The 288358-nt window shown below is 44.2% G+C and overlaps 2 protein-coding genes and 1 long non-coding RNA gene across 12 annotated transcripts; 2 read left to right on the top strand and 1 right to left on the bottom strand.

Moving 5' to 3' along the window:
* LOC106504927 lies at positions 39197-63555 on the top strand. The gene is made up of 4 exons (XR_002335744.1): positions 39197-39353; positions 41989-42118; positions 44640-44751; positions 62456-63555. It is a non-coding gene; the product is annotated as an uncharacterized LOC106504927 (long non-coding RNA).
* On the top strand, positions 90612-227530 carry LOC100516455. Of its 10 annotated transcripts, none has more exons than XM_021063141.1 (5): positions 90612-95292; positions 96919-97070; positions 212929-213020; positions 213441-213569; positions 216833-217415. In XM_021063141.1, exons 1-4 carry the CDS (start codon positions 94902-94904, stop codon positions 213442-213444), a joined length of 639 nt encoding a protein of 212 aa, XP_020918800.1. In that variant the 5' UTR covers positions 90612-94901; the 3' UTR covers positions 213445-213569; positions 216833-217415. The 10 variants fall into 10 exon arrangements, 6 of the variants coding, with proteins under 6 accessions (XP_020918800.1, XP_020918798.1, XP_020918801.1 ...); XM_021063139.1 differs by having other exon boundaries at positions 213441-216736; positions 216812-217415; XR_002335742.1 differs by lacking the exons at positions 212929-213020; positions 213441-213569; positions 216833-217415 and adding exons at positions 101144-101231; positions 124992-131250.
* BARX2 (BARX homeobox 2) lies at positions 208285-287883 on the bottom strand. Its single transcript, XM_003130069.6, has 4 exons — positions 287234-287883; positions 221517-221814; positions 216598-216682; positions 208285-209248 (listed from the first exon to the last, which is right to left on the bottom strand). Exons 1-4 carry the CDS (start codon positions 287418-287420, stop codon positions 208982-208984), a joined length of 837 nt encoding a protein of 278 aa, XP_003130117.3. The 5' UTR covers positions 287421-287883; the 3' UTR covers positions 208285-208981.

Raw genomic sequence — 288358 nt, 5'->3', positions numbered from 1 at the left:
AGTCTTTTTGGAAGGACGAAGCTCAGGGGCTGATTCGGCAGTTCCAGTTGTGCTACTTTTGTCAGCCTGGGTCCCTGGGATTGTATCAGCCTGGGTCCCAGGGACATGAAGGAGACCGTGGGCTGGAGACACGTGAGTGGCTATGTGATGCCACTTCTCCATGAGGCTTCGGGAGGTCCTGAGAAACTGAAATAAAGATCGGGCAGAGGAGCTGAGCTGAGAACTCAGCCGAAGGGCCGGCATACCAGCAGCTCTGCCCAGGACTCTGCAGCGGCCAGGAGGATCAAACCCCAAAAGAGAATGCTTCTCATAGCAACCGCCAGACTGGACCCATCTCTCAACAGCTGTCAACCATTTATTAGTGGGTCTCTACCGAAGCCAAAGCGAGGCGGAGGGAGAGCAGACAAATGGAGAAAATAAAGTTGTGTTAATTACCAGTCCATTTCCATGATGCAAAGGTGACCCGGTCTGTCATCTCTCTTCCCTGGGGCTGGGGTTTGTTGGGTCTGATATTTGCGGCCAGCACTCCCAGCCGGGCATCTGTTGCCCCCGTTGCCATGGAGACAGCAGCTGCAGCAGCGTCTCCTTTGAGACTGTGCCGCCCAGAGATTTCAGGAACCATTTTGGAAGCATTTGTCCCAACAGTGCCTGCTAATCTCCCTTTCATTTGTAATTATTTTATCGCCGTGATTCTCTGCTTTGGCATCGTTCCCAAAGCGAACTCTGCTCTCCGACACTGGGGTCCTTGGGGAGGTGTCAGCGCCCCAGCCCCGTCTGGGTGGAGATGAAAGGGCGGTGGAAGACCGAGGCTGTGGGGACCACTGCCGTCTTCAAACGGGCCCTGTCTCCCGTCCGAAGCCCTGGGAGGGCCTGGGCTGATTGAAGTGGCCCGAATTATGAAGCCCAAAGCCTTTGAGGCAAGCCGCCCCGTCGAGGCCAAGAATAATTGAACAAATAGTTTATCTGGCTAACCAACAGCTGTAGAGCCAGGCGATTTGGAGAGGATTAGGGCTGAGCGGAGAAGGGATACTCCCACAGGGCCCTTCAAATCCTCATCCTGAATTCTACCAGCGAGGAACACATGTTGAAACCCTGGAATTGCTTTTTAAGTCCGTTTCTCTCCCTTTCCAAGTGACACTGTTCGATGCTTCCAAGAATTTTAAGTGGCTGAGGCAACCAACTTTGGGGTCCTTGCTCTTGGGTTCCTTCAGTGGCCTCCTTCCATCCCCCCAAAAACTTGTTTCATCCCAGACAGCGTGGATTCATATGGAAACTCTGATCCCTCTGGGAGGTGCCTGAGGGCACTGCCTTGTCCTGAAGTCTGCATTGCTGGCAGCTGCTGTAATGTCTAAAGGTAGTGCCAGGGCCAAGTTCAGGTTAGGATAGAAGGGGAGTCAGGGGGGGCTGGATGGAGAGAAGATGCAAGGAATCCTCTTCCCTGTGTGAAAGGAAGTTAGGGGAAAAAAATAAAGCTCCCAACGGACCAAAAATTAAATGTTAAAATAAAATTTAAAAATTCCTGTGTAAGTACAAATGAGAACTCGGTAGGATTTCTGTGTAAAAACCTTTAGGACCTTGAGGTAATATGTTTCTAACTCTGATTCAAAATCCAGAAATCACAAAACCATAGAAATCATAGAAGATTAATCACTTCAACAACATAAAAAAATCTGCATGGCAAAACGTCACTTGCAAGTATGATGAACTAGGAAAAATATTTGAAACTCACATCAGAGAAAAAGGAACTCACAGCTACCAATCAGCAAAAGACCAAAAAATCCCAAAGCAAATTAGATGAAAGATGTGAACAGATAGTTCATAGGGTGGAAAATAGACATGGCCCCTAAGTATATAAAAATAATGTTCAATCTCACTCATGATAGGAGAAACGCAAATTAAAACTATAGCAAAGTACCATTTTCACCTATCAGGCTGGAAAAAGTCTAAAAGTTTGACCATATGCTGTGCTGGTGTATCTGAGGAGACAGAGCTTTCTTACATTAATGCTGGCAAGCAGAAGGGACAGTAATGTGGCAGTAGCTATCAAAATTACAACTGCATATAACCTTTGACCCCCCAACAAGAACACTCCTGAGAATTTACCTTATAGAATATTGCACATTTGCATGATGACATGCAAAACATTAATTGCTACTGGTTTCTAACAGCAAAATTTGGAGGGGAATCATTAAACATAAATTCAAGAGGGGAGTGTTTAAGTAAATTATGGTACCTCCTTACCATGGAATACTATGTAGCCATAAAAAGACTGAGGAAGCTATATAGAGGCTGATTTCCAAGGATTATTAAGTGAAAAGTTCAAATATGGTAGGGTGTATACAATATGCTACCTTACCTGTAAGTAGGAGTGAAAATAAGAAGACATCTGTATTTTTATTACCTTGAAGAGACCCTGGGAAGGACACCCAGGATACTAGTGAGATGGAATAGCTGTGGAGAGGGGAGAAATAGTAACTGGCCTGGGCGTGAGACTTTATTGTTCGTTCACCTTTTGGTGTGAATTGATTTTGGACCAATGGAATACCTATTCTGAAACAAAATAAAGCCGTTTCATTGAGAAAAAGAATGTATATGAATGTACAACTGGGTCACTAAGACATACAGAAGAAATTGACACAACACTATAAATCAACTATACTGTAATGAAAGTAAAATTAAAAAAAAAAAAGAAGACAAAAACAGGGGCTCCCATTGTGGCTCAGCAGAAAAGAATCTGACTAGTATCCATGAGGACGTAAGTTCAATCTCTGGCCTTGCTCAGTGGGTTAAGGATCCGGTGTTACCGTGAGCTGTGGTGTAGGTCATAGATGAGGCTCAGATCTGGTGTTGCTGTGGCTCTGGCGTAGGCCGGCAGCTACAGCTCTGATTCAACCCCTCGCCTGGGAACCTTCATATACCGCAAGCGTGGCCCTTAAAAAAAGGACAAAAACAGAGCACAATGAAAACAGGACCCCAAACCCAATAATGCCGTCACTGTTCCACTGCCTGAGTTGGGCTGGAGGGGAGTGGAGAACGTTCCCCCCACCCGGCCTCCTCACAGGTGCGGCCCCTCTGCCTGGGCGCTGGGGGGCTAGGGTCCCAGCACAGTGTGGCTCTCTGCAGCCTCCTATCCTAAGACCCTGGGACAGGGGCAGGGCCAGTGACCTCCAGCCTCCTTGTGGACGTGAGCCTCTGTCTGCCTGTGTAGCCTCTTCAGAGCTCCTCAATCTCCTTTTCTCTGCAGGAATCTCCTATGTCCTTAAAAACAAGGTCTCATACTCTGAGGCATTGGAGAGTTTGGGTCCCCAGTTATAAGCTCTTGTTCATTTCCACTGGGCCAGGATCTCTGAAAGAGGAGCAGTTACCCGGCTGAGCGCTTCAGCTTCTACTGGGCACCAGGCTCCCCAGGAGGCCATCCTATGGGTCTTGGAGCCACAGACCTGGAGGGCAGGACCCCAGGTCTGAGCAGCTGGCATGGAGTGGGCTGTGGGGCTCAGATATCTACTTAAAAACCTTCATCTGGCACTTAGCATACAATACACACCTCTGGTAAATATTAACTCAGTTACTCCTCATAATAACCCTGTAAGGAAAGTGTTTTCAGTGCCCTCAATTTAAGATGAGAAAACCGAGGCGCAGAGGGCTTAAGCAGCTTGCCTCAGGTCTCACAGCTGGCAGGTGTCTTGGTCAGGATTCCACCCCAGGACAGTCAGTTCTTAACCAATATATTGGGATGACTTTTATTTTTAAAATTGTGCTAAACATCGCATAATAGAGAATTAGCCGTGTCAAACGTACAGGTCAGTGGCATTAAGTACATTCAGAAGGTTGTACCACCATCACCTCTCACCAGTTCCAAAACATGTCATCTCCCCAAAGGGAAACCTTGAACCCATTAGCAGTCACTCCTCATTCTCCCTTCTCCCCTGCACCCCACCCCCACCCCCAAGCAACCTCTAATTTGCTTTCTGACTCTTGGATTTGCCCCTTCTGGATATTTTATAGAAACAGAATCATGCAACATGTGACCGTGGTGCCTGACTTTTTGGTGGGCGAAAAATTTGGGGGGTTCTTCCTGTTTGCAGCCTCTATGGGTATTTCCTTCATTCTTGTGGCCGAAGAACATTCCACAGTGTGGGTATGCCACGTTCTGTTTATAGTTCATCAGTGATAATATCAGGGTTGTTTGTACCTTTTGGCACGATTGAATAGTGTGGCAGCAAACACGCGTGTTGAGTCTCTCTTGAACACCTGTCTTCAGTTCTTTGGGGTTATGCTGCCTTTTTGGTGGCAGTAAGGAGCGGAGGTGCCCAGCTTACCTTGTTCTTAGGGTGCTCGCCTCCATAGGATTCCTTATCCTTTTTTCTGGAGAAAGGAGATGAGGGACTGAGGCGGGAAAGGCCTGCTCAGTGGAAGGAAAATAGGAAGGGAAAATTGACAGTGGAGACTCCACTCAACACCAAACCAGGGTGCTGTCAGCTGCCATTCAGCTCCTCTTGCCGGGGAACGAGGGGTCCCCTGAATTCCATCTCAGGGACCTCCCCAGGCCTTGCTCAGCATCTCAAGGTGCCTGTTGTTGCAAACAGGTGCCTGGCCCCCCTCTTGCCTTGGAGGCTTCACCAGTAGCAGAAAGCTGCTTCCAAAACACTGGACAGGCGCCTCCTGTACCACCCTGACCCAGTCTTGGGAGTCAGGCCTTGCCGGGCATTCTGCAACGTTCCACAGCTGTTCTTTCCGCGTTTCCTGCTTTGTGAAGTTTGTCATTACGTTACCTCTCAGTGTTTTTCTCTCCTTCAACTTTGGGGCTGACCCAGTCAAGGCTCTGATTGGTCCACATGGGCCTCGTCTTCTTCTTCTTTTTTTTTTTTTTTTTTTTAACTTTTTATGACTGCACCTGTGGCATATGGAAACTCCTGAACCTGAGGTCGAATTGGAACTGCAGCTGTGAACTATCCCACACTTTGCAGCAACAACCCATGGAGTGAGGCCAGGGATCAAACCCACATCCTCACAGAGACACCGTCATGTCCTTAACCCACAGAGCCACCTCACTTCTGTCCTCAAGTTCTTAAGGTCCCTTATCACCAGAAAAGACTTGGCTGGGGTTTGAGTGAATGGGAATTGAGTCAGGGACACACACATCATTTTGGAGCCCAGGGCCTCTCTGCACTCCTGAAATTTAGTTTTGCTAAAAGCATATTTTTTCTTTTTTCTTTGTCCCCTCCCCCCACCAGAGTTTTTGTCCTCTTTCTTTTTTTTAACTCTGAGCTTCGGGAATAAAAGTCATCAACTGGTGATTTGCAGTTTGAATCTGACCTACAGACCTGTTTTTTTTTTTTTTTTTTTTTATTCCTTTTAAGGCATTTTCATTGTTGTCCAAATATCTCAACATGTACATCAAGGTTTATGTTATAAAACAGATCTGTTTTTAAATGTATTTTTAATTTTTATTTTTTTGCCTTTTTAGGGCCACACCCACGGCACATGGAGTTCCCAGGCTAGGGGTCAAATCAGAGCTACAGCTGCTGGTCTACACCACAGCCACAGCAACATGGGATCTGAGCCATATCTGCGACCAACACCACAGCTCACGGCAACACCAGGTCCTTTACCCACTGAGTGAGGCCAAGGCTGGAACCCGCATCCTCATGGATACTAGTCGAGTTCGTTAACCACTGAGCCACGAGGGGAACTCCCTAAAGATATTTTTTTTAGGAGTTCCCGTCGTGGCGCAGTGGTTAATGAATCCGACTAGGAACCATGAGGTCGCGGGTTCGGTCCCTGCCCTTGCTCAGTGGGTTAACAATCCGGCGTTGCCGTGAGCTGTGGTGTAGGTTGCAGATGCGGCTTGGATCCTGCGTTGCTGTGGCTCTGGCGTAGGCCGGTGGCTACAGCTCCGATTGGACCCCTAGCCTGGGAACCTCCATATGCCGCGGAAGCGGCCCAAGAGATAGCAACAACAAAAGACAAAAAAAAAAAAAAAAAAAAAAAGATATTTTTTTTAAAGTGCTCTTAAGGAATATGAGCTGCCATTGAAAAATGGGTGCATTTGCATAAAAATCGGGTTATCTAGCTTCCCCAGAAAATGTGGTAGGTGTGGCCACGCATGGCCTGTATTCCACTGTGGAGCAGTCCACTGCCTGGCATGGCCCCCAGTTCATCAGAGACCCTGTGAGACCAGTTCACCTTTCCTGACCGCTCATCTATACTTCTAGGCAGAACAGAATCACAAGATGTTAAAGGTTTGGGGTAAAGAATTGCAGTTTATTTAGGACAAAGGCCCTGGATTTTTGGTGACTTCCTAAATCTGGCCACGGCTACAATCCCCCTTGCCTCAGAGATTCATCAAGGATGGTGGATGCTAAGGGAACCCTGCCTGGGGTTTCAGTCATTTCTACTTGAGTTTTGTGTCTTTTGTTACCTTTGCAAGTTATTCTGGGCCAAGTTGCTCTGGTGTGTAAAATACTTTATAGATTCAAGCTGGTTATGATTGTTCTTGGAGGGACCACGTCCTTTTTGTGGACACGGGAACACTCACAGATGAGAAGGGAGCCTGAGACTATGAGAGTTCATCCTGCTGTGAACTTGACACCTGGGACATCTAAGGGATTTATAAAATCCTTACTTAAAAAGCATGTTGGAACTCATAAATCTGGAAGGAGCAGAAAGGATGGAAATGACAACATTCCAGGAAAGGAAGAGGGAAGAATGTTAAAGGGAAACATATTTACAAATGTGGGTATACGTTTGTGTGTGTGAGTGTCTATGTGCCTGGATGTGAAGTGGAGCGCATGTGAGCCTGTGTGTGAGAATGAGCGTGTATGCGCCAAAGTCACAGTGAAGCGACGTCTTGAGTTCCTCTTTGAAAATGTTTACAGAGGCTGAGCAATTGATAAGGCACTTCTGTAACCGAGTAGGACCCCAAGGGGTCTTCCAGGACAGGCGCCCCCACCCCCACTTCATCCTCTGCCTGCCTCTTGCACGTAGAGAAACTCTAGTCAAAGAATAAATTTAACCGGAGAAACCTGAGAAAATGCAGAAACAAAGGAAAAGAGTCAGGCAAGACAAATAATAATAGTTTAGTTATTAAGCAAAGTCAAGGACTTTTAGTTCCTCCTTGAGGGCTGGAGAGAGTATTCTGAGCCATATCCTGTGAGCTGGCTTGTAGAGACCACAGCCCCCACCCGGTGGAAGAAGTTAACCATATGATGACCAGACGGCAGCCAGACGTAAGCTGCTCCATTTTACATAATTCTGGGAACTGGCCTCAAAGACATGGAAACAAACTGACCCTGGACTGAAGATTAATTGTACTGAAAACAATCAAGACAGTGCTGGTCGGACCACCACATGGCCAGTTTCTGACGACTGTCAGAGCTGACTGTGCTGTTTCTGCATGTAACCCCCCCCCCACCCCACCTATGCACCACTAAAACTCTTTTAAAACCTCTTGCCCTTGGAGTTCCCGTCGTGGCTCAGAGCTTAACGAACCTGGTTAGCATCCAAGAAGATGAGGGTTCGATCCCTGGCCTCGCTCAGCAGGTTAAGGATCTGGCCTTGCCATGAGCTGTGGTGTAGGTCACAGATGTGGACCTACAGCTCTCATTGGACCCCCTAGCCTCAGAACCTCCATGTGCAGAGGGTGCGGCCCTAAAAAAAAAAAAAGAAGAAAAGAAAAAAAGAAAACTTCTTGCCCACTGGAGTTCCCGTTGTGGCTCAGCAGTTAACAAACCCGACTAGCATCCATGAGGACACAGGTTTGATCCCTGCCCTTGCTCAGTGGGTTAAGGATCAGGTGTTGCTGTGAGCTGTGGTATAGGTCACAGACATGGCTTGGATCCTGAGTTGCTGTGGTGTAGGCCAGCAGCTGTAGCTCCGATTCGACCCCCTAGCCTGGGAATCTCCATATGCCAAGAATGGGGCCCTAAAAAGATGAAAAAAAAGAAAAAAAAGAAAATAAAATCCTTTTGCCCATTGATTGATGGTAGGGAGATGGTTCTTTGGGACCTGGGTCCATCTTCTCCCCAGGATTGCTGGCTTCCTCAATAAAGCTATTTTTCCTTTTACCCAACACTTCTGTCTCAGTATTGGATTCCTGAGCCACGAGCAGCTGAAACTGAGTTGGGTAACACTTCCACCACTGTTATACACTGACTTTTTATTCCTGGCTAATGTGTCTGCCCTCTCACTCAATCCTTCTTCATTCTTCCTCCCTTCCCATAGTCTCTGTAACACAGGAAAGATTTATTAATTCAAAGCATTTATTTCAATCCTATGACTCACCTGAAATTGTTCCACATACTGGAGATATAGGGATTAAAAAAGGCAGATGAGGCCACTGCCCTAATGGAGCTTTTATGCTGGTGCATAAAAGTATTTATGACAGACAATAAGCAGGGACATAAAAACACAAATAGGTGAGATGATTTCAAGGGATACGAGCACCAGGCATAGATACTGCTTTGGATGGGGGTCAGCAGAGGGTCCTGAGGCAGTGGTGGTGGCCTGCACAGTGACAGACTCTGTGCAAAGGCCTGGATAAGTAAGTACGAAAGCCTGAAGTGAGAGCAGCTTGATATGGTCTGAAATAGGGAGCAGGGGGCTGCACTGGAGCTCAGGCGGGGGGCCCTGGATGACAGCAGATGCTGGCCATGGGCCTTGTTTAGTACATCGTTGGCAGCAGAAAAGGGCTTGGATTTTATTCTAATTGCAATGGGAATTAATGGAAGATTTTTTAATCAGGGGAGTGATATAGATTAATTTATTTACAGCTACTATGGAGATAATCATGAGAGAGGGTATTTTTGTTCATATATATGTTAGAAATGCAAACTAAGAAGTTTAAAAAATTATTAATTAAAAATAGCATTGGGAGTTCCCGTCGTGGCGCAGTGGTTAACGAATCCAACTAGGAACCATAAGGTTGTGGGTTCGATCCCTGGCCTTACTCAGTGGGTTAAGGATCTGGCGTTGCCATGAGCTGTGGTGTAGGTCGCAGACGAGGCTTGGATCCCACATTGCTGTGGCTCTGGTGTAGGCTGGTGGCTACAGCTCCGATTAGACAATAAGCAGGGACATAAAGCAGGGAACCTCCATATGCCGTGGGAGCGGCCCTAGAAAAGGCAAAAAAAAAAATAAATAATAAAAAACATCAATGGAGTTCCCTTGTGGAATAGCAGGTTAAGGATCTGATGGCCAGGTCACTGCTGTGGTGTGGGTTTGATCTCTGTCCTGGGAACTTCCGCATGCTGCAGGCATGGCCAAAAAAAAAAAAAAAAAAAAAAATTAGCATCAATAAATGCATCATATGTTAACACAAATAACTCAATTTTTATAAACAAATTTTTTTCTGAAAGCAAAGCAATTTTTTTTTGGCCACACCCGCTGCATGTGGAAGTTCCTGGTCCAGGGATTTGAACCCAAGCCTTAGTAGTGACCACGCTGGATCCTTAACCCATTAGGCCACCAGGGAATTCTCCAAAGAAATTTTAATGAGAAGAGTGGTATCATTTTACATGTTTACAGTGCTTCCTAATTTTTGGTTTAAAAGAAGACAGTTGAATTCTCATGTTCTTTTCTGAATAAAATGTGTTGTTTCTGTTCAAATTATGGTGAAAATCTGGCTTCACACAGATACATAGTAGTAAAGAGGAAAAATATTTAATAGATAATCGGGATTTTTTTTGGACCTGAAAAATTGACAGGTATTTGTGTCTTAGAGGTTAGTTGTGTGTGGAATCTGAAACGGCATTGGTGCATTTCATACCCCGTTAGATTGATTTCCACTGCTCGTCATGCACTTGAGTGGCTCTTCACTCCTATGTGACTTAGTCACATCATGGACTGGTCATTTGGAAAATAGTGACTCACCGAGTTACGCAGATCTTCCAAATGTTGACAAATTTCATTACACAAGATAAAAAATGTCCCATTGGTTAATGACACCACTGACTTCACTGGAAAAGTCCTTAAGTGTTTGGAAGGGGTCTAGTTTACTGTGTCGGATACAAAGTTTCCAAAACTGTATTTTTGCTTGAAAGGTCAAAATTTATCATTGGCAACAAATGTTGTCAACTGCTTCCATTGAAGTGATAGTCTCATTTTATTTATTTCTGAGAACAAGTCTCTAAATATCCATGTCTGAATAAGCATAGTTTGTCAGTCACTCTTTCAAGTAATAGTAGCGTCCCATGAAAAAACCAGTGCAGCTTGCAATTCAGAAAACCCACAGTTGCTTATTTTCTAGAGAGGGGTGTGCTTTAGTGTGCAATAAAAGTGCTCAGTGTGTTACATTTTTCAGAGGTGTGTATGCAAGGACTGAGACAATAACATTTATATTTTTGCTGTTTCCTCAGGGATTTTTTAAAAATTTAAGTATAATTGATTTACAATATTATGATAATTTCAAATGTATAGCAAAGTGACATATATATATTTTCAGATTATTTTCCATTATAGATTATTGCAAGATATTGAATATTGTTCCCTGTGTTATACAGTAAATCTTTGTTGCTTATCTATTTTATATATAGTGATGTCTAGCTATTAATGCCAAACTCCTAATTTATCCCTCCTCTTCCTCTCTACCCGCTTTGGTAACCGTAAGTTTGTTTTTAATGTCTGTGAGTCTGTTTCTGTTTTGCAGATAAGGTCATTTGTATTATTTTTTAGATTCCACATATAAGTGATATTATATAATTTTTTTCTCTGACTTACTTCACTTGGTCTGATAATCTCTAGGTCCGTCTGTGTTGCTGCAAATGGCAATATTTCATTCTTTTCTATGGATGAATAATATTCCATTAGTTGTATAAACCACAGCTTCTTTATCCATTCCTCTGTTGATGAACATTTAAGTTGCTCCTAAGTTTTGGTTATTGTAAATAGCGCTGATGTGAACACTGGGGTGTATGTATCTTTTCAAATTAGTTTTTGACTTTTTCAGATATTTGTCCAGGAATGGGATTGTTGACTCTATTTTTAGTTTTTAAAGGAACCTCCCTACTGTTTTCCGTAGTGGCTACATCAATTTACATTCCTACCAGCAATGTAGGGAGTTCCCTTTTCTCTACACCTTCTATTTATTATTTGTAGACTTTTTGATGGGTTTATATCTGGTCTCTCTATTCTATTCCATTGATCTAAATGGCTTTTTTTTTGGTACCAATGCCATGCTGTTTTGATTACTGTAGCTTTGTAGTATTGTCTGAAGTTTGGGAAGGTTTTGTCTGCAGCTTTGTTCTTTTTATCATCAAGGCCATTCTCAAGTGGAACTGGGTTTTTTTTTTTCCTTTGAGTGTATGGCAAGGAATGCAGTTCTACTGGCAAAGTTTGGTATCACCACCTTGATTTGTACTAAGGCACCAGCAATTTTTTCCACCAGTGAATGGTAAACACTGTGAAATGGTCAAATAACATCTTAGTATTGTTTTGAAAATAGTTTTGACCTCAGACTCTCAGAAATGTTTGGGAGACCTCTTAATGGTCTGTAGATCACACTTTAAGGGTTTCTGAGTGTTCAAAATGTATAAACTTTTAATGTCTTGACTCACAGTTGCATTGTGATAGAAAAACCCATCTGATAACTTTTGGGATGTGCCACATGTGAAAAAGGGAACGTCTTTTTTGAGGAAAATCCTCCTGCCCATGAATACCGTGTCTTCTCTTTGTGCAAGTACTATCTTGCTACACAGTGATATATATATAAAATTCTCAGCCCCACCCACCCACCTTTCCCAAGCCCTAGAATACTGACAGTGAAATAGGTTCATCTCACTTCAGACTCAGCAGACATGGGGTAGAATTGCCTCAGACTTAAGAAAAAAAAATCTGATAGTATCACTCATTTTGTCATATAGGTACCATAAAAAGTCTATGAGTAAATATTTCTCATTTCATATGATTGCTAAATTTGACCAGAGTGTTCCAGGTGTTTTATTACACGAGTGAATGAATTCTGTTAGAAATGAGGTTTTGCAATGCAATCCCATCATGCATAATTCTGGGAAAGAGATTTAGGAATTGAGTTCCTGGATGTTCCCCCCCACCATTTGCCCCCAACTAAAGAACCTCAGCTCTCACTTGGTACTTTTTTTTTTTTTTTGTCTTGTCTTTTTAGGGCAGCACCTGCAGCATATGGAGTTTCCCAGGCTAGGGGTTGAATCAGAGCTGTAGCCACTAGCCTATGCCACAGTAACAGCAATGCCAAATCAGAGCCGCATCTGTGATCTACACCACAGCTCACGGCAATGCCAGATCCTTAACTCACTGAGTGAGGCCAGGAGTTGAACCTGCATCCTCATGGATACTAGTCGGATTTGTTTCCACTGAGCCATGATGGGAACTCCTCACTTGGTACTTTAGACTATGTCCTAGGCTATAAAACAAACAGTCACTAAGGACAATAACAGTTCTTCATCCCTGTTAAAGAGAGAAGAAAAAAAAAGAAAAGAAAGAGGGAAGGAAAACAGACTTGTGTCCACTTCCAGGCATTTTTCTTGGCTGACTCTCTTTGAATTTATTTGTTTATTTTTCTACTTAAAATACTGTTTATTTGTGATTTTATATTAGCATTACATCAAAGAGCAGTATCAGATAACATTATACATTTTCCACAGGACACAGAGATTCATTGGCTCATTCTTTACGCCAAAGCAAGCAAATAGAGGCATTAGCAAAAAGTGCAAATAGTTCACTCTTGCTTTTTTTTTTTTTGTCTTTTTAAGGGCCGCACCTGCGCCATACGGAGGTTCCCAGGCTACGGGTCCAATTAGAGTTGCAGCTGCCGGCTTGCACCACAGCCACAGCAGCGCCAGATCGGACTGCGTCTGCGACCTACACCACAGCTCACTGCAGCACTGAATCCTTAACCCACTGAGCGAGGCCAGGGATCAAACCCACAACCTCATGGTCCCCAGTCAGATTTGTTTCCGCTGCGCCATGACAGGAACTCCCATTCTTGCTTTTAAAAAATATTTATGCACTTGCATTCATTTAAGATATATATATATACATTTTGAAGTTATGGAAAAGTATAGTTCACAGGTTACTGTTTCTACATATGTTGTGAGAATATAAAAGAGTCCTTAGGAGTTCCCTTCATGGCTCAGTGGTTAACGAATCTGACTAGGAACCATGAGGTTGTGGGTTCCATCCCTGGCCTTGCTCAGTGGGTTAAGGATCCGTCGTTGCTATGAGCTGTGATGTAGGTCGCAGACGCGGCTTGGATCCCACGTTGCTGTGGTTCTGGCGTAGGCCAGCAGCTATAGCTCGGATTCAACCCCTAGCGTGGGAACTTCCATATGCCGTGGAGCAGCCCAAGAAATGGTAAAAAGACAAAAAAAAAAAAATAAAATAAAAAGAGTCCTTAAATACAGGAATTCCCATCATGGCGCAGTGGAAACAAATCCAACTAGGAACCATGAAGTTGCAGGTTCAATCCCTGGCCTTGTCAGGGGGTTAAGGATCTGGCATTGCCATGAGCTGAGGTGTAGGTCACAGACAGGGCTCAAATCTGGTGTTGCTGTGGCTGTGGTGTAGGCTGGCAGTTGTATCTCCAATTAGATGCCTAGCCTGGGAACTACCATATGCTGCAGGTGTGGCCCAAAAAAGCAAAAAAAAGCAAAAAAAAAAAAAAAAAAAAAAAAAAAGAATCCTTAAATACAAAATTAAGCAACTTAAAGTTTCCACTAAGAGATTAAAACAATGATTCCAGTAGTTAATGAGATCAAGAATGAACTTTCCAGGCTTTGTTTCAACTTTGCATTATCACACACACAGTCAAACAGAATCAACCTCAGAAGACACTATAATCAATAGTTTTTTTTTCCCTTTCACCCAAGTGATGTCACCAATTAATGTAAAAATCAATGATCCAAAATAGACAGTGGGTAAAAATGATCCAAAGTATTTTTGGAGGGTGAGTTCAAAAAAATTACATTGAATTTATTTTTTATTTTATTTTTCTCTCTTTGAATTTATAGTGGGAGGGGGTTAAAATGCCAAAGGGGACTGGGAGGCATAAAGTGGGACATCAGACCAATATTTTCACCATCTTTCCTCTTTGAGATCTTATGGGTCAAGTGTTTCATTGTAAATGTAGGCAGCTGGGCTAGAGGACGCCTATCAGACCTTTCCAGATTTCCACTTAGTGATTTCTGGGGATTCCGGAAATTGCTGACAGGGATCCACCGAAAGGCCCAGGTGACTTTACAAAAGTACTCACTGTCACCTCTAGGGGGCGTGCCAGTCCTCCCTTAGAGCGAAAGGTTAAGCAGCCAACCCTTCAGCATTTCTCAAAGTTTCTGGGAACTTCTGAGGTCCTTAGTGGGATGGAATTTCCCGACCAGGGGAGGAGTACGAGGCTAAGTTGGGGGAGAGGGGGCAAGAAAAGTGACAAAAAAGTTGTGTCTGAGGGAATTAGAACAGGAAGACTGGTCTTGAGCGATTGAATAAAAGGAGGATCCCAGGTGTGAGATGAACCTAGAACTAGAGGCAATTATGGGCAGGAGTTTGGAGAGGTAGCAGAGAGGTGGAGATTCATAGCTGTTCTGAAATGCGTTTATGTTTTTGTCCAGCACACACTTAATGGATGCAGCAATGTGCTGGGTGTTGCTAAAGCAGCAGGGAGCAAACATGCCAGACCCTGGCTGGCTCTCAGTCCTGTGGGAAGCCTGCCACTGCCGAGCGTTAATGAGGGTAAAGATAGGCTAAGTTCGGACAGATGAGAATACATAGCAGGGGGAGGTAACCAGGTCTGGGGATCAGAAGATTGCCTGCAGGCTGTAGGCTAGAAGGATGAGCAGCATTAATAGGTGAAGAGGAGGTTCACTGGGGAGGGATGGAGGAAGATGAAGGCTGTGAAGGATGTAGCACGATGGACCACTTGGTAGGGATGCAGGCCTCGTGTCTTGGAAAATAGAAAGGAGCTGAGTATGGCTCTTGTTGAGTAAGAGACTGAGAAAGGGGTTGGAAAAGAGACTGGAGTGGTTAGGAGGAGTCAGATCATGTTAGAGAGACTGAACTCAACCCTAAGACCTATGGAAACCATTGGAAGGCTTTAGGGAAGGGATTCAGGGGAGAGTTTTCCAGCTGGAGGGGTGAAGGGGTAGGAAGGCAGTAAGATGTGGGCTGGAGTGGGATGGAGAGAAGTGAGGTGGTCACAATGGCTTTCAGCTGAAGGATGTACGGGGATGTTTTTCAAACTTACGGCTTCATTAACAAGACAGTAAATACTGTTCTGTTGCCCTGAAGCAATTCAGATCATGTGAAGAGATAGGAGCTCCCAGGGGGACCACCTCCCCTCAGAATCCAGTTGCTGTCTCTGTGTGGACAGGTGACCATAGAGACCTGCCACTCTTTCTAAGGGGCTCACTTTGCCTCACGACTAGAATATTCTACACCTTCAGCCTCATTAAAGGAGATGAAACCCCAGTTGGCCAGTTACCAGAGGGCTGGATTAATGTGACACTGTCTGTTACCAGGGATTGGTTGCAAAAGGTTTCTTGAATCCATTTAAGAAATATTTTCTCCTTTTGTTATCTGTCAATATTTTGCAGCCCAGGAGTTCCCATCATGGCTCAGTGGAAATGAATCTGACTGGCATCCATGAGGATGTGGGTTCAATCCCTGGCCATGCTCAGTGGGTTAAGGATCCAGCGTTGCCCTGAGCTGTGGTGTAGGTCGCAGACGTGGCCCAGATCCTGTGTTGCTGTGGCACTCTGGGAACCTGGAGACCAGGAGCTGTGCCATGTCCAAGAGCCAGGGGTTGGGATTCTAACAAAGGGTTTCCAGCAGGCGCCGAAAGCACTGCTGCTCACTGCATTTCTGCAATGCAATTAGTTGGTTGGGACTAGGAATGCCCAGTGGCTGGAGTCAAGTTGAATTTGCTGGAGATGTGGTCCTAGGATCCCCAGGGGCGGTGTGAGTGCATATCCTGTGAGTGTCAGCTCCTCTCAGGCCCTGGCTGATTCACAAGGTCCCTGAGCAGCTGCACAGACTGGGATTGTGTGAAGGCTGCTCTGGTCTCCCCTACCTACTCCTGCTTCCCACAGACCCCACTGCAATAGATGGGCAGGGATGCTGATGGGAAACAGGTACCGCTGTGCTCTTTCAGATCCTACAGAACTTGTAAAATATACCCCCCAAAAGTGCTGACTGTGTTAGTCAACAAAATATTTGTTGAACGTGCCAGAGCAACAGAACAGTATTAACTGTGCTTGTTTGTTAATGAAGCCGTAAGTTTGAAAAACATCCCCGTACATCCTTCAGCTGAAAGCCATTGTGACCACCTCACTTCTCTCCATCCCACTCCAGCCCACATCTAGTTTGGGTGACAACCACCCTGAGCTGGTGTCCCCAAAATCTTACTGCCTTCCTACCCCTTTACCCCTCCAGCTGGAAAGCTCTCCCCTGAATCCCTTCCCTAAAGCCTTCCAATGGTTTCCATCGGCCTTAGGGTTGAGTTCAGTCTCTCTAACATGACCTGACCCCTCCCAATCACTCCAGTCTCTTTCCTTACCCCTTCCTCAGTCTCTTACTCAGCAAGAGCCATTCTAAGTTCATGGACCACATCTGTCCATAAAATGAAGCTGCCCTGTGGCCCTTTCTCTGTAGTGGGAGATGACAGGTAATGAGCAGTAAATGCAGTGCATTCCAGAGGATGACGAGTTCTCTCTTGACCTCACGAGTGGCGAGAGGGCTGGTGCCTGCCAGGCTGTCAGTGCTGGTCACAAATCTGACCTCCTGGTAGACATGCTGTGTGGCCGCTTGTCTCCCAGGAGGGTCACTTCTATTCATGACCTGGGAAGAGAGGGAGCAGAGCCAGTGGGTAGATAAATAATTTATGTAGCAAGTGAGTGAGATGGTTAAAAAAAAAGCCTCAGAGTTCCCGTCATGGCTCAGCAGAAACGAATCTGACTAGCATCCATGAGGATGCAGGTTCGATCCCTGGCCTTGCTCAGTGGATTAAGGATCCAGCATTGCTGTGAGCTGTGGTGTAGGTTGATAGCTACAGCTCCAATTCGACTCCAAGCCTGTCAATCTCCATATGCCGCGGGTGCAGCCCTACAAAGACAAAAAAAAAAAAAAAAAAAAAAAAAAAAGCCAATTAAGCACAGGTTGGATGGGGTCCCTGTTTCCAATCATCTATAAAGTTTTATCCAGAAGCCCTTTGAATATAGCCCAGACGAAGGTGGGTGGATGGCAGAGAAGGGGGGTAGATGCCCCAGAGCTAGAAAGTGCTCCTTGGAAGATGGGGAAGGCAGCACTGGTGGAGGCAAGGCCTGGCTGTTATAGGATCGAGGTCCCTTATTCCTGCTCTCCCATCAAAACGTGGGGAGACGCCTGTGGTTCTTCTACCTGAGGGCTGGAACTGTAACCAGCCAGAGGACAGAGGTGCTTAAGAAAATTCTCAAATGGGTAAAATGCTCAGGCCGAGGGCTGAGCCTAGGTGGCCATGTCACCTGTTTCAGCCACTGTTTTTTTCTGACATCAGATACGCGGGTGTTCAGCATTTAGTTCATCGTCAATGAAGCGGGAGTCAGGGGCACTTACTGAACCTCTTCTGGGTTTGCTAATAATCATCACCCAGCTCATAATGGGCCCCCTTCCTTTAATTAATTTTTCCCGTATTAATTATTGGGGTATTTGATTTTATAAGGGTGATGACTCACCCAGCCGGCAGGTTCAGAGCTGCCCTGCTGGCACTTGACTGACAAGGGCTTGGTCTCCCAGTTCAGCCCCATCCATCTGGGAGGATTGCATCGTTTTTCTCGACATCAGGTGTGGCAAGGGGGCCGGTGCCTGCCAGGGAACTGGGCCTCCTGGGGCAGAGATCTTGTCGGAGCTGATGAGCTGGGAAAGCTCAGTTCTGTTCCTGACCCATGGAGAGAGCCGACCAGGACAGCCAGGGAACAGCATCCCCTGGGCCGGGGTCCCCACAAGGAATGGCTTCAAGGCAATGTGGCAGATGACATTCAAACTGGAGGCCCTTCCTCCAGACTCCTTAAGACTCAGATACTTGAGAAGCATAACGTTTTCTTCTGGAATTCAGCTCTCAGCTCTTCAGGGAATGGGAAGGTCGTTTTTGCCCGGCTTTTCCTAGTTCCCTTCACTTCTTTTCCTAAAGCTGCTCTTTGTTCCTCTGAGTCTGTCCTGCAGTAACTGCAATCCCCCCCCACCCTGAAGTTTCTGCATTTTTATTCCAATCTTATTCTCCACTGCTCCTTGAAATCGATGACATTTAAGATCACTAGATTTGGGAGTTCCCGTCGTGGCTCAGGGGAAATGCATCTAACATCCATGAGGACGCAGGTTTGATCCCTGGCTTTGCTCTGTGGGTCAAGGATCCAGCATTGCCATGAGCTGTGGTGTAGGTTGCAGATGAGGCTCAGATCCCAAGTTGCTGTGGCTGTGGTGTAGGCCCAGAGCTGTAGCTCTGATTTGACTTCTAGCCTGGGAACTTCCATATGCTGCGGGCGTGGCCCTAGAAAAAGACAAAAAAAAAAAAAATCACTAGATTCACGGTTGTGATGAACAATGGAGAGATGTGATGTGTTGTTGATCTCTAGGATGGAATAGATTCCAGCATGCAGCCTTCTTCCACCCAGATTACTGCAGGAGCCTCCTAATTCCTCTGCCCCTCCCACTAGATCCAGCTTTCCTCCTCTCCTGTCCAGCCTTCTCAGGGTGATTTTTCCAAATCTCAATCCAATTGGGTCCCTTCTCTCCTTAAAGTTCTCCAGCGTATTCCTGTTGCAACGTACCAATCCTGTAAGTGTATATCTTTGAGCTCAGGGGGTGCCCCTGCCCCCCGCCCACCACCACCCTGGCTCCCTCCCTGCATCAGCCACTCTCCCATCGATATTCAGTCATGGAGGAGAACCTTTGGAGGACGTGATGATGGTTTAGCCTCCACACTTCTGTGGGTTTTGTTTGCTTCTGGGCCTATAGGGTCCCAGACTCTCCTCTGCTTGGGCTTCCTATGAACTTGCTCAAACGTTCCTGCCTCTGTGAAGGCTTCCTGACCCAAGCTAGGTCCGATGTCCCCTCTCCCCTCATCTCGCAGCACCCTACATCTCAGAACCCACCTGAACAAGAAGGTCAGTAGTTAGTCACTCTCATACCTTCTCCCTCTGTCATATGATGCCCTCCTGGGGGCCAGGGACCAGGCCTTACTTAACTTTATAACTCCAGGCCTAGTGGAATACTTTGTCCACGGTAAGAAATGAGTTTCTTTTCTTGTAGGAATAAATGAATGAAGGAATGAATAAAGCAGGCACCTTTGCTCCAATGAAAATGTTTTTCTAGGAGTTCCTGTCATGGTTGCAGTGGAAATGAATCCGACTAGGACCCATGAAGTTGCAGATTCGATCCCTGGCCTCGCTCAGTGGGTTAAGGATCTGGCGTTGCCGGGAGCTGTGGTGTAGGTCGAAGATGTGGCTCAGATCTGATGGTGCTGTGGCTGTGGCACAGGCCAGTGGCTACAGCTCCGATTGGACCCCTAGCCTGGGAACCTCTTTATGCCGCGGGTGTGGCCCTAAAAAGAAAAAAAAAAAAAGATGTTTCTCCTTTGAGAAACATAACCGTCTTCTCATGTCCATATTTGTAAGGAACAGAGTGGAAGGAAGGAGGGAGAAGTGAGCTCTGAAAGCAAAGTTTTTTGTTTGTTTGTTTGTTTTTGGCTTTTCTAGGGCCACACCCGAGTCATATGGAAGTTTCCAGGCTAGGGGTCTAATCGGAGCTGCAGCCGATGGCCTACGCCAGAGCCAAAAGCAACTCGGGATCCAAGCTGCGTCTGTGACCTACCCCACAGCTCACAGCAATGCCGGATCCTTAACCCACTGAGCGAGGCCAGGGATCGAACCCACAACTTCATGGTTCCTAGTCAGATTCGTTAACCACTGAGCCATGATGGGAACTCCTGAAAGCAAAGTTGATTCCAAAAGCTAAGATCATGTGATCTGAAATCGGAGTGATTGGATGCATGCAGATTGTGGAAGCAGAAGATGGGGCTGGAATGGCAGAGTGTGGAGTCATAAGGAGGTGGCCTGAGACGACAAGCGTCAGCCATGCCCTGACTTCCAGAGGCCTTTTGGAGAGGAGCTGGGGGTGAGTGGGTAATGCCACCTGGCAGGGTACTTTATTGGACCCAGGAAGTTCTGCAACAGGCTGGGTTTGAAGGTGCAATTCATATCCTGTGCCAGAATATTTTCTAGAAAACCCTTTGGCCTGGGTCAGATAATCTGTGTTAATCTTCCCTCCATCCCTCCGTCCCTCCATCCCTCCATCTGTCACCTGCTCCCCACTCCTGCTGGCCTCTGAGGAGCCCCAGTCTCTAGGCTATTCTGTACCCCCTCCATTCTGTACCATTCCCATCTGCCTGACTTTTTCCAGGTTGCTGCCCCTGGAGACTTGATTAGGGCTCCAAACAAATGGAGAGGAGGCAGAACTCCTGGGGCTGGTCCCTAGCTCTGCCTTGCCAACTTCCTGCGTTCTGCCAGGACTCGATTTTCCCCTTCTGTAATGTGGGCAGCAGGCCGTTTCACCTCCTTTGAGCTGCCCGGTTAATCATCACTCTGGGTTCCCAGGGAGCAAGATGCCCTGCAGCGATCCAGGATGCAAATTTGTCATTTTAATTTTTTTGCCAAGCCTCTCACATCAGCTCCAGTTTCATAACCCCGGTCACCCTGCCCCTTCCCCTCCCTTCCTGCACGTACAGAATCCTCTCCTCTCGCCCAGATGCACACCTGCAGGAAAAACTGGCAGGGACTCCTTTCCATCTGTCACTGCTTCAAATAGCTGAAGTGTGCTGATGACAGATAAAGTAATTGCAGAGCATACGAATGACTTAATATTTGATGGGTTAAAATAATTTTTTTAATGCCAGGCATTTGTATAATTTATAGCTGGAATCCACAGTTTTCCTCTCGCTTCCTACTTCTCCCCTGGTCGCTCTCTACCAGAGAGGCAGGCGCCTTGGTCCCCTGGTTCTTGTTTTTGCTCCATGAGTTTCAGGGAGAATGAGGGTGCGCTGCTGCCCTATGATGACTTCTGACTTCTGAATCCCTGGGCCTCGTTTGGATCTTAGCACGTTAGTGTGCTTACATATATTTGATGAATGCATTCTTGAATAGAAGCTGGAGGCTCATTGGACAGCTGTTTCCTGAGTGCTTACGTATGCCAAACATCGTTCTAAGAAGGCAGTAGAGCAGAGAGGTCTCTGCCCTGGAAGGGTGTAGAGTTTGGCGGGAAGTCATAGCAGCAATGCTTGATGAGTCGATACTGGGGGAAATGGGGGGTCCTGGTACCACGGCATCGAGGTCTCATCCAGGCTAGAGGTCAGGGAAGTGAGTCAACTGGAAACCTAGGGAGGAGTTTGGAGCAGTTGGGGGAGGAGGTCAAAGAGAGTCCCCAGTAGAAAGAACAGCCTGTGCAGAGGTGGGAGGCTGAGACAGAGAATGAGTAGCTCAAGCAGCTGGAAGACATTCATTATGACTAGAATTCAGGGCAAAGGAGAGAATTGAGGCTGTGGTGGTGGGCGGGGGACAGACTGTCAGTGACCTTACGGATCATGTTAAAGAGACGGGATGGGATGGAAGCATTTCAAGGGGAGGGAAGTGATTAGACTTCTTCTACAAGGAGGTTCCATACTGAGACCATCCGAGAAGGTCGGGCTGGGAATAAAGCCAGCCACAGGAGGCCTCCATCACTTCAACTCTGAAAGCTCCTTAGGGCTCAGATTTAGGCTGTGGGGTTAGGAAATACAATAAGAGAAGCCGGAGTTCCCGTCGTGGCGCAGTGGTTAACGAATCCAACTAGGAACCATGAAGTTGCGGGTTCGGTCCCTGCCCTTGCTCAGTGGGTTAAGGATCTGGTGTTGCCGTGAGCTGTGGTGTAGGTTGCAGACGCGGCTCGGATCCTGCGTTGCTGTGCCTCTGGCGTAGGCTGGTGGCTACTGCTCCGATTGGACCCCTGGCCTGGGAACCTCCATATGCCGCAGGAGTGGCCCAAAGAAATAGCAAAAAGACAAAAAAAAAAAAAAAAAAAAAAAAAAAGAGAGAGAGAAGCCAAGCATTCTCTTTAAAAAGAACTTTCAAACAATAGAGGACATTCTCGGCTGACACCTTTGTCCCCCTTGCTCCTTACTTGTGTGACTTAGATGCCTCATTGCTTACAGTGGTGTGTGGTCTTGCCCACGTAGTGAATAAGGACAAACAAGAAGCGGATGGGTTATATGCGGCCCTGATTCCTCCTCTCCACCAGGTCCCAACTGCATCCTGGGTCCAAGGTCCTCCACGGCCGTGCTGGAGCCAACCGCACCAGCTTGAGAGAGCTGGGAGAGGACTGCGTGACTCTTCCCAACTCTAGCACCTGTGACATCATATTCGAGTTTGAAATTGGCCTTGGGAGGCGGTATTTACCTCATGGAAATCCAGCAGATGCTGCTACCACTCAGGGCTTTTGGTCTTTCTAGAGATCTGGTTGTCAAACATTCGCCAGCATGCCACTGCCTGCCAGTTAAGTTCACGAATGCCCAGATGGTGGGGAGTTTCTGTGGTTGTCGCATATAGCACTGAGGGGCTGAGGTGGCTGGCTGGCTTGCTTTCTTTCTTTCTTTCTTTCTTTCTTTCTTTCTTTCTTTCTTTCCTTCTTTCTTTCTTTCCTTCCTTCTTTTTCTTTCTTCTTTCTCTTTCTTTCTATATCTCTCTCTTTCTTCCCATCTCTCTCTATCCTTCCCTCCCTCCTGCCACACACAGCAGGTTTTGAAGTGTGGGACCAGACCAGGGACTGAACCAGACCCGCCTCCTAACCACTAGGCAGCCAGGGAACTCCTGGCTACTTCCCTTCTTACCAAGGCCAGTGATTTCTCCCCATCTCAGTATGGCTGGTTTTGAACTTGTCTCTGAGCTGGAAGTGGCTGCCCTTTTCCTATCCACCTCAGCTTGCTGACTCTAACAACAACACTGACCAGGATGGTGGAATGTGGGAAGGAGGTGTCTGTTCAGACAGCCTTCTTCTGTCCACCAGCCATCTGTGAGCTGGCCTCCTGCAATTCCACTGGTGGCCATTCTCCCACCTCTTGACTGATCTCCCCGTATTTCCTGATTCCTTCTTCACTGCCCACTGGAGATGCTCACTGATCAGATCGGAGAAACAGAGAAAGAAAAACAGAGGAGTTTTGCTCCGCACCACTTGGGAGATGGTGAATGGATTATGTAATCAATTTGGGTGATGGAGAGAGTTTGGGATGTAGAATCTGAAGACCTGGGCTTCAATTCATGCGTCCCACTTACCAGCCATGTGACTTCTCCAAGTACCGTAATGTCTTTGAAGTTCATTTTGCATAAGGCAACAGGCCTTATCAACAGGCATGGTGACAATAACTTAACCCAAGGGTTGTTTTTTAAAATACATACAAAGTTTATTAAAAATAGGTTGCAATACAGTAGAAATGGAAAAGTACAGCAGTTTTGATGTTTTCTGTGTAGTAATGCGCAGTTATGAAACGCACCCTTACGCATATTCACATTTGACCCGAACGCCCGAGGCCCTAGGAGGATGGCATGTGGACACTCATGTTATGTGTGTGAATTCCTCTGCTAATTTAAGTATTTTCCAAATCTAGAGTGACTTTCTAATATGTGACGTTCCCATGTTTGTTCTGAAGAGATAACAGAGTGTTAGCCATGGGGACACAATCCCAAATTTGCCCAGACTGGCCTGGGAACAACGCCCAGGTCACTATCCAAGCACCTGCCTCGGCCACAGTCCAAGGAGAGCTGGTCACTCCATGCGAGAGCCAGTCTCACGACCTGGAAAGATTCTGAGGAGAGGTGACCACGCAGGCCTGGATGGAAGTTTTTAGAATTCATGAGAGATAAGGTTGGATGGGCCCCTGCAAATTTTCTTGTTGCTCCATTTTAAGATTTTCTGTTATAATAGCATCGCTTGAGCAGCAGGGTCCTTCTGTCCCGTGAGAGGGTATCCTTTAGTGGCTTCTGGAGGGGAGCAGGGAGGAGGGAGTGGAACAGGCCTCTGGGCCACTGCAGCTTCGGGGTTAGGTCACGTCTGTAATCACCTCTGCTGTTGGGGGGGGGGGCTGATGCTTGCTTAGGTTGGGCATTGCCCCCTTGTACCAAAGACCACCATACTGCCTTCCCAAGGTCAAGTGTATCAATTCCTAAAGGGCTCCAAGAGCAAAAGCAACGCATCATCAGAGAATGAGGGATGTCATTTAGCTGCATCACCTTTCAGCCCTCAGTAGTGGTGGGGGAAGAGGAGGCAGGATAAGACCTCATCACTCAGGGCTTTGCCAAGGGGCCTATGACAAAATGCCGTCATTCCCAGTGTCTCTCCAGACCCTACCACGTTCTTCCACACCTCCCTCCTGACAGCCTCATCTTTCACTTGGGACACCCATCCTTGATTGACAAGATCCTTTGGCCTTGCAGATCCTGCTGCCTCCACCATGGGCTGGGTGAGAGCGGGGTCCTCCTTGACGAGGCTCTGTAGGGCTCTGAAGGGAGCCTGGATGGGCAGGAGGATGTGGGTCCTTCCCCCTCTGTTTGGGAAAATTTATGTAAGAAGTGTGCTTTTACTGCGGCTGTGTTAGAGCCAAACCAGCATGAGAATGTAGATTCTGCTCTGTACTGATGCAGAGGAAGGTCAGAGCTGGCGGTGGCCAAGATAAAGGGACTGTGAGTGGAAGGCTGGAGAGTTGAGTCTGACTATGACCTCAGAGCAGAAGGCAGGAAATTCACAGAAGAAATGCAAAGTGCCCTCCAACAGGTGAAAATATGCCAACCTCACTCATCATCAAAGAATGCAAAGAAGGAGTTCCTGTCATGGCGCAGTGGTTAACGAATCCGACTAGGAATCATGAGGTTGCGGGTTCGGTCCCTGCCCTTGCTCAGTGGGTTGATGATCCGGTGTTGCCGTGAGCTGTGGTGTAGGTTGCAGACGCGGCTCGGATCCTGCATTGCTGTGGCTCTGGTGTGGGCCGGTGGCTGCAGCTCTGATTCAACCCCTAGCCTGGGAACCTCCATATGCTGCAGGAGCGGTCCAAGAAATGGCAAAGACAAAAAAAAAAAAAAAAGAATGCAAAGTAAAATGGAATCACAAGTGCTCCTGGAAATGAACCCACTGAAAAACAGAAGTTCGAGGAGATGTTTGCGCAAAGATGTTTACTGCAGCTCTGTTTGTAGATGTGAATAACTGGAAACAACCTAACTGTACATCAATAGGGGAACAAATGGGGTTCCCATTGTGTCTCAGTGGTTAATGAACCCAACTAGTATCCATGAGGAAGAGAGTTTGATCCCTGGCCTCACTCAGTGGGTTAAGGATCTGGTGTTGCTGTGAGCTGTGGTGTAGGTCACAGATGTGGCTTGGATCCCACGTTGCCATGGCCATGGCCTAGGCTGGCATCTACAGCTCCGATTAGACCCCTAGCCTGGGAACCTGCATATGCCTCGGGTATGGCCCTAAAAAGACAAAAACAAATAGGGGAAAAATTAAACATATCATGGGCCATCTCTGCAGCAAATGCCACAGCAGCTACTGAAGCCAGAGTTAGCTTTACATGCCCTGCATGGGAAAATATCCATGCAGCAGTCAAAAAAGCAAAGTGCAGAATCGCATGAAATGTTCTTGTTTGTGTGAAAGAATTCTGTGTGTGTGTGTGTGTGTGTGTGTGTGTGTGTGTAAAAGAGTGGAAGGATACCTGCCAAAATGTTATTAAGAGTGGATACTTCTGGGATTGAGATTAAGGAGGAGGAGTGCAGGGGGAGCTATTAATTTTTTATTGAGGTATAATTGACATATATAATATTATATTGGTTTCAGGTGCACAATATAATGATTCAATACTTGTGTATACTGTGCAGTTATTACCACAGTAAGTCTAGTTAAGATCCGTCACCACACACAGGTACAAAAAATTTTTTTCTTATGAGACCTTTTAAGATCTACACCCTTAGCAACTTTCAAATATGCAATACTGTATTATGATGATGATGATGATGATGATGATTGGCCACATCCATAGCAATGCGGATGGGGAAGCAGGCTGGGGCCTGGTGTGGAAGCTGCCTACCGCTTCCTCCTTTGAGGCCTGGCAGGGCCCCTTCTGAACTGGGTGTGCCTGGAGCCTGCTCCCTGCCTGTTTGCAGACTGGCTGCTATTCGGGGCTGCCTGGCTGAGCCCTGCCAGCCTCCTGGAGGCCCTGGGCTGGGAGAAGGTGCGGCCTCAGGGGGCTGCCCAGGCTGCATCTTTGCTGCCTTCTGTTCATTGTCTCCTACCCCGCAGGCTGGAGGAGGCGGCTGGGTGGAAAGTCAATAAAACGAGCTGGCAGTTCTCCCCTGGCACCCTGACAGCCTCCTCACCGTGGGAACCCTGGTTCAGGAGGCTCCTTTAGGACCCAGCCTCCCAGCAGGCGCTCAGGGCCAGCCCACCCATGTGTCCTGCTCAGCAGGTTCTGGGCTTGCTGGGCGGGGAAGGAGGTGTCAGAGCTGCGGTGACAGCAGCTTCTCTGGGGTGAGTCCCCTCCAGGCTTCACCACTTCTTACTTACTACGGCTGGTCTCCCCTCTCGTCCTGTGGAGCTGCAGACAAGGCAGGGAGAGGGGTCAGGGGTGAGAGTCAGAATATCAAGTCCTGACTTGGCCTGGGCTGGCTGTGTGGCCCTGGGCAGGTCTTTAGCCTCTCTGAGCTCCGTGGCTGGTCTGTAAAATGTGAGTTTTAAGCCTGCCCACCATGCAGGGTTGCTGTGAGGTGGGGGTGATAATGGCTGGTGTTTGCCACGTGCTTTGGAAGTGCCAGGCGCCGTGGTCCCACCTACCTGCTCAGTTTTGTTCATTCAGTACAGTCCACTCAATGGCCAATTTTTCTGTCCCTCCCACTAAAGAGAGCATTTCCTGAAGAGAAAGCGTTTGGCATAATTTGTTCCCTGTGAAACAGAGCTTGGCATAGAGGAGCCGCTCAAAACGGTTTGTTGAATGAATGAATGAGTGAATGAATGGCCATCTCACTTAGTCCCCATAATGGCCCTGTGAGGAGCATACTGTTAGCACCTCTGTTGTACAAATGGGAAGCCCGAGATGCAAAAAGAAAACCGTCCTCATATAGTCCTAGACAAGTGCATGGTGGGGCAGTTTAACTCCAGAGCCCAGAGGATTCAGTTCTCTAACTGAAAGGATGTACACGAAAGTGTTAGGCAAACTATAAAGTGCTGTAGAAATGTGAGGAATTATTACAACTTCACCTTCCATTTACTTGGTGACCTAAAAATAAATGTCGCTTTTTTTTTTTTTCTTTTGGGCCGCACCTGCAGCCTATGGAAGTTCCCGAGCTATGGGTTGAATCAGAGCTGCCAGCAAGCTGCTGGCCACATCCACAGCCACATGGGATCCCAGCCACGTCTGCAACCTAAACCACAGCTTCCAGCAACACCGGATCCTTAACCCCTTGATCGAGGCCAGCAATGGAACCTGCATCCTCATGGATACTAGTCAGGTTCTTAACCCGCTGAACTATGACGGGAGCTCCTAAATGGCACTTTTGTATTGGATCTCGCCGCCTCCTTGCTCAGCCCTGGCATCCCCTTGTTGCAGCTCTGACTCTCTGCTGGACTTTATCTTGTAGATTATCCGTGGCCAATCCTTAACCCCAGACCTCCTGGCACATCCTCTGCTTCCTCTTGCCCTATGGGCAGTGGGAGTGCACCAGGAGGTTACCAGCTTCCTAGTACCAGCCGGAGCCAGACTTGGTTGGCTGGTGCAGGCCTGTGAGAGACAAGCTGCATTTCAGAGCCCAGCGGATCTTTGAGGCGTATTTTGCTAAGATACGTTCCCACGTCTCCTCATCCTCATTACCTGATGGGGGCTTGTCAGTCTTTGGGACGGTTTTAGGCTCACCGTGCCCTTGTGGGTCCTCTGCTTCCACCCCTATTACTTCCATTGTGACTGGCCCTCCACTGTGTCACAGCCTCGCTCAGACTCCTTCCTCCGCTGCTCCCTCCTGCCTGCCTCTCACTTTGTCTCCGAATCACCCACCAGCCTGGACTTTTCTCTCTGTGGTCAGGACGTGGGTGTCCTGGCTGGGCGCCCGGAGGCTGATAGGGCTGTGGAAGGACAAACATAGGGAGGAAAGCCAGAGCGCGGGCCTCCTCCTGCCCCGTTCAGCGTGTTTCCTGTGGCTCCTGGGAAAGGTCTTTGGGAGATTGTGGCTGCTCCTTGGTGGTCAGAGGACCAGGCTTTCCTGGGGAGGGGGTGGTGTGGAAGCGGGGTCTCCACCTTCCTGGAGGGGCAGGGGCGGCTTGCCAACACCTCCTGGAGCAGGTGTTTGTCTGCGCTGGTCCTGGGGTCAGTCTTCAGCCTCAGAAACAAAGGGGTGGGTGGTGGAGGGAAAACATAGGCCTTGGAGTCAGCCTGGCTTAGGATTTGGGCACTGGCCCCTCCTGGGTGTGCAGGGTGCTCACTTATTTATTTATTTTTTTTGTCTTTTTGCCTTTTCTAGGGCCGCTCCTGTGGCATATGGAGATTCCCAGGCTAGGGGTCTAATTGGAGCTGTAGCCGCCAGCCTATGCCAGAGTCATAGCAACGCGGGATCCGAGCCGCGTCTGTGACCTACACCACAGCTCACAGCAATGCCAGATCCTTAACCCACTGAGTAAGGCCAGGAATTGAACCTGCAACCTCATGGTTCCTAGTCGGATTCATTAACCACTGCGCCACGGCAGGAACTCCCAGGGTGCTCACTTTTATTTTATTTTATTTGTTTTTAGGGCTGCACCCGTGGCATATGGTGGTTCCCAGGCCAGGGGTTGAATTGGAGCTGTAGCCACCAGCCTACGCCAGAGCCACAGCAACGTGGGATCCGAGCCGTGTCTTCGACCTATACCACGGCTCATGGCAACGCCGGATCCTTAGCGAGGCCAGGGATCGAACCTGCAACCTCATGGTTCCTAGTCAGATTCATTTGCCCTGCACCACAGCGGGAACTCCAGGGTGCTCACTTCACATCTCCAAGCCTCCATTTCCTGTCTGTAAAGTCACACATTCCGGAGCTGTTGTGAGGACAGGATGAGGTGGCCTGTACACGCCCAGGAACAAAGTGCGTTGGTATAAGTTGTTGCAACTGCAGTGAGATGGAGAGGTTACTCACCAGCATCTCCCTTAGAAGAAGAGAGCTGGATCGTTGGGAAAATACTTTGATCTGTGCTTTGGAACAGAAGCTGGAATTTAGGCAGACCTGGGCCTGGAGGAATAGAGAGGGTTGTACATCCTATTAGGGAGATTTTGGGGGCGTGTGAAGGCTGTGAGGTGCCTGGAGTGACCCCACTTCATGGCCACCTCCCCCATGTCCACTCTTTCTCTGTTCACCAGGTGCTTGTGAACTTCTAAGTGCATTTGTCGAGGCAGTCGAACTGGGCTGACATCTGGGTTGATGTGGCCAGAATGGAGGTAACACGCACACGGGAGGCCCCTGGAGGCAGGAGAATCATGCAAAGGTGAGCCCAGGAATTCACAGCAACCACTGGGAGGACTTCGGACATCTATAGGGCCACGGCCTTGGGATTTGGACCAGGGTTAGCAGGATTTCTGTGGACGAGGGGGTTATAGTGGACATCCTGTAACTTCCTAGCCCATCACCATCATTGTCATCCTTATTTAGGGAGAGAAACAGCTTCAAATTAAGCGCTTTCCCAGTCAAGGTCACATAGCACCACAGGTGACAAAACCAGTTTTAAATTCCCTGTCTCCTGCTTCTAGCCCATGGCTGTACCCTCTGAGCTTGATCACCTGCCCTTCATCAAAGGCTGTGGTCTCAGGTAACAGATGAGGACATTAACCTCAAGGGGTTGCATAATCTGCTCAAGGTCAGACGTGGGCTTCATGCAGAGTGATTACCAGGGACAGGAGAAGCCAGCAGGGATCAGGCTGCTGGCCGGGCCTTCAGAGCTGTGGGAGCTGTTTTCTTTTTAGACAAATTACTTCACTTATCTGGGATGATCACCCCTACTAATCCTGTCTGCTAATTGTACAAAAGTCTCCCCTCTGTGCAGGTGGATTAGGACTACTGCAATGGCACGGGACCCAGCAGCCCGGCTCCCACACCCTGGCTTGGACTTCTTGGCTGCACCTGTTTCATTCTTGTGGAGCCTGGTTTCACTGGTCACACTTCAAAGCCTAATCTCCCATATAAAGGCTAAATTTAGCTTTAATCAAATAATTGCCCCACAGTAAATCATCAAATGATCATTACCAACTCCAATTATTGGTGACTAAGAAAAGATGCTCTAGGAAGAGAGGGATCAGTTGTATAACTGGACGCTCATTGAGGTTAAAAAAACATACTCCTGTGCACATGTGATTCCTTTCTTATTTCAGAAAGCTTAGCATTTATAGCAGATGTCCTCTGAGAAGGCGTGGAAACCCCATTGGCTGTGGAGAGAAAGGGGGTGACCCCAGAAAAGCATTGGGTGCTGAGTGGGGTGGGGTCAAAGAGAAGAGGGAGAAGGTAAAGTGTGGAAAGGATTTGGTCCTGCAGGAATAAACCATTTTAGATGACTTGGGGAACAAGTTTCTAGAGATTGGAAAATATGCTGTAGAACCAAGCATTGAAGAGAATGGGTTAGTGATTGCCAAACACCCACTTGCCACCCTTAGCCTCTTTGTCAGTAAGGTAGAAATTAGCCCAGTTAAGCCTGGGTTCTGTAGAGGCAGCCGCTTTCTTAATTTCCCCACTTCAAACATCAGGATATCAACTGTTAGTCATCATGCAGTGGCTGCCAGTCTAAGAAGATGACAGCAGGATTTGTCCAGCATGGCTAAGTGCCCCCTCTGTGTAATGAGCATCTGTACAGGCAATGGAACTGGAGTCAGCCCACACCCCAGCACATCTCCCATCTCTGTGTTCAGTGATACCACTTTGGTTGCTTAAATTGGCCATGATGGGAGTATTTACACCGTGAAAGTTGACAAACCATTTGAGGCTTTTCCTTATCCTGCAGAGCTGGTTTAAAAATCTACCAGTGAAACACCTCTAAGAATGGCTAAAATAAAAAATACCGACAACACCAAATGCTGTTGAGGATGTAGAGTGACAGACACTCTCATTTTTTGCTGGTGGGAATGCAAAATGGTGCAGCCACTTTGGAAGACAGTGTGGTGGGTTCTTACAAAGTTAGACACAGTCTTACCATGGGATCCAGAAATCGAGCTCATGGTTATTTATCCAGAGGAGTTGAAGACTTTTTGTCCACACGAAAACCTGCCTACAATGTTAATAGCAACTTTATTCCTAACAGCCAAAACTTGGTAGCAGCTGGTATCTTTTAGTAAGTGAATGGATAAACAAACTGTGGAATACCATAAGCTTCTGTTAAAAAAATTATAGTTGATTTACAATTTTGTGCCAATTTCTTCTGTACAGAAAAGTGACTAAGAAAGGATGCTCCATATATATACATTATTTTTCTCATATTATAATCATGGTCTATCCCAAAAGATTGGACAGAGTTCCCTGTGCTATATAGTGGGATCTTATTGATTATCCATTCTAAATATAATAGTTTGCGTCTACTAACCCCAAACACCCAGTCCATCCCACTCCCTCCCCCAACCCTCATTGGCAACCACAAGTCTGTTCTGTATGTCCATGAGTCTGTTTCTGTTTGTAGTTAGGTTCATTTATATTTTAGATTCCACATATAAGTGATATAATATGGTATTTGTCTTTCTATATACTAACAATGAAAGATCAGAAAGAGAAATTAGGGAAACAATCCCATTTACCATTACATTAAAAAAGAACAAAATACCTAGGAATAAACCTACCTAAAGAGACAAAAGACCTGTACTTTGCAAACTGTAAGACACTGATGAAAGAGATCAAGGATGACACAAACATATGTAAAGATATATCATGGTCTTGGATTGGAAGAATCAATATTGTCAAAATGACTATACCACCCAAGGCAATCACAGATCCAGTGCAATCCCTATCAAATTACCAGTGGTATTCATCACAGAACTAGAAAAAAATATTTTAAAATTTGTATGGAAACACAAAAGATCCAAAATAGCCAAAGCAATATGAAAAAGAAACATGGAACTTGAGGAATTGGACTTCCTGACTTCAGACTGTACCAGAAAGCTATGGTTATCAAAACAGTATGGTACTGGCGCAAAAACAGATATATAGATTAGTGGAATAGAATAGAAAGCCCAGAAATAACCCAAGCACCATAAAATTCCTTGTAATAACATGGTTACTGAAAACATTTTCATTGCAGCTAATTGGCCTTAAGCAATTTTCCCATAAAAGGTAAAATAACTGGCTGACAGTTTTTGTTTGACAGTTTGGTTTTAATTGGTTGAAATGCATCATCAGCCTTCCTGGTGACTTTATCAAGCTGACAAATGATGATGATTTGCCCTAAGAATTGGTTTCTTATTTTGAAACATACCACCAGAGGAGAAAGAGTGTTAGAGGACAGAATTGAATCCACCTTTTCCATAGAACTTCGGAACATCTATCAACAGACATGTGACACTACCCTGTAGAAGCTTTCCCAAAACAACACAAAGCTCAGATACAAATATGCATCCTTTTATCTGTAAACTGATACCTCTCTTACCAAGGAAGAAACTTCAGCAAAAAACCAATCAGTGTGATGCCAAAGGAGAAGACGAATTAACAAGCAAAAAATGTATATATATAATTCTTCAAACAAAAGACTTGGAAGACAAGTGCTTAGTGTTTAGACAATACAACCTACAAAATAAAAGCAGTTATTTTCCAAGTATTGGCATGAATTGACACACATTTTAAATGTATTCGAATGTTTTATATTTCACAATAAAGTCTTTTTAACTTTGTTATTCATTTCTCATGTTTCATTATGTCCTTTTAAATGTTCTTCACTTTTTTTTTGCTATATTATCTTTTGTGGAAAAATTAGGTATCTATGCAGTGAAAATGTTTGTGGCAAAAATGCTTGTTGCAAACATGTTTACGGTAAAGATGTTCATGGCAAAAGAACTGTGGAATACAAAATTTGGAAGATATGGATAAAAAATTGGAAGACATACAATGGAATATTACTCAGCAATAAAAAGCAATAAGTATCAAGCCATGAAAGGGCATGCAGGAGCTTTAAATGTATTACTGAGTGAGAGAAGCCAATATGAAAATGCTATGTACTGGATGACTCCAACTATTTGGCATTCTGGAAAAGGCAAAACTATGGGACAGTATAAACATCAGTGGGGGCTACGGGCTGGGGGGCAGTGGGAAGGATGAATAGGTGAGTGGAGGGGAGCTTTAGGGCAGTGAAACTATTCTGTGTGATATAGTAATGATGTAAACACATCACTATACACTTGTCAAAACTGGTAGAAGTATACAAAGAATGGACCCTAGTGTAAGTTCTGGATTTTGGTGAGTGAGAGTGTATCAGCATTGGTTTATCAGTCTCACGCTGCTGCAAACTCAACACACGGATGGAAGACATTAGTAATGGGGCAACGGCAGGTGATTGGGTGGGGAGAAGGCGTATGTGGAAACTCTCTGTACTTTCTGCTCAATTTTCCTGTAAACCTAAAACTGCTCTAAAGCAAGTCTATGAATCAAGGACTTTCACCAGCATATCACTGGGTCTCTGGTGACTTAGGAAACAAGCTGTGTGCCGGGTGCAAGCAGAAAGCAACTTTCTTCTGTCACACAACTGCCTTTGAATCTTTTTCTTCTGGCCTATCACTTTCCTGGTCCCTCCAAGCGTTAGGGAATCTTGTTTGGAGGTGAAGTCGAGTCCACTGACTTAATGCAGCTTTGGTCACTGGCCAGCTCCGAGCTTGTCCCCTCCCCAGGGTGGGCCTGCTTCTGGCTGGGAGGCCTGTAGGGAGGGAGGAGGGGGGAGTTGTTTTCCTCACTCTTTGCCGCCTCCCCTTCCCCTCTTTCTCTTCCACTCTTGAGTTTGGAGTCTGCTTTTAGCTCCTGCCACCCAGCCCTTCCTCCAAAGTACAAATAAAAGCCTACATCCTGCAACCAATTCTTTCTACCCTCCCCTCACTGAGACACCCGTGGTTCCCTCCTGGAGCACCGCCTCCCTCCCTGCACAAGCGAGGACCCCAGTGGTGTGTCCGGTGGCCTTTGGGTGGAGAACTTTGACAGAAAGATAGCAAGTTACATTTTAACCACCTATTACATGTAATTTGCCCTTGGCACCCTTCCAGGAGTTTTTTGTTCTACCTGGATTATAAATGTTTTCTCCCTCCCTCCCTCCCTTCCTTCCTTCCTTTCTTCCCCTCCCTCCCCTCTTCTGGGGCAACATCCCTTCTGCAGTGAAATATAAATTTGTCTCCACCAAATGGGATAAATATAGACTCTGTAAAGACTAATAATTATAGACTATAGAAAGGCTCGTGGCAGTTTAGGTTAGGTTTTCATTGCTAAACAAGTTCGCGCTAACTTTACGAAAGACTTTCATTTCGCAAGTTTTTTTTTTTTTTAATTTCTAAACCATAGGTAAGATGTGATGAGCTTATACGGATACACATGTACATACATAAAACTGGATAAAAGTTGGAAAATATAGAAAATCACCAAAAAAATTCACAGTCCTGCCATTCTGAAGCAACCACATTTTGCTAAATTTACGTATATAAAAAGTTACACATATGTTTATGTTTGTTTATTCTCCCGCCAGAGAAATGGGATTATATTGTTTTTTCACTTGAAATACATAATGAACATGTCTCCATGACATTAAATATCCTACAATAGTCCAATATCTATTACAAGTTTTCTTGTATTGTTACACTATAATTTATCAAATGTTTAGATTGATGACAAGCCTTTTTTTTTTTTTTTTTTTTTTTTTTTTTGCTTTTTAGGGCTGCACCTGTGGCATATGGAGGTTCCCAGGCTAGAGGTCCAATTGGAGCTACAGCTGCCGGCCTACACCACAGCAACATCAGAAGTGAGCTGAGTCTGTGACCTACACCATAGCTCTTGGCAACACCAGATCCTTAACCCACTGAGCGAGGTCAGGGATCGAACCCGCAACCTCATGGTTCCTGGTCAGATTCGTTAACCACTGCGCCACGACGGGAACTCCAAGATTTTTTTTAAAGAGTATATTTGGAGTTCCTGTCATGGCGCAGTGGTTAACGAATCTGACCAGGAACCATGAGGTTGTGGGTTCGATCCCTGACCTCGCTCAGTGGGTTAAGGATCCGGCGTTGCGGTGAGCTGTGGTGTGGGTCGCAGACTCGGCTCGGATCCTGTGTTGCCGTGGCTCTGGGGCAGGCCGGCAGCAACAGCTCCGATTAGACCCCTAGCCTGGGAACCTCCATATGCCATGGGAGCGGCTTAAGAAAAGGCAAAAAGACAAAAAAAAAAAAAAAAAAAGTATATTTGAAGTATAATTTTTTTGGTCACAAAGTTTACAAAAAAAATTACTAAATGTTTCTCATGCATACAAAAGATTTTGCGTAGAATTATTGATATTACCAGTTATCATTGTTTTAGAAAATTCACTTATATTTCGAATAAAAATTTGGATTCAAAATACATTCCCATTTATTAAACATTATAAAAATTCCAAGAAAACAGCAAAACTCACGTTCTATATTTTAATTTACCAAAGCTATTTAGAAAGTTTTAAAAAAATCATTCAAATTTCACATGTATTGAACCTAAGATAGATTTTTTTGATTTAAAAATTCTGCCCGTGGAGTTCCCATTGTGGTGCAGTGGAAATGAATCCCACTAGTATCACAAGGCCTCGATCCCTGGCCTCGATTAGTGGGTCGGGGATCTGGTGTTGTGCTGAACTGTGGTGTAGGTTGCAGACATGGCTCCAATCCCTGATTGCTGTGGCTGTGGTGTAGGATGGCAGCTGTAGCTCCCATTCAACCCCTAGCCTGGGAACTTCCATATGCTGTGGGTGAAGCCCTAGAACAAATAAATAATAAAAGTAAAAATTCTACTCATTATTTTTCTTTAAACAACACCTCAGAAACAGGGTATTATACATCCTGGTGAATTTAGGGATATTAAAAATTTTGACGGTTTATTGAAGTATAAGTTATGTATGATTAACTGTTTATTTATTAATTTTTTTTCTGTTTTTTAGGTCTGCACCCGTGGCATGTGGAAGTTCCCATCAAAGCTGCTTCTTTGATCTACACCACAGCTCACCGCAATGCTGGATCCCCGACCCACTGAGTGAGGCCAGGGATCAAACCTGAATTCTTTTGGATACTAGTCGGATTTGTTTCCTCTGTGCCACAACAGGAACTCCCTAACTGTACATATTTAAAATGTACATTTTGGGAAGTTCCCATCGTGGCTCAGTGGTTAACGAATACGACTAGGAACCATGAGGTTGTGGTTCGATCCCTGGCCTCACTCAGTGGGTGAAGGATCTGGCATTGCCATGAACTGTGGTGTAGGTCACAGATGCGGCTTGGATCTGGCATTGCTGTGGCTCTGGCGTAGGCTGGCGGCAACAGCTCTGATTGAACTCGTAGCCTGGGAACCTCCATATGCCGCGGGTGAGGCCCTATAAAGACAAAAGACAGGAGTTCCCGTCGTGGCGCAGTGGTTAACGAATCCGACTAGGAACCATGAGGTTGCGGGTTCAGTCCCTGCCCTTGCTCAGTGGGTTAACGATCCGGCGTGGCCGTGAGCTGTGGTGTAGGTTGCAGACGCGGCTCGGATCCCGCGTTGCTGTGGCTCTGTCGTAGGCCGGGGGCTACAGCTCCAATTCGACCCCTAGCCTGGGAACCTCCATATGCTGCGGGAGCGGCCCAAGAAATAGCAAAAAGACAAAAAAAAAAAAAAAAAAAAAAAAAAAAGAGAGAAAAGACAAAAATAAACAAATAAAAAAATACAGGGTACACTTTGATAAGTTTTGACATATGAATATATCCATCATCCCCAAAGTTTCCTTGTACCCCTTTATAATTCCTCTTGCCTACCCTGCTCACCACCATACACAACCACTGATCTGTTTTCTGTCACAGTGGATTTTGTGTGTGTGTGTGTGTGTGTGTGTATGCATCTTCTCCACTGAGATGTCCTGGGAACAGTGATTCTCCAATAGCAGTACGGAGGCTTAGTGCTCAGATCTTAATTTCTAAATACCATTGTCCACTAAAGGGACCCAGAGCTCTTTGGAGAAATGGCTGATTCCATGAGGGGTTGCAGGAAAAGAACATAAAGACCCTGGAAGATTTCGTTGTGCTAGTTAGTAAGGAGGTGCCTGGAGAATGATGGACCAGGTCTTAAGACAGAAGCCAGGCTGAAGGATCTCTCATGACCAAATCTGGCGTAATTTGAACATGCAAATGACGTTAGTAACCAATTATATCCCACTGAATGAAATAGAATCCTCAAGTCTAAACTGATGTAAATATATAAGTGATTAAATAAACGAGAGAAGAGACTGCTTTACCTTGCAGTGGAATGCCAACTAGTATACTTAGAAGGAATGATGGAATTAAAAAAATCACCGTTTGGCAACCAACATAATAGTGAATTCAGCCAAGAGACATCAATGAATGTAAGAACTAGTGGGTGAAAGTTTGATGAGGACTGGTGTATATTTTTGTAGTCTGAAAGAGTCCCATACCTACAGCGAGAAAAAGAGCAACTTTCCAGAGGAGAAACCCAGCAGACACCACCTTGATCGAGTGGTCAAATTTCGTATCAGCTGTAATAAAGGCCAACTGCAATCGTACACTGTCTAACAGGGAACGAGGGGGACACAGCCTCACTTCTGGCATATTCCTGCCCCGAATGCATCACCCAAATCCAATCATGAGGAATCTTTAAACAAACCCAAAAGGAAGGAACTTTCTGCAAAATAATTGTCATGCAGTCTTCAAAGGTGGCCCATCTTTAAAAGCCAAAGGCAGACAGAGGAAATATTTCAGATTAGAGAGGCCTAAATAGACACGATAGGGAGTTCCTGTGGTGGCACAGCAGAAACAAATCCGACTGGTATCCATGAAGATTCAGGTTTGATCCCTGGCCTTGCTCAGTGGGTTAAGGATCCAGTATTGCTGTGAGCTGTGCTGTAGGTCACAGAGGTGGCTCAGATCCTGCATTGCTGTGGTTGTGTTGTAGGCTGGTGGCTACAACTCTGATTCGACCCCTAGCCTGGGAACTTCCATATGCCACAAGTGCGACCCTAAAAAGCTACCCCCCAAAAAAAGACCACAAAAGACATGACAACTGAAGTGGTGTGTGATCCTGGATGCCACTGGGACTGTTAGCCACCCTGGAGTGGGTGTGGGATCCCATGACAGGAACGTATTTGACTTAATTACCTGATCCTTAAATTGCATTGTTATTATGTAGGAAAAGGTCCTTGTTTGTAGAAAATACACACTAAAATGTCAGTGCTATTCTTGGGACTGAATTGTCCATTGTTTGCCTCCCTTGCCTCCTGGTCCTAGGGTTGCAGGATCTCCGGCGCCCTTGAGGAGACCTCATCCTTCCCTTCTCGGGAAGGTTCTCAGAGGTTCCCTGGGAGCAAGCCTGAGCTCTCAAAGCGTAGATACCAGGGACTCTTTAAAGGATAGTATGAAAGTGGGAAGTCATTCAGCTGAACTTTGTTCTCTGCCTGGGACTTTCCCTACTCTTGCTGGAGTGTTGAAACCAGGAAATCATTCGTGATATCTATATCAATGTAGCATTAGTATTTATATCTTGTGCGGAGGCTGGATTGAGTTAATTCTGGGAATTCCCCCTTGCCACAGACACTGTACCAGGAAGGATTTAGCCATGGACTAGAAGGTTATTAAAGCCATAGCCTGCACAGGTTAATATTCAGCCATCAGAGCCTTGCTTCTCAAAGCTGTACAAAAATCTAGCTATATCTGTTTTATATTTATACATTTCTTTTAAAAAATAATTTTATTTTATTTTTTATGGCTGAACCTACGGCATATGGAAGTTCCTGGACTAAGGGTTGAATCGGAGCTATAGCTGCTGGCCTACACCACAGCCACAGCAACATCTGATCCTTAACCTACTGAGTGAGGCCAGGGATCGAACCCAAAACCTCAAAGACACGATATGGAGTTCTTAACCCACTGAGCCACAATGAGAACTCCCATTTCATTTCATCTTATTTTTTGGCTGCACCCGCAGCTTGTGGAATTTCCCGGGCCAGGGATCAAACCTGAGCCACATCAGTGACAATGCCAGGTCCTTAACCTGATGAGCCACCAGGGAATGCCTATATTTATACATTTTCTTCATCATATTTTATAAAAATTAACCCAACATCAAACACAAGAAGCTGGAATTTGTCGAAACCCGGCAATCTTCACAAGGGTAAGTCAGGAGCCGACGGCTCTTCCCACCTTGAGCTTACTCAGTGCCATCCCAGAGCTCTGATTACCCTCTGCACACACAGCTCTCTACCAGTGATCCTCCCTGTCACAGGTGAGTGGGCAGTGACCTCATTCTTGACATTCCACCCCGTCCCTGGATTTTCTCACTGTTGTGTGTCTCTGTGTGTGTGTGTGTGTGTGGTTTTTTTGTTTGGTTGGTTGGTTTTTTTGCTTTTTAGGACCGTACCCAAGAAATATGGAAGTTCCCACCCTAGTTGAATCAGAGCTGTAGCTGCCAGCCTATACCACAGCCACAGCAACTTGGGATCCAAGCTGTGTCTGCAGTCTACACCACAGCCACAAGCAATGCCAGATTCTTAACCCACTGAGCCAGGCCAGGGATCAAACCATCTTCCTCATGGATACTAGTTGGGTTCTTAACCCATTGAGCCACAACGGGAACTCCCTGGATTTTCTTACTGGCTAACTGCAGACCATTTGAAGTGGTCCCTCAAGTGGGTGGGTAACTCCTGGGCCTTATCTCCAAATCCTTTGCAGAGAAGGACTATCTCCCATCATCTGTGCCAGCACCTCCTCCCCACTATCCTTCAGTCACAGTCCTTAGCTCTCCTCTAGACATAGTCATGAAATGCTGGCTCCAAAAATGTATTGGGTTCTGCCATGCTTCTTGGTACTCTGTGAAGCCCAGTGGCAAGACCCTGTCCTTCCAGAGACTCACTGGATTTTTTCACTGGGTGGAACCTGGGGAGGCGTCCTGGTGCTACATCCAGACCCTGTAAGTGAGCTGCTATTTCATGGCACAGTTGGAACCCGAGCCCCAGACTCGTGTTCATTCCTCGACATCACATCATCCTTACCTGCTCCCTTACCCCTTCCGGGGGTGCCCAGCCTGTGGCCTCTCCTATAGAGACAGAAGGTGGTTTTCACTCCCAGCATTAGAGGGCTTGCTCTAGTCAAGGCTTTGTGCAGTATGACAAAAGCAAAGGCCAGCTTAGTGGACCTCATGTTCAGAGTCCCTCGAGTTGGGTAGAAAGGGGGTGATGGCAGAGGGACAGATAAGGGGAGGGTACAGTGTCTGAGGGCTGGGAAGTAACCCTGAGTTAATGGGAGAGACTCCAGAGCCAAAAGGGATGAATGGGGGGATTGTGCATCTCCCCAGCTATAAAACACTCCTAAACCCGCCTCCTCAGCCCCATCTCCCCATAAAAAGTGATTTGGGATAAGTGCTGGAAAACAGCCTGTGTGTACTTGGGGAAAGAAACTGTTCATGACATAATGATTTTGGATACAATCCTGTTAAGCTGTGCCCTGTGGCTGTTTTTTCCATTAAAGCATTTCACAATCCATGATCTCCTCTTTGGGAGACTCGGTCACGGGGGCCCAAGTGGAGCGATGGGCAAGAATTGACCTGGTTCTCTTTCAGCGCAGAGGTATCTCGAGGTTCTCCCTTAATGTGGGCTTTCCTTGAGCAAATATAAGGAGGTCCTTGGCTTAGTTCCGTGGGGTTAGCCGTCCTGTGCTCTGAACAGGTCAGATCTGGATGGAATACAAGCAAAGTATCTTCTGGAAAATAGAACCTTTATACGCTGGATAAACAATAGCCCAACGGTAGCTTTGGCACTAAGCACGAACAAAAGAATGAATGGCAGAAACCAAATTCATCAGGAAAGACTTCATTGCTGGTGTAGTTTGGCTGGCTCTGGGGTTTGGGGTGAGAAGAAAATACTTAGGATGTGATGGAGGTGTTTCCTGGGTAATGTGTGCTGACCTAAGAGGTGTGCTATTCAAGCGTTCTGGGCTGGGGGCCCCAGTGAGTCTCAGAGGCCTCTTCAAGGTCATTTAGTTAGATGGGGGAGTGAGCAGTGGAGAGACCATGGGACTCGGAGGGTCCCATGGAAAGAAGGAGAGGTTGTCAGCCTGCGGGGGCAAGAGGCAGGGCTGTGTCTAACTGTGGCGCATTATATGTGTCGAGGGCTTGGGAGGTGACAAGGCTCTGTGTGCACTGCCTCATCCACAGAAACCTGTGTGCTCAGCAGGGCAGAGACTGTCGCCAATTCACAGACAGGGAACACAAGGTTCACAGAAGTTAGGGCTGTCCAAAAGCACACAGCCAACCAGTGGCAATGCCAGGGCTGGAACCCAGATGTCTTGACCTGAATGCAGGTAGAACATGTTGGCACTTGGGGTGGGGGACATTAACGGGCTTCCCTTATAATCTTTGTGTCCATTCCCCTGCTTGAGAGCACAGTATTCCCACCACAGACTCATTCGTTTAGGTGGAGGCATTGTCTCCAGCAGGGTCTGAATTAGAGGCAAAAGGCAGGTGTCAGAGAGCAAACTTTTCACAAGTCTTTGGCCCTGCTTATACCTAAAGGATGTCTCCATGACTTGTCTGCTGAGCCTTGGTGCAGGATCTCCCCAAGGCACAGCCTGCATGGGGCCCTCAGCTCCCTGATGCCTCCTTGAGTTCCCTGAGCTGCACAGAATGGTCTTCTGTGCTGCCTTGTTCTTTGGCCACCTTGGACCCCTTATTTGTTGATTCACGGGTACACCTTCCCCTTTCCCTTCTCAGCTTTGTGCCTTTGTTCAAACACATCTGTTTGCCTTCCTTGCAGAGTCCTCTTTATTTTGAGTAGGATGAGAGTGCTCTGGAAGCCATAAAAAGCCATCCCCAAAAAGTCACCCCATCTTTGACTATTCTGAAGCTCTAAGTGCAGTTCCCAACCAGCAGTGGATGCCCTACAGGTAACTGTGGATGGAAGTTTGGGGCATTCATGGGAGACCTGGTCCATCCTCTTTGGTGAAACCAATTAGACTTCCGTAGCCATAGGTTGTTGGTGACTTAGGAATGGGCAAATGTTTTAGGTGACAGAGTTGAAATCTGCTAAGGGTGTGGAATGATTGGACCAGGCCTGCAAAGGCCATGCAAGATTTTTGAATTGTTTGCCCCACTTTCCCCACACCTGAAAGAAAGGATTCTCTCTGCTGGCCTGGGGTCATCTTGCCAGTTGGGGAAATGTCCAGTGCATAATGAGATCCAGTGGTTGAGGCAAAAGGAACTTAGACTGAGAGAATACCTATAAGATGATAGCATATGGAGGCAGCAGAGTGAATTAGGAGCACAGGCTCTGGACTCGCTTAGAGTCTGGCTTTGCTGCTTTTAGTTGGTGGCTTCAGTTATCTTGTCTATACAGTGAGTATAAACATTGTACCGACCCACAGAGTTGTATGAGGATTGAATTAGATAATTCACATAAAGAGCCTAACAGAGAGCCTGGCACAAGGTGAGCACTCAGAAAAGGTGCTCTTCTTCTTTTTTAGGGCCACACCTGCGTCATATGGAAGTTCCCAGGCTAGGGGCTGAATTAGAGCTACAGCTGCCGGCCTAACCACCGCCATAGCAACACGGGATCTGAGCCACATCTGCAACCTAGACCACAGCTCACAGCAATGCCAGGTCCTTAACCCACTGAACGAGGTCAGGTATCAAACCTGCATCCTCATGGATCCTAGTTGGGTTCGATAACCGCTGAGCCGTGAAGGGAACTCCCCAAAGATGTTCTACTTAAGGAATCCCCTGCCCAGCAACGTGGATTCGGGGCTGTGGCATCTGGACAGGGCTGCACTCAGCAGCGTGCACCTCACCTCAGTAGCATCAGCCCTTTGGACTTTGGTTTTCCTGTCTTTTATTAGAAGCCTGTTGACCTGAAAGGATCATTCTAACTCTGCAATTATAGCATTTTATCAACAAACTACCTAAGAAACCAGGAGCGCAGGATGGTAAACCAGCACTCTGGGTTTCAGGCTGCTCCCAGGATGGTGTCTCTGAAGACGGCTCTGGGTCAGGGTATTGAGAGAGAGGACCACACTCACTCAGTGAGGACAATGACTCCTCATACTCAGTTAATGCTCCACGGTTAGCAAACGTTGCCCGTGTTTGCCATCTCATGTCATCCCTAAGACAGCCTTGGGAGGGAGGCGTTTTTTCAGCTGAGGTTCTGGGGCTGAGGTTCTGCTGCTTATGAGTGAGAGGTGAGGTGATCTCACTCATAAGCAGCAGAGGGAGCAGGGCTCGAACTTGAACTTGAGCCAGCCCCTGACAGTGCTTGTCCCTTGGAACCACATGGTAGCTGCGTAGCTTTTCCAAGAGAGGCAATTCCAAGTGCTGACTTGTGGTCCGCTTTCCTTGAACTTCTCCTCGGCCACTCCAGCTGACGCCCCCAGCTCTGCTATGCAACTCTTTGCAGCCACACAAGTGCTAGGTATATTAGATGCAGAGCAAACAGAACAACTGCCCTGCCAGGGCTTAAATGCTAATATGAGAAAACAAAGAAGGCAAACTTGTCATCAACAAACCTTGTCATTAGGATAATCACCAAAGGGCACTGAGGGGAAAGGGTGAGTCAGGCATTGGGTGGGGGTAGTCCGACCGGTTTAATCTAGGAGAACTTCCTAGAGGAGGCAGCACAATTGATTTATGATTTTAAAAAGGAAAAAATGTAGTGGTTGAAGCTGGGGAAACCAAGTCATTTAGGGAGACTTCTCTCCCTTCCCAACCCTCCCCTTCTTGCCCCCTGTAGATCGGACAGTCCTGCTCAGGCAAATTGAGGCACAACTCAGTGGCAAAAGTCAGAAAGAGATCCTAGCCAGGCCTCCCAGTCTGAGGCCTGGAGAGATCGTTAATCTTGCTCAACCTCTTTTGCAAAACAGGAGTCTCAGCAACTAGGGAGGAGATGTGAGAAAGAGTGCTTGCAAACTCCCCGGGCTTTCTGAAAGAAAGAACCAGTGTTTGCCGAGGCTCTCCTGGAGGCGCTGCCTGCGCTCAACTCAGCGCTCCCATTCATGCCCTGAACCTGGGGGCTGGGCATGCCAACGCCGATGTCACTGCCACACACCAGTGAGTGTCAGGAGAAGCAAGTTTCAGCAGGTGGCGGCCAGGGGCCAAATACCTCTAGGTTACAATGCAATAGATGATGGAAGACCAATTAATTTTTTTACGACAGGAGAAATAACTTAAAGATTAACAAGCATTAATTATTTATTGAACTGCTGCCTATGCAAAAAAAAAAAAAAAAAAAGGAGGGGGGGAAATTGCCCTGTATGGAGAAATTAATCTCTCCAATAATCTCAGCTCTTTGCTTAGAAGCCATGTCATCATCTCCAGGCCATGTAGTGAGATCATTTAGAAGGCATGGAGTCACTCTGAACAGTCTCTTTCAGGGTCGTCCAAAAACTGCTTAGGGGTTTTAACTTTTCTGTCTTTCAGTCTTTCCAGCCCCTGTGCAGAAAGAGAAAGCTCTAGAATCTGATCTCCATCTCAGGTCTGCGGTTCTGACCCCCAGAAGAGGCAAGTTGAGACAAACGCCTGCACGTCACAGGTGAGCCCCGACAGCCAGCAAGCCCAGGGCACATGGGCTTGAAACAGGGGCTGGAAGGAACTCATGACAAACCTGTTAGTCAGAAGCTGTCTTAGGATAACTTTGTGGAGAATTTGTTCATTCATTCGTTTGTTGGTTCATTCATTCATTTATTCAAGTATATCTTAGCCTCTGATGCGCTCTCTGCAATACTGTTACCCATCAGATGCTCTATAGCTTGCGCTAGTTTCTGCAATATCCCTCTTTGTCAGAGGAAATGACACAGGGCATTATGTTGTCTTGCAATAGCGAGGCCCCAGCATAGTCCAGCCAGATCAGGCCTCCCAAGGGAGCAACATTATATGGACTTGGTGTTCTTCAGGCCACTGGGTTCAATTCCCCTGTGAGGAGGAACTTCGTTCAGTTCTTGAACCCACCCATCCTGCAAATAACCCTTTCACCACCAGGGGGCATAGTTGAGTCTGGCTCGGCACAGAGAACTTTGCAAAGTATCTGTCCTGTGGTGCCTGCAGGTGCCTTCTGTCTCCAGAGGTCAAAGCCACCTTGAGGGTATCTTCACACAGGGAGACCAGGGGTGGGGGCTCTTCTGGCTGGGCCAGTCCTGATATCCTAGAGCTCTTGGTGGGGTGACCTCATCTGCCCTGGGCCTTCGCATGTATCCTCATGGTCTCCCCCAGGGTTGCTGATGTTTCCTAGCATTTGGACTGGGTCTCAATTTGCAAAGTGAGATGGAGGATCCATATCCAGAATAACTGACACTATTTGGGGTTCTGTTTCCAGCTTGCAGCCCTGTGTTAGGGTCTACCTTCCTCTCAGGCAGGTGTGGGGGCCGCCTTCTTGAACCTGAGGGAGGAAGGCATCTGAATCTACCTTGGGTCGGGAAGGGCCACTTGTCCAAGGCCGGCCATCCCCAGAGCTCAAGGCGGATGGGAAACAGAGCAGGCTCCCCCCAAACCCATATTTATACCTTGGCAAGATAGGAGAGCGTGTGATCTGAGCTTCAACAAAACTGAAGTCTCTTCCTCACCAAGATTCAATCACGTCCCAAATTCCATAGTCGGAAATTAATTGATTGAGTCTGGGCAGTGCCCTCACTTCAAGGCATCCTTTAAAAATCATGAATAGCTCTTTTCTTTGCTGTTTGACAGTATATAAAGGGTCCCAGCCACCCATTGGTCTGGGCTCCAGCTCTCTCTTTGGCTATAAAGAATACCAAGACTATTTCCTGCCTCTTCTCCTTCTTCTTTCTCCTTTTTCTCCTTCTTCTCCACCACCTCCTCCCCTCTCCCTCCCTCTCCTCATCTTTTTTCTTCTCCTCCTGCTCCTCACCCTCCTTTTCCTTCCCCTCATTCTCCCTCTTCTTCTCCTTCTTTAAATTGAGGTATAATCGGCATATGTCATTATATCAGTACCAGTTGTACAACATAATGAGTCTATATTTATATGTATGGTGAAGTGACCACCACAATAAGTCTAGTTGATGTTTGTCACCACATGTAATTACAACTTTTTTTTCCTTGGGATGAGGACTTTTAAGAGCTACTATCAGCAACTTTCAACCACACAGTACAGCGTTGATAACTATAGCTGCCATACTGTACATTACCTCCTGATGACTACATTATTTTACAACTGGAACTTTGTAACTTTTGATTCCCTTCATGCATCCTCCTTGCCTCACCCCCCACCTCTGGCAACCCCCAATCTATTCTCTGCATCTATGCGCTTGTTTTGTTTCTGTTTGTTTAGATTCAACATATAAGAAAGATCATATGCTATTTGTCTTTCTCTCTCCGACTTCAATTAGCATAATTCCCTCAAGGTCCATCCATGGTATTGCAAATGGAAAGACTTTATTAATTTTTATGGCTGAGTAATATTCCATTATATATATACCACATCTTCTTTACCATTCATCCGTCAGTGGACACTTAGATTTTATTATGAGTAGTGCTGCAATGAACATTGGGGTGTTTTCATTTTCTTCAGATAAATACTCAGAAGTGGAACTGCTAGATCATAAGTAGTTCTAGTTTAAATTTTTTGAGGAAGTTCCATACTAGTTCCATAGTGGCTGCATCAGTTTACTTTCCCACCAAATGTAAGTTGGGAATGTAAATGTCCATTGATGGATGAATGGATAAAAAAGATGTGGTACATATTTACAACAGAATACTACTAACCCATGAAAAAGATCGAAATAATGCCATTTCCAATAATATGGACAAACCTAGAGATTATTATACTAAGTGGAGTAAATCAGAAAGGGAAAAATACCATATGACATCACTTATATATGCAATCTAAAATGTGACACAAATGAATTTATCTACAAAACAGAAACAGACTTGTGGTTGCCAGGGGGGACAGGGGTGATGAAGGGATCAATTGGGAGTATGAATCTGGCAGAGGCAAACTTATGTATAGAATGGATAAACAACAAGATCCTACTGTGTAGCACAGGGAACTGTATTCAATATCCCATGATAAACCATAATGAAAAAGTATATAAAAAGGAATGTAAATACTGAAATTCCTGATGTAGCACAAGGCAATCAGTAGCCTCTCTGGAGTGCCAGGACGCAGGTTTGAGCCCTGGCTTGGCACAGGGTTGAGCATCCAACACTGCCACAACTGTGAAGTAGGTTGCAACTGCAGCTCCGATCTTTCCTGGCCCAGGAACTCCATATGCTGCAGAGTGCCAAAAAAAAAAAAAAGAGAATGTAAACATATGTATAACTGAATCACTTTGCTGTAGGTCAGAAGTTAACATTGTAAATCAACTATACTTTAGTAAAAAATTACATTGCCTACCTCCTCACCAATACTTGTTATTTCTTATCTTTTTGACAGGTATGAGGTGATGTGTTATGGTGGTTTTGATTTGCATTTCCCTGATGATTAGTGATGCTGAGCATCTTTTCATGTACATTTTGGCCATTCATGTGTCTTCCTTGGAAAAGTATCTGTTCAGATCCTCTGCACATTTTAAAAATCAGATTGTTTTGCTATTAAGTTATACGGGTTCTTAGTATTTATTGGGTATTAACCTCTCATCAGATATTTACAAATATATTTTTTTCTATTTAATATCTTGCATTTTCATTCTGCTTATGGTTTCTTTTGCTGTGTAAAAACTTTTTTGTTGGATGTAGTCCCACTTGTTTATTTTTGCTTTTGTTGCCTTTGCTTTTGGAGACAGATCCAGAAACTCATTGCCAACACCAATGTCAAGGAGCTTACCAACTACATATAGTTCTAGGAGTCTTATGGTTTTAGGTCTTACATTCAAGCCTTTAATCCAGTTTAAGCTGATTTCTGTGTATGGTGTAAGATAGTAGGCTAGTTTTGTTCTTTTGCATGTGGCTGTTCAGTTTTCCTACCATGATTTATTGAAAAGACCACCCTTTCCCCATTGTGTATTCTTGGTTCCTTTGTCTTAAGTTGATTGATTATATAAGTGGGGATTTATTTCTGGGCTTTCTATTTTGTTTCTTTGATCTATGTGTCTGTTTTTATGCCTCTGACAAACTGTTTTGATTACTATAGCTCTGTAATGTTGTTTGAAACCAGGAGGGGTAAGGCTCCCAGCTTTGTTCTTCTCAAGATTGCTTTTATGTATTCATACGCACGTTAGGATTGCTTCTTCTATTTCTGCGAAAAATGTTTTGGGAATGTTGATAGGGATTACATTGAATCTGTAAATTATTTTGGCCGGTGTGGACATTTTAACAATATTAATTCTTCCAATTCATAAACATGGAATATCTTTCCATTTATTTGTGAATTCTTTGATTTCTTTCATCAGAGTGTTACAGTTTTCAGTGTACAGGTCTCCCACCACCAGGACCTACTTTCTTTTCTCTTGGCACCTGTCTGAGCTGTGGTGCCAGCTCCTGGCAGGGACTGGTTCCCACCTGGGCTATAGGGTGTTTCCACTACCTCCTAAGCAGAAAGTTGGGAAGAGATGCTGCCTTCAGCTCCCTCCTGGAGGCTGGAGGGTGTAGGCTCAGGGATCAGGACACAAGCCACCTGGCAGGGGCCATTTGGCACCGATGCTCCAGGGTATGGGCAGCTGAGCCAGGTGCTCTAAAATCTTGTACGTAGTGCCAAGCCCTACCCTCAAGGAGTTTATATGTCAAATGTCTTAGTTATGTTACTGTTCCTCCCTGGGCTCCTCTCCCTCTGAGTGTGGCTGCTACTTGTTGTTACTAAGAGATGAGATCCTCTTTGTTTAGGGAAGGTCTTAGCACTGGACTTGGGGGATCACAAGGATTGAATGGAACCCCAGGTCTGCCACTAAATAAGCGTGTGGTCTTGAGCTAGTTATTTGGTCTCTCTGAGACCCGGTTTTCTCATCTGTGAAATGAGAAGGATAATACCACCCCACGAGATGGTTCTGAGGCTGTAACGTGAAGATGCGCAGAAAGCATTTGAGAGCCACAGAGCAGTGGGTATGTGAGATGAGATGCTGCCATTCTTAGGGTAGAGACAAGGAGCAGAAGAGCCAATCAGATAGATTGGCTACAACCCCTTGTCTCCTCTGTCTTTCCACACCTGCTCCTGGTCAGCATCTCCAGCTGGTGCCGTGGACATGAGCCCTTCCAGGTCCCGAACAGGCCTGTTCTCCTGTCTGAGCTGTGGCACCAGCTCCTGGCAGGGACTGGTTCTTCTTGATGCTCTGGCCTTTTCAGGCCCCTCCTTTCTCCTCAAACTTACCTATTCTCTGCTTCAGTCCTTTACATTCCTGTGCCTCCAATTATTTCTTCTTGTAACAGAAAAGTGTTTATTGAGTGTCCTGAAGAAGGAAGCCTGGTGTATTAGAAAGCACATGACTTTGCACCTTTTGCCTTCCCCCCACCAGCCACGACTCTAGGCAAGTCCCTGGCATTCCCTGAGCTTCCACTTCCTAAAATAGAAAATGGAGATGACACCTATGTCACAGGGTTGTTAGGAGGATGCTGGGTGATAATGTGTGTGAAAACCAAAGCCAGGTGCTCAATAAGCGTAGCTTCCTCCACAGCCTGTTTACTGTCAATCAGATAAACTTACCAAGTACCAAAGCAGTGGGATAATGAAGACTTACTAGGCTGCTCCTTTATTTTTATGTCTTTTTTTTTTTTTTTTCCTGAGAGTCAGACTCTCAACATATGGAAGTTCCCAGGCTAGGGGTCTAATTGGAGCTGTAGCCATGGGCCTACATCACAGCCACAACAACGCAGGATCCAAGCTGTGTCTTGGATCTACACCACAACTCAGGGTGACGCCAGATCCTTAACCCACTGAATGGGGCCAGGGATTCGAACCCACATCTTCAAGGATATTAGTAGGGTTCATTACCATAAGCCACAGCGGGAACCCCTAGGCTGCTCTTTTAAAAATAAAAGCAAAACAAAAACCCAGGCATTTTAATGGGATCCTGGGATCCACTGCAGATCCTGGCCTACAAAAGCTGCTTGAATATTTGACCGAGCCACCAAGGCCACTCCTGGTGGCCAGTGAGGTGTTTAGTCTGTGCCCACAACACCATGGCTGTCAGTGCCAGCCCTTTGTGACTCAAAAACACAGCACCTCCAGGAGTTCCTGTTGTGGCACAGTGGAAATGAGCTGGACTGGTATCCAGGAGGTTGCGGGTTTGATCCCTGGCCTCTCTCATTGGGTTAAGGATCCAGTGTTGCTGTGAGCTGTGGTGTAGGTCACGGCTCAGATCCTGAGTTGCTGTGGCTGTGGAATAGGTCTGCAGTTGTAGCTTTGATTGGACCCCTAGCCTGGGAACCTCCACATACCACAGGTGCAGCCCCCAAAAGCAAACAAAAACAAAAACACACAACACTTCTTCATCCAACTGGGGTTCCGATGGGAACAGTCAGGCCAACAGTTTCAGTTTTAAACTTTTCTTTTTGTGGGGGTAGTTTTAGCAATTTTATCATATGATAAGTTTGGTATTAAGCCTCTAGGGAGGTAGATGTAGAAAGAAAAGTAAGTATATAGCATGTGGGCACTTTAAACATCTCATTTAATCATTAATTCAGTGAATACTGGTTGTGTTAGGTACCAAGGGCACCCTGGCTTGTGGAGCTGGCATTCTGCTGGCAGAGGCAGACAGGAACAGGAACTATCGTAAATAAGGACACAGGAGAGTATGTTAAGAGTGGGAAGTATTGACTTTTTTTTGTCTTTTTAGGGCTGTACACGCGGCATATGGAGGTCCCCAGGTTAGGGGTCCAATCGGAGCTACAGCTGCCAGCCTACACCACAGCCACAGCAATGCAGGATCTGAGCCATGTCTGTGACCTACACCACAGCTCATGGCAACGCCGGATCCTTAACCCACTGAGCGAGGCCAGGGATCGAACCCGCAACCTCATGGTTCCTAGTCGGATTCACTAACCACTGTGCCACGATGGGAACTCCCAGAGTGGGAAGTATTGAGAAAGAAGAAATAGTAGAACTGGGTAGGTTGGATCAGAGCGCCCGATGGGGCAAGGGGAAGAGGCTGAACTGTTAAACAGGGTGTTCTGAGAAGCCTCCTTGAAAAGGTGAGATTTAGCCAAGACTCAAAGACAGGGGACACGATGTGGAGCTCACCTGCCCAGCTTGGGTGTGGGGTGGAGGAGCCAGGGGAAGGAGGCAGATAGGGTGGCTGTGGAGATCACCACAAGGACTTCAGCTTTTACTCTGGGAGATGAGGGCAGCCACCAGTGGTTTTGAGGAGACATCCATCAGGAGAAGTAATTCTCATCTGCCATGACACTTTGGGTAAATCAGATCATCCTTCTGGCTGCACTTGCCTCAGGAGTAGGATGACATGCGTGAGATGGTTGGCTTGGACATTGCCAACCATTCTCAACCCAGAGGTGTTAGATGCAGACCAAATCGAGCAAACTTCATCAGTTCCTCTGTTCCCCATAGGAAGTGCCATGCTCCCTGGCGCATGCTCAGTTTCCTGTCCTTTCCCCGTTGGCCCCAGAGGCATTCCGGGTCCCCAGGTGCATCTGGAAGTGAGAGCCCGTTGTGCCAGGAGAATCGGCTGAGTTTCCTGCCACACCCATGGGAGCTGAGTACAACTCCTCCAAGGCAATCACCTTTCCTGGCAGGGACCAGCAGTAGAGCCGTTTCCCATGGCGAGGCAAGCCTGTGGCCTGCCCCCAGAAACCCCTGCCATGCTGGCGGGATTAGGAGAGGAGAGGAAACGAGTGACAGGCCTGGACGGGCCCCTCTGGGAGGGAAACAGGTAGTGTCCCTTCCTGGGCAGTGTGGTGGGATTGGGGTACAGCATCGGCAATGGGCATCTGTTTCACGCTGAGGGTACCAGACACAAGCACCTCAGCCAGGAGAGAGCGGGCTTCCTCGCCTGATTGCAGCGAGCAGCTGCCAGAGACTCTTTCAATACAGGATTGTCAGGAGGAATTTCCCTTTTTGGCAGAAGGAGTATGAAAGCAAGAGCGGGGCTCAGGGTCCCTTCTCCTTCTCTGTCTCCTTGCCCAGCGCTGTCTGTGATTCCGTGTGCTTCAGGCCTTCAACCAACCGTTACCTTCCCTCATCCTCCATCCCCAGCCAGCAGGTCCCATTCGCCAAATTTCCAGAGCTGGAAATAAACCCAACCTAGAGACTTGTTGGAAATAAAAAAATGTCATCCAGCCAAGCGCTTTCAATTGCACAGCCTTCAGTGGGCATGGCTGCTGGGCTGCACGAGAATAGAATCAAGTTGTAGGAACAGGTTACCTGCTGAGATGGGTGCACTTGTGGCTTTCCACCAGCACAGGCCAACATCTTTGCCAGGGGTATTTCGAAAATCCGGTTGGTTATTGGAGTTCCCGTCGTGGCTCAGCAGTAACGAACCCGACTGGTATCCATGAGGATGTGGATTCAATCCCTGGCCTTGCTCAGTGGGTTAAGGATCCCACATTGCCATGGCTATAGAGTAGGCCAGCAGCTGTAGCTCCGATTGGACCCCTAGCCTGGGAACCTTCATGTGCTAAGGGTGCAACCCTAAAAAGCACCCCCCACCCCCAAAAAATAAAATCAGGTTTTTGGAGTTCTCCTGTGGAGCAGTGGGTTAAAGATCCAGCATTGTCCCTGTAGTGGCTTGGGTTGCTCCTGTGGCATGGGTTCCATCCTTGGCCTGGGGACTTCCACATGCCACAGCTATGGCCAAAAAAAAAAAAAAAAAATCAGGTTACTTAGGTATAATTTACATAGAGCAGAATGAATTTTTTAGGCATAGAGTTCAATGAGTTTTGACAAATGTAAATAGTCAATCCCCACCGCAAACAAAATATAGAACATTTTCATCACCCCCTCAAAGTTCCCTCATGCCTCTTTGCATTCAGTCCCTCCCCATCCAAAGCTTCTGCCAGGAGTATTTTTCCTGAATCATATTAAATCATATTCTCTCTTTTCTCTAGACATCTTCCTGTCTCCTTTCAGTTAACATTATGTTTTTTGAGGTTCATCCAAGTCATTTGGGTATCAGTAATTCTTTCTTTTTTATTGCTAGGAAGGATGATCACATAGTTTTTGTTTTAAAATTTTTATTGTGGTAACATAACAAAATTTGCCTTTTAAACAATTTTAAGGGAACAATTTGGTGGCATTAATTACATGCACATGTGCAATCATCAGCACTATTTCTTTTAAAAAAATTTTTAATTCATTTTATTGAAGTATAGTTGATTTACAATATTGTGTTTTTTTCTGGTGTACAGCACAGTGATTTATATATATATTCTTTTCCATTATGGTGTATTACAGGATATTAAATATAGTTCTCTGTACTGACCACTATATATTTCTAAATATTTCTAAAACTGTTTATCATCCCAACCAGAAACTCTGTACCCATTATGAAATAACTCCCCATCCTGGCTCCTCATAGTCCCTGGTCACCTCCTATCTACTTTTTGTCTCTGTGAATTTGCCTATACTACATATTTCATGTAAGAGAAATCATGTAATATTTGTTCTTTTGTGTCATTTATTTTAGTTAGCATAATGTCTTTGGGGTTAATCCAAGCTGCAGCATGTATCAGATTTCACTCCTTTTTATGGCTGAGTAATACTCTATTGTATGTATGTACCACATTTTGCTTATCAGTTCATTAGCTTATAGACATTTAAGTCATTTCTACCTTTTGGCTATTGTGAATAATCCTGCTAGGAACATTGGCATACAAGTATATGAGTCCCTATTTTTGGTGTTTTTTTTTTTTTTTTTTTTTTTGCTGCACCCACAGCATGCAGAAGTTCCTGGCCCAGGGATTGAACTTGAGCCACAGAAATGACAATACCAAGTCCTTAACCCCTAGGCCACCAGGGAACTCCTCTTTCTCTCTCTCTCCCTTCCTTCCTCCTGCCCTATCTCCTTCCTTCCTTCCTTTCTTACTTCCTTTTTCTCTTGCTTTCTTTTTCTTTCTCTTCATAATATACCTAACATTGGAACTGCCTGGTCATATGGTAACTCTTCTTTTTTTTTTTTTTAGGGCCACACCTGCGGCATATGGAGGTTTCCAGGCTAGGGGTCAAATTGGAGCTGCAGCTGCCTGCCTGTCTATGCCACAGCCACAGCAATATAGGATCGGAGCCATGTCTGAGACCTACACCACAGCTCACAGCAATGCCAGATCCTTAATCCACTGAGTGATGCCAGGGATCGAACTCACATCCTCATGGATACTAGTCAGGTTTGTAACCCACTGAGCCACAATGGGAACTCCTCACATAGTAATTCTGTGTTTACTTTTTGAATAACCACCAAATTTTTTCCACAGTGGCTGCAACCATTTCACATTCCTACAAGCAATGCATGATAGTTCTAATTTACATTTAGCCAGCCCTTGTTATTTTCTGTTTTTAAAAAAATTATGGGAAGTTCCCTTGAGGGGCAGTGGGTTAAGGATTCAGTGTTGCTGCAGCTATTGTGGAGGTCGCCTAGGCTGAGAACTTCCACATGCTGTGTGTGTGGCCAAAAAGCAACCAAACAAAAAACAATAAAAAAAATTATGGCCATTATAGTAGATGCAAAATGGTATCTCATTGTGATTTTGATTGCATCCTAATGACTACAATGTTGACTATCTTTTCATGTGTTTATTTGAAATTTGTATATCTTTGGAGAAATGTTTTGAATTGTCCTTTTGTTATTCAGTTGTAGGAATTATTTAAATATTCTAGATATGAAATGCTTATCAGATATGTGATGTACAAATATTCTCTCTCTTTCTGAGGGTTGTCTTTTCATGCTTATGATAGAATCCTTTGATGCACAATTTAAAATTTTTTTTTTTTTTTTTTTTTTTTGTCTTTTGTCTTTTTGTCTTTTGTTGTTGTTGTTGTTGCTATTTCTTGGGCCGCTCCCGCGGCATATGGAGGTTCCCAGGCTAGGGGTTGAATCGGAGCTGTAGCCACCGGCCTACGCCAGAGGCACAGCAACGTGGGATCCGAGCCGCGTCTGCGACCTACACCACAGCTCACGGCAACGCCGGATCGTTAACCCTCTGAGCAAGGGCAGGGACCGAACCCGCAACCTCATGGTTCCTAGTCGGATTCGTTAACCACTGCACCACGACGGGAACTCCTAAAATTTTTTTTAGTTAAGTCCAAATTATCTATGTTGTTTACGGTGATTTATCTTTTTATATGTTGCTGAATTTGTTTTGATAGTATTTTGTGAAAAAATTTTGCATTTATATTGATAAGGAATATTGGACTGCAGCTTCCTTTTCTTCTGTTACCTCTTTCTTTTTTAAAAGATCAATCTAACTTAAAGTTTATCAATTTTATCAGGTCCACTAAGAACCAATTCCTTTGCCTTTGTTTATCTGGTAATGTCTTAAATTTTCCTTCATTCCTGAAGGATAGTTTTGCCAGATATGAAATTTCTGGTTGACAATATTTTTTTTTCAGTCCTTCGATTATGTATATATAATTTCAGTGCCTTCTGGCCACCAAGGTTTTTGTTGAGAAATCAGATGTTTATCTTAACTGAGGCTCACTTCTATGTAATGAGTTGCTTCTATCACTGATTTCAAGATTTTCTCTTCATCCTTTCTTTTGGCAATGTGACTATGTTTCTTGCTGTAGTTCATTGAACTTTTTGGATGTAGAGATTTTTGTGTCTTTCATCAAATTTTGGAAATTTTCAGCTATTATTTTTCCAAATATTTTTCTTCCCTTGTCCCTTTCTCCTTTCCTTCTGGCCCTCAGTTATACAGATGTTGCCATGTTTAATGGTGTTCAATAGCTTTTGCTCATTTTTATTTATTTGTTTTTTCTTTTAGCTCCTTGGACTGGATAATTTCAATGGTCTTATCTTTAAGTTTGCCAGTTCTTTATTCTGCCTACTCAAATCTGCTATTGAATCCATGTAATACATTTTTATTTCAGTTGTTATATTTTATATTATATACAGCTCCACATTTCTATTGGGTTCCTTTTTATAATTTCCATCTCCTATTTGTTCATACATTGCTGTTCTGATTTCCTTAATTTTTTTTGTCTGTGGTTTCCTTTAGCTCACTGAGCATATTTGAGATGATTGATTTAGTCTTTGACTAGTAATTTTAATATTTGTGTTTCTGCCAGTATACTTTCTGTCAAATTCCTTTTCTCCTGTAAATGAGCCTTATTTACCTGTTTCTTTACATGCTTTGTAGCTTTTTGTTTGAAAGCTGGACCTTTTGGTAATGTGGTAATTCTGGAAATCAAATTCTCCTCATCATCAGGGATTGCTTTTGAGGCTCCAGCCATTCATTTGTATGGTGACTTTTCCAAACTATTTTTGCAAAGTCAGTATTTTTGGATGTGGTCACTGAAATTTCTGTTTCATTATCATTGTGGTCAGTCTAAGAAATGACAGAGATTTCCTTACATGTCAAAGTCCCATACTTCTCCCCTCAAAAAGCTTTCCTCTGATTGAATGGGCATTGCTCTGATTTTCTCCACAGGTTACATTCTTAGGGGAGAAATTAATAAATCAAGAATGTAATCGTAAGTCAAGGGTACTTGTGGTTTCCAAATACCCTCTAAATATTTTTACAATTTAGAATTCACCAGTAGCTTATAAAGACCCACTTCCTCATCTGCTTATCAACACCAAGCATTATTTTATTTTATTTTTAATTACAGTATAGAGTTGATTTACAATGTCATGCTGATTCACCAAGCATTATTTTAATTTTTCAATCTTTGTCAATTTGAGAAGTAGAAATGATGTTTCATTATTGTTTTAATTTTAAGTAACTTGCTTACTAGTGAGTTTGAACATATTCTTTGGTCATTGGTGTTTTGGTTGTTAATTGCTAATTCATGTATCAGCCCAATTTTAGGGTATTTCTCTCTTGTTACTCTTTATTCATTTATGAGTAGGTGCTGTTTCCTAAAAGACCAAATCCTTTTGGAAAAAAATAGTTTAAACTTTAGAATTGGTTATTTGGTTAATAGTATTGGGAAAATTGGCTCTTTATATGGCTAAAAACTAGTTTGAATTCCTTCTCTATATCATATAGGCAAATAAAATTTTTAATGGAATAAATATCTAAATATAAAAGATCAAACTCTAAAACTAACCAGAGAAAAATTAAAAGGGTATATTTTTGAAGTTGAGCTGAAGAAGACTCCTAGAACATAACACATAAAAGGGAAAAATGATTTATTTGGACATGTGAACATGAAACATTTCTGTTCAACAGAGAATGCCAGGAGATAGCAGAAAGCTGATAAAGTAGAAGGCATTTGGTATGACTAAAAGTAAGGAAGGATTCATATATGGCATATTAGCCAGAAAATATGGACACCCAAAAGAAAACTAGGAAAAGCTTAGAGTAGACAATACACAGAAAAGGAAAGATGACTAGTTAACATGTTAATAGTTATTAACTAGATATATGGGAAGATGCTTATTCTTTCAAATAATCAGAGAAATGCAAATCTAAAAGACAGGATAAGGTGAGGCTTTATACTCATTTGACTGGCAAAAATTATGAAGCCACATACTAGTGAGTACTGGCAAGGATGTGGAAGAATAGGAACCTCCCTGTGTTGCTGGATGAACTGTAAGTTGGTGTAGCCTTTTTTTGCAGAGCAAGATTTAATGAAATTATGTGCTCACATACCCTGTGAGCAAGCACTTCATTAGTAGAAAAGACTTGCATGTGAACACAGCAGTTATTGAGATTGTGTTCATCACAGCACTGATTGTGGTAGAAAAAGCTGAAAGTTCTTACAAGTCCATCTAGGGGAACCCAGAAGTAATAAAATATACTGTAGGTACACGGTGGACTACTGTCTAGTATTTGGAAAGAATGAACTCAGGATATATGTAACAATGTGAATAGATCTCAGAAATATAATAGTGAACAAAAAAAGAACAGATTAGGACAAAATGGGGTCTTGTGTGGAGCAATAATGACAGCATTTCATGAAAGGAAGAGTTGGCCTGCTCTGTGCACTTGAGATGAAAATATACATACATAAAGGAGAGTTTAAAAAATTGTGTGTGTGAGCATGTGTGTATGGGTGTGTGTTTGTAATAGGCTGTTAACATTAAGGAAAGAGGGGGGTTTTACACGATAGTAATTTAAATAATTTCAAATGGAACATTTGATACCCTCTTATTAAAATTATCATGTTGCTGACTAGCCACCGGGAAATTCATCCGAATACATTCCCATCTCAAAAGCATGCCACTAATTCCTTTATCTTCTTGTTCACTGTAGTGGAATGAATGATGACCCCACCCCACCCCCGCCAAAGATATATGCATGTTCCAACCTCTATGGAACCTGTGAATTTAAACTTATTTGGAAAAAAGATCATGTTTAAGATGTAATTATGGGAGTTCCCATTGCGGCTCAGCAGTAAGGAACAAGTATCCACGAGGATGCAGATTCGATCCCTGGCCTTGCTCAGTGGGTTAAGGATCTGGCGTTGCCATGAGCTGTGGTGAGCTCTGGTGCTGTGAGCTCTGTCGCAGACGTGGCTTGGATCTGGTGTTGCTGTGGCTGTGGCATATGCTGCAGACTACGGCTCCAATTTGACTCCTAGCCTGGGAACCTCTATATGCTGCAGGTGGGCCCTGAAAAAAAGACAGAAGACCAAAAAAAAAAAAAAAATTACGTTGCAGAGGTAATTAAGTTAAGGATCTTGAGATGAGGTCATCCTGAACTTATGATGGGCCCTGACGCAGTGACTAGTGTCCCTCTAAGAGACACGCAGAAGAGAGACACTGAGGAAGAAGGAAGAGAAGGTCACGTGAAGTCAGAGGCACAGGTCGGAGTCGTGTGGTCACAAGACAAGGAATGCCTGGAGCTGCCAGAAGTGGGAAGAAGTGAGGAAGGAAGCTTCCTGAAAGCCTTTGGAAGGGGCATGGCCCTACCAACCCCTTGATTTTGGATTTCTGGCTTCCAGAACTGCAAGAAAACAAGTTTCTGTTGTTTGAAGCCCAGAAGTCTGTGGTATCTTGTTACAGCTATCCTAGGGGACTAATACATCCTTTCTTCTTTTCCTTTATGTCTTTCTCATCTCTTTCCTAGGAGGAGCAAAGACAGTTTCCTCTGATCGTCCCAAGCAGGATGGTTTTCCATTTGCTGTGTTCACAGGATCTCATCCTCCTGTACCTGTGTTTCCCTAAGTGAGAGACCGAGGTGCTATAAGGACATCCATTAAATTACATGGAATCACGCAATGATTATTATTACCCTCTGTTTATTAATAAGGCTCCATCGTCAAAGAGAAAGTCTTTGTATGGGGGGACTAGGCATGTAACATTTAACACCCATCTCCCTTTTTATCAAAGAGAAAGCAGCCTTCAGGCTCAGCTCTTTGAAAGCTGGCAAGACTATCTGGCTAGATATTAATAACATTGTTTTGGTTTCATTGAATTTATTTTTATACTTGGCTATCTTCTATTTGCTGTAAATGGTGCCAATTTTTCTTTTAGGCATTTATAATAGCAGGTTTCTTTTTTAAACAAGTAAATCTAAATTAAAAACTGAGTTATTTTAAAGAAACATATTAAGTGAAAGACAGTGGAGATGTTATACAGACACGGAAAAGTCTGTAAGGGGCAGAAATACTATACTGCCCCCATAATCTTATCAATGTATTTTTTTTTCTAAGCAAAGTTTCCTCTGTAAGAATTCTGATGCCAGAAAGAGTCCGTTTCTGAACTCCTTTGATTCATCTCTTGGTTGAGTGTGTTTCATTTTTATTTACAAGAAGGGTTTATGGATATTATGTTTCCTGAGTGTTTATATGTTTGACATTGTCTATTGCCTCTGTATTAACAACTTCTTTGGTGGAAAATTCTTTTGACCCACTTTCTTTTCTTCAGAGCTTTATGGACATTGTTCTGCCACCTTAATTACTGCCTTAAATGCTGCTTGATTCTCTGTGTTCCTTGCCATCCGCCCCTCCACCCACATTGTAAGTGAGTTACTTTCCGTCCCTGGGTAGAGAAGACCTTTTCTTCTTATTTTTAAGTGTGGTAAATTCATCAAGAGATGTCTTAGGGTTGAGCACTTAGCGTCACTTTTACCCAGGACCCCAGGTGCCCTTTTAGTTTCCTGACACAGTCCTTTCTTCCTTATTTTTCGTATTAGTAACTTTTTTTTTTCATGTATTGTGATATATCCTTTGGGGACACAAGGGCGCATTTGTTGGATCATTTTCTATTCTCCGTATTTTTATGTTCTTCTTAACCACTTCAACTTCGTCTTTTTCCTATGCATTGAATTACTTCATGTTTTCCTGAATGTGATGAATTTAGTATTTAAGTATGTTAATTTTATTTTTTGCCGTTTCAAAATTATTTGCCTCTGTAACTGTTATTTTGCTCCTCAGTTTTTGTCTTAGCTCTATAGTGACCATTTTCCATTTCATTTTATTGTCTCATCTGATTACTTACATTTGTTTTATTTATTTATTTATTTTTGGTAGTGCCTGTGGCACGCAGTAGTTCCCAGGCCAGGGATTGAACTAGTGCTACAGCAGGGACAATACTAGATCCTTCATCCACTAAGCCACCAGAGAAGTGTCTGTTTCATTGAATTCATCGCTGTCTTTTTTTCCCCCTAAATCCGAAACACTTGGATTTCCCCCCTGCCCCCGGCCCTTGTTTCTTGGGGTTATGTTATCTTCCAGAATGGATCCTTCACTTGTCCACTTATGCAATGTTTCTTTCTATTTTTGCTTTAACATCTTTGCCTAGTGGCCCTTGAATTTGATTCTTGAAAAAATTTAATGTAAGTATCTTTTTCAGCATATCCCATTGCCTCTATAATAATGTGAGTCGGTCTTATTTGGTTTTCCTCTCAGCATGTCTGAATCCGGCTGTCTTCCCTTCCACATTTAGACATTTAGTACTATATATTTCCTTCTAAGTATTGCTTTAGTTGCATTCCACTCTTTCAATATGTTTTTCTAAAATTTCATTCCTTTTTGCTTTATTTTACAACATAGGTTATATAGAAGTCCGTTACTTAGTTTCCAAATGTTGAGAGATTTTCCAGAGAACTTTCTGCTGTTGAGTTCTAATTTAATTCCATTGTGGTCAGAAAACATACTTTTCACTATATGAACAATTTTAAATGTATTGATGCCTCAGAATATGGTATACCATGGTCTGTGCTGTTGAGAAGAGTGTATGTTCTGCTGTTGTTGTTCTGTGAATGCTACTTACGTCAAGTTAATTGAGAGTGTTGTTCAAATCTTCTATATTCTTACTGATTTTCTGTCCTATGTTCTCTTAATTATTGAGGGGGGTATTGAAATCTCTGTGTATAATTGTAGAATTATTTATTTCTCTTGCAATTCAATCAGTTTTTTCTTCATGTTTGAAGATTTGTTATAAGGGGAATAAGTTTAGGATTTTTTGTCATTTTTATAACTTAAGCCCTTAATCATTATAAAATGACCCTCCTTATCTCTGGTAATATTCTTTCCTCTGAAACCTTTTTTTTTTTTTTTTTTTTTTTTTTTTTTTTTTGTCTTTTTGCTATTTCTTGGGCCACTTCTGAGGCATATGGAGGTTCCCAGGCTAGGGGTCGAATCGGAGCCGTAGCCACCAGCCTATGCCAGAGCCACAGCAACGGCTGGATCCGAGCGGCATCTGCAACCTACACCACAGCTCAGGGCCACGCCGGATCATTAACCCACTGAGCAAGGGCAGGGATCAAACCTGCAACCTCATGGTTCCTAGTCGGATTCGTTAACCACTGTGCCACGATGGGAACTCCTGAAACCTATTTTGTGTGATATTTATATAACCTCTTCAACTTTATTTTGATTAGTATTAGTATCTTTGGTTATTCATTTGCTTTTGACTTATTTGTGTTTTTAATGTTTAAACTAGGGGGATTTTTTTGGTGGCAGCATATGATTCCTTTTTCATCTGATGTGACATAATTGACAACCTTCCAATTGGGTTTTCACTACTTACACTTCATGTATTTATTGATTACATTTGGTTTAAATCTATCACATTGTTATTTATTTTTCACTTACCCATCTATTTCTTATTTCCTTTTCCTTTTATTTTCCATCATCTTAGGGATCATTTTTTTTAATGATTCACTGATATTTTCTTTGTTAGTTTACCAGCTATAACTTTTTATTGCATAATTTAATTTTCAAATTCTCAGTAACTATACATTGAAAATTCTTCCTCTTTTCTGTTCTATTTACACTCTCCTTTCGGGGGGTCCAGCAATCAACTGTTGTTTGACAAAGAGCCTGTGCCTGCCTTGTCCTGGAAGTTTGTGATGGAGGAGGATGGAGGAGGGAACAGCATCTTCTGGGGGCAGAGAGGCGGAGAAGGAGCCAGCTAACCAGGTGCTCTTCTGTTCCCTGCTACTGGCAATCGGATGGCTCCCCACAGGGTTTATGTCCACCCAAGGCAGTGTTCCCGGACAAAATGTAAGACAGCTAAGATTTCTCATTCTGAGAATTCTTTTTGGACACAGAAGTCATTCTAGCCCCAAAAATTTCTTTACCAGAGAATTAGAAATGGTCCTTCCCAACTCTCATAACCCAGAGCCCTCCCCTTCACCTCCTAATTTTCCACACATTCAAGATTCAAAACACTTCAAGATGAAAATCTAGATTACAAATTCCTTTCCTGTTATTTCTGAAGCAGCTGCTGTGAGAGAAACAAGTGTCTGGTTCACAGATTTGCACGACACAGAAAGTGAAAGAAAAGCAATACCAATGATGATGATAATGAAAAAACAGCCAGGATGAAGACTGCCTGACACTGATATATAACACCACTAATTAAATGTGTGTGTGTGTGTGTGTGTGTGTGTGTGTTTAATTTCAGCAAAGTGCAGGTGGGGAAGCTATCGAAGTAGACAGGTGTTTTGGCAATTCATTTTCTAGATAGACAACTGGCTCCTGGCCGAATTCCCTGTCCTGGATCACAAACAGATCCAGACTTACCCAAAGGCTCACTCTTCACTAACATGCCCAGTGTCCTGCTGTCCCTAGCCTCCCCAAAGATCTCCAGGGATTTGCTAAAAAAAGAGAGAGAAAAACATGAAAAGATTTGTTCATTTGGTCTTGATACATGCATTTTAAAAAAATTCTATGAGAGAGAGAAGGGTGAAAGAAACCCTCAGTATAGTGGCTGAAGTTACATAATGGGTAGTGAGTATCCAATTACAGATGTTCCCCTTTATAAATAGATTTATTATTATCACCAAAAGGTATTAAATGTGATACTCTAGAGGGCAATACTCTCCAACAGAAATATAAAGTGAGCCATATTAATAATTAAAAATTTTCTAGTAGCCTCATTTAAAAAGTATAAAGAACAGGAGAAATTAATTAAAAAATTTTAATTGAAGTATAGTTGATTTACAGTCTGATAGTTTCAAATGTACAATCAAATGATTCGGTTTTATATGTATATATATTCTTTTTATATTCTTTATATATTCTTCTATATTCTTATAGAATTATTCTTTTTCAGATTCTTTTTCCATTACAAGTTATTATAAGATATTGAATATAGTTCCCTGTGCTATACAGTAGGTCTTGGTTGTTTTGGTAGTGTGTATCTGTTGAACCCAAACTCCTAATTTTTCCGTCCTCTCTTCTTCCCCTTTGGTAGCCATAAGATTGTTTTCTATGTCTGTGAGGCTGTTTCTGCCTTAAAAGTAAGTTCATTTGTATTATTTTTTAAGATTCCATAAATAGGTGATAGCATATGATATTTGTCTGTCCCTGTCTGACTTCACTTAGTGTGATAATCTCTAGGACCATACATGTTGCTGCAAATAGCATTATGTCATTCTTTTTTATGTCTGAGTAATATTCCATTATATATGCCCAGGAGTGAGATTGCTGGATCATATAGTAACTCTGTTTTTAGTTTTTAAAGGAATCTCCATACTGTTTTCCATAGGGGCTGTACCAATTTACATTTCAACCAACAGTGAGGGGAAATTAATTTTTTTGAGGAGAATTTAATCATAATGTTAAATTTCAACCCAATATATAAAAGTATTATCAGTTCAAGATGCTATTAATATAAAACTTATTAACAAGGTATTTCATATTTTTTTCATACTGAGTCACATATCTGGTGTGTATTCCATGCTTACATTTCAATTAAGACTAGCCAGGGAGTTTCCATGGTAGCTTAGTAGAAACGAATCTGACTAGGATCCATGATGACACAGATTCAATCCCTGGCCTCACTCAGTGGGTTAAGGACCCAGTGTTACCATGAGCTGTGGTGTAGGTCAAAGACATGGCTCAGATCTGGCATTGCTGTGGCTTCGGCATAGGCCAGAGGCTACAGCTCCAATTCCACCCCTAGCCTGGATGCTTCCATTTGCCACCAGTGTGGCCCTAAATAGACCAAAAAAAAAAAAAAAGACTAGGCAGAATTCAGAGATTCAGTAGACACATGACTAGTGGCTACCTGCTAGTGCAGCTCAAAAGCTTCTTGGGTAATTTGACTTTTCCAAGGGCTCTTAACTTGAGGTCTAAGGAACCGGGACTTGCTTTCCTAGGGCTTTTATCAACAAGTGCATGCACAGTTCCAGTGAGGAAAGAGCAGCGATAGAGTGAGAAGAAAAAAGGAGGAAGCCCAGCCCATCCAATTTCCAGCCTTGGTAAGGGCCTGTTGTCACAGATGTTGTTGAGCCAAAATCATTAGGAAAAGGAAATCTGTATTGGGGTAGATGAGACCAAATTTATTACCACTCTGGTGGACTCATAGCGCTTTTTTAGCTGGTTCTCAGAACCTGTCTAGCTCACTTTCCCATTATTAACCTAGGATGATGCTTCAGAAGAATCAATAGCCTAGAAGATTAGATCTGGGAGAGGCTGCAGAGGTCCTAGATCATCAAAAACTTGCAGAGGGGCCCACATTTGGTTAGAAGCAGAACTTCTTTTAGTTTGGGGAAACCCAGGTTGATGTCTTTTCCTCTGCCCCTGAGAGACTCAAAGATGTGCCCAGATGGAGCAAGGCATGACTGATGTCCTCTAGGGTTTCCAGAGCCCAGTGTATCTAGCAAAAAACTCATATTGTCATGAGTCCAGGTTGGATTAATTCCCCTGGACATCATACATGTTAAGAAACTCTCAGGTTAAAAAGCAAGTGCTAGAAACATTGATATATAGACCGGGGAAGAGGAGCAAGTGCTAGGATGACGAGGTACTCACACCCTCCTCTCCCAGTGCGCACACCCCAACCCCCAGCCCCACTGACCAAAAGTCTGAACAGTTCAAATAAAAGACAAGGAGTTCCCATCGTGGTGCAGTGGTTAACGAATCCCACTGGGAACCACGAGGTTGCGGGCTTGATCCCTGGCCTCACTCAGTGGGTTAAGGATCTGACGTTGCCGTGAGCTGTGGTGTAGACTGCAGACTTGGCTTGGATCTGGCATTGCTGTGGCTCTGGTGTGGGCCCACGGCTGCAGCTCCGATTAGACCCCTGGCCTGGGAGCCTCCATATGCTGTGGGTGAAGCCCTGGGAAAAAAATAAATAAAAATAAATAAATAAAAGACAAGTTGTGCAAATATACAGAGAAGAGTTTACCAAAATCAAGTTCTGGAAGCAATGTCTACACTTCCATACCCATTTATATTTATTTACTGTAGCCAAGATATGGAAGCAACCTCATGTCCATCAGTGAAGGAATGGATAAGGAAAATGAGGTATATACATACAATGGACTATTGTTCAGCCTAGACTGGTAAATAAAACAGAAGACCCAAATTGTCAATATTGGGAAAGATAGAAAATCACTACAGAACTTAGAGACAAAAGGATAATAAGGATAATAAAAACTACTATGTATAATTTTATCAAAATAAATTTGATAACCTAAATAAAATGGGTGAATTCCTTGAAAGACATAAATTATCACAATTGACACACAAAAGAAATAGAAAATCTGTATGGCCCTCTTATATGGTGCCTATTATCCTATGGTAATTATTATTTTATTTTATTTTATTTTAATCTTGTTTTGTCTTTTTAGGGCCACACCCGGGACATATGGAGGTTCCCAGGCTAGGGGTCCAATTGGAGCTGTAGCCTCCAGCCTACGCCAGAGCCACAGCAACGCCAGATCTGAGCCAAGTTTGAAGCCTACACCACAGCTCACAGCAATGCCGGATCCATAACCCACTGAGTGAGACCAGGGATCGAACCTGCAACCTCATGGTTTCTAGTCGGATTTGCTAACCACTGAGCCACGACAAGAACTCCTATGGTAATTATCATATAAGTTGAATTTGTAATTAAAAATCTTCTCCAAAAGAAAACTCCAGGTTCAAAAATTTTACATGTGAATTCTAACAAACAAGGAAAAAATAATATAAATTCAACACAAATTTTTCAGAAATTTGAGGAGAAACAATTTCCAACTCATTTTATAAGACCAGAATCATCCTATACCAAAACTAAATGAAGACATTATGGGAAAAGAAGAGCAGAACAATATTCCTTGTGAATATAGACTCAGAAATCCTTAACAAAATATTAGCAAATGAAATTCAGAAACATGTAGAAGGGATTTTGTTTTTGTTTTTGTTTTTCATTTTTAACCTGTAAATTAAAAATGTTGAAGTAGGAGTTCCCATCATGGTGCAGTGGAAACAAATCTGACTAGGAACTATGAGGTTGTGGGTTCAATCCCTGGCTTTGCTCAGTGGGTTAAGGATCTGGTGTTGCTGTGGCTGTGGCTGTGGCTGGCAGCTACAGCTCTGATTGGACCCCTAGCCTGGGAACCTCCATATGCCACTGGTGTGGCCATAATAAGACAAAAGACAAAAAAATAAAATAAAATGTTGAACTAGATCATGTCTTAAGTTGTATTCAGGTCTTAAGCTTGATGGTTTGTTTAGCTTGACCTCTAGTCCAGACTCATCTCTTTTAAGTGGGTTTAGAGTTGCTGAAATTCTGACTTCTATTCGACTTGAAAGAAAGGGCAAGTTTAAATGGTATATAACAAGATTTTAATTTCAAAAAGCACAAGGCATTTCCTCTTTCCCTGCCCATAGGGGGTTTAGGCCAAAAGAAGGAAGAGATATTGGGCTGAAGATAACTGTTGGGGTGAATCCTCTCATCATACCTGCCCCATTTGGGACTCCCTGGTGATGCTGCAGGGCAAGTAGCAGTCAGAATGGCCAGTGACTTCCCCAGGTCTCTCAACCCTCTGAGTACTCTCAGGGAGTACTGAACCTCCGTGGGGCTCAACCTGAAAGTCAAGTTTATCCTGATGAAAACAAAGAACCCCATAGAACCTCTTCTACCATCATTTAGAAAATCGGGGTCGGGGAGTTCCCATCATGGCTCAGCAGTTAACAAACCCAACTACTATCCATGAGGACACAGGTTCGATCCTTGGCCTTGCTCAGTGGATCAAGGATCTGGTGTTGCTGTGAGTGGTGGTGTAGGTTGAAGACACGGCTCAGATCCTGCATTGCTGTGGTTGAGGCTGTGGCCGGCAGCTGTAGCTCCAATTAGACCCCTAGCCTGGGAACCTCCACGTGCCACAGGTACGGCCCTAAAAAGCCAAAAAAACAAAACAAAACAAAAAAAAAACTGACTACAGTGGCTCAGATCACTGCAGAAGTGCTGGTGTGGGTTTGATTCCCCGCCCAGTGCAGTGGGTTAAAGGATTTGGCTCAGATTCAATCCCTTGCCTGGGAACTTCCATGTGCTATAGGTGCAGGCCTAAAAGTTACAGGTAGAAAAATGATGGTTGTTTGCAATTAGTCAACAACTTAATTTCTGAAAGGGCCAAGTCCTATGTAGACTAAAGTGGAATATCATCCTAGGACATAGAATAGGATTAGCAGGTAAGGCAGAGCCAGGAGGAAGAAAGGATCTTGACAAAGCTGAGAAAAACCAGGCAGAGTTTCACTAATTCTCTAATTGAGGAGTGATTGGACTTAATCATAAACCCACCTTGTATGTTGCTTCAAGTTTACTGTAGAGATAATCTTAACCATTTAGTGTAGCATATTATATATAATTCATTCAGTTGTATGGATTGTCCTTTTTTTTGGCCTCCCCTGCAGCATATGAAAGTTCCTAGGCCAGGGACAAATACCAAGCTCAAGCTGCAACCTATGCCACAGCTGCAGCAACGCCAGATCCTTAACCCATTGCTCCAGGCCAGGGATCATTCTGGGGCCTCTACAGACACAAGCAAGATCATTAACCTGCTGTGCCACAGCAGGAACTCTGGACTTTTATCATTCTTATCTAACCCTTTCTGTCATATTTCAATAGCCTCAAGTAAAAGAAGCCCTTCATGGGATTAAAATATACACACTACTACATATAAAATAGATCCCCCCCCCCGAGCTATACATCTGAAACTAACATGGTATTATAAATCAATTATACTTCAATTAAAAATACATACAAACAAAGAACCCCTTTAGATATACTTGGTCAAGTGGACCCCAAATCATTTTCTGCAGTCAAGATTTTTGTGCTCTGAAAGGGTGCTGCAGTAAGAATACTTATAGATGGCACTGAGCAGGGCTTACTCCTAACTAGGTCTGCCATATGCCACACTGGTGTACTTGATGGAAAGCAAAGGAATACTAATAACTTGAAATCAAGGGTATGAGCCTTTTTTATGTTATAATATTTGAATTGCTCTTAGCCTCTACTTTGAAGCGTCTGAACAAATCACATACCCCTGTATGCTTCTGTTCATACTATTATTATCTAAATTATAATTTAATCTAAAATATAAATTATGCACAAAATTCTTCCTCCCTCCTGCCACCCCCCAAATCCTAGATGTCTTTTCATGCTCAGCTCAAAACATATGCCCTCTGTTATGCTTTTTCTCATGGCAGCTCTCTCCCTCAGTCATGGGGGTAATTAATCATTTATTTCTTTGAAACTCTTAAAACTGTTATGTTACCAGAGCTCCTGTCAAGGTGCAGTTGAAGCAAATCTAACTAGGAACCATGAGGTTGCGGGTTTGATCCCTGACCTCACTCAGTGGGTTAAGGATCTGGCGTTGCCGTGAGCTGTGGTGTAGGTTGCAAGCGTGGCTTGGATCCTGAGTGGCTGTGGCTCTGGCATAGGGAGGCGCCTATAGCTCTGATTAAACCCCTAGCCTGGGAACCTCCATATGCCTGGGTGCGGCCCTAGATAAAAAAAAAAAGACAAAAACAAAAAACAACTTCATCACTTTATAAATATGATTCTATGCTGAAATTACCTTCTAGGACTTGTTTTTTCATTCCCCATTATGTCAAGGTTCTTGCATCTTGCGGCATGTAGCTGTAATTCATTGTTTTGACTGCACTATATCGTTCCATTGTGTCTTCATGTGACTGTATCACCATTTATCCACTCTTCTGTCAACAAGCATCTGGGTTGTTTCCAGGTCTTTGCTCCTATGAACAGACCTACTATCAACATCATTATTTATGTCTCTTGAGCTTCTCTTGGTTATGTTCCAGGGAACAGAATTGCTGAGACACAGAGCATGTGAATGCAAAACTTTCAGAACAATGGTGCCCTCTTCCTAAGTGATTGTATAAAAAAGTCTGCTATTTAACCTGTCTGTGGAGTTTTGAATCTTCAGTGCCCATATTTTCTTTCACATGTAAAAGTATTACCTAGTTCTTCATTGAATTTGCTTTCACATTTCTAACCTGTCTTCTGTGGTTGTTGTAGCTTCAATTATCTGTCTGATCAGCTTAAACATCCATATAGTATAATCTACCCACAATTCAAGTTGTATAATTATCTCCAGTTATTGAGGTGCTGAGTCTGTTGCATCAGCTTAACAGCCACATACACTCCCTCACACCCTGGTTGGTTGTTTCTTCATGTGGTTTATAAATTCTGGTTTTGAGCTTATCTTGAGTACAGTGTTTTCCATCGGGGGAGAGCCTGTCTATTCTGATTTCAGTGTCTCTACAAAGTGACTTTTCAATTGCTTCTACTGAAGCCATGTGGATTTCAGTGGTTTAGAATGTGCCTTTATGTTCTGCTGATGTCTTGGTTTCCCGAGTTCCTACCTGTATGTACAGCATACATCTAGACCCCACACCCTCACAGGGCACAGGCCTGGAGTTTTGCCTACTCATAAATGACTTTCAAAAAAGCCCATCGAAGTCTCAAATGGATGGCAAGATTCCTTGCCACTTCCATGGGCTGATGGATGAAGTTTTCCTGGTTCCCATTCCAGAGACTGGGAAACCCTTCAAGTCACTGAGTTTTATGAAGGGGATTCAGTTACAGTTTCCAAAGAGATGTGTGCCCAAGACCAGGTGCACTATGCCAGCATAAATATGAAAATCAGTCCATGGCCCCTGGGACCTATGTGCAGTCCTCATAAACCTCTTGGGCCATTATGATATAAGCTCCCACTTTCCATTCTCTCTGGGTTTGAGTTCTTTCCCTTGCTCTTGTGTTTAGCTAGTGTTTCTTGGTGCAGATGAAATAAGGGGGAAAGGCCAAGTCAGCGCAGGCAGGCTTGCTGTGAGAAATTGTATATTTTCATTAAAGCATGTATGTCACCCCTTCTAGAGTTTTTTTTGCTAATTAACTCAAGTCTCTCACGTTGAGGGCAGGTTCCTTGAGAGCAAGTGCGTTTTATTTATCTTTGCCGCCTCCACAAATGTGACTTTTGCACCAATCTATTAACACACAATATAATCCAAGTATAATTGTGAAATGCATGGAAGCTCGGTCAAGGGGCAGGGCAGAGAATTTGGGAGTCCTGTGCCCCTGATAGCTAACAACCTGCCCTCTCCGCTTTCCAGGGAGTGCAAGAGGTCGCCACAGCTGCCACGCGGAGGCGTGTGCTGTGCATTTGACTGGATGTGTACACTCGCCTTTCTGTTTCAGACCGAGTGAGCCAGGGCTTGCGACCTTCGGGAGTGAGAGCACCTGTAAGAAATCGGCAGCACGCGAGCGGCTTTTGCGCAGACTCTCCAAGTCTGTGTTGCCAGAGCTTCTCTTGCTCCATTAGATGTGCAGCTGCCAGTCCTGCCTGAATGGGGTTGGAAGATGACCCAGTCCTGCTCGCAGTGGGCGTGTGTGCGCATGCGCGGGCGATGTGCGTGTCATTGCGGTTCCAGCCCTCCACACAGGAGTCTGCCTCAGCACTTCCCAAGCACGCTGCAGCTGTTTAGGTTTCTGCGGTTTCTACTCCACTGGGTTTCTTGAAGATGGCTACTACGTCGTCGTCAACTTTGCATCTTCCATGCCATCAAATTATGAAAGATGAAGACTGGGAGTTCCTATTGTGGTTCAGGCGGTAAAGAACTCGACTAGTGTTCTTGAGGATGCAGGTTCCATCCCTGGCCTCGCTCGTTAAAGGATCGGCGTTGCCGTGAGCTGTGGTGTAGGTCCCAGACGTGGCTCGGATCCCACAGTGTGGCTGTGGCGAAGCTAGGCAGCTGCAGCTCCAATTCAACCCCTAGCCTGGGAACTTCTATATGCCACCTGTGCAGTCCTAAAAAGAAAAAAAGAAAAAAAAAAAAAAAGATGAAGCCTGGGTCAGGATGCTCCCAGGCAGCCCAGCTGCTTTTCTGGGCCAAGGTCTATGTCTCCATGTCCCAGGTCAGCCCAAGTCTCTTAGATGCCTCGTCCTCCTCACTCCTCTCTCCAACAGCAACTCAAATGTCAGACCAACCACCTCCCTCCTTGGGTAGCTTAATGCTATTAGCTTTGTATGTGGATCTTAAGTGGGCTTATTCCCACCTGCTTATTTGAGAGCTAGAACCAGTTGGAGGCTTCTTCATGAGGTGTGTGGCAATGGTGTCCCCAAATAGTTCGGGGTGATGAAAGAAATCAGCTTGGGAGAGACACCTCCCTGTTTGTCTTCTCAGCTTGGGAGCGGGCCCCAGTGCAGCTCTGCCTCAACCCCCGCCTCTCTCTGCCCAGGGCTACACAGGACTCAGAGGTGTTGCATTCCGAGTGTGTGAAAAGAGCAAAAGGAATATGAGTCAGAGAAATAATTCCTGGGCCAACCTCACCCTAGACTTGTTTCATTAAAGTGGGGAGCTAGAGAGGGGGAACCGTCTTTTGCCAAAGTCTCCACACTGTTCCAACTTGCCTTTGACGTGAAGACTCAGCAGACCCAGGGCTGACAAGCTGAGAAGGGCTTGATTTATGGAGCCCTCTTCTGTCCTGGGAGGACATTGAGCCCTGAAAACTGAGGCTCTAAAGTGCTTATAAATGATGCGAGCTGACCCTTTGCCTCCCCTGCCTAGCACCCCAGAGTAAATTTCCAAAAAGGACAGAGAAGCTTCTTCTGTACGGATGCCATTAGGTGCGTTGGATGAAGAGCTGGGCCAGTCGCTGGGTTCCTCAAGGCAGGAAGCTCGAGTTTGTCGAGGCAGTTTCCCCCTAGCTCCTGCTACCTGTCACCCTTCTTCGGGGATCTTGCATCAGTACCAGGGCGATCTTTAATGATAGGAGTGCAGAGATGCCCCAGTTGTCATAGCCTGACTCGAATGGCACAAACACCTGAGTTTCTACAGACTTTTAAAAGATGGTCTGCCCAGTGAATACAGCCCTGGCTCACTTCCCTGGAATGATGAAATATATTGCATGTTTCCTTTACAGCAGTACCTCCAGAATTTCTATAGAAGAGAGTCTCAGTCAGCTAGAAAAGTTCTAGGAAGTCAACAGGTTGACATGGCAACTTGGGAGAAGAGGTGGTGCTGGGAAAAGGTTGAGGCAGAGCGGACAAGCTCATGTAATGAGGACCAGCGTTTTCCAGAGCCTGAAAGTATGTGGCTGCTTGAATTGAGAGGCTGCCACGTTGATTCGCTTTCTCTCATTCGTTATACAGTTGTTTCTGAAAATCCCACTTCCTCCACAGGACCTTTCCAGGATGGGTCCCATCAGATTCCGTATCTTCACCGTTTGCCGATGATATTACAATTCAGACGTATACACTTTCTCTCTCTGCCTAAATTCTCACTGGCCTCTGGCCCATATTTACATTTATGGCTTAGTAAATTGTACCTACTGTGTCCTCTCAGGATACAGACCACACGCATCCTAGCCAAAGAACTGTGACAGTAGAAAGAAGGCTTAGTTATTCCAGTCCACTCGTTTCACAGATGTGAACATGCAAGTTACCAGAGACTTTGTAAAACTTGCCTAGTCAGTGACTTTGGGCACATGAACGTCATTTTGCCAGGGCAGGGCTGGTATTGCGCGGTGTTGGATGTGCCATCCTGATGAGCTCCACCTCAGCCTCCCTCCCCTGTCCTGGGCAGTATCCGTGGGATCCACGGGTGGCGCGGTGTCCTCCTTCTGCCTCCACCATCCTCATTCCCTGGTACTCACCCCCAGCACATACAGACCCTCCTGTTTGGCTCCAGTGTGGAAGAAAAAACTGGCTGGCAGCCGATAAAGTGGAGTGAACAAGAGAGGAAGAGGAAGAACAGAAAGGCTGCAGACAAAGGAAAATTTTCCTGTCAACAGAGAGCGAATGAAACTGATCATGGTGATTTTTCCAGTTCACAAAGAGGAACTCCAGAGCTGTTTGGACCATGGCAGCCACTTCTGAAGAATACTGTGGATCTGGATCTCTGTGTTCCAGTGTGTTCATGGCGAGAAGAAGCAGCTCTTTAACATATAAGTATTCTAACTTGTCATTCTCCTTTTTTTAAATGCAAAATACATTTCTTTCTTTTCTTTTTTCTTTTTTGTCTTTTTAGGGTTGTACCCACAGCCTATGGAGATTCCCAGGCAAGGAGTCTAATTGGAGCTGTAGCTGCCAGCCTATGCCACAGCCACAGCAACAAGGGATCTGAGCCATGTCTTCAACCTACACCACAGCTCACAGCAACGCCGGATCCTTAACCCACGGAGCGAGGCCAGGGATCAAACCTGCAACCTCGTCGATACTAGTCGGGTTCCTTAACCACTGAGCCATGACAGGAACTCCAGAAAGTACATATCTTCATGAGGGGATTCAGTTCAACCATAGCTGCAAAAGAATCACTTCTGGACTCAGGACCAACGTAATGATGCACATTAGTCAGTATGGCTGTAATTCCAGGCTAGAAAGGGAGATTCTTGACACTCAGAAACAGTGTAATAAGAGATAAAATGATGGAAATTTCAGTGCAAACAAAGGTTAGGTTGTACTTTTTTTGTTTGTTTGTTTTGGCACATGTACTTCTTTGTTTTTGTTCATTTGTTGTTAATAATTATTTAATAAAGTAAAAAACAGTCTAAGCTTGGGGACCATAAAAAGGCAGACTGTGGGCCTCCTGGTAGTTTGGCAACCACTGACTCAACCTATTGTGATTGATTGCAACACTCAAATAGCATTTTTATATGGGAGACCAAAGGTAAGGGAGTATCAGGCTTTATGTAGGTGACAGTAGTGTTTAGACGGTAATTGTTGTCCTTGGAGAGGGTAAGATTTCCCAGAGTGGCTGTAAGAAGCGGTACACCTCTCCCAACAAATGTTACTGCTGTTGTGTATTTAGTTTGCTCTTTTGCTTCTAGTTCCTTAGGGGTAAAGTTAGAGTATTAAAGTGTTGATTTGAAATCTTTTTTTTTTTTTTTTTTTTTTTTTTGGTTTTCAGGACCTGTGGCACATGCAAGTTCCCAAGCTAGGGGTCCAATCAGAGCTGCAGCTGCAGGCCACAGTCACAGCCACAGCAACTCGGGATCCAAGCTGCATCTGTGACCTACACCACAGGTCACAGCAACACCTGATCTTTAACCCACTGATTGAGGCCAGGGATTGAACCTGCATCCTCATGGATACTAGTTGGGTTTGTAACCCACTGAGCCACAACGGAACACCCTCTTTCTTCTTTTTTTAACCACAGGTATTTACAACCATAAATTTCCCTCTGAGCACTGCTGTCACTGTACCCAATGAATTCTGGTACATTATGTTTTGTTTGGATTTGTCTCGAAGTATTGTTAGGTGGTGCACCTTAAAAGCAAAAATTTTTTTAAAGTATGCCCAAAAAAGATAGACTACAAAGTAATGGCTAGTGCTTGTGGAGCAGCAGTTCAGAAAGTAAAACATAGAATTCAAGTGCTAAATGACCAATTCTTTGTTGCATTGTACATTTGCTGGCAGGCCGATTTGCACTAAGACTTGGCAGCAGAGGCAGACATGTCTGGATTTATTTCTCAAAAAAGTTTCCTCAGTGTTCTACCTAAAATTCTTATCAGCATGGACCCAAAGAAAAATATGATTTTACTTTCTACTCACTATGGTAAATATAACAAAAATCATGAAAAGATATCAATGGTTTAATTCATCATTTTATTACAATGCTTGGCTTCTATATCACCCTGTTTGGCAGCTATACATTTCGTGAAGCTTTATACTGACTTGTGTACAAATACATACTTTGCATTTAGTTAGTTGTGGCATTTGTGTCATTTTCTATAAAAAGTTTGTCCCTCGGCTGTTGGTAACGTATGTAGCTTAGTTTCTTTCTTTCTTTCTTTCTTTTTTTTGGGGGTCTTTTTGTCTTTTTAGGGCTGCATCCAAGGCATATGGAGGTTCCCAGGCTAGAGGTTGAATTGGAGTTGCAGCCACTGGCCTATACGACAGCCACCGCAAAACTCAGGATCCGAGCCACATCTGCAACCTATACCACAGCTCACAGTAACACCAGATCCTTAACCCACTGAGCGAGGCCAGGGATGGAACCCTTGTCCTCATTGGATGCTAGTTGGGTTTCCTAACCACTGAGCCATGACAGGAGCTCCTGCATATGGCTTGGTTTCTACTGGAAAATCTGAGTCACCTGACAACATTGTGACTTTTGGCCTCCTTGCCAGGAATGGAATCTACTGCTCTGTTTTTCCCCAGGTCTGTAGAGGCCTGTTGGTTTTAATGGGTTGTGTGTAGGACCCAAGGATGTGACTCACCCATCCACTTCGCAGTCATAAAAAGTACACAAACAACTCACCTCCAGTCATAAGGCCTATGGCATGGGCCATACTGGATGTGCGTTGCCAGTTAGTTGTTGTGATTTTACAGGAAAATGGGGGTTGGTGCCCAGGGAACAGGCAAAATGTCTACTAGGTTCAATATCATCAATGTTATTAACATAATTGTTTATAGTGCTCAGAGGGCAGATGTGCTGAACTGTGGGCGGTCAGCTGGAGATCACTGACATCCCCTTCCTGCCTGTAGCTGTGTTTCCTGGAACCTCTTCTCTGCACGATGCCAGGGGAGATCATCCAGGAAAAGGGGGAAGAGAAGGAAGGTCATTATTCTTCAGAGGCAGATGGAGGCAGGTACATGGAGAAATGCAAGGTTCAAACAGCTTTCAGATACTTTCTGTGAGTCACCTAAGTTGTGCGCCAGGCTGAGATAGTTGGTAGAAGCATCTTAGAGATTCCTAAGTTTTGTAGTTTCCCAGGTGAGCTCTTGGGGACCACAGGCTTCAGTGCTGCAGGCTGAGAGCACTAAAGATGGCTTTGTTTTTTGTTTTTTTTTCTTTTTTCTTGTCTTTTTAGGGCTGCATCCGAGACATATGGAGGTTCCCAGGCTAGGGGTTGAATCGGATCTGTAGCCACTGGCGTACACCACAGCAACACCAGATCCGAGCCACGTCTGCAACCTACACCACAGCTCACGGTAATGCCAGATCCTTGAACCACTTGGCGAGGCCAGGGATCAAACCTGCTTCCTCATGGATGCTGGTCAGATTTGTTTCCACTAAGCCACAATGGGAACCCCAAAGATGGCTTTCTTGATCTTCGTTTCCCTCATGGTTACATAAACCTTACTTTCCCATCTTAAAATTCTTAATACTTCAAATATACAGGATGGCTTCTATTTTTCTGACAAACCCCTAAGCTAATACAATAAATAATTATTAAAGAAACTTAATGCAGGAGTTCTCACTGTGGCTTAGTGGGTTAAGAACCCAACATAGCGTTCATGAGGATGTGGGTTCTGTCCCTAGCCTCAATCAGTGCATTAAGGATCTGTGTTGCTGTGGCTGTGGCACAGGCCAGAAGCTGTAGCTCCAATTTGACCTCTAGCCTGGGAATTTCCATATGCTGCAGGTGTGGCTTAAAAAAAAAGGAAAGAAAGAAAAAGAAGAAAAATTAATGCAAAAATTAGGAGTTCCCATTGTGGCTCAGTGGAAACAAATTCAACTAGTATTCATGAGGATTCAAGTTCAATCCTGGCCTTGCTCAGTGGGTTAAGGATCCATCATTGCTGGGAGCTGTGGTACAGGTCACAGACATGGCTCAGATCCCTTGTAGCTGTAGTGTAGGCCTGCAGCTGCAGCTCCAATTTGATCCCTGGCCTGGGAACTTCCATATGCTGCAGGTGTGACCCTAAAAAGCAAAAAAAAAAAAAAAAAAAAAAAAAAAAAAAAGAACAGAATGCAGAAATATATTGAGAGAAATATATTGTATTATAGGAACACCTATAAAAAGAATCTGTTGCGGTTTGTGGGGATGAGCAAGAAAGACTTTCTGAAAAAGTGGCCTCCAAGCTGAGACTTGAAGGATAAAAGTAGGGCAGGTCTTCAGAGTGTTCAAAGTGCTTGGAGTGGAGGAGACAGAGGTTGTCTTCAATTTGTGCAAAGACCCAGAGGCCAGAGAGTGTTTTGATAGGTGCTCCATTGGTGGGGGTGGAGGAAGGTGATAAGCACTAAGAGCAGTGGAGAGATATTATAGAGTTTTTTTTTTTTTTTTGGCCACACCCACATCATGTAGAAGACCCCAGGCCAGGGATCGAACTCTTGCCACACCAGTGACCTGAGCCACTACAGTGGCAACATTGGATCCTTAACCCACCGAGCCACTAGGGAACTTCATAGAATGTGGGTAATCAGAAAGACAACTAGCTTCCCTGACTGGGAATTGAACCTGGACCTTGGTGGTAAAATGCCAAATCCTTGTCACCAGACCAACCAGGGAATCATCAGAGTTTTTAATTGCAGAGTTTGTGACTTCAAATGATCATTTTGACTGTGGGATGGAGAATGGATTTCAAGAGAGCAAGATTAAATGTGGGGGACCAACTAGGCAGCTATCATAAGGGTCTGTCCGCAAGGTGTCCATAGCCTGGACTTGGTACTGGCAATGGGAATAGAGTGATGGTGGCAGATATGAGAAATGTTTAGTAGACTAAGGACGGAGGGGTTAGAGAATAGGAGAAGTCAGGCTGACTCATTTCGTACCTACGGAAACCGAAGCTTAAAGGGATTACTCAGCTCACCTCAGGTCACAGGGCTCAGAAGCAGTGGAGTCACAATTCAAACCTCAGTTTGTCTAATATCTGGAGGCTTTGCTGAACTCTAAGCTCTATTCCCTACAAATAAGAACACAGTCAGAGATATTCAATTTTTGTTGTTGTTGTTGTTGTCTTTTTAGGGCTGCACTCGCGGCATATGGAGGTTCCCAGGCTAGTGGTCGAGTTGGAGCTACTGCTGCTGGCCTACACCACAGCCACAGCAACATCAGATCTGAGCTGCATCTGCAACCTACACCACAGCTCATGGCAACACCAGATCCTTAACCCACTGAGTGGGGCCAAGGATTGAACTCGCAACCTCATGATTCCTAGTCAGATTCATTTCTGCTGCGCCACGACGGGAACTCCTGGAAGCCTGTCATTTTCAAGTGGTGTACGTGGCAGACATGGCTTGGATCCCACGTTGCTGTGGCTGTGGCATAGGCCAGCAGCTGTAGTTCCAATTCAACCTCTAGCCTGGGAACCTCCATATGCTGTGGGTGCAGCCTTAAAAGCAAAAAATAAAATGTTATCTTGAAAAGAAAGGAAGTGGGGGGGGGATGTGCCCTCTCGCTAAAATTTTGGTTTCAACTAAAGTAAAACCTAAAGGCATTTGTTGCCTTTTTTGAAATACATAACTCTGTAACATTGGAAATTCTAGAGGCTAAACACCATAACCAGCTGTCCTATTGTGTTTGCCAAAATGACTAAGATAATGTGTAAGGTTGGGAAGGTAGTGAAGTAATTATCCCATATTGCTCCCAAACACCCACCTCTTCTCCTGTATTTCAGATGTATTAAACAAGTCTGAAACAGCTGGGAGCAAATATTGACCTGCCCGTGATTCTGACACCCATTGTGCTGGGATTGAGTCTCCTGCCTCCATCTTTAGAACAAAACTCTTTGCTGAGCCCCAGACACCAGAGGACAGCAGCCGTGTGTGTGACTCAGGCTCCTGAGACTTGCTGTGTTCCAATAGTCTAACTACCCCACACCGCTTTTCTTCCTGAAATCCTCATCAGCCACGCCCACGGCTGCAAAATTAGACACTTAAAAATCATTCTTGAGTTCTTTCTCCCCTATGTCTCATGTTGAATCAGCCACTAAATCTGATGATTTACCTCCGAAATACTTCTTTTTCTTTCCTCTTTACTTTCACTATGGCTGCCTTAAAACAGTCCAGTGTTTCCAATTTCCTGACAGATAATAATTGTCGTGATGCAGACAATTGGAATTCCCAGCAATTCCCCAAATCATAATTTAGTTGGTATTTTTCCATAAACACTTTACTGATGTGTTTGTTTGTTTTAATGGCTGCACCCAAGACATATGGAAGTTCCCAGGCCAGAAACTGAATCCAAACTGCAGCTGCCACCTATGCCATGGCTGCAAAAACCTGGGATCCTCTAACCCACTGTAGTGGCCAGGGATCCTGTGCCTCCTCATCGACCTGAGCCGCTGCAGTTGGATCTTTAACCCACTGAGCCACATTGGAAACTCCCATGTGTTTTTAAATAATAGAGATTGGCCACAATAATAAACAATGAATAGTTTTCCTGATAGAGTTGTACTAAAAATTTGAAAGTTTTTCTGTAAATAAGGAAAAAAAATAAGTGCTTGACTATTACTATTTTGAACCAAGATATTATGACAAAATTATATATTCCAATAATATGCAAAAATGACCTCTGCCTAATATAGACATTTGATAATAATTAGAAGATAAGATTAAAAGAAGGGAACACGAACAGAAAATAAATGCCAAGTAAAAATCATTTTAAAAATTGAAAGATAATATCACAGATATTTAATGTTTAAAAATTATTCTTAAAATAAAATTAGAAATCACGCAAGAATGAATTTCTCTGTTTGATAGTGTCAATTCTTGTTTGGGGACAAGCTTTCCAAATGTAGAAGAATGTCTTTCATCTTGTATTGATTCCAATAAATTCCAATAATAATAATAAATTGCAATTTTTAGTGGAATTGGTTGGTTGAAAATGTATTCAAAAGCATCTTAATTGGGCGATTAATGAATATGTTGCTTGAAATTAGATCATTTTCTTTTTAAACAACAAAAATATTTTGTCTGTTTCCCCTGGGGTTTTTTTTACCATTGTAATAAACATTGCTTTTTTACAAATTCAAATCTTAGATCAGTTTCTGGTCTCTAATTAGATCATTATATAATGACATTAATCCAATTTTCCTCCTTATATATCTTTTGTCAAAATATTTGCAAAGAACTAAAGCTTAGGGTGAATATTTAAGCACTAGAAACACCCATGAACATTTAGTAATGATCGAATAACATAACATTCATAGCCTCTAACCAGTAATCACAGAACGACTTGCCAAATGCCCAAGTAGGGAATTAATTTGGCTTCCAAAACTTATTTCTTAACATACCACTCGTAGAAGTGAACAATGTGTGAAAACATATTAATATTTATTTTATTTGCAATAATGACATCATTATCAGCAGACAGGGCCATGAAAACATACTTATACCAGTGCCAATAGCCACAAGCAAGACTGACTGCATCTCTCCTGCACGTCCCTGTCCTGGTTCCCAGCGACACCAGCTTTGACATTCAGCTCTGCAGCTCGCTGTTCCCAGCTCTGACTTTTGCCTTGATGTGGAATGGATTCTTCTGAGGCAATAGTGGCCCTATGTTAATAATTAAGCTCTAATTCTCATGGGAGAATTATAGTACTTTCTCTCATTTTTCTGATTTCTCCACTGATTATTATTATTGGTTTTTTAGGTTCAGGATTTAGCCCCAAACTGGAAACAACCCAAATGCTCATCTATAGGGGAGTGGATAAACCAACTGCGGTCTATTCATGCAATGGAATGTTAGCCATAAAAAGAGCATGGATGAATGAAAGAAGCTAGGCAAAAAAGTGTTTCAGGTATGATTCCATATATGTGTAATTTTAGAAAAAGGTAAGCAAATTTATAGTGACAGCAGATCAGTGGTTGTCTGCCTGGGATCGGAAAATGAGGAAACTTTTGGAGGTGATAGAAATGTTCCCACCTTTATCGTGGTGACGGTTTCATGGGGTTATTCAGAGGTTAAAAGTCATCAAGTCATATATTTTGAATGTGTGTAATTATACCTCAACAAAGTTGAAAGGAGAGAAGAAAGAATGAGAGGTTGAAAGAGAGAAAGATGGGGCTGGGGGAGGAATGTTAGTTGTTTTTAATGGAAGGGTGCCCGCTGAAATATACTATTATACTATTTTGTCACTCCTCGAGGTAACCATGCAAGAGAAGATCATCAGTGAACACACACAACTGAGTGAAAGATGTTCACTTAGTCTAAGGCATCCCTCCACAGATCACTTTTTGGTTAGAAAGGAGAAAATGTGCCTTTTTGGACTGAAGAAGTCCAACAGTTTCTAACTTAACTGAGGAGTCGAGCTTGGGGTTGCCTGCAATATACACCCGTCTCCTACCTGGTGCTCTTTCCAGGAAAGTTTAAGATGAATTTAATGATGGGGAAACAGTCAGACAAATCCAGAATATGGAACTGATTGCAGGACCACAGGCCTGGACTCTACAAAGGATTCAATGGCATAGAGAACAGAAGGCAGTGGGGGGGTGGGAAGATGTCTACATTGATGGAAATTAAAGAACCAGTGGCCAGACGCAATACAGATATTTTTTAAAATTTAATTTTATTGGAGTACAGTTGACTTACAGTGCTGTATTAGTTTCAGGTGTACAGCGAAGTGAATAAGTCATACATATACATATATCCATTCTTTTTTTTCTGTATGGGTTGTTACAAACACAGTACAGATATTTTGAATAGTTCCTAAATCAAAAGGGAAAAACAGCTAGAAAGCAAATACTTGGCACAATTGGGAAAATTGGAACATTATATTATTGAATTAACGTTGATTTTCCTAGGTGTCATAATGGTAATGCAGTGTGTAAAAAATGTTATTTTGGGAATGTGTTGAAATATTTAGGAGTGAGATGTTCTGATGTGTGTAGCCAATTTTCAGATGATTTTTTTTTTTTTTGTCTTTTTAGGGCCTCACCCGTGGCATATGGAAGTTCCCAGGCTAGGGGTCAAGTGTGAGCTGCAGCTGCCAGCCTATGCCACAGCCACATGGCAAAGCCAGATCTGAGCCATATCTGTGACCTACGCCACAGCTTGCAGCAATGCTAGATTCTTAACCCACTGAGCCAGACCTGGGATCAGATCGTCGTCCTAACAGAGACAATGTTGGGTCCTTAACCTGCTGAGCCACAGCGGGAATTCCTAAGCATATTTCTAAATAACCCACAGTTCAAACAAGAAGTCATGATGGGTGTTAGAAAGTATTTTATAACAGCAGCAATGAGAAGAATAGCATTCAAACATGTCAGACATAGATAAGGCAATGGCTAAAGGAGAATGTATAATAAAAAGGAAGATTTAAAAATCAAAGAGTTAATGGTCTAGTTCAAGAAGTTAGAAAAGTAAAATAGAAGAAACCCGTCCTCCTTTTAAGTCAGGAATTTTGATGGAATTTCTAAGGTGATCTTATTTATATGGAAGGAAAAGGGGCCAAGGATGGCTTTGACAATTTTAAAGAAGAAACAAGGGGAAATAGACTTTACCAAACAGAGATAAAAGATAAAGCTATGCAAAATTGCATGGTGCCGTATTGGTGCAAAGGTAGATAAATAGAGTAGGGGTTGTTAACACACTGGGGCCTGTGTCCAAATCTAGCCCACCACCTGTTTTGTAAAGTTTTACTGGAGCACAGCCACATTGTTCATAGCTTTTGCACATCAACAGCAGAGTTGAGCAACTGTCACAGACCCTATGGCCCACAAACTATAAAATATTTGCTATCTGTCCTTTTACAGAAAATTTTGCTGACTCTTGAAAAAGACCAATGGAAGAAAATAAAAGGCCAATAGCAAATTGTATTTCAGATCAATTGGGAAAGAATGACATGTTCGATTAGTGGGTTTGGACAAATTGATTATTTATATGGGAGAAGATAAAAGTAGGTCTCCTCCTTATAGCTTTCTAAAAAAAATTCTAGAAGGATTAAAGACCTAAATGTGAAAGGTTTTAGACAAAAATACATGCAATATCATATGAACTTGGGATGGGGAAGAATCTGTTAATGCATAAAAAGTTTAAACTATAAAGTAAAAGATTGATACATTTGATTATATGAAGAACGGAAAATTTTGTACACCTGAAGACTTCATAGATGGATTGAAAAGACTGGTCACTCATTTATGAATGAGACCATCTGGATTATGTGAAGTTCTGAATTATGTGATACAGTAACTATTAATTGGGTCACATTAAAGGCACAGCACAGCAATTTTCGATTACAGTCACAAAGTGGAATGATAGATATTGCAACTGGTATACTTTATCAGCTCATGTACTTTTTACAAAATCATAAAATATCATTTTAATTAGTCTAAATGGTAACATTAAAAAGAGCTAACTTTTACTCACATGGTTAGTAATTCTGTTATATTAGGTCTAAAAACTTGGGGAAAAGCAGTTGAACTTTGATAATTTATATTAAATGGAGTAAATGACTTCTCCATTTATTAACACACACACAAAAATAAAAGACTGGTCACTCTCCAACATAAACTACAGCAACATCTTCTCAGATCCACTACCTAGAGTCATGACAATAAAAACAAAAATAAACAAATGGGACATAATTAAACTTAAAAGTTTCTGCACAGCAAAGGAAACCCTAAACAAAATGAAAAGACAGCCCACACAGTGAGAGAAAAGATTTGCAAATGAAGCAACTAACAAGGGATTAATTTCCAAAATTTATAAGCACCTCCTATAGTTCAATACCAAAAAAACAAACAATCCCATCAAAAAAATGGGCAGAAGATCTAAACAGACAATTCTCCAAAGAAGACATATGGATGGGCAAAAAACACATGAAAAGATGTTCAACATCACTAATTATTAGAGAAATGCAAGTCAAAACCGCTATGAGGTACCACCTTACACCAGCCAGAATAGCCATCATCAAAAAGTCTACAAACAATAAATGCTGAAGAGGGTATGGAGAAAAGGGAACACTGTTATACTGTTGGTGGAATGTAAATTGGTGCAACCACTTTGGAAAATGGTATGGAGATTCCTCAGAAAGCTTAAAAGTAGAATTACCATTTGATCCAGCAATCCCACTCCTGCACATCTAGCCAGAGAAAACCATGACTGAAATAGATACATGTACTCCAGTGTTCATTGCAGCACTATATACAATAGCCAAGACATGGTAACAACCTAAGTGCCCATCAACAGAGGAGTGGGTAAAGAAGATGTGGTACATATATGCAATGGAATATTACTCAGCCATTAAAATGAAAGAAATAATGGCATTTGCAGCAACATGGATGGACCCAGAAATTATCCTAAGTGAAATTAGTCAGACAGTGGGACACCAACGTCATATGCTATCACTTACATGTGGAATCTAAATAAAGGACACAATGAACTTCTTTGTGTTTCTTCAGAACAGATACTGACTTACAGACTTTGAAAAACTTACGGTTTCCAAATGAGACAGGTTGGGGGTGGGAGGATGGGCTGGGGGTTTGGGATGGAAAGGCTATAAAACTGGGTTATGATTATCATTGTGCAACTGTAAATGTAATAAAATTCACTGAGATAAAAAAATAAAAGACAGGTCATTCATAGGGAGGAGGGATTTTGCAATGCATGTAGCAGAAGAAAATAGGGAGTCCCCGCTTTGATGAATGGAAATGAATCCGACTAGTATCCATGAGGATGCAGGATCGATCCCTGTCCTTGTTCAGTGGGTTAGGATCCGGCATTGCTGTGAGCTGTGGTATAGGTCGCAGACGTGGCTCAGATCCTGTGTGGCTGTGGCTGTGGCTAGGCTGGCAGCTCCAGCTCCAATTAGACAGACCCCTTACCTGGGAACTTACATATGCCGAAATGCCTCAGGTATGGCCCTAAAATGCAAAAAAAAAAAAAAAAAAAAAAAAAAGGATGAGTATCCAGAATATATAAAGAATTACAAATCAGTAGAAGAAAGACAAACAACCCAAAAGAAAAACAGACCAAGGAGATTTCTGAACAGGCAATAGACAGAAGAGGAAACCTGAGTGGGTTATAGAAAGATTTTTACTTCATGAGTAATTAGGAAAATGAAAATGAAAGTAACAATGAAATATTATTTCACAGCCATCAATTTAAAAAATTTAGTCTGATCACATTAAGTGTTATCTTAACACTTAAGTCTGATTAAGATAAGAATATGGGGGCATCAGAAGGTTTTATTTGTTGCGGACATACATTGGTTGAACCAGCTCGGAGAACAATTTAGTAATTCTTGGTAAAGGTAAAGATGCCCACACCCTGGGACACAGTCACCCCCCTTCCAAGGATCTCGTCTTGAGCGGTGTGTTTGAGTGCCCAAGGAGACACGTGCAGCTGTAACAAGGCGGCTTTGCTAGGAAGAGAAAAAAAATAGCAACAACCCATTTGCCTAACATTAGGGAACGGTCCATGATCTCACCCAGGGTAAGGCCTGGAGTTTAAGTTGGAGAAGGAGTGTGATGGGTGCCCCAGTTGAAGTCCCTACATCCACAAAGGGAGGAGTGATCAAGTCTTCCTGTTGGAGTTGGGGGCGGGGGTCTCATGAAAGGAGATGACAGTAGTGTGTGAAGTATGAATAGGTGTTTGAAAGTTAGAAGAGGAGTTCCCATCCTGGCACAGCAGAAACGAATCTGACTAGGAACCATGAGGTTGCTGGTTCGATCCCTGGCCTCACTCAGTGGGTTAAGGATCTGGTGTTGCCCATGAGCTGTGGTGTAGGTTTGGATCTGGCATTGCTGTGGCTCTGGTGTAGGCCGGCAGCAACAGCTCCAATTAGACCCCTAGCCTGGGAACTTCTGTATGCCGCGGGTGTGGCCCTAAAAAGACAAAAAAAAAAAAAAAAAAAAAAAAAAAAAAAAAAAAAAGAAGAAGAAGAAGAAAGAGAAAACAAGAAAAGGGCAATCCAAGCAGAGGGAGACGGGCTGGCCCATGGGGATGGTGCAAGTGTCACTGTGGCTGGAGGGGGAGGGGTGGCAATGGGATGGTGGTGGCTGCACAGTCCTGAGAACGGAGGCTGGCTGGAGAGGCTGGTGGAGGCCACATAGTGAGCAACCTCATATGCTGTGCAAAGAAGTTGGGCCCTTCCTTTGCCATAAATGAAAATTACCTAAAAATGTATCAAAGACCTAAAGGTAAGAGATAAAACTATACAACTCTTGGAAGAAGACATAGAGGGAAAGTTTTATGACATTGATTTAGCAATGATTTCATCAACATGACACTAAAGCACAGGAAACAAAAGAAAACAATTGGTTAATTGTACCACATTAGAATCTAAACTTTTTTTTTAATAAATAAAGCAAATCATTTGCTTTAAGGAAGACCATTTCTCAGTGTTGGAGATTTAACTTTTTTTGTTGTAATGGTTTCCCAAGCTACTATTACTTAGCAGCCATCAGTATTTTAACCTCAAACGTGAAGAGTCAAATTAGCCTGTAGAATTAAAACAAACCTTGAAAATAAAATACCTAGAAAAAAATTGGGACCTTAATCCTATAGTTAGCCATTCTCAGATTTTTGGCTTTAAGACTCCTTTACACTTTATTTATTTATTTACACTTTATTTATTTTTCCTTTACATTTTTAAAAATGATCAAGGATTCAAAGGATTTTGTGTTTATGTGAGTGATACATATTAATATTTATTATATTCAAAATTGAAATTAAGAATATTTAATATTTTGTTAATCATTAAAAAAATAACATAACAAAAATAACACATTTGTACTGTCCAAGACAAAAAATTGTAAGAAATGACTGCTTTAATAACAGATAGCTAGATTCTCACATCTACATCCAATTTTTTACAATATATTATTTTAGTCAAAGTATATGAAGAAAATCTTGCTTCACACAGATATGTAGCTAGAAAAGAAAGAAGCATTTTAATAGCCTTCCTCTATAATCATTATTTTTTGACTTTATTTTTAAAATTATAGTGGATTTACCATGTTGTGCCAATTTCTCCTATACAGCAGAGTGACTCAGTCATACATATTATGTATGTTTTTAAAAATATTATTTTCCATCATGGTCTGTCCCAAGAGACTGGGTATAGTTCCCTGTGCTATACAGTAGGATGTTCTGTTATGAATATTTTTGATATGACACTAAACTTTGATAAGCGGCAGTTGATAAGGAGAGTTGCTATGTGGCATCTGAATCCATATTAATGAATGTTTCAAACAGCTACATTAAAACCCATTGAGGGAGTTCCCGTGGTGGCGCAGTGGTTAACGAATCCAACTAGGAACCATGAGGTTGCGCGTTCGGTCCCTGCCCTTGCTCAGTGGCGTTGCCGTGAGCTGTGGTGTAGGTTGCAGACGCGGCTCGGATCCCGCGTTGCTGTGGCTCTGGTGTAGGCCAGTGGCTACAGCTCCGATTAGACCCCTAGCCTGGGAACCTCCATATGCCGCAGGAGCGGCCCAAGAAATAGCAAAAAGACAAAAAAAAAATAAAATAAAATAAAAAAAAAAAAAATAAAACCCATTGATCCATCTTGCCCTTGAATACTTAAATAGATCTTTTTTTTTTTTTTTTTTTTTTTTTTTTTTTTTTTTTTTACTTATGCATGATTTTGTGACATCAACCTTTGGCCATTTGGAAAATATTGACTGAGTCGTGTAATCCTTCTGAATGTTGACACATCTCATTACACAAGATCCAAGACAAACCCAACATATTTGTTAACACCACCATCAGTCTCACCGTAAAAGTCATTAAGTATTGGGAAGCTGTCATGCTCATAGTGGCAGATGCATGCTTTCCAAAATTCTGATTTTTGCTTGAAAGATTCAAGTTTCTCCATTGGCAACCAACACTGTCAGCTCTTTTCCTTATAGTGACATGGTCGCTTCATTCATTTTTAAGAACATGCCCGCCAAAGACCCAAGTCTGAATAATCACACTCCATTCATCAGTCATGCTTTCACATAAAAATGGTATGGGGCGGGGGGGAAGGCCTCCTTCAGCTTGCAACTCACACCAATTCTCTCTGAGACAGCCATCATACTTTGGTACATAGAATTGCTTTATGTGTACTTTACATATTGACACAAAATACTAAAAAGATGCTCATTCAATGGGCGAGATGGATAAAATTAATATTTTTTTTTAACTGCTTTGTCAGGGATATGAAGTGAAACTGGCTTTTAAAACACAATTTTTAAATTATTTTATTATTATTATTTTTTAGGGTTGTACTCTCAGCATATGGAAGTTCCCAGGCTAGGGGTTGAATTGGAGCTGTAGCCGCTGGCCTATACCACAGCCACAGCAACGCAGGATCCTAGCCACGTCTGTGATTTACAGAACAGCTCATGGCAACACCAGATCCTTAACCCACGGAGTGAGGCCAGGGATTGCACCCACGTCCTCATGGATACTAGTTGGGTTTGTTACTGCTGAGCCACACAGGAAGTCCTGAAAGTGTCTTTTCTTTTCTTTTCTTTCGAGAGTGGGTAGTGTTAAGAACTACTAGTACCAAGTACCATTTAGTTCCATGGCCGTCACCCATGCTAAGGCACCTGCTGTTTTACCCACCATCCCTTTTGCCTCATCAGGGTAGATGTCAACACAGTGAAAAGGGTAAATGATGCTTCACTATCATGATGCAAATAGTTCTGAGCTTGTGGGCCTCCTAAAAGTGTCTTGGGGTCTCATCTTGAGAACTGCTGCCAGAGAAGATGGAGAATACTGGGGAGGAACATGGTCAAATTTGCAGTTTGGGAAGGTCACTGATAGCAGCATGGAAAATGAGCCAGATGGGGTCAGTCTGGAGGCAAGGAGACCATGGCAGTGTTCCAGGAGAGACGGTGAGGGCCCTAAGCCAGGACAGAAGCCTGGGAGGGAGCACTCAGTAAGAAAAACATGAGTCTGGGAGGGAGTGGGATGGACTGGGAGTTTGGGGTTAGTAGCTGCAATTTATTGCATTGAGATCCTGCTGTATAGCACAGGGAACTCTAATCACTTGTGATGGAACATGATGGAGGCTAATGCGAAAAAAAAGAATGTATGTAAATGTATAACTAGGTCACTTTGCTGTACTGCAGAAATTGACAGAACATTGTAAATCAACTATAATAAAAAAATTGAAAAAAAAAAAGGAGTTCCCTTCATGGCTCAGCTGTTAGCAAACCCAACTAGGATCCATGAGGATACGGGTTGGATCCCTGGCCTTGCTCAGGGGGTTAAGGATCTGGTGTTGCTGTGAGCTGTGGTGTAAGTCACAGACATGGCTCAGATCCTGCTTTGCTGTGGCTGTGGTGTAGGCCAGTGGCCACAGTTCCAACTGGCCCCCTAGCCTGCCTCTGGTGTGGCCCTTAAAATAGCAAACAAATAAAAATGAAATAAAGTAAAAAAAAAAAAAAGAATAACTTGAGTTTGGAATGACTCTCATCTTCCATGGTTGCACATGGTTGCACAGCAGGATTCACTCCCAAATTAGATCTCTCAAGAGCAACTCGGGAGAGCATGAGGACACAGCACCCAGAGTCCAGCTTTGGTTAGGTGGACACTGTCTGTATGGTGCTGCTTATATGGATATTGAGATACATATATGAGAACTAAAAAATCAGAGGAAAAGAAAAAATCTTGGAGGATAAAAGTCTAGAGCTTAGAATACAACCTACCTAAAGTCAGGCTTTAATGAATAGGTAGAGAAAGGAGAAATGAGAAGGAATGAGAAGAAAGATAGGAGACTCATAGGAGATAGGTGTCATGGAGAGCAAGAGAGTGTTTCCAGAAGGCGAAGCTCAAATGCCACGGAGACTTAAGAACTAAAAGGATTCCACTAAAATGTAAACTCTAAGAAAGCCTTTGCACCACGTTATCTGTGGGCCTGGAACAGTGCCTGGTTCAGAGCCGACACAAAACAAAACCTTGTTGACTGAATGAGGGAGTCCAGTGGATATGGCCACTGAGGACCACCCATCACCTTTATCATAGCGGTATCTGTGGGTATAGAGACATAAGCCTGGAGGCTGTGGGTGGAAGGAGCATGAAAGGACAGGGTAAGGGTGCTTTTTTTTTTTTTTTTTTTTTTTTGAGGAACTTGGTTATCAAAGGAAGGGAAGAGATGTATAAAGAGCTTGCAAATATCACAAAGTAAGGGAAGCCTTGTATTAGGTCAAATTTTTTTTTTTAAGGATGAAAGACTTTTAAGTATGTTTTATAAGCTGAAGAAGGAGCCTTTAGGAAGGGAATGAGTGATGAGTTCTGATCCTTTATTCACAACTCCCTGTTTTCTGCACTCTCCTTAGGTCTCGAAGTCACAGATGGCATGAAAAAATAAGGGTCTTCTTGATTCAAAACCAATTTGAGGCAAACTTTTGGCTGTGCCGGCCCCTGACAAGAAGACACTGCTGAGAAAGTATGCCCACCACCCCGTCTCCTTCTGTCCTAGCACCAGACTGTAACTCATCTCCATCCTTCCCAGCCTGGGGCTCTCTTGCATCCTACCTGGATTTCAAGGCATCTCACCCAAGATGCAGACCGACGTCTAGCCTGAGTCCAGCCATGGGAACTATCCTCAGCTCTTTGGGAGTGCCCTCTCCTCTCTTATCCCCAGGCATGCCCTCCCTCCCAGCTGGCTCAGGCTGCTCACCCTTGGAGCTCTCTGGGTAGGTATCGCTCCTTCCCTGTGCCCCCTCTAACACCCATCACAGTAGATCGTGAATCCTATTCACAACCCTTGCTTCCTCCAGTAGGCTGTGACTTGCTTCTTGGGTGTCTCTAGCACCTAACATGTAGCAAGGCTCACTAAATGTGTGCTTTATGAATGAATGAACAAATGGATGTGTTCCTTATCCTTTTTCATCCCGAGTCTCTTCATGGAGGAAGAAGACCCAGATAAAGCAGCAGACTGAGAAATGGAACGCAAAGAGTCGCTTTTGGTTATGTGCAGTTTCCCTCTAGAGTCTAATCTCTTGCTGCGGATTTAGGCCGTGAGCAGCCTACAGACTTGGAGGCAGTAAAGACTACATCATAATAACCATCTATTAAACTTCAAAGGGAGAAAAACTTAAAACATGAATGGAGCTAATTGCTGGCTGCCACAAATTGGTTCTTGGGCATTATAAATGGTTTACTAGTTGGTCTAGATACCATTGCGATAGATGCCATATATAAATACAAACATAAAGGGATGCAGAGATAACTCACAGAGGCTGTGACCTCATCAAGTCACAGCGCTATAGCCTACAGGGAAGGATTTTACCTGTTCTGTGTGTTTGGCATAATTATCTGTCACAAAGTAGCCAAAAAAATGACTCTCTTATTTAACAATTACCTAAAGACTGGAGTCTAGGTGAAACCAATGAAACAGTTGCTATCCTAGGCTGGGTGTGAGGATGCCTCGGGGTCAGACCACCCTCTGAAGCAACCAGCTATGTTCCACAGGCCAGATGCCTGTCTATTACTCAACACACTAGTTATAATACTTGGGCTCATGCATTCACTTACTCATTCATTCAGTGTATATTTATTAAGCACCTACTGTATCCCTGGTACAGTGCTAGGTACCAGGAGGACCAAGAGGAATAAGTCCCCAGCCTTCTCACAGGCCATCCTCAGGGTAATGCAGAGAAACTGAAGAACACAGTGTGACAATGCTGTTAACATGTGTCCAGGTGCTGCAGGGGATAGGGAAGGGGGTAAGTGGAACTGCCAGAGGAGACAGGTGAAATCTTGAGAGGGGGAGGTCTTTGCATTGGGTTTGCCATGATTAGCCAGAGTTGGTCAGGCAGAGAAGAAGTGCCATTCAAAATAACAGGAACGTGGTATCAAAAATACATGAAAAAGAAATCCTTAGGGAACAGTGAATGTCGGGTGAGTATAGTCGGCCTCTAAGGGACCCATGGGGGTGGGTTAGCCTTGGGGAGGGGCTGGGTATTCTCTTGTAGGCTATAAGGCAGTGGTTCTCAAACTTGAGCATATGCACCAGCATCCCTTGGAGGGGTGGCTAACACAGATTGCTTGGCCCCTCCCCCAGTGTTTCTGAATGGGCAATTCTGGGGCCGGGCTGGAGGACTGGCTGTCTCTAACAAGCTCTCGGGTATGGTGGATGACCTGGGGGTGGGGGGAGATGGGTTCAAATCCATGCTGTGCCGTATCCTGAGAGCACGAGACTACCCACGTCACTTCCCCTCCTTCAGCCTTAGTCTCAGTTTCCTCCTTAGTGAAATTGGGGCTAATGGTCCCTGCCAGGCAGCCTTTCTTCTGGCGACTTTATTGAGAGAACGTGTGTGAGCTCTCAGGATATATCAAGTGCTAAAAAGAAGTGCTAGAAGATGTGTATGTTACACACACAAACACACAAGTATCTTTTAGTACTTTTTTTTTGGCCTATTGAACATTCCACAAGACTCTTAACGAATTCAAGAGGTTTCACAAGCCTCTTGGATGGCTGCCCTGTGTGTGTGTGTGTGTATACATGTGTGCGAGAGACAGAAAAGGGGAGTAAGCCAGAACAATGTCAGGGTGGAAAAAGGAGGCTGACGTTAATTCCATTTTTACCTTTGAGTTCCGGTCTCATTTCCTATAACATCTTAGAAGATTTCTAAATTAAAACAGACCAGGACTTAGAAACCTTCCGCTAGGGATTTTTCCTTTCTATCACATAAAAATCTTCCCTGAGTCCCTCAGGGACTTCCTGGGTTCTCTGTAAAAATTTCACAGTTTTCCATAAATGCAGAAACAGGCAATATTGATCAGGCTCAGGATGAATGCAACCAAACCCTTTAAACAAGGGTCTAGCCAGTTCTAGGAAACCTTTTCTTCACCTTAGTGTAATTCTCCACCTCCGGGGTATTGACAGGCTGGGTTTAAAGAGCTCCTTTAACTAAATGCGACTGGAGTTCTCCTTTCATCAGGAAGGGCCGCAAGGAGGCTGTAACATGTTATTCTGGAGTGTGTTAGCAGGCACGCCCTGGAACAGCAGGCTATCAGCTTACCCACAAGTGAACAATTACCCGGGTGGTGTGGTTAATCGCAGCAGCTTCACTATGGAGAAAGAAAAATAATACCCTTCCCATCTTGTCCCAAGGAAAAGAAAGAAGACATCTACCAATGTGTAAGAGGATAATTTCCTAATTACCCCATGAAGGTTGTTATTTCTGGTGGGTCCTTAAATCAGGTTGAGAGGGGAAATCTGATCCTTCCTTTAGTGATGAAAAATGTTATTGTAGGATTGGGTTTTCACATAGTGTCTCCCTCTGGAGTTGAAGGAAGAAGTTGCCAATCGCCCCCAGGGGAGCTGTGGAGACCGCAGGTGTGGGCAGAGGAAGGTCCCCAAGTGCTGAGGCCAGAGCTGGGGCACTTCAGGTTGGTGGCAATGTGATTAATTCCTCAGAAAACCTTCCTCCTGAGTGTGAGGGGGCCCCAGCAGAATACATGACTTCCTAGCCTATTAACTTCTGAACGTTTTAGAAATGAAGCTTGCTGCAGTCTTCAGCTACCATTAAATTCTCCTCAAGGCATCTTGTGACAAAAGGAGGGGTGTTCTGGTAGTGATTATCAAACCATAACTAATCCCCCAGGGGGCACTCCCAGAATGTTGCCTACTCCTCTGGAAAAAAGAAACTAACATTTCTGGAGGACCTGCCGCCGAGTTCTAGAACTTTCTCTTCTACTCTCTCCTTGACTCTTCACAACAACCCTGTAAGACAGTGTAACAGCTGTCAATGTCTAAACACCCCAATAGAGGACCCCATCATACCATGTGCTCCCAGAAGGGGGAGGCCCCCTTGGCAGAGCTCTCCTCCCCTGCTTTCCGGTCCTACCTTCTCTGACAGCTGTGAGTGGACTGGCAGGACACAGGAAACAGAGAAGTTAGGGGGAGAAGGTGTAGGAGTGGGAACAGGGAAGAAAATCTGGACATGGAGAAGGGGTGGCCTTAAGGGTGAGCCAGAGCCGGTACCAAGAAGACTAGCCAAGCAAGTGAAATGTGGCTTTATCTTCCACTCTCTTCAGTTCCAGAATGCCCCCCATCTGTGTCCCTCGGGGACACAGTCATTAATTCAACAACTATGTACTAAGCGCCCCTTAAGTACCAGGTACCTTAATGTGCACTGGGGAAAAGGCAGTGAATAACCAAATGCAAGTCCCCCTTCCGGGAGCCTGCCTTCAAAGGGGTTTCCAGCCAGTGGCTTCACGCCTTCCTAGGCTGCTGAGAACTCCCTAGGAGGGTGCCCCCTTTCGGTTCCTGTTGACACGCGCGCGCACACGCACGGACACGCGCGCACTGGCCCTGCCCCCTGCCTCGCAACCTCCTTTCGTGCTCCGCAGCACGCACGCCTACGCACACGCACGGATACCCGCCAGCTCACACATGCGCGCTCACGGACACACGCACACACACGCGTGCGCACACACACGCCCTGCCGCGCGACCCTGTCCCACGCCCAGGGCGCGGCGTGGAGGGGCGGGCAGCAGACGCGGGCGTGCGCCGAGGAGCCGCTCAGCACGCGACCGCCGGCGAAGGGCCTCTGTTCTGTGCCGGCGCGGCGGGCCCGGCGCCGAGGCCCCGCAGACGGAGCCCCCGAGGTTCCTCTCCGCCCGCACCGCCGGGCTCTGCGCTGCAGGCAGGCGGGATGGCGCCCCCGGACCTGGCGGCCCACGGCCCACCCACGACCCACGGCCTCAGCCCTCTAGGGCCTCGTCTGGCCGCCGGCTCCTTTCTCAGCAACTCCGTCTGGGCGGCGGGATGGGAGGAGAGGCAGGTGCGCTGAGCCGCGGGCGCTTTGGAAACAGCCTCAGCCCTGGGTCTGTGGCAGAAACTTGGACTCGGGAGCCCTGAAATCAGGCCTAGGACGCTTTGGGGGTACGGGCCTGGCGCTCAGGGCTGGTCCACGAGCTGCTGCTTCCTTCCAGAGAGTTTCAGTCGGTGGTTTGTTTCTCACCCAAGCAGCCGCCACCGCTTCTGCTCCCAAACAAGATGTTTCCTCCTTAGGCGTTGTCTCTGATGGGGTTGGGGTCGTTAGGGCGACTCTGTACCCCGCCACCATTATTTCCATTCCTGGGGCACTTCTGAGAGGTTCTCCTTAGGCCAGTCCCACTTCTGTCCTCTGGAGAAGGAGGGTCCCTTGGTCCCTGCAGGATCCCTGGCTTGGTTCAGAAGGTCCCGTTCAAGTTGGAAGGTATCTGTTCCGTTCCCCCCACCCCCACCTCGGTCAGGGGCAGTCCTGCTTTCGGGGGGTGGGGGGGCCGAGGCAGGCTCCTCTTGCACCCACCAGCCCCTCTCCTCCTGGATGAAGGTCAACACAGAGCCTGGTTCTCCCTCCTTGTCTCTGCAACCTGAGCCGGGAACCGGGAGTTGAGGGGAGAAAGGCCCTCCTTACCTGTGTTAGCACTCGGCCCCGGGACTCTCACTGTGACTGTTAAGCGTGTATTGTCACCCCCTTTTGCAGGGGAGGAGAGCAGTACTGTTCGTGACTTGCTCAAGTTCGTGTATAGCTAATGTGGGAGGCAAAAAAGGACAATCGGGTCACCCTCAACTGGTTTTATTACCCGGAGGAATTTAGTTTCCTGGTTCTTGCAGAACAATGAGGAGTTGGGGAATTAGGGTGCACTCCTGCTGCAGACATGCCAGTTTTCCCAACTCGGAATGCTCCTCTCCCTCCCACCAGTGCAGCTCCTACACCCACTCCCCCCTTAGGGTCCTGCTAACAAACCTCTTCTTGCCATTCCAGCTTCCACCCATCTCTCTACTGTGCTCCAGCATTTGCATTCTGTACAATAATATTTAACCCTTCATTATATCACTGCCCTTTATGGGCTGCTCAGCTCAGGGGGCTGCTTCTCTAACAATGCCATGATGTGTGGTAATCGGGGATTCTAAATGAAATGCAAACAGCTAGATACATAACAGGAAAGATCTGGTCTAAAATTGAAGGAGAGGAGTTCCCTGATGGCTCAGAGGGCTAAGGATCCGATGTTGTCACTGCTGTGGCTCAGATTGGATCCTAGCCTGTGAACAATTCAAAAAATAAAAGAAAAAAATTTGAAAGAGAATAAAGAGACAAACAGAAGAGGAATGATTGCTGTTTGGAGTAGTTCTGTGTTTCATGTTGAGGGTTTTGAGACTGATCATAGAACGTGTCTAAGGCCAGGTCTTTTTCTCCTTTATCCTCTCAGTGTATATGTTTGCTTGTCCCTAATCCTCGCAGCTTATAATGTGGTTTCACATCCTTCATCTCATTTTTTACTCACAAAACTTCGAGAGGGAATGATAGTAACCATGACAATGTTTATAGAATAATCTATACTTACTTAATAACTGCTATGTACTAAGCACCATTCTAAGGATTTTATACGTATTAAGTCGTTTGTTCCTTCCCATTTTACAGATGCAGAAATGGAGGCTCTGAGTTCCAGCAGCATGTGGTGGTGGGAACATCCGCAACGCAGAGGTGAATCAAGACTGTATCATGATGAGAGCTCCACTCAAAGAAGGAAGATGCTCTGTCAGGAAACAAACACTGAACACCTGCTCTTCCAGGTAAGCCTGCTAGAAGCTTGTGGGCACTTTCTCACGTAATCTTCAAAATAACTTATAAGGTTATTGTCTTTGTGTTGTGACCTTCCTCCACAATTGGAGAAACCTGGCCTCGTGACGTCATCTGGTTTGCCACAGGCACCGGGCTAGTGTGTGGCTGAGCCAGGATCCAGCGCCAGGTCTGGCCTCACACACCCATGATCTCCACATACAGAGCTGAGTGCCGGGGATGGCTTGGCCTTCTCTGGCTTTTTGTTTCTCTTTGAGAGCCAGCCGGGTGGGGGAGGCAATGTTTATTTCACTGGCTGGGCTGGTGAGATCTTTATCACCCTTAAAAAGCATGTATTAAATCTCTAACTGTACGTGGCACTGAGCAAAGCACTGAACTATTTTGTATACAAAAATAATTAAAGGTGCATGGACAGTGTCTCCGCCCTCTGGGAACAAAGGATCCCCAGTGCATGAAGGTGGTAGGATGGCCCAAGAGCAGCGGTCCCGAAGTGTCCCTTTTTGGCGAAGGCTGATGAGGGGGAGGTGTGTCTGATCGGTTAAGACTTTGGGGGCAGATAGAGGTGGGGTTGAGGCCTTCTTAGGAGCTGTGTAAGTGTGGACAAGTTCTGTACCCTCTCCAAGCATCTATGGAATTGGGCTGAACAGGGACCATTCTGTTAAATGAGATGATACACTTAAGGTACTTAGTGCAATGTCCGATACAGAGTCGAGTCAAATCGGAGCTGTAGCTGCTGGTCTACGCCACAGCCACAGCAACGCAGGATCCAGGCTGCGTCTGTGACCTATACCACAGCTCATGGCAAAGGTGGATCCTTAACCCACTGAGTGAGGCCAGGGATCAAACCTGCAACCTCATGGATACTAGTCAGATTCGTTTCCTCTGCGCCGCAGTGGGAACTCCCAACAGAATGAGTTCTTAATCACTGCTGGCTACTGTTAACAGTTGTTTGGTAGGTGGCTTGTTCCCAGAGTGGATTTTAAGGATGGAGGAAACATTTGTGGTTAGGAAAGGGGGACTTTTGACTCACAGCAGAGGCGCCTCTTCAGTACCCCTGTGCTCGGTGGCTGGCACAGGCAGTGAGGCCTGGGTTTCCTACTCATTTCCTCTCCTGAGATGGCCAGGGGGCTAGGCCTTTCTGGAGCAGCCCTTCACATGTGCATCTCATAGTCAGTGGTTGGTCTTTAGTTTTTTCTTCTGGAGAGACGTGAGGCTTTCTAGAGGCAAAGACAGGAGGCCGAAGTGAGATGCAGCATGCCCAAGCACCTGGTGGACAGCACACAGTAGGAATTTAATAAATGCTGCCTGACTGGGATATCTGGGAGTCCAGTCTCCCCAGACCCACAGAGGGAGCGGCACAGAGTTAACTTCTGCTGAGAAGTTAAAGGACAGAGCCGCAAACCACATCTGGGTGCTGAGGGGCTGCCGTGGCAGGTGGAATGCTCCAAGATGTTCTTTTCAGCCTGTGAGAGTCCCTAGAATGTACACGCTCTGCTCACGCGGAGCTGGATAGGGAGTGACAAGGGCACAGGCTTCAGAAAATTCCTTTTGTGTCTTCTTGGCAGAGCCCCTGTACAGCCCTGGCTTCCTGCTTAATGACCTGTTTGGGGTCGCGGGGGGTGGCGATGGTGCGGATGCAAGGAAAATGTGCAGAACTAAGGGAGCCAGAGATTAAACTCCGAAATAAAACCAAAGCCAAACATCACCGCCCTGCCCCTCCTCCTCCACAACCCTTACCCTGTGCTGAGAGCTGTCTCCCAGCCAGTTCCCCTCACAGGCAAATAATATTTATTTCGTGAAGCCCTGACACACCGGGCCAGAACAAGACAATGCTTGATTGTTTCTTCCTCCCCCCTGCGGCACATGATGGGCTAGATCGAGGGCCGTGGAAAGGGGAAGGCGCAGCACTGCTGCTCTCCCGTGGGACCGGCTGGGGTGCTGTCAAAACAGGCCGAGATGAGGGCGGGGGAGGGGCGGTGGGCCCGAGATTAGTGCCGCTGCTCCCGACCTGCTTGGAAAGTTTCGCTCTTTTACCCAAGTTCCTGGCAGCTGTGGCCACTTAAACAGCTTTTGCTTCTATTAAACAGGAGAGTCATTAAGTCACGGAGCTTAATGAGGCTCTAAAGGGCCCAGTAGTCATCCCTCAGTGAAAAGTGCCAATTCATGGCTCGGTAGATAAAAAAACCTGGAGATTCTGCCTAAGGCAGAGGTGAGCCGCTCCAGTGCTGGGGATTGACAGCTCACCCCGGCCTGACCCTGTGCAAAAAAACAGGCTCCTGTGAGTCGAAGATTCCAGCCCTTCTGATGCAGTCAGAAGGTGGAGGTGGGTGACCTTCAGAGAAATGGGATTGCTGCTTTTCCCAGGTTCTCAGCTGGCGGTTGGGCCCGAAAGACCCAGAGCGTTCTCTCACCAGTAATGGTTATTTGTCGGTTGGTGTTGGCTGAAGGCTGAGACCATGGGTGTTGCCCCCAAGCAGTCCCTGTCATGGGCTGGACCAGGGAGTGAGCTCTGCCACCATCCTTGACCCCTTGACAGGGATTTCTTCCATTGCACCTTTGAACAGGGCCTGGCACTGTGCTTGTAGAGTATTTTTAGGAAGGAGCGAGGGCGAGTGAGCAGCCCAGGGTCTACCTTGTTCACCCTCCCTCGGCTGGAGCCCAGCTTGTCCATCAGAAGGGCTGGAAGTGGCTAAACCAGGCCAGGTGTGAAAGGCCAGGACTGCCCACGGGAGCATGGTGCAGATGGATCTGGAGTGGAGGATGTCAAAGCTTTCCTTTATTCTACCTCATTTCATTCTCATAACTAGGTGGGGAGGGGAGATATGACTATCCCCATTGTGCAGATGAAGAAACTGAGGCTCAGGAAAGTAAATGACATCTAAGCAGGTGACCCCAGGATATCTGATTCCCAGTCTAGTGCTCCACACGCGCTCTCTCTTACAGGTGGCACAGGTGACAGTTGGGCTCAAGGACTTAGCTTCTAACCTGGTCTCTGGCCTGCCGCCAGTGCCCCTTTTTCACTTGTCAGGACCCAGCCTTCTCGCTCAGAGGCCAGGCAGTGGACAGGGATCAGAAAACAGAGGAGAAAGACCAAAGAGTCTGGCCTGTTTCACTGAGGTTAGAAAGCAGTCAGAAGGATGGAGAGTTTGGGGCTAAGGCCGTTCTCAGCAAGGGGGAGTTTTCCTTCCTTTGGTCCTCTCATCAGCAGCTCCACGCTCCTCTCTCTGGGCCGAGTGGGAGGATGGGCTGTACAGGACATGAGCATGAAGACTGCAGGTACTGGAACAGGACACTTGCCAAGGCGGCGGGGGAGGGGGGGGTGGTGTTTAAAGGGCCAGTAGCAGCTCCCAGGACTCTTGGCCCCCTTTAGCTCTGTGGCAGGGAACGTGCAGCCTCACAGTTGCTCTGTGGATGGCCAGTCTTCTTAAAACACTGCTCCTTACAGGAATTGGGCCTGGCTCTGTGATCTGGGCCTAAGGAGGTTAGACCCTGGCTGGGAAACCTGGATAACTGACAGCCTGGCTTATCCCGTGTGGGATTAGTCAGCCTAAAAAAGTCGTCTTTATTTGGTAAGGGAGGGGCAGATCTATAACCCATCTGTTGACACCTGGATGGCAGAGGAGAGAGGGCTGCACCCCTTTGCCCATCCCAGCACCCCGCATGGCACTCCCTGCCAAGCTGCTGTGGTTGCTGGGAAGAACACCTGGTGGGTGAGTGATGGGAGAGCCTCCCTCTGGCACCTGCCACCTCTGCCCAGAGCCATGATCATTGCTTGGTGGAATGGGAGGCCCAGGCACGCAGCCCGAGGGCACTGTTCCAGACACGTTTCCCTTAGAGACCTGCCCCAAAGTGGGCCCGACCACGTCGGTGAGACCAGCTTCACCAGCTCCCCGAGGCTGGCTCGCCGAGAACCTGTCCGAGTTTTCCCAGCCGTTCTTTCCATGGTCGTGTTAATTTTGGCTCCAAAACCAAAGGAGTGGAAGATTCAGGGGGTTCTGAGTCTTAGATTACAGGTCTGAGCAACACACACCACCCCTTCATTCCTGGTTTCTTCATGCCATTTTAGTGCAGATGGCAGGAAAGCAGAGGAGAGAAGCTGACTGACGTTTGAGATGGTGGTTTGAGATTTCTTTCAAGGTGCCGTCAAAGAACAGGTAATTATTGTAAGAATGCCTGGCATTTGGAAAGAGCATGGGGTCAATGCTTAAGATACACAGGCTCCAATCCTCCTTCTGGCCTGGGCCAACTCTGTGACCTTGAGCAGCGAGTTAGTCTTTCCGAATCTCCATTTCCTCACCAGGAAACAAAAATAATTGGATTGACATCTCCCAAGGCCTCTTCTAATGCCATTTTACGGTTATACAACTACTCACCTCAGTACTGATGCCCTTCATCTACAAAGAAAATGTCACTGACAGCCCCCCCCCCCAGGAGACCCAGTCCCTTTGCCTGGCTCATTTCCCACGCAGGCAGGCTCACCCTCTGGCCTCTGTTCTCCTCTAGCATCTGGGAGGATGCCATCCAATAGCCATGCTAGGCTGGGAGGTCTGGGTCTCAGTTCCGACCTCAGGAACTGACTTGCCAGGTGATTGCAGGCAAGACTTGGGCTTCTCTGAGCCTCATCCACGTAGTGGGACAGAGAACCCTTCCTGGGAAAGCACTTTGGGACGCTTCAGTGGAAGAAGCAAGAGAAGCATGAAGCAGCCTCATTGTGGAGGCTGAGTACTTAAATCCCTGAGCCTTTGGGAGCCAGTGGACCTCTACTAATGCGCCGCACACTCAGTGGGACTGAGCTTCCCAGTTTGCATGGAACTAAGGTCTCCTGGCAGGTGCTGGGTGACTTGCCCACATGCATTGTGAACTGGGATCAAGACGCCCTCTTGTTGGCTTAGTTCTGGGCCTGGTTTTGAAGCATCTTGCTGGGACAGGGAATGGCATTGCAGTGCGTTTCCATGAGCTCTTTATAAGCTCACTCGTCAGGCCCTGGGGAACTGGGCTTCTTTAGGTTGATTCAGGGTGGCTGCCATGCTGGAGGCTGCTGGGTCACTTGGGCAAGGCCCGTTACCTGCCAAACATGGCTTTTCTGGACCCACCTTTCCCAGGTAATGAACTCACAGGATTAATCTGAGAGCTCCTCCCTCCTCTTCTACCTTCTCTTCCTCTCTGCCTGCGGCCCTCAGCTTCTCGTTCTCAGGTGGGACTTTTGAACTGAGGAGCAATTAGCCAACTCAGACTTCAAGACTCTGGAACAAGTCATCAGCAGTGGCCTGATGACCCTGGAATGACAGGGTCCCGCTGTGCAAGAGACCCTTGGAAGGACACAAGTATTAATGGGGAGGACCTTTGCCTGTGCGCCTCTGGTAACAGGCTACAGATGGTGAGGTGCCACTTGCAAGGGCTGTGTGTGAGGGGCCGCCTTTTATGCAGGCTGTGGGTGGCCAGGCACCTCTTGTGTGGACTAAGGGCAGTGGCGGGGGGGGGGTGTTCTTGCCTGGTCTACAGGCAGTGGGGGCGAACCACACTAGTCATCTCAGACAGCAGAGGTGAGCGTGGCCCGCCACCACTAGGGGTCTGTGAACAGGCACCACCTGCAGCCCCAGTCACCTCAGAGGTCGGCAAAGAAGGCACTGCAACTGAGCACCACCCATTGTCACTCTAACTCCCCTGGTAACACACCCAGCCTGCTGCTGCTGCTGCCAGATGCTCTGGGCACCGCCTACACTTGACTGATCACTGTCACTTCCCAGGGCCCTGCAACTAGGAGCAGCCTGCGCCACCTTCCTGTGGGTTCCTTGCCAGTGTCAAGGGCCCAGCAACCAGGGATTAGCTACTAGTCCTGCCCATTGCCTCCATCTCCCTGGAAGCACTTGGAGCACTTTAAAAGTAAAAAGTAAGGAGTTCCCATCGCGACACAGTGGAAATGAATCTGATTAGTATCCAAGAGGATGCAGGTTTGATCTTGCCTCACTCAGTGGGTTAAGGATCCGGTGTTGCCGTGAGCTGTGGTGTAGGTCACAGATGTGGCTCAGATCCTGTGTTGCTGCTACAGCTCCGATTAGACCCCTAGCCTGGGAACTTCCATATGCTGTGGGTGTGGCCCTAAAAAAGCAAATAAATTAATTAAATAAGAAGCAAGCTCTCACAAAATACCTAGGCGTACTTGCACATATAAATAGCCCTCCAAGACTACAGTAGTTGTTTTCCCTAAACTCACAGAATAAGAAAAATATAAGTAAAGTTAAGAAGCTCAGGAACTATTCCCAGGTAAAAGGACAAGAAAATTCACCTGAAGCAGCAAAAAATTAAACAGACCTCTGTATTCTAACAGACACCAGTGCAAAAAGGAGATAGTGAAAATACTGAAGCAATTAAGAGTGAATGAAGGAATTAAGAGCAGATATGAACAGTAATGCAGATTACCTTAGAAAGGAACTAGAAAATATAAGGAGGAGCCAAGAAAAGTTAGAAAATTCATTTGCAGAGATGCAAGCTGAGTTAAAGGCATTGAAGAGCAAAATGGATAATGTAGAGGAATAAATTAGTGACTTGGAAGACAGAATAATGTAACTCACCCGATCGGGCCAGCAGACAGAAAACATAAAAGCAATATAAGAGATCTACGGGATAATATAAAGCCGGCAATCTACACATGATAGGGATTCCAGAAGGAGAAGAAAAAGAAAAGGGGATTGAAAGTACATTTGAAGAAATTATGGTTGAAAACTTGCCGAATCTAAAGGAAACAGATATCAAGAAACAGGAAGCACAAGAAGGCCCCAAACAAGTTGAACCCAACAGGTTCACACCAAGACATAATATAATAAAAATGGCAAAAGTTAGAGGATTCTAAAGTCAGCAAGAAAAAAATAAAGAGTTAATTATAAGGGAGCCACCATAAGGCTATCAGCTGATTTCTTTACAGAAACACTAGAGGCCAGAAGAGAGTGGCAAGACATATTCAAAGTTTTTAAAGGGAAAAATTTGCAGCCTAGGATACTCTACACAGCAAGAGTATCATTTAAAATAGAAGGAAAAATAAAGAATTTCCGTAACAAATGAAAACTAAAAAAGTACAACAATATTAAACCCATTCAAAAAAAAAATATTGAAAGGGCCCCTCTAAGTAAAAAGGAAGTAAGAAGAAATGGGATTTCCTATCACAACTGGAAATCAATGGCTTAAATAAGCCACTACACAGATCTATAAGGAAAAAAAAAAAAAAACCCTGTTGTAAAAGTGACAATAAACACAAGGGACAGCAAAAAGATAAACATGAAGATGTTAAAAAAGGACTTCAAAATCATAAAATGTGGGGAAGGAAAGTAAGAAAATCTAGACTCTTTTTTAGAATGTGTTTGAACCTTATAAGACTATCAGACTATAGCAAGCAGATGTAGGAAGGGGTTAACATACTTGAAAAACAGAGCAACCACAAATCAAAACCAAACATTACATCCACAAAGACTAAAAAGAAGAGGACACAAGCATAAAATAAATGGAAATCATCCAACCAAAAAAAAAAAAGAAAAAGAAAGGAGCAAAAGAGAAATATAGAATTAACTGCAAAAAAAAGGTTTAAAATGGCAATAAATACATATTTACCAATAATCACCTTAAATATCAGTGGAGTGAATGCTCCAATCAAAAGACCTAGAGCGGCAGATTGAATTAAAAACAAACAAACAAAAAACCCAAAAAAACCCAGGAGCCTACAATATGTTGTCTATAAGAGACTCACCTTAGCGCAGAGAAATATAAATTAAAAGTGAAGGGATGGAAAAAGATATTTCACATGAATGGAAAAGACAGGAAAGCAGGGGTTACAAAACAGACTTTAAAACAAAGACCATAAACAAAGACAAAGAAGGACACTATTTGATGATAAAAGGATCAATTCAAGAACATCAATATATATGCCCCTAATATAGGAGCACCCAGATACAACAAATAACAGACATAAAAGGAGACATTGGTGGGAATACAATAATAGTAGGAGAATTTAACACCCCACTCATATCAATGGACAGATCCTCTAGAGAGAAAATCAGTAAGGCAACAGAGACCCTAAATAACCCAATGGAAAACTTAGACTTAATTGACATTTTCAGGATATTACATCCAGAAAAATCAGATTATGCATTCTTTTCAAGTGCACGTGGAACATTCTCAAGGATTGACCACATACTGGGGCACAAAACGTCAACAAATTTAAGAATATAGGAATTATTTTAAGATTCAGTCCCTCTAGGAAGTGAACCATTCATTCAATAATATTAAGTACCTCCTAGGCACCAGGGGCTGTTCTAGAAATTGGGATACAAGAGCCCAAATTCCTGCATTTGTAGAGATTGCAGAGAAACAAGGGCAGACAGACCACACAGATCCATAAAGTATCAGCTGGTGATACAGGCAATGAAGAAAAATACAGCCAGTTAAGAGGACAGGGGTAGAGGAGTGGGGTTTTGGTCAAGCAGGCTCCCAGAGGCAGCAGCATTTAAGCAAGTACCTTCATAAAGTTAGGGAGGAAGCTGTGTGGATATCAGAGCACTTCAGGTAGAAAAAACAGCAAGTGCAGAGACCCTGAGGCTGAAGTGGGTTTGAAATTTCAAGGAGACTATTGAAACTGGGAGGGAGTGCAGGGGACAGTAGCAGGCAAAGGGTTGGGCGAGATGATGAGGGACAGGTCACATAAGGCCTCATCGACCCCTGTAAGGACCCTGACTTTCACTGAGGAGCCACTGGATGGTTTTAAACAGAAGGTGATGTAATCAGACTCAGGCTTTCATAGGATCTTTCTGGCTGCCTTAGAGAGAATAGGTTGTAGGAAACCAGGGTAGAGGCAGGGAGACCAGCTAGGAGGCAGTGTCAGTAATCCAGGCTAGAGGTAGTTGTGGCTTCAACCAGGGCAGAAGCTATGGAGATGAAGAGGGGTGGTTAGAATCTGGAAACACTTATGGTAGAGCCAAGAGGGTTTCCTAAGAGATGCAGGAGAAATAGAAGAGTCAAGGATGCCACTAAGATATTTGGTTAGAATAATCCAGAGAATGGAGTTGCATCAGCTGAGATGAAGATGATAATGGGTGAAGCAGGTTTGACAAGTGGGGAAGATCAGAAGATCAGTTTTGGACAATTAAGATTTGAAATTCCTATTAGATATACAAGTGGAGATGTGAAGTAGGCAGAAGGTAAGCCCGTCTGGCATTCAGGGAGTGGGCAGGCTCAGAGTTGTGAATGTGGGGTTGTTGATGCAGGGTTTGTATTTATATAGGAAGGACTGGATAAGATCACCTAGAGAACAAAAGCATCCCAAAGACTGAAACTTGGAGGTCTCCACCTTCTAGAGATGAAAGGAATTAGGATGATGCTCAGGAAACTAAAGTGAGGTAGGGAGACTAATGTTGTGGAAGTGAAGTGGAGAAAGCATTTCTTGGAGGAAGGGTGATTCCTTCCTAAGAGGAAGGACCGGGGCTGACCATTCAACCTGGCAGCTCAGAGGTCACTGGTGATCATGTTCAGAGCAGTTCTAGTGGTTTAACAGAGAGCTAGCTGTTCATACAAGCAGCTCTTGAGGAATTTTTTTCTGGAAAGCTGATCAGAGAGATAGGTCACTAGGTGGAGGAAAATGGGTGTCAGGGTGACTTTTAAAAAATTGGATTAACTTATTAATTAGTTATGCAACTATGGAGCCATTGACATGAATTTTAAGACCTTAGCATAGAGCCGGGAGAGGGGATGGGAGGAAAGGTTATTTTCATCTTTTCCCCCTGAGCCCCGTCATCTCAGCTCTGCCTTGTGTCTTTCACTAAATGGTGAGGGGTATGTTCATTTTTTTGTATCAGCATTTTGTGCAGATTTCTAGTCTCTTTGGTATTTAGCAGGCCAAGGAGACCACCTGACGTTTTATATTGGCTGCCTATCTGCTGTGCCATGCCCTCTCTGTTCCAGCAGGCTGACATTTGGTTATATGTCTTTGGAGGCATCGATAATGCTTGTGCCATGTATTAGAATATAATCTGGTAATTATATGGTGCGGTGGTTTATTACTTCCAGGGGCGGCATAACATGGTTCATAATCTTTTACAATAACTAATTAATAAGTATGTTGCATCAGGAAACTATTTAAGTCTTTAAGTGTCAGATGCTTGGCCTTTCTACACAGTCACTAACAATCTTCTAAGTACCATCGAGCATGCTCTTTGCACTTAACACTGTAAATTAGTGAGACCAAAAACAAGTGTCTGATCATGCGTTACACACTTGAGATGAATTTTAGGAGAATATGTCACAAATAACAACACTAGCATGGAAATGGTTGACTCATGTTGGAGGTAACTAGGGATGATTTTTTTTCTCCTAACAATTCACATAATTTTCCTTTAGAGCCTATCAATAACAACACAAATAGGTATTGTTTTCCCCTTTGCTTCTTGGTAGTGTATTTTTACAAAAAGATTTAAAAAAAAATCCAAGGTAGTCAGATCTACTTAAAATCCTTGGTTTGCTGTTGGTTAATGGTGACGCTGTGAACAAGTTACCTCTGTGAGCTTTAGTTTCCATATCTGTGAAATAGGAATGGTAATACCTACCTGACAGGGCTATTGTGAAGTTCAACTTGAATATGAGTGTCAGTATAAATTGCCTGGTAGGATATCTGACGTAGCATAGACAATAATAGCGCACAGTGGCAGTTGGGGTGACAGCAGTGCGGGTAGCGATAGGTGTGGTAGCCTCTCCGGGGTGCAGGCTTCTCTCTGTGCTCTAAGTCCTATCAGCAGGTGGAAATAGGTTTGTCTGTCACCGATGACATTAGTCCATATTGGCGTTCACACATTCATGTAAAAATGTTTTATTAAGAGCCTCATAAGTTCCAAACAGCAAAATCCCTGCCCTCTTGAGGTTTATGTACTAGTCAGCTTTGGAAAAAGACTCTGGTTCAGCCCAGATTTAATGGAGTTCTTTCATATTCTCCATCTGTATTGCTTTAACTTACCATCCAGGCTCCAGCCAAACCCTGCTCCAGGTAAGAATAAACTGAAGTAACTTGAGCTCTTCGTAGACATACATCAGCCACTACTGACTTCCTTTGCCAAGAACTAGCCGACTCAGAGATTGATTTCTTGGAGTTCCCGTCGTGGCGCAGTGGTTAACGAATCCGACTAAGAACCATGAGGTTGCAGGTTCGGTGGGTTAAGGATCCGGTGTTGCCGTGAGCTGTGGTGTAGGTCACAGACGTGGCTCGGATCCTGCGTTGCTGTGGCTCTGGTGTAGGCTGGTGGCTACAGCTCCGATTCAACCCCTAGCATGGGAACGTCCACATGCCGCGAGAGCGGCCCAAAGAAATAGCAAAAAGACAAAAAAAAAAAAAAAAAAAAAAAAGAGATTGATTTCTTCCAAGGCTGTTTTGTGTTTTCTCTAAGTTGGAAGGATGTTCCCCTGATTAAGTAAGATATGAATTCAGATCTCTTTTCCCTATAATTGGGATTTGGGGCAGACCGAGAGTCACTGTGCCACTTTGGGTGGAAGTTCTATCATGTCACTCAATGCCTTATTGTCTACTTTTACTGGGGTGGGGGTCAGGGAGGGATCCTTCAAAGAGGAAAAAGCTGGAAGTCTCTGCAGTAAACAGTGGGAAGGAGGCCAGACCAGCAGACAGGGACAGAAAGGTGGACCCTTAGAACTCGGGCTGTGTTTGACATCCTTGTGCTCCTGGAAATGGATCATGAAACTATTTTAATAAAGAATTCACTGTAGAGTTGTAGGTAATCGCAGCCAGGTGTTTCTTTCTTCAGGCTCAGACCCAAGTGCGTGTCCCCTGGCTGTCAGTGTGCACAAGTGACAAGATGGCAGGAACTGGTTTGACACCAACATGAACCTTCACCTAAAACTCAACTCAACTCAACTCCAGGGATTTCTGAGCTGTCTAACAAAGTTTGATGACTTTCCTTGCTTCATCAGGCCCCGTTAAGCTCCCTCGAGGCTAAGTGGGAAAGAAGGGGCCATGAATTTTGTGTCTTTTCTGTAGGAAGATAAATTTCCAAAAGCAACAGCTCTTCCCCTAAATAAATGTATAATCCAAATAAATACAGTGTTCTCTGCTTTGTAAAACGAGTGTCAGAATGCCCTCCTGAGTGCCTTCTTCCAGCTCAAACACTGACTTCCCTTTATAGAAATTCTGGAATCTCCATGGCCTTGCACAGCGAAAGTATTCACAGTAGTGTGAATATATGTGTTAAATCAAATTAGGTTTCACTAGCTCCGCCTCCTCATTTCTTTGTTATCTGTCATTTGCTTCCAGTATGCCCTGGTGGCTGCTATACACTCAGGGAACATCTGTCCTGGTGCCCTAAAACCCCAGGTCCTGTTTCTCTGACTTAGTTCCCACAGGGACATCAGAATAGGGAAGTAGATCCTTAGCTAAACATCAGTAATTAAGGACTTAGCGTGGCCTCTGTTTTACCAGCCCTTAAGTCAACAGTCTCCTACTCATTCATTGGCACATGTGCTCTTGAGTGATAATTGCTGCTCTTTCCACAGGTAAATTTTTCTAGGAAAAAAACGATGCAATATTGGATCATTTTCATCAAAGAATACCTCAAGCCCTTAACCCTACTCCATTCCGGTGGAAACTGCAAATTACCTTCCACCAGAACAACAACAAAAGTCATTGTATTAAAATTAAGCTGATTACAGCCCTTTCCCTCCAAAGGAATAGATTTCATCACCTATAGAGGCATTATCAGGTAGGGATTAAGATCCTGAGCTCCAGAGTCAGACCTGGGAATGAACCCCTGCTTTCATCTGATAGCTAACCACAGGACCTTGACCACGTATGCCTACTTCACAGGGTCTTGTTAGACTTGTGTGAATAAGACCACATATTACAGTGTTTTGATGACAGAGCGTGCTCAGTTGTTTAAAAGAAAACTATACTGGTGGTCATGATGACAGCTGACATTAATATGAGAAGCCAACCGCTATACCCTAGAATTTCTGCTTTAGGGCGAGATTTAAAAAATTGGTTCCCATTACAAAAGACCACATATTACATGATTACATTTATATGTATATGAAATGTCCAGAACAGACCAATCCATAGAGATGTAAAATAGATTAGTGGTTGCCTGGGGCTGGTGGGTGATGGTGACTGCTGATAGGTGTGGGGTTTCTTTTTGGAGTGATGAAAAGGTTCTTAAATTGGTTGTGGTAATGGTTACACAACTCTATAAATACACCAAAACCCACTGAATTGTAGATTGGGTTGACTTCAAATGGTTAACTCGTATGGGATATGAGTTCTGTCTCAATACAGCTGTTATAAAAATATATATTAGCTCCCATTTATTGCTAAGTTAGCCTTCATAATAACTCATGGTTTTATACCACAGTCAAGAAGACTGAGATTAAAATGTGTTAAGCAGCTTAACCTGGCTCATAAAAGTAGCATGTAATGGACCCAGGATTTCCCATTGATCGGTTGGTTGGGTCTTAGTTTCACATAATTGGATTAATCATAATCATTGGTTCCTGGCACATTATCCCCTTTGGTCCACTGATGGCCATCTTTTATTTTCCTTTATGTCTGTACACATGCTGAATAATATAATAAATAGGCCTGGCCCCCCTGCCCAAACCAAAGCTAGAATATTACCAGTAACTTACAGTTCCCATTGTGTTTTCTTCTTCCCATCCCCATTTTTCTCCCCAGAGATAAACTCTACCCTGAATTTGTGGTTAGCATTCTCCTTCCTCTTTTAAAACTTTTTTTTTAACAGCCATCTGTGTGTGCTTGAATGGCATATTATTCAGCTGGGCTTAGGTTTAGTTTTCATTTTGCATACCTTTTGAACTTTATAAAGTCTGTCAGGTTATATGTGGCCTTCAGGGACTTGCATTTTTTCGTTGAGCATGGGTGAATCCATGTGGAAGAGTGCCCTTGGCTCTTTTGTTTTTATTCCATTTTATGAATATACTATGATGTATTTATGTGTTCTTCTTTCGGTAGGTATTGAGATTGTTTCCAGTGTTTTGCTATTTTGATAAGTTTAACCATATTTTTTATACATGTGTCTCCTTTTACATGTGCTAAATTTTCTCTTGGGTCTGTCCGTACAGAAGTCAGGTGTATACCTCATAGGTTTGCTGGGTTTGCAAGTATTCAACCTTACAAGATGACATTAAATGCTTTTTCAGTTTCCACCAGCAATGTGTATGAGAGCCTGTAGGTAGCCAACATTTGGTGTTGTCAGACTTCTTTGCTTTGTCAGTCAAATGAGTGTAAACTGGAATCTTATAAGGATGCAATGTCATTCACCTTTTCCTGGTTGTTGGTGAGGTGGGCATCTCTTCATAGGTTTATTCTTCATATGTGTTTGTTAATTTAATTATTTCCGGTAAAAAACCACCTTTTCCCAGTGAAGGGGGCACTGATACCTAGATTTATCCACCGTGAAAGCCCTGCTCTTAATCACACTGCTATTCCTAGGAAGTAACGGTGTGGCATTAGACTGCTTCATAAACAAGGGCTATGCACTGGGGAGAAAAGAGGGGTAAGACACAGTTTCTGCCCTTTGTCTGTTGCCCAGTATCTTGAGCTGAATGTTAAATTTGGTCCTTCTCTTTTCAAATGATTTCTTCCCCGAGAAGTTTCACAGTAACATATTCCAGGTCATCTTTTGGCATTGGCAGTTCCCCACAGAGGAGTTCCTGTGGGACACTCTGGGCTCCACTTCTTTTTATTTCATTCTGTTTTTCTTTTCTTTTTCTTTTTTGCCAAACTCATGGCATATGGACATTCCGGGGTCAGGGATTGAATCCAAGCCATAGGTGCAACCCGCTGCATCAGGCCAAGGATCCTTAACCCTCTGCACCACAGCAGGAACTCCAATTCTATTTTTCAGTGGAAGTATGGTTGTTGTACCATTACATACATTACAGATATGCATCCTAGTGACTCACATTTTTTAAAGGCCATACTCCGTTTATAGTTATTATGAAACACTGACTGTATTCCCTATGTTGTATCCTTGTAGCTTATTTTACACCTAATAGTTTGTACCTCTTAATCCCCTACCCCCAAGATTTCTCTCCTTTCCTCTCCTCACTGGTAACCATTAGTCTGTATTCTGTGAGTCAGCTTCTTTTTTGTTATACTCACTAGTTTGTTGTATTTTTTAGATTCCACATGTAAGTGGTATCATATAATATTTGTCTTTGACTTATTTCACTTAGCCTATTGCTCTCCAGGTTCATCCATGTTACTGCAGATGGCAATATTTCATTATTTTTATGACTGTGTATATACACACACATAGACTCAGTGCAATCCCTATTAAAATACTGATGGTGTTTTTCAGAAAAGTAGAATAAATAATTTTAAAATTCGTATAGAATCACAAAAGGCCCCAAATAGCCAAAAACAACTTTGAGAAAAAAGCACAGAGCTGAAGGAATGAGGCTTCCTGACTTAAGACTATACTACAAAGCTACAGCAATCAAAACAATATGGTGATGACACAAAACAGACACAGAGATCAATAGGACAGAATAGAGAGCCCAGAAGTAAACCCACACACTATGGTCAATTAATCCACAGTAAAAGAGCCAAGAATATACAATGGACAAAAGACTGTCTTTTCAGTAAGTAGGGCTGTAAAAACTGGACAGATACATGTAAAAGAGTGAAATTAGAAAATCCTTTAACACCATACACAAAGATAAGCTCAAAATGGATTAAAAACCTAAATGTAAAACCAGATACCATAAAACTCCTGGAAGAAAACATAAGCAGAATGTTCTTTGATATAAATCATAGCAATATTTTGGGGAACCATCTCCTAAAGCAAAGGAAAGAACAGCAAAAATAAACAAATGGTACCGAATTAGACTTAAAATCTTTTGCACAGCAAAGGAAACCATCAACAAAATGAAAAGACAGTCAACCGAATGAGAGAAAATATTTGCAAATGATATGACAAGTAAGGGATTAATATCCAAAGTATATAGAGTTCACATACATCAACATCAAAAACAAACAAAGAGACAAAAAACCAAACAACTTAGAGTTCCTGATGTGGCATAATGGGATTGGCGGCATCTTGGGAGAGCTGGGATGCAGATTCTATTGCTGGCAGCTGTGGCTTAAGTCAAGACTGCAGATGGGATCTGATCCCTGGCCAGGGAATTATATGCCTTGGGGTACCCCAAAATGAAACAAACAACAAAAAGCTCCAAGTTGATTAAAAATAGGCAAAGACCTGAATAGACATTTTTCCAAAGAGGAAATTCAGATGGCCAACAGGTACTTGAGAATATACTCAACATCGCTAAGCATCAGAGAAATGCAAATCAGTACTAGAATGAGATACCACCTCTACCTGTCCGAATCGTTGTCATTGAAAAGTACACAAATCACAAATGTTGGCAAGAATGTGGAGAAAGAGGAAACCACGGTTGGTGGGAATGTAAATAAATTGGTAAGCCACGGTGGAGAATAGTATGGAGATTTCTCAAAAAACTAAAAATGTAGCTGCTGTATGACGCAGAAGTTCCACTCCTGGGTATATATCCAAAAAAATCCCCCACTAATTTGACAAAGTGAATGCACTCCAGCATTTATATTTATATTTATATTATTTATAATTGCCAAGATATGGGAGCAACCTAAGTGTCCATCCACAGACGAATGGATAGGGAAGGTGGGTTCCCCTTCTTTATTCCATTTCTTGGAGGTTAAAGTGACATTGCGGGGGAGAGCCCAGGCTCCAAGCCAGACAGACCTGGTTTCAAGGCTCAGTTCTACCTCAGTTCAGGCAGTAACCTTGCGGAAATCAAACACTTTGAACCTCAGTTTCTTCCCTTTGTGTCCCCCCTCAAAATGCAGATCCTCTGTAGAAGGGCTCAGCTCCCTCATTCAGTCTCCTGCTAGGAGTGGGGGCACATCAGATGGTGATGGCCACCTCTACCCACCCCACCCGCTGCCTTGCGGAAGGGTGACCCCTTCACAGAGCCAACAGAAATGACGGATGTCCACTCCAGCCTCCCAGGATACTACGCTGTCTTATCTTTCCCCCTCTTCTTGGGTTGAGGATCTTGTCATGTCAGCTGGCCTGCGAGCTCCTGGTGGGCAGCCCTCAGACCCAGGCTTCTTCCAGGAATCTCCCAGGACTTAAGGGCAAGCCTTTTGGTTCCATTTGAATTTGCTTTCCCAATAAAAACAAAAACAAAACCCCAAAGCTAGCCATCAAAACAAAGAGGAGAGAAAGGCCTTTCTCCCCATGCCTTCCCAGGTGTTGAGAGCTGGCTTTGAGAAGCTTAGGTGTGACAGACACCCCCCTCCCCATCCCTCATCAATCCCCACCCCCAGACTGGAGTGTTTACGCTGTGCTTCTTCCCTTGGCTGGGACGGTTTCTGGTTCAGCACATGCAGCAAGAGAGGGAGGGAACAACCCCACCACCCACATAGCCCCACCTGTAACTCCACAGCCCATGTCGCTCTGTGTGTAACCTGGTAATTAATCAACAAGCAATGAGGTAGAGGAACATCTACTTTGCACTTGGTGTTGTCACTGCATGCATTTTTCACCCAAGCTAAACAGAGTGCTGGGTGGGGTGCTGTTTCTTGCACTATTTACAGGCCTCTGGGATTTTTCCTTATCCTTCAGGACTGTGAAGGAATCAGGCTGACTTCGGAAATATCTGCAGTGAGGTCATAAAGCCGAGGAGGGTTACCTGAGTCCCAGAGACTTTACCCAAGGCTCCGACAGGGACTGGGTTAGAGAGAAAGAGAGGCCAGAAGGGGGCACCTGATTCATCTCAGTCTAAGACTCATTTGAAGTGTTGGGGATAAGGTTCCAATTACGCTTCTCAACAGAGCACACATTTACGATGTTCCAAATGTAAACGTGGGAAACAGGTGACAGCTAAAGCCAAAAATAAACCAAAATTGATCTTAATTATTGAACCATCTCCAGCTAAGTGGAGTTGGCATGATCAGCCTTCCTCTCATTCACACAGAAACCTCTAGAACTTGACATAAGAGGAACTGGGCTTGCGCCCCGGTTGTGAGTAACTGTCCTGAGCTGGTAGCTTAGCTTGTCAGCGCCTGACTTGGGGCATCTGTGACATGGGGACAGTCCAGCCTGGCTCCCTCAGGGTGTGTTTAGAGCTTGTGTGAACAGAGCTTCCTGGACGTGCGTGCTTGTCAGTGGGTCCAGGTGGCGCCTGCGCACACGCTGTCCATATCGTTTCTCTCCAAGTCCTTTATCTTTGCTTTGTCCTCCAAAGCCCTGCGGGTCACCTCACTCCAGGTACTTCTTTTTGAGATTCCTCTTCTCCCATTCAGGCCTCAGTGTGGAGTTCCCAGAGGTACCTCATGGATCGCCAGTCCCCACATGGCCCACAAAGAAAGGGGGTTCTGAGGACACCGAGGACATGTCAATTTGGAAACAACAAGCACTTGAACGCCCACCTGTCAGGAGGCCCAGTTCTCACCTTGACCTCGAGGAGTCTGAGGAGGGAATGGGCATCTGCCTTTGATCCTCCTCCATTGCTTAGCACCTCCCTCATCAATCCGACCCCAGAACACGGTTTTCAAGTATTGCCTATTAACACCCACTCCCCTGCCCCCTCCCTGCATCCATCCTGGGACTCTTGATGCTGGTGTCCTGACGGTGCCCACTGATTGATGCTTCTGGTGCATTGGGCATGGTGGACGTTCTTTATCAACATTTAGCTCCCAAGTAGCCCAGTGAGGTGGGTGCGTTCCACATAGCTAGAAGTGGGGCTGTGCCTAAAACACAAGTCTGATCATTATAAATGAAAAAAAAAAAAAAACCAAAAACCAAAAAAAAAATCCCCCACACGTCTCACTGTTTTACGAATAAGGAAAGAGAGACTCAAGGAAGGGCAGTGTTTTGCCCAAAGTCACAGAGCAAGTCATTAGTGGCCATGACCCAGGCCTCACCTCCAGCTCTGCCCAGCTTGTAAAGGCCCCACACACGAGGGCCCAGGGCCAGTGTTCCTGACTTCAGTGAGGCCTCCAGACTGGAGAGGTTGCTGAGGCTTGGCCCCCGAGTCCCTGTGCTAGAAGATGGCATTAGATGGGTGGGCAGCCAACCCCGTGTGTGCGGCCAGCAGCCCAAGGACCGACGAAATGGAACCGCCACGCCCTTTCACTGTGCAGATGGGAAACCCAGGCTCAGGAGATAGACTGGTGTGGCCAGGTGTCAGCTCTGCCGGAGCCTGAGTGTTCCAGAATCTATCCTCGCCGTGGATCCACCCTCTCTCTCTGTGCTCTGGAGCTGTCCTGCCGTATCTACAGTGTTCAGAGGCGCTCCAGTTGCCCTGCTTCTTTCTCATTGAAACCTCCCGGTGCTGTTGTGCCCGTTGCTATCAACACTTTGCCAATTTGCATAAGTATGTGACATGAGGAACGTTCCTGAAGGAGCTTATCCACGTTGCTGGCACCCGGCCCAAGGAAAGTCAGGTAGAAAGACAATGTGTGTGTTATTTAAGAAAAAAGTGGCGGGGGGGGGGCAGAAAGAGAGAAGTTTCTTGTTTTTGTTCCCTGTGCAGGTGAACAGGGTAAGAAGTGGAAAACACACCCACTGCCGAGGCCGCACCCGTAGCTCTCTTTGTTTTGTTTTGAAACTGCTCAGGAGAGATTTTCCTTGTACCTCCTAAGCTGCCTGCCTGTCACATTTGAAAAGCCAGAATGGGTCTGTTAAGATTCTATAAATGAATTTGTTCTGGAACATGGGGTTCTTTGCTGAGCCGGGAGGAACTGCAGTGATCACCGAGTCCAGTGTATCATTTGTAGGTACACAAACTGAGGCCCATGACCCGGCAGCCAGGCGAGGGGTCCCGGGGGGGTCCCCACCCCACCCCCAGGGCGCTGTCACACTCTCTGAAACACACCAGAGGCCGCTCCCACTCATTTTCAGCAGAGGGAACTCGCTTCAATGTGTCAAGACACAATCAAATCCATCCCAAGCTTCAGAGCAGAGCCCTCACGCGTCCTCCCCAGACTCCTCAGCCTCTCCGCTCACAGCCCCAACTAGTTCCGAGCGGGAGCCCTGGGCTAGCCCTGCTCCCCATCCTTCATCCTGCAGTTCCTCCAGCAGATGGGTGCTGCTGTCTCTGCTTTTCAGCGTGGAAATCAAGGCAGCTGGGAAGTGAGATGTGATGACAATCCAGGACTGCAGGCTGGGTGCTTCCATGTCATTGGCTTCCTAGGTTATGGGAGAGAGTGAGAAAACAGCATACACAGAGCATTGGCACAGAGCCACACAGTGGGGGGTTTCCAGAATGCTCGGTCCCATCCCCTAATGTCTTCTCCGAGTCTCCTTCGCCATCATTTAAGCCCAGTAGAAACAGAGTCTACAACTCACAGAGTCATTAACTCTTGGTTCACCTAAATGACCTTTTCTTCAGAGGGACTTGATAACCCAGTGAATTCACTTCCAAAGCCCCCCCAACACAAATTTCCAGATGTGCTTGAACTTGTGGATGCTCGAGTGGGTAGAAGATGGTGGTTTGCAACCAGGAGGTCAAGAAGCTGTCAAATGATCTAAACATTTAACCTTTACAGGGAGGAATGTTGAACTTGTGGATACCTGAGGGGTAGAAGACGGTGGTTTGCAACCAAGAGGTCAAGAAGCTGTCAAATGATCTAAACATTTAAAATTTGCAAGGAGGAATGTTTCATCCTATCCCGTCTCTTAGCAAGGAATGACAGTATGCATCTTCTGTCTCCATTGCAGGCAATCTAGTTTGAGCAAAGTTCTTGATAGAATTGCTTGAGTCCTACCAACCAATCTCCCTAGACATATTTTTGGAGGCCTCCTATTGAACCGCTAAGCCGCACAAGTCAGCATGTAAGACAGTTTGGGCAAAGAGAGTGAGAGGGAATAAGAACTCAAGGAACCCAGGAAGCCAAGAGCTTGAGCCATGGAGAGGTTAGGCCACGCAGGGTTGGGGAAGTTCAGCTTGTGTCCTTCTGATGGTCCATTGTGGGCCCTCTGCACCTCAGCCCAAGCAGGGGAGCAAATTTGTCCTGCCAGCTATGCTGCTAACATCACCAGAGCCAAATGCAAATGGGGCCCATCTACCAGGAAAGACCGACTCCTGCCCCACTGTTCCCAGGCCCACCCTGCAGTTACTCCCAGGGCGGGACCCTGAAGTGTGGAAGAACAGTGTCCAGGGGTGGAGGGAGGAGTCATGGGGGTGAGGGGAAGAGTTGCAGCTTTAGGACCATAGAGGAGGTGTCAAGGCTCCTGGAAGGAGGAGATGGGGAGGGAACCAGTGTTCACTGAGTACATACTGTGTGCCAAGAACTTGACACATATAATTTTATTTAATCCCCACAGAAATCCTGTGAGATAGGAATTATTATCCTTTTTTATACCAACAAGGATACAGAGGATCAGGAAGGCTAGGTAACTTGCCTGCGGTCACATGACTACCGAGGTGGAGCCAGAATTTGAATGCATGTCCTTTGGCTCTAAATCCAACGTTCTTTCCATTAGCACCAGCGCCCCGTGAGATCAGTTGCAGAGTGCTGACTCTGTCATTTGTCCCTGTGACCTTGTGAACCTGAGCAAGCTGCTCAACTGCTCAGCTTTCTGCTCAGCACAGTGGAGATCAGTGGCGTGCCTACCCGGAGGTATCGTAAGGATTAAGTTCAATGTGCTCGGGAAGCGCTGGGGGCAATGCTCAGTGTGGGAGAGTGCCGTACAAGGCAGCCACTGAATCTGCTGTTCCTAGCGATGCCGCCATTCCTACCACCTTGGGAAAACTCTCCATGCCTCGCTTTCCTTATCCGTGAATGAGTGGGTCGGACTGGAGGATGCCAGAGCTTTCCAACAAAAATCAAATAGAATGTGATCGCTGTGCTCGGCATTTAGGTTCCCGTATTGGCTTGTCTGAGTTTCTCCACCCAACCTGCCGCCTCTTAGAACTTAGGACTTCCCTCAGCTCTCACCACCAGCCCTAACCCTGGCTCTCAGCTGCTGTTGGCCACTGCCTGATCCCTTCGAGCCTTCTCTCCTACTCTTTACCCTTCCCTGATTCTCCTTGCGTCTCTGCCAATTTGAATTCTATACTTCTTTCAGGGCCCAGATTAAAGCTCAACTCTTCCATGAAACCATCTCTGGCCAACCCCGCCCTGAGATGACTTCCCCTTCATTTTAAATTCCCTCAGCTATTATGCCCACAGTCTGAGTCACAGCAATTCCAAATGGTTTGTATTGTCTCATTTAAGTCTGTTTGGTTTACCCAATTCCCTAAAAGTAAACTCCCCAAGGGCAAGGCCCTTGTTTCCTACTTTGGCATAGCCTTAGTAATGCTGACACCGACCTGGGTACCTGTTTGCTGAATTCTCAACCCCTATGTTGGTCATTCCCTCCTCTACCAGTGGCAGAGCACCCTTGCTGCTGGAGGTGGCGGGGGTGGGGGGGAGGTGCTTTCTATAGGATGCTTAGTACTATGAGGATGACAGAGGGATTATCTCTGCCCTCAAGAAGTTGGAGGAAGAGAGGCAGAGGTCTCCAGTTATACTGCAGTATGATTAATTGTGTTGCAAAGGAGGGGCAGCCCTCTGTCTCTAGAGAAGGGGGAGGCCTCTGAAGAAGAGGGGCTCAAGGATCAGCAAGAGCCTCCAGAGAGGAAGGGGAGGCATTTCCAAAGGTATAGCAGGTGGAAGACATGGTATCTTCTAGTTTGTTGAGATGGATTAAAGGCTATATTTTAGGAGAGAGAAGCAGATCAGGGCCAGTGGTAGCACCTGAATTGGGAGATGTAGTTTTCAGTTATCCAAAGGCATATCCAAAGACCTCGCCTTGGAGGGGGAGGGGGGGCTTTATCTCTTTGGCCAAATAAAGACCAAGTCAAAATGAGGAAATTAGAACTATGTGAAGAGCTTTATTTATCTATTTGGCATTAAAGTGCCCCTTTTTGACTACCTTTTTTTTTGTCTTTTCTAGGGCCACTCCAGGGGCATATGGAGGTTCCCAGGCTAGGGGTCTAATCGGAGCTGTAGCCACTGGCCTATGCCAGAGCCACATCAATGTGGGATCCAAGCCACCTCCGTGACCACAGCTCACAGCAACATGGGATCCTTAACCCTGAGCAAGGCCAGGGATTGAACCCGCAACCTCATAGTTCCTAGTCGGATTCGTTAACCACTGTGCCACGATTGGAACTCCAAAATCAAAGACTCCTTTTTTTTTTTTGGTCTTTTAAAGTGCCCCTTTTTGAAGAAGAAATCATGTGATGATAGTTTTGTTTTGTTTTGTTTTCCATTTTGTTGTGTTCTAGCATGTTGACTTGACAAAATAAAGAATTGGCAATTTGCCATTCCAGCTGTGGCGCAACAGGATAGGTGGCGCCTCTGGAGCTCAGGGATGCAGAAGCCAGCACAGTGGGTTAAGGCTCTGGTGTTGCCACAGCTGCGTTGTAGGTTGCAACTGGGGCTCAGATCTCATCCCTGGTTGGGGAACTCCACGTATGGTGGGGGTGGGGGAGAAATACAAAAAAATGAAAAATGAAAAAAAAAAAAAAAACCCAAAACTGGCAACTCTTTACCAGAAGGGAAGTCTCCAGCTCTAAATTCTTGGAGCTGCTGCTGGGGAATCACTGAGATACATGGGAAAAAGGAGCAAGTACAGTCTTGGAGTAAGTGCTCGGAGGACAGGCGCAGATTTGGAACTTGTACGTAACTTCTGCTGATGAAGACAGCAGATGTGGTGGTGCTCACCGTGGAGGCGGTAGGGGAGCCAAGGGAGAGGCAGTTTGATTTGTTTTGATGCCTTTAATCCCCACTCTCCCTCTCGAGAGGTGTGAGCTGTTGGGGATGCCTGCCTGTCCTCCTGTGCTTTGTGCTCCTGCCCCCTCCCTGGGAGGGTGTAGAACCCTCCATGCTCTGCGTGCAGCTCAGACTTTATCGCCCATCTTCCGGCCTTTCAAAGCGAGGGCTGACAACTGTGATTTCTCATCTCCAGGTGCAAAGGAAATTGCCCCTTGTAAGTGTCTGCACGTCTCAGGCCCTCACCCCCCAGGGTTGTTTCAGTGCCTGTCAGTTGCATTCGCACTAATGAGATTAAAGTAGGTGTGTTGGAACGTTCAAAAAAATTTTTGCCCAGATCAGTCCAAAATTCCTAAGGTGAAGAACTTGCCTGAATCAATACAGTGGTAATTTCAAATCTTGAGCTGTCCCTTTTAGGGCATTTCAGTCATTTCATGGAAACAAGAGAGCAGCAGAGGTGTGTGTGTGGCGGGGGGACGGCCTGGAGACAAAGCTGTGTGAAGAGGGGCATGGGGTGGGGGCTGGGCAGGCTGCTCAGGTGGGAAGGGGATGTCAAGTCCTACATGGCGACACTCAGTTTGTACAATAATTTCTTATTCTGTTTGGGCTCTTACTGTACCGAGGGATTGAGTCAATGGGAAGGCCTGGAGGCTGGCAAGGAGGGGGCACATGAGCATCTGCTGTTGCTGCAGCGACCACTGCTAGGAAGAAGCAGCCGAAGCTTGAGGAGACAGCCGAGACTGAATTCTTGCCTTAGGTCCACAGTAGGACTCTGAGCAGGTTGTGCCACTGTCCTAGGCCTCAGTTTCCTCAGAAGGAAAGGAGGATGGGGCACCGATGAGGTTCCTTCCAGCTGTGTTCCCTTTTGACGGCATTCTGCAAGCCAGTGCTCAAGGACAAACGGTGCCCAGAGGTGAAATTTGGGCAGCCAAGCTAGCTGTGGAGTTTTCCCCACCTCTGGGTCTTTGGTCCTAGTCTCCTATTTGTGGGCTCCTCCCATTTGTCTTGCAGTGTTTTCCAATGTTACTCACAGACAAAGGCCCTGACCCCTCATCCAGGGTCCCTTTTCTTGTTGATGGCTGTTGTGGACAAAGCAGAGACAAGCTGTACGCCCCCCTCTGTCCTCTCCCCACTAAACAGAGTGACCTTGTCTAGATAAACAGTTTTTCATTGTCTCCCAGAGTGGCAAGATGTTGGGTTAAAAAACCCAGAAGGAAATCCTGATACGTGTTATAACATGATGAACCTTGAAGACATTATGCTGAGCGAAATAAACCCATCGTACAAGGACAAATGTTGATTCTACTTACATGAGGTCCCTAGAGTAGCCAAGTTCATAAAGACAGGGAAGTATGATAGAGGGTACCAGGGGCTGGGGGGATGGGAAGTGAGTGTTTAATGGGGACAGAGTCTCTGTCTGGGAAGATGAAAAAGTTCTGGACACGGTCAGTGGTGATGGCTGTACGACAGTGGGAAGGTGTTTAGTGCCGCAGAACTGTACACTTTAAAATGATAAAAATGGAAGTTGCTATTGTGGTTCAGTGGGTTAAGAAGCCAACTAGTATCCATGAAGTTGCAGGTTTGATCCCTGGCCTCGCTCAGTGGGTTAAGGATCCAGCATTGCCATGAGCTGTGTTGCAGGTTGAAGACGTGGCTCAGATCCTGCATTGCTGTGGCTGTGGTGTAGGCTGGCAGCTGTAGCTCTGATTTGACCCCTAGCCTGGGAACCTCCATATGCCGTGGGCATGGCCCCCCAAAAGACCAAAAAAAAAAATAGTAAAGACAGTAGGTTTTGTTATGTATATTTCACCACACAAAGTGGAGGGTTAAGTCCCCAGCCAAAGGAACCAATTTTGTCCTCCGCTGGGCTTCTGCAGTTCTGGAAGTCCACTGAGCTTTTGTTTATCGTACTTACCACCATGTCTTCCCTTTGCTTAGTTGATAGGAGATGCAGACACAACCTGGGTTTGAATTTTTTTTCTTTTGCTTTTTAGAGCCGCACCTGTGGCATACGGAGGTTCCCAGGGTAGGGGTCCAATTGGAGTGACGACTGCCGGCCTACGCCACAGCCACAGCATGCCAGATCCGAGCCATGTCTGCGACCTACACCATCACTCATGGCAATGCCAGATCCTTAACCCACTGAGCGAGGCCAGGGATTGAACTCAAAACCTCAGTTCTGTGTGGGATTTGTTTCCACTGCACCACAACGGGAACTCCCAGGGTTTGAATTTTTGATGCCCATTTGGCACGGTGGCCACCCCTGGGCCCCTGATGTCCATCAGCACACACAGCAGTGCCTTGTTCACCAGCTTGTGAAGGAGGTGGTGTGTCAGGGAGACGGGAAACTCAGGGTAAGTGGAGGGGGACGTAAGAGGACAGAAATGGTTGAGGCTGACAGGAGTGTTCAGCTGTGCCCTAGTGGCAAAGGAGGGGAAAGGGGACTTCAGGGAAGGAGACAGCAGACGGGCGTGAAGAGTGCCCTTGTGAGTGGTGAGCACATCTCCTTGGAGGCAGCCGGCACTCACTTCTAAATGTGAGTGACTCAGTGTTTGCCGTCCACAGTGCCGAATTCCATCAGCACCACAGTTCATTGAGACTAGAGAAGATGCAGCTATCCGATCTCTTTTACTCTTCTGATTGCTATCCATCTCTGTCACTTCCCGTCATCCCTTTACACTGACCCCAGAAGCTTGTTGGGGGCATCCTGCTAATTAATTGCCTGTGGCTTGGGAACACAGGTGTGCTCTTGTCAGGATGTCTAGGTCTGGGGAAAAACCAGTTTTGGCTCACATGGCATCCCCGCCTCTTCCTGGTTCCAGAAGCCTTTCTGCCTGGGACTTTTCAGGAGCATCGGGTAACTGTGCCGCTATTCCATTTATTTATTGGACACCTATTTCAGAGCAAGAGGTAGCCTTGGAAGTCACCTAATCCAGCACCCCTGAACCGTCTTGGTGGCTGTGAACCACCAGAGATCCTTGTTAAAATGCAGCTTCTGACTCAGTAGGTCCTGGGCAAGGTGGGACCTGAGATTCTGTAGCCCTGACCCTCATCTGAGGTTGCGGATCCCTGAACCACACTCTAAGCAGTGATTCTTAGCTCTGACTATATACCAGAGTTACCTGCTGGGCTTTTGGAAAACAAGGCAGCCTGGGCTTCACTCCCAGATATGAATTGGTCTGATACCGCCAGTCTTTAATTGTCTAAATTGCTCCCCAGTTGACTCTAGTGTGTAGCAAGTATAGAAAACCATGGTTCTGATCAAATACGTTGATTCTACATCTTGCTTATTGAAACCATCAGAAAAAATCCCCACCTTCTCTGCCCTACCTGTCCCTCTAGTTGACCCGGGGCTTAATTTCCCATTGTGAGAAAATTAGCTGTTGTAATATCATATGATGATAAAACATGACATTTATTTTTTCATGGAAATAATGACTTTATTGAAGAGAAAGTATACCACTAATTCTCTGAGAAATTATGATGGGATCATATTCTTCAAAGTCCCTATATTATAATATTAGAATAATGGCAAAGGCAGGTCTTTTCTCATGCAATGTAAGATAAAGTGATATAATATAATAGTGGTATTTTGGAATCAGAAATCCCAAATTTTAATCCTAGTTCATATCTTTATGCGTTGACATAGAAACCAAATGCTGCTGCCTTTCTGAGCCTCAACATGACTTCTGAATCCTGGGCATGTTGGCAGTTGCTCATGGGAATTTGACGTTTGCTTTGTCCAGGCTCATGCTAAACATTCAGGGAAGTGTTACCTGCAGGTTGTCCTCAGAAAGCATAAAGCTAACATGTCCAGAACTGTGAACGGAGCGCTCAAGGGTATTAAAAGCTCTTAGGAATAAACATAACATTTATTGAGAATTTACTTATCATTCTAAGTACTTTACATTTAAACCTCGTAATACTCAATGAAGTAGATAGTTTTGTAATCGCCCACATCTTTTTTACAAATGTGAAAACTGAGGCTCAGAGCAATAATTTGCCGCAGGTTACAGAGCCAGCCAGCACATGAACAAACCAGGGCTCAGAAGTCAAGAGGTCTGGTTCCTGATCAAACTCTCTTAACTATTACATCATTTAGTTTCCTCCGCAGTGCCAAAGATAGCAGCAGTGCCGGACAAGGATGAAGGAAATGTTTTCTTTTCAATTAAAACCTGTTTTTAAAAATCGACATGCTGTTTTTTTCAGTCTGAGTTTTTTGTTGTTTTTACGGATCAAGTTCATTTCAGTTTGAAGAATCAGCAGTGATAAAAAGCTGTTAAGCGTGGGCATCTACTCATGTGTGTACCTTTTCTCTTTTCCGTTCTATCTATCCATTTACCAGCCCTTTGCACCAGAGGGCTGGTCAGCAGGAATACTTGCTCTTCACAAACGGAGCCTGGCCCAGGCCCAGGACAGTGTTCTGAGGAGGATTTCAGGCTGCATCTCCCTCTTCCATAGGGTTTGAATAATCCCACAGGTTCCCATCTGGCAAGATTTATTTTTAGAATAGCCTCTCACATAATCTGGCTTATTTGCCTGAATGCTCCCTTAGCATATATCTTTCCTAAACAGAGACATTCCCCTTAGCTTGTAACTCATTCCTGCACAAATCCATTGCAGACTCTGAGCTACATGGTTTGGTTGCCAGAAATGCCAGAAGGTCTTACCATTAACAAGTAGTCTGTTTCTTGTAGTATCTTACACAGCACACTTTCCAATGGTGTGAGAAAAATCTTCAAACAACCTGGCTAAGTAAAGCATCACAAGATGCCCCCAAACCAAACTGTAAGATAAAACCTCATCAGTTTGGCAAATTGCTCTTGGTTTGGATGTTACACGTATGTAGGTTCTCCTTTGTGTAGATGATGAAGAATTGCCTGGAGTATTCTCGAGAAGTCTTACTGGCCAGAGAGAGAGAAATAGCGGTAATTTCATATGGTTCAACCAAAATAGGTTCAGAGAATTTCAGAGTCAGAAGTTTTTTGAGACTATCAGGGTGTCTTTCAAATATCTGAATGCCGTTTATGTGAACCCAATGATTGCTCAACCTCTGCTTGAACTCCTCTAGGGTCAGGGAACCCATTACCTTACAGGGCAGTCAGTTCTGGTTTCAGATCGTTCATATTGTTAAAGTTCTTAGTTAAAATGAGTTCAAATCATATCAGTGTAATTTCTACCACTGGGTCCTAGCTCTGCTCCCTAGAGTCACATGCAGAAAAGCTAGTTCCTCTTCCATTTAACAGCTTTGCTTTAAGCAATTTTAAGGAGTTACTGCATTTTCTTATGTCCTCTCTTTCTCTAAATGAAGTATCATTTTAAGACCCCCATGACATAACAAGGTGGTCACCACTGCTCACCTCTAGCATCTCTACTTCAAGTGCCTACCATGTTACCGAGGACCAGTTAGAAGCCCAGTTCCCTCCCATGTGGAGTTGGGTGGGCTGCCACCTCACTTTCCTTGGACACCCACTTTCTAGTAGTGCTGCATATGTGGGAACAGACCGACTGAGACCATAGAGCTCGTGGTTGACCTTGACAACCCAAGCCCACGGCTTTGCCCTGGGCCTCAGGACATTCTAATGCAGAGGAAGGAACAGCTAGAGTTTGAGTCTATGCCTCCTCCCACAGCTGGTTTTGACTAGGATGCTCAGCTAACCAGTGATCCCAAGGGGCTTCAAGACTGGCACTTTCTCTGAGTTGCCACGTCATGGGGCTCTGAGCAAGGAGCTGGACCTCTTTATTTGCAGAGCTGCCACAAGGCCCAGCCAATACCCAGGTATCAGATGCCTCCCTGCTGTGCTGCCCTGATGCCCGGGAGGCACTGTCAGTTCTCTGTGTCTCCTCTTTTTTCACATCAGACAGACTGATTGCTCCTGCCAGGATTCCCCAGGATGCCACCTCTTTGTCACTTGCTTGTCTTCATCAGGATTCAGGGGTCTGGGTGGTTGTATATGTTATCTGTCTTAAATGGAAAGAAATAAGCAGATTCCTTTGGAAGCAGTTCAGCAAATAGCTGGGCTCAGAATGAGCTACCTTCTATATCAAAACCTTTCTATGCACTACACCTGGACAACTTGCTGCCCTGTGGCTGCAGGAGCTGTTCCAGGCATGCCATACCATACTGTGCCCCCCATAACTGATGGGTGAGGTGGTGGGCACTGCTCATTGTGTCTGGATGCCCATCACTCAAGCCTGGTGTGACCAGTCAACCACCCTGAGTACCTGCAGCTCTTCATTGCTTAAAGCCCTTGAAGCAAGAGAAGCGGATAGCCCATAAACACATAAAAAGAAGTTCAACATCATTAGCCAACAGAGAAATGCAAATCAAAACCACTTCACGCCCACCAGGATGGCTAAACTAGATAACAAATGTTAGAATGTGGAGAAATTGGAATTTATATATCGTTGAGAATGGAAATGGTGAATGTTAAATAGTGCAGTCACTTCAGAAAACAGTCTCGCAGTTCCTCAGCATGTTAGATATAGAGTTACCATATGACCTGAGCATTTTCATCCTGCGTATTTACCCAAAATAAATGAAAACATAATCCACACAAGAACATGTACAGGAACATCCATAGCAATGTGATTCATAATAGCTAAAAAGTAGAAAACAGCCCAAATGTCCAGATGGATAAATAAAATGTGCTATATCCATGCAATGGAATATTATTCAGCAAAGAAAAGGAATGAATTATGGGAAGACATCCATTATGGAAAGACTTACTGCTGCAAAGATGGCAGTAATCCCCTATGTAACCTCTAAATCCAACATAATCGCTATCAAAATCCCAGCTGGAATTTTTACAGAAACTGACTATCTCGTTGTAAAATCCACATAGAAATGCAAGGAACCTAGGATGTTGAAAACAACATTAAATAAGAACAATGTTGGTGGACTCATACTTTCTGACTTCAAACTTACAACAAAACTGTAGTTATTAAGACAGTGTGGTCAAGTAGTAAGGCTAGACATATAGATCAAAGGAATAGAATGGAGAGTCTAGAATAAACCTTTACATTTAAGGTCACTTGGTTTTCAACAAGGGTGTCAAGACAATTAAATGGGGGAAATTTTTTTCAACAAATGGTGTTTGTTTGATTGGAGTTCCCCCGTGGCACAGTGGGTTAAGGATCCAGCATTGTCACTGTGGTGGCTTGGGTTGCTACTGTGGTGCAGTTTTGATCCCTGGTCCAGGAACTTCCACATGCTATGGAGTGCAGCCAACAAACAAACAAACAGAAACAAAAAATGGTGTTAGATATTCATATGCAGAAAAATTAAGTTGGACCTTTACCTCTTTGTGAGCTTGGGTTAGTCAATGGTTTCTTAGATATGACACCAGAAAGCACAAGAAACAAAGGAAAAAAAATAGATACACTGGACTTCACCAAAATTTAAAACTTTTGTGCTTCAAATAACACCATTAGAAGAATCAAAAGACAACCCACAGAATGGGAGAAAATATAATTATATATTTGATAAAGGACTTATATATAGAATATATAAGGAATTCACACAAGTCAATAATAAGACACATAACCAAATTTAAACGATAAGCAAAGGCTCTGAATAGACATTTCCCCAAGACAAATATACAAATAAGCACATGAAAATATGTTCAACATCATTAGTCACTAAGGAAGTGCAAATCAAGGCCGCAGTGAGATACTCCTTCACACCCACTAGGATGACTAAAATTAAAAAGACAAACAATAGCTAGTATTGGAGAAGATGTGTAGAAATTGAACCCTAATCCGCTGCTGATGGGAATGTAAGGCATTTGTTTCAGAAATCAGTCTTGCAGTTCCTCAAAATATTATACATGGAATTAGCACATGACTGAGCAGTTCCACTCCTAGATGTGTGCCCAAGGAAATGGAAACACCTGTCCACACCAAAATGTGCACATGAATGCTTCAGCAGCATTATTCATAGTAGCCAAAAAGTGGAAACAATCCAAGGTTCCATCAACTGATGAATGGATGAACCAAATGTAGCATAAACTATACAGTGGATTATTATCTGGGCATAAAAGGGAATGGAGTACTGATTCATTTCTCAGCTGGATGAACCTTGAAAACATTATGCGAAGTGAAAGGAATCTAGTCACAAGACAACAGATTGAATGATCGCATTAATAGGAAGTTTCCGGAGTTGGAAAATTTGTCGACAGAAAGTAGATTTATATGTAGTGCTATATATAGTAAAACTATATAGACAGAAGCAGTTGCTTACAGGCTAGAGGGTGTGGGAAACAATAGCTAAAGGATACAGTGTTTCTTTTTGATGTGATGGATGCAGAAATCTGTGAATATGCTAAAAACCATTGAAATGCATCCTTTAAATAGGTGAATTGTATGCTATGTGACATAAACATCAATAAAGCTGCTAAAAAATGTGTAGCAAATCATTCTGGCTTAAAATGAATAAATCGTCATTAATATGACAGTTTGTTGGCTCTGCTTACTGCTGGCTGTGTAACATTGGACCAAGTAAATTCTGCTCCCTGCCTTGGTGTCCTTCTCTACGAAATGGATGAAGCCATATCTAATTCATGGTATCCTTTGCCTCTTCCCTGCCCTCATCTCTCTGCCTCCAGTCTCTCCTCCCAGTTCTAACTTGCTAACATCTTCATTGAAGTTTTCCTGCGGCACAGGTCTGATCACATCTTCCCAGGCTTCAGACTGAAGTGGCTCCCTGCTACTGAAAAGGACAAACACCTGCCCATCCCTTTGTCCTCCAGGCCATCCCTCTGTTGGGCTTCACCATCTTCCTACCTCCTCAGGTACTTTGCACAGAGGCCAAGGCAGGCTATTCTCCTTTCTCCAAACTGAAGTACTGCTTTCTGCCTCCACAAGTTGACTCACATTGATGCCTGTGGCTGACAAAATATTCACAACCTGCACCGATCTGCTCAGTGCCAGGTCAGGTCTGACTCCTATCTTGCTGGGGTCTCATGCCCAGCACTGGCCCTCTCTGCTCTTGCTTTTCTCTCCTTTAAAATGATGGAATTGGACTACCTGGATATTCTGAGGAATAAGAATTCCTGGTTCATAAAAAGGTCCTTCAGCATCACTAATCATCAGGGAAATGCAAATCAAACCACCATGAGATCTTACCTCACACCTGTCAGAATAGCTGTCATCAAAAAGATAAGAAGTAACATCTTGGTGAGGATGTGGAGGAAAAGGAACCCTTGTGCACTGTTGGTGGGAATGTAAATGGGTCTAGCCACCATGGAAAACAGTAATGGAAACTCCTCAAATAATTAAAAGTAGGACTATCCTATGATACAGCAACTCCATTTCTGCATATTTGTCCAAAGAAAACAAAAGCACTAGCTCAAAAACATATATGTACCCCCATGTTCATTGAAGCGTGATTCACAATAGCCAAGTTATGGACACAACCTACGTGACATCATTGATGGATGAATGGATGAAGAAAATGTGGTATTATACACATAATGGAATATTACTCAGCCATAAAAAGAAGGAAATCTTGCCATTTGTGACAACATGGATGGACTTTAAGGGCATTATTCCAAGAGAAATAAGATAGAGAAAGACAAATTCTGTATGATCTCATTTATGCGGAACCTAAAAAACAAATAAAACCCCCAGTGAGCTCACAGGTACAAAGAACTGATTGGTGGTTGCCAGAGGCTGGGGTTGGGGGTGAGTTAAATGAGTGGAAGGGGTCCAAATATAATCTTCCAGTTATAAATAAGTCAGTCCTGTGTACATAATGTACAGCATAATGACTATAGTTAATAATACTGTATTGTACTTTTGAAAGTTGCGAAGAGAATAGATCTTAAAAGTAGGTCACGAGAAAAAAAAACTTTACCTCTGTATGCTGGCAGACGTTCACTAGACTTACTGCAGTGATCATCTCACTATATATGAATATCAGATCATTATGTTGTACACCTGAAACTAATATAATGTCACATAACAATTATATCTCAATTTTAAAAAGTAGGAATATAAAAGAATTCCCTGGGATGTTCATAGAATTTTTCAAAAGAGGGTGGTATGGTCAGCTCTAACCACAGAACTTCTCAGAGCCTTTAATTTGCTATTGGGCATTGTGAGCCGCCAGGAGGGGGATATAATTTGCAAACTTTGATGTAAATTGCAGAAATACCTTTTTGGATCCATCTCCTAGAGTAATGAAAATAAAAGCAAAAATAAACAAATAGGACCCAATTAAACATAAGAGCTTTTGCACAGCAAAGGAAACTATAAACAGAACAAAAAGACATCTATAAGATGTGGGAGAAACTCTTTGTAAATGAGGCAACCGACAAGGGATTAATCTCCAAGATATACAAATATCTCGTAATTCAAAAAAAAAAAAAAAACCAACCCAATCAAAAAATGGTCAGAAGATTTAAATAGACATTTCTCCAAATAAAACCTACAGATGACCAAAAAGTCCATGAAAAGATGCCCAGCATTGCCAATTATTAGAGAAACGCAAGTCAAAACTACCTCGCACTGTTCAGAAGGGCCATTATTGAAAAGTCTACAAACAATAAATGCTGGAGAGGGTGTGGAGAAAAGGAAACCCTCTTACACCAACGTAAATTGGCGCAGGTACTTTGGAGAACTGTATGGAAGTTCGTAAAAAACTAAAAATAGAACTAGCATATGATCCTGTAATCCTACTCCTGGGCATGTATCTGAAGAAAACTATAATTCAAAAAGATATATGCACTCCAGTGTTCATAACAGTGCTATTTACAATAGCCAAGATATGAAGGTAACCTAGGTATCCATCAGTGACACTGGATGAAAGGATCAAGAAGATGTAGTACATACATACAGTGAAATAGTACTCAGCCATAAAACAAATGAAATAATGCTATTCACAGCAACATGGATGGACCTAGAGATTATACTAAATGAAGTAAATCAGACAAAGACAGACAAATATCATAGATATTGTTGTATGTGGAATCTCAAAAAAAAATTATACAAATGAACTTATATATGAAACAGAAATAGACCCATAAAATAGAAAACAAACTTAAGGTTACCAAAGGGGAAAGGAGGGGGAAGGATATATTAGGAGTTTGTGATTAACATATACGCACTGCTGTATATAAAATCAATAACCAACAAGGATCTACTGTATAGCACAGGGAACTAAGTATTTTACTAATAACCAAAAAGAGTGTTCTGGCTATGTTTTCCTCTAGGAGTTTTATAGTATCCAGCCTTACATTTAGGTTTTAAATCCATTTTTGTGTATGGTGTTAGAGAATGTTTTGATTTCATTCTTTTACATGCAGCTGTCCAGTTTTCCCAGCATCACTTATTGAAGAGACTGTCTTTTCTCCATTGTATATTCTTGCCTCCTTTGTCATAGATTAAATGACCACAGGTGTGTGGGTTTATTTCTGGGTTATCCTGTTCCATTGAGCTATATGTCTATTTTTGTGCTGGTGCTATACTGTTTTTCGTTTGTTTGTATATTTTGCTTTTAAAGGCAGCACCTGTGGCATATGGAAGTTCCTGGGCTAGGGGTCAAATCCGAGCTGCAGTTGCCAGCCTATGCCACAGCCACAGCAATGCCAGATCTGAGCTGTGTCTGTGACCTATACCACAGCTTGGGGCAATGAAGGATCCTTAACCCAATGAACAAGGCCAGGGATTGAACCCATATCCTCATGGATACTAGCCAGGTTTGTAACCTGCTGAGCCACAATGGGAACTCCATACTGTTTTAATTACTGTAACTTTGTAGTATAGTCTGAAGTCAGAAAGCCAGTTCCATTTTTACTTTTCAATATTGCTTTAGCTATTCAGGGTCTTTTTTATTTCTATACAAATTTTAAAATTACTTGTTCTAGTTCTATGAAAAATGCCGTTGGTAATTTGATAGGGATTACATTGAATCTGTAGCTGCCTTGGGTAGTATAATCGTTTTGAAAATATTGCTTTTTCTAATCCAAGAACATGGTATATCTTTCCATCTATTGTTGTCTTCAGTTTCTTTCATCATTGTCTTATAGGTTTCTGAGTATAGGTCTTTTGCCTCCTTAGATAGGTTTATTCCTAGGTATTTTATTCCTTTTGATGTGATGGTAAATAGAATTGTTTCCTTAATTTCGCTTTCTGATCTTTTGTTGTCTGTGTTTAGAAATGCAATAGATTTCTGTGTATTAATTTTGTAACCTGCAACTTTACCAAAATCATTGATGAGCTCTAGTAGTTTTCTGGTAGTGTCTTTAGGATTTTCATGCATAATATCATGTCATTTGCAAACAGTGACAGTGTTACTTCTTTTCCAATTTGGAAAAGAAATTAGGATTCCTTTTATTTCTTTTTCTTCTCTAATTGCTGTGGCTAGGACTTCCAAAACTATGTTAAATAAAAATGGCAACTGTGGGCATCCTTGTCTTGGTCATGATTTTAGAGAAATGCTTTTAGCTTTTCACCAGTGAATATGATGTTTGCTGTAGATTTGTCACATATGGCATTTATTATGTTGAGGTAGTTTCCCTCTATGCCCACTTTCTAGAGAGTTTTTTTTTAATCATAAATGGATGTTGAATTTTATCAAAAGCCTTTTTTGTATCTATTGAGATGATCAAATGGCTTTGATTCTTCAGTTTGTTGATGTGGTGATCACACTGATTGATTTGTGGATATTGAACAATCCTTGCATCCCTGGGATAAATGCCACCTGATCATGGTGTGTGATCCTTTTAATGTGTTGTAGATTTGGTTTGCTAGTATTTTGTTGAAGATTTTTGCTTTTATATTCATCAGTGTTATTGGCCTGTAATTTTATTTTTTCTGTGGTATCTTTGGTTATAATATCAGGGTGATGGTCGCCTCATAGAATGTGTTTAGAGGTAGTCCTTTATCTGTAATGTTTTGGAAGAGTTTCAGAAGGATAGGTATTAATTCTGCTCTAAATGTTTGATGGAATTCACTTGTGAGGCCTGGACTTTTGTTTGTTGGGAGTTTTAAAATCACAGATTCAATATCAGTACTCGTAATTGGTCTGTTCATGTTTTCTATTTCTTCCTGGTTCAGTCTTGGGAGATTGTATCTTTGTAAGAATTTGTCCGTTATCCATTTTATTGGCATGTAGTTGCTTGTAGTAGTCTCTTATGATCCTTTGTATTTCCGTGGTGTCAACTGTAACTCTTTTTCATTTTTAATTTTATTGATTTGGGCCCCCTCCCTTTTTTAGGATTTAAAACCACACACACACAAACATACACACACACTTTAAAGGAATATATTGCCCTATAGAACACACACAGGAAATGCTGGACTAGTTAATAATAAGAATCCTTCTGACTCTAAAAGACAAACACAAAACAAAAATTAATATTTAAAAATTGCTGCTTTCCTGAGCCCTTTCCCACCATCTGATCCTTCTGTATCCTTATGACAACTTATGTCTTTTGTAGAGCACTTATATCATTCTGCTTTATCAAATGAAAAAAAGTCCATTTTGATTTGTGTCCAGCAGGCATTAGTGAAAAAAAAATACAGACCTAGGAGGTAAACAAAGAAGCTGGGTTCATCCTGCCTCTGTAACTAGCTTGCTGTGGCTTTGGGCAGGTTAAAAATCTCAAAGCTTGTTTCCTCACCCTAAAAATGGGAACACTAAAGCCTTACCTGAAGGATGGGGTGAGGGGGAAGCCAGCAGACACGAGGCCCTGGGCGCCTGGCACTGGGTGATGTCCACTCACCAGAAACTGTCATGGACTCCCTCCCTGACTCACCTGTATGCTCCTTGAGGGGCTCACCACATCCCAGCCACCTGTGTCCCATCCCAGTGCCTACACACCTCTGAGCACAAAGTTTAGTTGCATAAACATTGAATGAAATGAATTTTATTAAAGTGAATTACTTGTGGGCATTTCAGGGAGAAAGTCAGTATTTCTGCCTTCTGCTCAGGCTCTTGAGTTCAGGGTCCTGGTGCTTTTCTACTGAGTGATCTTAATGTAGGTTTGTGCAAGATCCATGTTTGCCTTTTCCTGGGGGTTAGGAATTCTTCTAGGCCAAAGCCAGGGTGGCTCAAAGAGAGGAAACTAAGGCAGGAAGCAAGGCAAGGGAATTGGGGCTGCAACATTTATGCAATTCATGTATATTTCCTTCCTCGTGAAGCCCACAGATCTCCTCAAGTGTCCTTGGGTGCTGTCAGTGGAACATGGGACTGCACGTGGCCAGTGGGGCGGGTGTGCCAGCCTTGTAGGTGCCGCTTACAGTAGCCGTCTTTCTGGTTTTCTGATGGTTTCACACAAACTAATGATCATGGAGAACTTTAGGGCTACATCATGTATGGCTCTCAGTCTTGAAGCATCCGCAGTTTATAGTGGAGACTGGACTGCCATGCACCAAATGACTGAAGAGCTAGAGAATTCAGAATCCGGCAGGCTTTCCTTGGATCCTGTGATTCAGATAAGTTCCTTTGTTCTCTGCACCTGAGCAGCCCTTCCCTCCCTTGTCCCTATGCTTATACTTGTATTTCCTTGTTTAATTTGTCTTTCATGCTAGAGTATAAGCCCTGTGGGGGGGGGGCTGAGTCTTGCTTCCTGCCCCATCACTGACACCTGCCACAGCTCTGCTCAAGTACTCACTCAGTCCTGCACGCATTGAATCTAGTGTGTGAAGTTCCACGTCTGTTAGTCTCTGTGCCCGAGGTAAACTGTTAGAGAATTCAGAGATGGAAGAGCTCCACAGGGGGCTGTGACCCCAGAGGGTCCTGTACGATTTGGGATGGTGTTAAGGAAGGGAGAAGGCCTGTGTGCAGAGGCAGGTGTGGGTACTGTCTGGGCTGGCACAGTAGCTGCCCAGCACAGGGTCCTGGGCTTAACAAATGCTTTCTGAGCTCAGCTCCTGACGTTTTAGGGAGCAAGGGGAAGGAGCAGAGAAGCAGCAAGTGGGGGGAGGGTGCTCCCTGCTGTCTCCTCTCTTTCTGTCACACCCCGCTCGCTCACCTCGAGGCCACTCTGAAGTCCCTCCGTGGCCCCACACTGGGAGTCCGGTTCTGCGCATATGGCTCTTGCTAATGGGACTTTAGCCTGCAACTGGCCGGAGCAGAGGGGAGGCAGCAGGAGATCGTCTGGCGAGCTTGGCATCTTCAGCTGCTGGCAAAGGGAGGGTTGACAAAGTAATTTGTCTCATTGCAGGAGAATCCCATGGCAAGAAAATGGGAAAGCCATCAGCTTAGCCAGTGGGGAATGAGGTCCCACAGAGAAAGCTCCCATTCTGTCGACTTCCTCCATCTGTGACCTGGCACCCTTCCCTGCAACTAGGAAGTCTGCGCTTTGTCCAGGGTAGCCATCGCTGCCTTGCTCTGCGTAAAGCAGCCAGCTGAACGCACCATCACCCTGGCAAAGGCACCCCTTCTCCTTGGCTCTCCTGCTGGCCAGGTGTGCGACTTTGGGTATATCACAGCCTTTAGTCCTGGAGGGGGAAGAAAGTAAGCACTCAGTAAATGTGGCTATTATAATTAGTAATAATATCATCGTTGTTATTGCAGACAGACAGCTCTGGAAAAGCAGACAACAGAGGTTTTGGGCAGCTAACTTTTGTTATGTTTTTGTTCCTGTGTTTATGTATTCATCCTGACACAAGCTCTCTGGGTCAGAGAAGGGAACTTTTATTCACTCACAGAGCCTCTGAGAGACAAAATTACAGCCAGCTAGGGGGCTTTTCCTTCTAGAGGAGAGATGGTGATAATAGCATAGAAGAAGAGTGTAGGTTGTTTGAGCTGAAGGCACCCAAGGATCTGTCTCTTGAGCATCTTACTCTGCCAGGTCTGGGGTGCAGACACTTCTGTCCAGAGGTTCAGTCTCAGAAGGAAGACAAACATTAAAACAAGGGGCACCAGTGAAGGTGGGCAGGAAAACTTATTTCTGCTGGGTCTCCCTGACTTCTGGGAAAACTCCTATTGCTAAGTCAAAGCAGACTTTCCAGTTCCTGTCTGTTATCTTCCAAAAGCCAGAGAAACTTCTTGGATGACTTGGCTGGAAAGGATGAGGAGAAAGACAAAAGCTGTGAGATGCGGTGAGGGTCCCCAGGGCTGGGAAGCAGATGAAATTCTAAGACCTGCAAGCAGAGGAGACCTGTGGGGTAGGGGGACCTCAGAGGCAAAGGGCTTCAGATGCACCAGGGAGGCTCAGAGCTCCCGCTTCCATGAAGATTCTCAGGCCCAGTCGTGGTGGGGAGGCTGCAGGAACACCTGACTTCAAGACACCATGTAGGCATATATGATGAAGAGCTCGTGGTGAGTGTCAGGTAGGCAGAGCGATGCCCACATCCTAATCCGTGCCACCTGTACCTCTATTACTTTACACGGCAAAAGGGACTTTGCAGATCAAGTTAAGGACCCTTGAGATAGGAAGATATTCCTGGATTATCCAGCTAGACCCAAGATAATCACAGGGTCCTTGAAAGTGAAAGACCCAGGCTGGAGATTTACAGTCACAGAGAGAGTTGAAGACACTATGCCACTGGCTTTGAAGATGGAGGGCCACGCACCAAGGAATGCAGGCAGCTTCCAGCGGCTAGAGAAGCGAGGGAAGTGATTTCACCCGGGGGGCCTCCAGAAAGAATGCAGCCCTGCTGACACATTGATTTTAGCCCAGGGAGACCCGTTTTCAGGTGGCTGATTTCAGAACCTCAAGGTCATCGTTTGTGTTTTTTTAAGTGCTGGGGCAGTTTGTTACAGCAGCCATGGAAACCTGTATGATGCTGGGATGAGAAACAGGCCCTTCCTTTCTTTGGTGTCATGTGATGCTCCTAAACTTCTCGTGCAGCCCTGGGCAGGGGTTGGGGAGTGTGAGAGCTTCCCTACTGACCTCTGCCCCTGCTTATAAGGATTGACAATTACTGAGAAATTTCCATGTGCCCATATTATATAGCTCTTAAAAAATGGTATCCTGGGGCAGTTCCCGTCATGGTTCAGTGGTTAATGAATCCGACTAGGAACCATGAGGTTGTGGGTTTGATCCCTGGCCTTTCTCAGTGGGTTAAGGATCCGGTGTTGCTGTGGCTGTGGTGTTAATTCGACCCCTAGCCTGGGAACCGCCACATGCTGTGGGTGCGGCCCTGAAAAGACAAAAGACCAAAAAAAAAATGTTATCCTGACTTGGCTCTGAAGCCCTGAGAGGTCAGGGCTTCAGAGGTCAGTTCCCCTTTTTGAGCAGCCAGTTAAGGCTCTTACACTTAGGCCACTGTTACACCCCCACTGATCACCCAGGGCCAGGTACTAGCCAACCAGGGACAGCCCTGTGCCTCAGAGCTCATGGGAACTATTCAGACCACCCAATCCTGGGACTGCTTGCCTGTCCCTTCCCTCAAAAGCTCTTGCCCATAGGTCCCCCACCCTCCAGCCTCATGCCCTGGTGATTCCCTCAGTGGCCCTGCATGGTATGCTGTGTGCTTGGGTACAGGGAGCTGTAAAGACAACAAAACTGTAAATTCTTTGCAGTTTTTGTCTCTTTATCTGCATCTAGCCTTGACCTACCTTTCCCTAGTTAATGTGGTTAGGTCACCAGGCAGTGTTCTAAGGTCCTCTCCTTGCATGTGCTCATTTAATCCTCACAAGAAGCCGATGAAGGAGTTCCTGTTGTGGCTCAGCAGTAACAAACCTGACTAGTATCCATGAAGATGCGGGTTCAATCCCTGGCCTTGATCAGTGGGTTAAGGATCCCGCATTGTTGTGAGCTGAGGTGTAGGTCGCATATGTGGCTCAAATCCTGTGTGGCAGTGGCTGTGGTGTAGGCAGCTAGAGCTCTCTTTCGATCCTTAGCCTGAGAACTTCCAAACGTAGCAGGTGCAGCCCTAAAAGGAAAAAAAAAAAAAAAAGCCAGTGAAGCATTTATTCTTATTACATATTTACTATTATCATCCCCACTTTACAAGACAAATCATAGTAAAGAGAGGCTAAGGGATTTGCCCAAGGTCATAGTGCTTCTAAGTGGCAGAGCTGGAATTCAGAGCAAACAGGCAGCCTTCGGGCAAGCCCAGAATCGGGGCTCTTCGCTGCCACGCTGTGCTGCCCACAGTGACCGAGAGGCACCTGCCACCATCCTAATGGGCCTGGTGCTCAAAGCCAGGTGCATTTGGACTCAAAGAATATACAGTCTTATAACAGGGCCAGCACATCACACTTCTGAGATCCAGTGTCTGCCCTTCACAAACGTCATTAGTTGGGGCCTCGAATGAGCAACTGCTGGGGAGACCAAGCTGATCAGGACCCTCCCTGAGACAGGTGATTTAAAACATCAGGTGTACATGTAATTAAGTTAAACATTCCCAGTACAGACCCATGTCTCCAGATGGCTGGCTGGTTTAAAACAACCTCCAGTATGTGGCCTCCTGTAGCCGTTTTGGCCAGTAAGAGCTCCAGGGGTGGGGCTGGAGGTGCCAGTCTGGCAGGAGGCCCTCTGGAGAACGGTCTGCTTACCAACAACATTTTGCCTTCAGAGGAGAGGGCAGGGACTGTTCCAAAGACCCTCCTGTTCCCAAAGTGCTGCAGCAAGGGTTCTAGGTGGTCCGCAGGCCCCCTCCCATACCCACACTGCCCAGAAACAGAGCTCAGCCCATCTCAGCCTGGGGTGCTCCCCAAGTAGGGCCTGAGGCCAAAGCTGGCATGGAGGGTTGGGAATATGAGTCAGCAAGCTGGAGCGATTGTCTGACAATGGGCAGAGGGGCTTTGGGGGTTGCGGGGCCTGGAGCACAACATGCTGAGTCCTGAGAAGCCCGAGTGGATGTCTCCAAACAGCCCACCCAGGAGACAAAAGAGATGTGTTCTCCACCTGCTCCCATGTGCATTGGTCCAATAGGCTTAACCCCATACACCCACTCCAGGTCACCAATGTGTGTGGGGAGCAGGTAGCAGGAGGTCCTGGGCCCAGCCCAAGGTGAGATCCTGTCAGATTATCCCTGTGCAAAATCCATCCATTCAGCCTGGAACTCTGAACACAGCCGTGGCTGGATTAAGGGGTGAGGCCCAGAGGGTTTTGAGGTGGTGCCAAAGAGCTATTCAGTCCCCGCCTGGACCCTGAAGACCTACCTCAGTGAGTAAAGAACACTGTTGCACCTGCCTGTCCGGGGGTTGGCATCAGACCCATAGCGCTGTTTCACCCGCACCATCCCACTGCTTACTAGTAAACCAAAAATCCAGGTTGTGAAGGAAAAGGCACCTTCCACTCGGCCCCCTCCTCCCCTCACACCTTGAGTTTCTGGTCCCAAATCCATTTGGAATGAAACCCTGGCTGGGGGAAAGCTTTTCCTGTAAAGCAGCAACTATGATAAGCCAATACGGGGTTCCATCAGGAATTAAGCCCATCATCGAGCGACGCAGACGTGGTTCCTAGCCAGACCCCAAAGTCTGCACGACCCAGGACATAAGGCCACCACCAAAAAGCACTGGTGTAAAATATGTCTACATATTTAAATGGTCATGCACATCCTGTGGAGAAGGAATTAACACCTTTTTTTGGTAGACAAGCACACTGAGGCTCAGAGCAGTTCACTAATTTATTCAAGATTCCAAAGCTGTCAAATGGTGAAGCTAGAAATGCAACCTAGTTTATCCAAATATGAAGCCTTTCATAGCATGGAAGGGCCTGGTCCACCAGAAATATTAATCTACTGGCTTCTTGAGAGAAGCTGGTGTATTTAGCTCCAGGGTAGGTGCTTAACCAGGATTAGGTGAACGCATGTGAAGAGAAGACATTCCTGCTCAGATGCCGTGATCTCCTCCAGCAGAGATTCTCTCCTTGCATTCCTGGGACCCAGCTTGGAGCAGATGCCCAAGGAATGTGCTCTGAAGACACACGGAGATACATGATGCATCCCAGTGCTGCTCTCTTGAAACAGTTCCTCAAATTGCTCCAAGTACCACCTAACGAGATTTTTGCCCTAAATCATCTGAGAACACAGACCTGAGGCCCATTGCCCCCTGGTTCTTTAGAATTTTCTGTAATCGAGGGTATCCCCCATATAACTACAACTCCACAACCAGAATCAAGAAATTAACATTGCTGCATTGCAACAGAGGCCATCTGATCCCTGCGCATCATTTCCAGTTTCAACAACTGTCCCAATAATGCCCTTTATAGAGAAATGATCCAATCTAGGATCCCACATTGCATTTAGTTGTCAGACCTTTTCATCCCTCTTTAATCTGGAACATTTCCTCAGTTTTCCTTAGACTTTTGTGACCTTGACATTTTGGAAGATTATAGGCCAGTCTTTTTCTAGAAAACCCCTCAGTTTGGGTTTGTCAAATGTCTCCTCTTGCTTTTTTGTTTGTTTGTTTTTTTGTTTTTTGTTTTGCTTTTGCTTTTTAGGGCTACACCCAAGGCACATGGAAGTTCCCAGGCTAGGGGTCGAATCAGAGCTGCAGCTGCGGGCCTACACCACAGCTCACAGCAACGCTGGATCTTTAACCTACTGAGCAAGGCCAAGGATTGAACCTGCATCCTCATGGATACTAGTTGGGGTCATAACCCACTGAGCCGCAATGGGAACTCCTGATGTCTCCTCTTGATTGGGTTCATGTTATGTATATCTGACAGGAATATCAGAGTAAGATGCTGTGGGTTCTTGTTATATCCTAGGTGGTGATGCACAGTTTAAATACGACCCCTCACTGATGGTTGCCTTTTGAGCATTTGAGTAGGGTGGTATCTGCCAGTCTTCTCCACTGTAAATGCACTCTTTTGCACATTGTACAAAATAAATAATTTGAGAGGAGGGGAAGATTTTGAGACTGTAAATATCCCATTCCTCATTAAACTTTAAATTTACTTATTTATCTATATCAGTTTGGATACAGGCTTTTCCCTTTTCCCCACTAGGTTAAACATGTTACTGTTATTTATTTTATGCTCAAGTTATCCCAGATTTGTGGACCATTTCAGGCAGGCTTCTGTGTCCTTTTGACATGTCCCCATTAATCACTGGACACTTTCTGGCATAACAAGGTGTTCCAAGCTCATCTTGTGCTTTCCCAGCCCTATCCCAGGAGTCATGTGTTTCTTCAAGGAGCCCTAGTTTCTTTTACTGATGTGTGGTGTTTAGAAACCAAGTTCTGGGTGCTAAGTGTGCTCATTGCTTTCACATGTCATTTTTCCCAGACCCTTTTACCCTCTCTGTGGACAGAGTGGACACACACACACACACACACACACCTGTATTTATTTCTACATCAATCTATACATTGACAACCATGAATTCATGCCGATACTCCTATTTCACATACACACACACACACACACACACACACACACACACACACCTGTATTTATCAATCTATACATCAATCTATACATTGACAACCATGAATTCATACCAATACCCCCATTTCAATCTGACATCGCAGGGTTTATTCTCTTTTCCTCCCTTCCCTTTTATTTTTACTTGCCTTTTCCAACCATGAAAAACCCATCTCCTATTATACTTAATATATTTACTTATTTGGCCAATCCCTCTGTGTGTAACCCACCTCCAGTTGCTGTCCCTTCTCCCCCTCCCAGGCAGATATTCTTCCCACCTGCCTCAGATGCTGACATTCTGTGCCGGGTCACCCCTTCCCCACATGGGCACCTCCTTATCTTGCTCGGGCTCCAGCTCGGCCCTGGGCCACTATGGCCCCCTCACCCCTGCCCAAGTCACTGCACAGATGCCTACCCTGTTCAGCTTTTCCTGATGGCTTTAGTACTGAATTGTTCAGGTGCGGGAAAACACACACACACACACACACACACACACACACACACACACCCTGTCCCAGGTTTTTCCAACACACACACACCCTGTCCCAGGTTTTTCCAGGACCCAGTACAGAAAGCAAGCTGGTGAGGAGGATGAAAAATAGCTGCTTACCAGTAGGCAAAGCTGGTTAATGGTAAATGGTCAAGATACTTTTCCAGAGGGAGGGAGACTCTGAAGACCCAAAGTAGGATACTGGAGTGCTGATGAAGTCCTGTCACGTCCTTGTCACTGGCAAGTAAGGTATTGCTAAGACAGGATTGCAATGTCCTCTCTTTGAGAGAATGATGTTACAAATAGCGAGGAGTGATATGTGAGCATAGATTGTAGCCGGAGGGACCAAGGCTTTTCCACTTAGCATGCACATGAAGTCTGTGATAAAATCACGGGTCAGACCTGGGCCTATGTGATCATTATACTCATGAGGAAACAGCGGCCAGAGCAAAGTTATGATTATTCACCATCATGCAGAGGAGAGCTCAGCTTTTCTGATTGCTGAGCAGGATTCCTTCCACTACAATTTCAAAATCAGTAGATTTTAAACCTTCTCTTAACTTTCTTTCCATCATTTTCTTGTCCCAAGTCTACCATTCCCAGTCCCATTTTGTTTGTATGTGAACTTTTTATTATGCATTATGTACATAGAGAAAAGTAAGCAAGTCATAAGTTTCAGCTCAATGCGTAAGATGAACACATCAGTGTAACCAGTCAGGAAATAGATCAAGAAATAGAACATGACCAGAACCCCGAAGCCCCCCAACCCCTCCTCTTACTACCCACCTCTTTCCCGAAGGGAAGAGTTTCAAACATTTGCAGATTTTCTAATTTTTTCTTTTTTTGCAGCTTTTTTTTTGGTAGCTTTTTAGCTTAATCCTGCTCTGGGCAGAATATTCACCAAATGTTTCAATCCTTTGAAATTTACCAGTAGTTCTTTATGGCTCAGAATAGGGTCTGTTTACCAAATTTTCTATTTCCTTTGAAAAGAAGGTATGTCCTAAGGTTTGGGGGTTTAGAGTTTTGTGTATGTCAGTTATATCGAGTTTATTAATCATATTGTTCAAATATTCTCTAACTGTATTGATTATTGTGTCTGCTTGTTCTATTGAGGTATGTTAAAGTCTCCTACTTTAAACTTTCTGTGTCCTTGTCTCTTATAAACAGCATATGACTATTTTGTTTGGAATACAGCCTATCAATCTCTCTGTCTATTTGACTGTTTGACGGTTATGTTTAATATATACAATTATATGAACTGTCTTACTATTTATTTTCCATTTGTCCTCTCTGTTCTGTGTTCCTTTTTTTCTCCTTCTTTGGCCTTATTTTAGATTATTCAATTTTTTTGCTGTACTTTAACCCTCTAATAACTTGTTAGTTCTATATCCTTTTACCATTTTTTAGTGGTTAGTGTTGAGATTACAAGATGCATTTTGGAGTCATTGGAGCCTACATTAATTATTATTTTGGCTTTTTCCCAAACAATGCTATAATCTTAAAATACTTTAATTCATTTTACCCTCCTCTTACTTTTTAAAAGTTATAGTCATGCATTTAAATTCTTTATCTATTTCACACTTAATGAGAAATGATTGTTATTGCTTTATCTATATTAATTTAAATGTGTTCACATACTTATGGTTTACATTGTTCTTTATTCCTTCCTTCATTTTTTTGTTTTCATCTGGGACCATTTTTCTTCACCTACAGACTTCTTTTAGAATTTCTTTTAGTAAAACTCTTCCAGCTACAAATTTTCTCAGTTTTTCTTTGTAAATGCTATTTTGCCTTCAGTTTTGAAGACTATTTTAACTGTGTAAATAATTCCTAGTTGACAGGGGGTTTTTTTTGTTGTTTTCTCTTGGTACTTTAAAGATGTCTTCTGGATTTTTTCTTTCAGTAACCCTTTTTTCCTTTAGGTACTTCAAAGATGTTTTCCACAGTTTCATTTTCTTTTGGCTGCTCTTGTATGAGCTAAGTCAGCTGTCAGCCTTAGTTTTGCTCTTTTCTTGAAGGGGTCTTTATTTTCCTCTGGATATTTTTAATATTTTCTTTTTAATTGTTGGTTTTCAGTAATTTTACTTTTAACTAAATGTGCTTAAGTGTGGTTTTTCTTTGTATTTATCCCTTTTTTATTTAGTATCTTTTGATGTTTTTAAAGTTTTTTTTTTTTAATTCTTGGTCATTATCTCAAAATATTCTTCTGTATGGGAGTTCCCTGGTGGCCTAGTGATTAAGGACTTGGCATTGTCACTGCAGTGGCTCGGTTTCAGCCCCTAGCCTCAGGAATTTCTGCATGCCATGAACATGGCCAAAAATTCTTTTTCTGTGCCTTCTGTCTTTTCTCCCCCTCAGAGACTCCAGTTATACATATACTTAAACATCGTAATATTTCATGTGTCTGTTATTTTCTGTATTTCCCATATTTTTAAACATCTGAGCACAAGTCTATTCTGTCTCTAGTTCCTTCTGTCTTCAAGCACCCCAATCCTCTCTTCAGCTGTATCCAATCTGCTCTTTAAACCGTTTATTGATTTCATGATTTCTATTATTGTATTTTTCAGTTTTAGAATTCTATTCGACAGTTTTAAAGACTCTGTTTTTATGGTAAGTTTTCCTCTCTTCCCATGTGTTTTCATGAATGTAGTCATAATTATTTTAAAGTCTATCAGGTAATTCCTATCTGGAGGACCTATGCATATATTTCCATTTTCTGCCTTTTCCCTTGGTTCCATTTCTATATGTCTGGCAATTATTTATTGGATTCAGATAGTGTATATGAAGTACTGTAGAGGTTCTGAATGACAGCCTCTCACTCTAGAGCAGCTTTCCTCTCTCCTCTGGCAGGCACCTGAGGACCAGGTCTCCTCAATCCAACACGACTTAGGTTAACTTGAGGGCCGTCTTTGTAAGGCTCTGTCTTCAGCTGGTGTGCTCTCCCTCTTAGGCTGTAGGTCTTCAGAGTTTCCACATCTCCCTATTTCTTGCCAGGTCCAGGGTCATGCTCATAATACTGCCAAGTGATAGTTCTCTCCCCAAGGGAATAATCACGGTCCTCTGGCTACCCGGGGTTCTCCCTTTAACATCGGCTCTTACCTCAACTCCAGACACAGACGTTGCTGCCTTATCTCCTCTCTCCTTAGACATTTGAAAACAAGAAGACAGCTCCCATTGCTTTACTAGCTCTCTGAGCTTTAAGGCTCTTTCCGGGGATTCTCGAGTTACTGAAATCCCGCTCCTGTTCTCCCTCCTCCCAGGTAACCCACCTATTTCTATTCCTTCATTCTATTTTCCACTTTATTCTCACCTTCTCCCTTGCAACATGCCATCCTGGAAAAGTGTGTTTTGTTTTTTTGCTTTTTAGGGCCACACCCGCATCACATGGATGTTGCCAGGCTAGGGGTCCAGTCGGAACTACAGCTGCCGGCCTACACCACAGCCACAGCAGCATGGGATCCGAGCGTGTCTGTGACCTACACCACAGCACACAGCAATGCTGGTTCCTTAACCCACTGAGCGAGGACAGGGATCAAACCTGCACCCTCAGATTTGTTAACCACTGAGCCATGACAGGAACTCCAAGTCACACAGACTAGACTTTGAACCCTAGCTTTACCCCTTACTTGGGAAACTCACCCAGTGTTTCTGAGTTCATCATCCTAAATGATGAAATGAAGAAAGCAGACTTTGCCTCACATAGGTGTTACAGGGAATAAATGATAGAAACTAGTACCTTGCCAGCAGCTGGCCAGAGCCAAATGATTTCCTCCCCCTTACACAGGCTAAAACCCTTTCCCCACTTCCTCCTGCCCTTCTCCCTTCCTTCCTTTCTGCTGCCCCATTCAGATTTATTGGGAAGACCTCGTTTCACTGCACACCTGGCAGCAGGAACTTGAGCAAATCCTTTGCTGTCTCTGAGCTTCAATCTCTTCATCTATTAAAGAAGGTGCTGCCGTGGATGACCGCTAAGCTCCTGATCCTCTGAAACACATTGTGATGGAACGTCGTTCTCAAACCCCATCTCCTTCCCAGAGACTTTTCAACTGTTGAAAATAGTGGCGATTCTTTCTCCTTTACCCACATTCCTCCGCCTTGTTGGAACATGTCCCTTCTGTTTTATTTTTGCTCTTTACACTGAAAATGTTTATCCATAGGGATTTATGTCAGAATGGCTAGAGGCAGGGTGGTGAAATTATTTCTGCATGTTGATGGGGAGAGTCTTAGCTTGGTGAGAACAAAAATGTTGCCCCCAAGGAGAAAAACTGTCCTTCATGGAGCTGGTGTCCTTTCTCCTCCCACCCTCACAGGAGCCTGAAGACAATGCTTAGCTGAGCTCAGGACACAGCAAGCTACAATCAGTCTATCTCCCTCCCTCCCTCCCTTCCTCCCTCAGTGTAGGCTCACAAAAAATGCACAGAAGTACTTGACCAAAACTCATTTCTATCTCTACATTCAATTCAGTCTGTTTATATGTTCACGCATTTGTTCTTTCATTTAAGGAATACTTTCGAACACATGTTATATATGAAACACTGTGCTAGGCTTTAAGGTTGCAAACATGAATAAGACCTACGTTGCCTTCCAGCAGCTCACTGTCTACTTAATTTATTCACTTGACAAGTACTCTGCAGTGTGTCGTGCTGGGTTCCCTGAAAGCAGTCAGTGAGACAGAGTTCAGAGTGTAAGGTGCTTATTAGGGATCGAAATTTGTCAAAGGAGGAAGCGAGCAGACTGGTCAGAAGAAAGCGTGCACATGACTCAGGCCTGATGGAACCTCAGGCCCCCAGCAGTGACCTTGGGCAGGGACTAATCATGAGTCATGCTACAGTGGCCTGGATGTGGCCCTTCAGAGCCCTGTGTAAATGGATGCCATTGATGACAGCAGCCATACCCCGCTCACAGTTCTGGAGGCCAGACGACTGACAGCAGGCCCATGCTCCCTCCAAAGGCTCTCGAGGAGCATCTTCCTGCCTCTGTCAGCTTCTGGCATCTCCAGGTGCTCCTTGACTTGTGGCAGCATCATTCCTCTGCCCCTGCCTTCTCACGACTCCTCCTCTGTGTCTCTCAGTCTCAAATCTCCCTCTGCCTCATTCTTCTGAGGACATCTATCACTGGATTTGGGGCCCACTCTACATCTAAAATGGTTTCCTTTTGAGATCCTTAACTTAAAAGACCTCATTCACAGGTTCTGGGGGTTGGGGCATGGAGGTATCTTTTGGGGTCCACCACTCAATCTACTACCTGCTACTTCACTCAGTCACCAAATGCGGGCTGCCCCGCAAAGGCATGGCCTTCGGAGATGCCACTCTCTGCGCCGGTCTGCTGGCTGGGGTCCCCACAGATGGGCAGCAGGTTCTTCCTTGAAGGGGGTCTGGGTGCCACAGCTTAATCCACCACATGTAGTCAAACTGCATAGCAGGAATCAAAGGCAAAGCGGTGATCAGAGCAGAGAGCCTTTCTGCTCTGACCACACGTGTTGCCCAGCAAGGGAGGCATCCAGGTAAAGTCATCTCAGTGGTGAGTGCTGCCAGGAAGGAGAGCATGTTACCACGAGAACACGTACATAGGAGGCCTGATGGTACTTGATTCAAGCAGGGAGGATGGTTACTAGTGGGCATTTGCTCATGATTTCATTTCTTTTTCCTTTATGTGGATTCTCACTTCTGGAAAAATAAAAAACCTCTGGTGGTGTAATCTTACTGTGAGCAACAATTTCTCTGCCCCCCCCCCTTTTTTAGGGTCGCACCAGGAGCATATGGAAGTGTCCAGGCTAGGGGTCAAACTGGAGCTCCAGCTGCTGGCCTACACCACAGCCACAGCAACGCCAGATCCAAGCCATGTCTGCAACCCTCACCACAGCTCATGGCCACTCTGGATCCTTAACCCACTGAGCGAGGCCAGGGATGGAACCTGCATCCTCATGGATCCTGGTCAGGATTGTTAGCTCCTGAGCCACTGAGGGAACTCCCTCTCTGTCATTCTTACAAGCTGGTTTGATGTGGAGCAGCCCTGGATATGGAGATTTAAAGGCTATTCCTCACACTTGGGCCCTCTTACAATTTTTAAAAGGTATTGCAGGAAGGATGTAGATGGAAAACAGAGATGGGCCTTTGATCGTAGTGAACGAACACCTTTTCTTCTGGTCTTTCCCTTCTCCAGTGTGCTGAATTCTCCAGCACCCCTGTGGACTCTTACTGAACCAGCACAGAACTAAGTGTAAAAAGACCCATATTCTAGTTCAAGTTCTATCACTGACAAGCTATGTGACCTTAGGCAGTTTACTTAACATTTCTTGACTTCAGTTCCTAATAAGAAAAACGAGAAATCTGGGTTCCACTGAAGAATCTTCCCTAATAGAAATAGCTTAGGACTCTCTATAAAATTTCTTGTCGGTCAGACCATTTCCACCCTCCCACCCCTAGCCAGGCAGCCTGCTTTCTTGCTCCAGTTTGTTTTTTACCTTCTGTCCCTCCTTGGGCCAGCTCCCTCCCTCCTTCCCATCCCTCCTCTACCATTGGCTTATCCCCAGTTACAACAGGTAATCTTCTCGAGGGTGGGGTAATATCTGCATAGAATCTGCAGATTAATAAATGATTACCATTATTGTAGTAATAATACACCTTTGTTTTCACCCTGATCCTGTGAGCTCAGATTAATCCTGCCCCACCCTCCTAAATTGACAAGTAAATAATTGCCTGGACTCTCCTAATAGAGGGATTTGTATTTTCCAAGTGCCTCACATTCCCTGTGTCACATCGTCAACACCCTCCCTAGTTTACCAAGGAGGTGACCAGCTCAGAGGGAAGAGGCTTTTTCAGAGCCTTGTAGTGATTCAATATTTCCACCCACCTCCCTTCCTCTCTGATTGTGATAGGAAGCCATGAATGGCCTGGAAGGAGTGTTCTGGTGGTTCTAGGATCAGTTTTGTTGGCATATCTTGGTGTCCTTGGGCAAATCACTTCATTTCTCAAAGCCTCATTGTCTCCATCTGTTATAAGAAGGGCTTAGACCAGATGATTGGTAAGCATGGACCTGAGAGTCACATAGATGACAACTCAAATCTCGGCTCTGTCATTTTAACAGCTCTGTCACTTTGGAGTCATTAACCTCTTTTGGCACATTTGCTCCGTTCCTTAACTGTCCAGCTTAGGTTGGACCTCAAGCTAAATGCTTCTTTCTTAATTCGCTCTACTTCATCTCTGTCCCAAGTCACTTCATTCTCTCCCATCCTCACTATTCTTCCTTTCACCTTCCCCTCTCCCTCACATTTGCTGCTCTCCTTCCCCCATTCTCACACCCTTGGAATCCCAGGGACTCAGGCTTAAAGCTCACAGGACAGCCAGCTTTCCTCATAGGTCCACCATTAGCACCAAGGGAGCACATGCCCAGTTAAATAGTACCCCCACCAGCTTTGGAAATTATTCTGGAAGCAATAGGAAGCAATTAAAGCAGGGAAGGTATATGATCGAGTTCTGTTGTAGAAAGAATATTCTGGTTGTGATTTGCAAGTTTTATTGGAGATCAGCGATACATTAGAGCAGATCATCCCAATAATGCCGGCAAGAGGTCATGTGGCCTGGATCCCTCACTGTGGACCAGAGGGGCTGAGGGAAGGGATCTGTGATGCCCAGGTTGTCTGGCTTGAATTGAGTGAATGGTGGTCCCTTTACTTAGGCAAAGGATGCGGGTGGCTTTCCAATTTCCAGTTGGTCTTAAATGACTGTTCCTGTTTCCTTTCCGGTCATCCCTATTCTTCTTCCTTCTGCCCATCTCCAAATGATGGAGGCCAGGATAGCAAAGGCTTTCCTATCTTCATTGTGAAGGAGCCCAGATAAACAAACAAACCCCAAAAAACCCTCAAAAAGAACTTTCTAATGTCAAGGCCTCTGACTTCTCAGTCCTTAATGTAGTGACTGATGAAGGCAGAGAGAAGGTAGAGCCCTAATGGGATATAGAGAAGATTCTATTGATGGACTGAAGAGTTATTTGGACAGCCCTTGAGAAACAATTACTGTCCCTCTTCTTCCCCATGTAACTCAAGTCCTGGAAGGCCAGGTTCCCTGCTGTTACCAGTCTTTCCACACCAGCGCTTTCCTGGTGACAGCCATGCTTGGCCATGATTGTCCCATCTTAGTCAGAGCCTAGAAAGCCTATTTCACTTTACAGGAGGGTGCCACACAAAGAGCCATTGAGAAAAGTAAATTTCATGGCAAGACCTTGAACGTGATGGACTCCTTCCCTTGTTGGTTACAGACCAAGGGCACACATGAATCCCAGTTCTTAGGATTAAGAGATTACCTTTAGAAAGAGGAAGAAAACTTGTGTTAATTAATTTCTATTTAAGGCCTCACCCTTTTCCTGCTTTCTATTCCTCTTTTGTCTCATCCCAGGGAAAACCAGGGAGAGAGGCGCAGCCTGACCAGGCAGCTGCTGTGGGCCACTCTGCCCCAGCCTCTCCTCTTTTCCCGCCCCCCAGCTCTTACACAACAGCCAGGCAGGCAGAGAGAGTCTGGCTCACGCTTTGCCTTCTGGGCTCCCAGGCTTCTCAAAGAATCCCTTTGTTGGCTAATGTCAACCTCTCCCCAAAGGCCTGAGGTAGGAGCCAAGGAGGCCGAGCTCAGATGATGTGGTGCTTCCGTGAGGGGTGCCGGATGGATGGGGACTTGCCAGTGACCTCTGGGGTATCCTTGGCATCTGTGTGCTTTCCAGGGTGATCAGGGTCTAGCACTTTCAAAGTCCTTGGTCAGACTTACCTGCTGAAGGAAGTCCTCCTGGATTACACCCATTCTTGCTCCTGTTGTGTCTGCACTGGGCTTTTTCTAAGGCCGGTGTGCATTTTATGCATGTCTTCCTGAGGCCGTTGAAACCACTGAAAGGAAAACTTGAGACCATTGAAGCGGTGGGAGGGGAGGGGAGGAGGGGGGAAGGGCACATGGTTGGGACAGAGACAAATTCAAAGCCAGCTCTTTCTGCTTACACCAAGCTCTCAGGTCCATACAATACCCTGGAGTCAAATACCTGATTGCAGATGCCCGGAGGAGAGGTTAAGTCCACGTGCAGGCCTTCACAGTGCTCAGGGCTCCCTCATGGCCTGAGGTCACTCAGATACCGTGGATTCTGTCTTTCTGGAAGTCTGGGGTATTTTGGAGTATGAGAATGAAGGCCCTCACTGCTCAAGACCACATCCCTCCCCTTCTCCAGCGCAGGCACTCTCAAGGACCTCTGACATGGTGAGATTCAGGTTAGGGTTCAAAACAAGCAGCCCCAGGAAAGGCAGTGAGAGAGGAGGCTGACACCACTTGTCTTGGCTTCTCCATCACTAGCAGCAGCAGCATTATCACTCAGAGGCAGGAGGAGCAGAGCAGGGCAACTGGGGTGCACAAAGGGCTGTGTCAGAGCATGGGCTCTGAAGTCAGGTGGCCCAGGTGGGTTCAGATCCTGGCATTGTCCTTTATTCATTGGGTGGTCCTAGAAAAGCATACCTACCTCTCTCTAAACTATAGTTCTCCATCCGTACAATGGGATTTATACATCAGGAAGCTATTGGAGGGAATCAAATGAAGTAATGTAATTATAAAGCACTTAGCATATGGTACTTCTGCTTTGGTAAGTGGTGGCTGATATAATGAGAGAGTTTGATACCCACCCTACCAGGGTGCAGTCGGAATTTCATCTTATCTTGAGGAAGTCACATCGCCTCTTTGGGACCCAGTCTCCTTTTCTTTAGTGGGGGGTTGGACTCATGATCTCCAGGTTCCTGCCACCTCTGACGTCCTTCAATTCTGTGTGTCTACCTGCCTCATCTCCATGGCTGAGTCCCAACATACTTGTAAGCCTCTCAGTGGCAGGGATCATTTTACCTATAACCTGAGAGCCAAGGACAAAACCAGGGCTTTAGTAGATACTTATTTTTTCCAGTAGGAAAAACTGTAGTGTTGGGAGTTGAAATTATCTTTCTCAGTGCCTTGGGGACCCATAGAGGAAGCCTGATCCCCTGAGAGAGCTTCGTCAGCCACCCCGACTTTAGATGGCACAGTAACGTCCTGGCAAGGCAAAGTCATCAAACATGCAGGACAGAGTTCCAGTTGTGGCTCAGTAGGTTGAGGACCCAACCTTGTCTCTGTGAGGGTGGGGATTCGAGCTCTAGCCTTGCTCAATGGGCTAAGGATCTGGCATTGCTGTAAGCTGCTGCAGAGGTCACAGATGCGGCTCAGACCTCGTGTGGCTGTGGCTGTGGCTGTGGTATAGGCTGGTAGTTGCAGCTCCACTTAGACCCGGGAACTTCCATATGCTACAGGTGTGGCCCTAATAAAACAAAACAAAAAGAAAAAAACATGCAGGACAAGGGCTGAAAGAGGGCTAGTGACTTGATTTCTGGCAAGCCCAATCTCCTCTAACTGGGTTTGAATCTGACCAGAAAGAATGAACGTGGGCCCATGTTTTGCTGGGGAATATGAAGCTCAGCCCCTTCCTCCTTTACTTTTCAGATGAGACTAAGCACGACAGGTCGTTGAACAAGGTGACTTTACCATCTGGGTGACACAAGATAGCTAAATGCTCTCCCCATGCCTTCTCCTCAAATCTTTTTCAAAACAAACAAAAGCCAGAAACACTTCTAAACTCACATCTATCAGACTTATAATTCCTCCTTCTTTTGCATTTTCCTAGGCCTTGGTGTTTTAGTTAGACTCTATCTGTTGGCCTGAGCAGAAAAGATTGATCTTCAGTTTGATTGCTGAGAATGCTTCCTTTTGGAAGATGCATTCGAAGGGGCAGAATCCAGTGACTTACAACAGGAGCCATCAGGGGCCTTGAGTCTGGAGACGAGGCCGACTCAAGACTCAAAAGGGACCAGACAACTGAAAAAGCCTAAACAACCAGGGTACAGGCATCCAGGACCCCTGGTCCCAGGACACACTTCATGTGTGTGCTGTTGGCAGAAGTTTGAGATCTTCAGCTCTGACTGGACAACATGAACATCCATCTGGTCACCCAGCTTTGTGGGCTCCACCGTTTAAACACTTCCTGCTTCCATTCCCCACTTTTGGATCCCGACTGCCCCTGACCTGGTGACCTGTCCCAAAGTTTCACAGGTCTGTGAATACCAGTGAAGCACACTTCCATGAGTTCTCTGCTCTTCCCAGATCTGAACACGCACCTGCCGTGAGGAAATCCAGCCCTTCCCCAGAGTCTCCCCAGGTGTTTGGGGTTCTTCAGGTTTGTCTTGGGGGCTCTTTTCCCTTTGAGCTTTCTTCCCAGAGTCTCCACGCCAGTCCCACAGACAGCTGTCAGGTCCTTCCGCCATTCTCTTCAGTAGTTCCTCTTCTTTCCCCAAACCTCCTGCCACTTCCTCTGGGTGATTTTCCTGAGGGGAAAGAGTCTTGTGCATGTGGGGACATAGAGTTAAGAACTTGGGGCGGGGGGTAAGCAGGTGAGGCCTAACCTCATTTCTTAGAAGCCCCCAAGTCCACTCAGGCCAAGCAGAGGTGTCCCAGGAGAGCAGTTGGAACCATTCTCATCTTCTGCTTCAGTTACTGGTTATAGGAGCCCCCACATTCTCCCTTTTACTGGCCTCTCTTTCTTCTGGAACACCCTCCCCTCTGCTTCCAGAGTGAGCTGCTGCATGGCCACCAACCATTGCCCAATTCTTACAGGCAAGGATCTTGTTTTTCAAACACCTGCCAAATCTAATCCCAGCACACGTTACTGGCTTTATTCCCTAGTACTCCCTTCTCTGCAGCCTAGGATCTAGCTCTTCAGTTCTTCTTCCAGTTCCCTAAATGTCCCAAGTGTTGTTATGGCTTGATCTCTTGTTGACATGCTTTTTTTGTTTGTTTGATTTTTGGTTTGGGGGTTTGTTTTTTTTCTTTTTCTTTTTCTTTTCTTTTTTTCTTTTTTTTTTTTTTTTTTGTGCTATGTATTCCCTAAACTGACTGCCCCCTCACCCTCTGGTTGACTAAATCTTACTGAAATTTTGAAGCCCAGTTTATATAACATTTCTATGTAAAGAACCCCCTGCTTGCTGTTTCTCATCCTGCTTTAGCACAATTCTTGGAAAGTATTGAGCCTCAGCATGAGAGAATCTCAGGTTGCCATCCTGGTCCTTTCATTTACAAGCAACGTGAAAGATTTAGCAAGTTACTTTACCTCTATAATTTCACCTTCTCATCTGTGAAATAGGGATAATAACCCTTTCCTTGTGGGATTATATTAATGATTAAATGCAATAATATATGGGAAGTGCCTGGCACATATTCTTATGACCGTTATTTAGTGATTTACCTTCTCTGAGCTTCAATTCATTTTGTCATCAATAGAAGTGCAGCTAAAATACCTCATATCAACATATTTTTAAATGATTTATAGTGTTAAATATATATGCACAAATTTCAGTATCTTTGGCATATTTAACGTATAGAAAGTGCCAGGTACATCATGGCACTCGTAAGCTGTACATCCCCCCCCCACCTCCCACACTTTCTTTTTTGCCTCCTCAGTTTTTCCAAAGCTTTCTCACGCACGTCTCTGTTATAGCAGATATTTTATTGCATTAAAGGCATTTACTTATATATTTATCTTCCCATTTAGAGTATAGACTCTGAAAGAAATTGTATTCTAGCTTTTTAATCTTTTTTTTTTTTTTGGCCACGCCCATGATATGTGGAAGTTCCCAGACCAGGGATCAAACCCATGCCAGAGCAGTGACCTGAGCCACTGCAGTGACAATGCCTGATCCTAAACCACTGAGCCAGAAGAGAATTCCTATTTTTATCATTTTATGATAGAAAATTTCAAAGATTTACACAAGTATAATGAACTCCCATGCAGTCATCACTGGACTTCAGCAATTACCAACTCATGACCAATCTTGTTTCATATATAACCCTCCTGCTTCCTTACCACCTCTCTCAGGATTATTTTGAAGCAAAGCCCAGGTGCATAATTTCATCCGTATTACCACACCAAAAAATTCAATATAATTCCTTAATATCATTACATGTCCTATCAGTTTCCACATAGTGTTAATAACTTTTTGTTGTTTTGATGGTTGCTGGTTTATTTTTTCAGTTGATTTACTTGAATTAAGATCCAGCTATGGTTCATATATCTTTAAAAATCTCATTTAACCAATAGGTGCCTGTCTATTTTTTTGTAACTTTGCAATTTCTGTTGCTGCTGTTGTTTAAAAGAAACAAATCACATGGCATTATTTGCTATTTCTCTTTCTCTTGTAAATTGTATTCCTGGTAAATTGGTAGTTAGATCTTAGAGGCTTGATCAAACTTACATTTGATTTTTTTTTCTTTTTTTTTTTTTTTGGTCTTTTTGCCATTAGGGCTGCTCCCGCGGCATATGGAGGTTCCCAGGCTAGGGGTTGAATTGGAACTGTAGCCGCCGGCCTACACCAGAGCCACGGCAACTCGGGATCCGAGCCGCGTCTGCAACCTACACCACAGCTCACGGCAACGTCGGATCTTTAACCCACTGAGCAAGGCCAGGGATCAAACCTGCAACCTCATGGTTCCTAGTCGGATTCGTTAACCACTGAGCCACGATGGGAACTGATTTTTTTTTTTTTTACCAGACTGTTTCATTGAAGGCATAGCCTTCCTTCATGAGATGTACAATGTCTGTTTGTCTCTTTGCGATGTTAGGAGCCATTGGTAATTATTGTCATACCAGACGATATGCAATAAGGTTCTTTCTAATTTTATCATTCCTTCCTTATTGGCCTTTATAATTCTGTGAAAAGAACCTCCCCCAGTTGACTCTCGGATCAATTTGAGGCACAGTTATTATAGGAAAGGAAAGATAAATGCTTGTTACTTTATTTGCCAGTTTTCCAAATAGTAATTTTGTTCACAAACATCCTCCAAATGCATCAAAATTTTTAATTTGTTTATGTCATTATGAATTCATAGATTTTAACATATATGATATGTTTCAGTTCATTGGCCAGATTGTGCCATTTATGATTAGTGGGAGCTTTTTCAGGGTGGTTCCAGAGTCCTTTTGACGTAATAAACATTTGCCAGCATTCTGGTTTTCTGGTATGACAAAATATCCCAGGCTCATCTTGTATATATAATGCCATATGCCTGGGCAAACCACATCTCCAAGAAGCACTGGTTCCTTTTAGCAGGAAATAATACTTAGAAGTTACAATCTAAGCACTAGGGTCCCTGTTAAAACTAAGTTGGTCACTGTTTCTTGGCCCTTTTAGTGGGCAGTGCTAGGAAATGACACTCTTTTTGTCTTTCTTTCTTTTGCAGGGCTGCACCGTTGCATGTGGGGGTTCCCAGGCTAGGGGTCTAATTGGAGCTGTAGCCACTGGCCTACGCCAGAGCCACAGCGATGCCAGATCTGAGCCGTGTCTGCGACCTACACCACAGCTCATGGCAACACGAGATCCTTAACCCACTGAGCAAGGCCAGGGATCGAACCCCCAACCTCATGGTTCCCAGTCGGATTCGTTAACCACTGGGCCATGACGGGAACTCTGGAAATGACTCTTAAGAAAAAATGAGCCAGAAAGACAAAGACAAATACCATATGATATCACTTATAACTGGAATCTAATATCCAGCACAAATGAACATCTCCTCAGAAAAGAAAATCATGGACTTGGAGAAGAGACTTGTGGCTGCCTGATGGGAGGGGGAGGGAGTGGGAGGGATCGGGAGCTTGGGCTTATCAGACACAACTTAGAATAGATTTACAAGGAGATCCTGCTGAATAGCATTGAGAACTTTGTCTAGATATGTTGCAACAGAAGAAAGGGTGGGGGAAAAAATGTAATTGTAATGTATACATGTAAGGATAACCTGAGCCCCTTGCTGTACAGTGGGAAAATGAAAAAAATTATTAAAAAAAAAAAAGAAAAAATGTGTCACAATTCATCTGCTAACTTTGCAACCCAAATTCAGACTATTCTGTTTTGTCCAGCTGTAAGGACGTATGGTCAAATCCGAGCAACTATTTCACCAAAAGCAACTATGAAAATTAAATTTTAAAAGAACAAAGCTATTTTATGGCCCCAGAAAAAACAAAGTCGACTGTAACTCAAGGAGCCACATTTCCAAGAGAAGGCAACACATTGGTATGAATCAGACATTCACCAACAGTTTCCCCCCTCAGGGCATCTGCTAAAAGGAGAACAGGAACCTGGAGATTTTGTTGTCTCATAGAATACATGTCTTGTGCTTCTCTAGTCTTTTTTTTCCCAAAGTTCATTTGTAGGTTCCTCAGGAAGGTCACAGAAAAATTCCCTGAGTTCTTGCATGTTGATGACAGTTTATCTGAAGGCTTTATGTTTAAAAGTATAATTGACTGGACATGAAATCCTTGACTCACATTTTCTTTCCTTGAATATCGTAAATATGTTACTCCTTTGTCTTCAGATGTAAAGAGCCACTGTCAAAAATTCTAATGACAGAGTTCTTTTGTGGTACGGTAGGTTAAGGCTCTGGTGCTGTCACTGTAGCAGCTTGGGTCTCTGCTTGTGGCATGGGTTTGATCCCTGGCCCAGGAACTTCTGCTTGCCATGGGTGTGGCCAAAAAAATATTCTCATGACAAACTGTTTCTCTTACCCTTATATGTAACTTAATTTTTTATTAAAAAATTTTTTTTTTTTGCCTGCGCCCATGGCCTACAAAAATTCCCAGGCCAGGAATGGAACCCAAGCCACAGCAGTGACCCAAGCCACAGCCATGACAATGCCGATCCTTAACCTGCTGAGCCATCAGGGAACTTCTATAACTTGATTTTTTTAATTTTTAATTTTAAAATTTAAAATCCAATAGTATCAATGTTGCTTATTCTAAGTTTTCTTAGGTAGATAGCATGCTTTCAATGCGTAGTTTTAAATCTTTTCATTTCAGGAACACTTTCTTAAATTAGAGATTTTAGCATTTGTTCTGTTGCATTGTTTTAGTTTTCTTATTCAGAGATTTCTATTACTTGCATTTTGGCTTTTGACCTGTCTTTTATGTTTCTCAGTTCTTTTTGAAACCTTTCAATCTCATTTTATGAATTACCTGTTCAGTTTATTTGTTCTTATTCTTTACAGTTTAGTCTTCATTTCTGAAATGATTTTTCATTTCAGAAAATTGCTAATTCTGCTAATTCTGTTCTTTCAACTTCTTTTCGTATCTCTCTTTCTCTAAGCCACTTTGTTTCTAACTTTTTTTAGTTAGGTTTCAGTTGTTCTTTAACAAAGTCTGTCCTTTTCTTAATTTCTTATCTCCCTTTGGAATATTAGGTTGGATTTTGTATCTGCCTAGTGGGGTGTCTTTCTTGCATCTCTCAGCGACTGCAGGGATATCTCTGCATTCCTGACTTTCTTTTTTCTTCAAATACTTCTGTGTGGGGTTTGTCCATGTTCCTATTCGCTTCTGTATTTTTAAGTGAAATAATTTTTCCTCTAATATTAGAGTGGATGAGAAGATCAAGATGCCTTTTCTGGTTTCATCACTCTATAATTTCCATATATGTATTTGCTTTTTATGGCCACACTTTCGGCATATGGAAGTTTCCAGGCTAGGGATCGAATCTGAGCTGCAGCTACCAGCCTACACCACAGCCACAGCCACAGCCACCCCAGATCCGAGCCGCACCTGTGACTTACACCTCACAGCAATGCCAAATCTTTAACCCACCGAGCGAGGCCAGGGATCAAACCCACATCCTCATGGATACTAGTTGGGTTTGTAACCTGCTGAGATACAACGAGAGCTCCTCCTCTTCTGTATTTTTAGATTCTGTATTTTACTATTCTGTATTAAAATGGTTTTAATTGCCTTGTCCTCTCCGCGCTCTGTTTAATTTTCTACACTTCCCATTTTTTTTGAGGTCTTCTTTTTTCCTTTGTTCCTATTATCTCTGCTCTGCTCAATTTTGATCCTTCTCTATCATGTTCTCCTCAGTAAGGAACTTCATCCTGGAAGGGAGAATCGGTTTGTTGGTTTCGAGAGTTCATAGAGTCTGGGTTACTCCAGCACCTTCGGAGCTTTCCACAAACACTAATTTAGTTTTCGGTTGCCACCCTAACAAATGATCACATCACAATTTAATGACTTAAATTATATCAATGTATTTATCTTGAGGTTCTCTAGGTCAGAAGTCCCACACAGGTCTGACTGAGTTAAAACCAAGGTGACAGCAGAACTGCACTCTTTCTGGACACTCTAGAGGAGGATCAGTGTCATTGCCTTTTCAGCTCCTACAGGTCGCCTGCATTCCTTGGCTCACAGCCCTCTTCCTCCATCCTCAGCACTAGCAGAGTGGTTCCGTCCTTCTCCTGTCACATCTCTAATCCATCACTGTATCTCTCATCCAGCCAGGAAAGTCCTCCACTTTCAAGAACTCGTGCTGTTACTTTGGGCCCATCTGGATAATCCAGGATAGTCTCTCTATCTCAGAATCTATGCTCTTTGTCTGCAAAGCCCCTTTTGTAAAGTCATAAAATGTAAGGTAACAAATGCATACATTCTGAGCATTAGAACACAGGCACCTTTGGAGGATATTCTTCTCCGTACCATAGGCCTTTTGAATTCACTTAAGAATTGAAGTGTGCAGCACAATCGTCTCCTAGCTTGGGCTGCTACTCGCAGATAAATCTGATGGAATTTCCAGTGTGTACCTGTTGGTGATTGGAGTTCTCCTCTTTTCAGGATCACCAGATGCCCCTGTGCTGATTCTCTGTTCACTCCCATACAAATGATGATACCACCTGTGTCTTATAGCTACAAATGGCTTATCTCCATCTACTTATATTAGTGTGGTTTGTTGAATGATGTATGCTTAGTTTTAAAGTAAGTGTTGTCCATGTTTTTCGTTTTTTAAATTTTAAAATTGTGGTTGATTTACAATGTTGTGCCAATTTCTGCTGTGCAGCAAAGTGACCCATATATTACTTGTTATATTGTCTTCCATCTGTCCGTGGGTTTTTAGCTTGTGTTCTATAGGTTGTTTACTTTGGGGGGGCAGATTAGAAGATACTCAAATTACCACCGCTGCCATCTTCCCCATATCCCCTGCTTCTATTTTTTTTTCTTCAGTTTTGAGTTATAATCGACTATTAAAATTGTAAGATATTTAGGAGTTCCCTTCATGGCTCAGCGGTTAATGAACCTGACTAGGATTCATGAGGATGAAGGTTCAATCCCTGGCCTTACTCAGTGGGTTAAGGATCCAGCATTGCTGTGAGCTGGCGAGCAGTGGTGTAGGTCACAAACATGGCTTGGATCCCGCATTGCTGTGGCTGTGGTGTAGGCTGGCAGCTATAGCTCTCATTCGACCTGGGAACCTCCAAATGCCTTGTGTGTGGTCCAAAAAAAAAAAAATTGTAAGGTGTTTAAAATGTACATGATGGTTTTTTGATACACATATACATTGTGAAAGGATTCATATCATCTGGATAACACTTCCATTACCTCATATATTTCGTGTGTGTGTGTATGTGAGAGAGAGAGAGAGACAGAGAAAGAGAGAGAACACTTAAGTTCTACTCTTTCAGTGAGTTCAATTACATAATACAGTGTTATCAATTCTAGTCAACATGTTTTACATTAGGTATTCAGACCCTATTCATCTTAGAGCTACAAGTTTGTACCCTTTCACTAACCTCTTTCTATTTTCCCCACCCCTCAGCTCCTGACAACCACTTTTCTACTCTTTGTTTCTATGAGTTTGGGGTTTTTTTTAAGTCCACATTTAAGGAATACCATATAGTATTTGTCTTTCTCTGTCTGGCTTGTTTCACATATTGCCCTCAGGGTCCATCCATGTTGTTGCAAATGGCAAGATTTCCTTCTTTCATATGGCTGAGTAATAGTCCAGGGTGTGCGTATATACCATAACTTCTTTATCTATTGACAGGGACTTAGTTTATTTCCATATCTTGGCTAATGAAATAATGCTGCAGTGAACATGGGAGGACAGATATATCTTTGATATCCTGTTTTAATTTCTTTTGAGATATATCTCAAAAAATAGGATTCCTATATCATAAAGTAGTCCTACTTTTTACTGTTTCAGAAACTTCCATACTGTTTTCCGTAATGAATGAAACAATTTACATTCCCACCAAGCACACACAAGGGTTGCCTTTTCTCCACATCCTCCCCAACACGTATCTCTTGTCTTTCTGATGACAGCCGCTTGAACAGGTGTGAGGTGATACCTCTTTATGGTTTTTATTTGCTCTTCCCTGATGACTAGTGATGCTGAGCACCGTTTCATGTACCTGTATGTATTCTTTGGGAAAATGTCTGTTTAGATTCTCTGCCCACTTTTTAACAGATTGTTTGCATTTTTGCTACTGAGTTGTTTGAATTCTGTATATTTTGGCTACTAACCCCTTATCAGATATATGTTTGCAAGTGTTTTCATTCCATAGGTTGTGTTTTTCATTTTGTTCATGGTTTCCTTAGCTGAGCAGAAGGTTTTTAGTTTGATATACTCTTTTTTTTTAATTTCTGCTTTTTATTGTTGTTGTTTTTGCTTTTGGTATCAAATAAAAAAATCTTTGTCAAGACTAATGTGTGGAAACTTATCCCCTATGTTTTCTTCTAGGAGTCTTATGGTTTCAGGTCTTACATTTAAGTCTTGAATTTCTTTTAAGTTTATTTTTGTGTATAGTGTAAGACAGGGATCCAGTTTTATTCTTTTGCGTGTGGTTGTCTAGTTTTCCTAATACCATTTATTGAAGAGGCTATCATTTCCCTATTGTATATTAGAGGCTACTTTCTCAAAAATTAATTGACCATATATCCATGTATGCATGAGTTTGAGTTCTCTATTCTGTGCCATTGATCTATGTGTCTGTTTTTATTTCTGGTTCAATACTTTTTTGATTACTACAGGCTTGGAGTATAGTTTGAAATCAGGAATTGTGATTCCTCCAGCCTTGTTCTTCTTTCTCAAGATTTCTTTGGCTATTCAGGGGTTCTTTTGTGATTCCATATGAATTTTAGGGTTGTTTGTTCTATTTCTGTGGAAAAAAAAAGCCATTGTTTTGATAGGGATTGCATTGAATCTGTAGATTGCTTTGGGTACTATGGACATTTTAACAATATTAGTTCTTCCTATCCATAAACATGGGATATCGTTCCACTGATTTGTGTCTTCACTTTCTTTCATCAGTGTGTTAGTTTTCATTGTGCAGATCTTTCATTTCATTGGTTAAAGTTCTTCTTAGTTATTTTAAAAAAAGATTAAAAAGATTAATCTTTTTGATGCAATTATGAGATTTCTTTCATACTTTCTGATAGTTCATGTTAGCATATAGAAATGCAACTGTTTTTTGTATATTGATATTTATTCTGCACCTTTATTGAATTTATTAGTTCTGGCAGTTTTTTGGTGGAGTCCATAGGGTTTTCTGTGTATAATACCATGTTTTCTGCAAACAGAGACAATTCTGCTTCTCTTGAATTCAATATGTGTTTGTATCCTCAATGCCTGACATATAAGTACTTAATAAATGTTTCCTAAATTGTATTTACCATCATTGGTATCATCTTTATAAATGCAAGGCAAAATATATCATTTTTTTTCTCTTTTTGGCTGCTCCACAGCATATGGAGTTCCCAGGCCAAGGATCAGATTTGAGTCACAGTTGTGACCTACACTGCACCTGTGGCAATGCCAGATCCTCCATTCCACTGTGCTGGGTGGGATATCAAAACTATGCCCTGGCACTGCAGAGACACCACCAATTCTGCTGCACCATAACAGGAACTCCAAAGTATATCATTTTTATCAAATGAATATATGTTGAATATAATATATATTAAGTCTTTGTAAATCTTAGTTTCTAAGGAGTCAGATCAAACAACATATAGTAACCAGTTACAGAAATGCATAAATGACTTTGCAACATGATTGTATGGGTTTCTGCTGAATATTAAACCTAAGCAAAGGTTTCAGAAGTTCTTGTTGATTATTGTTTCTGAAATATATAAAATTACCTTTTTTGAGAATAAGATGTAACTTGGGATTGGAGGGTGTTGGGAGAGAGACACAGAAAAAAAGGGTCAGGAGTGTCAGAGAAAGCAGTAAGAGCAGAAAAACATCATTCTCACTTATTTAAACATGGTCTGTATTCTAGGATAAATCAAATGCCTACTCAGGTGTTTTTAGGAAAGAATTTTTTTAAGTTAATTTGAGGGAGGAAAAAGCAATTAAGCACACAAAAAAATTTGAGATTAAAATTTATGCTTTTAGAACCTTTACCTTTTTCATCTGTTATGCCTATGTATGTGAATCTGGCATTTCCTTATACCATGGGGCCACAACAAAGTATAAAAGCAAGTAAAGTTTTCTTCTCTGAGAAGACGGAGTAGATATATTTTCCCCTATTACTCCTGCTAAGTACAACTAAAACCCCTGGACATTACATATAAGACAATCACAAGAAGGGAGTTCCCGTAGCATAGCAGATTAAGGATCCAGCATTGTGGCTTGTGTTGCTGCTGGAGGCATGGGTTCAGTCCCCCCGGCCCAGTGCAATGGGTTAAGGATCTGGCATTGCCACAGCTGTGGCTCATATTCAGTCCCTGGCCCAGGAACTTCCATATGCTGCGAGAGATTCTTAAAGGTGGAGAAAAGAAATCAAACCATAGAAACCTTGGGACCAGAGGAATGAGCTCCTAATTGTTTTGTTTTGCCTTGTGTGTTCTGGACTTGAAACTAAAGAAGCCAGCAACCTGGAAATGCCAGTTAATGCTTATTTTAAAAAGCTTACTCTCTCAGGCCAGAGGACCAGGAAAGGGGTAGCCTTGCAAGACAGAATACTTTAAGTTAAGGACCATTATATCCAGTCAAACCCCCCCCCCACACACAAAAAATCTATCAGCACCACCTTACACTCATGTCAGCAAACAACACTTAGAAAATGAAAATGGGTTTATACTGAGACCTGCTCAAGAATGTTTGTAACAGCTCTATTTATAATTACCAACAAAATGGAAACAACCCAGATGTTCTTCAATGAGTGAATGGATAAACAAACTGCAGGACAACCATAAGATACAGTATTACCCAACAAAGAAAAGGAATGATATTGATACATACAACAACTTTGTTGAATCTCAAAGGTATTTTACTGAGGGAAAGAAGCCAGTCTCAAAATTTTGCATACTGTATGATTGCCCTTATATGACCTTTTTGAAAAGACAAAGCTATAATGACAAAGGCAGTGGTTGCCAGGGTTTAGGAGGAGGGGATGGGTACAGCTGATCTGTATTATGAGTGTGGTGATGATTACATAAATGTATATAGGTATTAAAATTACTAGAATGTACAATATAAAAGAGGTGCTTTTACTACATGTTAACCTAAAAAATAAAAATTCAAAAAGAGGAACAAAGTTGAAAGACAAACTATCTGACTTAGGCTTATTTTAGACCTATAATAATCAAGACTGTGTGCTACAGGCATAAGACTAAACAAATAGATCAATGAAACAATAGGGAGAGCCCTGATATAGACTCATGTTTATACAATTATTTGATTTTCAAAAAGATGCTGAAACCAACCCAGTGGGAAAGGAAAGTCTTTTCAACAAATAATGGAACCATTGTATATCTATATGGAAAATAATTGATCCCTACCGCATATGATTAATATGTACATACCACATATGATTTATTCAAAATGATTAATATGTATATACCACATACTACATATGATAAATTCAAAATGGATCATAGACTTAAATATAAAAACTAAAACTGTAACATTTGTAGAAGAAATCTTAAGAGAATATCTTTGTGACCAAAAGACAGGTCAAGATTTCTTCAACAAGACCCAGAAAGAAATAACCATAAAATAAATATTTGATAAGCTAGATTTCATCAAAATTAGAACATCTGCTCCACAGAAGATACATTTAGAAAATGAATAAGCAAACCATAGGCTTGGAAAAAGTGTTTGCAAGACACATATATTTGACAAAAGAATTATATCCGGGAGTTCCCGTCGTGGCGCAGTGGTTAACGAATCCGACTAGGAACCATGGGGTTGCGGGTTCGGTCCCTGCCCTTGCTCAGTGGGTTAACGATCCGGCGTTGCTGTGGGCTGTGGTGTAGGTTGCAGACGCGGCTCGGATCCTGCGTTGCTGTGGCTCTGGCGTGGGCCGGTGGCTGCAGCTCCGACTAGACCCCTAGCCTGGGAACCTCCATATGCCGCGGGAGCGGCCCAAGAAATAGCAAAAAGACAAAAAAAAAAAAAAAAAAAAAAAAAAAGAATTATATCCAGAATCCCTTTGTCCTGGTGGAGGACCTTGCAGAGTCTCAGTGAATGTCTGTTCTCACAGCAAACCCTGTTTATGTAGATGGCCTGAAAATCTGTGCTAAGTGTCTGCTGAACCCAGAACATACTTTCTCTATTGCCTAACCCCTACCCATCTTTCTTCCTTCTTCCCTCCCTCCCTCCTTCTTTCTTTCTTTTCTCTTTCTTTCTTTTCTTTCTTGCTTTCTCTTTCTTTCTTCCTTTCTTTCCTTCCATCCTTCTTTCTTTCTTCTTTCCTTCCTTCTTTTCCTTTCCTTTCCTTTATTTCTTCCTTTCTTTCTCCTTCCCTCCCTCCCTCCTTCCCTGTCTTCCATTCCCCCACATGTAGCCACTTCCTCAAGTGACTCACTTCTGAATTCAGGTCCTAGCAGACTGGGTCTGGTTGGTAGGATCTAGATCACATTCCTTCAGGCACCTTAGTTGGCTTCTTAGAATAGTGGTTCTTAAAGGATATTAGGAAAAGAGTAGGAGGATATTTTAAAATGCTGGCTGCTCAAACAGTCTCTCCTCTACACACAGATGAGTGAAATGGAGACATAATAGGAATCATTATACCTGCATAGTTAGTCTTGAAAGTTACACACATTTCTGTGATATCCAGGGAACTGTGGAATTGCTGCGTTTCAAACTGTGAGAACTGGTTGTTTGGTAAGGTCCCATGATACTCTGTTGTAATTGCCTAAGACTCACCTCTTTTCATCAGACCTAAGATTTTTTTTTTTTTTCTCTTCAAGCGATCAAATAGAACACTAATGGACTGACCATCTCTTTCAGCCCTTGAGAACTTGGGATCCCTTAGTCACTGCTAATGATCATTCTAGTTGCTGCTTTAGCCCTGCTAAATCATGCTGGTTGTTACGGTGGCTATTCATTTTATCCTCCTTGTACAATAGGGGCTGAAAATCTGAAAGTAACATTTCTCAGACAGCTTTGCAGGTGTGGAGAGTGTTCTGGGCTCTTTCAAGGACATTAACTAGGGGCTTTTTGAGTGAGTCACATATGATAAATCCACTCCAATGTTTCTTTTCTTCCTGAAGTTTGGAATTTCTGCATTTTCCTTAACAATGTCTAGCATCTCAATTTCCATTTGGCATAGATCCCTGCTGAGACTAAATTTTCGCCAACCAAATGAGAAACCATTAAAATCACTCCCAACTATCTCAGCTAGCAAACAGCAGAAGCTATACTGGCTCTTTAAGCTAAAAAATATGGTTTAAGAATTTTAGGAACCTCATCTAATCTTCTGGAGACAGAAAGAGCCAAACCCAGAAGGTAAGCAGCCAGAACAATGTCAGCCACTTGTTTTTATAACACTTTACAGCCAGGAACCAGCACTGCTGCTGCAAAAGATCTGGAGTCTTCTGCTGCCTCACCTGCTTGAAGCATGGTTGCTCGTGAGTGACCCTCTCCTCGTATTTCTTACTTCTGAATACATGTATCATGAGGATGTGTCTGATTGCCAGAGCATAGATTCCATGACTGCACTGTAACTGGTGAGGTGTGCAGTTGTGAACCTTCTGGCTTCTACCTTAGGAAGAGAGGAGTCATAATATGGAAAGATACCAAAATGTAAGGAGGGATTAAAAGTTGTAAGATGACCACAAATAATTAATGTCTACTACACTACGTCATAGTTAATATTCTGCATCCATCTGTAACCACTGCTACCCATAGAGCAGTTAATATATATGGACACACAATTTCAGTTGCCCAAAGAGCTCTGAGCTTTGGGGTGCGGTCAAGTCCTTAGTTTAGATTTTGTACTACTTTCCTCCAGTAAAATGGAAATGCAGATGATATAAAGAAGCCAAATTAGCCCACAATGCAGTCCTGCTTAAGATAGGAAGGCCAGATGTGGTGCCAAGAATGTCCCTCCCTCCTGTAAAGTCCATCACTCTGTCACCGTGCAACATGCCTCAGTGTCCCTGGCTGCAGTCTTGCACACTGGTTCCTCTATTTATAAAGCAGGATTTCTGGGTAGAAGAGCCTTGGCGAATATCAGGATGCCTTGGTGCCAGAATAGGATTAGGCACCTATTGGACCTATCTTGATCACACCAATTGCTCCCAGAAGAGATGGAGGCAGGCTGTGGCTTAAATTACAGTGCCCAGCCCCCCCGACCCTCCCAAGAGCCAGCCCTTATGCCCATTTCTGGAAGAGCTAATGTTCCCTGCCCCTTCTGGGGATCAGGTGACTGCAGAACAGCCAGGGCTCGTCTGTATGGTGATGTGGACTCCAGGGTTCGCAGCGGGAGCAAGATCACCTGGGATTAAAGGCTTGCCACTTCTTTAAATCTGATCTTTCTGAGTTATTAGTAGGCTGTTATTTGGCCCATTTTTTTTTTTCCTATTATCATTCACTCAGGATTACAATCTGATCCAGAGAAAGAGATCCCTTATTTCAGAGGGCTCTTTTTAAGCCAGAGGTTTATGTGGGAAGATCATCATCAGCAAGACAAATCAGATACCTCATTACCAGGTCTGTTGGGTTTCTGCACAGAGGGAAGCAGAGGGCACATCACCTGCCTCCAGGGCATACAGCTCAGTGCAGACATGGGGGCCTGGACAAGTATGTAAAAAAGAAAATCAGAGAGTATCTGACCTATAACCAGACTACAAAATACGGTGTTGACATCAACCCCATGGCTGTTCACCTCTCTGCAGGTCCTTATTACCTCATCCTGAGCTATTTGAGTAGCCTCCTCGCCAGTGTCTCCACCTACAACAGTTCCCTTCCTCAGTTTGCACTGAGCACCCATTATTCCTCTGCTCAAAACCCTCAGGATTGCCTTTTTACATTGTTCATTGTTTCTGCTGTGCAGAAGCTTTTTAATTTTAATGTCCCATTTGTTGTTTTATGCTTTTCTTGTCTGTGCTTTTGGTGTCATATCCAAAAAATCGTTGTCAAGACCAGTGTCAAGGAGCCTCTTCCCTATGTTTTCTTTTAGGAATTTTAAGGTATCAGGTCTTATGTTTAGATTTTTGATCTATTTAGAATTACTTTTTGTGAGTGGCGTAAGATAGGTGTCCAGTTTCAGTGTTCTGCAAGTGGTTACCCAGTTTCTCCAACACTATTTGTTGAAGAGAGTATCATTTCCCTGCTGGATATTCTTGGTTCCCTTGTTGAATATTAGCTGACCATATATGTGGAAGTTTAATTCTGGGCTCTCTATTCTGTCTCATTAGTCTCTGTGTCTAGTTTTATGTTAATACCCTACTGTTTTTACTATTATAGCTTTGCAGAGTAGTTTGAAATCAAGAAGTACAATACTTCCAGTTTTGTTCTTTTTCCCTAGGATTGCTTTTGTTATTCAAAGATATGTCTGCATCCCCATGTTCATAGCTGTGTTATTTACAATAGTTGAGATAACAACCTAAATGCCAATCAGTGTATGTTGGGTAGAGAAGATAAGGGAGATTTTATAAATATACATCTATAACATATATCTATAACATAATACTATCATCTTGAGAAAAAAGAACATCCTGCCATTTGCAACAACCTGAATGGGCCTTGAGCACATTATGCCAAATGAGATAAGTTAGACTGAGAAAGACAACACTCTATGATATCACATGTGGAATCTAAAAAAAATCAATTTGTAAAACAGTAAAATGGTTGTTACCAGGAGATGGGGGTGAGGAGATATGACAGATGTTGTTGAAAGGTACAAATTTGCAGCAAGTGGTAAATAAGTCCTAGAGATTTGTATTATAATCATCAAATTTGCTAAGAGACTAGAACTTAATTATTCCAGCCACCAAAAGAAAGGATAATTTTGTAGCATGATAGAGGTGCAAATTTTTGCTTATGATGGCAGTAATATTACAATGTAAAAACATATCAAATTAACATGTTGTACACATGTTTGTATGTAAGATATATTTCAATAGAAAATTAATAAAATGATAGCACCAAAACAAATCTCCAGGGGATCACCCTGCATCCACAAGCCTTTCTCAATCTTTTAGTTAAAAGGATTCATGAGAACTATAAAACATTAATCAAGGAAATTAAAGAGGATTCAAAGAAATGGAAAGATATTCCATGCTCCTGGATTGGAAGAATTAATATTGTTAAAATGACCATACTACCCAAAGCAATCTACAGATTCACTGCAATCCCTATCAAATTACCCATGACATTTTTTCACAGAACTATAACAACCAACCCCAACATTTACATGGAACCATAAAAGACCCAGAATTGCTAAAGCAATCCTGAGAAACAAACACCAATCAGGAGGCATAACTCTCCCAGACTTCAGGCAATATTACAAAGCCACAGTAATCAAGACAGTGTGGTACTGGTACCAAAACAGACATACAGACCAATGGAACAGAATAGAGAGCCCAGAAATAAACTCAGACACCTATGGTCAATTAATCTTTGGCAAAGCAGGCAAGAATATAAAATGAAAAAAGATATTCTCTTTAGCCAGTGGTGCTGGGAAAACTGGACATCTGCATGTAAATTAATGAAACTAGAACACGCCCTCACACCATGCACAAAAATAAACTCAAAATGGCTTAAAGACTTAAACATAAGACAAGACACTATAAGACTCCTAGAAGAGAACGTGGGCAGAACATTCTCTGACACCAACTGTACAAATGTTTTCTTAGGTCAGCCTCCCAAAGCAATAGAAATAAAAACAAAAACAAACCAATGGGACCTAATCAAACCAACAAGCTTTTGCAGAGCAATGGAAACCATAAAAAAAAAAAAAAAGACAGCCTATGGAATGAGAGAAGATAGTTTCAAATGATGCAGCCAACAAGGACTTAATCTCCAAAATATACAAACTACTCATACAACTCAACAGCAAAAAAACCAACCCAATTGAAAAATTGGCAGAGGCATGATAATGTGAGAAAACAGAATGTATACATGTATGTGTAACTGGGTCACCATGCTATACAGTAGAAAAAATAATTGTATTGGGGAAATAACAATTTTTTTTGTGTGTGTGTGTGTCTTTTTGCCTTTTGTAGGGCCGCTTCCCACGGCATATGGAGGTTCCCAGGCTAGGGGTCTAATCAGAGCTATAGCTGCTGGCCTATGCCAGAGCCACAGCAACATGAATCCAAGCCGAGTCTGCCACCTGTACCTCAGCTCATGGCAATGCCAGATCCTTAACCCACTGAGCGAGGCCAGGGATGGAACCCACAGCCTCATGGTTCCTAGTCAGATTCATTAACCACTGAGCCATGACAGGAAATCCAGGAAATAACAATTTAAAAAAATAAAAATAAATCACTAAAGAATGGTACTAGAAACCAAAAAAAAAAAAAAAAAAAAAAAAAAAAAAAAAAAGGCAGAGGACCTGAATAGACATTTCTCTAAAGGAGACATACAAATGGCCAAGAGGCACATGAAAAAATGCTCAACATCACTGATCATTAGAGACATGCAAATCAGAGCTATGATGAAGTGCCACATCACACTGGTCAGAATGGCTGTCATTAATAAGTCTACAAATAACAAGTGCTGGAGAGGGTGTGGAGAAAAGGGAACCTTCCTATGCTGTTGATGGGAATGTAAAATGGTACAGCCATTATGGAAAACAGTATGGAGGTAACTCAGAAAACTAAAGATAGAACTACCATGTGATCCAGCAATCCCACTGCTGGGCATATATCCAGACAAAACTTTCTTTGAAAAAGATACATGCACCATTATGTTCATTGCAGCAGTATTCACAATAGCCAAGACATGGAAAAAAATTTAAATGTCCATCGATAGTTGAGTGGATTAAGAAGATATGGTACATATACACAATGGAATACTACTTGGCCATTAAAAAGAATAAAATAATGCCATTTGCAGCAACATGGATGGAACTAGAGAGTCTCATACTAAGTGAAATCCAAAAGAGACAAATACCATATATCACGTACACGTGGAATCTAATGTATGACACAAATGAACCTATCTACAGAAAAGAAACAAATTCATGGACATAGAGAACAGACTTGTGGTTGCAAAGGGGGAAGGGGAGGGAGTCGGATGGCCTGGGTTAGTAGATGCAAACTGTGGCATCATTTGGAATAGATAAGCCATGAGATCTTGCTATATGGCACAGGGAACTATATCTAATAACTTGTGATGGAACATGATGGAGGGTTATGTGAGAAAAAGAATGTATATATAACTGGATCACTTTGCTGTGTAGCATAAATTGACAGAACATTGTAAATCAATTATAATTTAAAATTTTTTAAAGAATTCATAGCCTCCCACATCATAGAAATGCTTATAATTCAGGAAATCTTCTATATATATTAAGTTATAATTTGTTAATCCAAACACGATCCACATCCATTCAAAATAATACACGGGACATTATTTGTTCTGCCCAAAGATAATGATTGTTGCATGTAAGGATTTCAGTAAGTTTCCTTTTCTTGTCCCATCCCCCCTCGAAGTTCTACTCTTCTCAGTAAAATATTCAATTTGTCACGATTTAACCACCACCTTACCTTTCGACCAGTGCCTCTTCTGTCCCCAAATGGACCATCTAATCCCTGTGAGACACCTGCCACTCCAAAAGCTTGCTTCTCCACCCCTCCCCTCTGATCACATATTTGCTCTGAAGGCCTCTTTCTGCCAACACTTCCCTCCTACGTCATCCTCCAAACTCTCCTAATTGTTTGAGCCATAATTTAAATGCCATCTATTATCAGAATAATCTGCATGCTGGAGTTCCCATCATGGCCCAGGAGAAACTAATCCGACTCGGAACCATGAGGTTGCCGGTTTGATCCCTGGCTTTGCTCAGTGGGTTAAGGATCCGGTGTTGCTGTGAGCTGTGGTGTAGGTCACAGACGTGGCTCGGATCTGGCCTTGCTATGGCTCTGCTGTAGGCCAGCAGCAACAGCTCCAATTAGACCCCTAGCCTGGGAACCTCCATTTGCCGCGGGTGCAGCCCTAAAAAGCAAAGGGAAAAAAAAAAGGAAAAAAACAACAACAAAAAAAACACAGAATAATCTGCATGTCTTTTTTTAAAGAAAACAGATTCCCTGGACCCTCATTTTCTAGTTCCTTAGTCCTGGAATGAGACCCAGGGATCTTTTTTTTTTTTCTTTTTTTGCTTTTAGGGCTACACCTGCAGCATATGGTAGTTCCCAGGCTAGGGGTTGAATCAGAGCTGCAGCTGTGGGCCTTCACTACAGCCACAGCAACTTGGGATCTGAGCTGTGTCTGTGACCTATACCACAGCTCATGGCAATGCTAGATCCTTAACCCACTGAGCAAGGCCAAGGATCAAACCCACATCCTCATGGATACTAGTCAGGTTCATAACGCACTGAGTCACAGTTCCCCCAGGAATCTGTTTCTTATTGCCCCAAATGATTCTTAAATCCCAGACTTAGGACCCTCCCCCTAGAGCTGCAGATCCAAGTTCTAGATTTCATAGGCCAACAAGGTTTACATATGTGTGTGTAATTGCACGTGCACACACACACAAACACATACTATGGAGAGACTCAATGTAGGTGCCATCTATTTTCTCAATAAAGATATTATAAAACATCAGGAGAAAAAGATATTGCCATTTATGTCTCCTGGATAAACCCCCATAAGCATTACTTGGTGGGGTCCTGAGTGTGGGCTCAGCCCTGGCTGAGGTAGGGATAGGGGACACTCTAAGATGATCCTTGCCTGAATGGCCCACAGTCTGGGGAAGGTGGGGGGCCCGGAGCAAGAGGCATCCACTAAGGAATAATTAATTAATGTCTGTTTCAGTGACAGAGATCAGAGCTGGAGGTCGCTCTGCAAGGCCAGGACACAGGGCAGGACTTTACAGAGAAGGTGAACCTGCCTGAGTTCCGTGAACAGGAACCCAGGACCCAGAAGTGGGGAGAGGGGGTGGCCTGGATGAGCACAGCCAGCCCAAAGGGACTTGTCTCCTCATCGGAGAACTGAGCTGGCCTTGCCCCCAACCAGAACTTAGCTAACCTATTGAGGAGGGAACTAAAGGCAGATATCAGCTGGGCTCTGAAACTCTGCTGTGTATCTATAATTTAGCAACCAGTGTGCAGTTTGTGTAAGTACAGCAGCACCAAAGCCCAGGGGGCCTGGATACCACACCCAGCTCTGCTTGGTCAGGTCATGTGACTTCACTGAGTCTTGGTTTCCTTATCTGAATGACAGAAATGATATCTGCCTCTGGGGATATTGATTGTCAGGATTAGATAAGATAAATGGCTCAGCTCAACCGTGACCCTTTTGATGGAACTCGTCTGTTCCCAGCCTCCTGAGCCCCTGGTTGGAAATAATCACTTCACCCTTTGTGCTCTATTGTATTTTGTAGAGCTTTGTAACACATTTTTAATTTTTAAATTTTTTTTTCTTTTTAGGCTGGACCTGCAACATACGGAAGTTCCCAGGCTAGGGATCAGATCCGAGCCACAGATGTGACCTACGCCATAGCTGTGGTCGCACAAGGTCCTTAACCCACTGTACCACTGTGGGGACTCCTCTAACACATTTTAAAAACGTGCTTGTATCCCTCTACCAGACGAAGAGCTCCTTAAGGGAAGAATTGTATCTTACTCATTTTAAGTCCCAGTGCCGAATGCATTGCCTGCTACAACTAAGATCTAAATAAATACTGGTTGAAGGACAGAAAGAACGAACATGCTTTATAATTGTATATTTATAATGTATCCATAAATGTAAAATATGTAATTTGTGTATTATTGTATAATATATATAGGATAAAACATTATAGATGGTAGAAACTACTTCCATTCTGCCTATGAACTTCCTCCTTTTGCAATATTGCTTGTGCTCCTAATGGCTGAGTGGTATAATGACCAGGTTTTCACATGACATAGAAAGTTTGCTAAAAGAAAATTCAAAGTAAGGACTAAAATGTTCAAGGTTCCCCATAAAGAAGAGCAGCCCCTGAATCTTTAGGGCGGTGAGAGAGAATCTTTTTTGTGAGACCTCCCCCGGCATTTTGTAATTCAGGGTTAGTACAAAGATTGCTACCAGTCAGAGGGTGAGATTAATGCCATGGCTAAGGGTACAACAAAGGCTGGTGATTAGCAAGCATTGTCACTGTGCTTTAGTTTTTATTTTTATCGCCAGAGGCAGTTATTCACATAAGTAAATATTTTTGCCTAATTATAGAGAGTAATGCACAAAAGTATACTCATATTTTCTCAAATATGTCTGAAATTCACTAATCTAGCCGCACTCACCAAACATTTGTTATCACCTCTAATCACAGTGAAAGCCTTACAGACACAGCTAATTGGCCTAAAGAATAGAAAGGCAAGTGGAACCATGATTTGTAAACATGTTAACTCTCTTTTCTTGCTGTGGCTATTACGTGGCCTTTAGCTTTCTCTGAAGCTGGGAGATGCCTCAAAGATAATCTAGTCCAACTTTCAAGCCAATATGTAACCAATTCTGTTCCATCAGAAGAACGGTTATCTGGCCCCTGAGAACTGCCAGGGACAGTGTGCTCTCCTTTTTCAGATAGCTGTGATCATAATAAAGATAATCCTTGATTTGGCAGCAAACCCATTTCCTCTTCTTCCTGCTAACACAGGGCGACTCCATTTCTTGGATTTCCTTCAGTTAGGTACAGCTTGTGACTAAGTTCTAGCCACCCCAGGCAAAGGAATGCATCCCACTTGTGGGCCTGGAACATCCGCTGTGTCTGCTGCCCCTCATTTGCTAGATGGACACAGAGGACACAGAGAGGCATTAAGAGATGCTAGAGCCCCTTGAATGAGATCCCTAAGGCTCAGCTTGGAGACCACATCAGTAGATGTAATCGAATTAGGCTAGGTGGTAAACTCACAAATATTTATTATGTTTGATAATTTACATAAATGTTACATTTTTTACACATACCTTGGTTAATAATAGTACTTAGTTAAGAATACACTATCGTCATTTCCTACAATTAATTTCTTAAAAGATAAAAACAGGTCAGGTGCCTGGATGGTAAGAGGAGATGTTAGAAGCAAGATAACCACTAGGAAGGTGATTGAAACAGTCCAGGTGAGAGAGAATAAGGGCCAGAACCAGAGCAGAGGCCCTGGGAATGAGAAAATTGGTGGGTCTGAGAGATTTTAATGAGTCAGGACCCAGAAAACATGTAGAAAATGTTCACACTTGGTAGTCAGACTTATTGAGGCCTGTGTTGTAGTTGCTGAATGACTAAAGAAATTTAACCAGAGCTGAATCTATACTTCTACCATCCTAGAAAACTGTTCTGAACAGTAATCCAACCTACTGACTTAGTTGCTGTTAACAACAGACCAAAATAACACATCTACTTCCTAACTACTCTCTAAAACACTTCTATAATACATGGAACAATTTCTACCTCCAATGCAACAATGTAAAGCTTACTTTTAAAATATCATAACAGATAAATACCTAAAATATAATTATAGAAACTTTCATACTTACATATTTATGCTCAAAATTTAAAACTGACTTGGGGCACAATCACAGACCACATCTTTAGAATTCCAAGTCCATAAAAATAACCAGCTTTGTTCTGTGGTATAACAAATTCAACATTTTCTCACATTACTCCAGTTGTGTTTTGTTGAATAATCTCAACCTGGAGTTTTGGCATCAAATAAAAATAAAGCACATTCTTGGGAAACTTCTTAAATTAGTTTGAGGACCTACGGAAGATTGATATTAATGAAAAACCACTGAATAATGTTTTTTAAAATTATACATATGCATATATATTCTTTTTTCTTTCTTTCCTTCTTTTTTTTTTTTTTTTTTTGGCTGTGACCATGGAAGATGGCAGTTCCCAGGCCAGGGATCAAACCTGAGCCACAGCAGTGACAACACCAAATCCTTAACTGCTGGGCACCAAGGAACTCCTGAATATATATTCTTTATAAGAACACACCTAGAATCATGAGGACACAAAAAAGTGAAATTAACATTTGACTGGAAAATCTATATTAGACAATTACTTTCTTATTAATTACATATACAATATTTCTAAAATGTGACTGCTCCTATACTGCAGAGCACATCTTAGCAAATATCAAAAGAATTGATATCACAAAACCATGTTCTCTGACCACAGTAAAAGTATTTTTTAATACATAAAACATACTTTTGAGTACTTCACATGTCAAAGAAAAAACAAAGATTGAAGTTATAATTAAAGCTAAATCATAACAACAGGATAGGAACAATAGGATAGGAAGATTCTGATAAAGCAGATAAAGCAGTAGTTACAGGAAAATTCATAGCCTAATGTGTGTATATTATAGTGAAAGATATTCTAAACATTAATAAGATAATAGGCAAATAAAAATTTAGAAATAATGCAAAGGACTAAACACACATACAGAGGCATACAGAGGGAAAAAAGAAGAAAGTATAATAAAGGAAAGAGCAAAACTTGATGAAAAAAAGTGTAGGAGTTCCCTCTGTGGCACAGTGGGTTAAAAACCTGACTGCAGCAGCTGGGGTTGCTGTAGAGGTGTGGATTCGATCCCCAACCTGGTGCAGTCAATTAAAGGCTCTGCTGTTGTCACAGCTGCAGCATAGACCACAGCTGTGGCTCAGATTCAAACCCTGGCCTGGGAACTTCAATCTGCCACAGGCGTGGCCATAAAAAAAAAAGTTTAAATACAGTAAGTAGTATCAGGAATTTTAAAAGTGAAAATAATACAGGTAAAGTTATTTTTAAATTTAGGAGAATGCTGTGAAAACAATAGGCCAACCAATTTAAAGAAAAAAAAAGCTTAGCCATTGACATCAGTCTTAGTGATGGCTTTTTGGATCTGATACCAAAAATAAAGGCAACCAAAAAAGCATAAGCAAAGGAAACTACATTAAACTAAAAGCTTCTGCACAGCAAAGGAAGTCACCAACAAAATGAGAAGGTAACCTACTGAATGGGAGAAAATATTTGCAAATCATATATCTGATACATTTGATATATTTTGGAGTTAATATCCAAAATATATAAAGAACTCATACAACTCAATAGCGTGAAAACAATCTGAATAAAAAATAGGCAGAGTATCTGAATAGATATTTTTCCAGAAAAGACATACAGATGGCCTGGAGGTACATGAAAAGATGCTCAACATCACTAATAATCAGGGAAATGCAAATCAAAACCACAATATCACCTCACACCTGTTAGGATGGTATTATCAAAAAGAAAGAAATAGCAAGTGTTGGTGAGGATGTGGAGAAAAGAGGGCCATTGTGCAGTGTTGGTGGGAACGTAAACTGGTTTTGTTTATGGAGAACAGTATGGAAGGACCTTTAAAAATTAAAAATAGAACTATCACATGAACCAGCAATTCCACATTATTTATCTGAAGAAAATGAAAACACTGACTCCAAAAGATGCATGATTTTAAATAAAAGATAAAATGGTATATTACTATGGTAAGAAAAAAAGATATATGCACCCCTATGTTCATTGCAACATTTTTCGCAATAGCCAAGATATGGAAACAACTTAAGTTCCCATTGATGGATAAATAAGACGTGATATGTATGTATGTGTATATATATATATGTGTGTGTGTGTGTGTATGAATGAAATATTATTCAGCCATAAAACAGAATGAAATCTTTTCATATGCCTTGAGGGCATTATGCTAAAGTGAAATAAGTCAGACAGGCAATACCTTATGATCTCACTTATATGTGTAAACTAAAACAAAACAAAACAAACAAAAACAAGCTCATAAATGCATATAGATACAGGGGACAGTTTGATAATTGCCAGAGGTGAGAGGTGGGGGTGGGCAAAATGGGTGAAGGTGGTCAAAAGCACAAACTTGCAGTAATAAAGTAAATGAGTCCTTGGAATGTAATGTACAGCATGGTGACTATAGTTAGTAACACCATACTGCATTTTTGAAAGCTGCTAGGAGAATAGATCTTGAAAGTTCTCATCACAAGAAAAAAAATCTGTAACTATGCCTGGTGATGAATGTTAACAGGACATATGTGGTGATCATTTGGAAGTGTATACAAATATCAAATCATTATGTTGTACACCTGAAACTAATATAATTTATGTCAATTATACCTAAGTAAATAAACGGAATAATTTTAAAAGCTTGGCTAAGTAAATAAACAGAATAATTTTAAAAGCTTGGCTTTTTCCCAGGAAAATAGGATTTTAAAAACTGATCCAAGAAAAAAAAGAACATGAACCAACTTATAATCATTAAAACTGATTCAGTAGGAAGAGAGAAGGGAGATTGGAAAGAATAAAACAAAAATGCCAGTGAGAGGATATAATTATTTTTTAGAATACTTGAGCATGTCTACAGTCCCAATATTAGTATAATGAAAGAATTTTAGCAAAATTGTATATAAAATCGATATATTAATATCATCATTGTTCTTAGAGACCAACAATTACCAAATGGAAAGGATAATTTTGAAAAGAGATACCATTTTCAACATCAGCAAAAACTATAGCATACCTAGGAATAATTCTAACAATGATTCATAAGACTTGTGTAAAAAATTATTTTTAAAATTATTTAAAGGAACTTAATGAACTTAAAAACAATTTTTTCCCCCACTGTACAGCAAGGGGATCAAGTTATCCTTATATGTATAGATTACAATTACATTTTTTTCCCCACCCTTTGTTCTGTTGCAACATGAGTATCTAGACATAGTTCTCAATGCTACTCAGCAGGATCTCCTTGTAAATCTATTCTAAGTTGTGTCTGATAAGCCCAACCTCCCAATCCCTCCCACTCCCTCCCCCTCCCATTAGGCAGCCACAAGTCTTTTCTCCAAGTCTATGATTTTCTTTTCTGAGATGTTCATTTGTGCTGGATATTAGATTCCAGTTATAAGTGATATCATATAGTATTTTTCTTTGTCTTTCTGGCTCATTTCATTCAGTATGAGATTCTCTAGTTCCATCCATGTTGCTGCAAATGGCATTATGTCATTCTTTTTTATGGCTGAGTGGTATTCCACTGTTTATATATACCACATCTTCTGAATCCAATCATCTGTTGATGGACATTTAGGTTGTTTCCATGTCCTGGCTATTGTGAATAGTGCTGCAGTGAACATGTGGGTGCATGTGTCTCTTTTAAGTAGAGTCTTATAGGTAGTCTCTGGATATATGCCCAAGAGTGGGATTGCAGGGTCATATGGAAGTTCTATGTATAGATTTCTAAGGTATCTCCAAACTGTTCTCCATAGTGGATGTACCAGTTTACATTCCCACCAGCAGTGCAGGAGGGTTCCCTTTTCTCCACAGCCCCTCCAGCACTTGTTATTTGTGGATTTATTGATGATGGCCATTCTGACTGGTGTGAGGTGATATCTCATGGTAGTTTTGATTTGCATTTCTCTTATAATCAATGATGTTGAGCATTTTTTCATGTGTTTGTTGGCCATCTGTATATCTTCTTTGGAGAAATGTCTATTCAGGTCTTTTGCCCATTTTTCCATTGATTGATTGGCTTTTTTGCTGTTGGGTTGTATAAGTTGTTTATATATTCTAGAGATTAAGCTCTTGTCGGTTGCATCATTTGAAACTATTTTCTCCCATTCTGAAAGTTGTCTTTTTGTTTTCTTTTGTGTTTCCTTTGCTGTGCAAAAGCTTTTCAGTTTGATGAGGTCCCATGGGTTTATTTTTGCTCTAATTTCTATTGCTTTGGGAGACTGACCTGAGAAAATATTCATAATGTTGATGTCAGAGAGTGTTAAATAGATCATATATTTCCAAATTAATGTAAAAAATTCAATGCAAAAAATAAAATGACCAGTTAGGTTTTTTTTTCACATGATTGGGTTATTTAATTCTAAATTTAATAGTTAAAATATCCAAAACAATTGTGTAGATGAGGAAACTATGGAGAAGAGTTAATCTTATAGGTAGTCTCACTAGAAAGTAAAGTAATAAAGTGAGCATGTTACTATAACATGAATAGACAAAAGACAAAGGGAGAGAACAGACAGCCCAGACACAGGTCTAAGTATATATAAACATAAGCTTGGTGTCATTACAAGTTATCCATATGAGAAGAAAACTGTCTCCCTACCCAACATCATACACAGAAAAGTATACAATCCAGAGATTATTAATCTTTGAAAAGAAACATTCAGCACTTACAGAAAAAATATAGAAAATATTAAAAACAGAAAATGAAAAAAACTAGAAAATGGGAAAAGATCGTTGCAACACATTATTATTTAAAAAGGATTAATATCAGAGACAGAATTAAGATGGCAGAGTAGGACTGGAGCTTATCTTCTCTCATGAAAACAACAAAATTACAACCAACTGCTGAACAACATCAACAAAATAGACTGGAAACAATAAAAAGATATCCTACACCCAAAGACAAAAAGGAGGTCACATCAAGACAGTAGGAGGGGCAATCACACTATATAAGCAACCCCATGCCCACCAGGTGGGCGGCCCACAGACTGGAAAGTAACTATATCACAGAGGCTCACCCATAGAAGTGAAAGTTCCAACCCCCACATTAGGTTCCCACCCCTTGGGTTCTGGCAGGGAAGGAGGAGCCCCTGGAGCATTTGGCATTGGGGGCCAGCAGGGCTTATGCACAGTAACTCCATAAGACTAGGGAAAATGGAGACTCCACTCTTGAAATGAAAAACTCCACAGGCTTTCATGTGTATAGGTTCTCGGGGCAAAGCAGAGACTCCATAGGAATCTGGGTCAGACCTGCCTGTGGTTCTTGGAGGATCTCCTGGCAAAACAGGGTGACTGTTGCTCATTGTGAGGAGGACATTGGAGGCAAAGTTCTTGGGAAAAATCATCAGTGTGAATTCTCCTGTACGTGGCCATTTTGGAAAAATCTGGCCCCATTCATCAGGGCTCAAAAGCCCCAGGCAAAACAACAAACCTGGTGGGACACAGCCCCGCCTGTGAGCAAATAGGATACCTAAGGACCTCACAGACACACAGTTGCCTCTAATCACATCCAGGGGCAAAGCCCCACCCACCAGAGGGATAAGTATCAGCTGTACCTACCAATGAGCAGACAGGAGACCCTTCTATCAAGAAGCTTGTGGCAAGCCCCCATGGACTGATGATAGTGAAGGTGATTGATGATCTTGGAAATAAACCACAGGCAAAGATTGATAAATTTCAAGAAATACTGAACAGATAAACTGAAGATCTGAAACAAATGTCCATCAACAGATGATTGGATTAGGAAAATGTGGTATACATACACAACGGAATACTACTCAGCCATAAAAAAGAATGAAATAATGCCATTTGCAGCAACATGGATGGAACTAGAGACTCTCATACTGAGTGAAGTAAGTCAGAAAGAGAAAGACAAATACCATGTGATATCACATATCTAATATAAGACACAAATGAACCTTTCCACTGAAAAGAAAATCATGGACTTGGAGAATAGACTTGTGGTTGCCAAGGGGGAGGGGGAGAGATTGGGGTGGTTGGGGAGCTTGGGGTTAATAGATACAAACTATTGCCTTTGGAATGGATAAGCAATGAGATCCTGCTGTGTAGCACTGGGAATTATGTCTAGTCACTTATGATGGAGCATGACAATGTGTGAAAATAGAATGGGTACATGTATGTGTAACTGGGTCTCCATGCTGTACAGTAGAAAAGACAATTGTATTGGGAAAATAACTATTAAAAATAATTTAAAAAAGAAATTGAAGATTTAAAGATTAAGCAAGCAGAGATGCAAAATACAATAACCAAAATAAAAAATTCACTAGTAGGAAATAAAAGTAGAATACAGGAGGTAGAAGAAAGAATAAGCAAGGTGGAGGACAGACTGATGAAATCACTGATGAGGAACAGAAAAGAGAAAAAAAAGATTGAAAAAAAAATGAAGATAGTTTAAGAGAACTCTGGGACAACTTTAAACACACCAACATCTGTATTATAGGGATGCCAGAAGGAGAAGAGAGAGAGAAAGGGTCAGAGAAAATATTTGAAGAGGTAATAGCCGAAAACTTCTCTAATGTGGCAAAGGAATCATTCACTCAGATCCAGGAAGTGCAATGAATACCATATAAAATAAACACAAGGAGGAACAGCCTGCAACACATATTAATCAAACCCTTGGATTGGAAGAATCAATATTGTCAAAATGACTATACTACCAAAGCTAATCTACAGATTCAATGCAATCCCTATCAAATTACCAATGGCATTTTTCACAAAACTAGAACAAAATATTTTAAAGTTTGTTTAGAAGCACAAACAACCCATAATAGCCAAAGCCATCCTGAGGGAAAGAAAAAATGGAGCTGGAGGAATCAGGCTCCCTGACTTCAGACTCTACTACAAAGCTACAGTCATCAAGAGTATGGTACTAGCACAAAAACAGAAATATAGATCAGTGGAACAGGATAGAAGGTCCAGAATTAAACCCATGCACCTGCAGTCAACTAACCTGTGACAAAGGAGGCAAGAATATACTGTGGAGAAAAGACAGTCCCTTCAATTAATGGTGCTGGGAAAACTGAACAGTGGCATGTAAAAAAAAAAATGAAATTAGAACACTTCCTAATACCATACACAAAAATAAACTCAAATTGGATTAAAGACCTAACTATAAGACCAGATACTATAAAACTCTTAGAGGAAAACATAAGCTAAACCCTCTCTGACATAAACCACAGCAGTATCTTCTCAGATCCACCTCCTAGATAACGACAATAGAAACAAAAATAAACAAATGGGACCTCATTAAACGTAAAAGTTTTTGCACAGCAAGGGAAACCTTAAATGAAATGAAAAGACAACCCAGAGAATGGGAGAAAATATTTGCAAATGAAGAGACTGACAAGGGATTAATCTCCAAAATATATCAACACCTCCTGCAGATTAATACCAAAAAAAAAAAAATCAAAAAATGGGCAGAAGATCTAAACAAATAATTCTCCAAAGACTTACAGATGGCTAAAAAAACACATTGAAGATGTTCAACATCGCTCATTATTAGAGGAATGCAAATCAAAACCACCATGAGGTACCACCTTACACTGCCAGAATGTCCATCATCAAAAAGTCTACAAACAATAAATGCTGGAGAGGGTGTGAGAAAAAGGAAACCCTCTTACACTGTTGGTGGGATTGTAAATTGGTACAACCATTGTGGAAAACAGTATGGAAAGTTTTCAAAAAACAATCTAAAAAATAGAATTACCATTTGATTCAGCAATTGCACTCCTGGGCATCCATCCAGAGAAAACCATGACTCGAAAAGATACATGTACCCTACTGTAAATTGTAGCACTGTATACAGTAGCCAAGACACGGAGCAGCCTAAATGTCCATCAACAGAGGAGTGGATAAAGAAGATATGGTACATGAACAAAATGGAATATTAGCCTTAAAAAGGAATGAAATAATGGCATTTGCAGGAACATGAATGGACCTATAAATTTTCAGGCTAAGTGAAGTTAGTCAGACAGTAAGACACAAATGTCATATGCTATCACTTCTATGTAGAATCTAAAAAAGGATACAATGAATTTATTTGCAGAACAGAAACAGACTCGCAGACTCTGAAAAATTTAAGGTTACCAAAGGAGACAGGTTGAGAGGGGGAGGGATGGACTGGGTGTTTGGATGGAAATATTCTAAAATTAGGTTGTGATGATGGTTGTACAACTGTAAATATAATAAAATTCATTGAATTTTTTAAAAAGGATTAATATCTATAATAAACAACTTCTCAAATTAGTAAGTAAAATGAACAAAGGATATTTACAAACAAGTCACAGAGAAATAAATCTGAGTAATAAGTATGTGAAAATATGCCCCACCTCACTAATAAATAGAAAAGTGCAAATTAAAATGATAATTAAATACCATTGCACACCAATTAGATTGCAAAACACTAAGCCAAATAACACTCCCATTCACTGCTGTCAGTCGGTAGCCTAGGAGAGTGATTTGGCAATATCTCTCAAGTTGGTAATGTGCAGACTAGCAGACACTGGTAGTTCCAGGTGTCTGTTCTAGAGATACTTGGAGACATGCTCCAGGAAACATGCACAAGCGTCTTTTCCAAGTCTGTGTGTTCCCGACTTTCATGCCAGTAGCCTCGATGGAGGTTTTCTTTTTTCATTCATGTGCTAAGCATATGGTAGACTTTCTTCATCTACAAATGAATGTACTTAAATTCTTAGAAATATATCATTTATTTCTTTGATAAATTCCTTTCCTCCAAACAAATTACAAACATAGGTTCCCTCCAAAGAGGCCAGGTCCATGCCTGAAATCTCTTGCAGTAAATGAAGCTCATCAGTCAATACCCTGCCTGTGGTTTCCATTGGCTACCTCGTGCATCATTTATATAGTTAGAAAGGGATTATGGGTGAGGAGAGTCTCCAACATGAAAGACAGAGACAAGTCAAACAAAGAAAAGGAGGCAGAAGAAAAGAGACATGATGCAGGGCAGGGAAACAAGCTCTTTCCCTGCCGTTTATGAATTAGAAGCTGCACATGGGACTCGGGGAGGGTGTTACTCAGTTCTCCAGAGAAGCAGAGCCCACAGGAGATATAGAGCATCTATAGATAGAGATAATAGAGCTAAAGATGGAGATATGAACTGGCCCATGCATTATGAGGCTGGCAAGTCCCAAATCTGTGAGGCCGAGTGGTGGGCTGGAAGTTCCAGCAGGACTTGATTGCTGTCTTGAGTCTGAAGGAAGCCTGGAAGCAGAATTTCTTCCTTTTGGCCGGGGTGGGGTGGGGGTGGGGGTGGAGGGGCCCTCAGTGTTTTTCCTTATAGCCTCCAACTGATTGGATAGAGCCCACCCACATTATGGAAGATAATCTGCTTTACTCAAAGTCTGCTGCTGATTGTAGATTTTTTTTTTTACTTTGCCTATTTTAAAATTTTGTTATTGAGATAGAATTGACATATAACATCATTTTGGCTTTAGGTGTACAGCATAATGATTTGATATTTGTGTATGTGTCGTGAAATGATCACTAACTACAAGTTAAGGCTTGTTAATATCCAATCATTACACAGTAATATCCGTCACATTACACAGTCACAAATTTTTTTTTCTCGTGATGAGAACTTTTTTATTTATTTATTTATTTTTATTTTTTGTCTTTTTAGGGCCACACCCACAGCATATGGAGGTTCCCAGGTTAGAGGTTGAATCAGAGCTGTAACCGCCGGCCTATGCCACAGCCAGATCTGAGCCATGTCTGGGACCTACACCACAGCTCATGGCAACGTCAGATCTTTAACCTACTAACTGAGGCCAGGAATCGAACCTGTGTCCTTATGGATGCTAGTCAGATTCATTTTCACTGAGCCATGACGGGAATTCTGAGAACTTTTTAACAACTTTCAAATAGGCAACACAGTATCGCAAACTGTGGTCACCATGCTGTACCTGACATCCCCAGGTATTATTTAATTTATAACTCAAAGTTTGCAGCTTTTTCCACTTTGACCCGTTTTGCCCACTCTCCCACCTCTGACAACCACCAATCTGTTGTTCTTTGTAGCCATGAGCTCAGTTTGGAGGCGGGGTTGGGGGTGTGTATATGTGGTATTTTTTGTTTTTGTTTTGTTTTTTAGATTTCACATAGAAGTGAGATCATATATGTGTTTTTCTATCTTATTTCACTCAGCAGTGCCTTCAAGATCCCTCTATGTTGTCATAAATGGCAAGATTTCTTTCTTTTTATGGCTGAGTAATATTTCATTTTATATATACACACACACACACACACTACATTTTCTTTATTCATCCCTCCATTAATAGACACTTAGATTGCTTCTATACCTTAGTGTAAATAATGCTGCACTGAATAAGGGGGAGCAGATATATTTTTTAAGTTAATGTTTTTGTTTTCTTCAGATTCCACCAGGAGTGGAATTGCTGGATCTCTATGTTTGTTTGTTTGGTTTTTTTTTTTGAGGAAACATTATACAGTTTTCCAATGAATATAAATGTTAATCACATCTAAATATCGTCACAGCAACATCTCAACTGGTGTTTGACCAAACACCTGAGCACCACAGCTTAGCTAAGTTGACACATAAAATTAATCATTACAGGGTCTCACTTTTGTTTATGTCCCAAATATCAAACATTTATATGGCACTTATTCTGCATGGGGCACTTTTCTAAGCACTTTACAAATCCTTGTAACAATCACTGAAGTATTTACTGTCATATCCCATTTTTCAGATGAAGAAACAGATGTACAAAAGGTTAAGGCTATACAGCCACTTGTGCCAAAGATCCCCCCTTCTGTTCCTCCTCTTTCTGATTCTTCTCAACCCCTTAAATTAAAAAAAAAAAAATTTAAGCCATTCTTAGCTTGCGGTCTGTACAAAAAACATGTCCAGGTCTCCCCCTCCAAGGATTTTAGTCTACAGCTGTCACATGTGCTTTTTTTTTTTTTTTTTTCCTAGGGCCACACTGGCAGCATATGGGAGCTCCCAGGCTAGAGGTTGAACTGGAGCTGCAGCTGCCAGCCTATGCCACAGCAATGTTGGATCCAAGCCGCATCTTCAAACCACACCACAGCTCACGGCAATGCCGGATCCTTAACCCACTGAGTGAGGCCAGGGATTGAACCTGTATCCTCATGGATACTATTTGGATTCATTTTTGCTAAGCCACAAAGGGAACTCCCATCACACGTGCTTTTAACTTGCTCCTTGGTGACTCTGGAGCATGCCAGAAGTTGCATGACAGCAGGCAGTCATTTCTTTCTTTCTTCCTTCAGTCATTCAACGTGAATTTATTGAGCTTCTGTTTGGGACGCTCAGAAGTGAGCAAGGCAGACCTGACCTCTGACTGGCAGAGCCTACAGCCTAGCTGGACAGACAGATAAACCAGTGCTTTAAGTTCATAGAAACTTAGAAGGCCTTGCTAGTGAAGAGACCTAGAGCTTCAGGAGAATAGTCAGGGGAGAAAAGGCTTAGTCCAACAAACAGGTTGCATTTCTTTTTTTTTTTTTTTTTTTTTTTTTTTTTTCCTTTCCTGGAGTTCCCGTCGTGGCGCAGTGGTTAACGATCCGACTAGGAATGATGAGGTTGCAAGTTCGATCCCTGGCCTTGCTCAGTGGGTTAAGGATCTGGTGTTGCCGTGAACTGTGGTGTAGGTTGCAGACACGGCTCGGATCCCGCGTTGCTATGGCTCTGGCGTAGGCTGGCAGCTATAGCTCTAATTAGACTTCTAGCCTGGGAACCTTCATATGCCGAGGGAGCAGCCCTAGAAAAGGCAAAAAAAAAAAAAAAAAGACAAAAAGGAAAAAAAAGAAACTTAGAAGGCCTTGGTAGTAAAGAGACCTAGAGCTTCAGGAGAATAGTCAGGGGAGAGAAGGCTTAGCCCACGCAGGCTGCATTTCTAAGGTGCAAAGATCATCTACAGACTAAAGGGATTTCCTGTCTTCCTGTTCTCTGCACATGGCTTTCTGCTGGTCTCCCATTGGCTTCATAGTGATGTGAATCCATTTTTAAAAAATTTTGACCACGCCCACAATGTATTGAAGCTGCCTGGCCAGGGATCAAATCCATGCCACAGCAGTGACTCAAGCCACTATAGTGACGATGCCAGGTCCCTAACCCACTGTGCCACAGTGGGAACTCCTGACTCTTGTTTTTAATACATTTTTTCCTTTTGGTTTTGCTGTTCAACTTACTCTTAATTTCAAATCTGCTTTAAGGCTGGAAGTATCATGTTAAAATTCGAAAAGAATTCACTAGGAAGGAAAAATAGTAAACGACTGTCCCAGTAAAGTCACAGGAAATACAGAGTTTAGAATTGGAAATGCCTCATTTCTCCTCCTGCAGCTTGTTCAGTTCTGTGCCTCTTTGAAAGTCCTTATATTCTCATTCCTTTTCCTTTGGTTCTGGACAAACTAGGTAGAAAGACACACCCCACAGCTTTGGGTGAACCTTGTAAACTGGTATCTAGCCGAACAAAGCGGGTCTGCCTTCCAAGTATCTGGTTGTGAGTTTCTAAAGCCCTTGCTTCACCTCTGTCTCCTCTGATGCTTGGGACTCTAGAGACAAGGCTTTGAAGTTGACCTGCTCTTCTTTTATAATGTGTATGTTAATTACACTCTGTCTTAGTCTCACAAAAGATTGTTTTGTTTTAGTCTTCATGTTAACAAAGGTGGGAAGTGAGGCCCAGAGGGAGGAGGAGTGTCTTTATGTTACTGGGTATGTGTTCTCAAGGGCTATGTGCAAATCAACTTTTTCTCAAATAAGCGTTATTTTTCCCTTAAGCATGTTGGGATTAAGTTATTCTTTTTTTTGCCTTTTTTTTAGGGCCACACCTGTGGCATATGGAGGTTCCCAGGCTAGGGGTCTAATCGGAGCTACAGCTGCTGGCCACAGCCACAGCCACAGCAACGCCAGGTCCAAACTGCATCTGTGACCTACACCACAGCTCATGGCTATGCCAGATCCCTAACCCACTGAGTGAGGCCAGGGATCGAACCTGCAACCTCATGGTTCCTAGTCAGATTCGGTTCCACTGCACCACAACGGGAACTCCAGATTAAGTTACTCTTTTATGTTGGTGTAAAATCCATACTTGGTAATGACATGGTGGCGCAGCTCTATTCAGTTATCTTTATAATGTGACCCATAAAGCATAAAGCTTTCATCTGCAGTGTCCTCCGGCCACTAGTCAGAAAGGACAACCCCAAGGAGGGTAGCAGCAGCGAAGGCATGACACATTTCATCTATGGCTTCTTTTTCACTTGACTCATGCTGCAGTCTGTCTAGGGATGAGGGCATGAGCCTGTGTTTCAATCTCTTTAGCTTCACTGTTTCCACAACAAACCCAGTAGGTAGTTCTGTCCGCCTATGTTCTCTGTCACCGATTAGACTTCCAAGAACTGTTGGCTCTTCTTCCGTATATTTTCCTCATTTTAACCTTTTCTCCATCTTTTACCGTGACTAGTATCCCCACCTTTTCTCAAATTCCTTTATAGGTTTACTCTTAAAGTTGTCTTCTCTTGGTTCAAACCATGTCTTTCTCTTGCCTTAGCATCCCCTTACCTTCTGCCAGAAAAATCAAACTTTTATTAATGCACATGTGTCTCCTCTTCTTCCTCTCTCTCCCAATCACTTTAGTTTTCTAAACTATTTATATCTGAGCCTCATTTGTCCCTTCCATGTTTTTGAGCTCTAGTTACTGAAAACCAAACTATTAGAGCTGGAAAGAAGTTAAACAAATTCCTCTTATTTTACAAATGAGGATTCTGAGGCCCCAAAATAGTTCATGACAAGTGTAAATTTAGGCAGGTAATTGGTGGAAGCAGGACCAAAATTTGGTGTGGTCTGATTGCTCCTCCACCCCATGAGTGACTGAATTTGGAAAGGTAGAATACACCGGGTAAGTGGGCTCTTCTTCTCATACCTCTGCCCCAAATAATTGACCATCTCTCATTTTATATCAACACTGCTTTTCTCTTTACTAAACGGTGCCCCTGTCACCCTGTCCCATTCAGTCAGTCAACAAACACTTCCAAAGGCATTCCTGTTGTGGCTCATTGGGTTAGATACCCAACATAGTGTCCTTGAGGATGCAGGTTCGATCCCTAGCCTCGCTCAGTGGGTTAAGGATTCAGCGTTGCCACAAGGTACAGTGTTGGTCGTGGATGCAGATCAGGTCTGGTGTTGCTGTGGCTCTGGCGTAGGCCTGCAGTGGCAGCTCTCATTCAACCTGTAGCCTGGAAATTTCCATATGCTGCAGGTGCAGCCCTAAAAAGAAACAAACAAACAAAAAAACCCCACCACTTCTAGGTGCCAGGATAGGCTCTTGGGACACAAAGGTGGATGTGAAAAATGGCTCCTACTCTTCAACAGTTTATAGTCTTGGTGGGGGTTGTGGGGTAGACATAGACATGTAAACAGGTAACTAGAAAACACAGTGGAGCCCAGCAGGTATGCAAGGCCAGCCAAGTATCTTAAGAATCAAAACTTGAGACGCAACGTGGGTCTGATACTATAGGAAGTGTTCCAGGAACGGCAAGTAGCTTGGTGTGGCTGAAGAATGGGGTTCTTGAGGACTGGGTGGGGCAGGAAAAGTGTGTAAACCTGGGAACAGGAAGGAGGTAGATTGAGAAGGCCTGTGGCCCATGTGTGGGAATCTAGACATTATCTTACACCGGGAGCCCTCAAGGTATTTAAGCTCTGCGTTACATGTCCAGATACGTATTTTAGAAAGATTATTTTCAGGGCAGAGTAAAGAATGAATAGGAAGGAAGGCAAGAGGACAGGAGATAGATTATTAGGCTGTTGCAACACTGAAAGATCATGAGGGCCTGGATTGTGTGGATGTGACAACCAGCAACTGAAGATGCACTTAAAAACAACTGACAGAACATTTTAGATGGAAGCAGAAAGGGGAAAGAGGAGTTGAGGAAAGCTCCCAGGATTTTGAGGTGAGTGGTTGTGGTCCTAGTTTACCAGGAAGCACGGGAAAAGAGAATAAGTTCAAGATTAGGAGTGGGGAAGGCAAAAGGATGCATCTCAGCTTGAGATACCTGTGGGACATTTAGCTGATGAGGTCCTACTGGCAGGTGGAGCATAGTCCTTCGGGAGAGTGACCCAGGCTGAAGATGGGGTTAGAGAAACCTGTAATATGGATCATAATTGAAGCTATGGAGGAGAATACGATTTGCAGTAGAGAGAACACTGGGGCTACATTTTAGAGAAGGTCCGTATTTAATGTGCTGATAGAGGGAAAGTGTTAAAGGAGGAGGCAAAGAAGTTCTTGGAGAGTGAGGAGGAGAACTAGGAGAGGGCGGGTCACAAAGAGAGAGTTCCAGGAAGGAGTGGGTGGCCAATGATGTGGGGCACTGCAGGGAGGCCATGAGAAAGTCACTCGTAAGTGCAGCAAGAACTGAGGTGTGGGAGCAGAAGACCAAATGCAATAGATTTTGGAGTGGATGGTGAGAGACAACATGAGTCTAGACAACTCAAGAAGCTCAACCATGAGAGGAAGAAATGAGAACAATTGCTGGAGGAGTGTCCAGGCTGGATCAGCAGGAGCTTCTTGAGGCACAGCCCAGGCTCAGTGGCTCGGAGATATTGCCCTGAGGTCTGCACTCTCCATATCATCTACTTAACGAATGACAAAGAGAACCAGGGTCTCCCATCACCAAGTATGATGCAACATCACAGGTCTCTAAAAGGCCACTAGTATCCTCTAAGGCCTGAAGTTTCCATTTAAAATTGTATCTTTATCTTCTTTTAAAAAATGATTATTCCCATGTGGTTTATAGATTCAGTGAAATCCCAATCGAAGTCCCAGGGAGTTATTTTGTAGGTATCAGCAAACTGTTTCTAAAGTGTATATGGAGAGGCAAAACACCCAGAATAGCCAACCGAATATTGAAAGAGAGGAACAAAGAGACTACCTGATTTCAAGAGCTATTATAAAGCTTGATTTTAAAGGCAGTAATTAAGACAGTGTGATATTGACAAAAGAATAGACAAGTAGGGAGTTACCATTGTGGCTCATTGGGTTAAGAACATGGGTAGATCCAGGAGGATACAAGTTTGATCCCTGGCCTCATTCAGTGGGTCAGGGATCTGGTATTGCTACAAGCTGTGGTACAGGCCAGCAGCTGCAGCTCTGACTTGACCCCTAGACTGGGAACTTCCATATGCTGCAGGTGTGACCCTAAAAAAAGAAAAAAAAAAGAATATGCAAATAGACAAATGGAACAAAATAAGGAGAAATAGTCCCATTCAAATGTAATCAACTGATTTCTGATGAAGGTGCCAAGGCAATACAATAAAAAAAAAAAGATAGTCCTTTCATCAAATGATGCTGGAATAGCTGGTTATCCACATGTTAAAAAGAAAAAAAAAGAACCTAGACACAGAGCCTATACTATTTACAAAAAATCAACTCAAAACAGAACAGAGACCTAAATGTGAAATGCAAGTCTCCTAGAAAATGAAATAGGAGAAAATCTAGATAATCTTGGATTTGATGATGACTTTTTAGATACTCCACTAATAGCATGATCTATGAAAGAAATAACTGATAAGCTAGACTTGATTAAGACTTAACAACTTGGGGAGTTCCCTTCGTGGCACAGTGTCTGATGAATCCGACTAGGAACCATGAGGTTGCATGTTCGATCCCTGGCCTCGCTCAGTTGGCTAAGGATCCAGCATTGCCGTGAGCTGTGGTGTAGGTCGAAGATGCGGCTTGGATCTCGCGTTGCTGTGACTCTGGCGTAGGCTGGCAGCAATAGCTCCAATTAGACCCCTAGCCTGGGAACCTCCATATGCCGCAGGAGCGGCCCTAGAAAAGGCCAAAAGACCAAAAAAAAAAAAAAAAAAAAAAAAAAGCCTTAATAACTTGTTACAAAAGACATGACCAAGGAGTTCCCGTCATGCTGCAGTGGAAACGAATCCGACTAGGAACCATGAGGTTGTGGGTTCAATCCCTGGCCTTGCTCAGTGGGTTAAGGTTCCTGCGTTGCCATGAGCTGTGGTGTAGGTTGCAGATGTGGCTTGGATCCCAAGTTGCTGTGGCTATGGCGTAGGCCGGCGGCTACAGCTCTGATTCGACCCCTAGCCTGGGAACCTCCGTATGCCTCAGGAGTGGCCCAAGAAATGGCAAAAAGCCAAAAAAAAAAAAAAAAAAAAAAAAAAGACATGACCAAGAGAATGAGAATACAAGCCACGGACTGTAAGAAAAATATTAGCAAAGCACATCTGACAAGGGGTTGCTATCCAAGAAACACAACAAACTCTTAAAACTTAACAGTAAGAAAACAACCAACCAGATTAAAAATGAGCCGGAGATCTTAAACCATTCACCAGAGAAAATACACAGATGGCAAACATATGAAAAGATGCTTCACGTCATATGTCATCAGAGAAATGCAAATAAAAAGAACAAGGTACTACTACATGCCTATCAGTATGGTCAAAATCCAAAATACTATCAACAGCATATGCTGGCAAGGATGTGGAGAACAGGAGTTTCTTTCCTTACTGGTGGGAGTGCAGAATGGTACAGCCACCCAGGAAGACAGTTAGGCAGTTTCCCATAAAACTAAACATACTCTCACCCTACAATCAGCAATCATGCTCGTTAGTATTTACCTAAAGTTGAAAACTTATGTTCACACGAAACACTGTGCATGGGTAATTACAACAGCTCTATTCATAATTGCCAAAACTCGGAAGTAATCACGATGTCTTTCGTCAGGTGAACAGATAAACTGTGGTATATCCAGACACTGCAATATTATTCAGCAGCAAAAAGAAATGAGTTATCAAGAAGGAAGGAAAGCCAAGTTTGAGCAAAAATTGTGAGTTTAATTTTTTGGGGGGTGGGTGGGGGGAGCGCACCTGCAGCATATGGAAGCTCCCAGCCTAGGGGTCGAATTGGAGTTGCAGCTGCAGGCCTGTGCTGCAGCCAGAACAATGCCAGGTCCACTTCACATCCACAACCTATGCTGTGGCTTGTGGCAACGCCAGAGCCTTAACCCACTGAGAAAGGCCAGGGAGCGAACCCACATCCTCACAGACACTGTGTTGTGTTCTTAACCCACTGAGCCACAGTGGGAACTCCTTCGAGTTTAATGTTGATATGTTGGGTTTCTGATGCATTTCTCAGCAGCTAAGTATGGATGTTAGGTAGAGAGTTGGGTGCTATTTGAGGTTGTGGATTTTTATCAGATGGCCTAGGGAGTCTAGTTTATAGAGAAAATAGAGAGTATGCGTAGAACCTAGAGAGATGCAAGAATGTAACAGCCTTGATAGATGAGGATGCACCTGCAAAGGAACTCAAGAGAAAGATGCTGAAGAGGAAGAAGGGAAGAGTATGGTGTTGTGAGGTCCAAAAGAGAAAGGACTCAAGAATGGCCAACTATGCGGAAAGTTCAAGCAAGATGAGGACTGAGAGTTGTCCACTGGCTTCAGAGACATGAAAGTCACTGCTGTCCTCAATAAAAAACTGCTTCAGTGAAGTGACGGAGTAGAAGTCGACTGAACAGCAAGTGGGAAGTAAGAAAATGGAAATTGTGGATACAGGTAACTCTGTCAGGAAACGTGGCTGGGGAAGGGGAAGGGTCAGTAGCTGGAGACAGAGGTGTATTCAAAAAGGTCGTTTGTTTCTTAAGATGGAAGGGTTGATTTTTTTTTTTTTTGTCCTTTTTTTTGGGTCTTTTTTCTAGGCCCGCACCCGCAGCACATGGAGGTTCCCAGGCTAGGGGTCTAATCGGAGCTATAGCTGCCGGCCTACACCACAGCTCACAGTAACACCAGATCCTTAACCCACTGAGCAAGGCCAGGGATCGAACCTGCAACCTCATGGTTCCTAGTCGGATTCGTTAACCACTGCGCCACAACGGGAACTCAGGAGGAGTTGCTATTTGAATAGATTGAAGGAGCTTCTGCTCGAGATGGAATAGCAGTGACCAGATTTTCCCTCCTTCCTGAAACGGTAACAACAAAGAATATGACAAAAACATAGGAAACAAAATATGAGAAACAAGGACAGAGAGCCCTGAGAAATGGAAAGGAAATGAGGTGACCATGTAATGGCTCCAGTTTACTAATGAGAGAGAACTTCCAGGCTGTGGTTCAGGGACAGGGAATTCAGGCAACGCCAGGTGGGCTTCCTAAGTTGAAAAGACAAAGCAAATATTCTGGAGAAACCAGAGGCAGTCAGAGTTGTCAGGACAGAGTACCAATAAGTAGAATGCTGTTCAGAGGGAGAACGTCAGAAAGCTGCAGATGGCCCCCTTAAGTATTTGGCAGAATACTGATTATTTACAATAGTATCAGCATTATGAACTATTTGGGGATAAATATGATCAACAATATGAAAGACTTGGACACTGAAAATTATAAAATTGCTAAAAGAAATTGAAGAAGACAAATAAATAGACCTTATGCATGGGCGGGGAGAGTTAGTATGGTTAAGATGTCAGTTTTACCCAAATTGATCAGCAGATTAAATGTATTTCCAGTCAAAATCTCAACAATCTTTTCTTTAGAAATTAACAAGATGAGGAGTTCCCATAGTGGCACAGCGGAAACAAATCCAACTAGGAACCACGAGGTTTCCAGTTTGATCCCTGGCCTCACTCAGTGGGTTAACAATCCAGCATTGCCGTGAGCTGTGTGGGTTGAAGACACAGCTTGGATCCAGTGTTGCTGTGGCTGTGGTGCAAGACGGCAGCTGTAGCTCCGATTCGACCCCTAGACTGGGAACCTCCATGTGCTGCTGGTACGACCCTAAAAAAAAAAAAAAAAATTAACAAGCTGATTCTGAAATTCATATGGCAATTCAAAGGCCCAAAATAGCAAAACAAATTTTGCAGAGGAAGAAAAGAGTTGGAGGAAAAATGCTGTCCGATTTCACGACTTACTATAAAGCTACAGTAGTTAAAACAGTCTGGTATTGCCATGAACAGAGAAAATAGTTCAGTGAAACAGAGTCCAGACATATAAGTGAGTCTGGACAACTGATTTTTGACCCAAAAAAAATAGGGCACTTCAGTGGAATAAGGAAAATCTTTTCAATAAATGGATATGGAAAAATTGGGTATCCATGTGCAAAAGAGAGACAGAAGCAAAGAATAAAGAAAAGACAGAATTTTGGTCCATTCCTCATCCTTTATACAAAAAGGTACTCAAAAACCTGTTATAGACCTAAGTGTAAAATCTAAAAATACAAATTTCCAGAAGAAATATGGGAGAAAATCTGTGTGACCTTGGGTTAGGCAAAATTTTCTGAGATACGACACGAAAAGCACAATCCATAAAAGAACAAATTGATAAATTTGACAGCATCAAAATTTAAAGCTTCTGCTTCTCAAAAGGCACTGTTAGAGAATGAAAGGATAAGGCACAGTGTGTGGGGGAGAATGTTTGCAAAGAATATATCTGATAATGGGCTTGTACGCAGAATATAAAAAAAAAACTCAAAACAAAACAAAACTTGAGAAAACAAATAGCCCAGTTCAAAATGAGCAAAAATTTTGAACAGACATTCCACAGAAAAGATATAGAGATGGCAAATGAGCACATGAAAAGATGTTCAGCATCATTCGTCACCAGGGAAATGCTTATTAAAACCCCACTTAGAAGCCACAACAGCCTTATTCGAAAGACCAACAGTAAGAAGAGTGACCATTCTAAGTTAATGAAGCTGTGGAGGAATCAGATCTCTCACACGCTGCTAGTAGGGATGTCAAATGGTACAACACTTGGGAAAAGTATTTGTCATTTTCTTAAAAAAACTAAACATAAGCCTATCCTTACCTAGCCTTTCCTGGAGAAAGAAAGCAGACAGCCACACAAAGACTCGTACACTAATATTCTTACTGTTAGCTTTATTCGTAATAGAAACTCAGAACAACCCAAACGTCGATCATTGGGGTGAATGGATAAACAAATCTTGGTTTTTACACGTAATTGGAAAACTGCTCAGCAATACAAAAGAATAAAATATCTATGCTCAACATGGATGGATTTCAAAATAATAACCTGAGCGGAAGACAGGCAAAAGCAGAGTACATCTTGTATGATACCGTTTGCATAAATCTTTAGAAAACATAGACTAATCTACAGTGACTGACAGCAGATTGCGGTTGCCTGGGAAAGACGGAGAGGAAGAGGCTGGAGGAAAGGATTAGGAAGTGGACGACGAGCCCTTCTGGGGGGTGGACATGTTCACTGTCTTGATTGTGGTGATGGTTTTACATGTATAAACATACATCAAAACTTGCCAAGTTACACAATTTAGACAGGACTTTATTGCATGTCAGTTGTGCCTCAATGAAACTAATACTTCTGTGAGAGATCCAGAGATTATAGAGGAGGGAATGAGAAGGTCTGATCTATACGGAAAGTTTTTCCAAAGGTTGGAGGTCAGGCGTCCAAAACACAGGTCAAAGTCATTTTGCACACAGGCAAGGACACCCCTTTGATCACAGGAGGGAAAAAAGAGGGGCAGGGAACAGAAATATTTTGTAGGTTTGGCAGCAGAGAGTTAGGGGCAGGGTCCCATCTTGCGGCTTCTTTTTTGAATGAAAGGTGGGAGGCAAAATCACCTGCTGAGAGTGAAGTGGAGAAGGTTTGAAATAGTCACTGCAGATGTAATACAATGTGTTTAAAAGAAGGCAGAATGTTTTCCGGGGAGCACCAGAGGAGACTGTGTGGCATAAATAGACAGCGGTAACACTCAGCCTTCCATGGGATCTCCTCCAGCAGCAATCTGCTGCCCTTGTGTAGACAGACATGGAGGAAGTGGTTCAGTTGACGTGGGGTTGGCGATCTTGCTAGACAGCGATGACAGAAAGATAAACAGAAATGAAGTTCAGGATATTAATGGGGCGTGAAATCTTAGGTGAAAAAGGAGTGAAATTAAGAAAGGCGAAAGCTAATATTTTATGAGAAAATAAACCTATGAAATGGGGGTCCTGGTGGCATCTGAAAATAATTGTCAGGGAAATAGCTGAATTAAGAATGGGAAGAATTGGCGTTCCCATCGTGGCTCAGTGGTTAACGAATCTGACTAGGAACCATGAGGTTGCGGGTTCGATCCCTGGCCTTGCTCAGTGGGTTAAGAATCCGGCGTTGCCGTGAGCTGTGGTGCAGGTCGCAGATGTGGCTTGGATCTGGTGTGGCTGTGGCTGTGGCTGGCAGCTACAGCTCGGATTAGACCCCTAGCCTGGGAACCTCCATATGCCGTGGGTGTGGCCTAAAAAGACAAAAAAAAAAAAAAAAAGGGAAGAATTGAATGCTGTGATCAGAGAGCAGAAAAGTAAATGCCTGAATTAGTCATGTTCAAGGTAGGTAGGTTTGGGATGGTAACACAGTTCACAGTGTGACTGTTAAATTGGACGCCAAGGGGACTTGGAAAGGGAACTTGAGAAAGTCTCTCTAGATGTGCCAATGGGAAGATTGTCTGGACTTTGCTGATTGCATCACTGGAGCATCATTTCACATGTTCTCTGTTCCTTTGTGTCCTGTAAATTGATATTTTGATGTAGAAGCTTAATCCGGTTCAGGATTGTTTGTATGTTTTTTCTTTTGCAAAACTCTTTCCTTTTATCAAGACAAATGCAATGTCTGGTCGTGTCTTATTCTGTGGTGCTAACGTACACGGGTGATCGTCACTGAGATTTGCTAATTCCGTGAGGTTTGGAGTGGTGACCTTCTAAATCAGTCATCCTTTGTTCCCTTATGATTTTCTATAAAGAGAAACTCCCCTCATCAGTTATTTAGTTACCTGGTGGCACAGTTCACAGAGGGTAAATGCTTGACGTTTTCTCTTTTATTTACCAGTTTTCAAAATCACAAGTTGGTTTCCTAGCATCCCTCCAAAGGTGATGAACTCATTTTACTTTTAAAAGGCTGAACACGTAGACTGATACATTTGATGCCTTTCAACCCATTGCAGTTGTTATTCTCACCAACACTTGGTTGTCCCATTTGTAATCAGCGGAGGCCTCTTCAAGTTAGCACCTGTGTCCCTTACATCCTTTTGACACAACCTCACGGTGTTTAATAGTTCCACTGCCTTCTGGTGCAAGACAGACTTATGTAATCCCTGCTGCAAACCTGGAACGAGCCATTTCCAAGGAGTCCTGGTTCCTTTTAGTGGGAAATAAAATATAGAGACCATCATCTAGGTGCCTGGAGTTTCCATTGCCACTGGGTTGTTTTTTGGTTCTTTTCCAAAGGCAGAGCTTAGAAACTCTTTTCTTTTTTTAAGATAAAAATACATCAAGAGTTCATCCTGATATAAATCACTTTAACATTCATGGAAACAAAACATCCAATTTACAAATACATTGCAAGTTTGAAAAAAGAGATGGAGGGGAAACCTATAGATATAAAACAACCAGCTCTTTAGCTTGGACTTAAGACCTCGGCTCTGGCCAAAACCCAGCTTCACTTCCCTACCTCATCTTCCAGAATTGAGACAGCTGCATCTTGAAGTCCAGATGGCAACAAAAGCAAGAATCAAAATATCCTGGAGTTCCCTGGTGGTCTAGTAGTTAAAAGATCCAGCGTTGTCACTGCTGTGGCTTGGGTCACTGCTGTGGCTCAGGTTCCATCCCTGGAATGGGAACTTCTGCATATGCCATGGGCGCAGGGGGAAAAAAAAGAATCACAATATCCTTACCAAAACTATTAAATTTCACTCCTTAATTTTATTGACACAAATATGATTCAGAAAATACCAAGATTCCCAAATGTGACTGGGTTTGAAGAACATCTGAGGGATTTAACTGGATGATGGATGCCAGTGTTAAATCTGGGAAATGCAGTTTCTTGCACAAGCCTGAAGAGATATATATATATATATTAAGTATGGCTTAGGAAATATGGACACCCCAAACTCCACTTTGGACATAAAAAGATTTTACCTTGGTCTAGAGTAAAAGAATAGAGCGTGGGATGGAGACTGGGTTTTGACTTTTGTTAAAGCCATGCTGCTATTAAATAATTAGGTAGTATGAAAGGCTTGCATGCTCCTATTTATGTGCACAGTGGAAGGAGCCCCCAGGTTCTATTATGAACCCTCTTCGTATTGTTTAGGCAGCACTGATTTAGTGCTGACTTACTCTGGACGAAGATTTCTATTGATAAGCCTTCACTACCCCCTTGGGAGCTAAATTATCTCCAAGATTTTGCACTGGATTTGCTGAAAGTAATCAACTTGTGCCAGTGTAGTGATGGATAGGAAACTACACCAAATCCAAGATAATCACTAAATCTTGCTTATTAGGTAAAAAGGTTAAAAGCTGGACATTTCTCTTCACATATTCCCATTCACCAAAAGAGAGTCAGGTTCTTTTAGCCACAAGAATATGACCTCAAATAACTTTAAATTAATGCTTTTGGCTTCAGCACATGTAAACTAATATGTAAAAATTTTAAAGATCCACTGAGCATTTTTTGGTAAATCTTGCAAGTTAAAAAAAAAATGAGGTAACTTGAACATTGGAAACTCGCCTGAATTGAGCTCAGAAAAATTCTCTCATGCTATTTTTGTAAATACTTTCTTTTTCACCTTTGTGAATAAAGCTAGCTTTGAGGCACACTCTGTGTCAGCCAGTATTTTAAATAGTTAGAACCTGACACAGTCTAAAACCAGCTTGATTCTGCAAAGTAGGTCTTGTACAGCTCCCTCTGTGCAGAAGCTTTTTTTTTTTTTTTTTTTAGACATGCACATTCATTGACTTCTTTGATTGCCGTGACCATACACTGCTGTTTCAGGGTCCAGACAGGCACAGTAGCCTTGATAACAAATGCAAATATTTGCCATCCTTAGAAAGCAGTACAAAACAACCAGCTCCAGCACAGCTCCAGCGTTTGTGTGTGTGAATGAACACTCCTTGCTTATTTGCATGTTGAATTGGATTGTCTGGATTGTCATTGTGTCTGTGTAACTGTGCTTTGAGTCATGGTGTACTTCTCATATTATGGAATTTATTTGCATGGAACACATACTGCCAGTAAAAAGAAATAAACGGCTGAAGGAGAAATCAAGAGGAGGAGGCTGGGGAGGAAAAGGAAGACTAGCCCCGGGCCTGTGAGGGGTCGCAGCATGGTGACCTAGGGCCAGAACCAGGGCTCCAAAACTGGCCTGGACCTCAGAGGTCACCCAGGACTGCTGAGAAAGAGCAGCATCCTTGTCTGGAGCTAGAACAGAGGCCTCACTACTCCAGGCAGCCCCTACCAGGGGTCTCCCAGCTTCTTCTCTGCCCCTCCAGCTTTGCGGTGGAAGCCCGCCAGCCATGCTCACCACTCCATAGGGAGGACGCTGTGCTGTGGCTGGGCCCCAGACATGACCCCTCCCACTGAGCTCCTTCCAGATACTAGCACCCTTCCAACGTCCCTGGGATAACCCAGGTACCCCAGCTATTTTCCCAGCTATTCCCAAGCCTCTGGAAACACAACAGAAGGTGGGGCGGGGGGAGTAGCGAGTGTCATTGCAGGTATAGGAGCATAGATGGAGGGCTTGATCTTTCACACTTGAGGGGCAGACTGAGGTCTGTTTCCTGAACCCCACCGTGAGGGCCTGCTTTGAAAAGTACCCCAGTTAGAGCTGTGTGGGAGCAGAGGTGCTGAGGGACACGGGGGTCTGCTGACCTCAGACCAGGCTCAGTCGTCTCAGCCTCCTTAGACGTAAGCACAGGCCAAGGTTGGGGGTGAGAAGGACACCCAGCTGTGTTAGGGGAGTGGTGCCAGGGACCTTACCACGTTAGCTCCGCTTCCCCATCTCTGAGTGGAGATGCTAATAGTGCCGCCTCCACGGGGCTGCCTGTAGAGGTGTTGGATGTGATGATGTAAACAGACCTCCTTGTGGGGCGTGGCGTGTGGGTCAGAGTGCAGAGAAAGACACGGGACCAGGGTCTGCCCTCTGGACCGGGCTGCATGTGTGTTTAAAGAGCCAGGTATTAGGGAAGAAGGTACACATGGAGGAGGGGAGCCTGGGCAGGACCAGCACGCCGACCAAGGATCCCCCAGGGGAAAGACTCAACCGACAGGCCTTGGGCTTCTTGGCCACCACTCAAGGCAGGTGCTCGCAGCTGAGACAGAGTGAACTCCAGACCCCCGTCCCGCAGGCTTGATGACACACATCTTGATGGACGGGGTGAGCTCCAGGCAGCTCCAGGCCCTGGCTACATTCTTGAGCTGCAGGAGAGGCTGCCCTCTGGTTTCGGTTGTTCCTGGCCTCCTCACTGACCTGGGGCACTGTTTCCTCGTCCTCTCCTCTCCCTCATCCCTCCCCACCTTCTGTTTAAAGCATGTTTAAAGGGTTTTGTCAGTAAACGACCTTATCCATAAAGCAGGGGTAATGACAGTTTGCAGAGTTAAATGGGCACTTCATTGGGTGTCTAATAAATCTGCAGCCAGAATAAACAGAAGGGAAGAGGGTTTGGGAAGGAAAGGAGGTCAGGTATGAAAGGAGCCTGTCACGGCGATTTACCAGCCCCGCTGGCCGCACCCTCCTGGCCACCGATGACCCAGTGCCCACAGCTGAATGGGTGCACAGCTGGCTGGGCACACACGGAGGCAGGAGAGGAGGCAGGGTGGACCACGCACCCACCGCCCACTGGAGAGGCAAGTGCAGGAGGCAGGGAGGCCGAAACAGGCTGGTGCTGAGTCCCATCCCTTTCAGGATCCACACCCAGATTACAGGCGATGTTACCAGGACCTTTCGGCCGCCCCAAACCACCCTCCACCCAGGATTTGGGCGACTATCTGGGATTAGAGGTATATTCAGGTGACTTATCGAACACCTGTTGTTCCAGTGTTAATCAGCCTTCCAGGTGCACAAGGGGCCAAGCTGAGGGATTAACCCTCTCTTGGCAGCCCAGCCTGATGAGGACATCGTGGGGGTGTATCTTCATGAGTCACCTTCCTTGCCCTAAAAGAACACCATCTCAGAGCAGAGCAGTGTAAATACCACAAAAATCTAGCTGCAACCCCTGCCCTCACTCCGAAACTCACTGAAGTGTAAGTGTCTCCAGCAGGATGTTAGCTTATTTGAGGGCAGAAGGCACAGTGTTCCTTGGCCCCCTTCCGCCTCCCCTGCCCTTAGCACCAACACAGGGCATAGGGGACACCGGGAAAGTGCCTGCTGACTTAATTGGAGCTGATGCTGCTGGTGGCCCTGGAAGGCTGGGTGTCTTGCTTTCTGGGGCCCAGGACTGTGCCAGCTTCCAATGTGGCTGCAAGAGGGGCTGCCATCTCCCCCAGCCTCCCCTCTGTAGGCAGAAAGGGTATGTCTGGCTACTGCCCTTCCCGAGGCTTTAGACTTGGCTCCAGTGCTCAGAGCTGAGCCCTGGTGCAGCTGCCCCCTCCCTCACCATCATCCAGGACTAACTAAGCCCCCCTGTGGCCACCTCTGAACTTTGCCTCATGAGGCCGGTCACACTGCCTCACCAGGCTGCCATCAGCTACAAATATGGTTCAGGTCTAGACAGGATTTTTTTTTTTTTTTTTTTTTTTTTTTTTGGCTGTCCCATGGCATATGGAGTTCCTGGGCCAGGGATAGGACCTGAGCCGCAGGTGCTGCCTAAGCTGTAGCTATGGCAATATTGGATCCTTAACCCACAGTGTGGGGCCAGGAATTGAACCTGCATCCTAGCACACCCAAGTCGCTGCCGATCCCATTGCACCACAGCAGGAACTCCTAGACAGGATTTTAATTCTGTTTTAGATAAGCACTTCAGTAGAAGTCTTCCTCCCCAGCTGCTGGCTGCAGTCCCCACCCCTGTGATCTCCTTGAAGGAAATCTGAAGGCAGCTTCTGCAGCGCCTGTCACCCCTTTCCCCCTAAGAGTTATCAAGTTAGAGGGTGAACTGACCCTGGGCCTTGAGGGCCTCCACGTGTAGGCTCCCATCACCCTCCACACTCTCCCTGGGAAGTGGCTGGGCACTGCTTCCATTGGGTGATGGGACAGAGCTTTTTGCTCTGCTTTCTCCCTTGTCTCTGAAATGTGCAGGCGACCTCAGGCCCCACAGTCGGTGAACGTGGCGCCAACAGTGGTCAGTGACCTGGAGAGCTTTTTGTGGCCATGAGCTGGACCCGCCCTACTGCTGAGAACTCAAAATCTCTGGGCCAGGAACAGTGTCGGCAGGAGATCAGGAGCGTCTGTGGGCCGCAGGAGCCTCTGCGCAGAGAAAGAAACTGGGAACACAGAAACTGAACAACAGCCTCAAGGAATTTACACTCTAGCAGGGAACCACAACAAAACTGTGTGCTCTTGGAGGTAATGGCAGGACCGCAGTGATGATGGCAAACCGATGCCCTAAGAGGAAGCATCCGGAGGGAAGAACAGGTTAGACTGGAGCGGAGGTGAGGTTAGCTAAGGAACAGCAGGAGGTGGCTTCAAACTCATGCTGAGCAGGGTAAGCGGGAGGGAGCTGGGGCAGGGAGGAAAAGGGCATTGTCTCCTGGGCACAGAGCAGGAGCGGAAGAGTCAACAGAGGAGGGAGAAGCCTCTGGAGAAACCTGGAAGAGGCACCATGGCAAGGGCAGCAGGGAGGGGCAGGTCTGTATCGACACAGAGCAGTGGCAGCTCCTTGCAGGGGTGGCAAACAGGCAATTCAGTGCAGAGACATCCTGAGAGATAGGTGTGCTGTGTATGTGTGTGCATATGTGTGCAAAGCACATTTCAACTTTTTAGCCCCAATACTTCCTGCTCTGCAAATGTGATGGGGGTGAGATTTAGGCGGCACCTGCAGAAAACTGCCAGAGGATCAATCAGGCAGTCACCTGGTGGCTGATCCAGGCAGGATCACTGTTGGGGACACCCCTGGGCACAGTCTTTAACATGGTCCCGCTCATTTTCTGCTGAGTGGATGTCTCGTGACTAGGCTGACAGAGCACAGCTTGTTGAGGAAAGAGCTTCATGGCCGTCAGTCCAGCTCCGGCCCAGGCCCGGCCCAGGGTGCAGGGCCAGACCGGGTAGAATGAAGTTGAAAGGTCATGGAAGGGCAGGGGAACTCTAACAACTTGAAGGGCAGGTCACTGAGGACCCCAGATCCCCCCCACCCCAAGATAGTTCTAGAACTGCCCAGTCTCAAACATGAAACCACCCCCATTTAAGGCTGATTTCTGATAGATCTGTTGAGACTACTTTGAGGGCTAGAAGCATGAGACCTATTTGGGGATTGTCTGAGTCAGGCTGGGTGAGTGTTGGCTCAGCAAAACTTTGTAGACAGTGGAGAAGAGAATCAGGGGGCACCGTGCCCCCAACACAAACACAAGTGCAGGCATTCTGAGGGTCTGGGACCTGCCCCAGGAATCCAGGTGGAGGTAGCTGTGTCACCAGGGAGGCCCGTCCGTATCCCGCCTTAGGACAAAGCTGAGTGCAGGAGGCAGACTGCTGCTGGAAGCTTACCCTCCAGCCCCCGCAAAGAGGCGCAGACCAGTTTCCAAGGAGGGGAGAGAAGGCAGGCTCACAGGAAGGCTGTCTGCAAGGACTCAGACCCCTGGGCCTCATTCTCAGTGTGGCTCCTGACCAGCTACACAGCCCAGGGTTAGACCCTTAACCTCACTCTGATTAATGGGCATCCCGTAAAACTGGAGGAAACAGCCCATTTCTCAGCCCTCGGGGCAGCATCAGCTCAGAGTTCTCGGAAGAGGGCTCTCCAGTCATCACAGAGGAAGCTGGAGTCCCTTGTGGTCCCTTTGCCTTGGCCCTGTCCCCTCCTCTGGAAAACAAAAAGCAGCAGGTGACCAGACCTTAAAATAAACCTCTGAACCCTCAGGGTCATCATTCTGGATGCCAGAGAAAAGAGAATGCTTTTGTTTAGCAAGGTCCTTAAAATTAGGTGACTGTTGAGCACCAGCATCCAGAGGCCTCCAAGAAATCAGGAAATGGTGCCCCTAGGAAATATGCAGAGTTGGTTTCTGGTGCTGGTCGCAAGTCTCGGGAACAGGAGGGAAAAGGGAAGGATGGAGGTGGAGGAGGAGCAGGGCTTGGCCACCTGCATTGGAAAGGCCCATCTTTGAGGCACAGGATGGAATTCTACAGAGCTGAGGCCAGAGGACAAGCCCAGAGCCTGTACGTGTAGGTAACCTTGGGCTTGGGGCTTCCAAAGCAGGAGGAAAGGTCATCCAAGCCCTTAAAACTCCCCACCGATCCCTTCAACCCTTAGGGCCAAGAAACAATACCAAAGCTGGCAGGCCAGGAACTCAGCCTGGGTCAGAAAGAGTGCCCAGAACCAGGGCTCAAGAAACCTGAGCGTGTGTGCATGGATCTCTGCCTGTGCAATGACGGTCCCTATCAGACCGAGAGAAGGACAGTGTGAGAGCCCAGGGCCAGAGACCGAAAACCATCATAGGGAAACAGCTTCCAAACAAGGCCTTTGTTGGGGGGCCGGGGGCGGGGGGAAGTGGTGCGTAGGACAGCCTAGTTCCTCAGGAGGAGACGTAGCTGGCAGAGACCCACCTGCTCACCTGGCAGTTGTGACACAACTGTAGGCAGATCATAAAACTGTGTGTGGGGTGGGCTGCAGGTGAGGGAGATGGCGTTCCACAGGCACAGCGCAAGAAATCCTGCAGACAGCTGGGTGTGGTCTGCACAGACTGGTTCTCAGAGACCAAATCCTTACCTCCTTTGTCTATTCACAAGAGTGAAAAAAGAGACTGCTTTCTCTTTGTTGATTTCAACGGCCAAGGGAAGGAAGGCACTGCCTTAGCAAAGTCAAAATTGCAGTCACTATCCGTGGTAATGGAGCCAGATTACTAAAAGCAAGCAGATCATTCCAGTTTAACTTTAACAAAAATTATATGATTTGTTCTATAGAATTAGTGACAGGCTTGTCCTCCTAGTTGAGGCTGTTATTAAAGTCAGTTTATATTTCCAAAGCCCACAATTGGGAATTCCTGAGTAATGCGTGATTGGCAAGCCACAAGATGAGCACTCTGCCCCATAGGACATCACAAGTGACCATGTCAGGTAAATGGTGACAAAGACACCTGATCTGTGGGCTCAGGCCTCTGGGCTGGTCTGCAGGACAGTCAGACCAGACAAGAAACGGGAGTCAGAGTTCTCACTTTTGGAAGTCTGGAACCTACTTCTTTCCTGGCCTTATTAAAAGTGGGACATCTTTTTATAAGTTTACAATCACAGAACACATCGAGTCAAGTAGTCCTCAAATTTTCTTTTGTTAAAATTTGCATTGGAGTTCCCATCGTGGCTCAGTGGTTAATGAATCCAACTAGGAACCATGAGGTTGCAGGTTTGATCCCTGGCCTCATTTAGTGGGTTAAGGATCCAGAGTTGCCTCATTTAGTGGGTTAAGGATCCAGAGTTGCCGTGTAGGTTGCAGACTTGGCTCTTTTCTGGCATTGCTGAGGCTGTGGCATAGGCCAGCGGCTATAGCTCTGATTAGACCCCTGGCCTGGGAAGCTCCATATGCTGCAGGTACGGCCCTGAAAAGAAAAAAAAAAAAAAAAAAAATTGCATCCAAGTAGCTACTTAATACAGAAAAATACACACGAACCAATAAAACTGGTTCCTTTTATTGGTTGGAGAATGGAGGGGAGGGAAGCAAGACTTTTTACATAGCTTTGGCTTTTGAAACCTATGAATTTATTATCTCTTCGAGAAAGCAAAACACTTTTTAAAGCTGGAAGCTCACCATGTAAAGTGGCCACAACAGAGCCACCTGAGCAGGAGGTGGCTGGGGGTGGGGGGTGGGGGGGAACACAGAGCCCGGTTCCATTTGCTCTGCATTTGGACACCGGTGGCCTGGCCCAATCTTCAGTGTTCTATCTGGGGAAATTAAAGCCCAGGGAGCCAGGCCACCTCTGGGTTTCTCTTTCCATAGGCCATATTCAAGAAGAAACAATACACCCAGCCCTTTTGAAAGATTTATTTTTAATTAAAAAATAAAAGTCATTTTAACACATCTGCATCAGCCATCTTTAGGGATGGCAACGTAATGAAGCAGGGAAAACAGGGTTCATCAGTCGTGGGATCGCCTGGCCCTCTTATAATGGGTACAAAGGCACTCGTGTCTTCAAACAAACAAACTTTATTCTATTAACTCAGAACTCCCTTCCCCCAACTCTTATTGGCCCGCCCTCACCAACCCCTCCCCCCAAAAAAAACAACCACAAACATTAAATTCTCTCTTAAAACTACAGAAGTAAGTGCTGAGTCAGCAAGGCGCCTGGGCTGCCGCCCTCTCCTCCATCTCTCTCTGCTTTGATGACTGGCTGCTCAGAAGCTGGCGGGGGAGCGGGACATTCTCCCAGCGCCAGGTGCTGGGACCTGGGACAGCCCCGTGGCACCACCCAGCTGGGGCTGGCAGTTCCAAGGCACTGTGTCCCTTAGTCAAGGGTATCTGTGGCTAAAGCAGCCTTTCAGGAAGAGCAGGCAGAGGTGAGCAAGACTTCCTCAGATGCTCAGTGAGACCTGTGGATGGGAGCGGGGAGCTGGCAGTGGTCTTCTCCCCGGGTCGCCGGCTCCGGAAGCTTTCCTCTCCCGGTTCTCCCTGCCATCTCTCCTTCCCTTCTTCCCAGTCTCCCCCTTCCCCCCCAGAGAGTTTTCTTTTAGCTTGATGGCGGGGGTTCTGAAGAGGCTACTGGCAATGCCTGGGGCTGGCCTGGGGACCGGTCCCCCTCTACGGCGACACCGCGTGCTTTTGGCTCCTGTGTGTCACAGAGCCCCTCCTGGGCCTGGGAGGGCTCCTGGCCCTCCTGGCTCTGGGCCTGGCTGTTCAGCTTCTCTTCAGCCTCAATCTCTTCTGACGTGGGGATGGAGTTCTTCTTGGGACGACCTTTGGGTTTTGTGGGGGCTTCCTGTCCACCTTTAAGAACCTGCATGAGAGAAGAACAGTCATCACATCTAAGACATAACTCCTTCCCTCCACTTTCCTACCCCCGCGGCCTCCCTAAACCATTGCTTGCCAGCCATGTGTAACTTGGATATCTCAGCTAAGACAGTGTGTCTCCTGGGAGCCTTCCCTGACCTCCCAAGTCTAAGTTCATGTGCCCTGTGAGCAACCCAGCAGAGCACTTTTCATAAACCACTGTCACTGCCTGCTTAGCTACCTGTCCCTCCCACCCAGCCCTTCACATGGCAGGCATTCAGCAACTGTCATTGAATGAACTAACCATCCCCAGCATATCTTTCCACAGGATTGAAAGGAGATATACAGTAAGCAAAATAATAGCAACCCAATGGCTTTCACTGATTTCAAACGACTCGCACATTTATTATCCCAATTTGTGACTTACATAAGAATCCCATGAGGTAGGCAGGGATAAATTTTAAAGTACTTATATGTTTACTTTGGGGTAAAACAGACATGTCTTCCTCCATTGGCTCTGAACCCTGGCTGGTGCAGCTGCTGATTTTCTGGGCAGCTCACGAGAAGGGCTTCAGGAAGACCTGGATTAGCACAGGTAATTAGGAGTGGGATATATTTTTGCCACTTACTTACACACCTACGGTAATTTGATAATCTTAGCTTCTGCCTTTGAATGAAAGCTCCTCAAATGTAAATCCTACATCTGTTTCTTGCTTTGTGCCGCAAGCATCTAACTTCCAGCTTACTTGTTTTCTTTCTTTCTTTTTTTTTTTTTTTTTTTTTTTTTTTTTTGCTTTTTAGGGCCACACCTGAGGCATGTGGGAGTTCCCAGGCTAGGGGTTAAATTGGAGCTGCAGCTGCTGGCCTACACCACAGCTCACAGCAATGCCCAATCCTTAACCCACTGAGCAAAGCCAGGGATCAAACCCACATCCTCATGGATACTAGTTGGATTCATTTCCACTGAGCCACAAACTTTCTATGCAGTCACTAAATATTTACTGATTACGGCTCTTCTTCTAAGAGCAGCAAAGGACCTCCAGGTACTGAACTGTAAGGATGAACGTAGTAACTCAACAACCGTAAATTCTTTTTCTGAACAGCTTTATTGAGATGTTATTTGCACACCACACATTTCATTCATTTACAGGGCACAATTTAGTGATTTTCCAGTGCAGTCCCAGAACTGTGCAGCTCTCATCAGAATCCAATTTTAGAACATTTTCATCACCCCCCAAAAGAAACCCCATACCTATTAGCAGGCACCCCCCATTTCTCCCCTGCTCCCCCTCAACCCTAGGCACCCATGAATCTGCTTTCTGTTTTTACAGATTTGTCTGTCCTGGATATTTCATATGACTGGGTCATACCATATGTCATCCTTTTTGACTATCTTCTTTTCACTTAGGTTTCCAAGGTTCATCCATGTTGTAGCATATGTCCGTATTTCATTCCTTTTAATGGCCAAATAGTATCCATTGTATGGCTATACCACAATCCGCTTACCCATTCATCAGTTGATGGCCATGTGGGTTGCCTCTACCTTTTGGCTACGGTGAATACTGTTCCTGTGAACATGGGTGTACAGCTATCTGTTTGAATCCCTGCTTTCATTCCTTTTGGGTATAGGACCAGAAGTGGAATTTAAAATTCTGTTTAAAATTCTGAGGCATTTCCAGACTGTTTTCCAAAGCAGCTGCACCATGTTGCATTCCAATCCGCAGTATGTGAGGGTCCCAGTTCCCCGGTTCCTCGCTAGCACTTGCAATGATGTCTCTTTGATCTAGCCACCTCAGTGGCTGTGAAGTGGTATCTCATCATGGTTTTGATTTTTACATCCCCGACAACGAATGACGTTGAACATTTTTTCATGTGCTTAGGCCAGTTCCCTCATCTTCCTTGGGTATATGTCTATTCAAATCCTGGGCCCATTGGAAAATGTGGTTGTCTTTTTTATGATTGAGTTATAAGTTATCTGTGTACTTTGAATAAAAGGCCTTTATCCCATGTAAGATTTACAAATATGTTCTCTCATTCTGTGTGTTGCCTTTGCACTTTCTTGATGATGTCCTTCCCAGCACAAATTTTTTTATTTGCCTCTCAGGGCCGCACATGCAGTGTATGGAAGTTCCTAGACTAGGGGTCGAATCTGATATATAGCTGCCAGCTTGACACCACAGCCACGGCAACGTGGGATCTGAGCCATGTGTCTGTGACCTACACCATAGTTCATGACAATGAGCGGGGCCAGGAGTTGAACCTGCATCCTCATGGATACCAGTCAGGTTCATTTCTGCTGTGCCACAATGGGAACTCCTCAAAATCTTGAAATTTTGATGAAGTCCAATTTTTTGTTCTTGTTGTTGCTTGTGCTTTTGTGTCATATCTAATTTTGCCTAACTCAAGGTCATAAACATTTACTCCAAGAATAAGTATCTTCTTCTAAGTGTTCTCTCTAGTTTTGATATTTATAGTTAGACTTAGGATTCCTTTTGCATTAACGTTTGTGTATGGTGTGAGGAAAACCATAAGCCTCCTCCAAGCTGGGGATCTGTCCACCCACTGTGCTTTAAACCCAAACAGCTGACACACAGATGTGAAGGGGACCTCTAACAAGGCAGAGATGCTGACAGAATCCACCTCTGGGGAGAAGATGTCCCTGTACTCCTCTTCATATAAGTCAGTATCTGATTTTGATTTCGGTTTGAGCACGGGCTTTGAAAGCACCCAAATGTGCCAAGGTGGAACTGACATGTTGAAAGCAGCTCCACTCGGTATGAAAGAGGTTATACAAAATTGAGTTGCCCCATGTAGTAATCAGGTTCTAAAAGGGCAGGTCTAAGGAAGCCACCTAATTGGCAAAAGAAAGTCCAGCCCAGCAATTAGAGAACACCACCCACACAGCTTGGATAGACCCCACCTGGCTGTTTTCCTACAGCATGGGGAAAAAAAAAAAAATCAAAACAATCAGACCATTTTCTAAATGGAATAAAACATTCCAGCGCAAGCAATAATGAGGAGATAACGACCTACTTGGCTGCTTTCCGCACTCGACCTCTGGCCCCCTGCCTCCCAGCGCACCTGAGACGTGCCATCATCTCACAACCACCCCCCACACCAGGAGCGACACATTCCCATGGACCCCATGGCCCTTCTCCCAGGACCCCTCCTCCCCAGGAACCCCCAGGGCCAATTTAGTCCCCTTGGTCCAAAGAGGCCAGACATCCGACTTCCCATGAGGCCACATACCTCTCGGAAAAACACCGAGCACAGCATCTGCTTTTATGAGCCCGGCCCACTGGCAGCCCTCCTTTGACTCTAAAACTAGAAACTCCAGGGCCCTCCTGCTGACGGTGTCAGGATAGGCTGAGGCATCAAACGGCGGACATCAGCTCAGAGAAGAACCTCTCCCTTCCTCATTGTCCAGGCAGGAAGCTGAGCTGGCCAACGTGGTTTGTCATCTCGGGAGAGAGCATGCTGAGATCCGAACACACAACCCCAACCATGTGAATCTAACACTCTCACCAGTATTTTATCTGTGTACTAAGTGGGAGGGATACGTAACATGGGCCTGTTATTTCTGACTCCAGTATTTATCTGCATCTACTCAATCACCCCGCAGATCCCAGGCCCTGGGCTCATTAACTCAGTGCTATTTTGCCTCCTTTTTTCCCTCTTCATCGGCAGCTCTATGGAACAGTGAGAGCCATGGAACTGGGATTTTTCCACAAAGCTGAGAAGTCTGCACTGTCTAGCATGAATTTCTCCCCAGCACACCGGTGAGTAGATTTTTCCACCTGAAGATGGGAGGCTCCACTCCACTCGAGCCCAGATGCTAAGGCACTTGACTGGGGAAGACTGGCGGGGGGGACAAGAAGGACACACAAAGGCCCAGGACTGTCTTAACCAGCGTCCCGGGAACCCAGAGAATTCATTTGCGGGATAACCTCCATATCTCCTGGCCTCCAAAAGTTAAGATTTTCTAGAGTCATGAATTCTGTGGACAGGTAAATAATTTTAACATAATAATAAGAAGATGACCAGCAGCTAACATTTCTTGGTGGTACCCTATGGGGCAGGCGCTGTCCTGAGTCCTCCTGGGAGCTCAGCACATCCACATCCCTATGACCGGTACACCAGGCATTACTGACCAGGAAATGGGCCCACCAAGTTTAAGTCACCTGCCCACAATCACACAGGTAACAACTGAACTGCTTCAGGAACTGCTGACTAGCTGGAGACTCTTGGGGAGGAAGGGGCTGCCCATCTGGACCCCTCGTGGAACAGAACCATACACTTTGGAGCTGGAAAGGACCACAAATGATGAGGTACATCTGGCGAGCTGTGAAGCCCTGTCTGCGGACCCTTAAACCTAAGCCAAGCAGAAGTGCAGTGGAGGGTGGGTGTGCCATCAAGTGAGCAAGGTCACATTTACTAGCCCGCTCTAGGTTTCAAATGCAGACGGGTAAAAACTAGTCAAGAGATGCTATCTTGGTTTTGCTAGGGCTGTCTTTGGCAGCCTCGAGAATGACTCTGAGAAGCAAGTGCTAATCTTTTTCCAGTTCTACTGAGGTTACTAGCCTTGAGACATCTTTATTACCCAATTATCTTTTTCTTCTCCTCCCTAGTCCCTGAAGAGATAGCCTTGGAAGAGTTTACCAGGGAAAACTATGAAGCAATGGGGATCCCAACAATGCCTGGCTGTTCTGGGGGAGTTGCACGTGACCCGCTCCAGTCTTCCGAGGGCCTTTCTGGGCCCCATGTGCTTCTGTCCTTTCCCTCTGCCTGCGACACCCCTCCCACCTTCACCTGGTATCTGTTCATCCACACCTCTTCCAGGAAGCCCTCCCTTCTCTACACTGACTCTGAGTCTTGTAAACCCTTTCACCGTCACCCTGATTGTTCTGTATAGTTACTGGTTTACAGGTCTGCCTCCCCCCACTTGACTGAGTACCTTCTTTTGAGTTTTATTTTTTAATGGAAGGAGTGACGTCTGGAGAAGGTCAGTTCACTGGATGAAATGAAGAGGATGCTGGCTTCCCAAAGGGGCCTGAATCCGGCAGGCCTGTGGCATGCTCTCGAGGTCAAATCTGTGACGTTACTTCCACTTGGTTTTTGTACGCCATCGATAGCCACCAATACCCAGCCACGGCTGTGCCAGGAGCACAGGGTGGGTGGAAAACAGGTGACGTCAGAGGCAGAGGCACACGCGGTGCCCCACAGGCACCGGGCGGTGCTGGCGCAGCTGGCAGCTGTCAGTTCTTCATCATCTGACTCATGAGAGATCGCTGATAAGCAAGTGAAACAATGCCTCTGCCACTCGGGAGACATGGTTTTTGACGCCGATGATGGACGAGGACAAGGGTGGGTGGTGCAGCTTGCACAGAAAGCAGTGAAGAGACTTGCCCAAAACCACCAGGGAGGGGCACGCCTGGGAACACGGCGCAGTGTTTCTAGCTCCCAAATCTTGGTTCCCTTAGAGATCAGTCCCCCGGAAGGGTTTTACGGGTGTCTTAGCATTCTGGAAGTTTGAGGGTGACGACGTACTTAATTGAATCTTATGTATCCTTCAACTTCCCCCAGTACCTCTCCTCTCAACTCTTATAGGCTCTAAATCTATAAAGAGACAACAGTGCTTCATTATAATGTGCTCCCCAGCTGCTTCCTGGACTATGATGCTTCAGCTCGATCATGAATTCCATGAAGACAGGGTTATATTTTGCTCCCTGACTTCCTAGAGTGCCTAGGACGAGGCATGGTTCATCAGAGACACTGAATGGTACCTGCTAATGCATGCACCGTCCGTGTGTCTGTACCTGTACCTGGCATCTCGGCCTCACTGGGGGAGCACTCATAGGCCAGGCCATCTCCACCTAAAAATCCTTCCATCTTGGAGAGAAAAATTGGCAATTTGCTCAGGAATTTTTTTTTCCCCGTGGGGATATAATGAATGACGCCCCCGTGGCTTTCTTCTCATTTCTCCATTAATATTCATTTGCAATTTACTTATTTATTCTTTGCATTGTTAGCAGGTAAGAGCAAGAACTCAAGTTTTCAGAAAAATATTGAACACAAACACAGAATGGAGAAAATGTCTCAAAACCTAGTACTTACTACCTATTAACTTTTTTTTTCCTGAAAGGTAAAAAACATTTTTATTCTAATAAGTTCATTTAAAAACCAAATATGGGGGAGTTCCCATCGTGGCTCAGTGGTTAACGAATCTGACTAGGAACCATGAGGTTGCGGGTTCAATCCCTGGCCTCACTCAGTGGGTTAAGGATCCAGCGTTGCCGTGAGCTGTGGTGTAGGTTGCAGACATGGCTCGGTGTTGCTGTGGCTTTGGCATAGGCCAGCGGCTACGGCTCCGAATGGACCCCTAGCCTGGGAACCTCCATATGCCACAGGAGCAGCCCAAGAAATGGCAAAAAGACCAAAAACAAAACAAACAAACAAACAAAAAAACAAATATGGGAGTTTCCATCGTGGCTCAGTGGAAATGAATCCAACTAGGAACCATGAGGTCGTGGGTTTGATCCCTGGCCTTGCTCAGTGGGTTAAGGATCTGGTGTTGCTGTGAGCTGTGGTGTAAGTCACAGACTCAGTCTGGATTCTGCATGGCTGCAGCTGTGGTGTAGGCCAGCAGCTGCAGCTCTGATTCAGTCCCTAGCCTGGGAACCTCCGTGTGCTGCAGGTTCGGCCCTAAAAAGCAAAACATTAAAAAATAAAATAAAATAAAAACCAAATATGGAATGACTCATCAGCCAGGCACTAGAAGAGCATCAGGGAAAGCAGAGTCACAATACCACCTGCATCAGAGGAACCTGGGTGCTACTCAACACGCCCCGCCTCATGACAGAGAGTCAGAATCCTGGGAAGGGCTTCGAGTTCTGCATTCTTACCTGCCACCCAGGCTCCTCTGATGCCCCTAAAGTTCGAGAATCCCTGCACTAGAGGACCCACAACTACAAGAACAGATGTGCCGTATATGTCCTATAAACAGAGAACTGACTTCTATTCTTAGCTGTTCGTGGGAGAGGGAAGGAAGTTCTTTGCAAAGGCTAGCAAGTGGGGTTAAATCAGCAACTGAGAAGCTTGGGAGCTTTTTCTTTTATTTCTAATGAAACTCTGAAAAAGAATATCTTTCTGGTCAGGACATCCTCCTGATCAGGCCAGGAGGAATGGCTTCGCCTTTGGTTCCAACAGCCGCCCCTGTTGCCAGCATCTTACAAGGCCTTCCAATCTCTGGGGTTCAAAACATCAAATGGTCCTTCCTGCCTTCCTACCACCCTAGCCCCGTACTATGAGTATTTCCTGTGATGACAGGCCCGTGCTAAGTCTTACTCTCTTTCTTACCATTTTCTTCCATTTCATCCTGCGGTTCTGATACCAAGTCTTCACCTGCAGTTGAGTGAGTCCCAGAGACTGGGCCAAGTCCAACCTGGAAGGCACGAGAGCAGAAGAAGGATGAGGAGGAAGGGAAAGAGCAGTAGAGGTGGGGTCCTGTTAATTAGTCCAGGCCCTGCTCCCAACACGGGGACCTCCCCATTCAACCAATTCCTCCCCAAAGAGCTTTGCTTTCCTTTCACAGATCCTATGGAGGAAACTCTGGGAAGCTAAGGAAGAGATGCCCAGGCCCAAGGACTGTCCACTTTGGACACAAAAAGGATTTCTGAGCCTTCACTGCAAAGTCCTCTTTCCTGACCGACGAACTCCACTCTGATCCTGTACAACAGGAAGACTCTGACCCCAAATCCAGACTGAGAAGGAAAGGTCAAGCCATTATTCCCCTTACCAGACTCCCACTCATCACTCAGGTCCAGCTCAAGCTCCTCCCTCCCTGTGGGTGAGCCTCCCACCCAACTCCATCCCCCGGGCTGCCTCCTCTACACGGGTCCACCATGGCCCAGGTGGCTGCAAGTTCCCAGCAGTCTCTGACTGCCTCACATGAGTTATTTCTGCCTCCCTAATTCAACTGCAAGAGCGGAGGATGTCCTCTGCTTCTTCTATAATCACGAAAGTGCCTATCGCATTCCAAATCCAGAACAAGGGCTCAAAAATACCTTTCACAAAAATACCTTTCGACGGACTGACTCATCCACTGTTGCTGCCCTCAATTGTTATAATGCCAGATCCCAAAAGAAACACGTAGCCCCTCCTGCTTCCCAGTCCCCTGTTAAGCATGGTTCTGCATTTCCCTGGAGCCTCCTGAAAAGTCCTGAATGTCAAAGCCATTCCCGGGAAGAGTGAAGTATTTAGAAATAATTCTGACTACACCATAGCTGTTTCCTGATGTCCCAGGCTGGGCCCTAACCCCCCAGACACATGCCATCTCGTTTATTCCTTTTGCATCTATTCCTTTGTGGGGTAAAGTAGATGAGCACGCTGAGGCTCAGAGAGATTAGAATCTCCCAGCAACCACTGCCAAGTCCGGCCACACCCTATTTTTATAAATAAAGTTTTATTGGAACACAGACACGCTCATTCATTTACATACTGTCTGTGGCTGCTTTCATGCTACAGCCTCAGAGCTGAGTAGCTGTGACAGAGACCACATAGCCCACAGAGCCTAAGATATCTACACCTTGGCCCTGCACAGAAAAACTGTGCTGAGCCCTGGCAGGGGGTCCAAGAGTAAGAGATGGAAGCAGGGTTCAGGTCTACTCAAGTCCTCCTGTTCAGGGGCTCGCTCCACTCACTGTATTTTGGTACAAGCTGGATCTGTCGAAGGGTAGCACTTGCCCAGGCTTTCGTGGAGGGAACTCAGGGATGCAACCCAAGTGGAGCAAATGAATTGGGAAAGAGAAAAGGAACCAGGCTGCCCACCTCAGTCCCCGAGACTGTTGTATAAGCCTTGAGCTGTGTTGACAGAACCCCAAGTCCACCCAAGCACCATCAGGAAGGACCACCTCTCACTCCCACCCCTGGCTCCTGGAGCAGCCAGAGACTTGCCATGCAGCAGCTTGGGATAAGCACCCTGGACACAGCTTGAGCAGTCACCATCACTCTGGGCAGCCCCGTGATTTCCGAGGATCACAATTGGGAACATAAGGTCCATCAGCATCTCATAGAAGCCTGCAGAGCCCCCAGCCTAGGCCATGGCGACTCTCAGCTGCAATGTTCCGCAACTGGGGAGTAGTGAACGATATCCCACCATCAGGAAGACCAGTGGGTACAAGAGTGAAGGTTCCTGGTGCTTAACTCTTGGCTCCGGGTGCAGCTGCCCAGCCCCCTTGCTTTGACCAGTGGGCCGAATTTTAACCTCCAATAATAAAACCCACTTTCCTTCAAGGACCTTGAGAACCTGGCTTAAATCTGCATTCGCACGTATCTGGCTGTCTCAGGAAAAGGGCTCCTGGAAGCTGGCGGTTTTATTGAAAGTGATTAACAGACTGAAGCTAATAAATTCCCAGTGCCAACAGCACTTACTCTCCCCACTAACGAAGCCCTGCTCCCCAGGCTGCTAGTCATTAAGAACCAAGAGCCCAGGGGCCCATCCCACAGACTTCTGGTCTCCCAGGCCTCCCTGGAGACAGGTATCCCCCGGCTCCCCCTGTGCCCTCCCCGCTGGTTCACCTGAGGCCATCAGGTGCATCAGTCAATGGAAGGTTCAGTTCACAACTCTGCCACCGCATGTTAGCAAACGGGGTGAGCTCACTTGGGAAAAACGCGCCCCTGACTCACTCTGGCTACAGAAACACGCTTCCCTGTCATCAGCTTTCTCTCATTACCTGCCACCGTTACAAATTCTCACCTCCCTGCACACGCGCTTAAGTGGGGTCACCTAGGAGACAGGGGAAACAAACAAAGAGGAAGAGGGCGGAGGCTGTGGGAGGAGAGAGGCTCATGGCCCCGGTCACGTACAGAGGTGTGGAACAGCTGGGAGGGTGGCGAAGGCGGCAGCTTCCATGCCAGCCGGATGGTCCTCCTCCCCAGGCAAGTGAATCAAGCCCGCGTAGGTCACCTGAGAGGTGCCTGGGCAGGTATCCGGAAGCTAACATTGGAACTACCATTTTTGTAAGAACATTCTCTGGCTCCTAAAATAAGCCCAAAATGTTACATGAGCATGCGGCTTCATAAATCGGGGTGTCTACCCCACCCGGGTGCTAACGACACAGGGCTCTCTGTTAACCTGCTGGGGGGCGTCAGAATAGCCATCTGATACCTAGAGATCCCATCGATTAATACCCACTTCCCAGACCTATCTTCACTATCTGCCTGAAGGTGACCCAAACTGCCCATGTCCAAAACAGAAGGCACTTTCTCTGCCAAACCCACTCTGTCCTCAGCCTTCCAGCCTCGGTTAATGGCTGTCCCTCTCTTACCTGGTGGCCCATCCAGGAACCACAGAATTCTCAACTCCCCTCTCTCTTCCTCACACCGACGTCAATTCTGTCTGCTCCATCCTCAAAGGTGTTCTCCAGTCTATTCTTTCCTCTCTGTCCCACTGTCACCACGTTCACTGAGGGCTTCAGGGACCCTCCCTGGACCCTCTCCTACCTACTTTCCCTACTCCATCTCTTCCCTCTCTCACTAGTCATTCATGGTACCCGAGGTAAGGATTCTAAAATGTAAATCGCGAGTTCCCATTGTGGCTCAGCAGGAGTGAATCACTAACATCCGTGAGGATGCAGGTTCAATCCCTGGCCTCACTCTGTGGGTTAAGGATCCGGCATTGGCATGAGCTGTGGTGCAGCTCGTAGATGCAGCTTGGATCCTACGTTGCTGTGGCTGTGCCATAGGCTGACAGCTGCAGCTCCTACTGATTTGACCCCTAGCCTGGCAACCTCTGTATGCTTTGGGTGCGGCCCTAAAAGGCAAAAAAAAAAAAAAAGGAAACCTGGCCACATCGCTTCCAGCCCTTCATGTCTACTGATGGGCAACCTAAATGACAAAGTCCATGTTCTGTGGCCAGATGCACAGGGTCCTTCCCACCTCTGCAACATCATCTCCCTCCACCCGCCTCCCCATACCTGAAGCCAGAGATACCTGACCACCTACAGGGCCCAGTGAGCATGTCTGTGTCTTTTTTGTGTCAATCCCTCCATGGAGTGCCCTCTCCCTCCTGAGTTTTGAACGCGGCTTTCTTTAAATATTGCCTCCTCCAAGAAGGTTTCCTTAGCTCAGTCCAACACACTCAGCAATACCTCAGTGCTGCTACCGCCTGAAGGACCATGCCAGCACCCAGGCCCCCCTACACTGTGATGTAGTTACCGCAGTCGCATCCTTGCCCGTGACCTCCTCTACTCTTGTCTGCTACTTTGTGGACCTGTAATCCCTGCCACACGGCTAATGGGTACTCAACTAACTGAACTGGTAAATAAATTCCCTTTTCGTCAATGGTTTGCATATTCCTCTCACTTAAATTTTTGTCAACCAGCTAATCCAAAGTTTAAGGGATGCGTTTGAGCTTTCTTCCCTTCTCTTGAATAAGAGTAGGGTCAAACCCTCATATGGACAAGGCAGAGAGCAAGAGAAGAGAAGAGCTACCTGGAAAAGCCTCCCAATAAATAGGATGACACATTAGCTCAGCCATTCCAGGGTGAGTTTGAAGGAACAAGGTAAGACACACATGCTTGCATATTTTGCAGTTAAGATGCTAGATTAAAGACAGGGAGGAGGTGCTGAGGTCTCTGAGTAAAAGCAGGGGTCACAGTGGCCCTCACTGGGATCTCAAAAGGTTTTAAAGAAGGGCCCTCCTCCTGGTCCTCCTTGGTGTCAGCCAAATGGTCCTGACTTGATTCCGTTCAAATCCACAAGGATATCTGACAGCTCTGCAGCCCCGTCAATCCAGCCCTTCCAAGTAGGAGCCGGGCAAGCCCACCAAGCAGGTTGGGGGTTGGAGGCGGGGGAGAAGCCTGGGAGGATCATGGGTCCCAATTCCAGGTCTAGCCCCCCTGCATGGGATTCTAAGTGTAAGTGGCTTTAAACACTAAACCTGTTTCCCAGCTGAGAGCCTGGGCAACCACTGGCTGAACTTGACCTTGCCTGTTGTACTGGAGTCCTTAAGTTCAAATACGGAGTGATGGTAAGGAGTAAAGACTCAGCAGCAGGCAGGCTCCTGGAGCTGAGTGTCACGAAGGTGTGTGGGCTGGCTTCTGTTAAACCAAGGCTGAGATCACATGAGCTTCGTGAAGGCGCGCTTCCTGCCAGAGTGTACTGCATCTCTAAACTCCTAGAACAGTCCTCACAGCGTCCCACACCGACAGCAAAAGGAGTCTCATCTCCCTTCTCAAGGGCTCTACCTGCAGACAGTCCCCTCCCCAGGTCCTCACCTGTCGGGGGTAGACAAGTACTTCTGCTTCTGGAACTTCTTCTCCAGACCCATGAGCTGCAGCTCAGTGAAGATGGTGCGGCTCCGGCGGGGCTTCTTCTGCCGGGGCGCGGGCTGTTCTGTCTCCGACTCGCTGCTGCCGTGGTTCTCACCCAGGGCTTCGGTGCAGGCGGCCTCGGTGGCCGGGTGGCGGGACAGAGCCTGGGCGACTCCCGGGGCGGCAGGGACCAGGTGGGAGATGACTGCGGGCTGTCGAGTGATCACCGAGAGGAGAGGGTAGGCCCGAAGGGAAGCAGGGCCTGGAAGACAAAGAAGGAGTGGGGTGGACGGAGGCCGGAGGACTTCAGTGGACCCCGTGCTGAGACCCGTGGACGGGCAGGGCCTCCTGGGCTCCAGGAGGTACAGAAGGAGGAAGGGAAAGAGGTAACTCAACCTCCTTGACCTCTCATGGCTGGCAGGACCCATGCCTGGTGTATGAGTACATTCAAGTTCCCCAAGGCCAAGAAGAGGGTCCCCACACTTCCTCTGGTTTTTAAGAGCATCTTTCTCCAGCCGTCCCTTCGGAACCCTTAAATTCTGGTTTCAGAGATATGGGTCAATGACACTGAGCAGATGGAAAGAAGTAGTCAGATCAAGCTAAAAGCACATTCTTAAGGAATCCAAAATAGATTCGTAATATATAAAGTACTGGAGAGCCACCTCCAGTCTTTATAAAAATACATGGTTGTAAATATAAATTCTTTCTGAGAAACGTATAGACTTTGAATCATAACATTTTTCAGTGTTCCCATTGTGACTTAGCCGGTTAAGAACCTGACTGATATCCTCATGGATGCCTGGCCCCGCTCAGGGTTAAGGATTCAGCATTGCTGAAAGCTGCAGTGTAGGTTGCTGATGTGGCTCGGATCTAGTGTGGCTGTGGCTGTGGCTGTGGCCAGCACCTGCAGCTCTGATTTGACCCTAGTCTGAGAACATCCATATGCCATGGATGTGGCCCTAAAAAAAGACACACATACAAAAAAAAAAAAAAAAAAAAAAAAAAAAGAACCATAACATTTTTCAGAGCTGGAAGGATGCTTAAAGATTATTTAATTCAACTTCCTCATTTCAGAGACAAGAAAACAGTTCCAGAAAGGCTAAGGGACTGGATCTTGCCACAGAGCTTGGAACAGGCAGATTCAGGGGTCAAACCAGGTTCTTCTGGCTTGAAGTCCAGAGCTTTTACCTCACGGTGAATCACATGGAAGCATCATTTAGAAGAGGGGGCCGAAATGATTTTAATTCACAGGAAAACTCAGAGCCATTACACTAGCTGCCTCCGGCACTGTGCGAAGAAGAATTCTCAGGCTGGGTCAGAGCCCAGCTGAGGAAAGTGAGCTGAGGCTGATGAACGTCTGCCACCGCCCTGCAGGGGTGGGGTGTGATGGCACCCACGCTAGTTCTGTGCCTCTTCTGCTTTAGGAATTTCTAGGCAAGAGGACTTTTCCGTCCAGGAATCAGTTATGTTGTTTTTTTGTTTTTGTTTTTGTCTTTTCTAGGGCTGCACCCGAGGCATATGAAGGTTCCCAGGCTAGGGATCTAATCGGAGCTTTAGCCACCGGCCTACACCAGAGCCACAGCAATGCAGGATCCGTGCCACATCTGTGACCTACACCACAGCTCACGGCAATGCCGGATCCTTAACCCACTGAGCAAGGCTAGGGATCGAACTCGAAACCTCATGGTTCCTAGTTGGGTTCATTAACCACTGCACCATGATGGAAACTCTGGTTATGTCGTTTTGGGGGTTTTGTGGGGTTTTTTTTGTTTTGTTTTTTTGTTTTTGCTTTTTAGGGGCTGCACCTGCAGCATATGGAAGTTCCCAGGCTAGGAGTCAAATTGGAGCTACAGCTGCTGGCCTACACCACAGCTACAGCCACATGGGATCAGAGCCACGTCTGCGACCTATACCACAGCTCATGGCAACGCCAGATCCTTAACCCATTAAGCAAGGCCAGGGATTGAACCCATCCATATCCTCATGGATCCTAGTCGAAGAACCGGTTATATCTTTAAAGTTCAAGTGAAAAAGCTCTTGCCTTTCATTGTTCCATAGTATTGGGTTTAAAAATGTCATGACCGTTACCTACGTACATCATCTTATCCCTCTGGGCTAATGTTTTGTTATCCATATGTGAGTTGAAGTAGATGATTTTGAAGCATTTTTGGAACCCTAATATACCAATGTCACAAAAACACCTTTTATCCCAAGCCCATCTGGATAGCTGACGAAAACAGAGAAGATTTCAGGGCTTCCCTCTGGGACACAGCCCAGCGCTGACAACTCACTGCAAAAGCACCTTAAGCATCAGAGCCCAACGACCCTCACAGTGGTTCCAGGTTAAAACTGAGCCATCACAGAGGCACCTCCGCCTGTTCTCTTTCTCCTCTGGGTTATTAGCATTTCTCTTCTCTTTCATTTCCATGCTCCTGTTTTGGACGTCAGTTTTAGTTATGAAACCAGATGACTTCTCTTGTTCCGTGACTACACTTCTAGTAAGGCCCAGCAGAAACCACAAAGTTGTTAAACAATAAATCACCCAGGGCTACAACTGCCATTAACTCTCCAGCCAACCCTAACACTTGAGGTTTCTTGGTATGGATTCTTTTAATGAAGAAGAAGAAAAAAAGAGCCTGGGAATGATAGTTTATAATGAGAAAATTAGGACTCCTGGGACAGTGGTTTTGCATCTGTATACATTATGACTTTTTTTTAATAACAAAAGCATCTCAAAGTTTCTTATACGAGTATAAGACGTTTCTCATCTCAAAGCACTCTACTCCCTTAATTCTGCCTTTTCTTTCTTTTTTTTCCATTTTTTTATTACTCAAATGAATTTATCACATCTGTAGTTGTATAAGGATCATCAAAATCCGATATCACAGGATTTCCATCCCACAGCCCAGGCATATCCCCCCACCCCCCAAACTGTCTCCTCCGGAGACCATAAGTTTTTCAATGTCTGTGAGTCAGCATCTGTTCTGCAAAGAAGTTCCGTCTGTCCTTTTTTCAGATTCCACATGTCAGTGAAAGCATTTCATGTTGGTGTCTCATTGTATGGCTGACTTCACTTAGCATGATAGTTTCTAGGTCCATCCATGTTGCAAAAAATGCTGGTATTTCGTTCTTTTTAATGGCTGAGTAATATACCATTGTGTATATGTACCCATCTTCTGGATCCACTCCTCTGTCGATGGACTGCCTTTTCTTTCAAAAGGAACTTTCTTTATTAAGCAGGCTAACTTATAATCTAGAAACCTAGAAGCTTATCAATATAAGAAGTAGCCAGTTACCTGGCCTGAAATAACAAGGTTTTTAATCACCAGAGTTTCAGCTTCCTCTTTTATAATAGAGTTAAATCTTTTTTTTTTTTTTTTTTTTTTGCCTGTTGGAAAATATTTTAAGGGTGTAGTAATATCTAGTGTTGGCAAGGATATGGGGAAATGGACACTCACATATTCACCTATTGCTGGTGAGTGTATGAAACAGTATAATCTTTTTTATTTATTTATTTATTTTGGCTGTACTCATGGCATACAGACATGCCAGGGCCAGGGATCGCACCTGAGCCACAGCAGCAACAGTCAAGGGACTTGCTGAACCACCAGGGAACTCCAAAGAGTATAACCTTTTAGAAAGACTAAGTAGTAGCTATCAAATTACTGACCAGGAAATTCCACAATTTGAGTCTTATTTGCCTATGTGCACAGAGCTTTATATACCAGCATAGTCAGGGCAGCCTTTTTTATAATGGTGCAAAAGGGGAAACAATCCATCTATCTATCAACAGGAAAATGGTTAAAGAAATTATGAAACATCCATAGTATGGATTATAATATAGCTATTAAAAATATCTAAAATATCTGTATAAACTGATGGGGCCACACCCACAGCACAGGAAGTTTCCAGGCTAGGGAGCTACACCACGCTCACAGCAACGCTGGATTCTTAACCCACTGAGCGAGGCCTAGGTTCAAACCTGAGTCCTCACAGATACTAGTCGGGTTCGTTACTGCTGGGCCACGACAGGAACTCCAATAAATGTGTTTTTAAAGCAAGTCCACTGAGTTAGTCATCAAACTATTAACAGTGATTCCCTCTGGAGAAGGCGAGGGAGTGAAATAGGGTGAAAAGGAATCTACATGTTTTTTGTTTTTGGTTTTTGTCTTTTTAGGACCACACCAACGGCATATGGAGGTGCCCAGGCTAGGGGTCTAATCAGAGCTGTAGCTGCCGGTCTACATCACAGTCACAGCAACGTGGGATCTGATCTGCGTCTGCACCCTACACCACAGCCCATGGCCATGCCAGATCCCAGACCCACTAGGTGAGGCCAGGGATCAAACCCACATCCTCATGGATACTAGTCGGGTTCGTTATTGCTGAGCCACAACAGGAACTCCTGAATCTACACAAATTACTCTAATCCGGTATTCAAATCCCACCATAAATGTTTACTAAGCATCTACTATGGGGCTGTACCCTGTCCTAGAAGCTGAGGATACAGCAGTGAGTCATTTAAAGCCTCACCTTCTCGGAGCTTATCTTTCAGTTGGGGAGGTAGACAGCAAACAAATAAATACCCATATAATGCCAAGTAGTGATAAATTCTATGAAGGAAAGCATAGCAGATTATGAAGGTGGGGCAGGTAAGGAAGAGGGCAGGTATTTTAGATAGGTGGGTCAAGGGAAGGCCTCTATGGGAAAGGTGACATTTCTGCAGGTAAGTGAGGAAGAAAGCCTTGGGAAATGCAGAGAAGAACACCCTGGGGGCAGAGAACCAGCTCATGCAAAGCCCCAAAGTGGGGAGAAGCTGTGTTCAAAGTCAGACAGTCCGGGACCTGGGATCTGGGGTCCTTTGCTGCAGTGCTTGCTTGCACCTGGACAAAAGTCTCCTCCAGTTAACAGAATACAAAGAAACTATAAGGGACTAAAAATAACTGCACACAAGCAGCAGAAGGAGATACAAAAAGACCAAAAACCCAACTGCCAGTCTGAGCTGTTGAGAGCAAGAGGAGCCTACTATGCAGGATGCCTTCACACAGCACCACCAAGGGAGTGGGCGGACCACCCAAGCTACCTTCCAGCCCAACTCATGAACCCCCCCCCCCCAACGCCCCATCCCATTGAAGGGACCTGCTCACTTCCCCTCAAGGAGCAAGCAAGGAAACCTGTTACTTGTTTTTGCTCCCCTGCTGCAGCATGGGTCTCATTAAAGCCTTGCCTGAATTTCTCATCTGGCCTCTTATCAATTTCTGTTGATTAACCAGCCCAGGGTTCTGGCTGGTAACAACAGAATAGCATAAAAGCAGATGAAACAAGGGCGGGCAGAGTCACAGGAAATAAAATTTCAGAGCAATCTGCTGCGGTCGGATCATATAGGGTCTCGAAAGCCAGAGCATACAATTTGGATTTTATTTTTATTTCAGATAAAAACCATGGATGAGATGTGAGCTGGGAAAGGACATGATCTGATATCTGTCTCCAATTCCCACTGCTATGGCGTGGAGGACTACTGATTGGGGTGACTGTGGAAGCAGAGAAATGTGCTCTGCAAATGATACTGTGAAGAAAATGAAAAGATAAGCTACAGACTGGAAGTATCTGCACATCTTACACCTGACAAATGATTTGTGTCCAGAATACATAGGAAACTCTCAACTTTCAACAACTTAAAAATAACCCCAGAATTAAAGGACCAAAAAGTTCTGACCAGACATGTCCCCAAAAGAGATATCACATGAAAAGATGCTCCATGATTGGTCATAGGGAAATGCAGTTTAAAACTACACCGAGATACCACTACACATGTGTCCGAATGGGCTAAAAATTTTATAAGCTGACAATAGCATGTGCTGATGAGGAGGCAAAGCAATTGGAACACTCATACATGGTCTCACATGGGAATGCAGAAGGCCACAGCCTCTTTGAAAAGCAGCTGAGCAGTCTCTTTTGCCTTTTAATTTTTTTTTTTTTTTTTTTTTTTTTTTTTTTTGTCTTTTTAGGGCAGCACCCACGGCCTATGGAGGTTCCTAGGCTAGGGGTCGAATCAGGGCTATAGCTGCAAGCCTACACCACAACCACAGCAACACCAGATCCGAGCCACATCAGTGACCTACATTTTGGCAACGCCAGATCCTTAACCCATTGAGGAAGGCCAGGGATCAAACCTGTATCCTCATGGATGCTAGTCAGATTCATTTCCACTGAGCCAAAACGGGAACGTCAATTTCTTATGAAGTTAAATAGAGAGTTATCATATAACCCATCATTCTCCCTCCTAGGTATTAATACAGGTGAAAACACAAAAACTTGTATGCAAATGTTTACAATGACATTATCAGTACAGTCATCCTCGGTATCTTCAGAGCATTCATTCCAGGACCACCCCCTCAATACCGAAATCCAAGGATGCTCAAGTCCCTTATATAAAATGCATAGTATTTGCATATAACCCATATACATCCTCTTGTATACTTTAAAGGATCTCTAGATTACTTGTAATATCAAATACAGTACAAACACTATATAAATAGCGCATAAACCATGGATGCAGAACCTGGGATTACAGAGGGCTGACTGTAATTACCAAAACCTGGAATCAATCTAAATATCACCCAACTGTGGATGGGTAAATAAAGTGTGGTACATACATACATATTCAGAAGTATAAAAAAAAAAAAAGGAACAAACTTGATACATGCCTGAATCACACATGCATTTCCCTAAATGACTAAAAGGCTATATAATTCCATTTGTATGACATTCTGGGTAAGGCAGAACTAGAGATGAAAAACAGATCAGTGGTTGCCAGAGGTTAAGGGTTGTTGAAGAATTTGACTACAAAGAGAGTTATCCATAAGGGAATGGTGGGGGTGGTAACATGATGAAACTATTTTGTGTCTTGATTGTGGTAGTGGTTACACAGTTTCATGCATCTGTCAAAACTCATAACCATACACTAAAATAGTGAATTCTTATTGAATATAAATTAAAAAACTTTAAAAAGTCAGTATCTTAACTGCTGTTTTGTTTATATTATACTACTAATGTGACACATTTTATTATAAAAGAAATTTATAACAATTCAGAAATATATAAAGTAGAAGTCTCCCTTCACAGTTTTCAACCCCAATTTCCAGGCGTAAACTTCCATAATTGTTCCTATGTATATACAAACATGCATATATTCCCAATCTGGTAAAATGTATGCTAATCTACTGAAACACAGAGTTACAAAGTGTTTTTCTCATTCAATATAAATGTCATTTTTTTTCTAAAAGGATCCTCCTCAATCCCCAAACCCTTTGTTGACTAGTCTGTGACTTAAAATGCCAGCTTCAAGATACAGTAAGTTCCCAAAGAAATGAAGTTGGGAATTTTTGTTTATCAGAATTCTGGGAGGGAGTTCCCATTGTGGAAACAAACCTGACTAGTAACCATGAGGATGCGGGTTTGATCCTTGGCCTCACTCAGTGGGTTAAGCATCCAGCATTGCTGTGGCTGTGGTGTAGGCTGGGATAGCTGCAGCTCCAATTTGACCCCTAGCCTGGGAACATCCAGGGGTGCAGCTCTAAAAAGCAAAAAAAAAAAAAAAAAAAAAAGAAGAAGAAGAATTTGGGGGAGTCTGTTGGGGAATTTTAGTCACCAGAAGCCTGAGAAATTCCTATTTTCTAGAAAATCAGCCAAATTGGGCCAAGAATCACCCTTCCCAAGAGTGGTTCACAAACATGAAGCACAATTGTGCTGCTGTTAACCGGAGGGCGGTGGGGGGGTGAGGTCGGGAGGAGGAGGGGTCAGGAAGAGTTAGGAAACCAGGTGGATCAGAGAGAGGGGCCAATTTTTTTGAGTCTGCCATGAATCTGCAGCTTTGGGGAGAGTGAAGGCTGCTTAGAGAGGATTTCTGAAAAACCTTTTAGGGGGAGTACTGGGTAAAATCTATGAATATACTGCTTCCAGAAACACTGAAGCTCTTCCTGCTCAAGTCTTCTATAATCAGATTTCTGTGTCTTTGAGTATAATTCTATAGATACACTGGGCCATATGGGGCCCTAGAAATAGCTTGGTTACATTATGTACATGTGTCTGTTTCTGGACTCTGTTCTTCTGAATTAATATATGATCCTATCACAGGACCATTCTACATTACTACTGTGGATTTTAAGGGATTTTTTAAATTATTATTATCTGGTAGAACAAATTTTCCCTTTGTATCCTTTCTACAAAATGCTCTTGGCTATTGTCATTAATTCATTTTTCCGGTTGAATTTTAGAATCAACTTGTTAGTCTCCAAAAAAGCAAATCCTGCTTAACATTTACTGGACCAACCTTGACCTTATAGATTATGCTAGGAAAGCTGATTCTTTGCATGATCTTATTCTCCGGTAGCTTGAAAGCAATTGCTGTTCTTTAAAAATGGCTTTTAGATGGAGTTCCCATTGTGCCTCAGTGGTTAACGAATCTGACTAGGAACCATGAGGTTGCGGGTTTGATCCCTGGCCTTGCTCAGTGGGTTAACGATCCTGCTGTGAGCTGTGGTGTGGGCTGTAGATACAGCTCGGATCCCACGTTGTTGTGGCTCTGGCGTAGGCCGGTGGCTGCAGCTCCAATTAGACCCCTAGTCTGGGAACCTCCATATGCTGCGGGAGCAGCCCAGGAAATGGCAAAAAGACAAAAAAAAAAAAAAAAAAAAAAAAAAAAAAAGCTTAAACCTAACGAAAACACCTTCATTAAAAAACTAAAGAGGGAGTTCTCCTTGTGGCTTAGTGGTTAACCTATCTGACTAGGAACCACGAGGTTGCGGGTTCAATCCCTGGCCTTGCTCAGCGGGTTAAGGATCCGGTGTTGCCGTGATCTGTGGTGTGGGTCACAGACATGGCTCAGATCTGGCGTTGCTATGACTTTGGTGTAGGCTGGCAGTTGTAGCTCTGATTTGACCCCTAGCCTGGGAACCTCCATATGCCACAAGTGTGGCCCTAGAAAAGACAAGAAACAAACAAACAAAAAAAACCCTGAAGAATGACAGTGCTTTAAGGCAACATCCTAATCACCAAAGCCTATAGTTTCAAGAAACTTGACTCAATGTTCTGATGCAAACTTAGTGAAAAAATTTGAGAACACCATCTCATGTTGGAGACATCAGACATCAGGGCCACTGTGATGCTGATAAATGTTGTGTGTTTCGGGGGAGGGTCAAGAGGACCATCATTGTAAACAAATATAATGGCAGTGAGGCACTGTGTTGTTTTTGATGTGTGTCCCTAAGGCTAGAACGAGCAAGCGTGGCTGGACCAGGAGGGACACAGGGTGTGTAAAGTGTGTGCAGCAAAGCACCACATCTCCTGAGAGGCAAACCAATGGAGCAGAAGAGAGGCCAAACATACGCCAGCCAGCTGCTGGCTGTCTTTCCTTGTTTTAACTTATGACCTGATTTCCACCAAAACAGCACTGGCCCAGAGCTCTCGTTTCACAAAGCACTTGCCTACTCCCCGTTTCATATTCTCACAAAGGCGCGGTGTGATAGTCTAGCCATCTATTTATATTTTGGCTAAAAATCAAATTTAGGTTTTACAAATGGGAGGAAATTATAACTTCGGCGAAAAATTATACCATACACATTAGGGAGGGTACTTTGGTTACCAAGAAGGCAGAAAACATATGGCACGGTGTATGGACCATGCCTTTCTCTTTCCCTGAGACTTATCACTATGTTAAAATGTTGACGCAAGCAGCTGCCCTGCTCCTCTGGACCGTTTCAAGCACATTATCTGCTACTGAGAGGGAGTAATGACTGTAATAAACCAAAGACACTGTTTAAACAAACACATGTGTAGTTGACAAGAGGAGTGTAAACATGACCGCAGTGAACGCGTTTTTCTAATAGTTGTTTTCTTCCAACCCATCCCCACGGGTTGGGTTGAAACCACGGTTTGGCTGGAGGATGGCTACCATATAATTGGGTGCATCGTACACCTAGAAACAGTTGCCTGCCAAACGTGTGGCCATTCTGGATTTGGATTAGTCTGGTTTTGGATTAGAAAACCTGATCCCACTGACGCATAGGGAGCCTGGGGAAACGTGAAACATCTGGGAGAACTTTCCGGCACGCTGATTCTGCAAACTGAGTGTAGCTTCTGCACGGGGACACACTTGGGCCAAGCCCAGGCACAGTCCAGGGTGGCTGATTCCAGGCACATACCCCCACCTCATTCCTCCTTCCCTGCGGAAGCCAATCCCCCCAAGCCACAGCTGGACTTGAACCCCAGCGCAGAAGCCCCAAAGAACAGAGCTCTCTCCTACACACCTTCCGTGGGCGCCTCTTCCATCCCTCCCACAACCCAGATCCCAAACTGGCTCTCCATGCGTTTGACACTTGCAATTGACAAGACACTTCCGGTTGACACAAGCAAGGGTCAAAGGTCTGAATGGATAAGAATCTCTAAGCTGCCTGCTTGACTGATTTACATCCCGGGAATGTGTGACCTATATACACACAGAAAGCTTCAGAGGGACACCAGTAACACACACACAGACACAGAGACAGATGCATTCAGTTAACCTGAACAGAGACTCATAGTGGAACAACTGGGTAGCTATGGCTGAGTTTCCTAGGAAAAATCATAAAACCACCCACACTGAATTATTCCCATCAGCTGGTAATTTGGGGCAGTGGAAAAAACAGGACCTCACTGGTTCATGGAGTGACCTTGAGCAGGTTATCAAAACTTTCTTGGTTTCAATTTCCCTTTCTATAAAGTAGGGCTAATACTAGTTCTCCCTTATAGATTATTGTGAAGACTAAATGCATTAACATATGTGAAGTGCCTGGTGGGCATTTAATTACTGTTAGTTCTTTTTCCTTTCCTCTTTTCACTGGATGCTCTGTGAATGAGCCAGATTCAAGTAGATGGATCTTGTTATCAAGAAAGCAGACCTGCTTGGGAACAACACATGTTTATTTTCTTATCCTCTGTGCATTCGTATGGGAAGCAAGATTCAGCAACACTTAGAACCTGCCAGCTTCTCTTTGCCAGATGGTAGCCTTTAAATGCCCTGACTGCTACATACAACGACGACTGACAGCAATAAGAGGGCTAAAGGAAATGAGTGGGATGGTTCACCTGGCCAGACATTCCCCTGAAATCATCAAGCTCCAGGGACAATTACTGTGGTTTTTACAGACTTGTTATAAAAAAAAAAAAAAAAAAAATCCACAGCCCTTCCCAAGGTTAGTTGTAGGCAAAGAAGGATGAAGTTGGTGTGACATGGGATGGTACCAAAGTCAAATTCTAAAAACTTCAGGGAAGACAGAGATGGGGTGGTTAAAATTAACTTGCCTTGTCTTATGCTGAATGTGGACTAAGGAAAGGCTGAGCTGACGGTAACTGGTAACCAGACCTGAAAGTTCAGTATTTGCTTGTCTATGCAGATAATCTGTAAGAATGGCAAGAAAGGGAGGAAAGGAAATACAATGAGGCTCTGAGTGGCCTTTTAACTTTGTGACACGAAGTTTCTAACCCAGCAAGAGTTAATGGAAAAGATGCCCCCTTATGTATGATTTAAGAAGAGAGAAAATGTTTTAAGAGGCCAACTAAAGGCTGACAAAACATCTCAGCCATTAACTACCTCATTAAAAAAAATGCGGGTGGGCATTTTTGATGAGTTAAGTGCAAATGAATTAGAAACATGTGGAATAAATTTATTCAAAAATCCACAGGCAACTTCCATGAGGTCGCCTCTGGAATAAGCATCTAGTTAAATTAAAAACTAAAGAAGGTGCACAAGGGCTGAAAAATTGAGGGATGCAGTGGGGAGAAAACATTTTGGGATTTTGAAAAACGAAGGTTTGGGAAATACACTGAGGCCATCCAAGCAACCCTGGTAGGCTGATTGCATCACGCTGTCTTTTCAGAGTCCTCGTTTTTGCAAAGAGACAAACTCCATCTTCTCACATTCAACCTGCAATGTCATCAAAACCACAGACGCCCACAAAAAATGCCGGGCTGCATCGAGAGCTACATGAACTCAATTAAGTTCCATTAACTCTATTAAGCCTGGCAAGTGGGTTTATGGACCTTTCCATCCTGCCGAAAATGTCATACCGCCCCCCCCAAAGGTGGCCATCATCCACCCGCTAGCCATCGCCACTCCACGTCACCCTCCACCAAAGAACACACTGGAAATGGCATTGTCTTTCTCCTCCTGGCCATTCTGCTGTCTACATACACCCACACCTGCCTTCAGACATACCTCATAGCCACTCGCAGACGGGAAGCTTCCCAGAGCAGCTGCTGTTCTTTAGTACAAAGACTGAATTAATCACTCCCACCTTCACACTCCCATGGCTTTTGGGTTGTGTCCTTATTCACCCTGACTTAATTCAAAACTGGGAGCAAGAGTTCATTTGTTTACTCATCTATTTCTCACTAGATTGAGAATATCTTTAGGACAAAATTTAAAAGTGCATTTATGAACTGGTTTTACCTAGAATCAGAAGATTGCAGCTGGGCCCACGGTCCTGACACCTTTGGGCTCTGTGGCCTTGATCAAACCACACTTCCAAGCTTCTGCTTTCTCTTCTATAAAATGGCACTAATTATGCTTTTCCCAAGGCTGCTGAAGGATAACACTGAATCATGAGCATAAAAGAATTTTTTAAATAATGAAGAACTGTACCAAAAAAAGACAGTCATTCTTCCCAAGAGCCAAAAAGCACTAACTTTCCAAATTTTAGAGATGCCTCCATTCACTAAGGAGTCATAATACTGCTTTCCTGTGCTCATCCATCCCTCTGTGTCGTCCCTTGTACTTCATAATTCCTAGTTAAGGGCCTGTTGTCACAGAGATAGAGACTCCACACAGCTGACCAGGAGGAATCCTCTGATTCACTGTCACCACCATCAGCAAGTCTACAGAACAGCTACTTAGCTCTGTGCTAACTGCTAAAGACAGGAAGAGAAACAATCCCTCACCTCTGATTAACTGGAAACACAAGATAAAAAAAAAAGGTACATATGATCCAGCAATTCTACTCCTGGGCATATATCCTGACAAAGCTTTCACTGAAAAAGATACATGCACCCCTATGTTCACTGAAGCACTATTCACAACAACCAAGACATAGAAACAACCTAAATGTCCATCGACAGATGAATGGATTAAGAAGATGTGGTACATATACACAATGGAATACTACTCAGCCATAAAAAAGAACAAAATAATGCCATTTGCAGCAACATGGATGGAACTAGAGAGTCTCATATGAAGTGAAGTAAGTCAGAAAGAGAAAGACAAATACCATATGATATCACTTATATCTGGAATCTAATATATGCCACAAATGAACCCTTCCACAGAAAAGAAACGTATGGACTTGGAGAACAGACTTGTGGTTGCTATGGGGGGGGGGTGGGATGGACTGGGAGTCTGGGGTTAATAGATGCAAACTATTGCATTTGGAGTGGATAAGCAATGAGATCCTGCTGTACAGCACAAGGAACAGCATCTACTCACTTGTGATTGAACATGATGGAGGATAATATGAGAAAAAGAATTTGTTTATATATATGTGTGTATGTGTGTGTGTGTGTGACTGGGTCACTTTACTGTACAGTAGAAAACTGACAGAACGTTATAAACCAACTATAGCGGAAAAATAAAAATCATTAAAATAAAAAAATAAAAATAAAAAAACTGGAAACATAAGACATTAAAAAAAAAGGGTACATACCACTCACGGGCATATATCCCAACAAAACTTAAACTGAAAAAGATATATACACCCCTATGTTCACTGCAGCACTATTCACAATAGCCAAGACATGGAAACAACCTAAATGTCCATCAACAGATGAATGGATTAAGATGCGGTGGGACATATGCACAATGGAATACTACTCAGCCATAAAAAGAACAAAATAATGCCATTTGTAGTAACATGGGTGGAACTAGAGACTCTCAAATGAAGTGAAGTAAGTCAGAAGTAGAAAGACAAATACCATATGATATCACATATCTGGAATCTAATACATGATTCCAAATATAAGCGAACCTATCTATAGAAAAGAAACAAACTTATGGACATGGAGAACAGACTTGTGGTTGCCCAGGGAGAAGGGGAGGGAGTAGGATGGACTGGGAGTTTGGGGTTAGTAGATGCAAACTATAGCATCTGGAATAGATAAGCAATGAGATCCTGCTGTATAGCACAGGGAACTATTTCTAATCACTTGTGATGGAACATGAAGGATAATGTGACAGAAAGCATGTATATATATGTATAACTGGGTCACTTTACTGTATAGCAGAAATTGACAGGACATTGTAAATCAACTATAATAAAAAAGAGTTTTAATACAAATATTTTTTAAAAGGTAAATTAAACAAAGAAGCATGTGGCAAAGGCTTAATGGCACAAGAACCATGGGACTTCAGGGTGGAAGAGCGTCCAGTGCCGGTGCCTGGTTGTGAAAAGAGGAGGAACTGGAGTAAAAGAGGAGGAACTGGGGTTCTGACTACAGGGGGTTGGGAGAGGAGGGAAGACAGAAGCTGCAGGAAGACTCAAGGCATCAGCAGTACCTGCAAGGATGCGAGCACCTCTGCCTCTGCCATATGTGAACATTTCAGTAGGAAAACAGATGAAGCTTGCAGGGGCCTCTTTCATCCGGTAAAATCAGACGCTGTAGTGAAAATTCCTAGCAGGCATGGACAGTCACAACCTAGGGTTCCCTGAAGGACTCTGATGTGGATTTTACACAGAACAAGAGCTGAAGGGTTGAAAAGAGGACTCACCTCCCAAGAAGAAAGAGAAGACTAACAGAGGATGAAAGACTGGGCCTTGGTGTACATTTTCTTCAACAGAGCTGGGAAAAGAAACAAGAGCCAACAAACGAGACAGACATTGAAGTCTACATGGCAAGTAGCACACGTAAGACAGGCTCAATGAAAATGACCAGGGGATGTCAACATGATACACTTAAAAAAAAAAAAAAGGAGTTCCCGTCATGGCGCAGTGGTTAACGAATCCGACTAGGAACCATGAGGTTGCGGGTTCGGTCCCTGCCCTTGCTCAGTGGGTTAACGATCCGGCGTTGCCGTGAGCTGTGGTGTAGGTTGCAGACGTGGCTCGGATCCCGCGTTGCTGTGGCTCTGGCATAGGCTGGCAGCTACAGCTCCGATTAGACCCCTAGCCTGGGAAATTCCATATGCCATGGGATCGGCCCAAGAAATAGCAAAAAGACAAAAAAAAAAAAAAAAAGTCTGTATTTTATTCAGGTTTTTTTTTTTCCCCCTCTGTTTTTATCTAATGTCCTGTTTCCAGTCCAGAATCCCATCTTACTTTTTTTTTTCTTTTTTGTTTTTAGGACCACACTTGCAGCATATGGAAGTTCCTGGGCTAAGGGTCGAATTGGAGCTGCAGCCGCAGACCTACGCCACAGCCACGGCAACTCGGGATCCAAGCAGCACCAAAGACCCTACATCGCAGCTCATGGCGATGCTAGATCCTTGACCCACTGAGCAAGGCCAGGGATCCAACCCGAATCTTCACAGACACTACCTGGGATCCACGGAGCCTCACTACATCTTATTGTTATGTCCCCAAAGGCACCTCTTGGCTGTGAGAGCTTCTCAGACTTCCCTTGTTTGTGATGACCTCAATAGTTTTGCAGAGTATCAGTCAGGTGTTTTGTAGAATTGCCTCAACTGGGATTTTTCTGATGTTTTGCTCATGATAAAACTGGTATTGTGGGTTTGGGGAGGTAGTGTCATTTTTTAAAATCTAATTTTTATTTCATATCAAAGGATAGTTGATTCACAATGTGGTGTTAGGTTCAGGTGTACAGCAAAGTGAATATCCATTGTATAGATATATACACATATCCATTCTTTTCAGATTCTTTTCCCATGAGTAGATTCCCTGTGCTATAAGTAGGTCCTAGTTGATTATCTATTTTATATACAGTACTGTGTATATGTTAACCCCAAACTCCTAATTTAGGAGAATGATACACTTTCAATAAGGTTACTCACTAGGAAATCTTTTGACATAGGTTTGAAAAAACTCCCCTTCTCTGATATTTCCAGACCTAGCTTCATGGCACAGGAATCTCCACCAGGTGGACCGGGAGAACGTGCCTTGTGCCAAGGCACTGGGCAGTCTTGAGGAAAAGCCACAGGAGATTTCTTTCTGCAAGTGGCCCCGTGGGTCACAGGCTAGCTCTTAATTACTCAGGAGGAGAATCATCTGCCAAACTCAGAACATCTAATGCCAAAAAGTAATTTTCTAAATCCAATTTAATTTCCCTCTTCTCCCTATGCATTCTAATCCTGGCTTAAGTATATTCTTTACAGCTTGCCTTTAGTTGGAAAGAATCAGAAACAAAGTGGGATTTAAAAAGAATACGATTCAGTTTAACCAACTATGGAATACCTAGCATGTGCCAAGAACTTGGAATAAAATAGTACACAAGGCAGACCAAGTCTTTGCCTACCTTATGGATGGCAGACAGTTAACAAAGAAGCAACTCAGTTAAGATTTAACCAAATACAGGTGATCAGGATCCACCTGCAAGAGTGTCATTTAAACTGAAGGATGACATAAGCTGAGATTCCAATCAGAGAATAAAAAGAAACAGGTAAAAGTATAAAAATCTGCCAATTACTGTGAAAAAAATTTTTACTCATTTTTTGGCTGCGCCTGTGACAAATGAAGTTCTTGGGCCAGGGATCTAACCCATGCCACAGCAGTAACCCAAGCCACTGCAGTGACAATGCTGGATCCTTAACCTGCTGTGCCACAAGGGAACTAAAAAAAAAAAAAAAAAAGAAAGAAAGCAAAACAAAAACACACAGGATGAAAAGGCATTTGGGCCTTACTGAGGAATAGCTTCATAACTTCTCATGTTGAAACTGCTTCTGGAGAGTGTGGCCAAACGGGAAAATTCTCTGCTGGAAAGTTAAGGCCAAACATTAAACTGAGGCCCTCGAAAACAAACCGGTGTCTGGCAAGGCCCCCCCAACACAGTCAATAACCAGAACATAGCCCTCTGCTGTGACTGGCATAACACAGGCATTTCCATCAGGATGCCTCAATGGCATGCAGACGGTCACGTGATTTCGATGGTTGCATCTCCTCTTCCTGATATTCCATTATTTTCTGATAAAGCATAGCCTTAAAACCCAGGCAGCTCGAGGTCCGGGGACACAGAGCTATGCTGCAGAAAGGACTCAGACTTCGGAGGAATCTACCCATTGGAGTGTGGTAATCACTGCACAATGTCTGTGTATATCAAGTCATCACACTGATGACAGCTGTATATTTGGTGGAAGGCTCATGCTGGAAAGAATGAAAGAATTCCTCTCCCTTTCTCTTCTACTCAAGGTGTCAAGAGCAAGTGGCAGCCAGCATCAGTGCTCCCCAAGCAGTAGTGGGAAGGCTGTACAGCAGACATCAATATTTACTCAGGGTTCAGTCTTGCTCTTGTAGATCATAAGGGAGAACAGTCATAACTGGTAATAGGAGTGACAGCAATAAGATTCTTCAACACAGTGAATGTGAATCCTGAGGACCATGGTACCCAAGTGGCCAACCAAGACCAAAGGCAGTTGCTCGCTACACCAAGAAGCTCTCTGCACTGAGCCACTTCCTGTCTATTTAGACCCAACAATGTCATTCAGCTTGCCTTGGCTTCGGTCTGCAATGAGGTCACGCTTTCTCTGAATTTTCCTCATTCATAGATGGGGGAGTGGGCTGGGTCTTAAGGTCCCTTTTTGTACCAAGATGCAGTGACTTGATGAGCAATGCCACACTCCGACACAGTGCACCTCACATTTCTCAACTCGACTATCAAGTCTGTGTCTTATTCGTCTGTTTCCCACACTGTACTTCTCATACTTGGCAAATGGTATCACCTAAATAAATATTAGCTGAATTAAATGAGTATGAGTGCGCTAAGCGCAAGAGTATTAAATGCATGCACATAAATGTCCCAGAACTACTAAATCTTGTCAGGTCACAAGGGAGTGGAGTGATAAACTGCTTACTCATCTGACATCCTCACAGGTGATCCAGGTCATTGAACTATAAAGGCAAAGACTATCTTTGCATAAATCTCACCATGCACAATTAAGACTTTGAGGCTATGTGATTTATAGCGAATGACACATCAAATAACAAAACCGAGATTTTTTTTTTTTCCTAACCCAGCCTTTGATGGGATAAAGTGTTAAACAAAAGTCTGAACTAGGATCAGAGCTAAAAGGAAAGGACAAATGTCCTTTTCAGGTCACTTTATTGCTTTTCTAGACAAGCGCTACTAAAATGCTCAGTGCTGTTTGGCCCCCAAGTCCTTGTCTTCCTCATTCATGTGGTCTGTGTTTTTTTAATCGTTTACTCTTTTATTCTGCAACCTGGTGTTAAAAGCACTATGATTTTAATAAGGTAAGACAGGGTAAAGAGTACCTTGGAAGTTTCTAGGCTTTTGAAATGTCTTTTCTTTTCCTTCCAGTTTTACTGAAGCATGATGGACAAATAAAAACTGTATAACTGAAAGTGTGCACACAATGTGATGATTTGATATACACAGAACATTGTGAAATGATTACCACAATCCAGCTAATTAACACAGCATCTCACATAGTTACCTTTTTTTGTGCATGGGAAGAACGCTTAAGATCTCCTCTCTGAACAAATTTCAAGTGTATGATATATAATTATTACCCCCACCCATCAGCTCCCCGTAACCACCTTCTCCTGCTTCTGAGTTCTACTATTTTAGATCGCACCTAAAAGGGAGAGCAGGCAGTGTTTGTCTTTCTCATTCTTTTTTTTTTGGCTTTTTGCCATTTCTTGGGCCACTCCAACAGCATATGGAGGTTCCCAGGCTAGGGGTCAAATCCGAGCTGTAGCTGCTGGCCTACACCAGAGCCACAGCAACAGGGGGATCCGAGCCTCGTCTGCAACCTACACCACAGCTCACGGCAACACTGGATCCTTAACCCACTGAGCAAGGCCAGGGATCGAACCCGCAACTTCATGGTTCCTAGTCGGATTTGTTAACCACTGAGCCACGATGGGAACTCCTGTCTTTCTCATTCTGACTTAGCACAATGTCCTCCGGGTTCATGCACGTTGTCACAGTGGCAGAATTTCCTTCCTTCCCAAGGCTGAATAATATTCCAACATGTATGTGTATATATGTGTTTGTGCGTATCTCACACCTTCTTTATCCACGTATCTGTCAACAAACAGGTTGTTTCCACGTCTTGGCTGTCGTGAATACTGTCGCATGAAACATGAGAGGGCAGTTGTCTCTTCAAGATGATTTTTATCTCCTTTGGATACATACTCAGAAGTGGGATTTTTTTTAAGGAATTTTTGTACTGTTTTCCATAATGACTATAATCATGCGGTCTGTTTTTTCGGAAACTTGAGCATATTTGAGATTAACAACTAATAATCTGATATTCTACCAGCCAGTTGCAAAGACTTGTGCTTGCAAATTTTTCCTACATTGGGCTAATACATGTTCAGGAAGAAAGGAAGAAGTAAGGGGGGACCTTTGATTATATTACGACTCAATGTCCTGCAACACTGACATTGATTTGTTCACTAAAGGATAATAACTCCCCCCATAGTAAGGATCTTTAAAAGGGTCAGTCTCTTCAGAAGAAGAGAGTTTCAACAAGCCTCTCAATCATCTCATGTGCCTGAAATTCCACCCAGAATCTCAAGGTGATGGACTGACGGAGGAGACAAAGGCAGGAAAGCTATTGAGCACCACCACAGGTTAGACTTTACACACATCTATCTCTTTTAATCTTTCACAAAAATTATCCAAGGACACTTATCTGGAAACTGAACAGAAATCTGCTTGTGAATCATGCCTATAATTACACCATGTTACCTTCCAAAGTTCTAAAATACACTGTTACCGAGAACCTCCCTTCCTGTCATTCTGGTGTCCAGTCAGCCAATGGACATTCATGCACAGTTAAAACCCTCTACCTGCTGTGTCGCAGTGGGTTAAGAATCCAACTGCAGGGGCTTGGGTTGCGGTGGAGGTATGGGTTCAATCCCCAGCCCAGCACAGTGGGTTAAGGGATCTGGTGTTATGACAACAACTGCAGCATAGGTTGAAGCTGTGGCTGGGATTCACTCGTTGGCTCAGGAACTTCCATATGCCATGGGTGTGGTCATTAAAAAACAAGCAAATCCTCATCTCTTCCAGGCTGTACTTTTGAGCTGGACACTGGTGTTGGCTCGCACTGCATAAGAATAGTTACTGCTGGGGATTCCCATTGTGATGAAGAAGAAACGAACCTACTAGTATCCGTGAGGATGCAGGTTCAATCCTTGGCCTTGCTCAGTGGATCAAGGATCTGGAGTTGCCATGAGCTGTGGAGGAGGTTGCAGAAGTGGCTCAGATCCTATTTTGCTGTGGCTATGGATCAGGCTGGCAGCTATGGCTCTGATTTGACCCCTAGCCTGGGAATTTCCATATGCCACAGGTGTGGCCCTAAAAAACAATTTAAAAAAAGCAAAAAATAATTAATACTTATCTCAAGGCCCCATGATTTTTGTAACTCAGTGTACTATTCCTCCTCCCCCCCAGCAAGAGAGGCAAAGGATATAGTATTTTTGTTTTTTCTTAAGTCACATTATTTTTTTCCCCAATGGGAAGCAACACGTTCCAATGGAGAAAATTTAAATCTACAGAAATATAGCCACCAAAAAAAGTGGTGTATACTCCCATGCAGAAAAACCAGCAAAGCTCATGGATTTCTGAAAGATGTAGGAGGCCCCATTAGGACAGGCTCAGCTCTGCCTGGAAGAAAGATGGCACCATGGTTTTAGTCCAGACAAGAAAAAGAGGACAAATAGTTGTGTTTCCTGGGGAACAGCTTGGGTTGAAACAACCTATGACATTCTGAAATCCATCTAACACAGAAATAATGAGCCTATTACCAAAACCAAAGAAGCAAGCCAAGCCACACACATGGGCAAAGAACTTGGATTCGTAGCCAAATACCCAGGTATTTCCTTATTTTCCATGAGCTATCTCCCCACTGGCCATGTGAGAAGCAAAGAGGCATTTTTATAGAACTTGCAACCATTATTTCTAGAGATATATATCAATACTATTTCCGCAATTAGTCAAATGCATTTCCCCAACTGGTGACAAGTTAACAAACACTGTAGAAAAGTTGTGCAAACACAAATAAATACTCCCTCTCAGTCGCTAGATTCTGAGCTCAGGATTATTGGTTCAAAATCTGTCATTCTATTAGCAGAAAGAATAATAAGGTCAATAAGTTGCAGTACAGAATTTTACTAAGATTACTTCAAAGCACAGATTTTTTTTTTTAATGGCTGCACCCACAGCATATGGAAGTTCCAGGGCCAGGGATCAAACCTGCACCTCAGCAGCAACCAGAGCTACTGCAGAGCTACTGCAGTTGCATTCTTTTTTTTTTTTTTTTTTTTTTTTTTTGTCTTTTTGCCATTTCTAGGGCCACTCCCACAGCATATGGAGGTTCCCAGGCTAGCGTTTGAATCGGAGCTGTAGCCACCGGCCTACGCCAGAGCCACAGCAACATGGGATCCGAGCCACGTCTGCAACCTACACCACAGCTCACTGCAACGCCGGATCGTTAACCCACTGAGCAAGGACAGGGACCGAACCCGCAACCTCATGGTTCCTAGTCGGATTCGTTAACCACTGCGCCACGACGGGAACTCCTGCAGTTGCATTCTTAACCCACTGCGCCACAGCGGGAACTCCAAAGCACAGATTTCTTTAAATTGAAGTATAGGTGGTTTACAAAAGCATAGATTTTTTAAAAATGAGTATATACATATATATTTTGGGGGAGTGGTTTTCAGGGCTGCACACACAGCATATGGAGGTTCTCAAGCTAGGAAACCACAGCCACAGCGACGCCAGATCCTTAACCCAGTGAGCAAGGCCAGGGACTAAACCTGCATCATGGATACTAGTCGGGTTCCTTACAACGGAGCCATGATGAGAACTCCCAAGTATATACATTTTAAATTTAGGCTCTCTTCTGCCTATTTAATAAGATGAATACAAGAACAAGATTTGGCAGTTTAATCCGAAAATCGCAAGTGATACAAATGACAGTGTAATCACTGATGTATATCACCTTATATGGATGGCAATACACATGCAGAGACCCCTGGACATATGGGCACAGTACGACAGAACCCAGTTCCCAGGCAAAGCATAACTCTGGGCTCAGACTCAATATAATTCTTCAGAGGGCCCACATCTCTCCAGCAATGGAAAAGTACTCATCTCCGCTCTTCACATTCAATACAGAAAAGAGGGCTTTTGACAAAAGCCACTTTCAGGTCCCAATGAGAAGAGCTTAACAGGCAGTTTGCCCAGGAGGCAGGAGCCCTCTTCCAGTGGCCCAAACCCCCAGGCTCTGCCCCCAGCACCCACGCAGCATCCTTTCAGGCCAGATTCCACCTTCCCTCTCTCACTGCACATCTGAGAGCTGAGATGAGAGCTACCCCCGGAGAAGTATCTTCTTTGTCCCTGGGAGTGGAGCTGAAAGAGAGTCAGAGCACTGTGGGGCCCCTGTCTGACCCACTGTGACTGCATCATTATCCCCACAGCTCTACAGAGGACCAGCAGAAGGCAGAGGTGTTGTAATGTCATGAAAAGTACAAATAAAAACACTGGAGAGATGCACTCCTGGGACGCTGCAAAAGCCTCCAAAAGTGGCCTCAAACAGCAGCCAAACTACACCCCACCAATATCTCAGCAGCAAGCATGCATTCACAGAGGAGAAAAGAACCACGGCTGGTCTTTTACATGGTTAGGCCTAGAATTGAAATTATTAGAGTCAAATTCAAGCTGTCACTTCTCTAAGGTAGCAATTAAATACAAACTAGTGGAGGTACTTGTTAACCCCCTCACTTACTGAGTAGGTCATTGAGCCGGACTGAGTTCAAAGGGGAAATAATGAGGCCCAACATACCGATTCCAAGTACAGGAATGGCCTCTACGATTTCTTCTTTCTTAACTAGCAAGGGTCTATACGATCCTTCGTTTCAAAATCTTTGGGCTTTGTAGCCAAAGCGAGTCCTTCAGAAACATGGAGCCAGCTCATTCCTGAGAAGCTTCTGAGAAAGTTCGTGTAGGAAGGGCCTATTCTGCCAAACTTCTCCATCTCCAGCACTATTCCTCCCACTAACCATGCATGAACATTCTCTAGCCTTTCTTAACCAACGCTCCCACCCGCGCCCCTCCCCGCACCCTCCTCTCTCCACAGCCACCACCAGCGTCACCATATGTCAAAGCTGCATAAACAGTTTAGGACCAGACATGGCCTGATTTCCAGGCACTGCGACAAGAGGTCCGACTCAGAGCTACACGTGGGGATTTAAAAAGCACCTCCAGGAGTGCCCTTCCTGGCGCAGCAGAAACAAATCCAACTAGTATCCTTGAGGATGACGGTTCGATCCCTGGCCTCGCTCAGAGGGTTAAAGATCTGGTGTTGCTGTGAGCTGTGGTGTAGGCCAGCAGTTATAGCTCTGATTGGACACCTCGCCTGGGAACTTCCAAATGTTTCGGGTGCAGCTCTAAAAGACAAAAAAAAGAAAAAAGAAAAAAGAAAAGAAAAAAAAAGTTTTAAATAAAAATTAAAAAAAAAAAGGCACCTCCATCTTTAACCCTCTGTTCCAGCTCCAGCTCCAGCCCTGAGCCCCCCTATAGACCCAAGGGAGTGAGTGTCCACATGGAGATCAGCCAGCCCATCTACTCCAATCCTTTCCACAAAAGACACAGATGAAATGAGTGACAGGAGACTTCTAAAAACCCACATCTCTGAAACTGGATGGGGCTCTCCGGGCCTGGACTCTGAGAAGCCTACAAAGGGGGCTTAGGGGATGTCAGACCCCAGAGGAAGTGGCCTCAAGAAGCAGCATCATTGGAAGATTCAGGGAAACTGGTGGGTCTTCAGTCACACGTTTATTTCAAAACCATCAGGGTCAGCTAAGGCTTCAAAGGAAACCTAAAATAGCCTGTTGGCCCTTTTCCTGCAGGAGAAAGGAAGCAAAGAAAAGTTGGGATGAGGCGAGAGGAGTTTATTAAACCAAGTCTTATAAATGTCTTCACCACACATATCTCAGGCAACGAAGGATAAGTTCACTCCTCCATTTATGACTGTGAACAATTTCATTATGAGAAGGAGCCAGAAGCGTCCAGCACCCTGTGCTCTGTGGTCAGGGAAATGGTTTGCAAGCATCTGGGGAAAGAGATGGTGAAGGTGATGGGAGATGCATTTAATATACAAGTTGCAATAAATGGACTCAGGGGAGCGACCAACACCGTTTATCTGAAATCCCTGGGCAGCTGAAGGAAGGGTCACTTGCTGCCTGAAATAGTTGTGCGAGGGCACTTCCCATGACATCCTGGAGGGTTGGCTAAAAAAATAAGGTGAGAGGCTTTTCCTATGCTTGTGGATCTAAAAGGGGAAAAGGCCCATGAGGAGAACAACTGGCTGGCCCGGCCCCACACCATGAAGTCATAGAAACATCAAAGGGTCTGTCTTATTGGATGATGCCAGCATGCTTAAAACTCATCCTCCTCCTCACCACGGACACCACGGAAACATTCATGAGTAGCCTATCACAGGGAAGGAACTAGAACGTCACAAAGCACTGAAACCATCCTTGCCCATAAGGCTTATTATAATGGGGTGGGTGTAGGGGGTAGAAGCAGCTAATTTTTTAACTAAAATAAAAGGCAGGATATTAAATTAAAATTAAAAGTAATTATTAAATAAAGGTATAAAATAACAACTAAAGGTATAAAAAGCAAATATTAAAAGTAAAATAAGTATTACATAAAGATATGAAAAAGCTACTAAAGAAAGGTAAAAATAGCTATTAAATGAAAGGAGAAAATAACTATTAAATAAAGGTATAAAATAAAGATATTCAAAGTAAAATAATTGAAAGTAAAATAACTATTACATGAAGCTATACAATAACTCCTAAATAAGGTATAAAATAACTACTAAATGTATAAAATAAAGGTATTTAATTGACATGAAAAGTAAAATTACTATTACATAGAGGTATAAAATAAAGATATTAAAAGTAAAATAATTAAAAATAAAATAACTATTACATAAAGGTATAAAATAACTACTACATAAAGTATAAAATAACTACTAAATAAAGGTAAAAATAACTATTAAATAAAAGTATAAAATAACTATTAGGTAAAGGTATAAAATAAAGATAATTGACATTAAAAGTAAAATAACTATTACATAAAGGTATATGATAACTACAAAATAAGGTATAAAATAACTACTAAATGAAGGTATAAAATAGCTATTTAGCAGAAGTATAAAATAACTTAAAGGTAGAAAATAAAGATATTAAAATAAAAGTAAAAGTAACATAACTATTACATGAAGGTATAAAATAACTACTAACTAAAGATATAAATGAACACTATCACAATAGTCATCCTGACTTAAAATGAAAGGCATAAGGCCCTAGAGCCAAAAGGACAATGAGCCCATTCATTTCATTAATTGCTGTCTCATTATTTGGGAGCTCTGTTGACAGCTCTATTGTTCACTCTAATTATTTTCAGCTTGAACACTTTATCCCTTATGAAAATCATTAGCAATAATGCATCTCGGAGTTCCCGTCGTGGCGCAGTGGTTAACGAATCCGACTAGGAACCATGAGGTTGCAGGTTCAGTCCCTGCCCTTGCTCAGTGGGTTAACGATCCAGTGTTGCCGTGAGCTGTGGTGTAGGTTGCAGACGCGGCTCGGATCCTGCGTTGCTGTGGCTCTGGCGTAGGCTGGCGGCCACAGCTCCGACTAGACCCCTAGCCTGGGAACCTCCATATGCCGCAGGAGCGGCCCAAGAAATAGCAAAAAGACAAAAAAAAAAAAAAAAAAAAAAAAAAGCAATAATGCATCTGAATTTCTCATACCCAGCTCAGGTAGTATTTTCACACACCCAGGATCCTCCTAATCAGAGCAGGGTCTGTCTTAAGCGAGCACAGGGCAGTGAACACAATGAGCTCCGAGCAGACTGCTCCATCCCCTGCTTCTGCGTGCGGTGCCAACACAGGACTTGAAGACACACACATCCACACAGCATTATGGGAGCCTAAGAAAGGGTCTGGAGAGGCTTCCCATCTAAGACCTGGAGAAGATCTCATTCAGTAGCAAAAGGTCCCAGGTTATTAAAGAAAGATCTATATTGAACCCAGGGGCTGTAATCAATATTAAAGAAAACAGGCGTTCCCGTCATGGCTCAGTGGTTAATGAATCTGACTAGGAACCATGAGGTTGCAGGTTCAATCCCTACCCTTGCTCAGTGGGTTAAGGATCCAGCATTGCCATGAGCTGTGGTGTAGGTTGCAGACACAGCTTGGATCTGGCGTTGCTGTGGCTGTGGCTGTGGCCAGAGGCTACAACTCCAATTAGACCCCTAGCCTGGGAACCTCCATATGCCGCAGGAGTGGCCCTAGAAATGGCAAAAAAAAAAAAAAAAAAAAAAAAAATACTAAAGAAAACAAAGGAAATGAGAACTGAGGCTTACTGGTACATGGAGAAATATCACCAAAGTCCTGCATCAGAACAGAAGATTGAATTTAGGTAATTCCTTTATCTCAGAAGCTCAGAGATATGCGGTATGTATAAAGCAGCATAGTCACAGGGCCTAAATTAAATAATATCCAGAACGGAAGTGAATCAAAGGTCATATGATCTTAACGAGCCTAGAGCTAATTTAGATACAAGTGAAACAATTTCAGAAAAATTGCCATTTGCCTTTTTCTCAACTCCAAAATTTCCCTACCTTAGTGTAACAGAAGGAAATTCAAACAGAAGTCAAACCAAAATGACCCCCGAGGTTTTACTGTTCAATCCCACATGTCCTGCTGTCTTTGAACATAAAGAACGGTCATTCTTCTCCAAAGAGCCTTACACCTTCTCTGTCCTTCCCTGTCCCTCTGCCACTGACCTTTGCTCAGGCCCTTTGGCCTTCATGCCCCTGACCACTGAGACATCTTTTGAAATGGTCTCCACATCTTCAGGCTTGAAGGTCTTCCAAAAAGATGGCTTTTTATAAAAACGGCACTCCCTGCCGCAAAACCCTTCAAGGACTCCACAGTGTTCGGATATAAAGTCCACCTAATGGCACTCAGAAGCCCTGATAAACTGAACTGGGCCCCCTCTCACCTTTCCAATCAAAGGTCTACTCAACCTCTCTTGCTAATTACTTGACGTGCAAGAAATACACTTTGCCTACCCTGGCCTCCCTCCTCTGCTCATGCTGGTCCTTTAGATGGTGGTTACATGGCCAGCTCAAGAGCCATACAGGCCCTGGTTTTGAGTTGAACTTCACCACTTAATACCTTGGGTGACCTTTGACAAATGTCTTTAACCTCGATAAGCCTTGGTTTTGCCACCTGCAAAAGAGATATAATAACACACAGCTCATAAGCACACTGTGAGAACTGAATGAAATAATCCATGTGAAGTGCTCAGCATGGTGCCTGGGAAGACATATGCCCTCACTGTTTGCCTTTTAAATGATAAAATTACATTCGTTCTTTGCAGTTCTCCAAGGTGAAAGTCAATTTCCACTTGCAAACGAGAAACTATTTTCCAAACGTATCACCCCTTCAAGCACTTAATGCACATAAACACCCAATCCTAATTTACCAGCAGCAAATAACAGCCCCTGCTTTTTTCAAGTCTGTCATTTTTTTGTTTTGTTTTCCTCTATCTGAATAGAAGTTTCTTGGGTGCTCCCCTCCTCTGTATCTCCTTCAAAACTTATTCCAGGGCTGGGTGTACAATTCACTCAATGAACTGTCCCTAACTATCCCAAGTACAAAAACATCTCCCTATTCCAATCTCATCTACATATATTACAAACTACCTAAGTTTTCCACTTAAATTTCAAAATCCATTCAAGCACCTGAAGGCCAGGAGTCCTATTTTATATCTGATATCTTCCAAAGAGACCCCATGCCTATGGGTTTCAATCTCAATTGAAAGTTAAAATGACCTCAGGAGCTTTAAAAAATATTAATTTCCCAGACCCCACCCCTAAATATAACTGGCCTGTGCTGGGGTCTGGGGAGTCTTCTGCACAGACAGGGCTGAGAAGTAGCTCATCACCAAGTACAAACTGCAAGTCAGCACATTCTTGTTGACTTACGGATTGACAAGCTTATAAACTAGAACAAGCCTCCCAGTCTTCCTGTCTCTAAGTTAAGAAACCTATTTTGTCTGAACTTTGCTCTAGATGAGCCTCGTGGCCATTCCACTGCTGATGTCACCTCGCCTATCACCCCCCAATAGTGACAGAATTCTCATGTAAGCACAGCTCCCCCACGACTTAAAGGGCTTCTGAATCGAACATAACTCGATCATGTCCACTGTTATGCTCATTCATATCAGCCTACTCTCTGCCTTTCTTTATAGACTCGGCTCAAGAGGGTCACCATAGCACAATCAGAGGGACTGTGACACCTTCTGAATAACAGACCGACCTCAAGCCTATCCAAGAAGGTCCTTAGAAAGACTCTTGTAACAATTCAGCCTTGTCTATTTGCATGTGGCCATCCCTCTGGGTCCTGGATGGTAAGGAGACTCCCCTTCGATTAGCCCGAGGTCAACAAAGGTCACTGCCCATCTCGTAGGGCTCGTGTTCAACCACATTCAGTGGATGTTCATGTAGAAATCGTCTCATTTAAGGGCACCTAAATATTGCCTGAACACCTGCGGTAGGCAAAAGAAACATGGTCTCATCTCAGAAAGCTTACAGTGTAGAGAAGGGGAGAGAAAGAGAGTGAGATGATGAACAAATAACACAACAAGGAACCAATACTATAATCACAACGTGTAATAAGTGCTATGAAAGTCCTCAGGTTGAGTGATGGGGCATACCTGGGTGAGGTCTGGGGGTAAAGAAAGAAAGAAGTTCTGAAGGTTGAGAAGAACCAGCCATAGAAAGACAGAGAGTTTCAGGAAGTGAAATGACACAGGCAAAGGACCAGAAACAGGGAAAAGGGAGTTCCCGTCTAGGCACAGCGGAAATGAATCTGACTAGGAACCATGAGGTTGTGGGTTCAATCCCTGGCCTTGCTCAGTGGGTTAAGGATCTGGCGTTGCCATGAGCTGTGGTGTAGGTCACAGACACAGCTTGGATCCTCTGTTGCTGTAGCTGTGGTGTAGACTGGCAGCTGTAACTCTGATTCAACCCCTAGCCTAGGAACCTTCATATGCTGCGGGTATGGCCCTAAAAAGCCAAAAAAAAAAAAAAAAAAGGGAAAGAAACAGGGAAGAGCCTGCCATGTTCTAAGAACAGCAGAGAGGACCTGGATGAACACAGCAGGAGTCTGGGGAGATGGGAAGGGCCGACTGTCCATACTGAGCGTTGCTCAACAGCTATCTTCATGTCAGGGGCCTCTGTTCTTGTTTTGTTTTGTGTTTTGTTGTTTGCGTCTTAGGGCTGCACCCACAGCATATGGAAGTTCCCAGGCTTGGGGTCAAATTAGAGCTGCAGCTGCCAGCCTCCACCACAGCCACGGCAACATGGGATCCGAGCCTTGTCTTCGGCCTACACCACAGCTCACAGCAATGATGGATCCTTAACCCACTGAGAGAGGCCATGGATCGAACCCACATCCTCATGGATACCTGTCAGGTTCGTTAACCACTGAGTCACAACAGGAAATCCCTCCATTCTTGTTTTATTATTCCTTTTCCAATATTTTTACCCAACAATTATCTGGAAATACAAACAGTCTTCTCATCAAATCCTTTCGTGTCACAAAAAAAATATGTTGCAAGACAAAGAATTTTTAAAGCTTAGAATGGGATAAAATCAACATACAATTACATCCTTCAAGGCTTTTCAAGACAAAATCTCTTTAGCAGGGCCTGCAAAGCCCTGCCTACCGCTCCAGCTTCCGCTCTCACCATGGAACCCACTGCTCTGGTCAGTCCTCCAAAAACCCCCAGGCCTCCTCATACCCCACACACTTACAAAGGTTATTATTCTGCATGTCTGGTTCTCCTTCTCCTCCTGGTTACATTTTTTGTACTCCAAGCTTTGACAGAAGTACCAAACCCTCCAAGAACCCTTCTCTCCCTCTTCCCACCTTCTTTCATTCCAAAGAATTAGTTAAGGAGTTCCTGCTGTGGCTCAGTGGTTAACAAATCCGACTAGGAACCAGCCGTGAGCTGTGGTGTAGGTTGCAGATCCCGGCTATAGCTTGGATTTGACCTCTAGCCTGGGAACCTCCATATGCCATGGGAGCAGCCCTAGAAAAGGCAAAAAAAAAAAAAAAAAAAAAAAAAGGATTGGTTAAATGCCACCCCACCCCCACCCCCACCTTTTTGGTCTTTTTAGGGCCACGCATGCAGCATATGGAAGTTCTTGGGCTAGGGGTCGAAGAGGCACTGCAGCTGAGGCCCACGCCACAGCCATAGCAACACCATATCCAAGTTGCATTTTCAATCTATGCTGCAGCTTGTGGCAACACCAGATCCTTAACCCACTGAGCAAGGCCAGGGATTGAACCCACATTCTTACAGACACTGTGTGGAGTTCTTAACCCGCTGAACCACAACAGGAACTCCACTGCCCCTCCTTTGTGATTGTATAACATCCTGTAATCATTTCTATCACAGCACTATCACACTCTATGGGTAGCTTCTGTTTATTCTTCTGTCTTTCGTACTAGACTGAGTGCAATTTCACAACTCCACCTTAGTCTAGAACCGTATGCTCGAAATAGCATCTGGAGAACTGAATTTAGTAGACACTCAAAGTTTACTGAGTGAATAAATGAATTAAATATACACAACATGGGATGGCCAAAAAACACATGAAAAGATGTTCAACATCACTCATTATTAGAGAGATGCAAACAAAACCACTCTGAGGTACCACCTTATACCAGCCAGAAGGGCCATCATCCAAAAGTCCACAAACAATAAGTGCTGGAGAGGGTGTGGAGAAAAAGGAACCCTATTACACTGTTGGTGGGATTGTAAATTGGTGCAACCACTGTGGAAAACAGTATGGAGATTCCTCAGAAAACTAAACATAGAACTACCATTTGATCCAGCAGTCCCACTCCTGGGCATCTATCCAGAGAAAACCACGACTCGCAAAGACACATGTACTCCAATGTTCATTGCAGCACTGTTTACAATAGCCAAGACATGGAAACAACCTAAATGTTCATCAACAGAGGAGTGGCTCAAGAAGATGTGGTACATAGAAACAATGGAATATTACTCAGTCATCAAAAGGAATGAAATACTGGCATTTTTAGCAACATAGAAATTATCATGCTAAGTGAGGTCAGTCAGACAATGAGACACCAACATCAAATGCTATCACTGACATGTGGAATCTGAAAAAAGGACACAATGAATTTCCTTGCAAAACAGATACTGACTTGCAGACTTTAAAAACTTATGGTTTCCAGAGGAGACAGGTTGGGGGGTGGGGAGATGCACTGGGAATTTGGGATGGAAATCCTATAAAATTGGATTGTGATGATCATTGTACAACTATAAATATAATAAATTCATTGAGTAATAAAAAAACATAAATAAAAATATATATGTACAACATGGCTAATATAGGTATTATTTTATAATAACTTTAAATAGAAAATAATCTATAAAAATATTGTCTCTCTGCTGTGCATCTAAAACTAATGTTAAATTATAAATCAACTATTCTTCAATTTAAAAAAATGGGGGTTTGCTGGTGGCACAGCAGGTTAAAGATCAAGTGTTGTCACTACTGTGGCTCTGGTTGCTGCTGTGACGTGGGTTCGATCCCTGGCCTGGAAACTTTCACATGCCATGGGAGCAGCCAAAATAATAATAATAATGGGCACAAAGACAGAGAAAGACACATACTGGGTGGTATCACATACGTAGAACCTTAAAAAAAAAAAAAGGTTGAATGCATAGAAGCAGAGAGAAGAATGGTGGCTGGGGGTGCTGGGAGGTGGGAGAATTGGAGAAATGTTGGCCAAAGGGTACAAAGTTCCAACTACAAGATGAATAAGATCTGAGGCTCTAATATATAACACGGTGCGTACAACTGAGATGCCATACTGCACAAGTGAAATTCGCTAAGAGAGTAGAACTTAAATGTTCCTACCCACCCCCCAAAAGGTAGCTATGTGAGGTAACAGATGCATTCATTAACTCCATGGGGGGAAATCCTTTCACAATATGCATGTGTATCAAATCACCGCATTATACATTTTAATTTTTTTATAATGATTTTAATTTTTTCCATTATAGCTGATTTACAGTGTTCTGTCAATTGTCTGCTGCACAGCAAGGTGACCCAGTCCCACATACATGTATACATTCTTTTTTCTCACATTATCTTGCTCCATCACAAGTGACCTGACATAGTTCCTGGTGCTACACAGCAGGATCACATTGTCATTTTAAATAGCTTAACAATTTTTTACGTCAACACAACTTCAATAAAGTTGGAAACAGAAATAATGGGCAGAGGGGATATTAGGTGAATTAGGTCCTCATGGTTGGTACTATTTGCTTTTTAAGGTATTTATTTAAGAGTCACATTATGCAGGCACCATGCTACCTCTGTACGTAACAAAGAGGTTTAAAAAAAAATTCGGAGTTCCCGTTGTGGCGCAGTGGTTAACGAATCCGACTAGGAACCATGAGGTTGCGGGTTCGATCCCTGCCCTTGCTCAGTGGGTCAAGGTTCCGGCGTTGCCGTGAGCTGTGGTGTAGGTCGCAGACGCGGCTCGGATCCTGCGTTGCTGTGTCTCTGGCGTAGGCTGGCGGCTACAGCTCCGATTAGACCCCTAGCCCGGGAACCTCCATATGCCGCAGGAGCGGTTCAAGAAATGGCAAAAAGACAAAAAAAATAAAAAAAAAATAAAAAAAAATAAAAAAAAATTCCATCAATGGATGATTGGTTTAAGAAAATGTATTATAGGGAGTTCCTGTCGTGGTGCAGTGGTTAACAAATCCGACTAGGAACCATGAGGTTGCAGGTTCAATCCCTGGCCTTGCTCAGTGGGTTAAGGATCCGGCATTGCCGTGAGCTGTGGTGCCGGTCGCAGACAGGCTTGGATCCCATGTTGCTGTGGCTCTAGTGTAGGCCAACAGCTACAGCTCCGATTAGACCCTTAGCCTGGGAACCTCCATATGCCGCAAGAGCGGCCCTAGAAAAGGCAAAAAAAAAAAACAAACAAACAAAAAAAGAAGATGTATTATATATACAATGAACTATTACTCAGCCATAAAAAGAATGAAAGAATCCCATCTGCAGCAACATGGATGGACCTAGAGAATATATTGAGTGAAGTAAGTCAGAGACAGACAAATACCATATGGCATCATATACATGGAATCTAAAAAACAATACAAATGAATCTACATCTAAAACAGAAACAGACTAACAGACACAGAAAACAAACTTACAATCAATTACCAAAGGGGAAAAGGAGGGAGAGGAGGGATATATCAGGAGTTTGGGATTAATAGATACACACCGCTACACATAAAAGGATAAGCGACAAGCATTTACTGTATAGCACTGGGAACTATATTCAATATCTTATAATAACCTATAATGGAAAATAATTAAAATATATATATATATATAACTGAATCACTTTACATCTGGGACTAACACCATATTGCAAATAGATACACTTCATTTAAAAAAAATACAATTAAAAAACCCTTTTGTCTGGGAATTCATAATCCAAGCAAGGAGACGGGTAAGGAAAAATATATACCTAATTGAATGCCTATACAGCAAGGCATTCAACTGAATGTGGAATAAAGAATATAAAAGTTTTGGAAATTCAGTAAAGGGAGTGAAGACTTCAGCCTGGAATGATTGCGGAAGGAGATGGTCATGAGCCACTGAGATGAACAGAGAGGATTCTGCTGGGCAGAAGGAAGGACTGCATGCATTCTAGGCAGAGGGAGCATTGTGACAGAGGTGTGAAAACAAAAACTTGCAGGACAGGTCAGGGAGGAAAAGCCATGGAAAATAACTAGAAACAAGCATTCATGTGAAACAGTTTCTCTGCGTTTAACCTCTGCTGTCTTTCCAAAGTCCCTGTTTCTTCTCTAGTCTTCCAAGCATCTAAAGAGTGAATGTGGAGTTCGCTGGTGGCTTAGCAGTTAAGGACCTGGTGTTGTCACTGCTGTGGCATGGGTTCGATCCCTGGCCTGGAAACTTCTGCGTGCTGGGGGTGTGGCCAACAATAAAAAACAATAATAAAGAGTATTTGTGAGCTTTCCACCCTCTCATGTTATTATCCAAACAATTCTGCTTTTCGTCTTTAAATGCAGGGTTATATTATCAGTCAGGAAACTGTTGCATTAGTCCTGGTCATAATGGCCTAAACTAAGTGTCAATGAACACACGACGAAAAGAGAAAATTTATGGAGACTGATGGGAGGTTGGGAGTGAAGGAGACAAATCTAGGACCCTCCAGAGCTTCGAGCCTGTGAGCAGGCAAATGGTGATCCCATTAAATAAGGGATAGGTGTCAAAAGAAAGACTTCTTTGGGAGGGAGGGGCTCAGAAAAGAAGATGGATTTGCAAGACCTACAGATTCTATCATCTGAGTATAAATTCACCACCTCTGCTAGACAATCACCAAGTTACTCACCCTCCAGAGTGTGAGAAGCCTACTTTTGGCGTATTAAGGAGGGCTGTTTGACTATACTTGAAATTATTAGAGCTGGAATGTCTCAGGAGGGCTGCAGTCCAGGGGGGAGAAATGCTTCTGCCCAAATGTTCTGAGGCCTCAAACCCCTCGAAGCATTAGGCAACTGGATTTTACCGCCTCCGATGGAAATCTCTCCCAGATCAAGCGTTGGTCACAAGGATGCAAAGGCAGATCAAGAGGATATGCGTACAAATGTATATATAACCCACATATTCTTCGCATGCTTCCAAATTGCATTGTTTATGCAGCTGTTCACAAACTCAGCTTCTCTGTTTATTTTTGTCCTTAGAGGAAACAGAGAAGAGGGTTCTGCCTATTAGGCCAAGGGAGATCAAAGGGTCCCCCTCCCAGCCTGGGGGGTAGCCCACTAAAGCCTTCCCTCTGAGCGAAGATCAAAACAAGCCTGGTGCCCTCCGAACGGCTCCTCCACCAGAAGCTCCCATGGCACCTGTCAGGCTCCTCCTTTCACTGCTCACACAAATGGACAGGCTTTCTGTGCTCCTCCTGGGAAGGAAACTCGAAATAACAGCCAGACTCTCCAAAGAGAAAGGCACTTCCTACCAGGTGCATTAAGACAACGTGATGCTCGCTGAGCAGGTAGCATCTCTGCTGTTTTATGAACCCAGGGAAAGGAGAGCCGGGAAAGCTCAGCCGATGGGCTGAAGGTGTCCAGCAGCGTACGAGAGACTTGCGAAGCAGGCAGATGGCAAACACTCGCTTTCTTCCTTGGGCCAAGGGGAAGGAATTGACACCCTCTGTGTTCTTCTTTCCCATCTCTGCTATGTGTCACCCTCTTAATTGGTTCTAATCACCTGAAGCAAGACTCAAAGAGTGCCACCTATTCCCGGGCCCATTTTGGTTGGCACAGGAGACAGGCCTGCCCTTGTAACCTGTGAATAGGGCATTGTTCCCCATGTCAGCCTGCGGCCTCCCACCATGACCTCTTTAATCAGACTGGGTTTACTTCAGGATGTGGCAACAGCAGTCAGAACTGTAACCCAAATGGCTGTGTTAGCAGGTTGTGGCCGTGGGTCTCAATTTCTGGAAAAAATTTCAGGGTGAAATGGACATGAGATTATTTCTCATGGTCATTTTGATCAAATCGTTATATAGAATGGGTTCCTGGTTCAGCCAGCCCTCGTTCTGGTACCATCCTTCCTCCTACTGACCTTTGTGTGCAGAAAAGTATAAAATCTCCATCTGATCCAAAATCAAGGACAATCTCAGCAAGAATCAGGGGTGGAGGCTAAGTTACTGCTCTCACATCCAGGTACCCACAACCTCCTATTGGATGGACAACAGAAAATGCCAGTTGTTTCTATGGAAACATAAGACAGCATCTTACATGGTAGCACAGATGTGCCTTCCACCATCACCACTGGCTTGGAAAAGACCAGAGCTGAGTGAGCACCAGGGCCAAAGGTGGGAGAGCATGTCGGTCAGTGGTGGTCCCCAAGTGGAGGCCGCCAATGGAAGGCTGAAGGTTGAGAAACCAGATTCATGGGTGCACCGGAAATAACGTCCAAATCTCACAGACCTGAAAGTGAGTCCATGAAGACAAGGCAGAAATCACCCAATTTCCATCATCGAAATCAAGTGTGCCCTACTGTCCTGTTGTATCTATATCCCTCACCAGCGATTCTGCAGGTAAAAAGTAGTGGAAAGGAAGAAGTTTTGAAGAAAGAGACTGAGAGTGATCCCCATTGCGCCCCCAGCTCCCTCCCAAGAGTCATACAGAGGCTGAGCAGCCAGGGGGATTCGGCTCTGTGAGGCCATGGAGCTGGCAGGGAGGCTATCGCAGCTCAAGGACTGAAAGTGGTCCACACCACCGGTCTTAGCAGAGACCAACTTCTCCAACCACGGCACATTTGCAGAAAGAAGTGATGCGCCTGGAGTTCCCATCGTGGTGCAGTGGTTAACAAATCCAACTAGGAACCATGAGGTTGCGGGTTCAGTCCCTGCCCTTGCTCAGTGGGTTAAGGACCCGGTGTTGCAATGAGCTGTGGTGTAGGTTACAGACGTGGCTCGGATCCCACGTTGCTGTGGCTCTGGCATAGGCTGGTGGCTACAGCTCCGATTAGACCCCTAGCCTGGGAACCTCCATATGCCACGGGAGCGGCCCTAGAAAAGGCAAAAAGACAAAAAAAAAAAAAAAAAAGAAGTGATGCGCCAAAGCCATTCTCCTCCTTGGAACAACTTCTTAACTGGGAGCTGTCTGTGTTCCTGCCTTGGCCAGAATCACTCCCTTCCCGCAATGTCTTGTCTTTTGTTTGACTTGAAGCTCCTCCTTTTGTTTGTTTATCTTGGCTCTCCCCCAGTATTCTTGAATGTTATCATTAGCGATTGTTGGCTGATGCATTGATTGATTTCCCCTTTCAGAAGATCTTCTAGGGACCAGTCACAAAAAGAGGTAACCAATCAGCAAACCCCAAACACACACCATGAAAGTCTGGTACTCGCAGTGTAAAAATGATTCATTTAACTTCCAAAGCATTAAATTTTACACAAGTGGTTCCTAAATAGCTCATTTTTCTCTTTATAAAATCCTACAAACGAAAAGGCACTATGATGAGCCCTATTCCACATATGGGGAAATTGCAACATTCCAGTATTAAACAGCCTGCCTAGTTCTGCACTGATTTTTTTTTACATCAACTCAATCATTCCTTCAAACAGTTGTTGAGTGCTTATCCCGTCTATGCTAGTATGGGGACACCCGAGCATCTGCATCCACACTTCCTCATTTCATCGCTGCGTTAACTCGCCAGAGTGGGTATTATTATGCCTTTTCTAGAAACAAGGAAACAAATGCTAAAAGTGTCTGAGTAATCTGCCCATTTGTACTCACTTAATGGTGAGGGACTCAGATTTCAAACCAGGTCTGAGCCTTAAAAAGCTGTGGCTATTATTAAGACATTGTATCATTAACACACAAGCTTTCTCTGGAAACACAGAGCCAGAACTAAACTCCAAGCCTCAAGACCCCAGGACAGCAATCATTTCACTCCATCCCACACTACAATAATTTACATGTGTTCATAGGCTACTAGGGAAGGATATTTACATCTTCTGCAAGTCTGTTTCTTCTTTATCCACCTCCTTATCAGAAACCTCAATCTCCTACTTTCCTTTAAGCCAAAAAACAAGGGCTCAAGTCTTGGCCATGCAACGAAAACATAGCTTCTTGACTTAAACCTGTCTCTAACAATTTCTCTTTCTCAGCCTTGGCCAGGTTTCTTGCAAGACTAGATTACCTCCACTTTCTCATTTTATATGAACTCCCAAATCGCATGTGATGTTGATTCTGCCCCAGCCATCTCAATGAAAATGCTGAGTCCAGTTGTCAGCAGCCATCTCCGCATCCAACCTATATCTCCGAAGTGTGGGTTAAGAGTCTGCTTTCGTGACAAATTCCCAGGCACTGCTGGCACTGCCAGCCCACAGACCACGGCTCTCAACACCTCTCAGGCTTTAGTCATCTGGATCCCTCAGCTGCTCTGAACACGGCCGATCACTTGTTCCTTCTGAAATCCTCTTTCTTGACCCTCTTCCCAGATTTTTCCTTCTAACCTCCCTTGACAGTGTTTTGCTTAGGCTCCAAATTTTCTCCTGCCCATTCAATGCTGGGATTCCTCCCAGGCTCCATCCTTGGCCCACTCCTGCCATTTCCCGAGTTCTTCATCTTTTTCCTGGATGATGGCAACAGCCTCCCAAATGGCTCTCCTGCCTTGGGTCTTGTCCCTGTCCGAGTCACCCTCCGTGATGATTCTTCCCAAACCCAAGTCCACGTGTGCCATGCCCTTGCTTAGACCCATGTGGTGACTCTCCAGGGCCTACACAACAACACAGGGATGGCGCGTGCCCCTTCCTTCCAGACCCCACCTCTCTTGCTCTCTGCACTTGACATCCCATTATTACTGTGCTGCCCTCTGTTCCCAGACACACCCTATGCTGTCTCCAGCCACCTCATCTCTGGTCACCCTTCCTCTCTGCCCAGGATGCCCCTGCCTTGCCCCAGGAGTCTCATTCCCCTGGCTAATTCCCATCCACCCTTTAAGAGTCAGCTCAGGTTTTCTCACCCATAAAGCCTCCCCCAGCCTCTGCTGCCTCCCTACCCGGACTGGGCTGAACCCCTTCCTTTGTGCTTTCTCGGTGCCTCTGTGCTCATCAGCCCCTCCAAAGTATTTACACTGACGCGTGGCATGTCTGCAGTTACTCTACGACTCAGTAGGCTCTTTGAGGGGGTCATTCATCCCTGTAGCTGCTCCTTCAACATGGCAAAGAGTAGGCGCTCAATGAATATTTTCTGAACTGACTCAAACTTCTATTTCTCCTCCGCCAAACAAAGGTGCTTTAGATAAGCAGCATTACTCCATCCCAGGCATAAGGCCTAGGGTTCTCATCAAAGAACCACAGACTCTCCAGGCATAGGAGATGCAGCAGCTGGCTTATAGGCTAATCTGTTCTCCTGGCTTCCAGAACCACTGGTGTGTCCTCCCACTCTGCCCCTCCAGTCAATCCGAAAGTCTTCGCATGAGAACAGTAATCCAAACAATAAGGTAATTAACGGCACTCCAGGGGAGCCCACAGTGCTGGGGCCCTGGGTCTTGCAAAGTCAGTACTGCTGGGCCACGCTCCTAGAGGGACATGAGCTGATCTATGGACCATCAGGTGGGCTGCATGATGTTCCTTGAACAGCTATGGACAAAAGTGGTTACACTTTTTCTCTTTCTGAAAATATCCCTTGGGACGAACCGCAATCCCCAAGTGGTAGGTGGAGAGGTCGAGCAGTCCTGCGTGATATTCTCTGAGTCACTGCGTTACAAAGGAACAAAACGCAGTTATCCCAAGCCTTCTGAGGACAAGAAAACCCACAGCTACCCAGCCCCCTTCTCTCACAAACCCCAGCCCAGGCACTTGGCTCTCTTGAGGTTGCATGAGCCAAGCCCTCGAACTCAAATCAAACGCACCTCTTGCAAAACGGTTCTGAACTGTGTTCTGTACATAGTGAGCCAACGCGTTTCCTGATCTCCCGTGCAGATGCCGATGAACTTAGCTCATCAAATGATGAATGAACCAGAATCAAAAATACTTACACACGAAGCTCTGAAATTCCAACGGGAATGGCAGTGACATATTCTTTTTCACCTGTTGCAACTAGGATCCCAATGCTTCACGATAAACTGTAAATGGGTAAATTTTCCATTCAATTTCCTTCAGGACATATTTATCATGCACCTGCTTGGAACAGGCAACCATTTGTACTTACAGAGTTATATTTGGCATTTTCCTAAGTTTCCTATTTGATATTTAAGAACCTCCAAGCACATCACCAATGAGAATATCTCTGTTCAAAAGGAAAAGAGTTCAAAGGAAGTGAAACAATTTTCCCCTGTCACTCCAGAGGCTCGTTTCAAAATTAAAAGGAAACTCAGTACATCAAATGCACCTCCATTCCCGGTAAAACAAAGCCCTAACATCATCAAGAGACATGGACAACATCCTGATGCTCCGGGTAAAAAAATGATGAAAAGTGGGGGGGGGAAGATTTGTAAAGCAGCAGTAAGTCATGATTCAAAAACACACGATTCACCCTCATAGTTCACCTTGTCTTTCTACTACACCAGTACTAGGCTGAGTTTATGTGGGGTTTATTTTTAAAACATGACTTTCTAAAGATGCCTATCAGATAGTGCTGTCTTTCACATTCTACTGCATTTGATAGAACCACATCGACAACATGGTATATAAGGCTGGTAGTAAAAATAATTACCCTTGGAGCTCCCGTCGTGGCTCAGTGGTTAATGAATCCGACTAGGAACCATGAGGTGGCGGGTTCGATCCCTGGCCTTGCTCAGTGGGTTAAGGATCCGGCGTTGCCGTGAGCTGTGGTGTAGGTTGCAGACGCAGCTCGGATCCCGTGTTGCTGGGGCTCTGGTGTAGGCTGGCAGCTACAGCTCTGATTAGACCCCCTAGCCTGGGAATCTCCGTATACTGCAGAAGCGGTCCTAGAAAAGGCAAAAAGACAAAAAAAAAAAAAAAAAAAAAAAGTTACCCTGCAGGTCCTAAGATCTTCAAACACCAAACAAAGTTCAGTTATACTCATTATGGCATTCAGGGACATGAACTCTTTTTAGAAATGTTCTACCTCTGTGAGGGCCCTGCTCTCAGCCCACCTCCTCATCCTGCGGTGTCAGCTTAAGGCTGCTGCCTTCCCTATTGCTACCCCTGTCCCAGCCCCGGTCAGGTGCCCCTCCACACACCACCCTTGCCCCATCCTGGAACGTGTCAGACCTGTTGTGCTGAGGACTCCGCATGTATGTGTCTGCACCTCCCTTCCACAGCCACGAGGGCAGAGCTGTGACGCTCTGTTCCCATCATAACCACAGTCCCAGCATAACCCCTGAAGGGGGAATACGCCATCATGTTTTTTACTAATGAACCATAGTTGAAACAATAAGTGCTGTTAGATTTTCGCTGCTTTTTTGGGGGGGGGGCACACCCACGTCGTATGGAAGTTCCCAGGTTAGGAATCAAATTGCAGCTGTGGCCACCGGCCTACACCACAGCCATAGCAACGCAGGATCCAGGCCACATCTGAGACCTACACCACAGCTCATGGCAACACCAGACCCTTAACCCACTGAGAGGCCAGGGATCAAACTCACATCCTCGTGGATCCCAGTCAGGTTCGTTAACTGCTGAGCCATGAAGGGGTTAGATTTAATGCACTAAGGTTCTTTTTTCTTTTTTTCCCCCTTTTCTGTGGCATATGGAGGTTCCCGGGCTAGGAGTCGAACTGGAGCTGCAGATGCCCACCTACACCACAGCCACAGCAACACAGGATCCAAGCCACATCTGCAATCCACACCACAGCTCACGGAAACACCAGATCCTTAACCTACTGAGTGAAGCCAGGGATCGAACCTCATCCTCATGGATACTAGTCAGGTTCGTTACCGCTGAAACGCAACAGGAACTCCTAATTCACCAAAAAAAAAATCCAAAAAAAAAATCACAGCCACTTGTCTAATTTTGAGTGCACACACAAAAAAAGAGGCAAGTGATTTTTTATTTTTATCATTTTTATTTCCAAGTGGGTTCTCACTCTCAAATGATGCTTTAAACATTTTTAGGGCATTTTTTGATATCCACTAGCTCAAGTCAGATTTTTTTTCATGAAAAGATGTTTAACGCCAGTGTTGTGTGGTAGGTGACAGCTTCTTTCAATGTCTTACCACGTTTCCTCTGTGAAAGTTTTAAAAGGTTCTGCAGTTATTCTGATCATCAACTTTACAATTCATGAAGGTGGCAAGTGTGGATGTCTCTATCTCTATCATATGGAACTTTAAGGAAGAAAGGAACGGGTGGTGTGTGATTACAGAAGGTAAAAATCCACAAGCTGAGCTGGAACCCTGCTGGTAACCCCAACAGCTTTTCTTCCAGGCTGAAGGTTCAGGAGCTCTGGTCTTCGGAGGCGCGGTCATTGTCTACGACTGCAAGTTCACATCCTGCATCCTGTAGTACTCAGTGTCCTCATCAAATTCCAGCATATTCTATTACTCCAATTCCTTTTTCATGTTTAAGCCGTTGTGAGGAGTTGCTATGCACCATTTAACAGCTGCCGTTTAACTCCGGTCCCCCAGCAAAGAGGTTACACTTGAGTCTCATAGATTAACTTGAAATGAACCCTTAGACCTCATGTTGAAATATAATTAGGATGAACTGAGAGAATTAAAAAAGAAAAAAAACACCAGACACTTTTTTTTTTCCTTGCTTTTTAGGGCTGCACTCATAGCATCTGGACATTCCCAGGCTAGGGGTCAAATCGGAGCTGTAGCCACTGGCCTACAGCACAGCCACAGCCATGCGGGATCCGAGCCACGTCTGTGACCTATACCACAGCTCATGGCAATGCCAGATCCTTAACCCACTGAGCAAGGCCAGGGATCGAACCAGCAACCTCATGGTTACTAGTCGGGTTCGTTTCTATTATGCCACAGGGGAACTCCAGCAGATGCTTTAACAAAGATAAAGAAAGCCTTCAATGTAAGGATCCTCATGCTGCAGCTAACCATTCCAGCTAACACAGTCTATAACCTAAGCATGGCAGGCTGCATATTATAAATTCTTAATCCCCCCCCCAAAAAAAGTGGGTGTGGGAAGGAGCAGCAACATCTGAAAACTGCAGGTGTAGGATCAGGTGGTCCCCAGACAAGGAGGAAGTTCGGCTCCATGGAAGAAGGAAGGAAGGTTGAACAAGAAACCTACTGCTGACTGTGAGAAAAAGACTGGAAAGCAACACTAGGCACAGACAATTCTCAACAGATCAGTAACCTGCAGAACCACATGTCTTTTAGCATCTATGATACACCACAAATATGATAGATGCTGGTGGCTCAAAGAACTTCTTTGAAAAAGGCACAATCCTTGCCTGATGGAAGTAGAAAGTCCCAAGGGAGGGACAGTTGGACAGAAAGTTTCTATGTGTTGAGGCACTTGAGCAGGTCCTGCTGGAGCACCGAGAGGCGGGCAGCTGGGGTATGATGGGGTGGGCAGGCTGTCAATCCAGCAACCACGCTCTATCACTCTGGCTGCTTGGAGGTATGCTCCTGATTCTGATATAGAACATAATTCTTTCTTTTCTTTTTCTTTTTTTTTTTGTGACCTATACCACAGCTCATGGCAATGCCAGATCCTTAACCCACTGAGCGAGGCCAGGGATTGAACCTGCAACCTCGTGGTTCCTAGTCGGATTCGTTAACCACTGAGCCATGACAGGAACTACAGATTCTTCTTTCTTGAATGTATTTCAGAGGCGAAATCCTCTGTCTATATAAGATTTGGGAGATTCAGCCCATTCAGCCTCTCCAGTAAACCCCAGAGAAGTGGTGTTGTTAGACCTACTTCACAACCGAAAAGGGGAGGCCCAGGAAAGCACCAGTGGCTTGTCCAAAGTCACTGAGAGAGGCACAGAGCTGGAAAGAGTCTCTGCAGTGGGGCTCTGCGTCCTGTTTTGTTTCCTATCAGGTTGTTTTTTTAAAACCGATTTTAAGCTTTCGGGGATTCTCCTGAAAGAAGAAGAAAGTTAAAACACCCCTGGCTGGCAAAGGCAGAGCTCACCAGCTCCTGAGGATTAGAGGCACACATTTCTTCCACGCTGAACCATAGCTATTTCAGGATGGGGCAGAGGGAGAGGGCTGGATGGGACGCTGGAGGGTGTGACAGGAGGGCCAGGGGAGATTCCAGGAACTCGAAAAGCCTCACACCCAACCCCAAACGTGGGGCACTCACTGCCCGGCCTGATCCAAGTGACCTCATTAAGATCGCGCCTGCAAAGCCGCTGCTTCCTTAAGAGGGAATGTCTGGGGACAGTTTGGGGACAAGCTGCTGAAGCCAGGCCTGGCTATTATTTGTTGACACGACAGCAGGATCCTTCGAGTTCCGTGGCTGCCTTCAAACACCTGAGGTGTAAGACAATGGGGACATTGTCGATGCCAAAAACCAGGCTATGGGAACCAAGTTAAAACCTCTCCCGGGTCAGCACAGGCGACAGGATGCAGAAAAGCAATTTGAAAAATCAAACCTCCAACTGTCATGATAGATTGTACTAATGGTTTTCTTTTTTAAAGGATACTAAGTAATTGAAGATACAGTGAAGCAAAAGCAAATATATTATGAAAAGAAGCTTGTGGCTTCTAATTTAGGAATGACACTAAAGAGTCGCATAGCTGTTTTAGAGAAGTTGTACTGCAAAGGCTGGCGGGCCTCACTGTGATTGTAGCGAAGTAATTTAATTACTCTGAGCTTTGGTTTTCTTTGCAGTCAAAGAAAAGCAGAGTGGACTCTGGATCTTTCTCTGCTTTAAACCTCTGTGCCTTTGCACAACTCTATAAATGATTCAAATGATTTCAAAAGCTTTTAAGACCAATCTTTTCCAGTTGAAAAATGTTCAAAATTTCTTTTCTAGTCTACAGATAAACAGGAGTAGGCAAAGCCCATGTTACCTACATAAGGCAATAGTGTTTGTTGCTCTGGATGACAAAAGCTTATTTAATGTTTAATTTAGAGAAGAAAGTCCTTCACACACTAGTGAAAATTAATATTTTTCACATTTTTTAAATCAAATTATTTACAAAGCCTTTATTGTAAAACTGGACAGGGTTCTTTTCTAGTGATAGTTACAATAAATGCTTCGATTCATTTAGAAGATAAAGTACACAAATCGTTGTCTATTCTGGAAAAAAATTAACCAAAAAAGTAATTAAAAATAAATCCATTTAGGAGTGCCCATCATGGCTCAGCAGTTAACAAACCCAACTAGTATCCATGAGAACACAGGTTCAATCCCTGGCCTCGCTCAGTGGGTTAAGGATTTGGTGTTGCCATGAGCTGTGGGTGAAGGTTGCAGACATGGCTCAGATTCCGCATTGCTGTGGCTGTGGCGTGGGCCAGTGGCTACAACTCTGATTTGACCCCTAGCCTGGGAACCTCCATATGCTGCAGGTGCGGCCCTAAAAGCCAAAGAGCCAAAAAAAATTTTTAAACTAAAACTAAAAAATAAATAAACCCATTTAGTATGTTGTATGTGTGCCAAAATGAAAACTCCATTAATCTGTGCAAGGAATAGATATTATAATTTTAATTACGCTCTAAGACTATGTTTTTAATGGAAGAATTAATTAAATGAATCCTCCTGACCATTGTCTTTTTTAAAAAAAAAAACTTAGGAGTTCCCACTGTGGCACAGTGGGTTAAGGATCTGACTATGGCCGCTCAGGTTGCTTTGGGAGCATGGGTTCAATCCCTGGCCCAGTGTAGTGGATTAAGAATCCAGAGTTGCCACAGCTGTGGTGCCGGTCACAGCTGCAGCTCGGATTCCATCCCTGGCCCAGGAACTTCCACACACCACAGGTTTGGCAAAAATATATAAATAAATAAAATTTTAAAAGAATTTAATAAATAATGTTCGAGCAGCAATAGCTACACTAAGAACTGGAAACAACTGGAAAGGCCATCAATGGAGCAGGTAAATCTACTGTGGAATATGTTACACACTGGATAATAAAGGCCAGGGACAGTTTCGGGGAGGGGCATAGGCAGCCTTACATGATACGTCCTTTTTCTTAAATTGAATGATGGGTCACAGGTGTTCGTTATTCTTTTTTAAAAATTAAGTACAGGTGATTTACAAGGCTGTGTTAATCTCTGCTGTACAGCAAAGTGATTCAGATATAGATATAAGGATTATACATAGGGGTGTGTGTGTGTGTATATATATATATATATATATTTTTTTTTTTTTTTGGCTTTTTGCCTTTTCTAGGGCCGCTCCCGTGGCATATGGAGGTTCCCAGGCTAGGGGTTGAATCAGAGCTGTAGCTGCCAGTCACAGCCACAGCCACAGCCACACCAGATTCAAGCCACATCTGTGACTTATACCACGGCTCACAGCAATGCCGGATTCTTAACCTACTGAGCAAGGCCAGGGATTGAACCCACAACCTCATGGTTCCTAGTCGGATTCGTTAACCACTGCGCCACGATGGGAACTCCAATAGTTCCCTGTGTTCTACAATAGGACCTTGTCGTTTATCCTACATATTCTAGTTTGTATCCACTAACCCCAAACTCCCATTCCATCCCTCTCCATACCTCTGTATTGTTATTCTTTATACCCTCTGTATTGTTATTTTTATATCCTATATATAGATGATATTTTTATCTACCCACAGTTTAGGTTTTTTTAAATATTAATAATCAGGTGAAATTTACTTAAACCATATCCAGCCTGGAACAGTGAAAAAAAGTGAACTGCATCCATCATTAACTCCCTGGGCAAATTTGGGCACCAAACCTTCCCTAGGTTAGAACATCTAAGTTCTAGATGTTTAAGAACTTTACTGCTCCTTGGGGAAAAAAACACTCTAAGGGTATTTTTCTTTTTCTTTTTTTCTTTCTTCTTTTTTGGCCGCCCTTCGGCATATGGAGTTCCTGGGCCAGGGATCAGATCCCAGCTGCAGTCATGACCTACACGGCTTTAGGCAACACCAGAGCTTTAACCCACTGTGCCGAGCCAAGGATCGAACCTGCATCCCAGCACTCCCAAGACACCACTGATCCCATTGGGCCACAGCAGGAACTCCACTAAGGGTGTTTTTATAGCCTTGAAATAAAGAGCTAAGTAAGGAAAGTCAAAGAGCCATAATAAAAGAAAAAAATGTTTAAATATTATGGAGGAGTTCCCACTGTGGCACAGTGGGTTAGGAGTCTGGCTGCCACCACTCAGGTTGCTGTGGAGGCACGGGTTTGAGCCCCAGCCTGGGAACTTCCATATGTTGAGGGTGTGGTCATAAAATGAAAAAGTAAAAATATTGCTGAAGATCAACTCTGCATCCGGCATCGTGGGGTTTTTTTAATTTTTTTTTTTCAGGCATCTAAGCGCCAAACGCGTCAACACAATTTTCCTATGGGTGACAAGGTTTGGATTCTCCTCTGTTGTTTGAGTACGGTTTTTTCCTTTCATTACTAGCATCATAGAAATCAGAGATTATCCTTTGACGTAGTCCATCTCTATGCAACCCAAAATGTTATATCCTCGCCTCTCCACATTACCCCATCCAAGAAGAGGTCTGTCTCTCTGCTTCTTTCCATCTACTTCCTCATCTATTAAGTGAATAATAGTATCTCCTAAGATTGTGGTAAGGATTAAATACGTTAATTCAGGAGTTCCTGTCGTGGCGCAGTGGTTAACGAATCCGACTAGGAACCATGAGGTTGTGGGCTCAATCCCTGGCCTCGCTCAGTGGGTTAACAATCCGGCATTGCCGTGAGCTGTGGTGTAGGTTGCAGATGCGGTTCGGATCCCGAATTGCTGTGGCTCTGGCGCAGGCCAGTGGTTACAGCTCCGATTCGACCCCTAGCCTGGGAACCTCCATATGCCGCGAGAGCGGCCCAAAGAAATAGCAAAAAAAAAAAAAAAAAAACGTTAATTCACATAAGGCATTCAGAGTGATGCTTGGTGCATAGGAAGTATCATATACAAGTAAGTTTGGTGTTATATTTATTTGTTTTCATATTTATTATTATTATTGTCTCTTTATGATTTCAACTCGGATGTGGAGTAAGAAAGTCAGATGCAGTGTGCACCACATACAAACCCCTTCGAGGCAGAATTTCACCTGCAACATCAGTCACTTCTTCCTTTGAAGTCACTGTGCCTTCCACTTGTCCTTATCCCTCTCCACCCCGTGGCCAGGGCTAACTCTAAAGGATTTCCAGCCTAGTGGCTGGAAGAGCCCAACAATGACTAGGAAGTTAGCCATGGTCAGGTCAATTTCAATCTCCAGGTTAATTTCAATCTCTCATTGGCCAAGCACTTCATTCATTACTTGAAGGCTGCCTGGGGAAACTGAAGCCTCAGGGGAACCAGTGCTTAAACAGAGGTGAGGGTGGGACAGAAGCTCTGGGGGAATCATGCTTCATGCTTCCTGAAAGGCCTGGCGGCCCCTGACCCTGGAGAGCTGACAATTCCACAGGCACCTACAGACGTGCACTTCCACAGCAGAAAGTACAAAAGCAATTAAGTGCTTTATCCAGCTATGCAAACCCTTCCGGGTGGGGCTGTGCTAATGTGATTGCACAATGCGCATGATTATTACTATTATTTCAAGGGAGGGCAGGCAACACATTACAAAGAAGCATGTAAAAGTCACCCAAACCCCAGACTGAAAAAGGCCTGTCGTTTTGATGCTCCCAGCCCATAAGCTGACATCCTCAGATTTCCTCTGGGAAAACCCGGGATAGTGAGAACTGTAAAGTCCCCACCACCCAAATGCAGTGGAAACCCAACCACTTTAAATATTTTTGACCCCCTCCCTGTGCAGGAAAGTCTGGAAACATTTCCATAGAGCCAAGAGCCTGATCTCAGTTTAAGCGAGTCCTTGCAAAATTCTCCACTAACCTCCCACTTTCAGGCCTCACAGGATGACAACAGAACTCCAGTCTGTGGGGAATCGAAGGAGGTATTTCTGTGGCCTCGGAGGACACCCTACATTGTGGATCAGTAAGGACCTCATTTCACTGTCCAGGAATCCCTGCTTCCAGCCATCTCCTTCAAGGATCTGCAAACTATTCCCACAAAGGGCCAGCAAGTAAGTATTTCAGGCTCTGTGGGCCACACACTCTCTCTGCAGAAATGATGTCACATGTACAGAAAGGGGAGAGGCTGTCTCTAGTAAAACTTTATGGACACCAATATCTGGACTTCATATAATTTTCACATGTCATGGAATGTTGCTATGATTTCTTTTCTTCCACACACAGATGTAAAAACCATCCTTAGCTGGTGGAAATAGGCAGACAGGCAGGTGTCAGATTTGGTCTCTCTGGGATCTAGTGATCTAGAAAAACACACAACCCTGAGACCCCGTGGCTTCCCTCATGTGGAGTCTGTGCATCTTTATCTACTCAGAGCATTACATAAATACTCCTTTTTTTGGGGGGGGGTCTTTCTGTCTTTTTAGGGCCGCACCGGTGGGATATGGAGGTTCCCAGGCTAGGGGTCTAATCGGCGCTGTAGCTGTCAGCCTCTGCCAGAGTCACAGGAACGCCAGATCCGAGCCGCGTCTATGACCTATACCACAGCTCACAGCAACATTGGTTCCTTGACCCAGTAAGCGAGGCCAAGGATCGAACCTGCAACCTCATGGTTCCTAGTCGGATTCGCTTCCGCAGCGCCATGACGGGAACTCCTACACTGATACTCTTTACTCAACCACTCTGCCCCACCTCACTGGGGAAGGGGGTTTGTTTTATCAGTGGCAGAAACTGAGGCATGGAGCTGGCCCAGAATGAGCCGACGGGGGCTGCAGGGGAGGCTTTCTGAGCGCACCTCCACCTTGAACCCTGCCCCATGCTGCCTGCTCACCTGAAGTGCATGCACCTCCTGCTGGGCACCGTGTGAACACTATTACTGCATCCTAGTAGAATAATAGTGATCCGTGCTGGGGATGGTGAAATTCCTGACTGCATCATTAATACAATGAAAATGAGCAGCCTGTGTGGCTGGGCGGGTCACTGTCAATCACAAGGAACACCTCTGCCTAGAATTCTGCACGTACTCACGGGGCCATTTCCACAACGAAGTGTTCCGTGCTCTTTGTCAAATGGGGCTTCCTACTGTGGACCACAAACGCTAAACAAGCGCAGAAGGATGGATGCTTCAGGAGAATTATTTATTTACTCCTCACTTCTCTCCTTCCACCCCGACATTCCTTCCACCCTTACCCATTCCTGCCTCCTCTCCTCCCACCAGAATAAAAACACTTCGCTTCTCTGACTTCACAGGCTGAACAGAATATTTTCAACAAGCTGCCAAAAATCCACATCTCCAGCCGAGTCCTATTCCCACGGCGGTTCTGAGCGGGGACAGAGTCAGTGTTCTCTCCAAGGAGGACACAGCCACCCTTCTAGCCCACCTGCTCCCAGCCAGCCCCCACCTGTCCCTGAATCTGGATGACGTCACTAGAGACTGCTCGTAGGCATCATCACCATGAACATCTGGACGAAGGGACGAAGGAACACCATGGAAGGGGAGGATGCCTCATCAAAAGGAGTTTTCTCAGCCTATGGAGGGGATTCACCGATTAAAGTATTTCATCAGCAGCTCCTTGGCTTCCAAAGACAGTAGTGACTAGTTCCAATTCCAATTCCAATTCCAGGAAAAATCCATGCAGAGCCCTGTGCATGCGGCCCCTTCCACACAACAGTCATCATTACCCTGCATGACTGTAATGCAATCGTAAACTAGACCCACCAGTTACTTAAAGGGGTTTCATCTGGAACTCGCTCTGAATCACAGACCTAACAATATACAAGGACAATGATGAAGTCCCAATCTGCTGCCTTTTTCCACACCACCAATTAGAAGAGAAGGACTCAAAGGGATTCTTTTTCTCTCTTAGTCTTCTGAGATAAGAGAATAAACACGCTCATATTTTCTTCCCAAAGAAAAAGACTATGCTTAATTCTACGCTCCCCAGGAAAAGAAAGGCAACCTGCTCAGAAATTCTGCCACTTTTCCAAAACGGTCCTTGAGGTGCAGAGCTGCGTGATGAAACATCTGGGGGAACGGAGCCTGAGCACCTTTAGTAAAAATGAAAGTCACAAAGCACATTTTGTGATGCCATAGTCCTTGACCTGTCTGGGCCACTCATGTGTGAATTTACAAAATTCTGAATTCACACCTATAAAACCGAAAGCTAAGGGGGGGAATGGAACATAACCTACACATAAAGACTTGAATTTAAGCAGCTCGCAGACCACCCAGGTTGCAAGAGGCCTTAACAGGCAGCCAGTGCAATGACATAACCCACAAAAATGCCCTAGAGTGAAGTGGTTTTTTACGGATATTTCATTTTTCTTGAGCGTCATTCACCAAGAAGAGTAGTCTTTCTCTAAAGGGCTGGGCTTCAGCCAACCATGATGAGGTTATTATTGTAAGATAATTATTTATAATGGAAGCTATCAATTACTGGCACTTATATACCAGGAACTATGCTAAAAGCTTGATTATCATTATCTTATTTAACCTACATGACTAACCCTATTAGGTAGTTATTACTACCTTCCTTTTATAGATGAGGAAATTGAGTGTCAGAAAGGCCAAGTGACTTGCCTAAGGTCACACAGATAATAAAGCACAAACAAGTCCAAAACCATCTGACTCAAGGATCACTTCACCTAAATGGCGTCATATATTTGAGTCATGGAGTGCAAACTGCCTTCATCTCATCTTCAAGCTGTCACTTACAATGACTTCCAAACTTGACTTTTCATTATAATCCCTGTTAAAAAACAGATTCCCAGAACTCACCCCAGCTTGACAAGATATAATGTGAAAAAAAGTTTAATCTCTTATTCTTTTGTTTTAAAAGAATTTGAGATTCTTTTGTTTCTTTCAATGCCAAACAAAGGGCCAGACTTTCTGTTTTCCACTGAACTTACAAATAAGTATTTAGTGAAAAATATTCCAAGTCTTAATTCTCAAGCAGTTGGCTGGCCTAGAGGGGTTACATACTTTCTCTCTGCTCACAAGAATGAGTGAATGAATGAATGAATGAGGGGAATTCCCTGGCTCCCACGGGAAAGCTCTGTCCAGAGACCCACAGCTTATGGAAGCACGGTGACCAAAGGACGCTTGGGATGTCACACAGATACGGACACTGACATCCAGGGGCAATGAGTTCAGGGCTGCCCAGCCGGACAGCAGCAGGTGCAAAATCTCCCAACTACTCCCTCCAAAGATAGCACTGCTGCTTAGAATTCATGTGGAATCGTTCAGAAGCCCAAATAATCACAGGAAATGACAGACTGCCACACATCAAATGCTTATAAATGTGTGTGAAGGAGTTAATGGGTTCGGAATAAATACCCGAGGAGCCGGCACACTCGCCGACCTTTTTTAATGTAGAGCGCGGTGGAGCCTCTGTGAAAAGAGAGAGACCTGCCTTCCAACGGACAGGCTTTCATATGATGATATAGAAAATGGAACTTGACATTGAATGAGACAGACGTGAGTTCCAATCTCAACTCTGCCACTTCCTCATGTGCCCGCGTTGTCATTGTCTTAACCTCCCAGGGCTGCACCTTCCTCACCCAAAGGCAGTGATAACCACTATTTCTTACAGGGTTTCCATTTAGTGTAAATGCCCGGCACACAATGCCTGGCACCCAGGTACAGTTTGTAATCGTGGTGATTTTTATTTTCCAGTTCCCTAAAAGTGAGACACATTCTCTTTATGCAGCTAATTTTTTGAACTGCCAAAGCTCAGTGTCTCAGGTTAAAAAAAATACAAAAACAGTCCTCCAATAGGACATTCCTTTATGTTGCTCTCCAAACCGAGGATTGAAAGCATGCTTTCAAGACACACAGCTGGAGTTCCTGCCGTGGCTAGGAACCATAAGGTTGCGGGTTTGATCCATGGCCTCGATCAGTGGGTTAAGGATCCAGCGTTGCTGTGGCTATGGCATAGGCTGACAGCTACAGCTCCCATGACACCCCTAGCCTGGGAACCTCCATATGCCACAGGTGCGGCCCTAGAAAAGCCAAAAAAAAAAAAAAAAAAAAGACACACATCTGTCTGACATGCTAAGAGCAATAATGAGTTGCCAAAATATCCAGGAATAACAAAATTAACAACATCCACCCCCAAAAAACCTCCTCTGGAGTGATTTACCAATTATTTCAATGAAATGTTCAGTCATGAAAAAGAAAGGACTTGCATTGGAACCTTATTAAAATAGATCTCTCACCTTCAGTGGAACTTGTTACAAGTTACCCTAAATATCTCCGCTCCCCACTTGTCCTTTCCAAGGTTATTATTCCAAAGAGAGGATCCAAGGTGGCATGGTCACACTTGTGGCCAGTGAGGAGACTGTCAGGATAGAGGAGTGAGGCCTCCATTTGACCCTGGACAGCCACTCGCAGCCCTTCGGAAAGACTCTCTTGATAACGTTTGCTCCACACAGCCTCGAGCCTGGCGGGTCTGTTTTATGAAGACTAAGATTTCACTGGAAAGACCCAGGAGGGGGACTGAGGAAGGCACACGGGAAGTTCCAGTCTGTTCCGTTCACCTCAGCCATCCTGTGCATCCACCCAAGTAAGATAAGATGCAGAAGGCCTCGCTCCTGCAGCCCTGAAAGTCTGTCCCCAGCAGCAACCCGGATTGATCCACTGGCTCTTTGATCATGTCCAATTTGGCCACCATCCTGTGGATAAGGTTTTTAATTCCTGCTGACCACGGCTGCACAGCCGAGCACCGAAGACAGCACAGCGACCCTGGCTATAGACGGCTGGGGTGGGACGTGGGCCCTGAGTGCCTTGATCTATTTGCTTCTCTGTTTATAAATGGATTTAGACAGAAGGGGAAATGCTTTGGCAACCTCTGGACTATACAAACCGTTTCATTCCCACTAAGGAGTACTTTTTCCCTCTGAAGGGACATAGAAAGATAGAGCTCCCAATGGGCCAGGTTTTTGTCAAGGTATCTTAATGCAACATTTCTACATGGAACGGTTTCACAGAGAAAAGAAGAATGTCGTGGCTGTTGAGATAGGCTGAACAAAGCACCTGCCACCACGGCTGTCACTGCAGAGTTATGTAGTCCAGTTTAACCTCTCCAAAGCACAGGACGACCATTTATCACCCCAATAGACAGCTCTCTGTGTGATTACCACGGTAACGAGTCTCATCCCTTCCTAACAGTCCCCGATACCACACACCAAAGTTTTCAAATCAAATCATGGAAAGCAGAGGGGTTTGCTGGGGGGCAGGGGGTAGGGAGTGGGATGAATGGGGAGTTTGGGGTTAGTAGATGCAAACTATTACATTTAGAAAGGATAAGCAATGGGGTCCTACTGGACAGCACAGGGAACTATGTGCAATCTCTTGGAATAGAACATGATGGAAGATAGTACAAAAAAAAAAGAATGTAAATATATATATATGAGTGTGTGTGTGTGTGTGTATATATATATATATATATATATATATATATATATATATATATATACTGGGTAACTTTGCTGTACAGCAGAAATTGAAGGAATACTATAAATCAACTATAATTTAAAAAATCAGGAGTTCCCGTCATGGCACAGTGGTTAACGAATCCGACTAAGAACCAGGAGGTTGCGGGTTCGATCCCTGGCCTTGCTCAGTGGGTTAAGGATCTGGCGTTGCTGTGAGCTGTGGTGTAGGTTGTAGACACGGCTCAGATCCCGCATTGCTGTGGCTCTGGCGTAGGCCGGTGGCTACAGCTCCGATTGGACCCCTAGCCTGGGAACCTCCATATGCCGTGAGAGTGGCCCAAGAAATGGCAAAAAGACGAAAAAAAAAAAAATCAAATCGAGGTTGCAGCATATAAAGGGAACTCAGCCAGCCAGCTTCTATGCCAATAGCAACACGATTCTTCCCTGCCAGGAAGCCACATTTTAACATTTCTGGATTCTCTGGTAATCACAGATGTCCCTAGACAATTTTTAAGTTAAAGTGTCAATAGCAATGATCACTGGTCAAAAGCCAAGGGAGGTACATCATATGAACAGATATGTATAAAAGCAAGATGCCATCAAAGGCAACTCACTGTGATTTGAAACACCGCTAAAGGAAAAAAGCTAACAACTCTTGCTTGCCTGATCATTGATGTATATTTGGAGACAACACAAACGTACTCCACCAGCAATTCCCTCCAGCCCTAGTGCCCAGCTCAGGGCCCATTCATTCATACGCCAAGGCATTACCTAGGGAACAGCAGTTATCTTGGTGATAAATGGCATCCCAACCCAGCCACGGGAGGTGAGATCCAAAAGCCAATTCAGAAGCCGCAGCAGTTGTTTTAGGGTGAGTTGTGCAAATGGGTCTGATGATAAAGTTCTTCTTTCCCCACAGTGAGGCTGAGTGCAAGAAGCTTATATTTAAAAGCTTCTATTTCAGGATAGAAAACTATTAAGAAAGACGTCCAAGTCCCCAGGAGCAAGAGTTTCATGGATCCGTGGGGTCTCCCGTACTGTCATTTTTCCACGTTTATATTATAGAAAATTTCAAACATACGGAAAGTACAAATAGTAATGTCTTGAGCTTCCATGCACCTACTGCCACATTTTGTCCAATCTTAATGCTTGGCTGTACTTACATCAGGCCTTTTCTTTTCTACAATAAATAAATAATTATGCAGGAAAGTAAAAATCTGTGTGTAGCCCTCCCAACTCCACATCCTCACCTCCCTCAACAGTACATAGTATTAGTCTGCATGTTTTCAAGCATTACATAAACATTATCAGGTGGAAAATATCCATCTACAACGTGTTTTTTCCCTGCAGCCTTGTATTTCTAAATCTTATCTGTATTCATACCAGATCTGGGTCATTTGTCTTCACTGCTGCACTGAACATCACTGCCTGAATATAACACAGACGATTTTATCCTTTTTCCTCTGAAAGGCAGTGAGACTATATGAGAGTTTTCTCTACGGTAAGCAACGTAGAAACAAGCATTCCTCTGCCAGGGTCCTGTCCCACACATGCAGTGATTTCTCAGGGCATAAGCAGAGGTGGGGGCTGCTGAGTTGAGGGCATGTGTATAGCCACAGCTTCGAAGTGTTACCACACTGCCTTGAAAGGCACTGCACCAAATAACTTCCCCACCATCCAGGAAGGAGAATGCAGGTCGCCCTGCATCCGTGTCATCGTGCAATACTCACTCTTTCATGTTTGCCTCTCTGATGGGTACGGAAAGACACCTCATTTTCATGTGCGCTTTCCTGATTACCAGGAACATCCTTTCCTGTTCACTGGACATCTGCATCTTCATTTCTCTGGATTGCCAATTTTTCTACTTGCCTTTCTTCTTATTGCTTTGGAAGAGATCTTTACATATTCTGTGACTTTGAGAAAGTTACTGAGTATCTGGGCTTCCCGTCAGGAAAGTGGAGGCAATGTCTCTTAGGAATGACTTGAAGCTGATCGGAAAGCACTCAGTCCTGTTACATGCTGAGCACACATAAAAAGTCACCATTTCCATTACTGCTATGAACATGAATAATGAGGTTCAGGGGGTAGGGTATGCATTTCCAGCATTCCTCCCCAGACTGCAGCTCCCTTTGGGATAAATGCTGCAGGACTCAGGACCAGGCGTCTCAGCAATTTTCCTGGCTCCGATTCCCCCACAATTCAAAGCATAATATCAGGACTCTGTGATTTACAAGTTACCATCAGGAAAGTGTGCACCGTTGATTCTCCCAGAGAGCACTTATACTAAACATCACAGTTGGACATCCTCCCATTTACAAGGGGCTGTGATCTTGTCTGTGACCAACAATGGCTAAGTACCTGTGTGAGGAGAACTCTGGGAAGAGGGAAGCGGGCGGTGGAAGCTGGCAGGTAAATCAGTACTAGGGAGCAGTCAAGTATTCCTGGGGTGGTAAATACAGCCATGACCTCATGCAATGCCACCAGACCCAAGATGACTCCATGTCCCACGTCATAAGCGATCCTCTCATAAGAAAAGTGAAAGGACAATCATCATATCACTTATCTCCTACAGAAATGTTTTTGTTTTGGCTTTCTGGCCACGCCCACAGCAAATGGAAGTTCCCAGGCCAGGGATCGAACCCACGCCACAGCAGCAACCCAAGCCACTGCAGTGACAACGCCAGATCCTTAACCTGCTGCATCACAAGAGAACTCCCAGAAGTGTTTTGGGTTTTTTTGGTTTTTTTTTTTTGTCTTTTTGTCTTTTGTCTTTTTAGGGCCACACCCTCGGCATATGGAAGTTCCCAGGCTAGGGGTCGAATCAGAGCTGTAGGTGTCAGCCTATGCTACAGCCACAGCAACTCGGGATGTGAGCCGCGTCTGCGACCTACACCACAGCTCATGCCAACACCGGATCCTTAACCCACTGAGCAAGGCCAGGGATCGAACCCACGTCCTCATGGATCCTAGTCCAGTCTGTTAACCACTGAGCCATGATGGGAACTCCCCAGAAGCATTTATTTTTAATAATGACCAAAAGTACACTGACATCACCTCAATGGCAGGTGTACTGTGCATACGTGTTTCTGGAGTTCCCTGGCAGCCTGGTGGTTAAGGATCTGGTGTTGTCACTGCTATGGCTCAGGTCTGATCTCTGGCCTGAGAACTTCCTCATCCCATGGACACTGCCAAAAAGAAAGGAAAGAAGGAAGGAAATACTTTGCTACCCCCAATACACAGAAGCACATGTTCTAAGGATAAGGTGGTGAGCTAGGGAGATGCAATAAAAAGGAAGCACATAAGCTTCTCTGCTTGAACTCTTTAACATACTTTGTTTCGTGCTGAGATCCTCCCAGGTTGGCTTCTACTCAGCTGCATCTTGGCCTCTCCTTGGAGAAAGGCCATGTTCGTCTTTATGAACCTTGCCAGTGGAGTCAGGAAGCATGTACAGCTGACCTCCAGGCCAATCAAGTACTTCTGACATCAGCTTCAACTGGTGACTGGCAGGGTCCCTTTTCACATGTACTTGCACCTCATCTCACATTCAGAATTATCTCCCTCCATATTCAGTTTCAACCAGGACTAAAGAAACCAGAGACTTCCCCAGTGACCCTCCTCCGCTCTTGTGCAGAGCAATCATAGTACATAGGAGTCAACTCCAGCCCAAATATAATTAGACCATCTTCTGATATCTATCTAGGTGCACTCCCTTCTTCTTAAATGTATGCCAAGTTTCCACTTCCAAGAAGTTAAATTGCCATATAAAAACGCTGTGGTGATTATAAGTAATTAGACACTATAATGGAAAATTAACTGTTTTTATATATAAACAAGACATTTCTTTTTCTAACTGTTATGAAGCTGCAACAACAACAAAAAATAATAATAAATGAAATCCTGAGGGTTTGCAGAGGTTTTCTGGGGGTGGGGGGGACCCATAAACCTATCTTCCTGGAATCAGCATATGTCTTATTCTGTTAATACCGCCAAGTTGGTACAACGTCCTGGTCCGAGCCCTATTATTAGTAAATTCTAACCCTATCCTCTGTGCTGTGGAAGGAGAAACCACAATAACAACCTCACAGCAGCTGAAACAGAGGCAGGCAGGCATGCGAGGCGGACTGAGGGCCTTCTCCATATGTGGGAAGCCATTACCCGAAGGTTCTAGTCCTTCTCTCTCTTTCCTCTTTGTCCTGCTGCTCCCAAGAGACTTGAAGCCGAGTGGTTGGGTCAGTCCAGTGAGCACCCATGAGCTCTGGCAAAGTCTGGGTTAGAAGGTGGATAATCCAGCTGAGTGGAGTCCCTCTCTACTGCCACACTAAAAACACCGCCTCTGGAGTTCCTGTCGTGGCTCAGGGGTTAACGAATCCAACTAGGAACCATGAGGTTGCAGGTTTGATCCCTGGCCTTGCTCAGTGGGTTGAGGATCCGGCGTTGCCGTGAGCTGTGGTGTGGGTCGCAGGCACGGCTCGGATCCCGCGTTGCTGTGGCTCTGGCATAGGCCAGTGGCTACAGCTCCGATTGGACCCCTAGCCTGGGAACCTCCATATGCCTCGGGAGCAGCCCTAGAAAGGGCAAAAAGACAAAAACAAACAAACAAACAAACAAACAAAAACCCACATAAAAACAAACAAACACCACCTCCTTGAGACCAGAATGGAAAACAGCATTCCCCAAGAGAGAATGCAAAAGGAAGCTCTGATCTCTACCAAAGCCCTGCAGTCCTCTAAACATATTTCAGCGAAGAGTCCACCAAGGGGTTCAGCCATAGGACTGGAAATGACTTCACTCAGGGCCAGGAGGAGTGACGAGATGGCCCAGCAGGCTCACCAAGAGCCCCCAAAATTCCCAGGTTCCATACAGAGGAGGGAGCCTCAGGTCTGAGCCCTACCTAACTGCCAGCTCCATTCCTCTTCCTCCTGACCTCAGAACAAAGGGCAAATAGCCCCTAAAATGCTTCTGGGTTAACCCTGATCTGGTCCTCTACTGGGAATGCGAAATGCCTGGCAATGTCAGGCTCCAGGCTCTTTCCTTAAAGGGCCTTAGCAGGTGCCCAAGGCAAATCAACTTTGGGCATTTACTCTCCATGCAGAGACAGAAGAGTTTCAGAAGCCACCTACGTGTTGCCCCGACAGCCACTCCAAAGGACCCTGCACTACATACAAGGTGGAATCAAGTGGCTTCAAAAGTTTCAAAGAAATCCACTCTTTTTCTTTTTCCCTTATTCCTTCCCTTTTTTCATTCTCACCTCTCTTTACAATCTAAACAACGCTTTACTGTCCTTACTGTTTTTCATGTAGACTCCTAGGATGTATAAACCTAACAACTTTTTCTCTTTTTTTCTTTTTTTTTTTTTTTTGTCTTTTGATCTTTTTAGGGCCACACCCGCAGTATATGGAGGCTCCCAGGCTAGGGATCTAATCAGAGCTGTAGCCTACGGCCTGCGCCACAGCCACAGCAATGCCAGATCCAAGCCGCATCCGTGACCTACACCACAGCTCACGGCAACGCCGGATCCTTAACTCACTGAGCAAGGCCCGGGATCAAACCCGCAACCTCATGGTTCCTAGTCGGATTCGTTTCTACTGCGCCACGATGGGAACTCCTCTTTTTTATTTGTTTAATGATTTTTATTCTTTCCATTATAGTTGGCTCACAGAGTTCTGTCAGTTTCCTACTGTACAGCAAAGTGACCCAGTCACACATACATTCTTTTTCTCACATTATCCTCCACCATACTCCAGCACAAGTGACTAGATATAGTGCCCAGTGCTATACAGCAGGATCTCATTGCTTATCCATTCCAAAGGCAATAGTTTGCATCTATGAACCCCAGATTTCCAGTCCATCCCACCCTCTCCCTCCCCCCCTTGGCAACCACAAATCTTTCCACTTAGATTCCTGAGGTATGTCAAAACTAGCAACTTTATACTGGCCACAGTGGGATCACAAATTCTGTTTTCAACCCAGAGGCACAACCAACCCTGTAGGAAACCGGTTTCACAAAAGATTTACTCTATAGATGATTTCAACTGAGCTGTATTTAAGGAGGTGCATATGGCAATTTTGGTGCTGATAATACCCTTTAGGTGGAGTTCAAAGAGAAAATTCCAGATGGTAAGCAAAAGGATTAAATTGTCATAATGTTCCCCATGCCGATTCCAAAATGCCCACGCGGCCTCTACAGAACCACAAAGAAGAGCTTGGCAGTGGTCCTACAGGTGCTTCAGAGAAAGGTTTAAAATATTCCAATTATTAGTCGAGATTTAGAATAAACTTCAAAATAATGGCAGTGCCATCACCAAGCAAGGATAAATATTTGTTGGATTAAATTATTGAGTTAAATGACACTGAAGATTACAGACCTTTGGAAAGGCATTTTCATTTGCCAAATTTGGAGTCAATTTCCCATTTGCTATTAGAAAAATCTAATTAGCTATTTAGCTATTAGAAACTGCTAAAGAACTATTTAGCTATTAGAAATTTAGCTATTAGAAACTGCTAAAGAACTATGTCACCAGTTAAAACTGATTCCTAAAGAATCCTTTGGCATCTCTGTTTCACAAAAGTGTTATAAAACCTAAGGAGTAAGGAGACAACAGCTGGGGAGACCAAAAGAGCTCAGCTCCAAATATATTCTGACTCTGGATGAGTTCTTTATCCCGTGCATGCCTCAATTTATTTACCCTTAGAATGGGGACGGGAGAAGCAGTTATGAGTAATTGCTAATAAAAGCCTATTTGCCTCTGGCAGAAATACAAATGCTTGTTGATAAAGATCACTTTCCCAAACCCCAGTTTACGTTTCTCCATTAACATTCCATGCCCAGCTCTCAGGTTCCCAAGATCCTATGGGTTTTGGTCTCCGACTAAAAAAACCAAGCTAAATTTTGGAGAATCACTGGAGCCAACCCATGAAGCAGCAGCCAGTTCCCTAACTCCCAGAGAAGTCATCACACACATCCACACCTCATTTCATTTTTCCACCAGGATGACACCCAATCTTTGTGATAAAAATGAACCCAAAGACACCACCCCAAAGAACCTGTTTCTCTTGGACCCACCAAAGAATGAAATGTTCTCAAAGCCACCTCCTAAGATAAACACCCTTCCCCACATGCCCTTTTTAATTGGCTGATTGACGGTCCCCGGGGTGTGACGGCACGGATTTATCCCGGGTGTGTAACTGAGCTGGAAAAGGCTTCCTGATTTCTGAGGACCCTAATAAGGACAGCGGGGCACAGAGTGGGCTGAAGCTACTGTGGGCATGACCCCAGCACTTGGCAAAAAAAAAAAAAAAAAAAAAAAAAAAAAAAAAATTCTATCAGGGAAGGTGGATCTGTGATCCCTTTGTGATCCCTTCCAGCTCTAAAACTCCAAAGTCACCTCCGTAAGACTGGCCATCAGAAGTCACAGAGAGAATCAACAGACCCCTTCTCCTTCCAGGAGAGGACAGGCATTAGACTATAGGTTTTAGTGAAGTAACTAAAAGTCATGTGGTCACAGGTTGTAAAATGTGCAAATACCCATATTCACCTCCTCGCATGTGTGTGTGACGTCTAGGGCAATTTCAAGTTATACACATCAATGCTTATATTAAGTCATAAGTGGTTATGCACAGTACGTTGGTTTCTCAGTATCTCATATGAAAACTCTTAGGGTAAACTGCTACAACCTCAACCTATTTGTCAAGCAAGTTGCTCACTTTTTCCAAGTGCCCTTCAAATTTAGAAACTCTGCCTGTTTCTAAAGATCAAACTGAAAGAGAGATCCTTCAAAAGTAACCGTGCCCAAACTATTTTATAGAGAGAATGGATGAACCACAAGTGCCGACTGTATAGCACAGGGAACTATATGTCATATCCTATGATAAACCATCATGAAAAAGAATATAGAGGAATAACCGAATCATTCTGCTGTACAGTGAAATTAACACACTGTAAATCAACCATACTTCAAAAAAATTAAAAAATGAACAAACAAAAAAAGAAAATAGGAGAAAAAAAAAGTAAGCATGCCCATATCTCTGGAACCTATTCAGTCCTGAGAAGCCAGTTCAAGTGACTTTTCCACCAAGAAACCTTAATCACAACCAGAAAAACAAAACACCCAAGAGGTAAATATTATTTATGATATCATAAAATGTACCTTGTGTTAGTGGGATAGTGTAAGCATAAGCTGCACCTCATTTTTGGCCTGAAATCCCTGTCAATGTTCTCATGATTATAAGAGACTGTCACCGATTTCTAAAAGGCAACACAGTTCCATTCTGAATGAGGATTACTGTTACCGGGTTTTAAACTAAAACCAATATGTTATAAACTAAATTAACTGTAAACATGTTTCACATCTCTTCAATGGGCTGATTAACACACTTCTTTTCAAACAGAGGTTCTCCTGGGGCTTGGTTTTTTTATTTTACTTTAAATTTAATGACAAATGTTCCTTCAGTTTGGCTTTAAGAAAAGGCTCTCTTTTCTCAATATCTAGTATGTCATGTAAGAGATCTATGGAGAAACAGATCAACGTAGATATCACTTCCTAAAACTCAAACGACTGTATTTGAATAAGAACGGGCCTGTTCAAATAAACAATAATTTTTTTTGAAGATGAGTATTCCATCAAGGTCAGAGGATCTAATAATAAATTACTGTCAGGTGATTATCTGCCTGATGAAAAATGTTTCCATTTCTCAGTTTACTTGAATACATGCTTTTGTGCCTAGGAGATCAGTATCATTAATTGACATTTGGACAGCTAAATCTAAACAACTTGGATTGCTTAATTACTTAGAAGCTTTTTTAATGCTGTAGGTTTTTTCCACCATGATTTTACCTACTTATTGTGCAGAGGGCAGGAGGGGGGGGTCACTTTTTACCTTGGTTTTCATTATTTTATCTGACAAAGTTCACTTCTGCTAGCTATTTAAATCTTAAAACAGCAAACAAAAGGATGAGAAAGTTCAATAACTTTAATTCCAACCTATGCCTTCCATGAGATTTGAATATTTTATGCATTGGTTCCACCAAAAGTGCTAAATATTTATCTCTATCCAAAAAAATATAGAGACATATATAGTTTCATTATGGATGCCAGCAACTTATTGCTGTTTTTTTAATTAATGAAAAAGATTAAGTTCATCCAATCTAAGATTTTTGATCCTGAACATAACTGTTAAAAACAACAAAAGTGCTTTGAAAGATGGTATTTGCCAAACCTTTGAGAAGTCACTAATGGGATTCCCATGATCTAATTCATGTAAGGCTTTAACTGTAACCGTAAACCCACTGCAAGCTTATGATCTGAAAGTGTGGACTCTTGTAGGCAGTTTTTACGGGTTTAATTCCACGGGCAAATCCCAGTTTTTATGTCTTAAATCTCAGCCAGAGCAAAATCACAACACATTTTCAAAAGAAACACCTAAAGAAGCCAAGCACGGGAATGATGGGGCCAGAATGCCGGTGCCAGCAGCCACCTTCTCCCACAAACCATCAAAGAACTTCAAAAGCACAAGACTGAGCAAAACTCATAGGGTGTGAAATATGCACAGTTCACTGTTAACACTCACAAAAGTACATGTGAATCATTTTATTTTCCTCTGATTTAGGTCCCACACAAGGTTCACTAAAACAGAACTTGTTCAGCTTCAATGATGACTAGGTCATTGTTGTGGGAGGCTATTTATTACTCTTTTTCAGGCATGATTTCCTTTCTGATCCAATTCTATGATTGCTAAAAGCCAGGAAAGGCGGCCTTCCAGTCAATGCATGGCACAAAGTCACTAAATAGTTTGTGGGCAGTAGGCTATGCCTGAGTGTTTAGGAGAAGCTGTTTAGCTTCGTCCCAGGAACCTCCAGATATGCAGTGTCTCCACAGGGTGCCTGGAGACTTCTGATTAATACAGGTCTTCTCTTTTCCCTTGAAGGGCTTTGAGTTCTTGCGACAAATGATTATGCTCCAGACAAGATTCAGCCCACCTCCCCTCACCAAGATCTATATTACATCCCAGGGTTAACACCTGACAGACACGCCAAAGTAAAAACATCAACAGAAATCTTGTTTCTAAAATTTCTTCTTCTTTTCTTCTTTTGCCTATTTCTTGGCTTTTAAAATCCAGTAGGACAAGCCTTGTTATGGGCCAGCAGGCCTAATTCCACCTTACAGACAAAATTTATTTCACAAAGGAGTAACTGAATATAATATTCATTTTATTACCAAACACCTGTAGGCACAACTTGGTTGTAAACGAACTTTATGTATTTACACACATATTTACTGATGGTACTAGAGGGACTACCAATGAAACTAACAGAAAATGTAGTTTTTCCAAGCATTGTGTACTAGCAGCTCTTGGCCTGAACCTTCCAAAAATGTATTTCCGAAACGCTGCTAGCTCTTCATTTACTTTTTGAATGTAAGCACAATTTAATTTCTTTCATGCCGCCCATGCAACAAACCTAAGCTCAAAGGGCCTTTTGGTTTGGAAATACTAATTTTTTACCTTTTTTTTACAGTCAATAACTTTTTGGATAAAAATTGCTTCAATTTTTTTTTTTTTTCCCCCGGAGGAGCAATTTGAATCATACCCATGTTTGGTATCCTTAAATCCTAAAATCCTTACAATGGCAGGGCACTGTGAAATGTGAAGCTTCTCTTAACGCCGTCAAAGTTCTGGATTTATTTTCTACATAAACCTACGACTTTTCAATATATTTATGAAGTGTTCTTTATCTTTCCTATTAGGTCTCGGCTCTTGTGGAGAAAGGAAGACAGATTTGATGAAGGTTTTTATTATAAGCTTTTTTTTTTTTAGTCTCTTAGAACTAACGGGGTTGACCTCCTCAGCCTGCCCCACAACAAGACAAATTCCAGAACTACCTCCCTAGAGGGAGATCCTTTTAAGTTCAGTGAATTCAGGATTTGGCTGGGAACCTCGGGGTACTGATTTACTTGTAAAATTCCCGAGTGCAGAAAGAAGAGGTTGGACGAGTTAAATAGAGGTGAGAAGTAACACCACTTCCTGAAACCATGATTTAGGGCGCTGAACCTGGTTAAGGGTTTGAACTTTCAGAATGAAAACCACAGCGGCGCTGGCTAAGGGGAAGGTGCAGGCGCTGCAGCGCGGCCGGCTCTCGCGGGATTGCATTTCCAATCTGACCATCGACCACCTTGCCAAGCCCTTCCCAGGTTGCAGGCGTTGCTGCAATGCCCACCGGCGGTCGAATCCAGTCCCCTTGCAGCGGTACAGAATCCCCAGGCCCCTTCCTCTCGCCCTCGCGTGGAAGGACGGAGGCGGTAACGAGCCCGACACCCGCGCGAAAGCTGCCGCACCCCACCGCCTCCCCGTTGCGCCGTCTTACCAGTACAGGAATGCAGAGGCTTGGGTCGCACGACCAGCGACGGGCACACGGAGTAGAGGGAAAGTTTCTCAAAGTAATCGCAGGTCTCTTTGGAGAGGATCTCGTCAATCATGAAAGTCTTGTAGCGCCTCCTGGCTGCTTTGAGCTGGCCGGGCGAGCTCAGCCTCAGCTCCGCGTGGCAGTGCATGGTGAGCTCCGGCGAGCGCCCGCCGGCCGGGGCCGCGGGGCTGGCGCGCCGGCGGGGACCTCGGCCCGCTCCTCGGCTGCCGGGAGGCGGTGAGGCTTGGGAGGCACGCGGAGGGGAGCGGGCACAGGGCGCGCGGGCTGCGCGTCTACACCCACCCGATCAGCATCTTCGCGGAGCCTTTTGGGGACAGCGCAGCTGTCAATCAGTGCGCGCTTCCTGCGGGGCTGGGTGCGGAGTCGCCCGGAGGGCCGGCCGCTGAGGGGCGTCGGCGCCCACCCCGCCCAGCCTGCCTGTGCAACCCGGCGCGGGCCTGTGCAACCCGGCGCGGACCTGTGCGCCTCGTGCCCGCCGCTCTCTCTTGCCTCCTCCCGCCTCTCAGTGTCTCGCGCTCCTCTGCCTGCCTATTTTAAGACACTCGCCTTGGCTCGCCTCCCCGCCCCCCTCCTGGGACGAGCTCCAGGTGTGTGTGCCGTGTGCGCGCCCGTGTGTGTGCGCGCGGTGCGGGGAGCGCGCGCCGCCCCCGCCGGCCGGCCAGGCCTTTGCTGGCAGATACCCGGCTAGAGCTCCGCGCGCCTCCCTCGCGCCCCGCATGTCCCGCTCGCGGCCCCGCTTCCATCGCCCGCACTGGGCGGGCGGGTAGGTCCAGGCCTTTTAGTAGAAACAAATCAAGTCCTCGCCGAGGCTCCCGAGACTGCGGGCCCCAGAGCTGGCGCCTCTCAGGACCCGGGTGCCTCCCTCTCCGCGTTGACCCCTGCAAGCCATTTCCCCAAGACCGCGGCCTCCCCTCGCGTCCCCTACGCTCGCAGCCCGCGCGCTCCGGCATCCGGCGTGTGCGCCGAGGTCGAGAACTTGACGGCTCCGTGGAGATTCCAACCGTCAATGACCCTTGCCCTGTCCGTTATCTCAGTAGTAAACTGTTTAAAAAAAAAAAAAAGGTA

This window comes from Sus scrofa, chromosome 9 (assembly GCF_000003025.6).
Source record: "Sus scrofa isolate TJ Tabasco breed Duroc chromosome 9, Sscrofa11.1, whole genome shotgun sequence".
Taxonomy (NCBI): Eukaryota; Metazoa; Chordata; class Mammalia; order Artiodactyla; family Suidae; genus Sus; species Sus scrofa.
This window is presented reverse-complemented; position numbering and strand designations above follow the sequence as displayed.

Excerpts from the sequence above, each read along its gene's own strand:
- LOC100516455 (XM_021063137.1), top strand. The coding sequence starts at position 94,902 with ATGCGCGCTCACGGACACACGCACACACACGCGTGCGCACACACACGC. Across the intron at positions 95,293-96,918 it reads CGGGATGGGAGGAGAGGCAG|ATGCAGAAATGGAGGCTCTG; the intron begins GTGCGCTGAGCC and ends CCCATTTTACAG. Across the intron at positions 97,071-115,417 it reads CTGAACACCTGCTCTTCCAG|GCCTCAGTGTGGAGTTCCCA; the intron begins GTAAGCCTGCTA and ends TCTCCCATTCAG.
- BARX2 (XM_003130069.6), bottom strand. The coding sequence starts at position 287,420 with ATGCACTGCCACGCGGAGCTGAGGCTGAGCTCGCCCGGCCAGCTCAAA. Across the intron at positions 221,815-287,233 it reads GCCTCTGCATTCCTGTACTG|GCCCTGCTTCCCTTCGGGCC; the intron begins GTAAGACGGCGC and ends TTTGTCTTCCAG. Across the intron at positions 216,683-221,516 it reads TACTTGTCTACCCCCGACAG|GTTGGACTTGGCCCAGTCTC; the intron begins GTGAGGACCTGG and ends CGTGCCTTCCAG.